General features: G+C 39.8%; 1 protein-coding gene across 8 annotated transcripts; it reads right to left on the bottom strand.

Annotated features, from left to right (window-relative positions):
* Window positions 1-27,700: 27,700 nt before the first annotated feature.
* GAREM1 (GRB2 associated regulator of MAPK1 subtype 1) lies at window positions 27,701-238,218 on the bottom strand. Of its 8 annotated transcripts, none has more exons than XM_082354233.1 (6): window positions 238,087-238,218; window positions 171,903-172,043; window positions 85,222-85,352; window positions 53,923-55,095; window positions 34,318-34,484; window positions 27,701-32,935 (listed from the first exon to the last, which is right to left on the bottom strand). In XM_082354233.1, exons 1-6 carry the CDS (start codon window positions 238,205-238,207, stop codon window positions 32,038-32,040), a joined length of 2,631 nt encoding a protein of 876 aa, XP_082210359.1. In that variant the 5' UTR covers window positions 238,208-238,218; the 3' UTR covers window positions 27,701-32,037. The 8 variants fall into 8 exon arrangements, with proteins under 8 accessions (XP_082210359.1, XP_082210360.1, XP_082210363.1 ...); XM_082354234.1 differs by having other exon boundaries at window positions 27,701-32,932; XM_082354237.1 differs by lacking the exons at window positions 171,903-172,043; window positions 238,087-238,218 and adding exons at window positions 91,535-91,606; window positions 91,992-92,157.
* Window positions 238,219-248,018: the final 9,800 nt, after the last annotated feature.

Here is a 248,018-nt window from a genome sequence, read left to right as displayed (position 1 = left end):
GACCTTGGGAAGGCTGGGTTCGAGCTGGCCCAAGGAATGAACGGAATCAGGAACATGTGTGCTACCGAGTCGAGTCTCGTTCTCAGCCGTCTCAGTTCCACCTCTTTGTGTGTGCTGGCTTTGTTCTACCAAACCAGCTCCTCTGTGGTAGGGGACGGGGTGCTGGTGCTGCCAGACTCAGGGCCTAACGGCTCTGCCGCAGCAGACAGGATGTGGTGCTTTCTGCCTCCAGCCCCATTCTGCAGTATCCTGGGGAAGGGTTTTGACTGCCATGGCTTAGCTTATGTGCCAGTTTCTTGCGGCCAGGGGTAAGGTGCCCTGTTCAGCCCAGTCTGGTTCAGTGCACACACTTGTGGCAAAGGAACGGGATGGAACAGATGCTGGGAAATCACTGTGGATTGGATGCCCACTCTATTTTGTGCCCGCTATAGGTAACTGATGTTGGAATGACCAAAAAATTTAACAAAAATTTTTAAAAATTTAAAAAAAGGATAAGATTGTGTTTTATACAGTATGCCACAGGCCAGGTTTGATTCCTTAACCAGATGACCGTGCAATTAGACTCATTAATTATCCTCTTCTTTATTTGACAAACCACTAATATAACATTATATGTCAATTATACTTAAAAAAAAAACCCTTAAAAATATATCAAATTATACACTTAAAAAAAAGAAAAAAGACAAAAAACACAGGTACTGGGGAGGGAGTTGGGGGGTGATTTCCTGCTACATATTCTTCTGCAAGACACAATCAACCCTGGTATCAGAAGCCCCTTCCCACCATGTCCTGCCTTCCTCCTGCATTATTCTGGCTGCATTATTCTGGAAGACTTCAAGGAAAATGAAAGTAGTTAATGGCCCCCCAAAGTCGGTGACTATGAGATACATCCCACATAGTTATTCTTTAGAGATCTTTTTCTCATTCATTAAAAGGAATGAAAGACTGCCACTCTATTTAGCATTTGAATTTCTTATACTTAATCATGTTTCTTTCCATTTGGTTTTAAAAATTGCATATGTTAAGATTTGTAGAAATAAAAACACTGCTTAGTCTAGCACTAGAGATAGTCTTATTAGACAAAAAAAAAAGCCTTAGTTACCATCTAAAAATTCTGATGATAGTTAAAAAGGACACACTAATTGTAAATAATGGGAATAAAGAAATAAACATTTTAATTTTGTAATTATTAGTCAGTTATTGCAAAATTCAAAAGAATCTAGAAAAAATTGCCAGAGGTAATAAGTTCTCCTAATTGTATATATAACGTAAATATTGAAGATTTATTACTGTATGTGTGTGCCATAATGCTAAAATATACAATGATAATGAAAGATTCTTTTTTTTTTCTTTGTGCAAATATTGAATTACTGAGAGTTAACTCAGGACACACAACATTTAAGAAAATCATAAAAAGCTTAACATGAAAAATAAAAGAGGACAAGAATAAATGGACAGATACATAATATTCCCAGTTGAGAATTTTAAATAAAGGAGACAATAATCTTAACTAAATATAATACATAGGTTTATGCATCACTGATGCATTATCAAGGGAAGTTATAACAGAATAGAAAATAGAACTTGACAATCTGATAGTCACCAAGAGCACTAAAAGGACTCAGTATGAATTTATAAATGTGTACATATTTACATAAAATTGATCATATTTGAAACATTTTAGAAAGTAATGAAAACCAAAACATTATACTACTGAGTTAAAAGAAGAAGAATTGCCCAAAGGATTCTATTCCATTGCTCATATATTATAAAATTAATGTATGACAGAACAGGAGCAATACGGCAACCAGAGGGTAATTCTGCCCTCAGCTTGCCTCTCTGCCTCCTTGTTTCCAGGGCTGAGTATCTTCCATGTACTTGGCTAACTGGACTCAGGGCCTGCCAGGTCTCCCTCTTCTCTACATACACATCTAAGGGTACAGATCACTATGCTGCTGTACCTTGCATCTGGCATTATCTCAGGCTTTTGGTGCAGGCGTTAGTTGAGAGGTCCCAGTTGCATGCTCCAGCTCAGTTTCATCACAGGGATACAGTGGGAGTATTAGACACTAGCTCAGTTCTATCAAAGTGATACTTTCTTCTTTGCTCTTTCTTATAGCAAATTTTTGGGGGAGCCTGAGGGAAGGCTTGGATGGATATGGCTGACAGAGGTGGACTTGAGAATTCCTGCTTCCCTGACTATAATACAATATAAACTCACTATAAATTCTTCCTAAGTCATTACTAAGATTATTGTGGTAACTGGATAGCAGGATAGGGAAAATTAATTTAGATTTATACTTAGTTTATATACTGCAATGAATTTGAAACTGTTCAGAGGCTTAAACATTAAAAAGTATATGAAAGACTGGAGGAAAACAGGATAGCATACGTTTCCCTAGCCTGGGCAGTAAAATTAAGGTACCGTTAACAGTAACCTCAACATAATAAAGGCCATATATGACAAGTCCACAGCTAAGGTCATACTCAGTGGTGAAAGGTTGAAAGCTTTTTCTTTAATATCAGCAAAAAGACAAGGGTACCCACTCTAGCCACTCCTACTCAACATAGTACTGGAAGTCACAGCCAGAGCAATCAGGCAAGAGAAAGAAATAAAGGGCATTCAAATTGGAAAGGAAGATGTAAAATTGTCTATGTTTGCAGATGATGTGATGCTATTTAAAGAATATCCTAAAGACACCACCAAGGAACTAATAAACAAATTCAGTAAAGTTGCAGGATATAAAATTAACATACAGAAATCAATTGAGTTCTATGCACTAACAGTGAAATATCTGAAAGAGAAACAAAGAAAACAGCCCCGTTTATAATAGATTCACTTTGTTGTACAGCAGAAACTAACACAACATTGTAAAGCAACTATACCCCAATAAAACAAAACAAAACAAACAATAAAACATTTGGGAATAAATTTAACCAAAGAGGTGAAAGATTTGTACACTGAAAAGTATAAGACTGATAAAAGAAACTGAGGAAGACACAAGTAAATGGAAAGATGTCATGTATTCATGGATCAGAAGATTTAATATTGTTAAAACGTCCACATTGCCCAAAGCCGTCTATAGATTCAATGCAATCCCTATCAAAATTCCAATCCCATTTTTTATAAAAATAGAAAATCCTAAAATTCATATGAAACCACAGAAGACCCCAAATATAATAGGGAAGAACCTTTGTATTCTATTACAAGTTAATCCCTAAAGGGATGTTGCCTATAAGCTTAAATTATACCTAATGGCCCATCTCTGGGAAGCCGGCCTCCCCAGGTAATGAGCATTAAGCTCAAATACCTTTGTCAGTTTCACAAGAAACATCCTGACCAGGCCCACCTGTGAATAACTGCTGGGAGATAGAAATCATCACATCCCCTCCGGAAGCTGACCAGAACCAGGAAGTGTTTGGCTTTACTCCCTCCCCTTTAGTATAAAAGAAGCCTGAATGCTCACTCAGGCAAGATGGTTTTTTGGGATACGAGTCTATCATCTTCTCGGTCTGCGGGCTTTCTGAATAAAGTTGCTATTCCTTTGCCCCTACAACTCATCACTCCGTTTATTAGCCTGCCGTGAGGCAAGTAGCACGAGCTTGGACTAACACATTTGGGCCCAGCCAGCCTGGAGCCTTGTTGCTTGTGGCTGGCCAACCCCAGTTGGGCCCGAGCAGCTGCCGGGACCACTTGTCCTAAGGATCTTCTCTTCAAAATTCCCCAAAGTGGCACCGGCTCCCCCAGGGCTTGGCAGTTGGAGCGAAGAATCGACACTTGGGAACCGAGGGGCTTCATACAGTAGGGTAAGTTGCTCTGGTGTGTACAGCCGGGAGCTTTATTTCCTCTCTGTTTGGGGCTTTTTTTCCGGAATAAACCAATTTCTTTTGTATTTGAGTGGGGTACCCTGTTGGAGAGAGGAAAGAGCTGTTGGACTTTTACCCAGTTTGTGAACCGGTTTGTGGTTTCTTTGGACGCTAGCATTTGTGTGTGTCGTTTGTGGTTTTTTGGCTTGAATTCCTGTCTTTAAAAATAGGGAATGTTTCAACTATCCTTAAAGAAAGTGCTCTGAGGCGCATTTTGGATAAGTGATCTGATTACAGCTCTGAACCCATGGGTGAGAAGAGGATGATATTTTATTGTTACGTTGTGTGGCCACAGTACCTGTGAGGATCTCCACAAGGGGTTTCGGCTGGCTTATCTTGGGGCCCTGTGCACCGTGTACTGCTACCCTTGCTGTGTTAATTACATCGTTTATGGTCTCCTGTGTCACAGGTATATGTAAAACCCCAAGATTGAACTTGAGGGTTTATTTAGAATTTTCTGTTTGTCCTTTAGGTTTTTTGTTTCATTTTGTTTGGTTCTGTTTCTCCATTTACAGCCAAATCGGTTTTGCGATATTTAAAACTTTTACTAATGGAGGAAAGGAACAGGGAAAGAACAAAAAACCTGTCTGTTCTTGTCCAAGAGTGAGACATTCCCAGGAAGAAGAGAAACGTTCTACTTGGTTCCTAAAATCACCAAAATCTACACACAGAAATAAGTGTCTTTTCCATAAATACTAGTAAAAAGTGTTTAGCCATCTAGACAGCTGACCTTGATCTGTCCCATCTACCAGAAACCCAATTTGAATCCAACCTCTTTTGTAACTGGTGGGTTTTACATTGTTGTACCCAATTCACGGCTGAAATTTTGGAACGGGAACTGTGAGGTCCCTGTGTTTTTTTGTGTGTTTGTACGTGTGTTAATAGTTGTGTGGCATTTCCAAAATTAATTGTCTTAAAGGAAATTAAGTGCTTATATATATACTCATATAAAAAACTGGCCAGAATGAATTTTGGGTTCACATGATCTAGGAAATATTCGGTATTGAATTAATATCTGGTATCAGAGTTAACTTAAGCTTGTTGGCTTGATTAATACAGACATGTCTTTTGAGTCATCAACGTTAAGCATAATATTTTATTGAACTTAGGTTTACTAGAAATTAAGTAAGACCTTATTATTCTTGTTACAAAATATGTCAGCAAGAAAAATAATATGATAAGCTTTTGAGTAAATAAAATAGAGGTAAATGAGTTAAGAGTTTTAGGTAAACTCTATAGATATAATTATGTTTTGGGAATGTCTATGTAAAATAGTCTCAAGATTTTGTATTTTGAAACTAAACTAAATTAAATGAAGAGAATTCATTGACTATCTGGGTCATTTCAAATAGGATAAAATATTAGAACATTATTTGCTGGGCATATCTAAATTTGCCTATCTTTGCCTTCTCCAGAGAGTTTGTCAATCAGGAAATGCTGGTATGACAGTTTACAAGTACTTGCTTCTTGGTTTTCACTAGAGATTAAGGTTTTAAGGTTAAGAATTATAAGGGAAACATTTCAGTATGCAAAGATGTAGGATGTGTGTCTTCAGCAGAGAAAGTATGAGGAATGAAAATGCATTTTGTAAAAGGGAAAAAGGTGGTTTTGTCCTAGAGCTGGTTGTTTCTGAATGGAAAAGAAAGTGAGGGACAGAATAATATGGATACAGAAATTTTGTGGAGGAGGAACACTGAAAGAGTTTTGTGCATAGTCAGGATTGGCTAAGATTGAACTTAAGAAAATGAATTTTAAAGGTAAAGTGGCACAAAACCTGAATTTGGTTCTCTAAGAGGACAAAGTTTTCTTAAAATATTGAACTGCTTTTGGTAATAGATTGCGAGTTTCTTTAAGTGATCTGTACTTGCCTTTGAGCTCTTTTATTATCGGTGGTTAAAACTTTTTGATATTTCTGACAAACTTCCCAAAGATCAAATTCTAAATGAAGTTCACTTGACCTCTAGCTAACTTTGAGGTTTTCCAAAGGGTCCCTGGAACAACTCAAATTATTTTCTCTCCATCTCAGAGAGAGAAATATTAAACTAATTAGGCCTATTTGATATGTTAAATTATGTGGGCAGCATCATCAAATAAGTGGTGATAAAACTTCTTGTATCATGTGGGTAAATGCTATTAACGTACACATTCTGGAAATCATATGGAACTCCTAAAGTTCTAGTATATCCTGGTAAACGATAGCAGTCATAATTTTATTTTATTAAAAATTTTAAAACAATTTTTAATTTTTATTTTATCTTTTGGCCACACTGTGCAGCATGTGAGATCTTAGTTCCCTGACCAAGGATGGAACCTGTGCCCCCTGCACTGGAAGCACAGAGTCTTAACCACTGGACCACCAGGGAAGTCCCATCAGTCATAGTTTTAGTAATTATCTTAAATTGTTGTATGTCACAGCAGTAACCAAGTTTCTTTTCAGTTGCATTGTAATCCCAGTTGGTTGATGCCAAAGCAAAAAGGCAACCTTTTAATGGTTAGAGGTGATCAATTGCTATTTATGGTTTTACAGTGGCTTTTGAATGACTCTTTAGCTATTTTGTGAAGAGCAGGGAAGAATGATGAAATTCTTATGTGCAAGCATTTGTCCTATTACATCAGGGAAAATAAGAAAAGGAAGGGAACGAGAGTGAGGATATGTTGCTTCAAACCTTAACCCCTCCCTTTGAGCTAGCTGTCCCAGCCGCTCTGGCAGTTATGCCAGTCTCAATCAGTGGTGGAAGAATGGTCTCAGAATTGTCTCAATTGGCCAATTAAGTTTAATAGTAAAAGACTGATTAATGATAACAATGCATCGTAAAACCTTCAGAAGGAAAGGAGAATATTTTGTGAACAATTTGTTTTGTGTGTAGCAGTTTTAAGTGATTTTTATTTTTTTAATTATTAAAAAATTTTTAATTGAAATATAGTTGATTTACAATGTTGTGTTTCAGGTGTACAGCAAAGTGATTCAGTTATACATGTATATATCCTTCTTTAGATTCTTTTCCCTAATAGGTTATTACAAAATATTGAGTACCATTCCCTGTGCCATACAGTAAGTCCTTGTTTATCTATTTTATATATAGTAGTGTGTATATGGCAATCCCAAACTCCTAATTTATCCCTCCCCCTGTCCCTTTCCCCTTTGGTAATCATAAGTTTTTTCCTATGTCTGTGGGCCTATTTCTTTTTTGTAAATAAGTTCATTTGTATCATCTTTTTAGATTCCACATATAAGCGATATCATGATATTTGTCTTTGGCTTACTTCACTTAGTGTGATAATCTCTAGTTCCATCCATGTTGCTGTAAATAGCATTATTTCATTCTTTTTTCATGGCTGAGTAATATTCCATTGTATGTATGTACCACATCTTCTTTATCCATTCCTCTGTTGATGGACATTTAGGTTGCTTCCGTGCCTTAGCCATTGTAAATAGTGCTGCAGTGAGCATCGGGGTGCATATATATTTTCAAATTATGGTTTTCTCCAGATATATTCCCAGGAGTAGGATTGCTAGATCATAGGGTAGCTCTATTTTTAATTTTTTAGGGAACCTCTATACAGTTTTCCATAATGGCTGCACCAATTTACATTCTTACCAACAGTGTAGGAGGGTTCCCTTTTCTTCACACCCTCTCCATCATTTATTGTTTGTAGACTTTTGACGATGGTCATTCTGACTGGTGTGAGGTGATACCTCATTGTAGTTTTGATTTGCATTTGTCTAATGATTAGTGATGTTGAACGTCTTTTCCTGTGCCTTTTGGCTGTCCCAATGTCTTCTAAGTTATTTTTTAAAATCAGTACTTTTTAATTGGTTAAAGCCCTTCTTAAGGAAATTATCCCCTGATTTGGATTAAGGCATTGGGACTACATTCATCCTGGAGACCACAATCAACAGGAAAAACTGAGAAAATGAATACCAACTTAACTTGGGATAAGGCCTTGCCAGTTGCCTTGCTCTGGATCAGTGGCTCCCAGAAGCAGGCTTAAATTAAGCCCCTTTGAAATATTGTGTGGTAGGCTATTCCAGGTGTCTGCCCAGGTGAGAGAATCTGTAAATGCTCTAAAAGAACTAGCAGTTGCCAACTTGTTAAAACTTTGGGCTCTATACCAACCTCTGTTCACGCATTTGCCTCCAACAGGTCTGCCCATCCAACTGAAGTAGATGGTTTTTTCACTGGAGCTGGAGAAGCATCAACCAATTTGTGTAATTTTGTCCAAATAAACAACACAGGAATTTAGTACATGTATTGGGAACTGGAACCAAAACCCCAAGTTGAATTACAAATGAACAAAGTGCTAACTGGGTTCATCACGTTCAAATAGTTGTAGATAAAGGACTCACTAAAGATTCTAAGGAATATTTGTAGCTTCTGGAAGTAGTCAGAGTGGTCTTTGTCCCTTTTCCCACAAGATTATGGAATGGACATTGACAGTGGGGAATTGTAGTAATAGGGAAGAACCTTTGTATTCTGTTACAAGTTAATCCCTAAAGGGATGTTGCCTATAAGCTTAAATTATACCTAATGGCCCATCTCTGGGATGCCTGCCTCCCAGGTAATGAACATTAAGCTAAAATACCTTTGTCAGCTTCATAAGAAACATCCTGACCAGGCCCACCTGTGAATAACTGCAGGGAGATAGAAATCATCACATCCCCTCCTGAGGCTGACCAGAACCAGGAAGTATTTGGCTTTACTCCCTCCCCTTTAGTATAAAAGAAGCCTGAATTCTAAGTCAGGCAAGATGGTTCTTTGGGACACAAGTCCACCATCTTCTTGGTCTGCTGGCTTTCAGAATAAAGTTGCTATTCCTTGCCCCAACAACCTGTCTCTCCATTTATTGCCTGTCATGCAGCAAGCAGTACAGGCTTGGACTTGGTAACACAAATAACATTTGAATTTCTTATACTTAATCTTATAAAAAGCAATCCTGAAAAGAACAAAGCTGGAAGCATCACACTACCTGATTTCCAACTATACTACAGAGCTCTAGTAATCAACACAGTATGGTACTTTCATCAAAACAGACACATAGATCAATGGAACAGAATAGAAAGCCCAGAAATAAACCCTCATAGAGAGCCAAGAATACTCAGTGGGGAAAGTATAGTCCCTTCAATAAATGGTATTGGGAAAACTGGATATTCACATGCAAAAGAATGAAACTGGATTCCTATCTTTCACCACTCACAAAAATTAACTCGAAATGGGTCTATTGAAGGCTTAAACATAAGACCTGAAACTGTAAAACTCCTAGTAGAAAACATAGGAAAAATGCTCATTGACATTGGTCTTGGCAATGAATTTTTGGATATGATACCAAAAGCCCAACCAACAAATGCAAAAATAAATGATTGGACAACATCAAACTAAAAAGATTCTGCACAGCAAAATAAATCATTAACAAAATGAAAGGCAACATAGAGAATGGGGGAAAATATATGCAAACTATCTATCTGATAACGGGTTAAGGAACTCATACAACCCAATAGCAAAAAACCAGTCGTATTTAAAAATGGGCAGAGGACCTGAATAGACATTTTTCCAAATAAGACATACAAATTGCCAGTAAGTACATGAAAAGATGCTCAATATCACTGATTGCGAGTGCGCATAGACTCTGGTGGTGGTGCAGCTGTGTCACGGTGGCTAAGCCATGATGCCAGACTGGGACATAGCTGTCCTGAAGCTGTCCTTTCATGGAAGGTTGCTACTGCTGCTGATGTGCTGGAGCTGTCCTGTGTTCTCTGAAACCATGCTAGAGTGTGTGGCGGTGTTACCAGTGCTGCATAAGAATCTTTTTTATATTTTATATTTTTATTACTTATTTTTGTCTGTGTTGGGTCTTCATTGCTGTGTGTGGGCTTTCTCTAGTTGTGGTGAGTGGGAGCTATTCTTCGTTGCAGTGTGTGGGCTTCTCATTGCGGTGGCTTCTCTTGTGGAGCACGGGCTCTAGGTGCACAGGCTTCAGCAGTTGTGGCACACGGGCTCAGTAGTTGTGGCTTGGAGGCTCTAGAGCGCAGGCTCCGTAGTTGTGGCACATGCGCTTAGTTGCTCCGCGGCATGTGGGGTCTTCCCGGACCAGGGCTCGAACCTGTGTCCCCTGCATTGGCAGGTGGACTCTCAACCACTATGCCACCAGGGAAGCCCAGGATCTTATATAACGATAATTCTTTTGGTTTTTCCTTTGCTTTCACCATTTCCCTAGGACTTTGTTTTTGTTTTTTTTTAACATCTTTATTGGAGTAAAATTGCTTTACAATGGTGTATTAGTTTCTGCTGTATAACAAAGTGAATCAGCTATACATATACCTATATCCCCATGTCTCCTCCCTCTTTTGTCTCCCTCCCACCCTCCCTATCCCACCCCTCTAGGCGGACACAAGCTATCTATTTTACATTTGGTAGTGTATATATGTCCATGCCACTCTCTAACTTTGTCCCAGCTTACCCTTCCCCCTCCCCATGTCCTCAAGTCCATTCTCTACGTCTGCGTCTTTATTCCTGTTCCCTAGGACTTTGATGTGAGTTCATGAGACCTTCTCAGAGGAAAGATATTGGACTTACTAAGGATGTGCAGAACTCAATTCTACCTCACCTATCAGAAACCTGGTACTGCTTTTTTTTAAGCCAATCGTGGGGTCTGATCACTTACCATTTAGGGTCCTCTCAGAGCAGGTGCCCAGTGACCATTAATGACAGTCTCTTGGTTGGCCAATCCCACTGCCCTCTAGACTTGATTCATAATGTTCAACCCTCCAAGTGAGGACCGCCTAAGTAAAGCTGTGATTCCAACTCACATTTCAGCGCCCAAGGGTGTCCTTGTATGATGGTATTGCAGTGTGACTTCTGTTTACAAGTTCACCCAGAAATTATTTTCAATGCTACTGAATGCAACTGTACAATCCATTTCATCCATCCATTCGTTCATTCATTCAACAAATAGTTTCAAATGAAAAAGTTTTGGTTCTTAAAATAGCGAGATTTATCACCTACAGTTCATTGCCAAATGGCAGCGAATGAATAGTTCTTTTGTATTTCAACATACTGGAGGTAGACTGTTAATTGATTAATTTCATTGACCTGTATTTGGGTTTCGAGTCTTATAAAATGCTGATGTATTATAACTCAGTGTACAAAGTGATAAATGCTCTTTGAAATTTATGGAAAACATCCAGTACTCTTACCCATGGAATTCTTATCTGTATCTTTTTACTAGCATCCCCTAGCCGTCCTTCTCTGACAGCAAATGGAAAGAGATGAACTTTAAAAATCTTTCAGAAAGCAAAGAAGTCCATCTGTAGAAATATAGGTTATTGCTATCTTTAAAAAAAAAACTCAAGCTAAAAATTCCATTTTTCTCCTTCTGTTCAAATCCAACTGTCCATCTGCTCTGCATTCCTTGCTTCCCTGTGGCTTACTTTGCACCTTTTCCCGGGTTTATTAACACTTGTCATTCATTCATCTGCTCTCAAATCGGCAGCAGCCGTGGTCTAATTTAACAGCTAAATGATAGACTGTTCCTCTGGCTTTCATGTAGCCTAATTTGAACAATCTGCAGCCCTGTTTATTTTATTTTAATTTTCAGCCTTCTGTGGACGTTATCTCGAAGAGCAGCAGAGGACGTTTGTTTCTGAGCTCAGTGCAACAGATGCTCTGCTTATCTTCCCATAGAGAAGGTGACCAGGAAAACTAGAACCACGACAGTTTGGGGGGCTGGGTGAACCTGCATCGGTAGAGGTGCTTCTGGGACAGGGGGAAGCTTTCTCTGACCTCTTTCCCATTTTGAATACTGAAAACACAAAGTGAAGAGAGGCATGCTCTTTTAAAATATAGAATGTCTGTATAAAACTATTCTATAACACATGGTAAGATACTAGGTTATAGGACTCTTGGGGTTCCTATTCATCTTTACTACATTCCTAGACTTCCTCTCATCTCTCTACCCCTACCCCGCTCCACATGCTTGAAAGTACTCAGTTAATATTCATAGAATTGAATTGAATAGATTAGCATAATCAAAGCCCTGGTAAATAACACATTTCAAAGAATTAGTTTTCAGAAAGAAGCTTTAAAACAGACAATATCTTGTTTGGATCATTATTAATAGCTGGTTAGGCCTAAATAATATTCAGGGTACATTTTTCACTTGTCTATCAAATATAATTGTGTCATTCTCCCTCTTCTCAGAAAGGCAGTCATTCTGTTTGACATATAATGTTAGGCAATGAACAAAACCCATCACCCCAAATTCCAAATCCTTGTGAAATTTGAACTAAAAGACTATAAACTTATAGCAAAAAGACAAAACCTCTATTATCCAGAATTTATTTTCTTACATAGTTTATACTATTTCTTGCTTAAAAATTATATTACAGCACAAACTGTTGGGTGTAGGACAGGCTCAAGGATGTATTATACAACAGAGGGAATATAGCCAATATTTTGTAAACTGTAAAGCTGTGTAAAATTAAAAATTAAAAAAATTGTATTACAATTGGATATTTGTGTAGACTTAGCGCAAATAGTTTTGCAATTGTCACAGGCCTTGGTTCTAACTGTGACCCAGTCTAAAGCATCAGGGCCTGTTGAGAGGGTCTCAGTGAGGGTGTGATGAGCATTCTGTAAAACCTTTCCCTGTGGAACAATACTGGATATTGAGTCAGGGCTGATATGGATGGAGGGAAGGTGGGTGAAATATGAAGATTCGAGAAAGGGAAAATGGGCTGGCCACAAGGCCAATTTGAGAAAATCCTGTGCGTTTACCATTCATCCCTTCATAAATACTACTGAGAACCTTCCTTGTGGCAGGCTCCATTTTAGGCTCTGGGGATACAGCAGGTGACAGAACAAAGTTCCAGCTCTCTTTGACTTTACATGCAATCAATAAAACCATAAGAAGAAATGTTAGGCAAAGGATTACAAATCAGCTTAAGTACAAGATTGTGATTGTGTGGCTACACTATTCTGGGAAGTCTGGTCATGTCTCTTGAAGGTGACAATCAAGTAGAAATCGGAGTAATTTATAGCACCAAACATGGAAAGTACTGAGGTATTCTTCAGGAACATTTTCTAATGAGTTCTTAAAATGACCATTCAAGGGAAGTGTTGAAAGCTGAAATCCTTCTCTTGGAAACTTTTCCACCATTGCCCTCTAACATTCTGCTTATACGTCTATCATAGAGCCTAAAACACTTTGATGTACTGATAATTTCTTTACATGTCTCTCCTCTTGTTTTCTCCTGTAAGCGCCTTAAGGACAATCTTTGCATCTTCCTTTTTTTTTTTTTTTTTTTTTTGTCTGTGGCTGGCAATTCCTGGCATGGAGTAAGTATTTAATAAATGCAAGTTCAGTGAATTTATTTGTCTCATCTCCACAACTAGACAGAAAGGCGGATATTGCGTCACATGTATTTTTGTATCCCCCTGAGTGCCTGGCATCAAGAGGGACAGAGAAAGTGGTGGATAAAGCTTTGCCAATTGCAGGTTCTCGTATAAAAGCACCTTGAAGTCTTTGCTCAAATTCCAAATGGTCTTTGAGACTTTCCTCAAAGGGTAAAATGGAAAGATGGCGGAATAGCCAAGGTTAAAGGGAGATTTAGACAATAGTCAGGTTTTTTAGGGTGTTTATTGGATTTTTGAGTAGATCAAAGTTGGGATTTAGGGCTGGATAAAAGGAGGGGTAGTATGGAAATATGTGGGGAATTTGGGGTCGGGGGTTGATGTATTGGACACAGGATATTTCTGAAAAGGTCATATGACGTTCTCAAGGATAAAAAATGTTTTCAATAAAAGGCAAGCACATTTTTTATACAAGAAAATGATGACACAGTAATTGTGCTAGTTTGGCTTTTTGTTTTCTTGCTAATATTACATCACTGAGTCACACAAGCGTGGTGAGGAGGGGACAGTAAAAATAAGTTATCAATGCACTATTAACTCAGCGTGCTCTTACCTATTAATAAGACATTGATGTCTCCTCTTATGCGTGTCCCATTGCAAAGCATTTTCTCATTACCTCCAAGTGGCATACACAAAATGGCTTTTTTAATATACTCTTGCCTGTGGATGCTTGGTGCTAAAGACTTGTTTAAATGGTCAAAGATATCCTATTTAAGAAACAGGAAACACTTACATTGCACATTATCAACATTAGAACAGAATCTCATTATCCGTTAGCTGGTATTTGTACGATTTATAACTCACTTTAGATTGAGTTTTGCAGGATTTCATGATCTTTGCCACATCATCAGCTGAAAACGTAGGTGCTGCGTCCTTGTTCATCAGTTGATATTATTAGTGGGGATTATGGCCTCGTGTTTTCTAGGCTGCAGAAATCTTTTAAGAGATGCTGCTAATTAACTATTAAATAAATGCTTGGATGAAGTTATCTTCATAACAAATAAGCTACTTGGAAATTGCTTTCAATAAAATGGGATGAGTTAAATTTCTTTCTATTTTTGTTAACCTTTGCCTGTCTGCTCTAAACCCCAGGCAGAACACTATACTGTGTGTGCTTTTTTTTTTTTTTTTTAAGACTTGTGCTCTCTAAAAACTTTTGAAAGAAGGAACTGGTAAAGAGATCTTCTCTGAAATAGCCTGTGGGAGATGCTCCAAGTGATTACTGATGTCCTATCTGCTTTGAGACGAATCTGGCACAATGCATCCAGTTGTTCACACAGAGAGAGAAGGAAATCTAATAGAGGCAAATGTTTCAAACCATAGAAAGACAATCATATTATAATTTAGCAAGAATTACATATTAAGTTGCAGACTTTTTCAATGAGAAAAGAAAAAGAAAAACTAAAAAGCTAGGAAAATGGTGTGCCCTGTATTTTTTTAAGCCATGACATTATTTCACTGGACTGAAAACTAACTGTAGGCTTCAATTGTAAGACTCAATGTAGACTTCAGTTGTAAATTTAAGAAAAAGATTTAAATAGGTAAATATGGCTATCTCAAGACATATCTTTTCTAAAAATTCACTACTTGAAGAGTTTGTTTTCAAAAGCAGAATGGGAATGGTTAATTTGTTTATATTCACCAGTCCAACAAAAGAAATATTTTTTGAACCTGACTAGGGTGGGACAGGCTGAGGGGCAGGTGGGGCAGTCTTGGGACCAGGACTAAAGTAAGACATGAGAGCTTATAATCTAGAGACAAAACGAGAAGCTTAGACCCCAGATCACCTTCTGGAGGAGAATGGCTCTTACAGTCCTCATATGGGGACTTGCATGCTGGTTCAAACAGTGTTGAGGATAGAGCCAGCCTAAGGCATCACAGAACAAAGACCAGGAAAATGAGAAAAAGGCTGCTATAACATCAGAGAAGAAGAGGATTTGCTGAATTAAAATCCACCAACCAACCGATGCACTCACTCACCCACTCACCCGTCAAACAACCAACAGATAGTACCGAACACCCACTACCAACAAATGGCTATGGTGGTTGCCACGGAGGAGACCCAGTTCCTGACTCAGAAAAGGAATCGAAATATCAACCCTTTCTTCCAGTGAAAAGGTCAATCCCTGATGGTTCATTATCTTCTCATTTCACATGACAAATAATAAAGAATCTCCCTCTTTCTGCTAATATATGAGTTTTGTTGCTTTTTTTGTTTTTCTGTTGGGATTAACTTTCCTGTTTCAAAGAAATGAAAGTGTGGTTCTTGCTTCCTAAAGGCAATTTTATTCCTTCTATACTGCTCCCAAGGCTCTATTTAAGCTTTGCAAAGTCAAAGGAAGTTAGATGTGGATTATCCTAGACGGAGCAGTATACTGACTCATCAACCATCCTTTGTGGAAGATAACACTTTGTTTTTCCTGTAACACCTTGTTGCATTCCATTCATGGGGGTTGTGGTGATGGGGGCTGTTGGTATAAATACATTTAGGCTGGAAGTGGCAGAACAGGGGAAAATAAATTTTAAAAACTATACGTATTTGTCTGGAGCTAAGGATAAAGAAATCAGCTTTTAAAAAAAATATTTCTTGGTTGACTTGTGGGTAAGTCTCTTTCTACCATCTTATCTTTCTTGTCAATATTCAGAGGTTTCAAAAGAAATTCCTGATGGAGAGGAACTCCAATCCAGCTCTAATTATACCAGTTTTGTTCCTGTTTTTATGTATTTCCTTCAATGTGGAGGACCAGTTTGATTTGTGGTTGTGGATTTTATGTACTGGGGAAGGGGGGGCCTTCATGGTCACGAGATAGCTGCTACTCTGGAATAAGTTTAAATTCCAGAACCCCAAACAAACTACACAAAAGGATTGCTTCAAGGTAGAAAACAGATCCTGGCCTTCACCAGAGTCTGCAGGAGGTGCCTGAGTCTCGGCTCTGGCTGTCTAGAGAGTTTCTCTAATCTCTGGATGGGCCTTGTCAAATCCATTCACTCATCAAGCTCTATTTCAATCCATCAGCCAACTGGGCATCCACTATAGGCTATGTACTGTACTTCATGTTGAACATAATCAATAAAATATGACTCCCTTCCCTAATGCATAGACTAGTGCCTTTGTTTTACAGTTTAAAAAAAAGTTTGTTTTAAATTCCCATTCATATCCATTTATGATAAAGTGAGGCTAATTTCTTTTTTCACTACGTTTAATACAAACTTGACATATCCATCCCCCGCCCCCCGAAAGAAAAAAAAGGAGTAGGGGAAGGGTGTTAACAGGAATGAGAGAACAGTTCTATGTTTTAATATTTTCGTGTATGTTGATATATGTCAGCAAGAAGGGCAAATGTATTTCAACTAGCAGGCAACTCCTTCTTCTGAAATAGGAAAAGGCTAAAAATATGAATCATGTCTATCTGTTCTTTATCCTGTTTGCCTGAGACTGGCTATGTAGTTTGCCAGGCTCAGTGCAAAATGAAAATTTGGAGCCCCTTGTGGAAATTAATCTCAAGACGGCAACAGCATAGCATTAACCCAAGTTTGGGGCATTTTTTTTTTTTTATTCCCTCTGGTACTTAATAAAGTAGGGAAGACTGGTTACAGCAGGAGTGGAGGTGGAAGGCCCAGACCCTACCCCAACCATGTGACACTAAATAAAAAAATAGCTGGGCATGGGCAAGGCTGAGGGTGGTGCAGCAAACACTGGCAGCCCAGGAGGGACACAATCCCCGTCCCAAGCTATGCCCACCATCAACCCTGGACCAGTGCTGTGATCAGTGAAGGGTGGGGCTCTTGGCTACAGAAGTCCCCGCAGCCACTGAGTGGCCCACTGGACTGTGGAGAAAGGGTGTCTTTGGTATTTGGACCCTTATTTTTTGACAGAAATCTGGACCCCTAGCTGGTCCAGTCAGACCCAGATTAAAAAGAGGCCATTGTATCTCAGACTTCTGGATTGTTCTTTTCTAGACCTAAAAGACCAATGGGTCATTGTTACCTGGTTCACCCAGGACAGAGGCCACGAAAGGCTTATTGTCACTTAGTTCTCTGGTTTACTCAGGCTCCTGGACATCAAAGAGTCATTGTTACTTAGGCTCCCAATTGGTCCACTCAGGACCCAACATCAATGAGTCACTATCACTTAGCCTTCTGATTGGTCCATTCAGAGCTTAGGACAATAATGGTTCCTGCTACCAAGACCTCTGATTGGTCAACAGGAACCCATGGTCAGGACCTGAGGGGCAGGTAGGGCCCTAGAAGCCCCTGGGATGGGGAACGGGATTAAGTGCTTAGAGTTGTGTGACTGCATAAGTTGCTTGCCCAGGAAACCGGTCTTGTACTTACTATTATATGGCATGGAGATCCCACATTTCTTATACCCTGCCAACAGCTTAATTTTTAGTGAGCCACATGGCCATGAAGAACTAAACTAGATGATCTCAAGGTAGTAGCCTCCATCAGCTTTCCAAAGCAAGGTCTGGGAAATGTTGGAGAGATATTAGGTTAAATATAGTCAAACAGGTTTTTACTGAGAATTTCTCAGAGCCTTTAATATACTAAAATGCATTATGCATTTTCAGGAGGTACAATATAATATGCAGCATTTCTCAAATTTTTGATGGGTTTGAGGCAACTGAAAATACAGGCAAGAATAAGGATGTGATTCCATAGAGTTAATGACCTAACTTGTTCTAGAGCTCAGTTCTGTCCTCAACTTCTGACTCATGTATCAAAAATATCTCCAGCAGGATGGCCTGCATTCCTATGGTCAACACTGGGGCAATGAATATATATTGCATAAGTGCCCGTGAAGACACTGCTGGTTGTTTATCCAGTGTCTCTTCTTCTTTGCTCGTAATCCTGATTTGCTCAGGGTTGAAAATACTCACCTAAGTGACATTCGCCCCTGGGGTGGTCATGTGACCTAGTTTTGGCCAAGTGGAAGTCTATAGGGATTTAAAAAGGACAGAGTCAGTGGCATGTGTCTTTTGCTCTTTACACTTCCAAGCTTGCTTTCTGCTTGGAAGTCAGGAAAAATGCTTGTGACTACAGGATCCAACTTATAATCATGAGGACGAAAGCCACCGGGGTAGTGCAGCAGGAGACCTGAACGATCCTGGTTCCAGGATGGCCTCCTTGAACAGCTGCACAAGCCCTAAATGCCTCCTTTGGGCTTCTTGTTACCGAGGAAAACGAACCCCTTTTCGACTAAGCGGCTGTAGTTGGGTTTTCATTCTGTGCAGACAAACAGAACCCACCTGGTGGGCGGCCTGAAATGCAGCACACCCAAAGCTGAAGCAGCAACCCCTTCCCACCCTGCTCCTCAGTTTCTTTTCTATCCAGTTGACCAGGTGGACAACCTGGATGTCATCCTCAATCCCTCCTCGCCTCTACTCCCAGGAGCCGTGACCCCTGTTCCACTGGTGCTGCTGAAGGTGCTCTGGGTACAGCTTTCCGCTCCACAGCCCTGCCCAGCGGAAACGCAGCCTCTAGCGCCCCTGGGGAGCAAGCTCTGCAGCCTCTGACTTTGAGGAGGTCCCAGGCTCACTGTAGTTTCAGAGGCCAGTGTGGCTGGCGACAGATAGGAGGGTACCCCGGTTAGGGATCGCCCCCTTGGTAGATCTCCGCCCAGCTCTGCTGAGCGATGCTTTGTGACTGAACTCCTGTTTCATCCTTCCAACCAGGATAGGGTCCAGTGGAGATTCTGGATTAGGCACCATCATTTATCATTAAATTCATATTCTATTGTTTCTTCTCATGTCTAGGAGCCCCTGAAACACTAGCATAATATCAATCTTTTACTTTCAGGTCCCATATTGTATTAGGAGGGGGAGTGGCGGAAGTTTGAGAGTCATAGGCACCTGGGGCTTTAGGCGCTTGCTTCCAAGTAGTAGCTGCCACGTTGGATCGATTACCAAGTCCTTTTGTTTTACCTCCTCAACTCTGTTCTAGTCGGTCCATTTCTCTACATCCCCACTGGTGCTACTCCACCTAGGACACCTCAACACTTGCATGAATTATGTGCTTTTCCTCATTGCTTCTAATGGCTCTCCCCACACCCAGGTTTTCTTCCTTTCAACCCATTTCCCCCGCTGCATTCCCAGTGATCCTATCGGCTCCTGTCACTCCCTACTTCCAATGATGGAGTTTCTCCACTGCTTGAAGACCAGCCTCCCTTGCCTTCAATGCAATGGCCTTCATGGAAAGGCCTCTTCGTACCGCTTCAGTTCTCACCGACGTTCTTTACTCGCTACACTGCGGTCCCACTGAACAATTTATGTCAGTGACGCTATGCTCTCTTGCATCTCCAAGACCTTGCCAATACTGCTTTCTCCCCTCTCACGTCTTCACCTTCTCCCTGCTCCCCTTCGTTTCCTAATTCTTACTCATCCTCCAGATTCGTGTTTAGGAGCCACTTCCTGTAGGAGGTCATCTCCAAGCTTCAAGTCACAGTGACCTTCTGCCCTGTGGACTCCCAGAGCACGTGTCCCCGCATCAGAGCACGGCCTCTGAGTCAGAAAGACTTGGATTTGAATCCAGGTTGACCATTTACTTTGCTGTGTGATCTTGGATGAGTTACCCTTTTAGACTCAGTTTCCTTATCTATAAAAACGGGAATAAGGAATTCCCTGGTGGTCCGGTGGTTAGGTCTCTGCGCTTTCACTGCCAAGGGCCCAGGTTCGATCCCTGGTCGGGGAACTAAGGTCCCACAAGCCGCATGGTGTGGCCAAAATAAATAAATAAATAAATAGATAGATAAAAACGGGAATAACAGTAGTAGTTACCTCTTACTGCTTCCGTGTAAGTTAAGTGAGATAGTGCATGTGATTTCCTGTGTTTCAATGAAGGGAACACAGTAATTACTCAATGAATGATTTTATTATTGTGCTAACTGTCTGTAAACCATCAGCTTGTGTCTTCACTCAGAACAGCTTTAGTACCTGGTCTGTGCAGAAAAGGTAATATATGCTCAAAAAGCACTGGCTAATGGTTAGAAGGAAAGTGTGTTACTCCCACACTGCCTTGTCCCTCATTTTTAAAGGGGTTTAATTCTATTTCAAAACAGAATTGAGTCTGTTTTTTGAACTCAGTGGTCCGTCAAGAGCTTCACATATGTCAACTCATTTAATTTTCGTAACCACTCTAAGAGGTAGTTGTCATTCTTACTTTATAGGTAAGAAAATGACGTCATAGCCACAGCAATAATAAAGAGCCGAACTCTGACTCAAATGCGGGACTGGCTGACTCCAAAGTTGTTCAATATTTGTCACCAGAAAAAGAAACCCTCCCTCAGGTTCTATCCTGAAGAAAAGGATGGACACACGTGCGGGAGGCCAATCATGCCCGTATGGGTGGCGTTTCTAAGCTTCTGCTGGGCGTCTGTGTAGCCTCGGGTGCAGTGATGAAGAGGTCTGTGGCTCATGATTGGGCCCATGTCCTCATGGGCTGAGACTGTGAGTCTTTGAGAGGGTGTTTGTTCAAGGCATAGGTGTTGGGGTCTGTGGATGTGTGTATACCTGGGTGCCTGGTACCCTGCTGGATACCTGCATTGTAAGCAGGCACATCTGCAGCTCAGGTCGATGGAGCAGCTGCACACAGAACCTCTACAGAAGGACTGGAAAAGCCTAAACGCACGTCTCAAGAGGAACCTCTTTGCAGAACTGGCTGTATAATCAGAGAGTCCAGGAGCTCCATGTCGCGCTGAGAAGCAGGAAGTGACCCTGTGGCCATGGCCAGCTGGGTGCGGTGCCAGGCCTGAGAATCAGAGAATAACTGGGTGTTGGTCAACCTTGGAGCACATGAGACACACTTTCCTCTAAACATACTGGGAATATCACTTAGGGACATGCCAGAGGGTGAGGGGCTGGCCGATCAACATTTTATTGACACTAAAAGTAAGTTCAAACCCGTCTTTAGCATTCACACAGCCAGGATTGGAAAGGCAGATTGTTACTGTTTGGGAATGACGGGAGGTACGTCACCCAAATTACTTCAGTTAATGAACCCAGACAACTGCACACCAGCCGTCCTGCCTCCTTCCATCTGCCTGTGACATCAGTCCAGTCCCTCCAGTGTCGTTTGCCTGCTGGATCACTTTGGCTGTTCACAAGGACACATTTATGAAACTCAGGTTAGAGAATGTTTTCAGGCCTCATAATGAGCTAACTGGAGACAGAGCAAAAAGAGGGTTCAGGGAAATGTGAAATTTAGGCTAAGTCTGGGTTAAGATCTAAGAAGTCTCAGGGAAAGAGGTGCTAGAAGAAACCCAGACTGGGGGGGAGACAGGAGGCGGGGTCCCTACTGGGAATACTGAGACCTACAGTGGTTGGTGAGGACTGCAGCTGAGTTAGGGGATGAACGAGTCTGGTAGTGGGATAATCCACAGCCTGGAACTTGAGTATTGGGATTGCTGAGGGCATGCTGGTGTCAAATCCTCAACTCTAGCAACAGCTACTGATTTTCTTATAAACATCCTGCCCCCACATGTCACCCTGACACTGGGTGACAGTCAGGAGGGGACAAAGCCTATGGATGGAAGATGGATACTCTAGAAATGGCCAAATACTGGCAACATGTTAAGGCAAAAAAATAACAAAAATGAACGAGACCTCTCTCAAAGAAGTTGTCCAGGGTTAAATAATAGCATACCTAATAGTTAACTGAAGAAGGAAATGTGTACTTCATTTTTCCAGGCCATATTTCAAAATGTTCTTTTGCAATTAGTATCTGTGAAAGATAAGTTATCTCAACCTTCCAAATAAACTATCAATTATTAACTGATCCATGGACCCCAGTATTTTATGAGTTTCTGTAGTAGTGGTGTCTCTGCAGGTTGCCTTTTCCTTCTGCCGACACAAATAACTCCCACACCTTGATAGGATGATTAACCCAGGATGATTAACATACAGAAATCTTACTTCTTCACAATGTGCCCCAGATCACTGGTGTACACAGCATGTACCATACTTATCTGTTTTTATCCGATCTCAGTGATTAGTGAGACCCGTGAAAAAATGGGATTGTACAAAGAGTGGACCCCAGGTTGCACGAACACGTTCTGCACCTTGTGAAATGGTTGTCTATCCTGCTTTCAGGTTTTGCTTCAATGATAATTTACATGGCTAGATTTTTCCAACTTTAGAGGGGGGGCAGATAGGATGCATATGCAGAACCAGCATATTCTACGGTCTTCACAGAGACAAGGAACCAAAAGTGAGGGCCTTTGTGTGTAGGACAGGGTAACCTAGACAGAAACATGGAGCCAGAATAGCCAAGCATTTTACAATGTGAAGAAGTCCCATTTCTCCACAGGATTCACTAATCATTGAAATGTGATAGAAACAGGTAAGCGTGGCTGTGGGAAAACTTTAATTGGCAATTACACTGTTTCAAGATGGCAACTTAAACTAAAACTGAAATTACTGGTAGTTTACTGGATTTGTAAAATCAGTCATCTCCTTAAAAGCTGAATTGAAAAAGAGACTTCCTTTCCTTTGTCAATAATTATGCTACACTGAAAGTAGTAAAAAGCACAGAGAATGAAGCATGAACATGTTTATGCCCAAACCGAAGTCTGATATTCTCTTCGTTAGAATTCATCTTTCCTTTGTTCTTCAGGATCAATTAGGTAGGTTCATGGTTTTATTGTTAAGGTGAAGGAGGCTTGAAGGAGATGTACTTTCTCAACCCTCACTTGAAAGTCAACTTTAGTGTAATGATACTTGATAGATTTTGGTTTTGGTTGAGGGTTTTTTGTTGCTCAAAACCGATCAATGGAAAAAAAAAAAATGAAGTACAACTTTCTTTGTGCAAGAGCTTCTGATTTGCACCATTCACTTTCAAAATTCTAGAGACTCAGGGCCAAGAAGGAGCGAGGTTTCTGACAGGTCATTTTTGCACTTTGAAAATTCCTTTGCCCTCTTCCAGTGGAAATGTGGCTTGAAAAAATTGTACAGTGCCCCACTTTCAAATCCCTTACCTTTTTTGAGCCACTTCTTTCTGTTTATATAACTTCAGGATTTGAATGCCTTTGGCTAACTAAGGAAAGTGGAAAAGTGACTGATGGGAATATAGAGACCCCCAGTACAGCTGGATTTAAAATTTTACTTGGGTAGTTATTAGCTGGTTGGAAAAGCCTGGCACCCTGTGGCCATGTTTAGTACTACAGCTGCTTCTCTCCCAAGGTGCCCCAGTTTGTACTCTTCCTAGGGGCTACCCTGGATACAGTGGGATGAAAGGCGTGTATGCTATGCGTGGATTTTTTGGGGGGGGGGGATTTTAAAAAATTGAAGTATAGTTGATTTACAATGTTTCATGTGTACAGCAAAGTGATTCAGTGATATATATATATGTCATATATATATGTGTGTGTGTGTGTTTCTCAGATTCTTTTCCATTAAAGGTTATTACAAGATATTGAATATAATTCTCTGTGCTATACAGTGGGTCTGTGTTATTTATTTTATATATAGTAGTGTGTATCTGTTAATCCCAAATTCATGATTTATTCTCCTCCTGCCCCCTCTCCCCTTTGGTAACCATTGTTTGTTTTCTACATCTGTGAGTCTGTTTGTGTTTTGTAAATAAGTTCATTTGTATCATTTTTTTTGGTTCCACATATAAGTGATATCATATGATGTTTGTCTTTCTCTGTCTGACTGACTTCACTTAGTATGATTATCTAGATCCATCATGCTGCTGCAAATGGCATTATTTCATTCTTTGTTAAGGCTGAGTAATATACCATTGTATATTTGTACCACATCTTCTTTATCCATTCATCTGTTGATGGACATTTAGTTTTGGATTTTTATTTTTCTTTTACGTTTTTTTCATCTTACACCTGTCTCAGTATCTCCACTGAGTCATAGTTTTTGATCAAAAAGCAGGAGACATGCACAGAGCATCCATTTTACCAGCGGGAGAGGTTCCTTTTCTTTCCAGCTAACACTGACTGGGGAACATCAGCTCCTATTTTTAGGCTTAGAAGAAAGAGAAGTTGTAGGACCAGGGTAGGGCATTCCATGGGCTTAAAAAAAAACCCATTAAATGTTATTTTTATTTTTTAAAATTTTAATTATTTTATTTATTTAGTTTTTTAATTAATTATTTTTTGGCTGTGTTGGGTCTTCGTTTCTGTGCGAGGGCTTTCTCTAGTTGCGGCGAGCGGGGGCCACTCTTCATTGCGGTGCGCGGGCCTCTCAGGATCGCGGCCTCTCTTGTTGCGGAGCACAGGCTCCAGACGCGCAGGCTCAGTAGTTGTGGCTCATGGGCTTAGTTGCTCCGCGGCATGTGGGATCTTCCCAGACCAGGGCTCGAACCCGTGTCCCCTGCATTGGCAGGCAGATTCTCAACTACTGCTTCACCAGGGAAGCCCCAATTATTTTATTTTTTAAAAAATTTTGCTCTTATTATTTTTAAAATATTTATTTATTTGCGCCGGGTTTTAGTTGTGGTAGGCGGGCTCCTTAGTTGAGACATGTGAACTCTTACTTGCAGCATGCATGTGGGATCTAGTTCCCTGACCAGGGATTGAACCCCGGCCCCCTGCATTGGGAGCGCAGAGCCTTAACCACTGCGCCACCAGAGAAGTCCTTAAATGTTATTTTAAAAGTTAAAAGTTGAGGAAATTGGGAGACAAGGTTGTCGTGGAACGAGTACAAAATGGGGAAACAGGAGATTTTATTTCTAGCTCTGGTTCTGTCACAAACTTTGTGTGATCCCAGGGAGGTCATTTAACCTCCATGGGTTTCATTCCAATAAAGTTAAGAGGTTGGACCAGATCATTTCCAGGGTTCCCTCTGGCTCTAAACTTCTGTGATCTGCCCATGGACGCTATTTCTTATGCCCTGCACAATATCTCCTTGCCAGCTGTGCTTCTGAGCATGCAAAGTGTTTCTTATCTTTACCCATCACTGCTTCTGGTCCTGAGATCACTCTTAGCTTAGGTCATTCAACCATGTCTACTAGTCTTCAATTGCCTGTGTCTTTTAGAGCCAATATTTGAGTCAACCTACGGAAACTCACTGATCTTTTCTAGTTCACTTTATATTTATTAAAGAACTGAACTCATTGCCTTCATTAAACTGGTAGAAGAAAAATTTATTCGTTGGCAAATGTTGCAAACTCGATCTGGAATCTCTAAACAGGTTCATATCTTACTCTCTTTTAGTCTTAGATATTTTATGATGAATACAGGTTTCATTTGTCATTCTTTTGACTTTACTCCATTGTTATCATGCAGCTGCAGGGTCTTGATCTTGATGGCACGAAGACTGGCCGCCATCAGGAACGTGATGGCATCATGCCGTCATTCAGTGGAATCTTAAGTAGCATTACTTTTGAAGATACGACAGCGAAGACATAAGCCCTGATACCAAAGACTTATAGCTTACAAGGGTAGCCAGAAAGCTGTCAGCCCAGAGGCGTGAAACCAAATCAGCTTGGGGGATGACACTTGGTAAATCCTGAAGGATGCATATGAGTACCTAAGCACGGAGGGACTGAGGTGGGAGAGGGGACTGCTTAAGGGAAAATTCATTTCAGTGAAATTTACCCAGCACCTACTCACTGTTTTCAATGATTTGGCTTTTTCTAACCTCAGATAGGTAGGATTTGGAGGATATTTGATTCTATGTATTTCTTTAAAAAATTTTTATTTATTTTAAATTAGTTTTATGAAAGTATAGGTGATTTACAATGTTGTGTTTATTTCTGCTGTACAGCAAAGTGATTCAGCTATACATATATATACATTTTTTCATATTTTCCATTACGGTTTATCAGGATATTGAATATAGTTCCCTGTACTATACAACAGGACCTTGTTGTTTATCCATTCTCTATATAATAGTTTGCATCTGCTAATCCCAAACTCCCAACCCACCCCTTCCCCCTACTCTTGGCAACCACAAGTCTGTTCTCTATGTCTGTGAATCTTCTAACCCAATATATTTCTAAACTCAAATTTACTTGGCAATATCCAATTTGGGGGAGTCATATGTCCTAGTGTATATCTGATGTAAGTACTTCTAGAACCTTGTGGTAGGTCCTTGGACGTTTTAGCCCAGTCACATCAACCCTATAGTTTTGTCCAGTGCACATCCCTGAAATCAGGAAAGTGGCCACCTATGGGTATAGTCACAGGTTTTATCCCTGTGAAATAGGGCAGAAGGGTTGAAGGTTTAAGTATAACATGGAATGAATGATTTAGGGATGCTTTGTCTAGCAAAAGAAGGCAGGAAGATTTTTTGGTGATTGTGAAGCTGGGGAGATCCTAGCCAGGCAAGGACTTAAGATCTCATTGTCCCCCCTGCCCTTCAACCCTCCCCTGAACAGCTCAGGAGGATAGTCTGAAGCTATTTCATGCTATTTTGAGTACAATAAAAGCTTAACCGGCCTCCACTTGCCAACTTCTCTGTAAAACTTACTGGTAGATGCTGCAGCGTGCTGAATGCTCATGACTTTCTCTAAAACCCTCTACCACATCTACTCACTGTTACGCTAATTGTAATTATAGAAATTAAACTATATATAAGCCAAAGAGATATGAATTTCTATTGTCTTTTTTCCTCTGTATGAACATGTATTATTTTTATTAAAATTTTTTTATTTTAATTTTAAAAAAATTATTTATTTATTTATTTATGGCTGTGTTGGGTCTTCGTTTCTGTGCGAGGGCTTTCTCCAGTTGCGGCAAGTGGGGGCCACTCATCATCGCGGTGCGCGGGCCTCTCACTATCGCGGCCTCTCTTGTTGTGGAGCACAGGCTCCAGACGCGCAGGCTCAGTAGTTGTGGCTGATGGGCCTAGTTGCTCCGTGGCATGTGGGATCTTCCCAGACCAGGGCTCGAACCCGTGTCCCCTGCATTGGCAGGCAGACTCTCAACCACTGTGCCACCAGGGAAGCCCTATTTTAATTTTTTTATTGAAGTATAGTTGATTTACAATGTTGCATTAGTTTCAGGTATACAGTAAAGTGATTCAGTTATCTATCTACCTATCTATATTTTTTCAGATTCTTTTCCGTTATAGGTTATTACAAGATATTGAACGTGGTTAACCTGTGCTATACTGTAGGTTCTTGTTGTTTATTTTATATATAGTAGTGTGTATATGTTAATCCCAACCTCCTCATTTATACCCTCCCCCATTATTATTTTTTTTAAAGCTCACTAGTTCATCTATATTTGTCTTTTGTCCTAACTCCTGACCACACATGTACTAGATTCTCTTTGGTTGCCACCAGGTTACCTGGTTCCCAGCTTCTTCCACTTTCGATAGCCATAGTCTTCAATCTCTTGTTAACATGGAGTGAGCTTGCAGTCTTCAGAAACCCTTCAGACAAGTTCTCTTCTCCTCCATGAGGGTGGGAAAGAGAGGTTCTAGAAAACCACACAGGGGTCCAACTCACTGAGGAACGACTGCAAGAAGAGCAACTTTTAAAATTTCTTTATTTATAGACATTTCCGAACCATTTAAATCAACAACGAATTTTTTTAGACAAAACATACCATGTTTATCTTGAGGTACACATTGGGCCCATAGACAATGCTCTGGAAATAATGCAACTGTTAACTGGTAGTTAACAACCCCAGTTTTCCAAGCAAAGAAACTGTAAAGATGGTTACAAAAGTCTTTGAAAAGAATATACCATTTTCATTTAAGTCAAGGAAAACTCCCAAATTTTTGACTAATTGAATTCAACTTTTAGGCTTAGGTTAAGCAATATTTTAAATGGAGCTTAATATGAAAATGGGAGAAGGGGTTTATAGCTAAGAAATGATGATCTGAGCCCTACTACATGAGATTGTAAACAAAGGAAATTCATCATCTGATAAGCTCATTACAAAACTCATAGCCTAAAAATTAGACAGAGCAGCAAAATTACAGAAGATACTTGTATATACTTTTAACAGAAATCACGTTTACCCTTTGTTTCTAGCTTTCACAATGAGACAAATTTTAAAACACCAAGTTCTGAAGACTAAACGATGTGATTGGACAAGAAGTGGTCATAAGAATTACAGTCCCACAGTATAAAAATCCTACTTTCCATCATTTGCACTCTGGGCATCTGACTTTTCTTGCCCTAGCAGCCTGGTGCCATTGTATTCCTAGAAAAATAGTGGGAATTGGGATTAATGGTCATAGTTTCTGAAAGTCTTGTGTGTCCAACAGCAGATTTCACTTTTCTGGTGGACTGAAGTTGAAATTTTCTTTGAACAGTTCACAGTGGTCTTTGGAGAACTGTGGGTTTTTTTCAGTTTGTTATTCAAAATGTTAACCTCATACTCTTTAGGTATGATGAGTAGTGACTTGTGATACAGTGTGTTTGGAAAATGAAGAGCCCTCTATTCATCCACACCCGCCCCCTGAACTTCTCGAGGAGTTGTGTGCACGATGTGTAAGGTGGTTCTGGAATGTCGGCAGAGGGTATTTACCCACGTCTGAAAACAGTTGGAATGGACAGTCATAATGTTTCCCCCTAAGATTGTTTTATTTCTATGTGAAACAAGAATAAACACTGCAATTTAGTCGAATGGGCAGCTAGCTGCAACTCCATAAATGTGAATGGTCTATGTGGGTTGAAAGGGTCTAAATGTAAATTTCACAGTTCATAAAGTTGAGCAGCTCAACTTAAAAGAGAGAGAACGTGCAGGTGTTTACGAGATTCTGAGAAGGAATTGATCTGTGTTTGAGTGCTCCGTCCCAACAGGAATCAGGCCCACATTTTACATTTTAGCTGCTTGGTTTGGTTTATTGTTGAATTTCTTAAGGGGGTCATGATGGTTTTGGCCATGCATTTAAGGAATCCAAGAAAGAGTCCCGTTTGGACACTCTCCCCCAAGCACAGGGGTCAGTGCACAGATTGCAGGGAACCTGCCAGAAGATGTCCTCAGTCTTGACCTGGTTGGTTAGAAAAGGTTCTGCTTGTGGGGATCTCTATACACTGCTTTTCACTGCAAAAGTCGCAGCTCAGAAGGGAAGGGCTGTTTCCTTCCTACCCCTGTTCTACGTTCCTTGTCTTGATTTTCTCTGGCTATGCATGCCTTGTCTAGTAAGGGCGCCATGTGGCTTTGGCGATACCAGAAGATACTTACTACCAATTTAAAAAAAAATTCCAATCAGTAGAAAAGAACACTAGTCAGTGGGAGTCAGAGATACTTGCTGCCTCCAATGCTTTCCAAGTTTTAATGGTCTTGTAGTTTTTCTTTTATACCCCGTTAATAGAGGCTGCCATTTCTTCCTTCAGTGGGTTCTTGAGGGACAGGGCACACTTAACTCTCCATACATCCAACTGCCAGGAGAGTTCATGTCTCTCTTACACATACCCAGTCTCAACAACTGTGGTTTTAAACATAAACCTTATGAGTTCCAAGAGGGCAGGAACTGTCTTTTTATCAGCCTGTCAAGTCATACTAGCCTAGTGCCTGGCACACACATGATGCTCAGTGAATTTTGAATATGTCAATTAAAGGCCATACTCCCTGCCCTCAAGGAGTCTCTATGTTGCCGTCGATATAAACTCAACGTACATATGCCAAGACAAAAAACAAAAAGGACTTTGTGTCGAGGTTTTGCAAAAGAAAAAAACAAACAAAAAGAAAAAATAGATAAAAGGAACCAGTTGTTTATGTGCGGCAACTGTCATAGTAAACTCAAACCCACTCATTCCTCCCTCTTGAATTGAGAACAGCGTCCAGGTGCTAAGGATTCACGAACGGATTCAGCAAGGTTTTGCCAAAGAAAACTTGCAACTTTTCAACATCATCCTTTCTGTTTTTATTTTAAAGGAAAGTTCTGAGAGGTTAACTTTACCTAGGGAGTTGCCCGTCACACAGAAGGATGCTTTCTCAACATGAAAGTCATGGAGGGGCTGCATGTCATCTGAGTGCAGTACTAGAAGCTTCCATATAAACTTGTCAGTTACTTTCAAAGAGGTGCTACAGTTTGATAGATTCTACAGGGTACTCTTTTATGGGGCACTTTTAACCTAGAGTATTTGCATTTTGGGAGACATGTTGGGGGGAAAATGCTTTTTTTTTTTAAAAAAAAAGAGATTTAAGATGGAAAATGAGAAAAGATATCAATTCACCCCAATTCTAAACAATGAGATGGATTAAAAATATCTTGAATGCCAAGAAATGAAGCCATATATTGAACAGGTCTGCAAAACTAGACTGGTGGGTCTTGTCTTTCCATTTGTGTATTTATCCTGATGAGCAAGAAGAGCGGATAATAACATACAAGCCAATCCTGCAAGTCACACTGACACTTGGGTGGCTGTCTGTCCATCTAGAATGTGGGGACAGACTCTGGGGGAGACAGGGCTAGGGACAATATGCTGCTCGGAGAACAAAAACTTTTCTAAGATTTATATTCCTTCAAAAAGTCAAGAATTATGTGGATGCCATTATATTTTGGAGTATTTATTCACGTTTGGCAAAAACTGTCAGACTGGGTCCTGGGATTGTTGGAATGAAAGTATGGTAATCATGTATTTTCTTTGGAAGAGAGGAAAGAAGAGATTTCTGAACTAAACAAGTACTCTTACTGATACTTTAAAAAATGATGCAACAGATGTTGCACATATCAAAGCAGAGGATGGTATGTCTGATTGCTGAGCTCTCCTAAAGCACAAAGCATGTTGAGAACACCTGACACGCTCTGAGCAATGCTCTCCAGACCCTTCATCACCACATACCAGGAGAATAAGACCCTCAAACCCGAGAAGAATGATCACTCGACAGAAATGGTCATTTCCCCAGACACTGATCAGCACGGGAGTATTCTATGTAAAACCCAGCCTGTAATAGGTTTAAAATCAAACTTAATTCTTCAATACAGACTCTCTACTGATTTGTTCCAAGTTTTCTGTGATGGAGCCTGATAAGACTCAGCTTCGAGGGACAGGGCTCTGAGAATCTTTGGAATCATTCTGTCCCATTTCCTAAGAGAGACGACTTAATTAACGGCCCCAAACTTCAATGGATATTTGAAAGTGAACAGATTATTATCTAAAAGATCAGACTCATACTGATGTTGAAAACATAGATTTGTATTGTGTAAATATACATATACATATATATTCTGGTCTTTTTTATCTCTGCTCAGTAAAATTAGCAGCAGTTACAGATAAATTATTGTGGTCATGATTTATTATTTCTAAGGACATCATAGATCCTCTCTACTAGCACATGACTTTTGTAAAATGCCTTTTGATAAAAAGATCCCCACCAAGCACATAACACTGCAGTGTCATTTCATATCACTAACATTTTCAGGCACAAGAGTAAAACAATTAGCATTGAGCAATCCGAACAACAGAGCACAGAATAAATTGTCTGAAGTTGATTCTCCCAAAGGAGGGAATTGTTCAAAAGTGTTTTTTTTTGTTTTTTGTGTTTTTTTTTTTTTAAAGATTCTTCTGTCTTTCAGCTTTGGCTATTTTGTAAATAAATATCACAACTTCTCGCATAAACCTACTTGGGTAACAATTATTTCTCTGAACATGCCTTTTGTCTTTTAGCAGCTGTTGAGTGTTGAGTGATGTACAAGGCACACCTCTAAGTGTTCTGTACAGCATTTTTATTGATGTACAAAATAGCCTGTTCACCATTCAAAATCATAATCTGCATAGTAAGAGTTTTCTCTTATCCCTATTTACAGAGAAAGTTTTTAGTGCAAAAAAATGTGAAACTGTGTCCCAGCCCTCCCCTTCTAGAACACACATTTATCTGTTTTGTTCAATGCTACCTGGGGTTATTTGGCTATATTTTGGGCCTCCAGCCGTTAATGAATTGCAGGATTTTCTTCACCTGCAGTTTGCTCAGTTTGAAATCCTCGGAGAGGATTTCTTCCGTGAGCTGAACAAGCAAGTTTCCGTCAATCTTTTCGGTCACAAAGAATGCTATGACGTCTTCGGACAACCCTATGAACCGCAAGGACTTGGACACTTCCTCTATGGAGAGTCCCGACAGGTCGGCAGGTGGCTGCCACGGGGACCCGTCACCACAGGAGCGGGGGGCCAGCTGGAGGTGGAGGGGTGATGAGAAGGGGTAAGACACGGAGAAGATGTCCTGTGTGCCCTTCTGAACAAAGTACGGGTCCTCGGAGAGGTCCGGCGACCCAGGCTCGGGGTCTTCCTCAGCACCATCAATTTGCAGAGGCAAAGGTAGGGTGTCGAGGGCGGCTTTCTCTTCCACTGGCCTCGGGGCCCTGGGAGGCAAGGCCGGGCACGAGATGCTCTGCTTGGCGGGGCCGGCAGTCAGGGTCTTCCCGCCCGTGCTCTCCAGAGAGTAGCTGGCCGACTTGGGACACCCCGGGGCACTACCGCCGGGCTCCGTTGGCCTGGGCCCGGGTGGGCTGGCCGCCACCTCGTGGCCGTCGAGGTCGAAGGCTGCCGGGCAGTTTCTCTTGGGTGTGCCCGGCGTCTTCTGTCGGGGGTAACTGTAACTCCTGCTCGGATCCAGCAGGAAGTCGCTCCTGGTCTGGGTCTCTGACGCTCCCGAATAATGATTAGGCCACGAGAGCCTGGAGGACAGAGCTTCAGCAGTGGGACTGCCGAACGGGGACTTGGGGTCCATGGAATCTGCTTTCACTCGGGTACACGGGTAGCAGGAAACGGGAGCGCTTTCAGGAGGGCTCGTGTCACTTTTAGTAACGCTGCTTAAAAGCCAAACACAGAGAGAGAGAGATGAGTGAAAAAAAAAAAAGCAAAATATCCAGCCTATCCTATCCCATCGATGTCACTTCTGAATAGAAAAATGTAGTTAGGCAACAAATATTATATTTCTTATCGTAAAGTACCTGCTTAACCTCACTGGGTTTGTTTTTTTTTTAAAGAATCTTTAAATTACTACAATACATCGGTAACTATGGATATGAAGATACTGATTTAATATGCTATAGCAGAGATGGCAAATATATAATTTTTTTAACAAGAAAATCATTGTTAGTGGGTGCCTGGATCTTTGTGATGAGAAAAATCTTTAGCCTTATTTGGGCTTATCACCAACAGGTGCTGTGATTGATTAGTGATGTCTGCAGTGGGCAAGGGTGGAGTGAGAGAGCAGTAAATGAGTGTCTCACGCTTGTCATCCTTGGGCTACAGTGACAGGACTACATCACCACCACCGATGACCCTATATCCATCCAAGAGTCTGAGGCTGGAAGAAATGTTTCGAATAAAATGCTTATTCTTGCCTTGGTTTCTGCACAATTGTGTTAACATCAGCATAAAGATTTAAATGTCCAGGGAACAAAAAAATACCTGCCAAGGAGAGCTACTTTAACCTGTCACATGTGATCACACTCAGCTCTGGGGCCCTATCTTAAGAGTGACCGTGAAACCAGAGTGTGCTCAGAGGTGGGTGATGGGGGGACAGCATGTGGGACTGAAGCTGCCTCTTGGAGGAGACTTACATCGCGGCTGACCTCACGGTTTCACAGCCTGATCAAGAGAGGCGGGGTGGACCTACATTTGTTTCTTTAGACCTAAGAAACAGTTGAAAGTTACATGGAGATAGATTTCAACTGGATATAATGAAAGATCTCTAAAAAAAGTTATTGGCATGTGCCAACCATGGAATGAGCTGCAGTGCAAAAGAATGAGCTCACGGCACTGGGAGGACGCAGATGGAAGTGGAAGACTGCCTGACAGCGATGGTCAGGAAGGGACTCCAGCACCGGGTGGGAATTCAGAGCAGACAGCCGACAGGACCCCTGCCATTCCGGGTCCTCCTTGAGGGTGCTGTCTGCGTGTGTTGAAGTCAAAGCGGAGACAAGTCGATGCCAGCCTTAACCACTGAACCCCTCACAGACTCTGCATCTTGCTAGGTCACTGGCTCTTCCATCCTAGCTCAGAACCAACAGGGCCCCATCATGCTCATACAGTTAAAAAAAAAAAAATTTTTTTTTTTCTTTTTTTAAAAGAAAACTTCCTCTCCTACCACCCTGCCCAGGGGATGGCTCCTTGACACGGTTCTCAAGGACTGGGGACCTGGTTGATGAGGGAACCATGTGGAAGTGGGCCCTGGCATAGGACTTACATGTCGTGCAGCCCTGAAGAATAGTAGGACAAGGTGGGGCTGGGAGAGCGAGTCTGCTGCCGCGCCGGCTTGGCTGTGCGAGGAGGGACCGAGGGGCTGGTGGACTGAGGCTTTGCGCTGCGGGGCGGGACAGGCGGGGCGTTCAGGAGCCGGCATTCTTCCCTGACCTGGCGCAGAAGAGAACACGCGGGGTTAGCGACACTCGGACTACGCGCAGGGCCAGCTCCCTCCCGGAGGGCCCAGTGGCTGCTCTTACGTGACACCAGCAGGGGTGGGAGAAGGGGAGAGGAGACCTGAGCGAGCAAGGACTGTGGGAAACAGGAGGCTGCCAGAGATGGAGCGATTTTGAAAGAAACGGTTTGGCAGATGCTGCAGAAATGTAGCAAGTCATGGGAAGGACAGCACGGTAAAGAGCCGGTGATACGTGAGGACACAGGAAACAGGAATAGGATGAAAATAAGAGCGTAAGTGATCACGATATTAATAAAGGATTCCATTCTCCTAGCGAGTTGTAGTTCTTCACTGTTCAAACTGAATTTGATTTGCTACAAGCCTTAGGCAACAGTGGACCTTGTCTAGTGTAAAGGCTCCTTCTGAAGTTACGGTCGGGGCTTCTCACAGGTAACTGTGCACATGAATCCCCTGGGGATCTTGTTTCATGCACATTCTGACTCAGTAGACCAAGGGTGGGGCCTGAGACTCTGCATCTCTAACAGGCTCCCAGGTGATGCGGACGCTGCTGGACCACGGGCCATACTCTGAGAAACAAGGCGGCAGATGGCGTAATGAGGCAGCTCTCCAAATCCGAAAAATAGTAGTTTATAAGAGCCGCTCCACCTCTCTCACCCTCCCTTCGTCTTCACACCGGAGAGGGAGGCAGGTGATCTGTGCCATCCCTCGCCTGCCTTCGCCCCAGCTTGTTTTCCATTCACAGCCGGCCTTCAGAATATGGTTCTTTTTAATGAGGCAGATATTTTTATGTACTTCTCTGTGTCAGACAGCAGGGGGCAGTTTATACCTGGTTCAGCTAGTCTACCCTTAACTACATAGGTTAAAAACAGAGACAATTCAGACTTTGTAAAAAAAAACACCCTTGCTTGCTTTTAGGCTGTGTTCCCACCCATTTTTTTTCACCTTTGCCTTCGATTCCTCTGTCCCAGGGGCTCTGGGTAATGAAGACAATGAAACGGAGCTCCTGTTAGCTTTGGTTTGGAGTTTGCTTAAGACCAAATGAAATGGGCTCACGTTACACTGCATAGTCTACCACCTACGCTGCACCCCGGCCCTCTAACTGGCTTCTGAGGCCTGATTCACTTGCTGGAAAAAACCAGATGTTAAAAAAGTCATGTGACCCCGGGGTGACTCGGCAAACCTCAATTCTCAGCGAAACAGGAGCCATTTAAAGTCTCATCCGTTGCATTTCTCCCTGGGTCTGGGAATCACAGCTCGTACCCAGAGGACCCACCACCCTGGTTGTTGGGACCCACTGGATACAGTTTTTCTTCTGCAGCAGCCCTTTAGGCTAAAACAAAACATTGAGAGCAGCAGATTCTCTTCTCCAACAGCTGCGGGCGTTCTCTTTCTGAGCTTTTCAAAAGGTGGTGGAGGAGGAGGAAATGAAGTTTGGATAAGGAAGAGGGAGGCTTGCTTGTAAGCTGGCCCAGGGGGACTCTTGCCTCACTTTGGGGTCTTCTTAAGAAGCTGGGAACCAACTAGGACACTGAAAAGTTCTGGCTGGCTCACTCCGCTCCCTGGCTTTTGGGAGCATGTACTGGTTACAAAATAAGTAAGATATTGTGTCATCTTCCTTCTGTCTTGTTAGCGAATTGTGTAGTAGCCAACTGTGTTTTTCTTTCTTAGGGAATGTCTTTAGAATCTGGGATGGATGGGTGCGGCTTTTATAGATGTGCTTGGTTCTGTCTATGCTTAGAATAACAGGAATCATGGAAAACGTAAGAAGATAAGGAGTCCGTCAGTTAACTTTTCCATTTTAGAAATAAACAATCGCTTCTCAACATGGGATTAGAGAGAGGCACGAGGAAAACAGGGTTAAGGCTGAATTTGATTTAGAAATTTCTAAATTTTGGAATTAGTCATTAAATACATTTCATTAGGGACCACTTACCTAGATGCTAATTATGATATGCTGAGATGTCGACTACACTATGCATTGTAATTGAGGATCATCAGCTGACCTAGGTCTCGGAACACAGAAAAGCAGCCGCTTGTAGTTGACTTTGACCTCTGGGAAGTCCTCTCTTCTCTTCTTATAACCCCAGACTCTCAAGGTTCCTGACCTCTGGTTCTGCCCCCTCCTTCCATAACTGGACAGTCCTAAAGAGCTTCCCCATAGGTTTCCCGGTGACAGGAGGGGACGGGGGAGGCAGCAGTAAAAAGCAGCATTTGTAGGTCACAGGGCCTGGCGAGGTGAGCTCGGCTGACTGGAACGTTTCCAGCTACACTCCAAACAGCATTTGAAATATGGAAAGCTTCTGAAATGGCCACGTGACTCCTGAAAGGAGTTAAAGAACAAAGGGGTGTGTGTGTGTGTGAGTGTGTGGGTGTGTGTGATGTTGTCAGTGAGGAGATACTAACATGAGACCAAAGAAAGATTTCTTCCCTTGTGATGAGGGGGCAGTTTGGGTGTAATTGTGTGACTTCAATGGGAAAGAACTAGGCTTATTTGAAACCCATTTTGGAGAAAAGGTAGTTAAAAACAAAACAAAACCCGACTTCAGTGGGACCCCGTGGGCGACAAGAATTCAGCTGTAACACTGTGGAGGAACAAAACTAGAGAGTGCTACACCGGGCAGGTGCGGGAGCGCGGCCCTCTCGGGGTGAGCACGGCTGACGACCCTGCAGACGCGTCTCCACGCGTTACTTTTAACTTGGTGCTGCAGATGTGGACGCTCAAATGAGGTCATACTGCAGTGCGTTTTATGGGAAAACTATATACGCTTTGGAGGAATGTATACATTTTGGGGTTCAGAAGTGACACACCGACACACTGTGAGGGTTTATTGTGCCATCTTACTTCCTATCTCTTACATCCTTTTAACAGTAATTATTCTTTCTCTTTGCTTCTTGATTTGATTCATCATGGGACATTTATATCCAAGAGAAATGTAGCTGTGGCTTGAAATGAATTTTATCTGACAATAAAAGGCAATTTATAAGACCAGATGGCCAATCACCCTATTTCCAGTTTTCCCTCATATTCAATTTCACATTTAAGTGCTACATTTTCAGCACATTCCTTCTAAAAGTCTCAGCATGTGGCTTTCATCTTGTTACTTCCCATCTCCAGTGGCCCCCCTTGACTACTGGATAAAGTCCAGCTTCTCCTGTCTCCCACTGAGGCCTGCTGAAGACTTTCTAGTGATTTCTTCTCGCTAGAAGAAATTATCCCATTTGATTCCATCTTTCTAGTTATTTCCCTCCCTACTCCTCTACATGAATACATGGGTCCATCCAATGGGGCAGATTCCGTGTCACCTAAACACACCCTGTGCTTTCCTGCCTCTCGCTCTGCTTTAGTTCTTACCGCCCATCCCTCCGGCCCAGCTCTAACTGTTACAGGCGCGGTTTGGGACCATCACAAGTAGCCACCGGTACTTGTCATTGCTTCTGAACTCTGCCAACAGACTGTTTATGTTTACTTACTTCCCCTGTGTATTCAATTAGCCCGGAAGTGGAAATGGTAGGGACTGTCGTCATTGTTCTTACTGCTCTGCGGATGGCACTGTGGATGGCAGGGTTTGGGGATTTGTCACCTCTGGCACAAATATGGCGCACAGAATGCCAGGTGGAGGTTATCGGATGTCACAAAACAAGTACAACAAGGCACTTTTATTTTCAAACTTATACCAAAAGAATGCCTTTTATATTTTAATGTGGAGACTGTTATTGATAAGTCATCTGGGCTGCATGTTAATTTTTTTGTCTTCATATTGGTGTCAATCTAGGGGAAAAAAAGGTGCCAGCAGACCTGGCCCCTATGACCGCCATCAACTCTGCCACCACGACACTGAACATGGTGTCAGAGTGACAATGACAGTATTTCTGAACCGGGAAAGGTTGTGGCTTCATTGTCAGCACCCCATCCCACCGCCCTGTAACTACTGTTCTCAGTGAGGATGTAACAGGACACACCAAGCCTGACGGACTAGAGCCCTTCTCTGCCCTTCAGTGCAGCATTTAAGACTGAACTTCAAGGAGCAGTGCAGGGCGATGGTGAGGTACTTGGATTATCAGGAATAAACCTCGAACCCTGGTGCTAAGGGAGGGGATGGCGTTCTGTCTGAGGCAGGTGTTACTACCCATCGCGGATCATGGGTGACTTCTGCCTGCTGGTAGGTAATTTCTGGCGATGAGTAGCTTGAGTGTTTGCAGCCGAACTCCTGGCACCTACTGGTTACGACAGGGTCAATGACCACAAAGTGGATTCAGGGAGAGCGGACTCCCATCCGTACCCAGAGCCTGGCTTCACAAGCAGTTTTCTGGTCTAAAGCCTTTCTTGTAAGTGGTTTTACTTCCAGCACAATCCTCTCATCCTTGCCTCTCCCCAACAAGTCTTTCCCTTTTCTAAAGAATTGCTCAATGATTCAGTCTTATCAGAGATAAGATACCGCTTCCCAGGAGTAAGACGCCTCTCCCCAGTGTTCAAGCAGCAGACTATGAACCCAGAGCTAAACAGAAAGCTAATTTATTGCGAGGTGGAATTGGGGAGTTCTGCTCTTTCCAGAACCATCACTTCTCTTTAGTCTACGAGGCATATTCTCAGGGAGGCATATTTAAGTGACTGACTGCCATCTAACACACAAAATGTACTAGTGGGGTTTGAAGTAAGCTGTGGAAGGTGTCCGTCCTGAGGGCTAATGGCCGGGATCACACGCACCATCTACTGCCCCTAAAAGTCTGAAGAACATTGTGTCACTTTCCCTTTTCCTACAAACGACATTAGTTCCATTTACTATTGACTTGTTCAATTATATGTTGAGTGCCCATCACACGCTCACTGAGCTGGTGTTGAGTAAAGCAGACAAGAATGAGTAGCCCCTGGAATTAGCTGGGAGGGAGGGAGGGAGACCAACACACGACTGAGATAAAAATCGGTCCTATAATAATAGAAGGTGGAATGAAGGTCAGTGGGAGCACCATGAATGATTCAGGAGGGCAGGGGAAGAACAAACTCATAGGAAATTATACTGAGAAAGCCTGGAGGAGGAAGGAATCTTGAGTGTACAAAAGGTACATGGGCAGGAATAAACCACCAGAACGATGCCCTGGACTGGGGGCTTAGAAGGAGAGACAAATCCTGGTGCCACTTAACAGACAGACACTTAGAAGGAAGAACAGAGCTTGGGAGAAACCAAGGGGTTCAGTGTTGAAAAGAGTTCGAGCTCAATGCTCTACGGATAGAATCTGAAGTCCTGGTGGCACTGAGATCCCAGATGAGAAGGGAAGAGGGCTGAACCCCTAAGGCGCCAATAGAGGAGGAGACCAAGGGGGGAGAAACACAAGGGACTGCATCTCACCGCTCACGGCAGAGAACAGTCCCCAGTGGTGTCAACGAAGCAGATGGTGGGGAGGACGGCTCAGGAGAGGGATGGTGTGAAGATGGAACGACGGCAGGAAGTCAGGGCAGGTCGGGAAGATGTGTGACAGTTAGCAGGTCCCTGGGGATCTTAGTGAATGAAGCTTGAGTTGAGTGAGGGGACCAGAAGCAGATTCCAGGGAGTCAAAGCCAGAACAGGAGGCGAGGGTGGAGTTAGTGAGGACAGACCACTCTTTTCAAGAAGGAAGGAAGGGGCTGGGAAGGAAGGGGGAGACAGCTATTAGAAAGGGCTAGTGGATTGAATGAGAAATGGCTTTTTTCTTTTTAACTTGGAAGAAACTTGAAAACGTGCCTGGGTAGGTACATGCACGCATGTAAACTGGAGGTTAAGTGCACACTGACTCCTGGGACGGAGAGGAGAACACATTTCCCCACTGCTCTCTGGCTTCACCATGCCAGCACTGGCCACGTAAAACCAGAAAAATAATCAATGGCAGCTTATTATCTAACAGTGAAAGCAAAGATGGACACACCCAATAAAATAAATGGCTTTGGAAAGCTTCGTGTTACTATGTGAAGGTGGTTGACAAAGTCAAAACCCAACTCCAACCTGTGGTCAGAATCTCGTGCGTCACGGAATGGGACTATTTATTTTCTGAATACTCTCCAGAAAGTGTAACTTGATTTCCTGACTCCGGGAATAGGTATTTAAGCATCCTTTCCCCTCCCCACTCCTCACAGCTATAAGTCTGTTTAGTTGGGAGGAAACTGAGCCTGGGGTGAAGGACCAATAATTTGTGAAAAATGGAAAACAAGGTCTTCTCCCTAAATAGCCACATGTTAAAGATAACGCCATGAGAATTTATTACAAATACAAAGCTCATTATTGCATGGCTGGAAACAGGGTTAAATGATGTTTAGAAGACAAAAATTCACACATTACATACAACTGGAGTATTTTATACACGTATGAACTACTTTCTTCTGTGACATTATCTTTCCCTGACACTTCCTAGGGATTAAAAGAATACAACAAACAAAAGACACACAACGTGCTTATGAAACTGCACAGTGGGGGCTTTTTGGTATGATGATGTTTCTTGGAAAGTCTTAGTTTCTCAGAACTCCCTACTCGTCTTCTATGGAAGAAATGACACTTTCACACCCCTTCACTAACTGGACCAAAGAGACAGCTTAGGAAAACAGAAAACTTACTATGAAATGTTCTTTGCTGAACATTTTTTGGGGAAAAAAAAATCAATTTCATAGCAGCAATTATTCAACTTTTAAATACAAGGCAATGGATCTGGAGACACTTGCCAACGAGGCCTCACATTTCCTTGTCTACAGTCTAACGTCTGCCATCACATACCTGTGGGTGAAAATCTCGGCTCAAAGACCACACTGCTTGGAACTGTGGGCAGTCACTAACGGGCTTCGGCCATCCTTAGGCGGACTAAGGATCATTTTGTTTCTATGTTGACACTAATTCAGAAAACACACACACTATAGGTGAGCTTGATCTAAAACTGGACTCACCTTTACCATGAGTTTTCTTCTCTGAAAAGCTGACTTCGGGATAATGCCAGTGTTGCACAGAAAGGAGTTTTGTAACCATGCGTCCCTGAACTTTGTAACTTTGCCTTCACTGCATGCCCTCTGCCCTGTATTTTACATTTCTTCCTACACTCCCTCTCCCAGATAACAAAATCATTACAGCCTTAAGAAATCTTATTTATAAAGAGGCTTTTATACAAAGAGTTCACAACCCTGTCACATACCCATCAGGGGTATTTTCAGCCAAACAGAAATTAAAGTTTTACAATGACAACATGGCGATAAATGAACATCCATCTGATGAATTACGCCAGGGCAGATGTGATTTACAGTTGAAATCCTGATTCTCAGATGTGTGCGTTTCTTTTTCCCATTGTGTATGCGGATGATAAGGACCTAAGGCAGGCCTGGGTCTGCAATGGCCTCCAACCTCCAGGCCTCAGGCAAGGGAGTCAAGGCGGAGGGCACAGCAGGCCGCTACTGGGAAACAAGAAGGGCACGCAGTTCTGAAAAGAATACTTGTTTAAGTTCCAGGGTGCTTCCCTAGACTCCAAAGAAAGACTATGCCACTGGGGCAGAGAATAAAGACCTTTTCTGAGCAAGGAGTATAATGCATGATAGATATATTTAAATAGTATATAACTTTCCCATTAATGTGATTTTGTGCAAATGGTAAACCCAAGAGTGCAGATTTGAAACAAGGGCTATCCCATAGAATATTACAATGACTTTATTAACATTCTAATCATTGAGACTTTAGGCAGACACAGGAGAAAATTTCTTGGCCTAGAAGGTTTCATTTAAAAATAAATAACCTACACAAAACCAAAGGCAATTAGTTCCAAAATTACCAAAACACAATAATAATTCAGTCCTTATTTCAATTAACAAATGGGAAATGTAGGTATGGCTTGCTTACAGAGTACTCCTCAAAAGCTGTAATTAAAATTAATTAAATGTCAAATGCCTTAAGAGACCGCATTAATTAGCGGAATCCTGAGTGAATCCTTTTGTAGAGCAATTATTTTGAAAAGTAAATAATCACTTCCAGATTAATCTTTTTATTACCTAAATTTGACTATCAATACACCAGGTTTATTTAAGATCTCTCCTTTAGTGCCTTCTCTGATATATTTTTTTTAGCTTTAATTTATATCACTTAAAAAATTTTTTTACTGGAGTGTAGATATACTATACCTATTTTAGATATAGTAGTGTGTGTATGTTAATCCCAAGCTCCGAATTTACCCCTCCCCCCTTGTGTTCACTAATATTAATAGTCAGTAGGAGAAAGCCCAAAGACAAAATAAAAATTCAGAGTAGAATCAATTCTTTTTTAAAAAATTTATTTGATTGAAGTATAGTTGATTTACAATGTTGTGTTAATTTCTGCTGGGTAGCAAAGTGATTCAGTTATACATATATGCACACATTCTTTTTCATATTCTTTTCCATTATGGTTATCTCAGGATATTGAATATAGTTCCCTGTGCATAAAGTAGGACCTCATTGTTTATTCTATACATAATAGTTTGCATCTGCTAATCCCAAACTCTCAATCCGTCTCTCCCTCCCCCTCCCTCCCCCTTGGAAACCACAAGTCTGTTCTCTGTCTGTGAGTCTGCTTCTGTTTTGTAGATAAGTTCATTTGTGTCATATTTTAGATTCCACATATAAGTGATATCATATGGTATTTGTCTTTCCCTTTCTGTCTTACTTCACTTAGGATGATCATCTCTAGGTCTATCCATGTTGCTGCAAATGGCATTATTTCATTTTTTTCTTTTGAATAACTGAGTAGTATTCCATTGTATATACGTACCACATCGTTTTTATCCATTCATCTGACAATGGACGTTTAGGTTGTCTCCGTGTCCTGGCTATTGTGAACAGTGCTGCTATGAACATAGGGGGACATGTATCTTTTTGAATTATAGCTTTGTCTGGATATATGCCCCGGAGTGGGATTGCTGGATCATATGGCAACTCTATTTTTAGTATTTTGAGGAACTTCCATATTGTTTTCAATAGTGGCTGCACCAATTTACATTCCCACCAACAATGCAGGAGGGCTTCCTTTTCTCCACACCCTTCCAGCATTTGTTTGTAGATTTTTTAATGATGGCCATTCTGACGAGTGTGAGGTGATACCTCATTGTAGTTTTGATTTGCATTTCTCTAATAATTAGCGATCTAGAGCATCTTTTCATGTGCCTGTTGGCCATCTGTATGTCTTCTTTGGAGAAATGTCTACTTAGGTCTTCAGCCCATTTTTCGATTGGGTTGTTCGCTTTTTTGTTGTTGAGTTGTATGAGCCGTTTGTATATTTTGAAAATTAAGCCCTTGTCAGTCACATCATGTGCAAATAGTTTCTCCCAGTCTGTAGGTTGTCTTTTCATTTTACGGTTTCTCTTGTTGTACAGAAGCTTGTAAATTTGATTAGGTCCCACTTGTTTATTCTTGCTTTATTTCTACTGCCTTGGAAGGCTGATCTAAGAAAACATTGGTATGATTTATGTCAGAGAATGTTTTGCCTATGTTCTCTCCTAGGAGTTTTATGGTGTCATGTCTTATATTTAAGTCTTTAAGCTATTTTGAGTTTATTTTCGTGTATGGTGTGAGGGTGTGTTCTAACTTCGTTGATGTACATGCGGCTGTTCAACTTTCCCAACACCACGTGCTGAAGAGGCTTTTTTTCCCATGTTATATTCTTGCCTCCTTTGTCAAAGATTGACTGTAGGGGTGTGGGTTTAATTCTGGGCTCTCTATTCTGTTCCACTGATCCATATGTCTGTTTTTGTGCCAATACTACACTGTTTTGATTACTGTAGCTTTGTAGTATTGTCTGAAGTCTGGGAGGGTTATGCCTGCAACTCTTTTTTCCTCAGGATTTCTTTGGCGATTCTGGGTCTTTTGTGATTCCATATAAATTTTAAGATTATTTGTTCTAGTTCTGTGGAAAATGTCATGGGTAATTTGATAGGGATATCCATTACATGGGTAGATTGCTTTGGGAAGTATGTTCATTTTAACAATATTAATTTTTCCAATCCAAGAGCATGGGAATATCTTTCCATTTCTTTGAATCATCTTCAATTTCCTTTATTAATGTGTTATAGTTCTCAGCATACAGGTCTTTCACCTCCTTGGTTGGGTTTTTTTAAGATTGACTTTTAAAAACAATTAATTAATTAATTAATTTTTTGGCTGCGTTGGGTCTTAGTTGTGGCATATGGGGTCTTTTTGTTGTGGCGCATGGGCTTAGTTGCCCCACAGCATGTCGGATCTTAGTTCTCTGACCGGGGATCGAACTGGCGTCCCTTGCATTGAAGACGGATTCTTCTACTGGACCACCAGGGAAGTCCTGGTCAGGTTTATTCCTATTTTTTTTTTTTTTTTGATGTGAATAGAAGGGCTTTTTTTTTTTACATTCCCTTTCTGATATTTCATTGTTAGTGTAAAGAAATGCAACAGATTTCTGTATGTTAATCTTATATCCTGCTAACTTGCTGAATTTGTGTATCAGTCTAGTAGTTTTTGTGTGGAGTCTTTAGGGTTTTCTATATATAGTATCATGCCATCTGCATATAATGACAATTTTACCTCTTCTCTTCCAATTTGGATAACTTTTATTTCTTTTTCTTGTCTGACTGCTGTGGCTAGGACTTCCAATACTATGTTGAATAGAAGTGGTGAGAGTAGGCATCCTTGTCTTGTTCCAGAATTTAGTGGGAAGGCTTTCAGGTTTTCACTGTTGAGTATTATACTGCTGGTGGGTTTGTGGTAAATAGCTTTTACTATGTTGAGATATGTTCCCTCTATACCCACTTTGGTAAGAGTTTTTATCATGAATGGATGCTTTTTCTGCATCTACTGAGTGATCATGTGGTTTTTGTCTTTTCTTTTGTTGATGTGGTTTATCACATTGATTATTTGCTATGTTGACCCATCCTTGTGACCCTGGGATGAATCCAACTTGGTTGTGGTGTAAGATTTTTTTTATGTGTTTTTGGATTTGGTTTGCAAATATTTTGTTGAGAATTTTTGCATCTATATTCATCAAAGATATTGGCCTGTAATTTTCTTTTTTGTTACTGTCTTGGTCTGACTTTGGTATCAGGGTGATGGTGGCTTCATGGAATGTCTTTGGACATACATTCCTTCCTTCCTCTTCAGTCTTCTGGAAGAGTTTGAGAAGGATCAGTATAAGTTCTTTTTTCTATGTTTGGTAGAATTCACCTGTGAAACCATCTGGTCCTGGACTTTTGTTTGTAGGGAGTTTTTAAAATTACGGACGCTATTTCACTTCTAGTGATCTGTCTGTTCAAATTATTTCTTCTTGATTCAGTTTCGGTGGGCTGTATGTTTCTAGAAACTTGTCCATTTCTTCTAGGTTGTTGAATTTGTTGGCATATAATTGTTCATAGTATTCTCTTATTTTATTTTATTTTGTATTTCTGCGGTATCAGTTATTTCTCCTTTTTCATTTCTTATTTTGTATATTTGGGTCCTCTTTTCTCCTTGGTGAGCCTAGCCAGAGGTTTGTCAATTTTGTTTACCCTTTAAAGAACCAGCTCTTGTTTTTTTTTCTATTGTTTTTTAAATCTCTATTTTACTTATGTCCTCTCTGATCTTTATTACTTCCTTCCTTCTGCTCACTTTAGATTTTGTTTATTTTTCTTTTTCTAATTCTTTTAGGTGGTAGGTTAGGTTGTTTGAGATTTTTCCTGTTCTTTGTGGAAGGCATGTATCACTATGAACTTCTCTCTAAGAACTGCTTTTGCTGCATCCCATAGATTTTGTATGGTTGTGTTTTTATTGTCATTTGTCTCAAAAGTATTTTTTGATTTCCTCTTTCATTTTGTTGTTCACCCACTGGTTTTTTAGTACCATGTTGTTCAGTCTCCATGTAATCATTTTAATCATTTTTTTTCTTATTTCTTTTCCTGTGGTTGATTTCTAGTTTCATGCCATTGTGGTCAGAAAAGAAGCTTGAAATAATTTCTATACTCTTAGATTTGTTGAGGCTTGTTTTGTGCCCTTGTATGTGGTCAATCCTAGAAAATGTTCTGTGTGCACTTGAAAAGAATGTGTATTCTGGTTTTTTTTTGGATGTAATGTCCTGAAAAATATCAATTAAGTCTAACTGTTCTATTGTATCCTTTAGGATCTCTGCCGCCTTACTGATTTCTGTCTAGAAGATGTGTCTATTGATGTGAGTGGGGTGTTAAAGTCTCCTACTATTATTGTATTCCCATCAATTTCTCCCTTTATGTCTATTGGTATTTGTTTTACATATTTGGATGCTCCTATATTGGGTGCATATATTTTGAGGATGTAATATCCTCTTCCTGTCTTGATTCCTTTATCACTATATAGTGTCCTTCTTTATCTTTATGGCCTTTGTTTTAAAGTCTATTTTGTCTGACATGAGTAGTGCGACCCCCACTTTTCTGTCATTTCCATTTGCATGAGGTATCTTTTTCCATCCCCTTTCAATCTACGTGTGTCCTTTGCCTTAAAGTGGGTCTCTTTTTTATGTGTTGCCTACAATAAGCAGCATATTATAGGCTCTTGTTTTTTAATCCAATCTGCCATTCCCCTGTCTTTTGATTGGAGCATTTAGTCTACTGACACTTAAAGTAATTATTGATAGGTATTTATTTATTGCCATTTTAAACCTTGTTTTCCAGTTGATTTTGTATTTCTTCTTTGTCCCTTTCTTTTTCTTTTTGTGGTTTATGATTTCCTGTTATATTATGCTTGTGTTCTCTTCTTTTTGGTTTTTGTAAGTCAATTTTATGTGTTGATTCGTGGTTACCTTGTTTTTCAAGTATTTTAACCCCTTCCTAGCTACTTGCTTTTAGACTGGTAGTCATATAGGCTCAAACACATTCTAAAAAAAAACAAAAAAGTCTACATTTTATTACTCTCCTCGCCCACATTTTACGATTTTGATGTCCTCTTTTACATCTTCATATTTATCCTTTTGCTGTTCATCGTGGTTGTCATCGCTTTCACAAAAATCTTTTTGATTTTTAAAAAAATCTGTCTACTGGCTTATTAAGTGATTTACTTTCCAATTGTGATTTTCTCTTTCCTATACCTTCTTGCTTCTCTTCTATTTAGAGAAGACCTTCCAATATTTCTTTTAGGATAGGTTTAGTATTGCTGTATTCTTTTAGTTTTTGCTTGTCTGAGAAATTCTTTATCTCTCCTTCTATTCTAAATGATAATCTTGCTGGGTAGCATATCCTAGGTTGCAGATTTTTCCCTTTCAGGACTTTGACTATATCTTGCCATTCCCTTCTGTCCTGCCAACGTTTCTATTGAGAAATTAGCTCATAGCCTTATGGGGGTTCCCTTGTAATTAACTCTTTGTTTTTCTGTTGCTGCCTTTAGAATCCTCTCTTTAACTTTTGCCATTTCTATTATAATATGGCTTGGTGTAGGTCTGTTTGGGTTCATCTTGTTTGGGACCCTCTGTGCTTCCTGTACCTGGATATCTGTTTCCTTCTTTAGGTTCAGGAAGTTTTCAGCCATAATTTCTTCAAACACATTTTTGAACCCCTTTTCTCTTTCTTCTCCTTCTGGGATCCCTATTATGTGTAGATTGGCATGCTTTATATTATCCCATAGGTTTCTTATTTTGCTTTCTTTTTTTTTTTTTTTTTCCCAATTTGGCTTTCTGTGTTCCGACTGGATGACTTCCATTATTCTATCTTCCAGAACACTTATTCGTTCTTCTGCATTATTCAATCTGCTATTCATTGCCTTTAGCTCAGTCAGTTTTCATCTCAGCAAATGAGTTTTCTAATTTTTCCTGGCTCCTCTTTTATAGTTTCTAGTTCCTTTTTACAGTAATCTGCATTCCTATGGATAGCCCTTCTTAATTCCTTCAGCATTTTCATTATCTCCTTTTTAACTTGGTGTCTATTAGACTGAAGAGGTCTGTTTGTTCTTTCAAGGGAATTCTCTTCATCTTTTAATTGGGAGTGTTTCCTCTGCTTCTTCATTTTACTTATATTTCTCTTACTCTATGAATTTAGGAGAAACAATTATCTACTGTGGTCTTGGAGGGCTATTTTTATGTGGGAGCATCCTGTGTAGCCTGGGTTGGTTTAATATTTTTGGTGCAAGGGCTGTTTTTAGTATGCATGTCCTGCCGCCTCTTTCCTCAGTGTTTGCTGGCTGTAGAGTAGAATTAATTCTTATAGCTCAGTTCTTAAAAATCACTTCTCTCGGTTTTTAAACAGTACATTTTTATGACTTTTTCTTAATTTGGGTAGTCTTGTGAGGGTCCTCATTCTGTAGGGTGGACACATCCAGGTGTGACACCTGGTAGCACCATGACCTAGCCTTGCCATGCCTAATGGAATTAGCCAAGGCAACTTCTCAGCTTTAATATTTCTAGAGAGGTTTTCCTAGGAATTTCAGTTTCTTGACACATATTTGCAGCCTTAGAACCACATGTGGCTTTTTCATAGGTACTCTATAGTTCTACAAAACCCCCAAATCCCCCATGAAAGGATTACATATTATTGGGGCCCACAGGATGCTGAGCATTTCTGTAGCTCTTTTCTTGGTTTATCATGATTACAATTTTGGCTCCACAGGTAGGTAACTATAACACATAACACCTAGCTTATCAAGCAGACATTTTAAAAGTCAGATGAAAAGAATGTTTTGCTATTTTTCAAGCCTGTTAGGATGCACTTTTGGAATGCAGGGATGACTGTCCCCTGCCTGTGTGCCAGGGCTCTCTGCTGGTCTGTCTGTGGAGGTAGGTGTCCTAGTCCCCATCAGCTTCCATGACTCTCTGGAGAGGCCTTATACCTTAGGCAAGGAAGGATAGGGGAAATAACCTCCAAAAAATTATTTTCTGTCTAACCCTAAAAAAGAATGCATCCCATATTAAGTTACTGTTACTATTTATTGAATGCTTACCAAGTGCCAGGGAAAACTGCCAAGTACTTTGTACAATACAATAATGCAATGAAGACGCTGTTATTAATTCCCACAGGAACTGACTCAGAAAGTTAAATAGTTTGCCCAAGGTGTGAAGCTATGAAGCTACTAAGTGGCAGCGTGAGAATGCAAATCCACGTGTGATTCTTAGACATGATGTTTTGTGCCTCTAATTATCCATCACATAGTGTGGCAGATCACTCCTCTCTGCTCCCGGTGAAATTCCACTGAGGAGGGAAATGAAGACTCTCAGGATGCTTGGTGTCCCCTTCCATTTTCTCATCAGCTGCTCAGTCTGCAGATTCAGACTTCTGTAGAGTGCAGTCTTTTCAGGCACCTACTGAACTAGGTGCAGTGTGGATCTGGATTAAATTCGCCCTTTATGTCTTATTTTTCTCAAACATCAATAAGACAGTGTGCTCCATTACAGGAACTTTATTTATGATGGACTTCAGTCTTATAACAATGAACGTATGCTACCAATCCATCTTACAATTCAGTCCCTAAACCCTGCTTCTCATATTGTCACTGTCAGGGGGCATCCTGTCAATCCCAAAGGTTAACGAATTCTTCATCCATACTGCAGTAAAACTTGCTTTAAACCAGTAGTTTCAACCTAGAGCTCCTTTTATGATTTTTCTTTCATGAATCTCAGGAATCGCTGCCACGTTAACATCCAACCAAGAGTGAATGCACTTTTTTTTTTCTGTTATTAAAGACAGACAGAGGACATTAATTAATCCCTGGGTTCTGGGGTCCTCAGGTTTGATACTACTGCACACATAGCTATAGAAGAGTTGTGATCCAGTAGTTTTGATACTGATTCGTAATTTACTGCATTGACCAGAATAGTCTGAGAGTCAAACATTCTATTTATAGAATTTCATGCAATATCAAGCCTTCCCGTCACTGCTCTCCAAAATGGCATCTTCCAAAGAGGAAAAAAAAAAAAAAAACAAACCAAAAGAAGACAGCTCTTGAAGACTGTCACTTGTAGAGTGTATCTGGGTAAATATTTTAGACACTATCATCAGCCAACAGCCAGAAAATTAAAATTATGGAATGAGGCCCACAATGTTCCGAAATAGAGGATGTGTTTGGAATATATGAACCAATTAAGGATAACCCACTGAAGAGGAGCTGTCAGGTCATTCTGATTCGAGGGCACTTTGCACAATTTTAAAAAATGAAAATGTCACCACTCAGTGAGCTGGGCAGCTCCCCAGCTTGGGCTCATCTGCAACAATTTCTCTTCTGTGCCTGGAACCAGGGGCTGTTTACTCTTCCCTGGGATGTTCCAGTTAGGGAGGGAATAGCCTCTTATTCTTGGGAAAGGTAAGTGGCAGTGTTTTGTGTTTAAAGAAAAAAACCTTTGTATTTAACGATCTTTACAAAGGTACAGACTAGAGCATAATTCTAAGTAGCCGCATCAAGTACAAAGTATATTAACAGGGCTAAACTGATCACTCCTCCACTGAGGATTTTCTGTTTGGCCCCATAGCCTAGTTTTCCATTTTAGGATATGGGTAGGACAGTGGTCAAGCATTAACCAGATGATGCCGGAACTGCAGCACACTGCTGGAAACATAGCAAGAATTACTGTTGAAGGAGAAAGACTTTTATCTCATTTACAGAAACAAAGACTGTCAAAATCTGCTGGAGAAAGAGCACAGATATTTGCTGTAACTTAGGACCCTGAAGTAAGGAGTGAAGAATAGAGTAAGAAGAAAAGGCACAGGCTGACATATACTGCAGTGAAGCCACTGCCCCTCTAGATATTAACATGACTGGGCCACGGACTGTCGCAAAGCAGAGTTCATTTGCCAATTATCAGCTCTGCTTCCCTTTCTACGGCCCATCTTTTTCCCAGGACCCACCCCACTGTCACTATCCAAAGAAGTTTTATTTAATTCTGTGGGAGCACTTGAATTTATGCCCCATTAAAGTTCCCTTTTGAAAGCTACAAGCTGAAGCCACATCTAACAATTATGACGTTCTCCGGATCCCACGCACATCCTAAAACTGGAAAATTTGTTTCATGGTCACAGAACCAATAAAAAACATGACTTCATTTGAAATGCCTAATTCTTAAAAAAAGAAAATTAAGTAAATTCAGGTGTTTATAAAAAGTCTTTATGATTAGAGCATTCTATAAACACCGAATATGCTCTGAGAAGGTTCTCTTATGTCATAAGAAATTAAGGCTTAGACTGGAGGCCCAAACCTTTTCTTCTGCTGTGAGATTTGCTTTTAGTTTCAAATTTAACTCTAACATTTTTCTTTTAGTACCAAGGTCAAGATAGGGCCTCTTAATATTTATGTTCTTACTCATCTTTCACTAGCCTCAGTGAAAACAATCACTGCCAGTTTCCTACCTCAAGACTTGGTTACGTAAATAACTGGGTGTGACCACCTTGGATGAGTCAATCAATCAATCAGTCAACAAACAGGAGTCCCCATTATGTGCCAGGTGGGACCAGAGTTCTATAGGAAAAGCTCATGTGGTCACATTCCTATTGAAGAGAAGGCTCCAAACCTCAAGCCACATCACATACACAGGTAAGTTGAGACATCCCTAAAATTGCCTAAAGTACTTACTAGGAGTGTCCCCTTACCTTTTACCTGTTTTTTGGGGAACACCATCTGACATGAATGAATAAAAGAACCAAGGACTCTGACTCCACCAAGACTTCCCCCAAATATTCCACAACCCCTACTGGATACGGGGATCTCTGGGCTTGTGCCTTAAGATCCCTGGTAGATCTTGTAAGGAGCAGGGGAAAGTAGAGACCTGCAATTTCTGGGGAGTTTTTCTGTCCTGGAATAAACAGCTGGAGGTGGGTCTTCTCTCAGGAAAGCTTTGCAGCAATGAGGGCTCTGCATGCACAGCTATGTGTGACGCCCGGCACAAAGTGCTGCCTGGTGTCCAGAGCTGTCCGTGACCTGGTTCCAGCCTTGAAGACACCACTGCCCTTCATACTCCCTCTTCAGCCCTACTCCACTCGCCCAGCAAAACTCTGCGTTTTCCCTCATCTGCCCTTGCCTTTGCTCAAGCCATTCTGTCTGGAACGCCCTTCTTTCCCATCTCTCTGCTCTTTCCACTCATGTATACACTCTCGGCTCATTTGAAATGTCATCATCTCCATGAAGGCTTCTCTTGCCCAACTAGAAGTTCTTTTCTCCTCTGAACTCCCCCCACACATGACCTATGTATACCTCCCACATTTTAACTTGTATAGTAGTCCTCTCTTTTCATCCGTTACCTTCCCTACAAAAGGGGAAGTTACTAGAGTACAGAGTTATGATTTCAGGGGTCACTGATGGTGATTTTTCTAGCATCTAGCCCATGGTTTTGATACGAGGCTCTACACAGCCCCGTGGTTCCAGAGAAGTGTCCTGAGACCACCTGGTGGGGGCAGAGTGGACAGGGCCAAGGGGAGACCCCCTCCCTCCAGTCTGTCCTTTAGTCAGATGGGTTTTGATTGTAATTCTTCTATTTATTGTGATCTGTATAAGTTTTTCTTTCTTTTTTCTTTTAAAGGATTCTGCTAGAGATAGATAGAAAAAAACGAAACCACTGCCATAGATACTGTCAAATAAATGAACAGAATTACACCCTATGTATGCCTCAAGCGCTTTCTCCCTTCAGATATAATGAAATCCAATGATCAAAAATGAGTCGTGAAGGTTCAGAGTGCCTGTCAGTCAATCAAAGAACATGGTCAAAACAGAGGGCTCTTTCTCCTGTCCTGTATGACCTTTTTACATTAAAATCTGATAGACGCCTCCTCAGCTCTGAGTTATGTTTGAGGTGGTAAGCAAAACCGGGCTGGCACCTGGCTCTGCTCTGCGTGTGTATGTGTGGTGTGTAAGTGAGCATCCGCATGATGCTTTGATCTCAACGTAACTGTGAGGAGAGAGTTACAAATGATGCTGATGTCTCTTGATCTCTCCTTCCCCCAAATAAATCCACTCCTCCTTCAGTCCGCATCGGTGGTAAGTGGCACTAATATCCACTCTGCTGCTCAGGCTACAAATCTAGGAGTTCCTCCTGATTTCTCTCTTTCCTTCACTACCCACATCCAATTTAATCAGTAAATACTGTTGGTTCCACCTCTGAAACATGATCCGAAGCAGCTCATTTCTCCTTGCCATCCGCTGCTACCAGCTGCTGTGGTTCAGGGTGTCATCGTTTCATACCTGTTACCATATTCATACCTCTTATCTAGTCTCTGCCTTCTGCTGTCCCCTCGCTGTTATCCGTTCTGTAGGCAGCATGTTTAAACCTCTCCTAAGAAAAACTCTCCAAGAATTTCTCATCAAATGTACAGTAAAACTCTAACTAACTCCCAAATGGTAAAAATAATCCAGTAAATATTTCTATTTCACTCCAAATTAAGCAAATTGCTCATTCTGATTATCTTCCATTGGGGAGTTTTCTTTAAGAAAGAAAATAAATTAGCAGATGACTGAGCAGAGAGACAGAAGGACTAGCACATCACCCAAAACCAGAAAGGACTTACGGCTTCAGATTTGGGAGGCACTGGAGGTGGAGGTAGGGCAATCTCTGAAGACTTCATTGCTGCTCCCAGAGTTCCGGGGACAGGAAGAGGAGAAGGTGCACATTTGGACCGGACAGAACCTCGAAACTGATCACATCTGCTCTTCTCGCTCAGGGAGCGAGTGAGAGGCTGATGGCTGGGCTTGCCTTCTTCCAGCCACAGCTCTTCGTAAGGAAGTTCTGACTTCCCTGTGATGCCCACTGATTCGTCACTAGCTTCTGGGAAAAGGTAGTCGCTCCCACTATCGCCCGAGTCCTGATAGGGCAGGATGTCATGAGGAAAGGGGGCCCACTCTCCCCCGAGGTCCCTGCAGCCGTGGAGGTTCACCTCACTGTTGCCATGGAGATTGTTGCCATACACACAGACTGAGAGCCGGTGGAAGGACTGGGTGAGCTCATCGCGAGCGTAGCTAAGGGAATTGGGCACATGGTTGTGGCCAGTGCACCGGCCCTTCTTGGGGCTCTTACAGTCCTCGTTCCAGTCGGTCTTCACATCGCGGACCGCCCGTGAATACTCATCGATGTCGAACTGTTCTTGGCAGATACCCAGCCAGTGATGGACCAGGGTTTCAGGCCATACTTCCCCCTTCACCAGGTGTTCTGGGAGGCTAAACTTGGGGACAGTCAAGTGCAAAGGGAAGTGCATGGGGAGGATCTTGTTGTTCCGCAGCACACAGCAGACCACCACTGTCTTGGTCTGGATGTTCACGAACTTGTAGCGGTGCCCCTCACGGATGAAGTGGAGGTCGTACGGGTTCCTCGGTGGAGGGCTGGGCACGGTCACGTTCACGGGAAGTCTGGTTTTCTCCACGATGTTGCGGATGGTGTGCTCGCCCTCCTGCATCTGAAGTTCCAGGGGGCTTCGGGTGCTGAACCTGCCCTTGCACTGGAATGGGAGGCTGATGCTTTCGTTGGTCCGGTGATTCATGCAAATGAGGCACGGCATTTTGCCTTTTCCCAGCTTGCTGATGGAATTGAGCTTCCCAATCTTTTTGAAGATGGTGTTGAGTCGTGACTTCTCCTTGAAAGTCTTTGCATAAAGGATTTCTGCCTGGCCCATTAGAGTGAGTTCATCCCCCGTACAAAGGGTGATGTTGTAAACTTCGGTGTCTTCATTGCATTCACCTGAAGCAACCTACAATAGGATAAATCAAATTTTAGGGTAGTTGTCTTTAGTTTATTCACACAGAGAAGTAGCGAACATGCTATTAAGACACACATGCATACACAAAGGAAAATGCTGTTTTATTTTAATACTAAATTTAGACAATCCATTTCTCCTATAGTATTTATGTGGTTAACAATAACAAGATGATGTTAGTTTAGACTTTTAAAAGCATTTTTTTTTTTCTGAAGAAGAAGGTACCCTGTATTCATTTGTAACATTTTGGGAAATACAGAAGAAAAACACACACAAAAAATAACACCCATGAACCTGATGCAGAGACAGCCATGGTTAATGGTTTGATAAACATCCTTCTAGTTTCTTTTCCTATGTATTCTACCATATGGATAATTATCTTGGGACATTAATATTATCATTGTATCATTTTCAGTTATAAAAATGCTTTCATGAATATCACTGTAGAAAATTCTTTTTAAACTATTAAAATTCTACTAAATTTTTACCTTTAAAAATTTGCTAATTTTATTAAATTTTCTAAAATTGGGACAAAGGATTTTAAAAAATGTCTTCTTTCTCCCCATTCTTTTATTTATTATGCAAACTATTCATATTCATTGGAAGAAATATTAGAAAATACAGATATAAAAATGAACAATTTCTACACAACTTGACCACTAAAGATAACCTGTTAACAATTTTATATAAACGGAAAGAAAAGACAGAGATAAGACGGTGGAGTAGAAGATGTGAGCTCACTTCTTACAAAAACAGCAAGATCACAACTGATGAACAACCATCGACAAAACCACTGGAATCTACCAAAAAAGATATTGTACATCCAAAGACAAAGAAGAAGCCACAGTGAGATGGTAGGAGGGGAAACAACTGCAATAAAATCAAATCCCGTACCTGCTGGGTGGGCGACCCACAAACTGGAAAATTATACCACAGAAGTTCTCCCACAGGAGTGAAAGTTCTGAGCCCCACGTCAGGCTCCCCAGCCTGGGGGTCTGGCAACAGGAGGAGGAGCCCCCAAAGCATCTGGCTTTGAAGGCCAGCGGGGTTTGATCGCAGGAATTCCACAGGACTGGGGGAAACAGAGACTCCACTCTTGGAGAGTGCACACAAAGTCTCATGTGCACCAGGACCCAGGAAAAAAAGCAGTGACCTCATAAGAGCCTGGGCCAAATCTACCTGCTAGTACTGGAGGGTCTCCTGCAGAGATGGGGGCAGCTTTGGCTCACTGCGACGACAAAGACACTGGTGGCAGTAGTTCTGGGGAGTACTCATTGGTGTGAGCCCTACAGGAGGCGGCCATTTTCTCACCAAGACCTGGACCCACTCAACAGCCTGTAGGCTCTAGTGCTGGGACACCTCAGGCCAAACAACCAACAGGGTGGAAACACAGCCCCATCCATCAAGAGACAGGCTGCTTAAAGTCTTCCTGAGCATACAGCTGCCCACTAAACATGCCCCTTGACACAGCCCTGCCCAACAGACAAACAAGACCCAGCTGCACCCACCAGTGGGGAGGAACCAGTCCCTCCCACCAGGAAGCCTGCACAAGACTCTTAGACAGCCTCATCCACCAGGGGGCAGACAGCAGAAGCAAGAAGAACTACAACCCTGCAGCCTGTGGTAAGGAAACCACAATCATAGAAAGTTAGACAAAATGAGATGGCAGAGGAATATGTCCCAGATGAAGGAACAAGATAAAACCCCAGAGAACAACTAAGTGAAGTGGAGATAGGCAATCTACCCAAAAAAGGATTTAGAGCAATGATAGTAAAGATGATCCAAGATCTCAGACAAAGACCTAGAAGAACTGAAGACCAAACAAACTGAGATGAACAATACAAAAACTGAAATGAAAAATACACTGGAAGGAATCATTAGCAGAATAACTGAGGCAGAAGAATGGATAAGTGAGCTGGAAGACAGAATGGTGGAAATCACTGCTGCAGACCAGAATAAAGAAAAAAAAAAAAGAAAAGCAATGAGGACAGCCAAAGAGACCTCTGAGACAACATTAAATGCACCAATATTCGCATTATAGAGGTCCCAGAAGGAGAAGAGAGAGAGAAAAAAACCTGAGAAAATATTTGAAGAGATAATAGCTGAAAACTTCCCTAACATGGGAAAGGAAACAGTTAGCCAGGTAGAGGAAGTGCAGAGAGTCCCAGGCAGGATAAATCCAAGGAAGAACATGCCGAGACACACAGTAATCAAACTGACAAAAATTAAAGACAAAGAAAAAATACTAAAAGCAACAAGGGAAAAGCAACAAATAACATAGAAGGGAACTCCCATAAGGTTATCAGCAGATTTCGCAGCAGAAACTCTGCAGGCCAGAAGGGAGAGGCATGATATATTTAAAGTAATGAAAGGGAAGAACCTACAACCAAGAATACTCTACCCAGCAAGGCTCTCATTCAGATTTGACAGAGAAATCAAAAGCTTTACAGACAAGAAAAAGCTAAGAGAATTCAAATTCAGCACCACCAGACCAGCTTTGCAACAAATGCTAAAAGAACTTCTCTAGGCAGAAAAGGCCACAACTACAAATAAGAAAATTATGAATGGAAAAGCTCAATGGTAAAGGCAAACATAAAGTAAAGGTAGGAAATCATCCACACACAAATATGATATCAAAACCAGCAATCATGGGGGACTTCCCTGGTGGCGCAGTGGATAAGACTCCGTGCTCTCAATGCAGGGGGCCAGGTTCGATCCCTGGTCGGGGAACTAGATCCCACATGCGTGCTGCAACTAAGAGTTTGCATGCCACAACTAAGGAGCCTGTGCGCTGCAGCTAAGAAGCCTGCAAGCCGCAACTAAGGGTCCTGTGAGCTGCAACTAAGGAGCCCACATGCTGCAACTAAGACCCGGAGCAACCAAATAAATAAATAAATAAATATTTAAAAAACCCCAGCAATCATGAGAAGAGGAGAGCATAATGCAGGATATTAGAAATGCATTTGAAATTAAAAGACCAGCAACTTAAAACAATCTTGTTTATATATAGACTGCTATATCAAAACCTCATAGTAACAGCAAACCAAAAATCTACAATAGATACACACACAAAAAAGAATAAGGAATCCAAACACAATACTAAAGTTAGTCATCAAATCACAAGAGAACAAAAGAGGAAGGGAAGAAAAAACACCTATAAAAACAAATAAAAAACAATTAACAAAATGGCAATAAGAACATACATATTGATAATTACCTTAAATGTAAATGGATTAAATGCTCCAACCAAAAGACACAGACTGGCTAAATGGATACAAAAACAAGACCCATATATATGGTGTATACAAGAGACTCACTTCAGATCTAGGGACACACACAGACTGAAAGTGATGGGATGCAAAAAGGTATTCCACACAAATGGAAATCAAAAGAAAGCTGGAGTAGCAATACTCATATCAGACAAAACAGACTTTAAAATAAAGACTGTTACAAGAGACAAAGGAGGACACTACATAATGATCAAGGGAATCAATCCAAGAAGAAGATATAACAACTGTAAATATATATGCACCCAACATAGAAGCACCTCAATATATAAGGCAAATACTAACAGCCATAAAAGGAGTAATAGACAGTAATACATAGTGGAGGACTTTAACACACCACTTTCATCAATGGACAGATCATCCAGACAGAAGATCAATAAGGAAACACAGGCCTTAAATGACACATTAGACTAGATGGACTTAATTGATATTTATAGAGCATTCCATCCAAAAGCAGCAGAATACAAATTCTTCTCAAGTGCACATGGAACATTCTCCAGGACTAATCATGTGCTGGGCCACAAAGTGAGCCTCAGTAAATTTAAGAAAATTGAAATCATATTAAGAATCTTTTACGACCACAACGCTATGAGATTAGAAATCAACTACAAGAAAAATACTGTAAAAACACAAACAGATGGAGGCTAAACAATATGCTACTAAACAACCAATGGATCACTGAAGAAGTTAAAGAGGAAATCAAAAAATACCTGAAGACAAATGAAAACAAAAGCGTGATGATCCAACACCTATGGGACTCAGCAAAAGCAGTTCTGAGAGGGAAGTTTACTGCAATATAATCTTACCTCAGGAAACAAGAAAAATCTCAAATAAACAATCTAACCTTACACCTAAAGCAACTAGAAAAAGAAGAACAAACAAAACCCAAAGTTAGTAGATGGAAAGAAATCATAAAGATCAGAGCAGAAGTAAGGATGAAGAAAAAGCAGAAAAGATCAATGAAACTAAAAGCTGGTTCTTTGAAAAGATAAACAAAACTGATAAACCTTTAGCCACACTCATCAAGAAAAAAGGGGAGAGGACTCAATAAAATTAGATATGACAAAGGAGAAGTCACAACTGACACCACAGAAATACAAAGGATCATGAGAGACTACCAGATATGCCAATAAAATGGACAACCTAGAAGAAATGGACAAATTCTTTGAAAGGTACAATCTCCCAAGACTGAACCAGGAAGAAATAGAAAATATGAACAGACCAATCACAAGTAGTCAAATTGAAACTGTGATTAAAGAACTCCCAACAAACAAAAGTCCAGGGCCAGATGACTTCACAGGTAAATTCTATCAAACATTCAGAGAAGAGTTAACACCTATCTTTCTGAAAGTACTGCAAAAATTGCAGAGGAAGGAACACTCCCAACTCATTCTCTGAGGCCACTATCACCCTGATACCAAAATCAGACAAAGATACCACAAAAAAAGAAAATTACAGACCAATATCACTGATGAACAGTCGCAAAAACACTCAGCAAAATACTAGCAAACCAAATCCAACAATACATTTTTTTTTTTTTGGAAGGCTTTCAGAACTAAAGTTTTTTTTTTTTTAATACATCTTTATTGGAGTATAATTGCTTCACAATGCTATTTTAGTTTCTGTTGTACAACAAAGTGAATCAGCCATGTGCGTACATATATCCCCATATGCCCTCCCTCTTGAGCCTCCCTATCCCACCCCTCTAGGTCATTGCAAAGCACCAAGCTGATCTCCCTGTGCTATGCTGTTGCTTCCCACTAGCTATCTACTTTACGTTTGGTAGTGTATATATGTCGATGCTACTCTCACTTCACCGCAGCTTCCCCCTCCCCCATGTCCTCAAGTCCATTTTCTATGTCTACATCTTTATTCCTGCCCTGCCCCTAGATTCATCAGTACCATTTTTTTTTTTTTAGATTCCATATATATGTGTTAGCATATGGTATCTGTTTTTCTCTTTCTGACTTCCTTCACTCTCTATGACAGGCACTAGGTCCATCCACCTCACTACAAATAACCCAATTTCGTTTCGTTTTATGGCTGAGTAATATTGCATTGTATATATGTGCCACATCTTCTTTATCCATTCATCTGTCGATGGACATTTAGGTTGCTTCCATGTCCTGGCTATTGTAAATAGAGCTGCAATGAACATTGTGGTACATGTCTCTTTTTGAATTATGGTTTTCTCAGGGTATGTGCTGAGTAGTGGGATTGCTGGGTCATGTGGTAGTTCAATTTTTCAGTTTTTTAAGGAACCACTATACTGTTCTCCATAGTGGTTGTATCAATTTACATTCCCACCAACAGTGCAGGAGGGTTCCCTTTCACTATACCCTTTCCAGCATTTATTGTTTCATTTTTTGAAAATGGCCATTCTGTCAGGTGTGAGGTGACACCTCATTGTAGTTTTGATTTGCATTTCTCTAAAAATTAGTGATGCTGAGCATCTTTTCATGTGCCTCTTGGCCATCTGTATGTCTTCTTTGGTGAAATGTCTATTTAGGTCTATCACCCATTTTTTAATTGGGTTGTTTCCAACAATACTTTAAACGGATCACACACCATGATCAAGTGGGATTTATCCCAGGGATACAATAATTTTTCAATATCTGCAAATCAATCAGTGTGATACACCACGTCAACAAACTGAAGAATAAAAACCATGTGATCTAAAGACAAAGGAGAAGCCACAATGAGACGGTAGGAGGGGCGCAATCACAATAAAATCAAATCCCATAACTGCTGGGTGGGTGACTCACAAACTGGAGAACACTTATACCACAGAAGTCCACCCACTGGAGTGAAGGTTCTGAGCCCCACGTCAGGCTTCCCAACCTGGGGGTCCGGCAACGGGAGGAGGAATTCCTAGAGAATCAGACTTTGAAGGCAAGCAGGATTTGACTGCAGGACTTTGACAGGACTGGGGGAAACAGAGACTCCACTCTTGGAGGGCACACACAAAGCAGTGTGCTCATCGGGACCCAGGGGAAGGAGCAGTGACCCTATGGGAGACTGAAACAGACCTACCTGCTAGTGTTGGAGGGTTTCCTGCAGAGGCGGGGGGCGGCTGTGTGTCACCATGAGGACAAGGACACTGGCAGCAGAAATTCTGGGAAGTACTCCTTGGTGTGAGCCTTCCCAGAGTCTGCCATTAGCCCCAACAAAATGCCCGGGTAGGCTGCAGTGTTGGGTTGCCTCAGGCCAAACAACCAATAGGGAGGGAACCCAGCCCCACCCATCAGCAGACAAGTGGATTAAAGTTTTACTGAGCTCTGCCCACCAAAGCAACAGCCAGCTCTACCCACCACCAGTCCCTCCCATCAGGAAACTTGCACAAGCCTCTTAGATAATAGCCTCATCCACCAGAGGGCAGAGAGCAGAAGCAAGAAGAACTACAATCCTGCAGCCTGTGGAACAAAAACCACATTCACAGGAAGATAGACAAGATGAAAAGGCAGAGGTCTATGTACCAGATGAAGGCACAAGATAAAACCCCAGAAAAACAACTTAATGAAGTGGAGATAGGCAACCTTCCAGAAAAAGAATTCAGAATAATGATAGTGAAGATGATCCAGGACCTCGGAAAAAGAATGGAGGCAAAGATCGAGAAGATACAAGAAATGTTTAACAAAGATCTAGAAGAATTAAAGAACAAACAAACAGAGATGAACAACACAATAACTGAAATGAAAAATACACTAGAAGGAACCAATAGCAGAATAACTGAGGCAGAAGAACGGGTAAGTGACTTGGAAGACAGAATGGTGGAATTCACTGCTGCAGAACAGAATAAAGAAAAAAGAATGAAAAGAAATGAAGACAGCCTAAGACACCTCTGGGACAACATTAAACGCAACAACATTCGCATTATAGGGGTCCCAGAAGGAGAAGAGAGAGAGAAAGGACCCGAGAAAATATCTGAAGAGATTATAGTTGAAAACTTCCCTAAAATGGGAGAGGAAATAGCCACCCAAGTCCAGGAAGCGCAGAGAGTCCCATACAGGATAAACCCAAGGAGAAACATGCCGAGACACACAGTAATCAAACTGGCAAAAATTAAGGACAAAGAAAAATTATTGAAAGCAGCAAGGGAAAAACGACAAATAACATACATGGGCACTCCCACAAGGTTAACAGCTGATTTCTCAGCAGAAGCTCTACAAGCCAGAAGGGAGTGGCATGATATACTGAAAGTGATGAAAGGGAAGAAACTACAACCAAGATTACTCTACCCGGCAAGGATCTCATTCAGATTTGATGGAGAAATCAAAAGCTTTACAGACAAGCAAAAGCTAAGAGAATTCAGCACCACCAAATCAGCTCTACAACAAATGCTAAAGGAACTTCTCTAAGTGGGGAACACAAGAGAAGAAAAGGACCTACAAAAACAAACCCAAAACAATTAAGAAAATGGTAATAGGAACATACATATCAATAATTACCTTAAACGTGAATGGATTAAATGCTCTAACCAAAAGACACAGGCTTGCTGAATGGATACAAAAACAAGACCCATACATATGCTGTCTACAAGACACCCACTTCAGACCTAGGGACACATACAGACTGAAAGTGAGGGGATGGAAAAAGATATTCCATGCAAATGGAAATCAAAAGAAAGCTGGAGTAGCAATACTCATATCAGATAAAATAGACTTTAAAATAAAGAAGGTTACAAGAGACAAGGAAGGACACTACATAATGATCAAGGGATCAATCCAAGAAGAAGATATAACAATTATCAATATATATGCACCCAACATAGGAGCACCTCAATACATAAGGCAACTGCTAACAGCTATAAAAGAGGAAATCGACAGTAACACAATAATAGTGGGGGACCTTAACACCTCACTTACACCAATGGACAGATCATCCAAACAGAAAATTAACAAGGAAACACAAGCTTTAAATCACACAATAGACCAGATAGATTTAATTGATATTTGTAGGACATTCCATCCAAAACCAGCAGATTACACTTTCTTCTCAAGTGTGCATGGAACATTCTCCAGGATAGATCACATCTTGGGTCACAAATCAAGCCTCAGTAAATTTAAGAAAATTGAAATCATATCAAGCATCTTTTCTCACCACAATGCTATGAGACTAGAAATCAATTACAGGGAAAAAAACGTAAAAAACACAAACACGTGGAGGCTAAACAGTACATTACTAAATAACCAAGAGATCACTGAAGAAATCAAAGAGGAAATCAAAAAATACCTAGAGACAAATGACAATGAAAACACGACGATCCAAAACCTATGGGATGCAGTAAAAGCAGTTCTAAGAGGGAAGTTTATAGCTATAGCAGCCTACCTCAAGAAACGAGAAAAATCTCAAATAAACAATCTAACGTTACACCTAAAGAACTAGAGAAAGAAGAACAAACAAAACTCAAAGTTAGCAGAAGGAAAGAAATCATGAAGATCAGAGCAGAAATAAATGAAATAGAAATGAAGAAAACAGTAGCAAAGATCAATAAAACTAAAAGCTGGGTCTTTGAGAAGATAAAGAAAGTTGATAAACCATTAGCCAGACTCATCAGGAAAAAGAGGGAGAGGACTCAAATCAATAAAATTATAAATGAAAGAGGAGAAGTTACAACAGACACCACAGAAATACAAAGCATCCTAAGCGACTACTACAAGCAACTCTATGCCAATAAAATGGACAACCTGGAAGAAATGGACAAATTCTTAGAAAGGTATAACCTTCCAAGACTGAACCAGGAAGAAATAGAAAATATGAACAGACCAATCATAAGTAATGAAATTGAAACTGTGATTAAAAATCTTCCAACAAACAAAACTCCAGGTCCAGATGGCTTCACAGGTGAACTCTATCAAACATTTAGAGAAGAGCTAACACCCATCCTTCTCAAACTCTTCCATAAAATTGCAGAGGAAGGAATACTCCCAAACTCATTCTATGAGGCCACCATCACCCTGATACCAAAACCAGACAAAGATACTACAAAAAAAATTACAGACCAATATCACTGATGAATATAGATGCAAAAATCCTCAACAAAATACTAGCAAACAGAATCCAACAACACATGAAAAAGATCATACACCATGATCAAGTGGGATTTATCCCAGGGATGCAAGGATTCTTCAATATACGCAAATCAATCAATGTGGTACACCATATTAACAAATTGAAGAATAAAAACCATATGATCATCTCAATAGATGCAGAAAAAGCTTTTGACAAAATTCAACACCAATTTATGATAAAAACTCTCCAGAAAGTGGGCATAGAGGGAACCTACCTCAACATAATAAAGGCCAAATACGACAAACCCACAGCAAACATCATTCTGAATGGTGAAAAACTGAAAGCATTTCCTCTAAGATCAGAAACAAGAGAAGGATGTCCACTCTCGCCACTATTATTCAACATAGTTTTGGAAGTCCTAGCCACGGCAATCAGAGAAGAAAAAGAAATAAAAGGAATACAAATTGGAAAAGAAGAAGAAAAACTGTCACTGTTTGCAGATGACATGATACTATACATAGAGAATCCTAAAGATGCCACCAGAAAACTCTAGAGCTAATCAATGAGTTTGGTAAAGTAGCAGGATACAAAATTAATGCACAGAAATCTCTTGCATTCCTACAGACTAATGATAAAAAATCTGAAAGGGAAATTAAGGAAACAGTCCCATTTACCACTGCAAGAAAAATAAAATACCTAGGAATAAACCTACCTAGGGAGACAAAAGACCTGTATGCAGAAAGCAATAAGACACTGTGAAAGAAATTAAAGATGATACCAACAGATGGAGAGATATACCATGTTCTTGGATTGGAAGAATCAACATTGTGAAAATGACTATACTGCCCAAAGCAATCTATTGCAATCCAGTAGATTCAGTGGACTCCCCATCAAATCCAATAGATTCAATGCAATCCCCATCAAATTACCAATGGCATTTTTTACAGAACTAGAACAAAAAATCTTAAAATTTGTATGGAGACACAAAAGACCCCAAATAGCCAAAGCAGTCTTGAGGGAAAAAACAGGAGCTGGAGGAATCAGACTCCCTGACTTCAGACTATACTACAAAGCTACAGTAATCAAGACAATATGGTACTGGCACAAAAACAGAAATATAGATCAAAGGAACAGGATAGAAAGCCCAGAGATAAACCCATGCACCTATGGTCAACTAATCTATGACAAAGGAGGCAAGGATATACAATGGAGAAAAGACAGTCTCTTCAATAAGTGGTGCTGGGAAAACTGGACAGCTACATGTAAAAGAATGAAATTAGAACACTCCCTAACACCATACACAAAAATAAACTCAAAATGGATTAGAGACCTAAATTTAAGACCGGACACTATAAAACTCTTAGAGGAAAACATAGGAAGAACACTCTTTGACATAAATCACAGTAAGATCTTTTTTGATCCACCTACTAGAGTAATGGAAATAAAAACAAAAATAAACAAATGGGACCTAATGAAACTTCAAAGCTTTTGCAAAGCAAAGGAAACTACAAACAAGACGAAAAGACAACCCTCAGAATGAGAGAAAATATTTGCAAATGAGTCAACAGACAAAGGATTAATCTCCAAAATATATAAACAGCTCATGCAACTCAATATTAAAAAAACAAACAACCCAATCCAAAAATGGGCAGAAGATGTAAATAGACATTTCTCCAAAGAGGACATACAGATGGCCAAGAAGCACATGAAAAGATGCTCAACATCACTAATTATTAGAGAAATGCAAATCAAAACTACAATGAGGTATCACCTCACACCATTTAGAACGGGAATCATCAGAAAATCTACAAACAACAAATGCTGGAGAGGGTGTGGAGAAAAGGGAACCCTCTTGCACTGTTGGTGGGAATGTAAATTGATACAGCCACTATGGAGAACAATATGGAGGTTCCTTAAAACACTAAAAATAGAATTACCATATGACCCAGCAATCCCACTACTGGGCAGATACCCAGAGAGAACCGTAATTCAAAAAGACACATGCACCCCAATGTTCATTGCTGCGCTATTTACAATATCCAGGTCATGGAAGCAACCTAAATGCCCATCGACAGACGAATGGATAAAGAAGATGTGGTGCATATATACAATGGAATATTACTCAGTCATAAAAAGGAACGAAATTGGGTCATTTGTAGAGACGTGGATGAATCTAGAGACTGTCATACAGAGTGAAGTAAGTCAGAAAGAGAAAAACAAATATCGTATATTAATGCATATATGTGGAACCTAGAAAAATGGTACAGATGAACCGGTTTGCAGGGCAGAAATAGAGACACAGATGTAGAGAACAAACGTATAGACACCAAGTGGGGAAAGCAACAGGGGGTGGTGGTGGTGGTGTGATGAATTGGGAGATTGGGATTCACATGTATACACTGATGTGTATAAAATGGATGACTAATAAGAACCTGCTGTATAAAAAATAAATAAATAAGATAAAATTCAAAAAAACCCCCTAAAACCCATGTGATCATCTCAATAGATGCAGAAAAAGCTTTTGACAAAATTCAACACCCATTTATGATAAAAACTCTCCAGAAACTGGGTATAGAGGGAATATCCCTCAACATAATAAAGGCCATATATGATAAACCTAGAGCTAGCATCATACTCAATGAGGAAAAGATCAGGAACAAGACAAGGATGTCCACTCTCGCCACTTTTATTCAACATAGTTTTGGAAGTCCCTAGCTATGGCAATCAGGGAAGGAAAAAAAATAAAAGGAATCCAAATTGGAAAAGAAGAAGGAAAACTGTCACTGTTTGCAGATGACATGATATTATACATAAAAAATCCTAAAGATGCTACCAGAAAACTACTAGAGATCATCAGTGAATTAGGTAAAGTTACAGGATACAAAATTAATACACATAAATCTGTTGCATTTCTATACACTAACAACAAAAGATCAGAAAAAGAAATTAAAGAAACAATCCCATTTACCATTGTAGCAAAAAGAATAAAATACCTAGGAATAAACCTATCTAAGAAGGCAAAAGACCTGTACTCTGAAACTGTAAGACACTGATGAAAGAAAGTGAAGATGATACAAACAGATGAAAAGATATACCAGGTTCTTGGATTGGAAGAATCAATATTGTTAAAATGGCCATATCACCCAAGGCAATCTACAGATTCAGTGCAATACCTATCAATTTACCAGTGGCATTTTTCACAGAACTGAAACAGAAAAATCTTAAAATTTGTATGGAGACACAAAATACCCCAGATAGCCAAAGCAATCTTGAGACAGAAAAATGGAGCTGGAAGAATCAGGCTCCCTGACTTCATTCTATACTACAAAGCTACAGTCATCAAAACAGTACCATACTGGCACAAAAACAGAAATATAGATTAATGGAACAGGGTGGAAAGCCCAGAAATAAACCCATGTACCTATGGTCAATTAATCTATGACAAAAAAAGCAAGGCTATATAATGGAGGAAAGATGGTCTCCTCAATAAATGGTGCTGGGAAAATTGGACAGCTACATGTAAAAAAATGAAATTAGAACATCCTTTAACAACATACACAAAAATAAGCTCAAAATGGATTAAAGGCCTAAATGTAAGACCGGATACTACAAAACTCTTAGAGGAAAACATAGGCAGAACACTCTTTGACATAAATCTCAGCAATATCTTTTATGATCCGCCTCCTAGAGTACTGGAAATAAAAACAAAAATAAACAACTGGGGCCTAATTAAACTCAAAAGCTTTTGCACAGCAAAGGAAACTGTAAACAAAATGAGAAAACAACCTACAGAATGGGAGAAAATATTTGCAAACAATGCAAGCGACAAGGGATTAGTCTCCAAATTTTACAAACAGCTCATGCGGCTTGACATAAAAAAAAAAACAACAACAACCGAATCAAAAAATGGGCAGAAGACATAAATAGACATTTCCTCAAAGAAGATATATAGATGGCCAAGAGGCACATGAAAAGATGCTCAATATCGCTAATTATTAGAGAAATGCAAATCAAAACTACAATGAGGAACCACCTCACACCAGTCAGAATGGCCATCGTCAAAAAATCTACAAACAATAAATGCTGGAGAGGGTGTGGAGAAAAGGGAACCCTCCTGCACCACTGGTGGGAATGTAAATTGGTGTAGCCACTATGGAGAACAGTATGGAGGTTCCTTAAGAAACTAAAAATAGAGCTACCATATGATCCACCAATCCCACTCCTGGGCATACATCCAGAGAAAATCATGGTTTGAAAGGATACATGCATCCCAGTGTTCACCGCAGCGTTGTTCACAATAGCCAAGACATGGAAGCAGCTTAAATGTCCATTGACAGATGAACAGATAAAGAAGAGGTGGTACATATATACATTGGAATACTACTCAGCAATTAAAAAGAATGAAATAAAAAAAAGAGAAAAAAAGAAATGAGTGTATCAGTCTATCTCAGAGATATATAAATATACAGTTTTATTGCTCTGCTTCTCACTGTAATTTATCCATTTTCCTGTGCATATACTCCATCAATTGTAATACTAACCTAACATATTCCATTATATATGGATATGCCTTAATTCATTTGACCAGTTCCTTATTGTTAGACAGATGGGATTTCCCAATTTTTAGCAAGTATAAATAGTACTGCAGCAAACTTTTTTACACTTCAATTATTTCCTTAGGATAAAGTCTCAGAAGTAGAATTGCATGGACAAAGCTGTATATACGTGTGAAAGTTCTAATATGTGTTACCCATTGTACTTCATCAATGTTATACACAGACATATTTCTACTCTATGAAGTTATGTTTCCCCATACCCATGCTGAATAAATTTAATGTTTACCAATATTAAAAGTAAAGCATGCATCCTGCATTTATATATGTTTTATGTTGAATATGCTTGAATATTAGTATTGTGAGTATTTTTTGGTATTTATTTATCAAGCTATTTAGAGTTTTTCCTCTGTGAATTGTCTACTTGTGTCCCTCACCCATTTTTCTGTTGTGATGGCTATCTTATTGATTACTATTTATGCAATGTGAATGTCATTTATGCTATACATTTTCCAATTTGTTGCTTGAATTTCAATTTTATGGCTTCTTTAAGTATTAAAGTTTTTTTCTATGCAGCATTTTCAAACATTTCCTTTGTGACTTCATTCTTGGGTGTTATGTGTCTTACTTGTTGAGAAGATATAGATCAAGGTTCTGATCTAGGAGTGGTTTTGCTCCCCCACCCCCGCACCAGGGGACATCTGACAGTGTCTTGAGACATTTTTGATGGCCATGACTGGGAGGGTGCTTACACCTAGTGGGTACAAACAAAGAATGGTGCTAAACATGTTACAAGGCACAGGACAGTCCTACAGCAAAGATTTATCCAGTCCAATTTTCACTGGTGCTCAGGTTGAGAAATGTTGATATCATTAACCAATATTTTCTTCTGGCATTTTGATGGTTTCATTTATTAAATATTTAACTTATTCAAATTTTTTTGGTGGATTATTTAAGGTAGGGATCTAACTTCAGTTTTTTAAATAGTTAACTGAGTGTCCAGTACATTTCCAAATAACCATCCCTTTCATCACTGATTTGAAGTGCCACTTTTATTATATATTAAATTTATAAAATACATAAACTCAAATATATACATATAATAGTATTTATTCAGGGGCCGTTTTATCCTTATGACCTTTCTGCCTATTTTCCTATCATAACAATACTGTTTTAATTCCTGTATCTTTATCATACATTTTGAGATCTGATAACAAAAGCCCTCACTTGTGGTTATTCTGACTCAAAGTTTTTAGATGGAAAGAAACAAGAGAAGCAAAGTCAAAAGTCAAATAACAGACTGACAGAAAATATTTCCAGTGTATATGACAGAAAAAGACCTAACATCCCTAATACATAAGCAGTTTTTTAAAAAGACCCCAAAACCTCCAGAAAAACAGAAAAGCCATAAAAAATCAATCCACTAAAAAGATGCATCTATGAAAAGATGTTCAACTTTTCTTATACTAACAGAAATGTAAACTATAATTACACTGAGATACCATTTCTCACCTAGAACACTGATAAATATTCAAAAGCTTGACACTGCCCTCAGTTGGTAAAGCTATGGGGAAACAGGCACTCTTGTTCATAGCTGGTGGAAATGCAAATAGTACAAGCCCGGTGGCAGGGAATTTGGCAATATCTAACCAAACTATTCATGCATTTATCCCTCCACCCAGCAATGCTACTTTTAGGAATTTACTCTGAAGACATTTCTCCAACCGTATGAAAATACCCATGTACAAGGTTATTCGTTGTAGCATTATTTGTATTTGTAAAATACTGGAATCTATTTCAATGCCCAAACATCGACAATTGATTGAATAAACTATGGTACACACACGAAATGATATGTGAAAACGAATGAGTACTGTTAGTTCAATGAATTGGTATGAAATAAATTCCAGGATATACTAAGTTAAAAAAAAAGCAAAGCACATGAAAATTTATATGGTATATTGCCTTTTTGTTTAAGAAAGAAGGAAAAGTTAGTGTGTGTGTGTGTGTGTGTGTGTATATATATGTGTGTGTATATATATATATTTCTGCTTATTTTTTTTTAAGGAACACAAGAAAAATAAACCAGAAAACAATGAAATTGGTCACTTACAGGAGGGAGGGGAGGGAGGAAGGGACATGGGGGAGAGTGACACCTCTGTGAGTAAACCTTGCTATAGAGTTTTGTCTTTTAGGAAGTATGCTAATGGTCTATATATTCAAAAAGTAAAATAAAAGTTAACAAGAAATTAAAAAAAAAAAAAGCTGAATGCAAATGGAAACAGATGAACCCAACCGTATTTCAAATGAATAAACTAACAGCCCTGGGGACAGAGAAATAATCCAAGTAACTGTGGAACACTGACTATATACTATCAGTAGGGAAAAGAAAAGACCAACCAAGATTGTGTTCTTTTTAGTAGATTTGTTTTGTATAGGGGAATAGGTACAGTGATTCTCAAACAACTCTATGTGTATTGTAGGACTGAACAAATGAGTAAATGTGTCGATATTTTGGGAGCCAGAGTTTTCACTGTGGCAGGGGAGACAGAAGTATGGAATTGGGAAAAGCAAGCAAGAACTCCACAGGGTTGGATTGGAATTGGAGGTATTAGTACCAACTCATAATTTGAAGAAACCACACACACACATACTGTTTAGCTTTGTTCTTTCCAAGGGACCAGAAGCAAAGATTCCAACTATCACCAAGTATACTTAGTGTCCAACTCATTCCCCATGAAAAGGAACTAGGGCTCCTGGGACAAATGACTGATTCCAGGGCTAGGGCAGGAAAGATACAAGATTAGCCTGGAACATTCTGTTGTGCCAGAAAGTAAAGAAGTGCTCATAAGATGATGGGATCATGTCAAAAAGACACAGGAGCCAGCCTGAACTAGCCCCCACTGGCTAAATCTGGGACAGTTTGAGTACCACAGTAAATGAAGACTGTAATGAATTATAATCTATTGAATAAAACAGGAATGTCTAAGTCCATATTGTTAACAAAAAGATGAATGAATGAAAAAAATGAATGGGGGAAAAGCTGACAAATGTAAAGAAGTGGTGGAATTGAAAAAATCATAATTTTGTATCATCTATTACAGTAAAGATTATACACTAGAGTCATTAATTAATACTGAATTTACAGGAGAAGTTTGATTAAGGTAATAGATAATGTGCAAGGTCTTAAAATGTCATCCCCCAGAAGCTAATTAATTACCAGGGGAGGAAAAGTAATTGTAGAGGGTAGAAACTGGACACATCTTGACCAAGTGATAAAACTTAATATTACCAAAGAGAAGCATGTTTACGACACACACCTCTGGATGTGATTCCCTGAGAAGTTCAGGACCTCAATCACATAACATTCCACCTTAAAAGTACATTCGTTACTAGAATCTAATCATGAGGAAATATCAGAAAAACCCAAACTGAGAAATATTCTATAAAATATCTGGTGTGTATTCTTGAAAAACATCCATGTGATGAAAGACAAAGAAAGGTTCAAGAACTGTTCCAGATTAAAGTGAAATAAAGAGAAATGAAAAGTAAATGCCATACGTGATTCTGGAATGGATTCTGTACTGAAAGAAACAAAAATGCTATAAAGTACGACATTGGGACACTTGGCAAAGTTAGAATACAGACTGTAAATAAAAGTATTGTTATCAACATACTGTGGTTACATAAGAAAATATCCTTATTCTTAGGAAATATACACTGATTATTAAGGGACAAAGGGCATAATGTATGCAATTCACTCTTGAATGGTTCAGAAAAACATAAATAAGTTATACATACGTACGTATATGCACATGCAGGCGTAGAGGATGATAAAACAAATGTGCAAAATGTTAACAGTTGGTGAATCTAAAGTGGTTAGGGAGATCTTATATTATTCTTGCAACAATTATTTAAGATAGAAATTATTTAAAAATAAAAACTTAAAACATGACAATAGGAAATTTTAGATATTTTTGCCTATTTTTCCAGATGAACTTTAGAATCATCCTGTCCATGGTTTGCATTGGTAATTTTACTGGAAGTACACCTACATGGTGTTTTGACAAGAAGTAACATCATTGTATTAGTATTTCCAAATAGGCACTTGAAAACTCTCACCATTTATTCATATCTTTTATTTCCCTTATTAGTATTTAAACTTGCCTTTGTTATCAATCCCTGAACATTACTGTTTACTGTCTTGTTGAATATACTTTGTTGCTATTCTGTGTGTCCAGTAATCTTATTGTAATAGTTTTTCCCAGTTGATTCTCTTGGGATTCCTAGGTAATTATATCTTATGCAGTCGAAAAATTTGTTTTCATTTTTAAAGTTTTCATCCTTTCTCCCCACAATAGAGTGGTGGTGGCGAGAGTGTGGTTTCACATTTTAATGTGAATATCATCTGTGTTTTAATATCAACTATGAGAAATTTGTTGGTTTGAAATGGATATTTTAAAAAATCATATTAGTGATGTGTCTTTCCAATTCTAGTTTTCTAAAAGTTTCTACAATGAAATTAATTTTTTTTTTTTACCAAATGCTGTTTCTGTATCCAATAAGATAGTCATGTGTTTATTTTTCATTTTGATGTATGTATTTTATATTGTAATAGTAGATTCCCAAATAGTAAAACAACACTACATGCCCAAAAAAATCTCTACGTGATCATGGTGCACTTAAAAAAATATATTGCATGATTCTCCTTGATAGCATTTGATCTATGATTGAGGTATCTTAGTCACAGGTGAGATTAGTCTACAGTTTTATTATTACGTTATCTTTATCACATTTTAGTACTAGGCTTACATTAAGCCTGAGATGGATTTCTTCTTTTATGTTAACAAAAAAGCATCTTGGGTCAAGTGACTGACATTGTTCATATTGCTTACTGAGTAGGAATCATTATGTCTTTAGAAAACTAGGTAGTAAGAATCCTTGTAAATAATTTCTTACCCATTCTGGGTCATCTCTATATAATTCTAACCTTCGGGAAAAGGAGTTAGTTGATCAACATCAGTGCTATAAAAAACAAACAGTTCTGTTGTCTCTGGAGTGAAGGGAATCCCTCTGAAGGAGGCATTATCAGTACATAAATGGCAGCACAATATTGTTTTAACAGCAGTTCAGGCTCCTAAGGTTTAAAATCCATTTCAGCGGACTCAGATAAGTGTTATTATTATTATTTTTTAACAAGACCTCAACTTAGCTGTGTTTATTCTCAGACTCAGCATTCACCTGGACTTCTATATTGGAGTAAGTTTAGGAATTTAAATCAATTAATTAATAATAAATAAATAAAATTTAACTTTTTATTTGGAATAATTTCAGATTTGTAGAAAAGTTGCAAAGGCAGTACAGAGCGTTCCTGTATACCCTTCACCTAGCTTCTCCTGTTAACATCTTACAAAACCATGGCACATTATCAAAGCTAAGAAATGAACGTTGGTACAATCTATTTAACTACATTATAAGCTTTATTTGGATTTCACTAAATTTTTCCACGAATGTCCTTTTTCTGTTCCTGGACCAAACCAGGATACCACATTGCATCTAGTCCTCTGTCCTGTGAGTTTCTTTATCTTGCCTTGTTTTTTATGACCTTGACAGTTTTGAAGAATATAGAAGAGGGTTTTCTTTTAAGCTAATATATCATTTATACATGACAGTACTTGGCACGTATGAAAGCTGACTGTCTTTTCCTACAGGACCTGTAGCTTCAAGGTTTCAGTTATTTTATTCTCCTGACTTTGGTCACCAAGGGTCCTTATGAAGATTCACTGGCTATTAATTTTAATTTTTGGTTTATCCCTTTTACTTCCAGCTGGCATCTAGTTAAGCTTATAATAACACAGATCAGAGGTCAGCAAACTACTGCCCATAGTCCAATTCTGGCCCACCACCTGACTTTGTAAATAAAGTTTTATTAGGACGCTGCTACGCCCATTTGTTTCTGCACGGTCTGTGGCTGCTTTCACTCTCCACTGGCCATGCTGAGTAGCTGCAACAGGGACTGTAAGGCCTGCAAACTCTAACCTAGTTACCCTTTGTGCGCCTTTACAGAAAAAGGTTGCTGGCCCCTGGTATAGATGAATAAAAAGAACCATGTTCTTTGGCAATTAATTGGTACAATACTATTAAGGGTACAATACTAATAACTAGTAACTAAACTACAAGCTGAGTTTGAATCTTGTTAACTATTAGGTGACCTCAGATGAAGTGTTTTACCTTTTTGAGCCTCAGTTTCCTCATCTGTAAAATGAGAACACCATCAGCTACTTCTCAAGCTTAACCAATGTAGGTAAACAACTTCCCACAGTGGTAAGCCCCCAATAAGGGGAGACCATGATCGTTATCATTACTTTTATTAACAGTAATTCTGAAAAAGTTTTAATTCTTATAATTCTGCTTCACATTACCTTTCACATCTCTGTATTTTCATGTTATTTTCTATTTTCATGCACTACTGTTTTCAAGCCCAAACCGCTACCTTTAAGCATTATCCTTCCTTCTATACTAAAGAATTGCTCAAGTTTTTATTGAATGTGTTATCCCAGAATAAAACTTAATGTCAGAATAGGGACTGAAATATCATTACAGTTATATCTCAAAGGAAGTGAACATATTGAAATGATTCAGAATACACTGTTTTAGGATAAACTGGTCTCCAAAATGCTCAGATGCATTGCTATACTTCCTTTTTATTGGAACTTTATAAAAAAAGTTGGCAGTTCATCCATTTGGACCAGAATGGAGACAAGGATGTTGAGAAAGGGTTCTCATGAGATTTGAGGAAACACACACATGTTCACTCATACAACAGACTGTTTCCAGTGAACATACAGGGAGCCAACAGTGCTTCTCAAACACGAAGGAATAACAAGAAGAAATGTCTCTTTCTAGCTTCTTTAAATTGGTACTTATTCTATTTTTCCTTATTTACTTTTACAAACATACACCTTCCAGAATGAAGAATTATAGGTCTAGTGAGTACTGCACACCAAATGAGCTGAAAGAGAATGTCCACATAGTTTGTGAGACACGATTCACACAGATTAAACAGATCTAAATTATCTTCAGTAAATGTCACTCTCTGGGCGCACTCAACAGTTTTGTCTACATTTTCGTGTATGTCTGTACTTCTAAAGGAAGTTACTCCTACTCCCATACATAAAAATGCATAACATATGTGCGTACAATCTGTGGTTCCATGCTTCCAACTCTGATGTCACCATTCACGCTGACAATTAGCTCTGCATGTATTAGGAGACTAACGTACCTACCAATCTTGCGGTCACTGTCAGTGACAGAGGAAGAAGCTCATAAATAAGTGTTCTTCCTTTGACAGTTGAGCCAAACAGTCTCCTCTGGTTTCTACAGATGTGATTTATTTGCATAATTTCTTTCCTTTAAAAATTTTTTAATAGCAAAAGAAACAATGTGTTCTGTCTAAGTGCTTGGCTATGCGTGCCTGGTTAACATTTCCAGTTTCAATATTTCCTGAGAGGAAGTCATTCAAAGTGTGTTATCTAAACAACTCTAATAGGTCTAATCCAGGAAACTATCAGGGTTTTACTGTTCATAATAGCTTTCAGAATTAATACCCCAAGGTCAAGCAACAATTAAAAACACTGACATAAAATTTTACACACACACACATACTCTCTCTCCCCACCTCTTCTGTTTCTCTCTGTCCCTGGCGACTGGCAACCTGTTCCCTAAGAATAGTTGTTTTAAAGATGAAACACGTAACAGAGGTTAAAATCTCAACTCTTGAAAAAAAAAAAAAATCAGGATTGATCTGATTGACATTTGGTTAAATAGACAATATTTGATTAATATTAGACCATTTTCCCCCGAACTTCGATTTTTGTAACTCTTTCTTTCGGGAAAATGGCAGAAAATGAGAAAGAAAGGGTATGAAGAGTTAAGATAAATGTCAATCCTGAGTGTTTTATTTTTTTAAACAGGAAATAGGGCAAGGATGACAAGTGCAACGGCCATGATTTAATTTGTGACGGTGCAGCCGAGGGCTTGCCAACTGGTAGTTTTTCGGAGGAGGTCTTGAAACCTCAGATGACGAAAAAAGCACTGGGCTGTCTTCAAACACTGAAATAATTAGCCTCACCACTGTATCCAATTTTATCATTCTGAATGACTCTTGAAAATAAATGACATCTGACTCATGGTAAGGAAAAGATGAAATTTTTAAAAACTGGAAAATACAAATAAAAACTGGTTACTTCTAAATTCATTCACTCTTCATTTTTAAAATTCATTCTTACATCTGACAAAATTCAGGTTGCGCACGAATCGGTAATTTCTGATCTCTCTGAAATGTAGCCAAGAACAAGGTAGTGAACTAAAGGCCTCTGAGCAGCCAAAAAGATGTGACAGTAGGGCTTATGGAAAAGCCTTTAAGGACCTTAAGGGTACTTACTCCCATCTAACTAAAACTCTATCCAGCTTGGTTACCAGTTTCCACCCCACAGCTGAATAGAAGTGGAAATCAACACTGGAAATACGGACTGTTAAAGCAGGTATTCTAACAAACATAAGAGGCAACAAACAAACAATTTAAATGAGACCATAAAGCACATAATTCTCAGGGTTGTAGGGTCTCCCCATATAAAGGTAAAAGTCATACACATCAGGAGATGAGGATGAGTTTAAATTTTGTTCCAGTACTTCTCTTTTGGATGATAGAAAGTACAATACATTGTAAGAAACTGAAAGAAAATTACAGTCATTTTGGACAGGATTTTTGTTATAATTCACAGCTACCCCAAAAGCTGCCTACCTAGAACTACTCAACGCTCTAAAGGCTCCACAGAGGTAGAAAATGCCAGAGCAAATGATCCTTATCCATTTTGAAGAATCAGAGGAATAAAACACCTGTCTGACATCATTATAAACTTAACAGCATGAGGATTCCTTTTCTGAATGGTCAAGACAGAAACCAGGAATGGTATTTTAAACTAGGAATGATGTGACCACCGCGACTCAACTATACTCTTAGTATAACAATAAAACAAAACAACCAAAGAACTCAGTCCCACTATTTTGTATTACTCTACAGGACGAACATAGGATGGCCCATGCACACAGAATAAAGTCTAGTCATACGCTGTTTTTGCCTTTTAAAAGACAAACGTGATCAGAAAGATGGCAGAGAGTAAAATAATATGACAAGAGTTAGAATCAAGAGCAGCCCAAACCCTTCCCATCAATGTATCTCCAAGGCCTTGTCTGTAGTGTGTTCTGTTAAAATGAGTCAAGGAAGTAACATGACATATGTTTAATTTGTTAACTATCTTAGGTATGGAAACAAAGTACAGTCTAACTGGCTGGCAGAGGGGGAAGATCTTTATTTTTTCTTCAGCACTTTTTCAGATGGCAGCTTTAAAAAGGGGAATGAATATATTAAGACAAAAGGCACACAGATTGCCTCAAATCTACGGCTTGGGGGAAAAGCTGGCTGATTCTCAGTAAGTTAGAAGCCTTGGAAAAAATCCAAAGTTCAGCATCAAGTTGCAGGAATCATATTAAACTTTAGAACTCTTGTTATTTATTCAATGATGCATTTTGGCTACTTCCTTGTGTCTTTACCACTGCTTCAAGCAACAATGCAAGAACCAACCCATCTTGTTTCTCTGTGAATACTGGTTAATCCTTTAAAAAAATTCTGGGTTAATATGTTACAGTAGCATTTTTGAAGGGGTTCATTTTGACATGTGCTATCTAATTAGAAACTGCACCACTGCTGATAGAAAACATCAAGTTAACTTGTAGGATTTTATTTCTGAAATATTGGCAACATACTCTGGAATGATGTAAGATCTAAAAATCGGCACATATAACATTCAGAAAGTTGCCAAATCCTGTGTGTCAGACCATAAGCATTTCAGAAATATGGAAGATGGAAGGATTTGGCTAGGCAATAATTATTGAGTATGTTTATTTAGATTTTTAAAAAAAGAAAATGAGTTTACCATGCAAGCTATTGTGTCAATGTGAAAGGATTTTCTAATCATAATCATGGGCCTTATCTCAAATCCACAGACAGAATATGAGGGAGTAAAAGGATGGCTGGATTGAATTAGGGGACCTGGCTTCGCAGCTAAGTTGTTTTGTGGTTTTGTATGTATCAACGAAGTTGGCTGACATCTGTTTCTTAGTTTTCCTATTTATTAAGAGAAGGAGTAGGACGAGGCAATGTGTAAGGGCCTTTCCAGGTCTAACATTTGATGATTATCAAAACTCAGAGTCTATAAATTTCCTAGCCCTGCTGGATTATTTATAACAGCTTGTCACTTTATTCTTGGTCACGTTTCTCAGTATTGAGAAGCTCAGCTATCACTCAAGTTCTCTGAATCTTACACGATTTTTTTTCCCTATTATAAAAAGTTGATCCTGAGATGCTTCGCCCTACACTCCAGCAGCTTTGCCGTGAGACACTGCCACCCCTGCCAAACCCAGGCGCCAAACCCAGTTAGCAGGAGCCGATGCGCAGGTGACAGGACTGTCAGCTGAGCTCTGACCCAGCCACAGGGTAATGGTTCTTACGAGGTCTGTGTGGGCTGAAGTGGTGACTACATTCCACATTTGGCCCAAATCTCACAGTTCCTGAGTGGGGCACTTTCCCCAGCTGAGACAATGCAAACTTGTTATTCTGCCTCCGGGGAAATCTATGCTGGAACAGCTGAAAGCTTGGACTTCACTAACTGGAACGAAAATAGCAACGTTATAGCATCCAGATTAGCGCATTTGGGCTCCCTAGGACTGGGGAGCGGTCATTTTAATGTAGAAAGCTTGTGCGTGAGGGCACTGAACGCAGGAAGCCTCCTCCCCACTTTACGAGAGCTGCAAGCTACCCAGTGCCAAATCCAAGGCTGCCCTTTCTTCCCGCTCTCTCCGCAAATGTCACAGGAGAGACAGACTTACATCAAGACTTAATTTTTTAGTCGTTAGTTTGATGGCAGAAAATACACGTGTGGGAACACTTCTCATCATTACTGGGCTGGGTTTGAGAGGCTGGAAGACATGTAAAATAATTCACTAGGTACTGGCATAATAAGTCTCCAAAAAAGTATTTGAGGTGAAAGGGTATTCTGAAACAACACATATGTACTCTGTTCTAATATTCAGTCACAGAGTATAAAGTACTAAATAAAGAGTAAGTGAAATCATCTGTGCTGGGAAATTTTTTTAAAATGTGAAACCTCATTTAGTTGGATTTTATGCTTTGAATCAGGGGTTGGCAAACCTTTTCTTACAGGGCCAGAGAGTAATAATTTCAGGCTTGTGGGCCAGATGGTCTCTTTTGCAACTACCAGACTCTGCCGTTGTATCATGAAAGCAGCCACAGACAACACTAAGTGTAGGGGGATGGCTGTGTTCCAATAAAACTTTATTTGCAAGACAGGTGCCTTGCCCCAAGATTGTAGTTAGCCAGCCCCTACATGAGACACTTGCAAAGCACATGAATGCATTGCTTCATTTAACTTTCATGACAAATCTACGAGGTGGGTAGTATCACTCGCATTTTGTCCATTTTGCAGGTGAAGACACCTGGGGTCATATGACCTGCCCAAGGTCACAGTCAATGCTTGGAGCTGGTGTCTGACCTCAACTCTGAATCCAGAGCCTGAGCTACGATACACAGTCTGACATGCTCTTTAGATAACGGCGACTTGTTTAAAGAAAGAAGTCGGACTGAAAACTGTTGGTGCAGCTATTTTTCTTATTAAAGGGTAGAGGACTGAGCCTTCGGTTGGAATGACCAATTCAGAACTAAGACATCTTCTGACTTTGAAAGTAAACATGAGAGCAGAGACAGCTGATGAAAAAACTAAGAGAGGTAATTGAGAAAATGCCTATTACAGTTGAAAACAAATAGGTAGGAAAGCAGGTAAACAAAAACAAAATTCTTACCATGGAAACCAAAAACTGGATGTTATTAACAGAGGGGAAAAAGTGGTGAATGAGGCAGGTGACTGCTGTTCTAAAAACATCGAATGCCATCAGCTTAGGAGGGATTGGAGGAAATGGACAAAATGATCAGCAAGAGGTTACCTGCCCACATATTCTTTCATTTTCTTGACCTTCTCGTCTCCCATTTTCTGTTCCTCCCACCTCAGTTGTTGCCTATTTAGATTTGAAAAGCAGCTACTCCTATCATTTCCTATATTACTGCCTCAAGTTTAATTTCAAGGACTTCACACTCTACCACTCTCCTATTTTGCACATCACTTCCTTAAACAAATTCACATCAGAAGTTCCTTAACCCTGTCAGGATCTCCAATTTTCATTGGGGTTACACGTCTTGTATCCATGGCTCATTGCTACCTGCCACTCCAGGGCACTTCATCTGTGCCTTTGCTTATCTCTGTTACACTCCCAGGTAGAACCCAACTCTGACTATATACCCAACTCTCCAGCTGAAGATGGCTGGAAGAAAAAAAAGGCGAGTGCTGAGTAATCTCACTTGAAATTTACTTTGACAAAACCGTGGGACCACCTTACTATACTTCCCTGGTTAACTGTTTTCTGGGTCTCTGAGCTGATTATTATTTCCTTCCTCTCAAAGCTTCTAAAGGCTCCCATTTTGCTAAACTTAATGGTTAGTTCCCAGTGCTTATCTAACTCAATCACTAAGCATTTGACACAATTGCCCATTCTTTGAAACGCTATTGTCATTTGGCTGCGGGGATACCACGTGCACTGCTGTCTATCTGCTACTCCTGTCTGTCTCCTCTAGACCCCAGTGCTGGAATGCTCCAGGGCTCAGTCCTCAGATCTCCTCTCTTAATCTAGACGCTAGGTTAGGGTTTCTCAAACCTTGGCACTCTGGACGTTTTCGCTGGGTAATGCTTTGCTGGGGGGCTGTCCTGGGCATTGTAGGATGTTTATCAGCATCCCTGTCCTCTATTCACTAGACACCAGTAGCACCCGCCCCTTCCCCAAGCTGTGACAATCAAAATTGTATCCAAACATTGTCAAATGTCCCTGGGGGGGGGGATCACCCTTGGTTGAGATGTAGGCGAACTCAGCTAGCCCCGTGACTTCAAATGCCACCTAGGAGCTGATAAGCCCCAAATATATATTATACCCCAAGCCAGACCCTGCCCCAAGCTCCGGACTTGTATATCCAAATGTCTTCTCTATTGCTTTATTTGGAGGTAGTGTTTGTATTTGCTTATTTATTCCCTGCCTCCCCAATAGAATGTAATCTCCAATCTTCAGTATTTACCCCCAGTGCCTAGAACAGGGTGGGCCATGTAGTAGGTGCTCAAAATATATTTGCTGCTTAAAGAATTAAACATTTACCATATATTAACTCATTTCACGCAGTTAATCAATGATGGGACAATTGGCAGATCATTTTTAAACACATCAAGTCATCTTCTAAAGACATATTTTCTTTAAATCAAGATAAAAGGAATACATTATTTTGAAATAAATGTGTAAATAGTACTAATACTATCCGTTAAATTTTACATAAAATTTTGCTATAGTCTTGAAAATAACAAAACTAATTCTTTCAATACTTTTGTTTTACTCTGTATTCTTATCATGCTTCATTTCAATTTGCACTTGTAACTATATATGAATATATGTGCATAAATATATATTTCTTTATTTCAAATAATAATTGTGCCTTTTGACTATCATGATGCCAGTTAGCTGCCAATTCTTAACTGTAAGTCATTTCTAGAGTTGTTTAGCCTCTTGGTCTAATTTACACTGTATCTGAAGCAGAGAGAAGAGGATGAATTTTCCAAGGAGGTTTGAATTCTCCTATCTTGTAAAAAATTGCTTCCTGGATAATAGCTATATTTATATAATATTTCATATTACATTATATTTAATAATATTTGTAACAGCTATATTTATAAATAGGTTGTACTGTTTTTCATTTTTTCTCTCCCTCTCCAGGAGAAGTAATAACCAAGCATAGCACTTCCTTGCCCCCAGTTAGGTCTCACATTAAGCTCTGCATATATGTTCACGCACATCATAATCAATTTTTAAAGAAGACCATGGCATCCAACATTTTCTTTTGAAATCCAGGCAGTATCCAGGCATCTTTCCCCCAAATCTCCTTAGTTTTATTTATTTACGTGGATGTTTACTCACTAAGCACACAGACTTTTGTGTATATCTCTATGTAAATTTCTTGAGGTTCCTTTATCGAGTCTTCTTGGAATAGAATTGAAAGACGTCTTAATGATTAGCGCAGGCTGGATGTGATGACATCTTACAACTTCATGAGTGATAGACTAGAGGTATTAAATATTTATGTATGCATAGCACAGAACTCAACCCAAATCCAACCAGCTCTATGGATGTTATAAGCTTCTACTCCATACACTTATCTGTAATATCCACAATTACACTGACATATTTTAAAAAGTGTTCAGATTGAAAGGATTTTCTGTTTGGCCTCATTTCAGTGGGGAGTCCAACTGACTTTTTTTATTTTGCTTTTTAAAAAAATTGTGGCAAAATATACATAACATGAAATTTACCATCTTAACCGTTTTTAAGTATACAGGTCAGTAGCGTTAAGTACATTCACACTGTTGTGCTAAACTTTTAAATGACATCTCTATTATATACATTTGAATCAATATAGCCAATCATGGTATTCTGTGGGGAAAAAAAACCCCTATCAAAATGTATTAGTTTCACTATTATTTTTTCATTCGTTGCTGGTTCAATACAAATTCACAAACAAACAGCTCTTAGAGGCATCTTTTAAAAGTCTTTCATGTAAACAATATGCCACCAAAGACTGAATATTAGATTTTAATACTTGAGGAAATTTAAAAAATCATAAAAAAATTTTATGCTTGATTTCTCATCATTTATCAGCAAACGAAATGTTTCAGAAGAGAGTTTTACAGTATTAACTTTGCTTTCTAAACAAAATTTTTTTCATTTAGTTAATTCTAAATGTAAGTTTTAAGGAGAGATTTAAATCAAATGAAGACACTAATGAAATAGGATTTGATTAACTTCTGGCCAACGAATCTCGGAAAGTTTAAAAATGAACACTTTCTCACACATCTTCAATGTAAACAAATACAAGCTGTCTTGATGACTCACAGCCCGGGCCACTGAAGGAGTTAAAAATTATAAATATTCTGAACATAAGCATAATTTGGTTAGTAAAGAACTTTACTAAATACAAAATCATTTTAATAATAAAACTAAAGGAAGTAGATTATGGCAGCTGTGTTTTAGAACTGGAGGAAAGAATGACTTAGCCAATTCAATGGGCCACTTCTCCACTAAGGAAGCTGTCTTGGGCATCTCCCCACTTCCTGGGAGTGTGGGTGGAGTGACCCACCTGTAAAGACACTTGCGTTCTTGGGCCAAGATACCATGTAGTCTGTTTTTCACATAGAGTGGATTTCCAAGAAACCGGCATCTGCCCCCTAAATCTTGAAATATTCAGAGAACAGTGACTCAGTTGGACTTCCTGCTGAAATGAGGTTAAACAGAAAATCCTTTCAATGTGAACACTTTCTCAAATGAGTCAGTGTAATCGTGGATGTGGCTGAAGAAAGTGCAGTGGGTTTGCAGGCTGAAACGAGGCTGGACCTGGTTGGTGGCATCGCTTCTCTGGTTAGCCCCTCGTCTAACCAGACTCTCATCGAGGAGCTCGTTCACTGTGTAGGAGGGGACAGAACTGTCCCTTTAAGAATGCAAAACCAACACAGCACAGTAAACACTATTCAGCTTTCCTCTGTCAAACAAGGATCAATAAGTACCTATTGGGCAACATTCGATACATCAATTTTCCCTCCTTTGCAGACTGATATAGACAGAATGAATACATGCTGATGTCAGGGCATGCTCTGGAAGTCCCTCTTTCTCTCAATAAGTGTTTGGTATTAGATTTACCATATGCCTTTTGCTTGCTCTTACAAGTAGAGCATCTAGCCTCACAGAAGATGTGGCCAAAAAATGGTTACATCTTAGGGAATAAAGTCCAAATTTTTAAAAAGGAAAATACTTTTGATCTGCCTTCACAGTTATTCTAGCCAAAGATAATGCTAACTAAGTGTAGTAACCTTTGGGGTGGGGGTCAGCTCTGCTACAGCACAGTTCTTATAAGACCAGTTTTGGCCATTGACACCAACTCATTAGGAAGATGGAACCTCCTAAGAGGCACAGACGAGCACTTACTGTGTACACAGCAACCTGAAAGCTAAATTATCTTAGTGAGGATAAATCTTTGGTTCTTTCAGAACTACCTTCACGTTGAATGTTATTTCCTCCATGACGTACACGCGTTCAGGAAATGCTTTAGCCACCTCCTCCACACTGTTGAAATATTGCACTGGCTCCTTTATATCTCGGTCTTGTTCCAGCAGCTTGAATTGCCCTGAAATACGTGATAAACGGAAGAGATATGAGATGTTTACGCTGGACAGCTGTCACCGTGGCGACAGCATCCCCTTTCCTTACTCCCACTCTTCTCTGTCAGAGGCTTTCTGAGCATTATCATTTAAAAAAAGAAAAAGTTACCGTGGCAAAAGGTTTTCTTGAACTAGGATATTTCTTTAAAAATCAGCTTAAAAATGAAAGCAAACATATTTTTTTCTTTTTTTGCTTACTTTCAGAGTTTATTACCAGAGGATCAATAACAAATTTGATGGATGCTTACTTGTAATGTAAACTCGACGTTGAAAACTTAATGTGTTATACAAATGGTTGCTCATGCTGTTTGTAACAGTAAGTCACGCTGTCATTTAGTTGTAATAATGCCCCCCCCCCCATACATTATATTCTAAAACCAAGGCCGAGTGGCCTGGGGGAACTGATTTTTTTTAAATTAGTATTTTTTAAATGTGCAATGGAATAAAATAATACGTGGACCCTTAGCTTTCACAGACATCCTTGGTTTCAACAATACGTGGGCGATGCTGAGGGCTCAGGAGCTGCTATAATTTGTAATTATATAGTTTGGCTGCGGCACACGCGTGGGGCTTGAGACCAAGGGGCCTGGGGCGGGGGCTGGGAGCAGCCCCCTTGCAGCGAGTGAGCCACTCGGCATCTGGAGCAGCACGTAGCTTCCATCTTTCCTTTTTACTACCATGTGTGAAATTCACGAGAGTAGAATATACTACCAAAGTATCCATAATTTGGGGGATTTCTGAAGAACTCTGAACATATTCCTAAAAATGTCAAGGCTCTATTATGCTGCTTGGACGTTTTTGGTATTTGTGATACTGCTGCCACATTCTAGAGGAGCTGCTTTCGGTTTAGAATAAAAGACCATATACAATCAAGTCCATGACGCCATGTTTCTTCATGGTCATTTTCTGAACACTGTTTACAATGTAACACTTGAGAAACTTGAAAAGGAATGAAAAGCTATTATGAGGCAGATCTCTCTGCATGCGTCCACGGGGCATCAGGCAGAAACAGGGAAACTTTCATACTTTCAACACATTTGCCTTAAAGCATCTATTAGGTGCAGGCATCATTCTAGATGCTGGAGATAAATCAATCAAGAGACCAGATAAAAATCTCTGTCCTTTTGAAGCTTATGCTGAAGTGGGAGACAGAGGATAAATACAATCAATCAGTAGAATATATGTCAGAAGGTGAGAAGTGCCATTAAAAACAGGGTGAGGGGGGTTGGAGAGTGCAGGGCGGCTAGAGTAGGCATGGCTGAGACAGTGACTTTGATGTAGCTGGGCAGTGAGTTCTTAGAATTCTAAGCACACGCAACAGTCTACACAGAAACCCTCAGGCGGATGGGTTGGCATGCTGTGGCTGGAGTGGGGTGAGTAGAAGCTAAGAAGGAAGAGAAAGAAAGTCAGAGAAATAACAGGTGGTTTCGATTGTCCACAGCTTTGCAGAACTGTGGTTCTTCATCTGAGTGCGATGGGGAACCACCTGGGGGGTCTAAGTGGAGAAGAGGTGATTTAACCAATGTTACAGAAGAATCATTCTAGTGTTGAGGACACGCTGTAAAGGTGCTAGGCGTAGAAGCCCAGACACCAGTTAGGAGGGCCCTGCAATCATCCAGGTATGAGATGGCCGGGGTTTGGAAGCAGTGAGGAATCTGGCCTGAGCGGCTGAGGAATGGAGCTGCCACTAACTGAGATGGGGAGGTCTGGAGGGGTAAGATGAGGAGGTAAGATCAGGAATTCAGTCTGGACAAGTTAAGTCTTTTAGACATAGAAACAGAGATATCCCGAAAGCTCTTAGATGGATACATAAGCGTGGAGGTCAGGAGAAAGGTCTGGCTGGAAATAATAACTCTGGGCGCCACTGGCACATGGGTGATATTTAAAGCCATGACACTTTAATGATGACAACCATAGTCTCAAGTGTAGACTGAGAAGAGGTCCAAGGTTTGAGTTCTGGGAGACTAAGGACTGGCCAGGAAAATGAGAGAAAAATCCAGAAGTGGTACATTCTAGAAGCCAGGTGATTCGAGTGCCTCAAGGAGAAGAAGGGGGAGTGATGTCAAATGCGGCGTACAGGACTGTGAAACGAGACTGAGAACTGTTGGATTTAGCAGCTTGTATTTCATTGGGGATTTTGATACGAGCAGTGGAATAGCTGGGCCAAAGCTTGATTGAACCTGAGAGCCTGAGAAAGGAGAGCTGGGAATAACAAGAATGGACAGCAGGTGATGTTTCGGGGAGTTCTGCGATGAGGGGAGAAGAGACACTGAGTAGTAGCTAAAGGGAGGAAGTGGGATGGGGCCTGGAGAGTGCTTTTGTTTCCTTAATACGATGGGAGAAGTACCAGCATGTTTGATGCTGATGGGAATGACACACAGATGATAAGCAGGATTACTGGAGCACATCCTTGAGGAGATGGGGGGACATCAGAGTGGAGGCGCTGGCCTTCAACAGGAGTTCATCTGCGGCAGGTTCAGTGGGAGCTGGGGGAAGCTCCCTCTTACTGCTTCAGTATTTCCAGCAAAAGTGGGAAGGAAGGCATCAGTTGAGAATAAAGTTGAGAGGGGAGGTGTTGGAGGTTAAGGAAAGAGGAGAAGATTGTAAAAAGTCCAGTGAGAATGAATACCATAATATGTCTGGTGGGCAGCCCTAAGTTCCCACTTGAGGTTAATGGTCATCATTTGAAAGTGAAACCAAACAGTCTAGTTGTGTGTTTTCCTCTAGCCAATGTCTGACGCACAGGGGCTGGCGTGAAGCAGGTAGAGATTTGGATTCAGCCAATTGCCAAGTGAGTATGAGACGTGAAAGAGGGACAAAGCAGGCAGGATGTATGCAAGGGAGTTCATGGAGCTTGAGCTGGACCCAACATCTTGGGAGGGAGGGAAGAGGATGAAAATAATCATGGGATCAATGGATGGCAGGAGTTGATTTCCGTGCCCTGGAGGAGTGAGCTCGAGAACCAGGCAGAGGAGAGAGGTCACAGAGTGGTATGTATGCGACTGAGATCACGGAGGGATGCAGCTATTGGTGATGCTGTGGTCGAGGGGGCGACCATGGGAGGTAAGCATTGTGGTGGTGAGAAGCTAAGGGAACTGAGAAGCCAGGGGTATCAAATGAATCATACAGGTAAGCACTGAAATCTCCAAGGGTGAGGAGAGAAGCACTGCTGGGGAGAACGGCAGTGAGCCAGGAGTGAGAACCATGGAGAAATGAGGGAGGAATCCTAGGCTTGGTAGGTGAATGTACCAACGATGGGGGAGCAGGGGATGCTGTCTGATGACAAGAGATTTACAGCTGAGTTTTTAGGGAGCAGTGAAGGTCAGGGTAGCAAAGAAGACCATAGAGACACTTATATCCCCTCAACTCTGGGGCAAAAAAAAAATAGAGCTACCACCTGAGAGGCCTTCAGGGAAGCAGTGTTTTCAGGGCATATGCAGATTTGGGTTTTAACAAAATGAAAGTAATTTCAGAGGAGGGTTTAAGGACGTAGGGATTTTGCTAGTGATGAACCTTGATGGAAGCGGTTTCAAGAGTTAAAGGGTAGGTGATGAGGACAAAACAGAGGATGCACCTAGACATAACAGCTCTTGTACCTTTTAGAAGAATGTAGAGGGATGGACAACACATTTGAAAACACAAAATACGTTGGACTGTACCTTTTTCATAAAAAACAATTTTTAAAAAATCAAAAAGATTATGGCAATCTCAATACTACTTATTTAAACAAATTCTGCCAAATTAAACTTTTCATTTGTCATTATTCTACTTAGTCTATGTACAAATTTTTAATAACTATGGTTTATCTACAGTTTTATACTCTGTTTCTTTCTGTATTTTCCTACATTTCCCCACGTGATGACACTTACAATACTTGCATAGCACTTAATAATGGATTTAACTATTTTTCTATTCTTACATGGTCAGTCTGAGTTTGGCTGGTGCCTAATGTAAGTGGGAACTCTGCCATGTACATGTTTTATGATACTGGCAAATTACTAATCCGTCTGAGCCTTGCTTCCTTGCCTGTGAAGTGGGGACACTTCATAGGGCTGCTGTGGGGATTAAGTGAGCTGATGCAAAGTACTCAGCACAAGTAGCCATTCAGCAGCTCTCGGCTCCCTTCCCTCTTCTCAAGATGCAAAGAGATTGTCTTTAGTCTTCTGGCTCACATTTTGGGGATAAATTTTCTAGCGTGAGGTTATTAAATCAAATAATAATACACAATTCCTTATGTTTACCATGCACGGCCATATTTTTTTCCAAAATACCAAAACTAATTTATATGTTCTATGAATAGGCTACATGCCTCCCAGTTGGGGCACAATCTTGCCAGCACTGAGTATTTTTTCAATTAGACAATTCAATGCATATTAAAAAGCATCTCTTTCCTGTATTAATCGGCATCTCTTTGAAGATCAGTGAAGTTAAACATTTGAATTTTTCTTGTACAAACGACTGTACGAATATATAATAAATATATTTGACATAGTCTACATTTCTTTTCACTTCTAGAGACATCTAAGGGCCTGTTGGATATTTATTCTTGGAAGTCCCATTAGCACCAAATTCAACATGTCTAAAGTCAGGGAAGCACAATGCCTTGCATGCAATAGGTACTTAATAAATATGTACTAAATATAGTCCTGGAATTGGCAAACAATGAAGCAATGCGTAAGTAATTGCAGGTTTTCAAAGTTATAAATAAAGGTGAACTACAATACTATACACAAGGTTTGTTTCTGAACTACAGATGAATGTTTTCACTCAACAGAGAAAGAAAGCAATGGTGTACTTAAAAATCATTCAAATCTGAATAATGTACAGAATCTCAAGACATATTTTTCAGGGACCAATCCAACCAAAGAATAGATTAGATAAGCAACTGCAACTATCTTCCAGGATGAAACAATCTTTCAGCATCAGGATGTAATACACAAGGGGAAAAAAGTAGTCACCAGTGAGCAAGAGTTCAAATTTATAGGTCCATTTGGTGGGAATACCCAGAATCATCTGACAGAGACATCGGATATTTGCCAACAATTCCAATTACCTGCAACTGTAATTTATATTTTCTAATTTGTTAGCAGAATAACAAAATAAATTGTAGATTTGGAACCTGAGCCAAGTCAAGCTACCATCACTAAACCAAGTACAGTTTATGCAAGTCTACAAATTATCTTTCCACGAGCATGAAATAGTTTAACTTATTTTAAAATTTTGATCAATATTTTAGAAAAATTTTCCTAAGGTGGGGGCAGGGGGATCTGTCTGCATGCCAAGTGGTCTGTAGATGTTCAATCTCTGAGCTAACAGATTACCCGAAAGCTACATGCCTATACTAAATTCCATTCTGTCCCTTCAGAAAGGCATTCACAAGTCAAGGATGTGTCACCAAATCCTAACACTTTCACATCAAATGAGACATTACCCTACAGAATAGCGCTGCCTCATAGAAATACAATGCAAGCCACACATGCAATTATGTGTTTTACGATGGCCACAGTAAAAAAGTAAAAAGAGGTGAGATTTATTGTAATAATATGGTTTTATCTAAACCAATACATCTAAATTCAATATAAGAATCATTAATTAAATTTTTTCCACATTCAGTCTTTTAAATCCCATGTAGGTTTTACACTTGCGGCACACCTCTGTTCACACTACCCTCATTACAAGCGCTCAACAGCCCACGTGGCTAGTGGTTGCTATATCCATGTGGGTATAGAACATCTCTGCCTTCTCTTAAAACTGGCTGCAGGTACTGTTCACGTCCTTAAAAAAGATCATGTGATGGAATACCTCCTGACAAAATAGGATGTTTCATCTCATGAAATAACAGCTTCAGAACGCTTATATTTTCCTTTCCTTGCTCTGTTTGTCGTGATCGCTGATATTCTGGTTCAAAGAACAGAGCCTGGGTTTCTTAATATAAATCACCTCTATCCCCTTAACACCGTTTTTCTTCTCTTTCAATGTGGGCGCTCGTTCTTCAAGCATTCTTCAGTGATTTTTCTCTTGTGTCTGAGATCTCTTACTGTTGGCAGCCTCAAATATATTCTGGCATATGAACCCAATGAATAATCCTATCTGGTGTGGCTGTGATGTTAATAGTAGAGCTGTATAAATTCTAACCTTCTAGTCTCACCTGTGTTTGTCATCTCAGGAAAGATGGACAGGAGGACCTCAGAAGCACGCGCTTGGGAGCACTGACCAGAATCTATTCTCAGAATGATGAACATACACAGATGAAAGAATAAGAATAAAAACAAAGTAGCAGCTAAATATGACCAAATGTTTTCACATCTGAACATACTGTATGTACATCAGAAAAATTGATTCCTCTCATTCATTCTTTTAACTGTTTATTGACTATCCAATATCATCCGTTAACTTCTGTCTCCTCTTTTCCATATAGTTTCTTTATATTGTCCTGTAAGGTTTTAGTCCATATGTTTCTTTGTGTACATATATTATTATTTTAAACATTTTCTTGTCATATGTTTAATGGTCTAAAACCAAATAAATATTTTATACTTCTTACACCCCACAAATACCTTTAAAATCTAAATATATCAAATGTTTTAATGTAATGTTTTAAATACCAGGTCATGGGATACACGCAACTTCCTATTTCAGGGGTTGGCAAACTTGTTCTGTAAATATTTTAGGTTTCGTGGGCTAAATGGCCTCTGTTAACAACTCTTCAACTCCAGCGAAGTATCTCAAAAGCAGCCACAGACGATATGTAAACGAATTACAACATCTGTGTTCCAATCAAACTTTACAAAAACAAGCAGCAGGTCAGATTTGGCCCTGAGGCCACACAGTTTGCTGACCTCTGTCCTGCAGGGAGACATCAAGAAATGAAAGACATCAGACAGGACATCAGAAATGAAAATGACCAACACTCCTAAGTAGTTATCCTGAGGTCTCTTGTAAGGTAGTTGAAACTACACCCTAAGCTGGCCCATGTTCATCTTAGAATGGCAGTTTTCCCTTTAAATGAGTCTAAAATCAAGATGTGTTAAGCTGCACATGCGGATTGTATTAGAAGAATAATGCAAATGAAAAGCAAACGTGCCCACCTCCTCTCATTGTATTTTATGGCTTCTATTCTCCTATAAAAGAATAGGACCCTCTCAGATGAGTCAAGTTGAAGTTCTCTGGGAAAGATGCTAGGCCTCTGTGTTGCTCTGTTCCCTGCGACTGCTGTAGCCTGGAAGTCGGAACTTGTCAGAGTCAAATCCTGGAGCCAATTTAAAGAGTTAAGAGCCGGGTTCCTGCCAAAATGTGAAATCAATTTACACAACACATCTTCCCACAATCCCCACACGGAGGAACTAATTTTTTTAACAGACCATTTCATGAATAACAGAGTCTTTGTGCCATCAAATGAAAACATTTGGAGATCGCCGAAACATCTGTTCTGAGATGTTACCGTCAAAACCCTGTTCCCGGAGAGGGAGGAAACTGCATTGTCTTTCAACGGTTTTGTTAATTTCATAAACCATCTCCACTGTGAGAGCCGTTCTGTCAGCAGGACCCTGAAATTCCCAGGAACGAATCCAACATCACGATCGTCGATGACAGGTTAAAGAAATTGAAGGTAATATGTAAAAAGCAAAGATTGGTACTATTATTGCACTGTTTTCACGATGTGCTTCTAAAACTATATTACATAATTAACCTGCTGACAGGGAATAACTGTCATCCAGAAAATATCCATTTTTTGGTGTGTGTCCCTCAAGATAATCACAGTGATTCACCTCGATAGAGATGATACATGAAGCACAGACAGCTAAGAGGCCCGAAGTCCTACGTGAGGCGTCTTAAGTTTCGAGCACCTGTATGATGCTGAACTGACCGTAGGACCACACACTCTCCTTTACTTAGAGGGAAAAAAGGTCACTTGTCAGAAATGAAAAGCGGAAACAAATTTTGCTAATTAAGAAGAGAGAGCAACGATGCTGAGATGCGTAGAGATAACAGAGAGAGTCAGAGGTAGTCAAATTCAGTTCTGTCCCGTTTGCGACTGGCTGGGAAGTTACGGTCAACAGGCAGTGAGAAGTTAAGTCCCGTGCTACTGGGAAGGCGGGGCTCCCCACGATTCATGCCTCCCTGGTCCCTATCACGCCTGGTGATGAGCACGGCCTGTGGTAAATCTCCTTTCACAGCTCTGGTTTTACCGTTCGCCTTCCCTTCAGCCCAGTGGCTGACTTTCTGTGTGTAAATAAAACGAAACAAGAGCCGAAACCTCTAGGATCCATCTGTGGGCCCATAACTCAAGTGAACGACGACATTCCACCAGCATTTCCCCCCCTGCTGGGAGCAGGAAAATGTCGCAGAAACCGGCACAAGATTATAAAATAGAAAAGAAAGCAACGAAAATGGCACTGGAACACCAAAGCAACCCAAGAATGGCTAAAATGAACAAAAATGGTTAAGAAAAGCATCCCAGAATGTTGAAAACGCCACAACCAGGACGGTGTGATTCGGCGTGGTGCCCAGTGTTGTATCACACAGGGCATCAAGCAGGCACTTATGAATGAATGAATGAATGAATGAATGCTTACTTTTCTTCTCTTACCTTTTTTGGAGACAGGCCACCAACATGAAAGTTAGATGGTTTCAAGTCGGTTGTGCAAAGGAAATACATTCTCAATGGTTTAAATAACTGGACCTTAAAACCACTGGGCCATTTCCAGATGTGAATAAATGAGGATTCTCAAGTGACAGAAACAACAAACCGACTGCCATTTTTCAAGAAGTAAATAAACACGGGCAGGAATCTACACTTACACTCAAGATTTAACTTTACAAGTGCTCTTGTATTTTTAACTTTATGGATGCATGCAGGCTCGAGTTTCTATAGGATTGAAATGTAAAAGTAGGATTGCCAGGTAAAAGAGATGCATCTTGTTATTTTGAACTGCACCAACCAATATACTGCCTTCTAAAAAGTGTATGTAAATCTTCACACTTCTACCAACAACGTATGAAAACTCATTTACCTAAACCTTTCACCAATACTATTGGTGTTGGTGAACCATCTAGCGTCCCTTTTCTTGAGTAATGTGAAGAGTTTTAAAGATTTACTTAATATATGTAATTGCCAAAAAATTCAAACAGTACCAGAGGGTATAGGGTAAAAAGTCAGTCTCTTTCACAATCTTATCCTCAGATCTCCTTCCAGACGCAGTGCTATCATTCTCCTGTACATCTGGGTCCAGAGATGGTATCTAATACAGTCCATCGGCACACATAATGCCACTCTTTTCCAAACAAATGGTAGGATTCTGTACAGTTCTTTTATCATTCCATAAAAATCTGTCTCATTCTTTTTAAGAGGTACACAATATTCTACCCCATGCAAATACCATAACTAATTTAACCAGTCTCCTATTGATGGACATTTGGATTTATTCCAATCTTTTACCACATTGATGCTGAAGTTGATAACCTCGTACTGAAGGCTTTGGGTCCTTAATGCAAGTACATTGGCGGGAAAATACCTACGTGTGGAACTGCTGGGCCAAAAGGTAAGTCCATTTTTACTTTTGATAGATATTGCCAAACTAACCTTCACAGAGTATATGTGCACTTATACTCCCACTGCTAATGTGTTTCCCCATTTCCTATTATCATTGCCAATCTGACAGGTAAAAAACAGTATTTCATTGAGATTTTAATTGCATTTTTCTTATTATAAAGGTAGATATAATTATTTTTATAATAATTAAGTAATTTATATTTCATATTCTGCTCAGTTTCTTATTACCAATTTTTGAAATTTCTAATGATCTTAAGCATAATTAAAAAAATAAAAACACAAATAGGAATTACATTTCCTATTCTACAGTCTGATTCCCAGTATCACTTTTAGTTAGTTCCTAAATTCTAATTTTTTGGGGGGGGGGGAGGGAGGGGAGTGGAAGTGAAATTGGGATAAAGAGAAAGGTAAAGAACAAATCTCAGCACAAAGGCTCCAAACTTATAACCAACAGACAATAGGAATTAAAGCCAAAGAACAGAAAGAAATCATTAACCAAAAAAATAATGAATTCTATCATAAACCATCTGTGGGTATTTCTATTTATTTCTCATCTCCATAAAACATGTGGTCAGACCACTGCTTTCAATTCTGAAACTCCATCCTTGAACTTAACTAGACCTGGATTAAAACCGAATCATTCTGGGACACATGTTCTAACCAGCCAAGCTATTTCACACCTGCAAATGGTTTCCCTACTTGTTGAAAAATGGGAAAATTGCATTTTTCATTGCATTTAGTTGGTCAGTTGCTTCTTCAGAATGATCAGAAATTTTCTGGGACACAATTATCATAAGCATGATGGAACCTAAAAAGGTTTCAGATTTGAACATGCTTGCTAACATGTAATGGTGGGAATCTCGGGGTCATCATCTTTCTTCTTCTATACTCACTTTTCCCCATGTCTTGCCCTTTCTTTCCTTGAAATCTCTTTGCCCTCAGCACTCACTGCTACTACTCTGGTTTCAATCCTTATCACTTCATAATGATATTACTGCTTCAGAGCTTAAGGGTCTCTCCATCTCTGCCTTTCCACCAACACTTTACTCAACTTGGAACACAACCTGAATGGATTTCATTTCACTCAAGGACCTACGTTTTCAATACACATTTGTAGAATAAATGAAGAAATAGATGAACGTATAATAGCTCTTTAATTTCTACCCACCCAGCCCAGGCTGCTCTGCCTTAGCTTTCACGTCCCTCCATGATCTGGCTCCACTCGGCTTCTGTAAACGTTTCCCCCACCACCTGTGCAACCAAACTCCTTCTCTCCCCTTTGCCTGTGCTCCTGTTCTTTTCTCAGTTTGTGCAAAACTCTGGATCCTTCTAGTGCCGCTGTAAGTTCTGTGCACGACTGTCTTCCTTCTCCCACTCTCTCAGCTCTCCTGGGGGACCCCCTCTATCACCTTGCCTTCAAGGACCACCTATAAGCTGACAGCACACCAACATTCCCTCCAGCCAGATCTCTCCTGAATTCCACATTGGTCTACCCAATACCTGGTGCATATCTCCAACACTTCTTCCACAAAGATCTCTCTCAAAATCAACACGTGCAAAACCGAACTCATCTTTCTACTTTCTCAATCAAGCAGCCACCCAAGTCAGAACCCCGGGTGGTCATCCTTGACCCCTCCCTTTCCCTAATCCCTCACGTTCACCTGGTCTCAATTCAACTCCATTCCCTTTCCTGAACAAACTACAACATCTCTCACTTTGGCCAGTTTTACCAGGTGATTGCTTTACCCCTTGACTTGCATTCCAGAAAACTATTCTTTCCACTAGTGCTTAAAATTAAAATTGAATCATATTTCAAATGAGGATAATTTGCAGAGGATTTATTTACAACAGGGTCATTGATGATGGTGTGGGTGGGCTGCAGGGGAAGCAGAGTGAGAAGCTAGGGACAGTATCAGAGAAGAGGTCACCACCATAGGCCTGTGGTGCCAGGGTGAGGGACTAGTTACAGGAAGGAGAACGTTATGTAAATAAGGCTGCCCTGACTGAGAAGGGGAGAAGCAGCTGTTCCCAGGCGATCCTTCAAGGGAGCCATGAAGCTGGAGAATATAAAGACCTTAACCAGCTTCCTCTCTTGACCCGCCCATCTGCTGGGGCTATCTATCCAATGGCTGAACTTAGCTGGAAATCAACGGGCATGAGAGTCTGCTGATTTGGCCCTACTGGTCAGCCTCTGGGGAGGGGCAGGGTGGAGGCAGTGGAGGACAGACTGGGAGCGGGAGTGTATGCCCTTCTACCCTCTGATTAAAAGACTTTGGAGGCCTTCCACCTCCTGTAAAATTTAACTTTATAGAGAATATATAGGGCCTCCAAGATCTGACCCTTACTTTCTTCTCATTATGCTAAAATCCATCTAGATCCATCCACAGTGAATTATACTTCTTCTTATACTGAACTCAAGATCTGGAATGCCTTTTCTCTATTCCCAGGTTTGGCCAAGCTATTCATCCAAAACCAATTCACTCTTCACCTACTCTATAAAAAATCTTCTTAGCTCAGGTTATACCTGGCCGCACTCTTTTTTGTGATCTCATTGTCTATAGATCTTTATCCAAGCATGTAAATTTTATCATTCTCATTTGTTTTCATGTCTTTGTAAACTAAACAGTAAACTCTCTAAAGAAAGCAGGGGGTGTGTCAATCACCTATTTATTCCCGGTGCCCAATACTGTGCAAGACACATAGTAGGTACTTAATAAATAACAGCTGAATGAGGGAATGAATTTAACTATGAGCTCAAGTCCCATGTCATCCATGAAGCTCTCCCTCAAAACCTCAGCCCATGCTGATCTTTGTTCATATTTATCACCGGCGTTTAACTATTCCCTACTTATTTCACCTGTTTTTGTATTGTTCTCTTAGACCACAAGCACCCTGACAGCAGGAATCATGTCTTCTGCTTCTCTGACAGCTCAGTTTGAGTCCCTACTAGAAACTTACTAAATGCTTGCTTTGAAGAACAGGCGTTTAGAGCAGGAGAAATACATATATATATGTGTATGTAAATATATATAATATGTATGTATTTTTTCCAGAGTACCAAAATCAAATATTTACATGACCAGAGAAACTGTAAATTAGTAAAATTAGTAAAAAGGTGGAGATGGCCACCTCAGAGCTCCAGCACCTGCTGATTTCCAGAGGCAGGAAATCTGGATTTTTTTTTATGTAAATGCATCTAATTATTAATAGTTTTTAACGATTCACTCAAATAAAAAAGTCTCCTCTAACCCAGGGACTACCCTGGGTTTCTACGAGACAGGAGGGAGTGGCTGTGGTTTGAACAGGGCTTACCACAATACTGATTGACGTGATGCCATATGTGAGTGGGCAGGTATCAGTCAGGAAATATTTGAGAAATTTAGGTGGGAAGTCTAGGCTCTTGGGGTGCTTCCTTTTCCCTCAAATTGAAAGGATGACTTTAAGTGGGAGGCCTCCATTTACAGCTTTTAGCCTAAGCTTATGAGCAAGCTCATTTAAGACCTACACTGCTGACAGCCTTCTGCCGGGACATAGTCGAGCTCCCTCTACTTCTGGCCTCTACCACAGGTATTCCACCTAAACGTGGTAACGGATGATGGTAGGTCTTGCCTGACTCCGAAGGCCAGAACATGTTAAATGGCAGCACTGACAAAGAATTAGAAGAGAGAATCACATACCAAGTGACCAGCTTCTTAAGAAAGAGACTCGATAGAATGTGGAAAGACAAAATAGAAAAGAAAAAGGAGTCTGAGCCCCTGGACCGGAGCCATGTCAGGATGACTCCATAGAGAGCCTGCTTTGAATCGCAACGTGTTCACACACACATTACCTCACTCAACAATCCACAGTGGTGGGCGGGGATTATTAGAGACTTTACCCACGAGGAAACTGAAGCTGGCAGAGATTAAGGAATGTGTCTTTGGTCACAGCAAGTCAATAGCAAGCCCAGGACTGTCACTCATGCGTTCTCATCCTAAGCCCACTTTTACTATGCTGCTTCCCCAAGCCACTAATACCTCCCTCCTCAGGATGAGGTTGACAGGGAGAGGAGCTGACTGTGCCTTGTAGGTTACTGAAAAAATTCCCCAAAGTCAGTAGGAAGAAGGGTCATTTACTATTTACATATGCAACGAATTCTTCTTTGATAGTGTGGAGGGCTATTCAGATGGTCTTGTTTAATCCCCACAATGACCCTGGCAATTGGTTATATGATAAAACCTATCTTCACTTCAGGGTAATTTAGGGTCACTGGAGCATGGAAGGTATACAGTGTCACCAATAATTCACCCATTCGGTGGGAACAGAACCCAGCTAGTCTTTCTAATCTCTGGCACTGGAACTAGTCGCTGGGATGAAGCAGCTGCTTCTATTAAGGATCAAAAACCCACATTAAAAAAAAAAAATCAAGGTTCTAATAAGTAAAAAGCAATTTTGAGGTAGGATCCTTTTGGAGAAATAGAATATGATCTATTTATCTACATAAAAAAGTTACATAAAAAGTTACAAACAGCAAAAGTAAAACTTCAATTTTTATTTGTAGAACTTAAAATCACATAGTACAAAAAAATGAAGGGGAAAACAAAGGTTAAAAGAAAATGGGAAGCAGGGAAAATGAGGCGAAAAGGAGACGTGGAAACAAATTTAAAAAAGAAAATGAGACAGAAATTGATGCAAGAAAAAAACATTACACACAGATAAACACAATTTCAACACAGACAAAGGAGAGGAAGACCACACCAATGTAGATGGACAAAATATGGACGTACATGACACAGACAGACTTTAAAGCTATGTTGTCATTTTACAACTACAGGCAAAAATGAAGGTATTCTGTATAGAATCAAAGTTGAGGTCTAAGAGTTTTCAATACTATGGTTCATATGATATATGCTTCTCTTCCATGCCTTATGGAAGTATTTAAAAAGGAAAAAGAGAGCCAAACTGCATGTCCAAAGTGTGGGGAGGGTGAGGAAAACACTCAAGGATTTTAACATTCCACCATTATTCCTCTATTGAAACATGACCCCTTTCTTGGATTCTCATTTGCTCCCTTTTCCACAGCCCAACAGTAAACTCCCACACACCAGTGGGACCACAGAGGAGAGACAATAATACAAGCAGCTGCTCAAGCTGTGGTTTTCATTAGGAAAAAAAGTGCCTTGATTATAAGGGATTTAGTTTTGAACCTTCAGGCCAAAACTGAACTGATTAAAACTCCATGTAGAGAAACACGAATGGTTTCTTAAAACTCTGATGTAGAGCATACTCGGCATAATCAAAGGGGGGTGGGGAGAACCATCCAAATTTTAACACCCACCTTGGCTTAGTGCATGGACTTAAAGATGGAAAAGCTAGCAAAGACACTAAATGAAAACATATTGTAGAGGTCCTAAATTGCATTTCTGTAAGGGTGAGGGGTACATTTTCATCAAATTCTTTAGCTACAAAAAGCGAGGCAATCAAGCCATAAAAAAGATGTAGAGGAAACTTGAATGCTTATTACTAAGCAAAAGAAGCCAATTTGAAAAGGCTCCAGACTGTATCATTCCAACTATATGACACTCTGGAAAAGGCAAAACTATGGAGACAGTAAAAAGATCAGTGGTTTTCGGGATTAGTGGAGAGGGAGAGATGAGTAGGCAGAGAACAGAGGATTTTTAGGGCAGTGAAACTATTGTGTATGATTCTATAATGGTGGCTACATGTCATTATACACTTGTCTGAACACATAGAATGTGCAGCACCAAAAGTGAACTGTTATGTAAACTACGGCCTTTGGGTGATAATGATGTGTCCATGAAGGTTCATCAGTTTTAACAAAGGTACCACTCTGGTTGGGTTTGGTGATACGGGGGAGGCTGTGTCTGTGTAGGGGGAGGGGGTATATGGGAAATCTCTGTACCTTCCCCTTCAATTTTGCTCTGGAACTAAAACTACTCTGAAATACAGAGTACATATGTGTATATATAAATACATACATACATACATACACATATACATGCATATATACATATACACACACACATATACATGCATATATACATATATACACACACATATACATGCATATATACATATATACACACATATACATGCATATATACATATACACACACATATACATGCATATATACATATACACACACATATACATGCATATATACATATACACACACATATACATGCATATATACATATACACACACATATACATGCATATATACATATATACACACATATACATGCATATATACATATACACACACATATACATGCATATATACATATATACACACACATATACATGCATATATACATATATACACACACATATACATGCATATATACATATATACACACATACCAGCAAGGCAACTCTTTAAAGACTTGCAGTCGATACAAGAGCAGAGCTTAGGTATGGCACTCCTGGAGCCAGGCGTGCTCTGTTCTCATGGCTTAGCACGTACTCATTGGTTATCATTTTGCCTCTACGTCTTCACACGGCAGTTAAGCATATGAACTTCTGGAGTTGAAATCCTGGCTCTCCCTCCCACTGGGCAACTTTGGTTAAGTCATAACCTCCTATGCCTCCGTGTGTCTCCTAGTTCCATGATGCAAGGGCAATAACACTAACATCAGCTATTGAGATGATTACACTTACATAAAGGGCTTCACTTGATGCGAGGCACATGATAAGGGCTCACTGAACATCACAGAGAAGTCAAATGTGACAAAGATGTACCTGTCACGAATGAAAAGGAATGTCATCACGATACTCTCTGAAACGTGGTACTGGTTAGGAGAACCGTGTTAGCTCCTTCTTGTATTAATCTCGGCAAAACTCCAGAAGAGGAGGAGCCATTACGAAGCATTCTAAATTTAAAGAAGTGGCACAATTGGTAGCCAGGTAGCTGGGAGGAAGAGAGGAGAAAGAAATGCGGAAGATGTGGATTCAGGGCTTAGCTGCTCCAGCTCTGCCACCTGGTTCTGGGAGAGAAAGACAAAGAATGGGGAGATGGCCAAGGTTATCTTCTCTACGACAAGCTGCCTACTGTACCCTTTGCTCAATGCAGAGCAATTCCAGTTAGAATGTCTCACACTCAAAACACGATTACTCTAATGTGTGTGACCACAGTGCTGTGGATGAGAGTCCTACGCTTATTAGCAATCAGTCAAAATTGCAGTAAAAAACAGAAACTCTAGTAAAAGGAAAAGGCCCTACATGACAAAGAGCCCCTCGTTGCTGTTAAATCTTTTTCTTTGAATTAAGAAATGGAGAAGCAATAGCCATGCTGTGGCTCTGAGACCTAGGGCTCCATTTCTGTTCAAGGGTTTCGTGAATGGCATGCTTTCAGACGGTAAATACATACCTATGTCCGGCACCCCAGAACCATCGGAAGGTTTCCCCCTCCACCCCTTCACCAAAGAACTACTCTCTCTTCTTTTGTTTGCTTTGGTCTTTGCTGACAACACATCCCAGCTCTTGCTCCCTTCTTGCAAAGCTTCATTTTCATCCAAATGCCTCCACTTTTATTCGCTGCAGATCGAGCTTATTGAGCATTCTCTAGTGCCTTTCAGGTCTGTCCCTGTTCCATGTTAAACAGGCTGTGGTGTGAGTGCAGGGCTGCGCTCAGTAAAATATTCCATCCCACGAGGGCAGTTATGTAAACAGGGCTGCTTCTGGCAGGAATGTCTGATGGGATAAACAAGGCTGGAGAGAAGAAGGACTCTTACAGAGAGGAGTGACTTTGTCAGGGCACAGAGATACATTTCAATAAAAATACTCTTGTTTCTAATGTAAGATCAGGCTTTTAATAAACCTAAACCACTGGGGGAAATTTAAAAGGAACAATAAGTGGTGAGTCAGTGACTGTGATTTCTGAAACTGTGCTAAGGGGATTTGACTTTTTCCTTTTCTGGTTGTAGAATTTTATTTCTTTAAAAATAAAAACCAAAAACATTTAACGTGCCAGGGATGTTAGAAGGCGACTGTAAGAATTTGTAACATTTGAGAACCCATATAGATGCTGAATGGAAATCATGGCTAATAATCTGTCAAATTAGGAGTAATCATCAAAAAATTGGTAGATTATATCCATGTTGATACAGAGGCTTAACACTGTCTTCATTAATATTTGGCTCCTAGGAAGAGGGATGAAAGTGTAGTATTTGGCCTTGCAAATATATACAAAAAAAAAATATGCAAATATATATAGAAAATTCACTATACTAAGGTGATGATAGCTTATAATGAAGAAAACCGGTATCAATGAAAACAAACAGGAACTGCAGTACTTGAAACTGACACCTACTTCATGGGATTATTGCAAAGATTAAATTAGGCCATGTATGTACAAGAATACTCAGCAAAGAGCAGTATGCATTTGGTTAAGAGTAAGATGATAAATATTGTTTTCTTATTGCCAGGATTCAATAAGAGAACTGAAAATAAGGGCTGAGTTCATTTTCCCTCCCTATTTTAACTATTAGTCAAACTAATGTAACAGTTCAAAGCATATGATTTATTTACTTAGTACTCTGTTCAAGGCAGCGTGCAGAGTGCTAAGGATATTTCAGACACTCAGAGATTACTGGGAAAAAAATACAAGTCTCTGTGTTTCCTTCTCTTTCATTTACATACATTTGAATTTTTCCAATGCCTATCCAGTTTTTTTTTTTTTTAAATTTATTTAATTTCTTTATTTTTGGCTGCGTTGGGTCTTTGTTGCTGCGCGCGGGCTTTCTCTAGTTGTGGTGAGCGGGGGCTACTCTTTGTTGTGGTGTGCGGGCTTCTCATTGCGGTGGCTTCTCTTGTTGCAGAGCACGGGCTCTAGGCACGCAGGCTTCAGTAGTGTGGCACGTGGGCTCAGTAGTTGTGGCTTGCGGGCTCAGTAGTTGTGGCGCACGGGCTTAGTTGCTCCGTGGCATGTGAGATCTTCCCGGACCAGGGCTTGAACCTGTGTCCCCTGCTTTGGCAGGCTGATTCTTAACCACTGTGCCACTAGGGAAGCCTATCCAGTTTTTAAGATGTGAATAATTTAGGGTAGCATGTTTAGCGTGCCCTGTAAATAATTCATAAATCTGAAATGATTAGATGGTTGATAAACCTAATCACTATAGGATACAATGAGACAGGACCTGAGTTCATGCTGGCTGATATTATCAACTCCCTGTTAGTAGAATAGACAATGTCAACAGATAGTTTCTTTCAGTAATTACACTCTATTTCCACCTGGAGTCCAGCTGAAACTTTCCAAGGCCAGAATAAGGGTGTGCTGACATTGTTTTCATGAGTGTTACTCTTACTAGTCAGTGAGAGGAAGCTTATTCTTCTAGCCTTCTGAGTCATTTCAACTTATACAAACACTTTTGTGGAATGAATGAATTTCAAGAGGGTTAGGGAAATGGAAGACATCATTATATTATGTGACAAAGATAACTGGAAAAGATATTCAGACTTCAGTGTGGTAAAACTGGCTCACTGTGCAGAGAAATACTAAAAATGAATCCTTACCTGACATCCCCTACAGGCAAGGAAGGACTTCAGAAGCAGAAACTACAGGGCCAAATAATGATTACATTAAAATTAAGGATTTCTGTTCAGTAAAGGATTTCATGGGAAAAGTTGACAGAGCGGTGATGGAACAGATGATGCTTGCGAAGCCCAAAACTGAAAAGAGATTGATATCTGAACTGCGCAATGTAATGCTGCAAATCACCAGAAAAGACACCACCGCTAACACAATGGCAGGCCAGAAAATGAACAGACAATTTACTAAGGAGGCTATCCTAAAGAGTAGCAAGCAGGGAGGGGAAAAAAAAAAAAAAAAAAGAGTATCAAGGAGGTGACAAGAAGCTGAATAGTCAAATAAATGCAAATTAAGAGCTATTACTTCACATTCATTAGACAAAAATGGTAAATTCCTGATGTGGGTAAGGAATCCTGTTAGACTGTGATGGGAGTGAGGCTGGGGCAGCCGTTCTGGAGAGCGATCTGGCACCGGGTAGTGAAATTAATTCTACATACTTCTAAGGCCAGCAATTCCACTCCTGGCTTCATGTCCCAAAGAAATGTTCAAACAAGAGCATAAGGAGAATGCATGAGGATGCTTACAGCTGCGTGATTTTTGCTGCCCGCTCTTGGGAGAGCGCATGAACACACAGTAAAGCGAGAACGGATTTTAAAAACACAGTGGATCCTTGTAAAGCACAGGGAACTATATTCAATATCCTGTGATAAACCATAATGGAAAAGAATATGAAAAAGAATGTGTGTATACACGTATAACTGAATCACTTTGCTGTACAGTAGAAATTAACACAACATTGTAAATCAACTATACTTCAATAAAATAAATTTAAAAAATAAATAAATAAAAACATAGTGGATCCTTAAAACACAGGGCTGAACGGAAAAAAAAATATGAGACTTAAAACACAGTATAATTTATATAAATCTAAAGTACTTGCACACAAACCATTGTGCTTTCATAAAAACACATCCAAAGAAAAAAGGCACAAGAAACGCATTTAAATGGTTGCATATGGGAGGGTGGGAAGGTAAAGGACTATCATGATGAAATAGAATAAATAAACTCTTCCCCCAGACTGTTATTTCTAGAGAAAAATCTATCACTAGTATCTTTAACACTTTAATATATCAGGAAGGAAAGAATAAAGGAAAGAAGGGAAGGAAAAAAGACAGAAGAAAAGAAGGGAAAAATTTGAATGTTTTACAGGTCAAGCATTGGGTTTGATCAACACATTAAAAAGATTCTCCCTTGAAACAACAGGTGCCTTCCAGCATTCTCCTCAAAATTCATACAGGCCCCCAGAGAGATATATGCCGACATAACTAGACCCTAGCCTTTGAAGTGAATGGGAAATACCTTCCAACCTAACCACGTACTTTAACTCACAAAAAAATCTGTTCTTCCTTCTTTTATTTCATCATTTCCATCAAACTGATGTCATACTAAGGCCCCACCTCCCCCCACCTGTTCAATTCTATTACCATCCATTGTGTGGGAAGCAAAATCTAATCATCTTAAGAACATTTCTCTCCCACACTTAAACCCATAAAGAATGGTTTGCGGGTTACAGCCCTTCCTGTGTTATGCACTCTATACCAATAAGAGCTTCTCAACTGGTTTCAGAGATTGTGAAGAATTTACTATTGCTCTATGTATACCACGGATTCCTAAGCAGACCAAGATGAAATTACTAGTCATATGGAAATTGGTGAAAATTGATGGGAACAGCTTTCAGGGGTGCAACTAAATGTATATTAAACTGTTAATAACACTGTAAAAAGACGAATGTAGGCAAAATAGTAGACTTACAATCTCGTTGTGGAAACGAAATAGTAACCTATGAAATATGAAATAAGAAAATAAGGTAACACACCATTAAATTCTAAAGGAGACACACCACTAGTGGTTCTCAAACTGGTGTAAATCAAAATCACCTGAGGGCTTGTTACAGCACAGCCCGCTGGGTCCACCGCCGGCTCTGATTCTGACGGTAGGGGCCGGCGGGCCGAGACTCTGCATTCCTAACAGGTTTCCAGGTGAAGCTGCCACTGCCAGCACCCGTATGGAGTGTGAGAACCCATAACAACTCCTCACGGGAGAGGCATCAACTATAATATTAGGGGAGAGACAGAGCACAATGGCTTTGCTGGGACAGAGGAGAAACTGGGACACGAGGGAGGCCCTGAGGGTGGGCTGGGCTTTGGGTGATTCGAGGATGTGGAGGTGGAAGAGTGAGGAGAAAAAACCGGAGGTGGTGAGAATACCTGAGCGCAGGTGGAGCCGTGGGTGGGAATGACAAGCCGCAGGGCTGGCCTGATGGGCTTGGCGACAGGTGGGTGGGCTCCACCTACTGCCATGCTGTGAGCAGAGGACGCCCCGCTGGCGCACGGGGTGTGCGCCTCGCCCAGCGGCCACCCTGCACCGTGACTCCTCACGTGGAAAGCCAGGAGACAGCGCAGCGAAGAGCCCCGACCAATGAGTGCCTGCCACACACTTGTGGCACTTACCACAGTTCCAGTTAAATCAACTATAAAACGAGCTGTAAAAAGTGCATTTCTGGGCTTCCCTGGTGGCGCAGTGGTTGAGAATCCGCCTGCCAGTGCAGGGGACACGGGTTCGAGCCCTGGTCTGGGAAGATCCCACATGCGGCGGAGCAACTAGGCCCGTGAGCCACAACTACTGAGCCTGCGCGTCTGGAGCCTGTGCTCCGCAACAAGAGAGGCCGCGATAGTGAGAGGCCCGCGCACCGCGATGAAGAGTGGCCCCCGCTTGCCACAACTAGAGAAAGCCCTCGCACAGAAACGAAGACCCAACACAGCCAAAAAAAAAAAAATTAAATAAATAAATAAAAATTAAAAAAAAAAAAAAAAGTGCATTTCTCCCGGTGACAGGGGAGAGCTGGGGCTGAGTGTCCAGCGTGCTTCCCAGCGTACCTCTGCGATACACACAGACAGACTGGTTGAATGAATGAATGAGCGCCAGCAAGGCAGGACGTCAGAGCCAAGCTGCCACCGGTCAGGGCACACTGAACTCCTCCCGGCTCCTTCTCTTGCCCTCTTTTAGACTCAGCGCCAAACCCTATGCCAGCCATGTATTTTTCTCCTCCCCCAGGCAGAGCCAAAGGAGCCCGGCACAGGGGAGGCACCCCAGAACCAAGTCCTGCAACTCCAAAAAGGGGGAGCAAAGAAGGAGGGAAGGCACTTTAGTCTCCAGCCACAAAACCCCCAAGGGAGCTGCCCTCACGGGCGGCCTGGATTGACAACCCATACCCTCTTCCTATTCTAAAGGACACAGTCAGTCCTGGGATGTCCGGAGGGGAGGAGGGGAAAGGGCGATGCCTGTTCCCACCTCTGGGTAGAGAGAGCATGGTCCCTTCCCACTGACCACCTGACAGGAAGCCGTGAGGACTAAGTGGAATCGGCCCAGGAAAGAGTTCAGTGCGGTGCTTGGCACTTAGTGCTTCGCACGTGGAAACGACCTCATACATGTCCCTGGAAGCCTGCTTGAGCCCTTTCCTGGGAACAGTGGCACAAAGGAGAGACAGTATGGGGACCAACATGGTGGTCTATGACATGGATTGAAATGACAATGACAAAAACAGACACTGCAGGGTTTAGGGGGTGAAAATTTTTTTTTTCCTCAGATAAGCTGAAGCTGAGATGATAAAGTGGAAGTGTATTCAGCAGTCAGTGGAACTCTGGAATGGGAGAGGTCACGAGGAAAGAGTCACCTACAGGAGGTGACAGTGGAAGCTGGGAGGGTCAGGTTTTCTGTGGAGATGAAGAGAGGGAGACGTGAAGAGAAGGGGGACAGAGAGAGAGAGAGAAACAGGCAGAGTCTTAAGGCCAACACAGCAGGGATGAACCAAAGAAGACAAAGAAGGAATTGAAAAGATGGAGTGAAGCCAGGAGAGTGGACCGCGACGGACAGTGGGAAGTAGAGTTTCAAGGACGGTTCCTGCTGGTGTCTGGTGTTACAGAGTCAATGGAGAAGACCAGGGCTCTGGCCATTACAAGTCATTACGACTTCAAGAGCCAGGTTTTAGGAGGCGGGAGTGCAGGCTCAGAAGACCAAGGCCCCTAAAGGCACAGCTGGGATCCAGTTCTCCAAGTCAGGACTTCAAGAGTTCCCAAGTAACTGACATTACTTCTCGAGCTAGCTAGCTAAACTCCAGCAAAGTGGGAACCTGGCCTACTGTTTTTCATTCAGAAGAGCCCCGAATACTGCAAGTCTGTGTGACTTCCTGTGAAGAGGCGGCTGGCTCATGGCAGCAGATCTCGTCCTTTGCATCATTAGCTGCTCCAAATACTCTTCCTGCGCCGACAATGATGCTTCACCTGGTGTTGATTTCTTTTTTTTTTTTTAATTTTGGAAATTATCTCTAGGTACGCATCATTGGTGTAAATAATGGGGGTGAGGGTGGGGAGCAGCTGTGACTAGTTTGGAGAGAAGATGCCGATCTCTATGCAGGCTGGAGTGTGGTCTGTAGGGAGAAGGGAGAAGTCTATTTCTGTTCCACCCAAGCCTGAGAGCGAGCACCACGCAGGACAGGCCCTGCAGGGCTCGGAAGGACGATTCAGGACAGGATTCATCAGGGATGTTAAGGACCATACTGAACACCCAGCAGTTAAGAACACTGTGAAATTACAGTCAGAAAGAAGCAAGTGTCTGGAGACAGAGAAAGAGCAAAGCCCCACACAAACTGTAACCGAGCCAAAGGCTTCAACTCCCAACCTAATTTAGCCACTTTCCCATCAGAAAAATCCCTAGAAGAGAGAGTGTTATAGAAGGCTTAGTCAATCAGACCCCAAGGGGTGCAAATTTCCGAGGCAGTTCTGATGAGTGATGAGAAAGTCCAGTGGTATATTTCAACTCCCCTTGGAACACCTTTGAGAGAGATGATACCCGGAGATGTCAGAATTGTTATTTTTGTGGAAATAAAATCTGCTGCCAAGTTTTTATTTACCAAAACCTCTCACCTTAAAGGAAAAATACATAGAAAAGTGCACACACTCTAAAACTGTTACATAGCGGGGCGGGGGGGGGGGGGGCGGGAGGGAGGATGGAAAAGAAAAGCAAGGATGGTCTTGATACTTTCCTAGCCCAAGTAACAGAAGAAAAAAGCTCCAACTTTATGTGGCAGCAGACGATTTCCCGAGTGGGGTTCCACTTGGGAAGAGAGAGACAGTAAAAGTTGGAGTTGTTTTGAAGGACACAAGCTGTCCTGACATGATATAACCTATTACTCATATTTTTGCTGTGGGTTTTTTTTTTCTTTTTGTTTCTTTTCAATGTAACTTTGACAAGAACTATGGCTATCCCAATCTTATCTTCTTCCCTTATAATATCCCTCTTGAGCTAAACAGAGAAATATGACCCCCATTAGATGATCACTTCTCTGCCTTTTCTCAGTGAAAATCCCAGAATTCTTTCTCTTTCCCTCCTCTTGGCAGAGATGGGAAAGAGTTTGGGGTAGGAGATGTGTGGGAACAATCAGGAGACTTGGCAGAGATAGCGGAGACACCTGCACCAGATGGGGGTGGTTGGTATCACTCTATCTTCTCCAGCTAATGCCCACTCCGAAGGGGGAGCTTTCAGGATCGCTCCTTCCACCCACTCCTTCCTTCCTCCTCAAATATAACCACCTCCCCCCACTGCTAATTTTCAAATCGGCACAATGATTAATGACCCAGGCAAGCACTTAATTTCCTGTCCAGTAGTACAAGGCTGATTTCCAATAAAAGAACTCACTCAAGACAACTATTTCCTCTCCGCAGCTTCTAATCTTGTATTGAATTGTGGGCATTCTTCCCTCTCAGTGTGAAAGCAGAATCAATTTTTGAACTTCCATTTGGTGAATATTCCAAAGAATCACAGAATGCTAACGCTGGAAGGGACCTTAAAGGCAATGTAATTCGACCTCCTCTTTTCTTGCCGTTCAAGCAGGACTTAAGAGGAAGGCTTTACCTTACATCTTCTCTGTGCACTTGGTCAAGCAGCAAGTGAGGAGGGAATTACTATCATTAAAGCACACAGCTTGGGTCCTCACTGGTCTCATTATGGAGTTAACTTTAATGAAAGTCAATTTTATTTTTATTTTTTTAAATTTATTTTATTTATTTATTTTTGCCTGTGTTGGGTCTTCGTTGCTGCACGCGGGCTTTCTCTACTTGCAGCGAGCGGGGGCTACTCTTCATTGGGGTGCGCGGGCTTCTCATTGGGGTGGCTTCTCTTGTTGCGAAGCATGGGCTCTAGGTGGGTGGGCTTCAGTAGTTGTGGTGCACGGGCTCAGTACTTGTGGCTCGCAGGCTCAGTAGTTGTGGCTCATGGGCTCTAGAGCGCAGGCTCAGTAGTTGTGGCGCATGGGCCTAGTTGCTCCGCGGCATGTGGGCTCTTCCCGGACCAGGGCTTGAACCCATGTCCCCCACACTGGTGGGTGGATTCTTAACCACTGTGCCACCAGGGAAGCCCGAAACAGTCAATTTTAAATTGGGAACTAATCACCATGGGAGAATATTTCTGCAATTATGGGCTCAGGCAAAACAAAACAAGTGTCAGTGAAACCCTTCAGATACAGCAACACAATTACCATGTTCAATTACCTCAGGTCTCCTTAAACACCCACTGCAGATGTAATGAGTTGTCCTGATTTGAACTACATGTATCCATCACTTGTCTTTATTTCTCAGAAATGCTGGATAGATAACTCCATTGCTTTCTGTGAAGTGAATTCTGAAAAACAAAGGTCCCTCAACAAGACGCTAATGGCTGCATAATATAGTACCTTCTTTAGATGCATGACCTCCCATAGACAATTTTAGTTACAATTCAGGAAATGCTCCCTGGGTTGATGACGAAATTATCTGAAATTCACAAGGGAGGGTATGCAAATGACAAGGAATGGGTTGGGCTGATGGTAGGTTGAGAGATGGCAGAGTGACCACAGTAGCAACAGAGCAGGTTGGAAGCTGTGAACATCAACACTGGACTAAAAGTAATGGACGTGAAGTGAAACACCCCAGTGCATCTCTAGCTCTACTTACTAGTTGTGTATCCTTCCCCAAGTATTTTATTCTTTTTGAGGCTAGGTTTCCTTATCTGCAAACAAGCAATAATTAAGGCCTGCTGGAACACTGTAAAAATCGTATTAAATACTATGCATGAAAGTACCAATCACACAGCACCTAGCAACTACTGGTGCTCTATAAATACTTCATGAATTTAAGTATCTTAATCCCCTGACAATATACATTTTTTTAAGTTGAAACATCTTGATTGCCATAAACAATGCAACACAGGGATTTATAGCATTTTATTACTATAAAAGTTAGCATATAGCAACCATAGGATCCAACAAGTCAAATTTCCATTGGCTCTGACCTATTCCCCACTCAAATGCTCTGATGAACTAAAAATCAAATATGGGTCATAAATGGCCACAGAACTTAATGACATCAATCTGAACACTGTAATGAGGTGAAGCTTGAAGGCTAGAAAAAGCATGGACTTCAGACCAGAAGAGCTCTACTTGACCAGCAACATAACCTTAGAGAGATTATTTAACTTCCCTGAAACTTACCCTCCTCATCTATAAAGTGAGAACCCTACCAGCGACTCCACAGGTTGTTATGAGGATTAAATAATATTAGCAGATGTAGGTAACACAGCCAGCCAGAATCAGTCCCTCGACTCAAAGTAGGCAACCAAAAATGGTAATTGCTAAAAATATGCAGTCCAGGGGTCTTTAGGTGAATACTATTTCTCTGTTTCCACTTATTTTATAAAACAACTGTTCTACCTACTGCACAGATTTGTCATGAAAATTCAGTGAGATAATCTAGGAAGTTCAAAACTAGGAACTATTAAATGTCATCTCTATATTCAAGGCAAAGATACATTATACTTTCTCACTGTCTCTAGGAAATCAATCCCTGGAAAACATATGTTTTATTTTTAATGGCCTGTTTTTAGCTGCAAAAGATGCCAGAATTGGGACTAACAAAGCCATATGCAATCTTGTTGTGCAGGACCAAATGGAGCTTTGGCTATAAACTTAAACTTCATCCACATAAACCAAGGCAGATGGTGTTCACAATAAAATTTTTTGAAAAGTTACAATATGTATATAAGTACGGGCAATTAATACACATTTTGCACTACAATTCAGTATCTGGTATACAAGCTTGGAAGTGGTGATGCAGGAAAATTCTGTAGCCCTGCACGCTATGGCTCACCTTATCCACTTACGGGTGCCTGAGGCCCACTGCTTCCCACCTACGTTAGTCATAGGAAAGAAGGACACGCTTTGCTTTCATGACCTTTCAGATCCAGGTGATCTAAGGTAGAAAGTTACAGTTTCAAAACTAAAGTCTTCACCACACTTAATCCGATAATGAGTAGGGATATGAACCTTCAAAATGGCCCAAGAGCTAGAGAGCCAGAAGATACTTCCAAGGTTATAGGATGTCTTAGCAGGACGTTATTTTTCTACTGAAAACTCAATTTGTGCCCCATCCTTTCCCAGCCTAAAATTAGCGGGTGGTTTGCTCAATCATCACCCAGAGAACTCAGCTGGCCTACCACTCTCAAGTTGGACAGCACTTCTACTCTAGCTGGCTCCCTTGGAGACAGTATTTTGAATTTCCTTGGTTGAATGCAAAACACATTAGCTAACTAACCAAACAAGCTGGAAGGAGGCGTAACACAAGACCCAAGCCTGGCAGACGTGATGACTGTGGAAACACTCTTAAACGCTACAGGGTGGTAGGGAGTGTGACCCAGAGAGCGAAGGAGGTGATTTCTTTAGCGTTTCAATATTTATTTGTCCATAAATATAGTCACCCATAATGCAGAACTAGAAAGGAATGGACAGCAAACCTAAATTCCTCTGGCTTGAAATAGCCACAGCCCCAGAGGGGTCAAGGCAAGCATACAATCTGGTAAAATTTTTTATTTCTCCTACCCTGAATTCAAGTAGGAGTTCTGTAAATATTCATTTTCATATTCATTCATATTCTCTCTCTTTTCCCCTACCTCCTCCTTGAGAAATAACATGTTATGGAACAAGGGGTTAGGGAAAGAGGGGAAAGGCTCAATATAAAATGAGAAGACCTAGGTTCAACCCAGCCACTTAATGGCCATCAATCTGGCATAAAAGCTAATATAGGAGCCTCCGTTTTCTCATCTGTAAAATGGGAAAAAATCATGAGATGCTGATTTCTGGGGGTGAGTGCATGCACTTTATTTTTGAAAGGCAATGCAAACTACAAGACAAAACAAGGAAACCATGATGCTTAAATACCTCTAAAACAACAGCAAAGCTCCTGAACTTTATGTAAGTAACAAAGACCTCTGGTTCTTTAAGGCTCTTTTGGATATTTTGGGCACCTTACATATAAGCTCTAGATGATCGGACTAGAATCTGAACCTCACGCAGAGGCTGTCTTTTATAGACCTGCAGCACTTCAGAGCTCTCCTGGAGCAGGCTAACAGCACAGGCAAGGGCAGCTTACTGGGTATGATGGTTGATCGTGTGTGTGTCAACTTGGCTCAGGCATGGTTCCCAGATGCTTGGTCAAACACTATTCTAGATATTTCTGTGAAGGCATTTTTGGGGATGGGATTAACAGTTAAATCAACAGACTGAGTGAAGTAGATTGCCCTCCATGATGTAGGTGGGCCTCACGCAATCCCTTGAGAAACTAGACAGAGGTTTTCCAAAGAAGGGGGATTCTGCCAGCCATCTGCCTTTGGAAGCAAAAGGCAGCTCCTCCATGGGCCTCCAGCCTCCAGCTTTTGGACTTGCCAGCCTCCACAACTGCCTGAACCAATTTCTTACAATCAATCAACCAACCAGTCTCTATTTTACACACACACACACACACACACACACACACCCCTTATTGGTTCCGTTTCTCTGGAGAAGCCTAACATACTGGGCTTCACCCTTCTTAATTTTATTTAACACTAAACCATGAAAATGTATTATGTCCTTTGCTTCCACGCCAGTTGCTGATGTGAATGCTGGTCCTGCAGCCCATGACAAATGGTTAAAGAAGCATACCTGCTATGATGCCTGCGCACCTACTAGGTGAAAACACTGTCCTAGTGCTGCAGGCAGATCTCGGAGGGCAGGATTCACATTTCTGTACGTAAGAGTTTCTCTGCAGGCCTCTAAGAAAAACTTCTGAAATAAAAAAATGCTTGAGGAGCTATCTTTGGGGGCTCCAAGATATCTGGATACAACTAAAACTCCTTGGCAGAAAGGACAATACCCTTAAAAATGCAGCAGCTCCCCTCCCTTCCAGCGTCACTGCTGCCAGGTCCTCATAGAGCCTAGGGGCGCCCCACACCGACCTGGTGGGTTTTCTGAAACACCCCTTTCCTTCTCAGTTTGGCAAGTGCTGTGCTAGGCACGGGGGATAGAATGGTGGGTGATATGGACAGTCTTAACCTCTCAGAGGTTCTCGTCAAGTGATGGGGTGTCAATCACTAAACAAACACTCAAAGAAATACGTAATTACAACTTGGATAAATGCTGTTTAAAAAAAAAAAAGTTCTATGAGGTCAAGGGGATCTGGCCTTGTCTAAAGAGCCAATGAAAGAACTTCCTGATAAATCACTCTGACCTGAGACCTGAAAGATGAGCAGAGGTCAGGCTGCAGGAAATGAGAAGACTGGGGTGACTGGGGTCCAGAAGAGCAAAGGAAAGAAAAGTAGCGTAAGATGAAGTTACTAATAGGCAGGGGCCTGTCATACAGTGCTTTGCAGGCAATAGTAAGAACTGTCCCCAGATATCCTTGGATCTTTTTTCCCCCTTTTCTTTAAAACTTTCTTCTAAATTTATGTGTTGTAAAAGTAAAGCATATTTACTATAGCAACTCAACAATAGAGAGGAAAATTAACTGTTAATTAACAGAGGAAAACATATAGTACTTACTAGGTGCTAGGCACCTGCCAAATGCTTTCATGCTACTATTAACACTAAAATACATAGAAGCTTAAGTTACCTGCCCAAGGCCACAGAGTTAGCAAGTGCGTGCTGGATGTGGACCCAAGCAGTCTAGTCCTAGAATCCGGCTCTTAGTCACCATGCTAAGGCCACAAATCGGCCCTGCCTCCGACCCTTCTCCATTAAGGACTGATGTAAAGTGTTTTACATATCCTTGTGTAGGTTTCTCTGTGCTCAAATATGTAAAATCAAGTAGATAAAAGAAAATAGACATATATCGGAATTTGTTTCCTGCAAAAGGGAAATTTTGATATTTCTCTTAAAAGCAAACAGAAGCCCCTTGAGTTTGTTTAACATGGCAGTAAGGCGACCAGATTTGTACAGCGGACCTTGAACAACACAGGTCTGAAATGCATGGGCCCACTAATACATGCATTTTTTTTCAATAAATACGTACTACAACATCCGCGGTTGGTTGAATCTGCAGAACATCGGATATGAAGGGCTGACTATAAAGTTATACGTGGATTTTCCACTCCGTGGATGGTTGGCACCCCGACCCCAACTGTATTTTATTTTATTTTATTTTTTGGCCATGCCGTGCAGCATGTGGGATCTCAGTTCCCCGACCAGGGATCGAACCCAAGTGCAGTCTTAACCACTGGACCGCCAGGGAAGTCCACCCGAACTGTATTTTAAAAAGGTTCTCACACTCTGGCTCCCAAATGGAGGATAGGGATAGGGTGGGGCAGGGAGGGGTAGAGGGGAGAAGCAACTTGTTAGGAGCCTACTGCAATCCTTGGGCATATGAGACCACATTTTCTTTATCCATTCATCTGTCAATGGACATTTAGGTTGTTTCCAAATCTTGCCTATTGTGAATATTGCAATGAACACTGGCATGCTAGTAACTCTTCAAAATCCTGATCTCAATTCTTTTGGATAAATACACAGAAGTGAGATTGCTAGATCATATGGTAGTTCTATTTTTAATTTTTTGAGGAATCCCCATACTGTTTTCCATAGCAGCTGTACCATTTTGCACTCCCATCAATATTGTGCAAGGTTCCAATTTCTCTACATCCTCACCAACACTTGTCTATTATTTTCTTGATAACAGCAATTCTAGCAGGTATGAGGTGATTTCTAATTGTGGTTTTGATTTGTATTTCTCTAAAGATGAGTGACACTATCTGCTCATATACCTGTTGGACATTTGTATTTCTTCTTTGGAGAAATGCCTATTCAAGTATTTAGCCCATTTTAAAATCAGGTTTTTTTGTTATGGAGTTGTAGGAGTTCCTTATCCTTTGCATATTTTGGAAATTAACCCCATATCTGATATATGATTTGCAAATATTTTCCTCCATTCCGTAGGTTGCCTTTTCACTCTGCTGATGGTTTCCTTTGCTGTGTTGAAGCTTTTAAATTTGATGTAGTCCCACTTGTCTATTTTTGCCTTTGTTTTTCTTTTAGTGTCATACCAATGAAATCATTGACAAGACCAATGTCCAGAAGCTCTTCCTCTATGTTTTTTTTCTAGGAGATTTATAGTTTCAGGTCTTATGTTTAAGCCTTTAATCCACTTTGAGTTGAATTTTGTGTATAGTGTAATATAAGGGTCCAATTTCATTTATTTGCATGTGGGTATCTAGTTTTCCAGCACCATTTATTGAAGAAACTATCCTTTTCCTATTGTGTATTCTTAGCACTCTTGTCAAAGGTCAGTTGATTGCATATGCATGGGTTTATTTCTAGGCTCTTTATTCTGTTCCATTGGTTTATGTCTATCTTTATGCCAGTACCATACTGTTTTAATTACTGTAGCCTTGTAATATATTTTGAAATCAGGAATTGTGATGCCTCTAGCTTCGTTCTTCCTTCTCAAGCTTGATTTGGCTTTGTACAGTCCTTTGTGGTTCCATATGAATTTTAGAATTCTTCACAAGAGCACTTTAAAAACAAGCTGGTTAAAAGAAAACAAAGAAAAACCTGTACTTCATATAATCAATCTGATATGTTCCAGATTATTATATATTTTAGTGTAACAGATTACCATTTACCTAACAAGCATTTACTCATCTTCATAGGAAACAGTGGTTGCCATCTTTAGCACTGTCTAGAGCCATCTGAGCAGTTAAATGTATGTCCAAGTGTCAGCAAGCCACCCACTCGCTAGCAGCCTGCCAAGGGCAGCAGTCCAGGATATTCACAGGCACCTCCCACTCCCAGCTCTTCCGCCCAATGCTTGAATACACAGGGCTGGTGTCTGATTCCCTTCCAACCCAAGCACTCGGGTGGGGCCGGGCCAGGGTGGGGAGTGTGTGTCACAGTGTGACCCCTCCTGGTCACACTGGCGGTCTCTGTATCAATTCTGTTCTGTTTCTGCTAAGGCTCAGACCTCCATGGACCTGTGTGCATCCTACTCTGGTCTTCTCACATCTACCCTGGAGGAAGTCTTGGAAATGCCCAGCTTGGTAAGTGGTGTTAATACCACCTCTGCATTATACTCACACAACTGTGCTGCCTCCCCTTTCCCACCTCCAGACCCCAACTGTCAGCCTGTTTCTTTTGATCTCTTTTTGGACCCAGACATCCAGCTGGACTTAGATTGAAAAGGCTACATTTTTGTTGAAACCTGGTCCTGTACTGCTAGCTTCTTCACAGAAATTATCAATGATTATGTCTAATCACACTAAGTGGGGAAAAAAGTAACTACTCACTATGCTGAGTAAACAGCAATTTACTATATCTAGAAATGCCTAATTATTTGAATAATTTTTGAGAAATTAAATTATACTGGTAAAAATTAAGCTTAAGGCTTACTGATACAAAAACCATTTTCAAAATAAGACATTACCAGATGATAAAACACATGCATATACTTATATATAAATTTGTAATAATGAAGTAACAGATCAGAGAGCTAATGAATAGTCTACAATAAAATAGTCTACGGTTTATATGCAAACCAGAAAAGTAAAATGTATGAGCAAGTCAAACACAGGCACAGAGTACAGTCAACTCTTGATTATCCAGGGACAGATTAATTACAAAGTCATGGCATTTGGACAAGGTTAAAATGACTACAAATAAGTGAAATGTCTCTGTACTAGAAGACCATTGTTAGGAATCCAGTATTACTACCACAGCATGGGAAGTCCTCTCCGGCAATCACATTTCATCTCATTTAATTGTTGAAATCTAAACCAACACTAAAATTAAGCAAAATTTTCAACTGCTAATTAGAAATATCGTTCAGTGATAAACTAGAACAAAAAATTATGATATGAAAAAAGATAAAGGACATATTAATTCCATTTTAATCAATACTGAGTTCTTAAAATAGACTACAAAAATAGGAAAGCCTTTAGCACGTCTTCTCACTACAACCTTGATAAGGCAATGCTAATTTGGTGAAATTGGCAACGAGCACAGAATTGGTCTAAATGTTAGATGTCCTTTCCACTACGGTTATACTGTCTACTTTATAGTATACTCTGGGTTGGTTTCATTTTAACTCTGTGTTGGGTTAAAGTCTGGGAGTCCCCACCTAAATTGCAGTGTTTACCAAAAGCTGAAAATCATATCAATATCAACATACTGCATAATTTAAACATAACTGAAGAAGATAAGTCAAGCGAGTATAGAATTTTAAATTAACAACAGATAGAGGCCCCCTTATGGAAAATAAAATCATTGACCTTAACTGGTTTAGATCTACAAAAACAAACTCCCAATACAATTGGACCATCCTTTTATGAGAATTCCTTTAAGTATTCTGCATACGTTTCATCAATATAAAGCAAATCCTCTTAGAAAGTGATAGATATTGTTAGAGGTAACTTAGTACATGAAAATGTATCCAAGCCCTGGTTGATGGTTCTTTTGTTTCAGATCACATATAAAAATAAAATTCCCATACACCCAAAGAGTTTGGGCTTTCCTTTGGGGTCAGGAGAACAAATGGTTTATTGTTCTGTTTAATTTTTTTAGTGCATTAATGTTACGGGAATCAGAGAAATGATTGACTGATTACTCCCTGGTTGTGTTTCAGACGTTGAAAAGAGACGTGGAATCACTGGATTTTGGGGAACTTAACAGAATATGATTCAAGAACTTTCACCGAGGTTCCCCAAACACAAACTTAACATTAGAAGAATGTTGATAAAGCAGAGTTGAACTGCAGGGGACAACAAGCTTTGCAGAAGCCGGCAGGTCTGAAAAGCACTTCCCCCAAAAGGGAAGGAGGTCATCACCCGGGTTAAAGAGAAGGCAAGAGACAGGGTGTCAGCACCATCTCAGTTCAGTTAGTTCAGCTCAATCTGGTCTTGGCTTCGTTCACGCTACATTTCTGTTTGGAGAGAATCTGCAGAAGTCTGCATATAAACCCCCGCTACGAGAGCCAGGTTTGAGGCCTTTAATTTATGTAACTATGCATACATTGTGCCTCCAGACTGCTGGCAGTGTGCATCCAAGAATAAAAAAAAAGCAGCGACCTTAAGACGGTTCAAGATAAAAAGAAATTGTTGAGAGAATAAAAGATTAAAGTTTAGTAGCAAGAACATTAAAAACAACCAACCAACACACATAGTGCGGTTCTGGCCTGTGGAAAGCACTGCTCCGCAACCAAGGAACTAGCCGCCTGTCCTTGTGCAGCAAGACCCTCTCAGGACTCCAGGTAGCTGCTTGTGAACAAAGAAACAAAAGGGAGCTCATGGCGGAAATAAGGAGACAAGAGAAATATGAAATGGAACCAAACTTAGAAAAGCAATCTTTTCAAAGGTGAACGGAGGCAACTGTACTCACTGGATAATAGGGGATGAGTTTGGGTCAATTTGAAGGGACTTCTGGAAGAGAGGGACTCTTTTCTTCTTTAGAAAATGCCATAGGATGCACAAAGCAAACAACTACTTTAACTGAAATCACAGGAAAAGACCAAATCGATGTCAATTAAAAAAATATTTATGTATTTTGTGCAATGAATAAAATTGGAAATGAGTACAATGGAAAAAGGTGTACAACAGGGTTTATGAGAGAGGTTCTGTCCCTAGAGAGGTTAACAGTGATCTTGAAAACAGCACAACCGAACCTGGGGCTAGAAGACACTTATCCTGGTGCTCCTTTCATGCCAGGTAACTATTTCCTTAGTCTGAACCTCGACAATGTTCCATTACATAAACATGCCTGAAAAAATTCACTAACTGTGATCTATCACTGTCATGAATTAACTTCCGGGAAGGTAGGATCTGGAAGTCTGACCCAGTAGGACATTCTAGCTCTGCAAATTCACTCCTGACATTCCAGAGAACATGACAGGGAGTTCTACGACAGGAAGGAAACACTGGTTGAGGCCTCCTTGCTAATTTGAAAACTACTTTTGGAATCTGCAATTATTTCTTAAAATAGAGGTTTAAAAACCTCTGAATTCAAACTAGATTTTAATTTGCCTAGTTTAAACTTGTTTTGAAACTTTTGTAAAAAGCCACGAGGAAATGCTCTAGAAATTATCAAAAGGCTACATTATGCTGCTCGATGAGAAAGAAAGGCAGAGGGCCAGGGTTTTGCCTGTGATTAACAATACTTGTCTTAGATTTGGCTAGTGGATCTGTCTCAAGAAGTTCCATTCTTTTGAATGAATCAAAACTGGGTGATGACAAGAAAACTATCTATACTTCACATTATCATAAACGAAATGAAAAGTAGGCAACATGCAACCTCAGCCTAGAAAGTCAACCAGAGTTCAATTTAAACATGAATATTAAGGAAAATCCTCCTTTCCACTTTGTAAATATGTAATTTACCAACTCAAATAGGATATACAAAGAATCAAATATATTTACAATATAAATAACTATTAGCTGGTACTTTATTTTTTCAGCTAATTAGGTCATTAATGAACATTAACTGCAAGAAGTCCATGTAAACATCATCTATTTGGTGTGTACAAAGAATTCTGTGTGAGGACAAATATATTTCACAGAATTTATCATATTTAGTCCATTTCCTAACACATAAACTGTCCAAAATGTAGTAGATATAAAATAGAACAGATTTTATTTTAAACCCTCGTTATCATAAAACTGAACTTACACACATTTTAAATGTTGGAAGGACTGAAACTTTCATGGTCCTCATAACTTCTCCATAAAGTTTACCAGGACAGGTATATATAAAGTTAAACTACTCCCTTCAAATGCAGCCATTTCTCTAAATAATCTTTAAAAATTGTCAGGTTTTTCTAATGTTTATGGCTTACAGGCCAAAATCACTTATTAAATAACTAGAAATAACCATCTACAGCATAGAGATTTCCAATCTAGCCAAGAACTAAGAAGTACTGTAAGATATCTAAGAATTCTGTACACTGAGTAACGTCTACCTATGTCTTTCCAAATACAGGTAGAGGCCATTGTTATTTGTAAAAATTTGAAAATCAAGAACTATATTAAAATAAATATACTGGATTATAAATATAGATATGAAATAAGCAGTTGATGAATGAGGGAATACTAAATTAATACAATTTCAATATACTAGACTAGCAAATCTTATTGGTTTCACCACCTGATAAACTTTTGGTCATTCTGTATTTTCTTAACCAACAAATACAAAATGGATCATGGGCTTGTAAACCATCATGGTGTTAAAAATGGATCCTTGATTTTGAAAAGGTAGCATAAAGTATTGAAAACAAGGCATGCTTTTTTAATCCAACCCTAAAACTTCAATGAGCTCTAAAAGGACATTTGCTCGAGTCCAGGGAATGTGGAACACAGCATGAGAAATGTGAACATTCTTGGTAAACTGACATCATCCTGACAACTTTGGCAGGGCTCCAAGTGTCTGAAGCAGAACTGAGTCTTGTTTATGAAGTGGGAGACAGAAAACTTGGGCCTTCTGATTTACACCTTGGCAACCAGTAGAGATAGTTAAAAGAAAGGGAACACTTTTTATGTACAGTAACTGGTAAGTTTCAGTAAAGAAATGGGAAAAGGAGAAAAGAAAGCTATTTGAAAAGTTTAAAACTGACCCCCCCTTCAGAATGAGTCATTCAGAGTGTCTCTCCTCTCTAAATATACATACACACAGAGACTTAAAAAAAGCCTATTTATGAAAGTAATATAACCACTTTACAATTCAGAAAGTAAGAATAAAATAACACATAACAGTTCAAATTCAATAGAACTACCCTGATTAGGATTTTTGGCTAATATTAGTACCTTCTTGCCCCAACTGCTTTAAGTCAGGGTCTTTAAGATAGTAAGTATGGACCCAAAGACATTTAAATTTGGTATAAGGAAGAATAAACATTTCTACTCAAACTTGTGGATGTCAATATTTCTGCCAATACATGAGGTCTAGCTGTTACTGCTTCAAACTAAAGATAAGACCCCTTCTCTCTAAGAAATGTGAAGAGAGTTTTTAAATGCAGTTTTAAAAATAGCTTTACGTGTCAAATCAACTCTTATAGTTCGTGAATCACTTCTTAAAGTTCTTATTTGGATGTTTGTCCTTTATTTTAGCAAACTATACATTGAAGAGTTTTCATTTCTACTTTATACAATAAAAAGGTAATGTGAGTTTTAAAAACATCAAAGTTCATACTGGAGAAACAAACCAAGTGATGGCCTTCTAGTTTCAAAATACACATAAAACCCCACTGGTCAAGGTTTTACATTTCTGTTCCACATTAAGTTTTATGGTCTATCAGGCATGTAAAGCATGATGTTTCAATAAAATTGCAATGTATTAGATAAGTTCCTACTTTTTTGATAAATGTACTTTGGTTTTGAATGGTATCCCTATTTTTAACTGGAAAGAGAGCAAACATTAGCAAAAGAGTTTGTGAGAAAGTTGACACAGCATTTTTCTAGAAACCTGTATCTTAATTTCTTAGTCTTTTAGTTAAACTTCTGGTACTTCTGTCCCCTCAAATTTAAATTTTATAGTGCACTGTTGTATTTCCTTACATCATTAAAAAAAAAAGAGTTTAAAGTAATCAATGACGCTATTTTAATATAACTAGGAAGTAATTTTCATTCAATTGTGTTAAGCCAGAAAGGAGTACTCAGGCACCATATGAAATGCATTGGCGTGCCTTAGTCATATATTCCTTTTAATCACAATTATATATTCACTTTCTTGGCTCTCCAATGGTTTGAAAAGGTTATCTTTAGATTTATTACTCATTAATCTGACTCAAATTTATCAGTAGAGAAGACTTATGTAAAACTATTGATGTAAGCAGAACAACAATTACAGTTCTAGGCCCTAATTTAACTCTGATATAAATAACACATTAATAAAGGTTCAGACATTTTCCAAGAAAAGCTTTACAGTGGGGATGAAAGGGCCTGCATGACACAAGTTTCACACAATTCAACCAAGTTCACGAACATATGCTTCATTTAGCCATGAGTTTAACCTTGAGAAGTGTGGAGATAATTAGGTTCAAGGATGACCTTAAACATTCAATGTCCTGGGAACCTGGTTAATAAACATTCTAGGTAACATCCTGAAAAATGAAAATGTAAGTGTTTCTAAAGCAATACCTTCTCTTTTTTTTTTTTTTTTTTTTTTCAGGCCTCGTACTTGAACAGAAAACATCACTAACCTAAAAAACCCAAATTTTGCTCGGCATGACTCGATGCCACAGTTCAAGTCTGACCAGCTACCCTACATTAAAATTCTCAGTACATTCTTTGAAAAGATGGATTAAAATACCAGTTTCTAGGCCATAAAGAAATGCCTGTGAAAGGGAATCTTTTCTTCAGTGTAGGTACACAGCTGTTGATATGCAGATTTATGGAATTCTGTGTGTCTGAAATACATGTTGGTGCAAACGCATTATGTCTAAAATGCCCAAATTTAAATGGAAAAATACTACAAATTGAAACGATTAAAAAGTGCTTTTAGAGCTAAAAATTCTCAAAGTTTAAAGCAAAACCAGTAACTCTTTTCCTTCTCAACCCCCATCCCAAACAAAGCCCTTTTGAGCAGCTGCAGGATACGTTCTTATCAGAAACAGGCAGGCACCAAATTACAAATGTATGGTTATTCCAAAAGTTCATTTACTAGTCAGTTCTGCAAAACTTTAACATCTTCCCAGAGAAACAAGATGAAAATTGGGGATTAAGTTGCCAGATCAGCACACAAAACCTGATTTAAAACATAACAATACTGAGACAGGGCCAAGAGTTCTACAGAACACTGCTCTAGGGTTGGCCTGGGGTGCATCTTCTTGTGCTGCCATGCTGGTCTGAGAGTAGGGAATCCTGTGCTTCTCACCGTGGGCCCAGAACTCTGCCAGTGCCAATCACTATTAGAGGGTTTGGGGGTATATGTTCCGTAAGGCAAGGCTGGGGAGTAGCCTCTAAGAGACCACATTTTCAGGAGATATGGGGCAGAATCACGCATTTGGGGATGACAAGCTGAATGGGAGCGTGGCAGGAGGTGGCGAGGGGTAGGGAGGTGAGATGGAGTAGAAAGTGAAATACTGGTTGGGCAAAAAGTTCGTTCGGGTTTTTTTCCATTACGAAAAACCCGAACGAACGTTTTGGCCAACCCACTAGAAAGACGAGGGGGGGCAGGGTCTAGGGGTAGGCTAGTGAGGACTGATATGAGCGAGAGTTTACCTCCCTCCTTTCTGTGGATCAACTTTCTCTTTCCCCAGGATTAAAAAGACCAGACCTGTGAGCATCTGTGATTATGAGGGAAGGCAACAGTCTCCATGGAAAATGGGTTTAGAAGGATGAGAGTGGAGGATGGAGAATTCCACGTTGATTTGGGATCTGTATAAGAAGAAACTCTAGCTGTGGCCATGGGATAGAGGAGCTCTCAATTACTTCCCTTTGGGAATTGCTGCTAATATGTACGTGGTATAAATTGAGACCACGAAGGGACTCAGAATGTAAATAACAAAGCAAATGAGTTCAATTATTTTTTTTTATTAATAGAAGACCAACTCACACTAAATCTTTCAATTATAAATTTCCATATGCCAACTAGATCATCTGTTGCTTCTGACAGAGCACTGAGTTTTTAGAAGAGTCAGATGTTAATATGGAAATAAAAGCTATACTGATTTTTTATTTAGAATGAGAACCTATATGTACATCTTTTTTCACTGATTTTTATTCCATTTATGTTAAATTAATATTTTTAAATGTCCTGGATATAAAGAAATGTACAAACAAGTTCTAATCAGATGCTAATAAAATCGAAAGCATTTATTTTTTTCAATAAATATCCGTTATGTGTGAGGTATTTTCTCAGTGTAGGGGATACAGCAGTGTAGGGTCAGAGAAGTCCTAAAATGCTACTTTTATTTCTTAGTGACAATTTTACCACATAAAGGAGGTATCCTCTCAATTTCTAGTTGGCCTTTGAGCACCACTATTTATTTACATAATAGCTATTTCATTAGAGTATGGCCAACTTTTTTGACCTTGGCCCAACTATAAGGGCTAAAAGAATTTGTCACACTTAAACTGGCTTAATTTATTGAACTTCTTGCTTTGATTATATAAGGATTTTCCTTACCCATAGGCTAACTTCTGAGTTACATTAGGTAACATTTCAAAAGTACACTGAAAATCAAATGAAGTCTGACAGTAAGAAGACAAAGATGAGTCATGGAAGGGGAAGTAACCATTTCTTTCTGTTTTCTTTTTTTTTTTTTAATTGAAGTACAGCTGATTTACAACGTTGTGTTAGTTTCAGGTGTACAGCAAAGCGATTCAGTTATACATATATATTCTTTCTCAGATTCTTTTCCATTATAGGTTATTACAAGATATGGAATATAGTTCCCTGTGTTGTACAGTAGGTCTTTGTTTTTTTATCTATTTTATGTATAATAGTGTGTATCTTAATCCCAAACTCCTAATTTATTCCTCCCCCTCCTTTCCCCTTTGGTAACCATAAGTTTGTTTTCTATGTCTGTGAATCTGTTTCTGTTATGTAAATAAGTTCATCTGTATCATTTTTTTAGATCCCACATAAAAGTGATATCATAAAATATTTACCTTTCTCTATCTGATTTACTTCATTTAGTATGATAATCTCTAGGTCTATCCATGTTGCTGCAAATGGCATTATTTCATTTTTTCTTATGGCTGAGTAATATTCCATTGTGTGTATATATACCACATCTTTATCCATTCATCTGCGGATGGACACTTAGGTTGCTTCTATGTCTTGGCTATTATAAATAGTGCTGCTAGGAACACTGGGGTGCATGTACCTTTTCAAACTAGAGTTTCCATCTTTTCTGGATATATGCACAGGAGTGGAATTGCTGGATCATACAGTAATTCTATTTTTAGTTTTTTAAGGAACCTCCATACTGTTCCCCATAGTGACTGCACCAATTTACATTCCCACTAGCAGTACAGGAGGGTTCCCTTTTCTCCACACTCTCTCCAGCATTTATTATTTGTAGACTTTTTTAAAAATATAAATTTATTTATTTTTGGCTGTGTTGCGTCTTTGTTGTTGCGCATGGGCCTTCTCTAGTTGCGGTGAGCAGGGGCTGCTCTTCGTTGCGGTGCACGGGCTTCTCATTGTGGTGGCTTCTCTTGTTGAGGAGCACGAGCTCTAGGCGCGGGGGCTTCAGTAGTTGTGCCATGTGGGCTCAGTCGTTGTGGCTCGCGGGTTCTAGAGCGCAGGCTCAGTAGTTGTGGCACATGGGCTTAGTTGCTCCGTGGCATGTGGGATCTTCCTGGACCAAGGCTCGAATCCATGTCCCCTGCATTGGCAGGCAGATTCTTAACCACTGTGCCACCAGGGAAGTCCCATTTGTAGACTTTCTGATGATGGCCATTCTGACTGGTGTGAGGTGATACCTCACTGTAGTTTTGATTTGCATTTCTCTAATAATTAGTGATGTTGAGCATCTTTTCATGTGCCTATTGGCCATCTACATGTCTTCTTTGGAGAAATGTCTATTTAGGTCTTCTGCCCATTTTTGATTGGGTTGTTTGTTTTTCTGATATTGAGTTGTATGAGCTGTTTGTATATTTCAGAATTTAATTCCTTGTCAGTTGCGTTGTTTGCAAATATTTTCTCCCAGTCTGTAGGTTATCTTTCATTTTGCTTATGGTTTCCTTTTTTGTGCAAAAGCTTTTAAGTTTGATTAGGTCCCATTTGCTTAGTTTTGCTTCTATTTCTTTTACCTTGGGAGACTGATCTAAGAAAGTACTGCTATGATTTATGTCAGATAATGTTTTGGCTATGTTCTCTTCTAGGAGTTCTATGGTGTCATGTCTTATATTTAAATCTTTAAGCCATTTTGAGTTTACTTCTGTTCATGGTGTGAGGGTGTGTTCTAACTTCACTGATTTATATGCAGCTGCCCAGCTTTCCCAACACCACTTGCTGAAGAGACTGTCTTTTCTCCATTGTACATCCTTGCTTTCTTTGTTGAAGATTAATTGACTGTAGGTGTGTGGGTTTATTTCTGGGCTCTCTATTCTGTTCCATCGATCCGTATGTCTGTTTTTTTGCCAATACGACATTGTTTTGATTACTGTAGCTTTGTAGTATTACCTAAAGTCTGAAAGGGTTATGCCTCCAGCTCTGTTCTTTTTCTTCAGGATTGCTTTGGCAGTTCTGGGTCTTTTGTGGTTCCACATAAATTTTAAGATTATTTGTTCTAGTTCTGTGAAAAACGTCATGGGTAATTTGACAGGGATCGCATTAAATCTGTAGACTGCTTTGGGTAGTATGGCCATTTTAACAATATTAATTCTTCCAATCCAAAAGCATGGGAATATCTTTTTATTTCTTTGAATCATCTATTTCCTTTATCAATGTTTTACAGTTCTCAGCATATAAGTCTTTTATTTCCTTGGTCAGATTTATTCCTAGGTATTTTATTTTTTTTGGATGAGATTTTAAAAGGTATTTTTAACTTTTTATTTCTGATATTTCATTGTTAGTGTAAAGAAATGCAGCAGATTTCTGTATGTTAACCTTGTATCCTGCTACCTTGCTGATTTTGTTTATCAATTCTAATAGTTTTTGTGTGGAGTCTTTTTTTTTTTCCCCCGCAGTTGCATTTTTAATTAATTAATTAATTAATTTATTTATTTTTGGCTGTGTTGGGTCTTCGTTTCTGTGCGAGGGCTTTCTCTAGTTGTGGCGAGCGGGGGCCACTCCTCATCGTGGTGTGCGGGCCTCTCACTGTCGCGGCCTCTCTTGTTGCGGAGCACAGGCTCCAGATGCGCAGGCTCAGTAGTTGTGGCTCACGGGCCCAGTTGCTCTGTGGCATGTGGGATCTTCCCAGACCAGGGCTCGAACCCGCATCCCCTGCATTGGCAGGCAGATTCTCAACCACTGCACCACCAGGGAAGCCCTTGTGTGGAGTCTTTAGAGTTTTCTATATAGAGTATCACGTCATCTGCATATAATGACAAATTTTACCTCTTCCCTTCCAATTTGGATACCTTTTATTTTTTTCTTGTCCAATTGCTGCGGCTAGGACTTCCAATACTATGTTGAATAGAAGCAGCGACATTGGGCATCCTTGTCTTGCTCCAGAATTTAGTGGGAAGGTTTTCAGCTTTTCAACGTTGAGTATTATATTGGCTGTGGGTTTGTCAAAAATATCTTTTGTTTTTCTAATTGAAGTACAGTTGTTTTACAATGTTGTCCAATCTCTGCTGTACAGCAAAGTGACTGAGTTATACACAGAGACATTTTTTTAATATTCTTTTCCATTATGGTTTATCAAAGGATATTCAATGTAGTTCCCTGTGCTATTCATTAGGACCTTGTTGTTTGTCCATCCTAAATGGAATAGTTTGTATCTACCAACCCCAAATTCCCAGTCCATCCCTCTCCCTCCCCCCCTTCCCCTTGGCAACCACATGTCTGTTCTCTATGTCTATGAGACTGTTCCTATTTTGTAGATAGGTTCATTTGTGCCATATTTCAGATTCCACATATAAGTGATATCATATGATATTTGTCTCTTTCTGACTTACTTCACTTAGTATGATAATCTCTAGTTGCATCCATTTTGCTGCAAATGGCATTATTTCATTCTTTTTTATGGCTGAGTAGTATTCCATTGCATATACATACCACATCTTCTTTATCCATTCATCTGTCAATGGACATTTAGGTTGTTTCCATGTTTTGGCTATTGTGAACAGTGCTGCTATGAACCTAGGGGTGCATGTTTCTTTTTGAATTATAGTTTTGTCTGGGTATATTCCCAGGAATGGGATTGCTAGATCATATGGTAATTCTGTTTTTAGTTTTTTAAGGAATCTCCATATTGTTTTCCATAGTGGCTGTTCCAGTTTAAATTCCCACCAACAGTGTAGGAGGGTTCCCTTTCCTCCACATCCTCTCCAGCATTTGCTATTTGTACACATTTTAATGATGGGCATTCTGACTGATGTGAGGTGGTTCCTCACTGTAGTTTTGATTAGCATTTCTCTAATAATCAGTGATGTTGAGCATCTTCTCATGTGCCTCTTGGCCATCTGTATGTCTTCTTTGGAGAAATGTCTATTTAGGTCTTCTGCCCATTTTTCGATTGGGTTGCTTGTTTTTTGTTGTTGTTGAGTTGTATAAGTTGTTTGTATATTTTGGAGATTAAGCCCTTGTCTGTTGCATCATTTGCAAATATTTTTTCCCATTCCATAGGCTGTCTTTTTGGTTTTTTTTTTTTAATGGTTTCCTTTTCTCAACAAAAGCTTGTAAGTTTGACTAGGTCCCATTTGTTTATTTTTGTTTTTATTTCTATTGCCTTGGGAGACTGATCTAAGAAAACACTGGTATGGTTTATGTCAGAGAATGGTTTGCCTATGCTCTCCTCTATGAGTTTTATGGTATCCTGTCTTATGTTTAAGTCTTTAAGCCATTTTGAGTTTATTTTTGTGCATGGTTTCAGGGTGTATTCTAACTTCATTGATTTACATGTAGCTGTCCAACTTTCCCAGCACCACTTGCTGAAGAGACTTTTTCCCATTTTATATTCTTGCCTCCTTTGTTGAAGACTAATTGAGCATAGGTGTGTGGGTTTATTTCTGGACTCTCTATTCTGTTCTATGGATCCGTATGCCTGTTTTTGTACCAATACCACACTGTTTTGATTACTGTAGCTTTGCAGTATTGTCTGAAGTCTCAGAGAGTTATGCCTCCTGCTTTGGTTTTTTTCCTCAGGATTGCTCTAGCAATTCTGTGTCTTTTATGGTTCCATATAAATTTTTGGATTATTTGTTCCAGTTCTGTGAAAAATGTCATAGGCATTTTGATAGGGAGCACATTAAATCTGTAGATTGCTTTGGGTAGTATGGCCATTTTAACAATGTTAATTCTTCCAATCCAAGAGCATGGGATATCTTTCCATTTCTTTGAATCCTCTTTTATTTCCTTTATTAATGTTTTATAGTTCTCAGCGTAAGCTTTTCACCTCCTTGGTCAGGTTTATTCCTAGGTATTTTATTTTTGGGGGGTGTAATTTTAAAAGGTATTGTTTTTTTACATTCCCTTTCTGATATTTCATTGTTAGTGTAAAGGAATGCAACCAATTTCTGAATGCTAATCTTATATCCTGCTACTCTGCTGAATTCATTTATTAGATCTAGTAGTTTTTGTGTGGAGTCCTTAGGGTTTTCTATATATAGTATCATGTCATCTGCATATAGTGACAATTTTACCTCTTCCCTTCCAATTTGGATACCTTTTATTTCTTTTTCTTGTCTGACTGCTGTGGCTAGGACTTCCAATATTACTTTGAAGAGAAGTGGTGAGATTGGGCATCCTTGTCTTATTCCAGAATTTAGTGGGAAGGTTTTCAGGTTTTCACTGTTGAGTAGTATATTGGCTGTGGGTTTGTCAAAAATGTCTTTTATTATGTTGAGATTTTTATTTGGTGAGAGTTTTTATCATGAATGAATGTTGAATTTTATCAAATGCTTTTTCTGAATCTATTGAGATGATCATGTGGTTTTTGTCTTTTCTTTTATTGATGTGGTGTATCATATTGATTGATTTGCATATGTTGAACCATCCTTATGACCCCGGGATGAATCCAACTGGATCATGGTGTATGATCCTTTTTATGTATTGTTGGATTTGGTTTGCTAATATTTTGTTGAGGATTTTTGCATCTATATTCATCAGTTATTGGCCTGTAATTTCCGTTTTTGGTACTGTCTTGGTCTGGTTTTGGTATCAGGGTAACAGTGGCTTCATAGAATGATTTTGGGAGATTCCTTCTTCTTTAATCTTCTGGAAGAGTTTGAGAAGGATCCACAAAAGTTCTTCTTTGCATGTTTAGTAGAATTCCCCAGTGAAGCCATTTGGTCCTGGACTTTTGTTTGTAGGGAGTTTTGAAAATTACAGATTCTATTTCAGTTCTAGTGACTGGTCTATTCTGTTTCTTCTTGATTCAGTTTTTGTGGGCTGTTATGTCTCTAGAAACTTGTCTAGGACATGACTATTTTTTTTAAATAAATTTATCTACTTTATTTATTTATTTTTGGCTGCATTGGGTCTTCATTGCTGTGCACAGGCTTTCTCTAGTTGCGGCAAGTGGGGGCTACTCTGCATTGAGGTGCATGGGCTTCTCAATGTGGTGGTTTCTCTTGTTGCGGAGCACGGGCTCTAGGTGTGCGGGCTTCAGTAGTTGTGGCTCACAGGCTCTAGAGCACAGGCTCAGTAGTTGTGGTACACAGGCTTAGCTGCTCCGCGGCATGTGGGATCTTCCCGGACCAGGGATTGAACTGTGTCCCCTGCACTGGCAGGCAGATTCTTAACCAGTGCACCACCAGGGAAGTCCCTAGGACATGACTATTTAATCACTTTGACTACATTGAAATCACATCATCTTTGGCAAGTGGATTATAAGATGCCTTCTGATTGTGAGTCCGTGCTGTCCTATGAGTGTGTGGAAATACTTGTCAATGGAACCTGGGCCTTTCTGATTTAGAACTGTTACAGAGCTGGGGTAGTTAATATAGGGAAGGGGAAGTAGTAGAACTTGTGAAGAAAGGAGGAGGGGGAAATGGATAGGGGGAATAAGGGAGAACTAAAACTCTCAGAAGTCAAGAAACAAAGTTTTGTCATTAGAAAGATTATGAAGTCTTCTATTAATAAATTGACTAGTTAGAAATGAATCATTACAAATAATACAATGACTCATACAAGATGTCTTAGATGGGTCTATGTTAAGAAACTGATAAATATTAATTAGGGAAGCCAAAGAACCACAGACAACATACATGAGGCATAAATCATCTTGATAATCTAAACCAACAAATTCATTAGCACTATCAAGATACAGTAAAAATAAAGTAATAATTTAGTACAGAGGTTGTGCCTTTTCTGCTCCATGTTTATGTTTTGTGTACCTTACACTGAAATTCCTCTTAGTGGTGAAAATATTATTTAACAATACAAAAAAAAACAACATTAGCAAAGGATTATGTGAAAGAGTTTCACAGATTTTGTGTGCACTTCTAAATGTTAATAGCTTCATCTGAAAGCATGAAAGAAAAACATTAAAATACATATATGTGCCAAATTTGAGACAACTATATTATATAATACATTCTATTTCAGTGCCTAAAAGAGTGCCTGGTACCCAGCACATTAGGTCAACAAATATTTGTTACATTACTAAATGAACGTTAAGGCAAAGGAGAGAGAGCTATGGCTAGAAGAGTTTAGTTTTCATCTGGGAGAATCCAAAATTAACTCTAAAAATCACCAGCACTACCTGCACAAAAGAACTTGTTTCTTTTCTATCTACAATGCAAATTTAAAACTTTAATACATTTAGCTAAGAGAGAAACAAGCTATAACTCTCTCTAAACCTCCACAAAAGCAGGATTGACATTCTGATCACCCCAGAATGGGCTAGAACAGACCACAGAGCAAAGGCCAACTCCCCTGATTCACTGATTAAACTTGGCCCAGAGAGGTTAAATGATTCGCTTGAGGTAACAGAGCAGAGGAGCAGTTAGAATTCTAGTCCTATGACTTCCCTCCAGTGTTTTACTCTTTACTGTGTTTAAATAAATATTTTGTGAGAAAGCAGATGTCATGGGCAAGATAAGTGAAGAGTGAGTGACAGAAGAAGCTAGTGTGTTTGCCTGATGATAAATTTACCATAGAGATCACTGTGTCACTGGACTCTGTTCCAGAAAACTCCACAAACAAATTGTCTTTATAGGGCATTAAAAGAACGAAAATTTGGAGCAGAGACAGAAGAAAAAAAATTTCAAGAGAAAACAGCCCTAAGATCATTATCTATATTGAAGAGCTCATGTCTAATGATGGTATTCTAAGATTTTTTCAAAACTACCTAGCAGGTATACAATTTTACAAATCTATATCTAATTCCTTTTTAAAAAGACTCTCAAAACAAGAAGCTTATGATGAAGAACAAAATAACACTACCTAGAATTGTATACTTAGATAAGTAAACAAAATTTTCTTATTTTGTATCTTTGGAATAGATACATTTTCGATGACTGTTTTATCTGGATTTCTGTTTATGATAATTATTCATATATCAATATTTTACTTTAAGAAATCAAGAACAGAGAGGAAAGTGGAAAATTACTAGCTTTCCACTTGCGTTTCAGAACTTCACAACTCAATGTTTCAGTCACTAACAAGAGTTGGGGGAAGAAATTCAACAAACATACAAACACATTGGAAATTTCTTATTTTATTTTTATCTTCTTAAATAATGACAACTAAAAATTACTGGTTTCATCCTGATATTTATAAATATAGGGGAATGAAGGGCTTTTTTCCTAATACCTTTAACACCCTTAAGTTTGATCTACATTCACAGACAGAACAAAGAAGAGTGTGTTAGCAGGTAAAGAAATATTCCATAAAAGAAATGGAGGCTTTTTAAGCAAACAGAAGTCATCAAAAAATTATAAGCGGACCAAACTGAATATGATTTAGGTCTACACAATTGTTGAAAAAAAAGAACATTCAATAGAGTTCAGGAAAATTCCATACACACTTATTATTAGAGAAGGCTTATTTTAGAAAATGAATATATCTTCAAGTGCTCTTTGTTGCTACGAGCAACATTCTTACAACCACATTCTACTGCCTGAATCCAGGTCGTGATTACCTCCAAACAGACCTTGCCATTCTAGAGAAGCACTTTCCTTTCATTCAGGATTTCTAAGGAAACGGCTTTCATCTTAGGCAACCAAACATCTGGCTTCTTGGTTTGTTTTAAGGGGCAAAATGGGAAAAGAATGAATCACCATGAAGCAGGTCAGGTTAGCAATTTTTTCCTATTTCAAGAAAGGTTACGGTCTCCAAAAACTTTTCCTTGAGAAAATGACTAATTCAAAATGCACTGATAACGATACACCAGGGATTTTCGAATATGTCTCATGACCATTCACATTAATCTCCCATGTTTGCTTTCTAAACTCTTACAAGCTGTTTAACTTTATAATACTACAAAGGAAAAACGCCCAGTAGGAAAAAGAGTGAAATTATTCGAATTTTACTGCTGGGCTTTTTGAGTTTTCCAATCACAATTACATAAATGTAATTCTGGGGATTCCTTCCTTTGATTCTTAGAACATGCTCTTCTATTTATCTCTTTCCTATTTAATGGCCAGTTTATTTACTACTCTGCTCCTCTGCCCACTTATACTTGTTTAAATTCCTCAAAAACATAACAACAACGACAAAGATGACAACTACTATTCCCACTACCACCACATATTGAGAACTTATTAGATGTCAGCTACTGTACAAGTGCCTTATATATGTCTTTCGATCTCCACTATGGTATATGGTATTACCATGTCAATTTTACAAGTAAGGAACTGAGGTTCACCGAATTAAGCCATATACCCCAGGCCATATGGCTAGCAAAGAGCAAAACCAGGATTTGAACCCAGGTTTATATGACTAAGCCAAAAGTCTCCAGTAAGGTGTGAAAGCTACCTCCTAAGAGAACCATTACTATGACGATATTTTGAAGATCCAAGACTTATGGTTTTGCTATTAAAACCTTTCCCTAATGGCTTCTGTTGTATGTATGATTTTAAAATAAAAACCCTAATGGAGTTTTGGGTCCTGGCCATGTGGTCCCTCCCTGCCTTGGGGGGTTCAGTGCTGTGCTACCTTACTCCTTCCTTTCTGAGCTCTAGGGACACTGACGCTCTGTGAATTTCTTTCACACAAAGAGCATGTATCTTGCCTCAAGGCCTTCGCACACTCTGTTCCCTGTGCCGGCCATACTCTTTTTTTCCTAACGTATCATTCAGGTTTCAGCTCACAAGTCATTTCCTCAAAAAGGCTTTTCCTGAACTGAACCTAAAGTAGCTCTTCCTTTTCAGCTCTGAAGACACGTTGACCTTTTCATTTACAGCCTTTATCTCAATGTGGAGTTGATTAGCGCCTCTCCTCCCTGGACCGAGAGCTCCCCGATGACAGTGTCTGACTTTATCTTGTTTGACCTTGCACCTCCAGTGTCCAGCACAGTGTCAGGCATGTGAACTGAATGGACATCAAGAAGAGCCACTAAAGACCAGGAAAAAGGCCAGCCTCCAATTGTTTCATCAGCTCCACCTGGTACTCTAAGGCATGCCAGAAGCAATGTTACCTGCATGGGAGCTTTCACTCTTTACAAAACTGTTTTATCGAAAGGAAGGAAGGAAGGAAGGAAAGAAGGAAGGGAGGGAGGAAGGAAGGAAGGAAGGAGGAAGGGAGGAAAGGAGGGAAGGAGGGAGGGAGGAAAAAATTTCATCTAAGTCACAAGTCACACCTATTTCCTTAAACAGTAATCTCTAGAACACTACAATTTTAAATAATTTTAATGAATCAATGAGATATAACTATAAATAACTTTTAATAAATACAGCACAAGGCGTATAACCATATTAGCAGTGCATTTCAGACACATCGTTCTGGGGGCTGCACAAAGACCGCTGTGACTGCTACTGCTCTAGGCATTTCTAAGGCTCCTCTTTGGTAACTGCCTCTGAAATGAATTTACTAACTAAACAGGAAAACCATCCTCCTCACTTTATGGCGACAAGCCACCATCTTTCCGTTGGCACTGTCTGTCCCCTGCTCTATACACACACGACATACTCAGCTTAGCCCCCACCACTGAGCACGAGTGACACACACAGGCCAGGAGAGCTGCAGCAGATCTGACAGGTTCAGTCAGCCCGTGGAGGAAGGGACAGAGGAGACCCTTTCAGAGAGCGCATCAGACGTGCGTGCTTGCCAAACGGGCCCTGGAAGTAACCCAGGTGGGATGTGCCAACTGCCACGCGGTGACGGTCCAGGAACTAAGAACTGCCTGCAGAGGGCGCTGCTCGTTACAGGAAGTCAAGTGAGACCTCCCAGTTGGCCAGAAGGTGCCCGATTTTAGCCTTGTGTCCTCCTTGGTTGAGGCGGATCCTTTCACACCTCAGGGGCACCATCAACTTCTTCCTGAGGCTGCGAGCTTAGCTTTCCACTTCTCTGTTGGGCAGCCCCGATACTCTTTCCTAAGAAAACCATTTAACTCAGTACATAGTTCAGAATTAAAAATAACCAGGGCCTGGGGGCAGGGAGAGATGAATAGGCAGAGCACAGAGGATTCTTAGGGCAGTGAAATGACTCCGTATGATATTAAAATGATGGATACACATTATTATAAAGTCGTCAACCCCTTAGAATATACAACACTGCTACAGGCAGACTGACTGAATATCTGTGCCCCCATCCACCCAAATTCATATGCTGAAATCTAATCCTGAATGTGATGGTATTAGGAGATGGGGCCTGGGATTAGTGCCCCTATAAAAGAGACCCTGCAGAGCTCCCTCCCCCCTTTCACACATGTGAGGACACAGGCCTGTGCCTTGATCTTGGACTTCCCAGCCTCCAAAACTGTGAGAAATGAATTTGTTGTTTATAAGCCACCGGAACAGACTACAACAAACACCAAGTGTGAACCCTGACGTAAACTAGGGCTTCCGGGTGATGAAGATGGATTGGTGTAGGTTCATCAGTTTTAACAAGTATACCACTCTGCGGGGGGGATGTTCATAATGGGGGAGGCCATGTATGTGTGGGCAGGAAGTATATGGAAAATCTTGGAACCTTTCCCTCAATTTTGCTGTGAACCTAAACTGCTCTAAAAAAAACAAGGTCTATTAAACAACCACCATCACCACAACTTCTTTCTGTGTCAGATGTCTTCTTTAAAAAGACAAAGAATTAACTGATAGAAGATGCCAGAACAGTTTTCTGGAGGGGGTCATGTCATCCACGACTGCTCGACTCTCTCTAAACTCCCTTCGTCTGCGAGGAATGTCAGTTTACTCCAACCCTTGTGGCCATAGCAATGCCTGGGTGGTGAAAACAGGCCACTAGAAGGTCAGAGTCAAAGGAAGTAGTAGCAACCTCAGCCAGGCCCGGAATTCAAACAATGTATCTATTAGAAGCAGGTCTGGCTACGTAATTCACAGAGCCCAGGGCAAAATGAAAAGGCGGGGCCCCCTTGTCCCTAAATTATTGAGAATTTTGAAACAGTGATGGCAGAGCATTCTGCCAGGCGTGGGGCCTCTGTGATGACAAGGACGCATCCTGCGCAAGCTGGGTATGCCAGACACAAGGGGGAGGACCTGAGAACCTTCCCCAAACCGCCCAGCCGTCCACTCAGTTCACATCCCTCCTGCTGTGACATCCATACGCTGTTTCAAAACTGTACGTGGTAGGCTTTGTTCAAAAAATTGTCTCCTGCTTTTATTTTCAAGGTAAAACATTTCCATAGTTTTAACAGTCAAATGGCACTAAGTGTGTTATAATAAAAAGAGCAACCACAGCTCCAGCCTCACACCTTTCAACCTGATGCCTGCTCCCCAGAGCTGTTCATTTTTACCTCTTTGAGCATTTCTTCTTCTTTTTTTTTTTTAAACATCTTTATTGAAGTATAATTGCCTTACAAATGGTGTGTTAGCTTCTGCTTTATAACAAAGTGAATCAGTTATACACATACAATATGTTCCCATATCTCTTCCCTCTTGCATCTCCCTCCCTCCCACCCTCCCCATCCCACCCCTCTAGGTGGTCACAAAGCACCGAGCTGATCTCCCTGTGCTATGTGGCTGCTTCCCACTAGCTATCTATTTTACATTTGGTAGTGTACATATGTCCATGACACTCTCTTACCCTGTCACATCTTACCCTTCCCCCTCCCCACATCCTCAAGTCCATTCTCTAGTAGGTCTGTGTCTTTATTCCCGTCTTGCCACTAGGTTCTTCATGGCCTTTTTTTTTTTTTTTCCCCTTAGATTCCGTATATATGTGTTAGCATACTGTATTTGTTTTTCTCTTTCTGACTTACTTCACTCTGTATGACAGACTCTAACTCCATCCACCTCATTACAAATACCTCCATTTCATTTCTTTTTATGGCTGAGTAATATTCCATTGTATATATGTGCCACATCTTCTTTATCCATTCATCTGTCGATGGACATTTAGGTTGCTTCCATGTCCTGGCTATTGTAAATAGAGCTGCCATGAACATTTTGGTACATGACTCTTTTTGAATGAGCATTTCTTCTGATATCTGTCTCCGTGTTTCTAAATAGGTATGACTTGTATATATCATCTGTTGATTTCCTGTCACATAGGAGGTTTATGACACCACCTACACTCACTCTACACTCTCTTGTCCCAATCCTCCCAACTAGGTTCCATGACAGTTTAATTTGGGGATTAGAATCAATATTCAGTGATTATATGATACAGGTCACAGTAGAACCAAAAGGATTACATTCTTTCCTATGCAATATTTAATCCCCATCCCCGGGGTAAATAACTGCCTTATGGTTGCTTTGTGTTTTAAGTAACTAATTCTTGTTAATCCAAAGCATAAAAACCCTCTCCACATGATCAAACACATCAGGTACTGGTTCTCTTTTTTAAAAAAAAATGATGCTGATGATCACCTCCATTCACTCCTTTTCTGGAACACCTATTATTCAAACATTGAGCCTCACGCTGTCTACTTTGTTTCTCTTCTTTCCTCTCCTATACTCCTCCTCCTTTACAAAATTTTACTTTCTGGGAGAGTTCCTCATCTTTAGTTATACTATCATTCCACTGAATTTCTTTACTTCCGCAATATTTTTAATTTCTAAAAGAAGAGCTTGCTTATTCTGTTTCTTTTTTAAATAAAAACCTTGGTTTTGTTTAATAAGATATCTTCTATCCTTTGATCTCTTTCAGACAATCACGGAACTTTTCTTCTGATTCCTGGAGGGCATTTGTGCCAAGATTTCTTTTGCCCGGTATGTGGTTTGCTTGGACAGGCTTGTTGCAGACACTCCCCACAGTCGGATGCTCCTTGGTTGCCTCACCTCAGAGGGAGGCACTAAAATTTGGATGGATGGGAAGCTCTGTGCAGGTGAATGGACTTGTCGACTTGTTAATTTCACTGTGGGCTGATCAGCTGGGGAGCACACTATTTCGTTAGGGAACCCCCGAATGTTAGTATCTACAGACCCTTTTCTGGCGGATCACCTTTCCGAAAGAGAATCCTTCTACCTGGATGAGTTACACTGGCCAGCAAACACTCCAAAGCCAAGTGAGGGAGCGTTCTGGGGGTTACACCAGGTGTTCTGACTTTCACAGAACTCCTGTTTTTAATACTGGCATCTCATCTTCACTATGGTTCCATTCTACTGAAAATTTGAAGATTATGAGTGAAATTTCCATTATTTATTCTAGAGACTTAATATCTTTCATGCTCTGTCCTCTCCTCTCTTCTTCTGTTTGTTCTTAAGGGTCTACCCCCTATTTGCTTCTTCAGTTTTTTCTTGGTTTTGGGAAAGAGCAAACACTCAACATTTGTGTTGAATCGGCACATTTAATCAGAGTTCTCCCTTTGCTTCAGACCTCAAACAGAAATTCTGTTATTATGGCAGCATTTCCAGTTAGGTGGAAATACATTTCTACTTAATATTCTTTTTAAAATACTGAAATTCTCACAGGTGACAGCCTTCTGATTTTTATCTAATCCTTAGATCCTACCATGCAACTGTAAGAAAACAAAGCACACTCCCATCAGGTCTCAGGTGCATGAGTTTTCTTTCCTCTCTGTCATCACTACCATCACCTTCATCACCCCACAGAGGAACACATTCATATGCAAACGATCCACTTCCGGGATCACCTAGAGATAATCCTGAAATCTGAGACTGGCTCCTTACCTCCTGCACCTGCCCTGCCCATAACCACACACACCTGACCACCTCCTCATAAAACTTTTTGTTGGCAGGAGCCTAAGGACTCTGGCTATTGTTAATGTTAGAACGAGTTAAGCACGATGAGGAAGGCAAATCTTTGATTGGCTGCAAAAATCAATCAAAAATATAATGATATCCCCAAATTAAATCAAAATAGTTTTGGATATTTGTTTCCCTTCAATGAAATAAGAAGGAAGAATCTACCAAAATATTACTTATTAACAACTTCAATAGCATGATTAACTGTAAATTCATTTGGGTGCACAAGTTAACTCTCTAAGTTTTGATTTTAGATAGAAAATTATTTTCAAAGTATTTGGAAATCTGACATCCCATTCTCCCCCTCCCAATCAATAGCAAATGGAATTAAGACATTCTATGAAAGACTTTACATCAGCATTTTATAATTTCCCAATATCCCGTTTAAGACAATTATTTTAGAAAAATATGTAAACCAGTTATACTTCCTAGTAGAGTTTATAGAGTATATTATGATTACCCCATACAAAATCAGCATCAGTTAAGTTATTAAATCGATAGGTAGAAACTGGAATGGAAACTGGAATGGAATGGAAACTGGAATGGAAACCAGTCATTCAAACATCTTTTGAAGACCTATGTGCCAGGTTAATAATTAAAATGTTGAGTACAGTGAATGTTTTTACATCATTGTGTACCTCCATTTAAAGTGGAATTATCTACATGTGTTGCTTAACAATGACTACTGTCGAGCAACTGTACAAAAATAAAAGTTTATAAACCATTTCTGCCACCTTCAATAGCTACTAGCAACTATCACAGCTGCTCTGGCAAGGAGGGTGGGAAGGCAGAAGACAGAGGTACCATAATTGAACATGCAAATCCTCAGTATTTGGACTAAGTAGCTATGGTCTTCAGTATTTCCCATACTAGATGTTCTAGCTCCCAGAATTCCTGTTCCAGGATACAGTTTCCTCATCTTTGCATCACCTTCACTACTCATACTTCCTTTCCATTCTAGTACATTTACCCTCAGGTACCCAAATGATCTCTCTGGAGCATGTCATTTTCTAGGATCAGACCTTTTTGTGTCCTTTGTGAAAACCTTTCAAAGAATTTTAGTGGGTTTATAAGGATCTAACTCGTACTGTATTCCTAAATTAAATGTGCTTTAAGTTATAAATAATATTTGAAATTATAATGTTCCTTTAGTTGCTAAATATATGTAGCTAATCAGTAATGGACAAATGGAACGTGTAATTTTCTCAGTTTTTCATACTTCAGTTGTAAAGGCAAATTACAGAAAAGAGAAAGAAATTATTGAGAAGCATGAAACGCTCAACTATAAGGCAACTGATATAAGTGTATATGGTTTAACCAAATGATAACTAAGCTGGGATCAAATGCCTAACACTGTGCAAGATGTCAAGGAAAAAACTTCATCTATTTATACTACAATCTGCCCTTCCAGTTTGTTTCAAAAGAGGAAAATTCGGGATATTTTAAACATCAAAACAAAAGAATGTATACTACTGAGGAAAGACAGCTGCTTATCAGCAGAGTTTGCATTTTGAAAACAGTAATATACCACTTACAGTTATCCATTTGTGTACCTCTCTGTAAAACTGTACATTTTCATCTATAGTGAATTATTTTATATTGACTAGCTAAGATTGTTCTTCCAAGGCAAAGTCTATGGCAAACACAGAATGTCAAGTATACAATCACTTAAATTATACACCGTTATATCTAAATTCATGTATCAAATTTGCTTAAATTAGAATAAACTGCAGTTGTAGCTTGTAAGTATTCAGCTCTGTCAATAAAGAATATGGGGGATTTGGCTGTGAGTCCCAGTTGATGAGCCTGACTTAACCAAAACAGAAATATTCCTGAAAAACTGGATATACCACAATATCCCTTGTGATGACTACAAAAGCATACCTATGTTTCTTAAGGGGAAAAAATATTTTTCTGTTTCAAGGCCAAAAAAATCTTACTTAAGAACACAGTAAACCTTTACAACACCAATTATTTTCAGGAAATCAAAAACAATTGCCTAGCCATTAACTTTATCATGGCTTCATTCCTCTGCAAAGGTAAATTTACTTTTTGGATGTTACCTCGTCGCTGTTTCTTTATAAAATGAATATAGTGTCATAATTGTACACTTAACTATCCTGGTTAGAATTATCAATGATCATCTACATGTTATTTATAGCTGGTAAAACTGAAATAAAATTTCTTAAGAATTTCTCTGATTGAGTAAGATTTTCACCTCTTGGTGGGAGATCCCTTTTGATCTGGGCACTGAAAGCCTAGGTCGCAGGCTTCTTTCCTAACAAATCAAGCTTCACGAAAGGATTTAAAATTTTATGCAAGTGTTAGAAATGGCTTAATGAGCTAACTCAATCCTCCCCCCCCCACTGTACCCCTAACTCTAGGAGCTCTGGAACATTCTGAACTTTCATAAGAGATAAAGCCTTTGTAGATTTTCAGTCATCAACACATAGAAGGGAGGGTTGTTCTAAAGAGGCTTGGTAACTTCCTGGAACTTTCTGAAATACCACAGGAGAAGCCCTTACCAATCTGACTTTAAGGCACACTCTGGTCGAGGTCAGATTTCTGATACCATAAAAGGAATAATTTCAATATCTCAGGGCCATAAGTGTTCACCCCTGCCCTTCCCTCCCCCCACACAGAGCATGCAACACAGAAACAGCAAATGTGGGAGAAAAGCAAAATCCAAAAGCAAGAACTATATTCATTGATTTTATAAAAGTCTGATGTGCTAGTGTTAACAAAAGCACGTTGTATCTTGTGAATGCCTTAATGTTAGTAAAACACACTTATAAAATTCTCTAATCTAGCTCATAGGACTGATGTACAGAAAATTACTTTATAAACATAAGGCAAACGTTACAGCAGTAGAAAAATGTGGGAAAAGTGCACCAGTACATGAGATAAAGATAATCAGATCAAAGTTGTAAAACATGTGAGCATACCATGTACCAGGCACATGTAAGAGCACAAGAAGTAAGTTGAGGAGGGAACTGATCTCCAGAGTGTTAACTTAATGAAATCACAGAGTAGTGAGTGGCAAAGCAAAAACTAAAACCCAAGACTCTTTAAAACCTGTGCCTCTGGTCACCTCCAGGAACTTCTAAAAGTGGGCAAAGGACATTAAGATGGAATTTTCATTTCTAGACTTCACAAAGAACGCTGGCTCAGAATAGTAATTTAGAATATTGACCAGAACCTTCATATATGTACAGAATTATTTTTATTGGGAAACAATAAACACCACTCCAATTGCCTTTAACTTTGATGTTCTATTCTGGCAATGATAGATAGTTTAGTTTATTCAACAGAAAAGAAATATTAGCCATTCACAGCATCATGAAATACCATTATTCCACACCCACAGCTATACTAAAGCAACAGAAACCATCCTGATTTCGAATATTCTCTTTATTACACAAACATAACATAGAGATTTCCTGTAACTCCAATAAAAGAGTCTAAATATCTCACAGGCAGTGGTACAAAAATCTTTTATAAGATCATGGTTTCCATTTTTGGTTCAAAAAATATGGACACAACAGGTACATATCCTTTATCCATTACGATGGGGAAATGGAAGAGGAGGTGGGGTTGATCAGAACTCTTAAGGACAGTGACCACATACTTCCTGACTCGTTCCTACCCCCACTGGCCAGCCTCACCCCACCCATGTCTCATTTAGGATCCCCCCGCTTCAGGCTCCAATCACTTCTTGGTAATCTACCCCCTCTGCTACCAGCAGCTCATCAAAAGGCCTTCCTCTGAGCGCTAATCTTAGAAAGAAAGCAATGCCATTAAAATAATGCAAAAGAAGTGTGCTTTTTTTTTTTTTTTTCCTTCAGTAGGAGCTAAATCTCTGGAGGTAATGCACTGGTTAAGTAAAAGTTAAATGAGGAATTCCACTGTTAGGTAGGGGAGGATTTATGGAGGTGGTGGAATGTGTCCAAAACCTCGTCAAATAATATTCCTTAGGTGTTGCTTAAGGTCCTTAGTAAATGATACATGGTCCTCCAAATTGGACTCCTGTTTACCAGCTCAGTGCCACCTCTCCGTTTTCCCTTTTTCAAATTGTTGGCTCCAGTCATTTCAAACGTATAATTTTATTTCAGTGCAATATTCTGCTCTCTCTCCCTGCCTGTAACACTTCTCTCCTCTCCCCACCCCATGACCCGGCAGGAACACCACCCTGTAGTTCTACCCACTATACCGTAGTTCAGTTCGAAGCGCCTTCTAGATTATGAGGCCCCTCGGGTTTCCCTCTTTAGTGCTACTTTTTAGCTACAGTGCAACACAGTAAGCAAGCTCCTTCCAGGCAGGCTTATGGTTCCCGTGTGCTTCTGGGACCGGTACACTGCTTGGTATAGAAGAGTCCTCGCCCAATGCGTGCTGCACAAATGAATTTATAAATAAAGTTATGGCAAAGGCTGCCCCAGGAGAAATTAAGAAAGAGAAAAGTCTTTAAAGTGTATTACATGTATATATATTTAATAGGAAGGGACCTGTATATGATAGAGAAACATTCTTATTCACTCAGATCCATCCATTCAAACACCTAAAGGGACGTAGACTAGGAAGCTGGGCCAATGCAGCTTTTGAGTCATCTTCTTCATCCACTTTTACAAGAAAGTCTAATGACTACATCATAACATGAGATAAAGTTTGATTAAAGCCATTAACGAAAACTAAGTACCAGAGTCAACCGGCAGTTATGCAACAAAGAAGAGTGATTTAAATTATATTTTGCTTCCGGCTAGCTGGGAGGTCTACATACCAAAGCTGGGTTGGCAGCTCTTAGTGGTTGAGAAAGTCCTACAAATATTCTGGAAAAACCAGTGGGTGGAATTTAGGTCCTCAGTAATAATACAGCTTTTATTGCCAACAGGTGAAATGTAAGGTTGAGAAACCAAATATCACTATATTAGGGTCAAGAGCTTCACAGTGAACACCCTGCATTAAAAACAAACAAACAAACGAAAAAAAAACTACTCTGAAGGCTAATAGTACTTTTTATTTAAAAAAAAAAATTTTTTTTTTTAAATGGAGAGGAGTTACTGATGCTAAGCTTCATGGACAAGGGCAAGTTGAGAATCTACAAGAACAACATCTTTATCTCCCCTAAGCCCTTCCTTATGCCTTCTAGCAGTGTTACCGTTCTTAATTTACAACCTTGCCATTCAGAGTTTCAAACTGATTCCTGTCAAACAAAACCAACAGCAATAACAACAAAAAAAGCCCACATCAAACAAAAACAGTAAACACTTCACTTTCTTTTAAAGTATATCTATGTAAATCCCTTCCTCATTGCAAAGCCCAAGAAAATCGCCTCTATTTAAATAAAACTGATCAACTACTGCTTTCAAACCGTATTAAAAAAAATTTAACGAATAGCAACAATGCTTAGGGTTTACATCAGATACTGATTTCTGACTGGTAGAAGAACACTGCTTAGTAGATATGTTTATGCATATAATACCAGCTGATATGGGTAAGAGCAGGCTTTTCCCCACTATAAATTCAGTGGCAATAAACTGGTTGTTTTAGACTAAGATTACATTTTGATCCTAAGACTCAGACTAAGCCTTTTTCTTCTCCTAAGATATTTGATTTTATAACATCTAGGGATAACCCAAATTCCGATGATTTACAGAATGTATGCTTCTCCTTTGAGGCACTTCTTACTCTTCACCTAGTTTCCAGATTACCTCTCTGATAAAACAAACACAAGAAGAACAAGCTCTCAATAAGTTTCTCATTGCCAAAGTCCAAATCTTATTTTATTTTGCTCTGTTTTATTTTCTTTATTGAGCATTTCCAAGCTGGGCACCCTCCTAGGTTTTAGGGATACAAGGATGATGAACAGGGTCTAGTCCCACTCCTGAGCAAGCCAGGGAGACACAGATGAAACAGAATAACCATTCAAAGTGAAGGGCTACGTGGAAGTGAGAAGAGCAACCTCACTCACCGGAGGGATGACTAACTGCCCAGGGAGCCAGGTGAGGTTGTGCATGGGAGGTGACATTAATCTGGGGCTTGAGGAATGAAGGGAAGGGGGATTTAAAGCAGAGCCACAAAGACTATGACACACATGAGGTATTCACTCTTAAAATAATCTCCCACTCCTGACAAATCCATCTATTTTTTTTTTAAGTATTTTTTTTCTAGAGCAGTTTTAGGTTCACGGCAAAACTGAGAAGCAGAGAGATTTCCCAAATACCTCCTGCCCCCACTCAAGGACAGCCTCCCCCGTTGTCAACATCCCCACCAGAGTGGGATATTTATTACAACTGATGAACCTACACCGACACATCATAATCACCCGAAGTCCATAGCTTAGGGTTCACTCTTGGTGGCGCACATTGTAGAGGTTTGGGCAAATGTGTAGCGACATGTATCCACCATGACAGTATCATTCTGAGTAGTTTCACTGACTGTATCACCAGTGCTTGCCCCTCCGCAGGGAGAAAAATGCTTAGTCAATGTCGCTTGCCAATAAGGACCAGTGATCAAAACTGAGCTCTTTATTATTTCAAAACCTGACAGAACTTCTATGAATCTGTGGATCTTCACATCCGTTGGCAACGTGTCACAGTTGGTGACAGTCAAGTAATTTTCATGGAAAATCAGGCAAAAATGCCACACAGTAGAACTGAAAGAGAGGTCTCGATATTTCTTCAGTTGGTAGAAACAGCATTCTCCTTTTCTACTCTGCATCACTGTTCCACTGCCTCACTGACAACCTCTAGGTTGCGCGAACTCTATCTTTTATATATTAAGGTCATAAAGTCTCTGCAGACCCTGGTGCTAAGTCCAAGGTGGGTAAAGTATTAAGTTTAGTGAGTGGAAGTGGATCTATAAAGACCCTTCACAACCTGGACCTAGGTATGTTTCTAACTCACTCCCAGCCACTCCGACCCATTCATTCCCATGTTCTTCCTCTCCTCGTCCCCTTTCCCTCCCCCTCCACTCACGCCAAACACATACAACAAAAATGTGGCTTTTCAAAAAGAGACTTTGCATCATTTTGATCAGGAATCTGAGAAATCTAGTTCCCTATCAATAATAACAGTGAAATTAAACAAAAGGCATTACTGCTCAGCACTTTCATTTAAATATCGCTAACCAAGGAAAAATCCACTTTGGGAAGTCAACATGAAATGTAATAATTGTCCTTTTTGAAAGTGGACCATTAGTCTGCACTTGGTCTGAATGGTACACCTACACCATTGTTCCTCGTGAAGGCAGGTCGGAACTGTAACGGCATCCAAATGTTACTTTCATTGTACCGCCTTTCCCACACATAAACTCTAAGGATGACTATATTGTGGCACAACTACATGTTATCAGACATCCTGAGAATGAGTGAGTCAAAGACAAAATGAATTCCAAATGTGGATTCACATTTCAGGGCCCATATGCTTCTTTTTAGACGATGCAGAATAACTTTCACATCAATAACTTTCACATCATTTGAACAATGATCCAAATGACTGGAAGTCTGCTTATGTTAAATACATTTCTTGGCATATTTTAGAGAAGAGATAGTTAGAAATCAGCCTTGTAGAGAGGTTTTTAAAGCTTACTAATCTGTAACCCTTTCCTTCTACTTTCAGCACTAACAAACACTTTGTTGATAATGTTATTTGTTGCACGTTAAATACATACAGACACAGACACAGACACACACACATCTCAAGCCCCCATGGAGTTTTTATAAATGAGAGAATGATTTCTATGGTTGCTAATAAACAATACTTTTAGTTGAAAACATCAAGAATTTTTTTTTTTTTTGGCAGGGGTTGAGTCAGGTATCATTTAAAGTAAAGACTTTGTATTTAATTTCTTCCTGATTAACTAAACCACTTCATGGGACATCTTGTAAATAGAAAATAAATCAACTATAACATCAGTGAATTCTTCCAACATCACTCTGACACAGTTATCATTTTGGTGTCTTTCCCTCTGGATATGGATGTGTGTGTCTTTCATTCCCTTCAACTGTGAAATTTAGGGGATGAATAAGATAACCCTTCCCTTTGAGCTGTAAGTTGCTATAAGCATCATCAGAAAGTACTTAAGACAAGATTTGATATCTATCTATTTATATCTATATCTACGTTCTAGATGAAGAAAATTATGAAAGTTTCCACTGCCTGACAGCTTACACACTACTCTGTGGCAATTTTAAAGTAAATGTAACTAGTTTATATTGACAACGCTTATAAAAGTGTAAGACTAATTTTTACTACAGGCATGACTCCCAACATTTGCAGTCATGCTTTGTGAACTTCTTTAAGCCAATGTTCCTCAATTTATAAGCCACACTCTTTTAAAGATTCCTAAATTTCTGTTTCCCTTGTATTCAAAATTTCAAAATAAATTACACATACAACAAGGGAAGCTTAAATATTAAGTGTGCCACTTCAAAACACGCAAGCTCAACTATCCTCACCTTCACCACATAGGCTGGCGATCAGTGATAGAAGCCAAGGTAACACTAACACTAAGATTATGCACGAACTATCTGCTGTTGACAATCTTTATATATCCTAATTTGTATCAACAATTCAAACTACATAGGCACATCATTAATCCGAAGATTTATTGTCTTATTACACGCCAGATCTTCTGATAAGCACTAGAGGTACAAAGGAAGATCTGTACTTGCCCTCAAAGAACTCAGGATCTACTGGGGGGGAAAGGCAATTATAAATGTGGTCATGCAATGTCAGAGACAGAGGGTCACCAGAAGACCAGCAGAGGCTTCCTGGACGACGGATGACCATTCTAGGTGGAGAGGAGAGCCTGACTAAAGGAAGAACATGGCAGGTGTGGGAACGATACAAATGCAGAACTGGGCAGGCAGGACCTAAGTGTCAGAGTGTCTTAATTTGTCATAGTGACTTTCTCCTGTTGGCCTGGGGATCCATGAAAATATTTAAAGCAAAGGTGTAAGGTGTGTAAATTAAAAATCCTATGCATCTTAAATATCAAGGACCTTTCTGGTTGCTGTGTGGGTAGCGAATTTGAGGGGAACAAAACTGGAGGCAGTTCAGAGGCCATTGTAAATGAAAAACGAAGAGGGTTTGAATTAGGGCAGTAGACACGTGTTCTCAAAAAAAGGACACATTTGATATGCAGAGGAGATGGAATCAGTGAACTTTTCATCACAGGATGTGGGGGATGAAGTCGTGGGAAGAGTCCCAGATTTCTGGCTTGGGTGGTGATGGCACCAAACAGGATACAGGAAGAAGAGCAGGTTTAAGGGCGGGTGGTAGCTTTAGAGTGAGCTCCACTGAGCTGAGTGGGCCAAGGATGGCAGTCTGGGTGACACCGAGTGCCAAGGGGTGGGTGACACAGAGAGACAGAGCTCGGAACCGGGAGCAAGTGGTGATGTCCTGGCAGTCCACGATGTCAAGGAGAAAAACAAACAATAGCCTCACATGTGGTAGAAAGGTCCAGCAAGGAAAGGGCTGGAAAACGCCCATGAGATGGAGAAAGCAGGATGCACTAAGGACCTTAGTAAAAGCTATGGCGGCCAAGTTATGAGAACGAAAGTCAGACCACAGCAGGGTATGAGGCAAAGGAGAGGTGAGGAGCAGAGAAGCTTGGTTGAGGAGCTGTCAGATGGAGAAGCAGGGTTCAGGGTGGGGTTTCGGTTGGTTATTTATTTGTTTTTTTACTGAAGTATAATTGATTTACCATGCTGTGCCAATCTCTGCTGTACAGCACAGTGACTCAGTTATACACATAGAGACATTTTTAAAAAAAATAATCTTTTCCATAAGGTTTATCCCAGGAGATTGGATATAGTTCCCTGTGCTATACAGTAGGACCTTGCTGTTTATCCATTCTAAATGTAATAGTTTGCATCTAGGGTTGGTTTGTTTTTTATTTATTAAAAAAAATTTATTTATTTTTGGCTGCGTTGGGTCTTTGTCGCTGCGTGCGGGCTCTCTCTAGTCGCGGCGAGCAGGGGCTACTCTTCGTTGCGGTGCGCGGGCTTCTCATTGCGGTGGCTTCTCTTGCTGCGGAGCATGGGCTCTAGGTACGCGGGCTTCAGTAGTTGTGGCACGTGGGCTCAGTAGTTGTGGCACAGGGGCTTAGCTGCTCCGCGGCATGTGGGATCTTCCTGGGCCAGGGCTCGAACCCGTGTCCCCTGCATTGGCAGGCGGATTCTTAACCACTGTGCCACCAGGGAAGCCCTTGGGTTGGTTTGTTTTTTAAATCAGTTTAAATCACCTGGAGATAGCCAACACTGACATTTTGGTAACCATTTTTTCCACACGTTCCTCTGTGTGTCTGTGTAAACACACACACACACACACACAAACACACACACACACACACACACACACACTCAGGGGCATATATACACAGACATACCTCAGAGATATCAGACCACTGCCATAAAGCAAATATCACAACAAAGAGAGTCACACACATTTTTTGGTTTCCCAGTGCATATAAAAGTTATTTTTACACTACACTGCAACCTATTAAGGGTGCATTAGCATTGTCTAAAAAAACAATGTACATACCTTAATTTAAAAAGGATGCTGCTGGAAAAATGGTGTTGACAGACTAGCTCAACGCAAGGTTGCCACAAACCTTCAATTTGTAAAAAATGCACTATCTGCAAAGTGCAATAAAATGACTTATGCCTGTACATAAATACACATACCTAATAACACAACAGACACAAGGAACAACATTTACTGTCTATGAAATTATGATGTACTAATAAGACAAGTTGTATCTTTACACCTAAGCCACTCTTTATCAGAATCACAAGCACACTCATAAAAGAAGCACAGTCCTTCTTCTAAATTAAAACCCAACATCTCCATGTGACACCCACTACTCTTTGACAAAACAAATCTCTTTCTTACTTCTGAGAAATTTAACATAGAACAGTCAGCCTAGGAAACAGACACACCCAATCCATTGATTTTAGAAGGTGGAGAGCAATTACCCACTTGGAAAGTTTCCAGCGGGTTAAACATGCAACTTTATGAGCAAAGCCCCAGAAGCTACACCCCTGAGGTCAGACAACCTCCTAGCAAGAGGGTATTGACAATATATATTCAGAGAGTGGCGCCCAGTGAGTCATCAGAGGGGCAAGTTCCACCCTGTGAAGCTTCCACACCTGTCTTCTGTCTCACCACCACGGAAGGAACAACACACAAAGCTCTCTAGTGTGGTGCTGCAATGTCAACAGAGCTGGGAATACTGGTTAAACTGGCCCAGTCAGCCGAATGGCCACTGGGTTTGGCTTGGGGTTCGCTCTACTAGGAAATGGGGCAAGAGGTTGGAACTGTAACACAGAAAAGGCAGCCCCTAAAGACTTTGAGAGAAGAGAGCAGGACATAGGGTTTTATTGTAGAAAACTGGGTACTGTATAGGTTTTTTTTAGTGGAGGGACCCAGACACCGCAGCTTCCAAGCAGCTTCATTTGGTTACAGCTCTCTCTCCTCTCACCCTCACCCCTGACTCTCCCTGTTCTGATGCCAATTTCCCTTCTATAGAAGTTATCCTCGAAGTTATCAGAAGGAACATGTTTGATAAAGCTTTTCTGTATGAATCACTCGCCCTAGTCTTGTATATAGTAGAAAGATTTAAAAGCATTAATGCTATCTCTCTAGATACAGTAGATAAATATCTGAATTTTAATTTTTAACTAGAGAATGAAAAACTGAACAGTCAAATAGCCTAGCTGGAGGGGACACACACAATTGCCGTATCCACCTGGAAGATAATCCGAATTCTCGTTTATAATGTCAAAACAGAACTCTTTCTGGCCACGTTTTAATAAAAGGAAATATTATCCACTTAGGTAAAAACTAGCTTCCATTTGCGGGGGGCGGGGGGGGGGAGAGGGGATTTCTTTCTACCACCATGGAACAGACACAGTTATAAACGGAATTCTGGGATGCACTAAACAAGACTGTGCAGAACTCAAGTCCAAAGCAACACGTTCTTTTTCAGGGGACGCATTAGAGGGGACGACAATGGGTGCTTCCTGCTGGACACACTGCTTCCTAGTGTCCCTGACTGAGTTCTCCAGGGAGCAACAGAACACACAGGCACCATGGCCCTCACCCACTTTCACTCACAGAAACAAGTGGAAAATGGTATACAACATAAAGAGGACTTAGGATAACAATCTACATGGTATCATTTTCTTGGTTTGGTCAAATTACAAAAGAAAAAAAGAAATCTCTATTTTCTCTTCCTGCACATTTTCCCAAGAAGACTGATAAGAAACAGTGAAAACAAGTGCATTTCTCAGCTCTTCAGGGCATATCCTTACAAGCAAAGCCACCTGAAAATAAGGCATCTGGGAGAAGATGCCAAAACAGAACAGCTGTCACACGATGTGCTCTAGCTGTCCACCAGTCTTTCCATGAGAAGATCACTAGGTCAGTCCTGACTGGTTTTTCAACCTTCAGAGATATATGAACCTGGTAATTTTCCATCATCTGCTTTAAAGTGAACCAGATTTACTATCAGTGGTGTCTGGTCATGGGAAGTTCAATTATTTTCACACGTTAGACTTCACGGCCTTAGAAAACTACAGATAAGAATTTCTGGCAAAATGAACACATTGATATCCACCCCAAATAAACTATGCAAACCTAGAGTTCTTACTGATGAAGAATGTACTTAACAGAATTCCTTTTGCCAATACACTGTTTGGGAGCTTTGATGCTTAAAATCTAGTGTGTGATTTCAGCAGCTTTCATAAACAATGGTGATAAGGTTGGGTTGAGTTCCCTGATGTGAAATGCTTCAGCTGCCACTGAGGAATATGAACCCAGGGTTCACGCTACATATTTCTTATCAAATGTTTCGAGCGTGGTCTTCAAAGGCATAAGGAACATTCAAGTAGATGTTAGAAAGGTGATGCTCGGCTGAAGGTAAGGTGACATCACATGGTCATCAATTCCTTTTCTGGGCAGTTGGTCAGTTTTGTACATTGTGTTCAGTCATTACTTATCACGCCATTTCTTGCTCTGTACAATTAGAATGCTTCCTTTAATTTGCAGGTTGGTTTTCTAGATGCAAGTTTATGTGTTCTTGGTTCCATGACTTAACTCTCCACCTCCCTTGCAAGTAATATCCTCCTTGATGGCATGTGCCCATACAATACTGTTTTACCTCTAGCTTAAACCAAACTGATAATAACAATCAAGTAGGCACCTTATGATAGACCCTTCCTTAGATTCAAGCAAAACACTATAGCTCCAACTGTTCAACCATTTAAGCATCTCTACATACCTGGCACACTTCAAGGTACTGTGAAGAATGCAAAGATAAATAATGCATTAAATAATTAAATAACTGCAATGCCATTTTTAAGAGCTAAAATAAAGTAGCAGATACATGTAAAGGCCATGTATACTCAAGTGCCAGACATGGTTTCAATAAAGCGCTATGAAACTTACAAGAAGAAAAAGTACTTCCAACAGTCGGGTTTAAGGTGAGAGGATTCAGAATGGCTTGAAGGTCAGGTACCATTTATTCTAAGCACAAAAGACACCCACTTGTTCTTAAAGAAGGTACTAAGTATACGAAGAACCAGGAAAATTTTGATCTACTAAAAGTAATGCTTTGCAAGGGGATAGTTCATTATAGTTTACAAAGCTTCTATATTCAATATATTTAATATTCACAAACATTCTTATTTTAAAAACTTGGGAACTGACAAAGAATAAAGGCACTTTTTGAGGTTACAGAGCTGATAATGTAAATTGCAGAGGCCAACACCAGAATCTACAACTTCTGACTCCAAGTCTAAGACCCATTCCACCCCACACAGCTGCCTCAGAGTTTGCATACCTGAAAGAGCAATTCTAAATGCAATTCTAATTCCTAAGCTGTGTGGGTTTTATCACAGGTTCATCTGAGTTTGGGGGACTTTGCATCTTACTCATTCAGATCAATTAAACTGAGTCAAGAATCACTTGAGAAACCCAATCCATTCAAAAGCTGCCAACTGGAGTGATCTCTTCCTTGAATTAGGTCTCATGTAGCTAAAGCAATATCATGCTAGATATCCTGCCCACCCTACAGGCAGTCCAATTGGAAATCATTTGATTAAAGTCAAAGGTTGGAAGTTAGATCCAGTGATTTGGAAATGATTCCAATAGTGAAGAGACTTAAAAAGACAATGGTACATACCTGGCTCTTCAAACCAATTTATACCTACTTTTGTCTGTACAGTGATCAATAGATTTTTGTCAAGACTTCATATGGCCACTCCAGAGCAAGAACTACCATAATCGCCACTGTGCAGTCACACACAGATTGCCAGGAACCTTACTTCCAGGAACCTTACTTGCTAACAGGGCGTTTGCATGTACTTAGTTGAAAAAAAAATCTGGACAATGATCTTAAGAAAACTGTCTCAGGACTTCCCTGGTGACGCAGTGGTTAAGAATCCGCCTGCCAATGCAGGGGACACGGGTTTGAGCCCTGGTCCAGGAAGATCTCACATGCCACAGAGTAACTAAGCCCATGTGCCACAACTACTGAGCACAGCTGTGCTCTACAGCCCGTGAGCTACAACTACTGAAGCCCGCGCGCCTAGAGCCCGTGCTCCGCAACAGAAATCACCGCAGTGAGAGAAGCCCACGCACCGCAATCAAGAGTAGCTTCAGCTCGTGGCAACTAAAGAAAGCCGGCGCACAGTGAGGAAGACCCAACGCAGCCAAAAATAGATAAATAAATAAATAAATTTATTTAAAAAAAAAAAAAAGAAAACTGTCTCATTATGTTCAGACAAATGACTGAATTAAAAGTATGGTCTGAACTCTTCAGGATATCCCAAAATAGATTTCTGGAGGAAATTTGTAAATAAGATCCTCCATGTAAAGGCAGGAGGACCATTTTTAAGTATTAAAACAAATCTATACAGAACATTTAACATGTTTTCACATGCCAACAAAGAAGCACTTGTCTCATGGAATAATAGATATGTTGACATCTCAAGGCTTAACTATCTTCATTTAGATCAAGTGAAGGTCCTTACAAGGGAAACAAGAATGTGTTCTGGATGTTGCTCTGTACTACTGTGTAAAAATTACATTTTCTACTTGGTTATTTCTAGTATATTAGAGAACATTATTGATTTTATAACCTAACTTTGTATCTGACCACTAAATGCTGATATTAATTATAATCTTTGGTTCAGTTGGTTTACTGGGATTTTCTAAGACAATCATGATATTTTTCTCTTCCTTTCCAATGCCTGAAATCTCATTTCCTTTTTTGTCTTACTACATCAACTACACAGTAACAGCAGCATAGAACATTTATACAGTACTTAGGATACGCCAGATGCTCTTCTAAGCATGAGTTCTAAGCTCATTTCAGCCTCAAAACAAGTATATATAGGTATTATTTCCCCCATTTTATAAGTGATGAAATTGAGGCACAGGAAAGTTAGGCAACATACAGAAACGATCACATAGCCCCTAAGAAGCTGAGCCAGATCAATGAACTTCCTCTCTACATTGTCATTTTTGGTAGAGTACGAACTCTAGTTGGGGAGAAAAATTCAAGTTGTTAGGCCACTGCTATGGACTGAACGTGTCTCCCCTCCCCAATTTATACGCTGAAATCCTAAGCCTGTGTGATGGTATTAGGAGGTGGGGCGTCTGGGAGGCGCTTAGGTCATGAAGGGGGACCGTCATGAATGAGATTAGTGCTCTCATAAGAGAGACCCCACAGAGCTCTGTAGCCCCTTCCACCACGAGTGGACACAGCAAGAAGTCAGCCGCCTGCAACCCAGAAGCGGGCTTCCCCAGAACCCAACCATGCTGGCATAATGACCTTGGACTTCTCCATTTCCACAACTGTGAGAAGTAAATTTCTGCTGTTCAGAAGCCACCCAGTGTGGTACTCTGTTATAGTGACCCGAATGGACTGAGACAGCCACAGAAGAGAAGAGGTGAAAGTAGGAACCCTCATCGTGTTCCTGACTCTGTACTGTTGTTGGTTTTGGCCATAAGGCAGGAGGCAATGACCTTGAGTCTGCCAGGAACCACAGAGCTGACCCAAGGTGGCTCCTCCCACCTCAATGTCGTTCAAGGTCTAGAGTGCCCAGCTGGTCAAGCATGAAGACAGTGGATGGAGATGACTGGACACCGGTGGCACTAGTGACATCATCTCTCTACACAGCAACATGCTCTACAGTCGCCACATAGAAACGCACCAGAACCAACCATCAAAGAGAATATAGTTTCCTAATGGTTTCTGCAACAGGTAAAATGCATCACCTGATCTTCCTTCCACTACCTCACAAAAAAGACACACTCGCTATGAAACACTGCATATATGTGTGTGTTCAGGAGAGCGGGGCCGAGGTGAAGTGAAGTGACCTATGCCAGGAATTCTGTAGTACAGTTTAAGTGCCTTTATTTTTTACGTTTCCCTACTTGTTTGCCCTGTTAATCCAGACATGGGGGTGTTGCTCCAAAGGACTGCTCTTTCCCCAGCTCGTTTACACCTTGGGAACACAAAGAAGGCCTTTCTGCAGGGAGGAGGAACAAAATGCCCTCGAATTTGTGAGCTTTTCCTGCTAGATGAGCATAAGGATGGGAGCTAGATGGGCAGAAACATATTACCAGCCAGGGCATACTGGCTGACAAGAGGGCGCCAGGTAAAGGAAAGGTGGAAAAACAGAATGAATAATTACAGCCCCAATCGAAATGCTTTCTCATCCTTGAGATAACATCCTTCTCTTCATGATTCACCCGGCCTGCCCCTGAAAGACTCGAGAGTAGCCCTGGGAGCAATGGGCTGTGTTATTTGCTGCTTCTGCCTTACTTACGCTAGTCGCCAAGGGCTGTCCCCACCTGCTACCAAAGGGTTATCTCTAAAACACAAATATAAACTCATGGGAGTGAGCTCATGCTGACGAGGTGCAACCCAAACCCAGAAGGCCCATCAGAACTTTGTGATCTGGCCCCCGTGGCAGGCAGGCAGGCTGCAGGCGGAGTGGGTAGGCTTTGCGCTTGGATGGCTCTGGGTTTCAATCTTGACTTCTCCTACCTAGCGACGGTAGGACCTTGGCTAAGATCCCAAAGCCTTGGTTTCTTCATCTGGAAGGGGACAGTCTCTACCATGAAATGAAATCATGGCTCTGTGGGATACAGGCCTGGCCCCCACTCAGTAGGTGCTCCCGGCTACTCACTGCTGCGGGTCCTACGTGCTACCACTCCCTCCGCTGCCCTCCTCCCTCCGCCCCTCTGTGCCCACTGCCCAGCGCCTCGTGTGTGTTCCGCTATTCAATCAGCGTCTGAACAGATCCGCAGACCTGCAGCAGCACTGCTTCAATGCAGCCTCTCCTTGCTAGATTGGGACTCCCTATTCAGTTACCTGAACTTTGTTAAAATGGGAAAGGAGAAGATAGAACAATACAAGAGAAATGATGCTACACTTCTATTGTGGGGCGGGGGGGGGCAGGTCTTGACCCGCACAGACACAACATGTAAAATTCTCAATTTCAACAGTATCTGAAGAACCATACATTATGTAGATAGATACTGCAATCTGAAGTAGGGAAACCAGGTTTTATAATGTCGTTTTAATTCTTTTAAAATCTGTTTATTCTAGGCATTTACAGATACATACACCTTTTTCTTTTTTTAATATATATATAAAGGGAGAAGATAAAGGGAGAAGGAAGGGGCCAGGGTAGTCCTAGAGGATGAACAAAGCTCTGCAACGAAAGGGGATTGCTCCTTTGCTGCCCCCTGAATTTTTCTGCCATGACACACATGGTTGCTGTCAGTCTCAGGCAGTGTGTGCAGAATGTGATGTCTGTTCACAAACTGTTTAACATGTTTTTTTCAGTCTGGGCAACAGCTTGTTATGTTTTAGAAATCAACTCTGATACTTTTTTCTAGACAATGTCTGCCTGGCAGCCTCTGTGCAAAATGAGATTGTTTGATAACACAGCATAAAATATTTTTTGATAACACAGCATAATAATAACATTATTATTGTTATCTGGGATTCTCCATCTCGGCACCACCGACATCTCTGTAGTGCTGGCTGTCCCGGGCATTATAGGATGGTAAGCAGCATCCTTGGTTTCTACTCACCGGGTCACAATAGGCCCCCTCCCCGCGTTGCAACAGCCAGAAACGTCTCTCGATATTGCCAAATGTGCTGGGGAAGGGGAGGTGGGTACAAACTCTCAACTTGGTTGAGCAACTTGCTTGCTCAAACTTGGTTGAAAACCACTGGTCTACGTTAAAGAAAACGAATATTATTTTTCTTAAATAAAGAAAGTAACAGAGTTATTAAGAACTGTGACAGGGCTTCCCTGGTGGCGCAGTGGTTAAGAATCCGCCTGCCAATGCAGGGGACACGGGTTCGAGCCCTGGTCTGGGAAGATCCCACATGCCGTGGAGCAGCTGGGCCCGTGAGCCACAATTACTGAGCCTGCGTGTCTGGAGCCTGTGCTCCGCGACAAGAGAGGCCGCGATAGTGAGAGGCCTGCGCACTGCGATGAAGAGTGGTCCCCACTTGCCACAATTGGAGAAAGCCCTCGCACAGAAACGAAGACCCAAGACAGCCATAAATAAATAAATAAATAAAAATTAAAAAAAAAACAAAAAAAAACAAAAAAAAAACCAAAACTGTGACAGATTCCATAACAGATGTTTTGATCTTAACGAGTCAACCTACAAAACACACATGTTCTTCTTCACAGAGGAATGTCTTTATCATAAGCACTGAAAATATACGACTGGACTATTTCATTCAATTCGTCAAACTTTCCTAGTTTGACACATAGAACAAAGAATTCCTACTGGATGTAGGAAATAAGTAATTGCCAGATATAGGCAAAACTGTTAAATCTTTATGGTATCAATCTTTTAGTCCTTGAGATTTTTGTATATTTTTTTTCCCCTCCTATCACCTGATGCCTTACTCCAAACACATTTTTTCTGTGGAACTCCTATCTCTGATGTACCTGGCAGGCTCAAGAACTAAAAGGATAAGCACATTCTTGCCAATCAAGAAGTCTAAGTACCTGAGATGATGTGAAACGTCTCCTGGAAGGCCCTGAGTGTCCCAACAAGATCACAAAAGCATTTTAAAAGAAATCTGAATCTTTACTTTCCTACTCTACTTCTTTCCTCTACTTCTTTTGAGGAAGAACTTGACATTTATTTTGTTGACAACATTTATTTTAAGGGCAAAGAATGTTTTAGCAAAAAAGAAAATGGCAGAAATAAATGAAAGCCATTAGGAAAAAGAGTCCATGAGCTAAGGCCTATGCCTGGGAGGTTAAAAACAAAAGTCTGTTTCCTTAAAAACTGGACCAAAAAAAAAAAAAATCTCAGAATTATCTTTCTCTCCTTTTTCCTTGTCCCTGCATCTAGATATCAACTTTTACCTCATCAGCACTTCCCCCAGCCGAGGTCAGGTCTTCATTATCTTTCATCAGGTTATTTCAACAACTTCCTATCCTGTTTCTCTGATTTCTCATTGTCCATTCTGGCTCAGCATGGGAGGTGGTGGCCTCCTGTAATCTTTTTGAGACACAGATTAGGAGGGATGCCCACAAGGCACAGAGATTACTCTTCCCATAATTCATCCTAGAATTTGAATCTCTTTACATTTGTTCCAAGCTGGTTTTCGAAACTTATTTCCTAAATCATCCTTCCCCCTCTAACCCACTACCCGTTTAAATTATCTTCACTATTGCCCATAATCCAAACCTTTGCTCAATCTGGCACTTGGTCTAGACTCCCTTTCCTGCCATGGTCACCTGAGGACCCTCACCTCCCACTCCCTGACAGAACTGCTCTCTCCTTATTCAACAGTTTGCACTTCTATCAGAGCGTCATGATCATCTATCTCCCTAACTATCCATGGAGGGGCTTAGAGCTACACTTGCCTGCTTCAAGGGAAAAGGGAACCAGACTGCTCTCCAGGCATTCTCAGGCATCTTTGTAAACCGACTGAAAAAAACGTTCATTCTTTAAAGATGACTCAGGTTCAGTTCGCTCAAAAATATTTAGTGAGCTCTTAAACTATCCAAGCCTGTTCTAGATTCTGTGAGAGACAGGACTGTCCTCAAGGAGCCTTCAGTAGGGAGGAGAATAAAAGCAAGACATAAACACTCTTGAGCACAAAGTATTATAGGGATTCCAAACAGGAAGGACCTTATCTATACACACGTTGTGGAAAATTGAGAAAAGCTTCTTGAGGGGAGGTGGTGTATGAGGTAGGATCTCATAGCTGGGGGGTGACTGATGTGTGAGCCATCCAAGGACTAGAAACAGCACAGAGTGAGGCAGGGTGGGTGGGGCCCATCTGGGGAACAACAAACAGGCCAGTGGGGCTGGCACCCAGAGGGGTGTGTACCGGAGAGCATGCTCTTAGAGTTGAATGGATGTCAGCCCTCAGAAGGGCCCTGATTAGACGACAGTCTGCACCCACCTGGAAGACACCTCTGACACGTCCCGGCTGGTGGTGAAATAACAGCTCTAGTTGAGAAAAAATAACCTGACTGATGGGGGCTGGAAAGGAGGCACTCGGGTCTTCAGAGACCCAGTGAAAGCAGGTTGGAAAGGGGAAGCAGCTTTGGCAGGGACAGTGGGGATGGCATCAATAAGACTTGGCACACAATTACTTTCAGGGGCAAAGAGGAAAGGGCATGAGGTGATGGAGGGCTGAAATTCCCTCCCTGGGTGACTGGCTTCATTACTACAAGTAAGAAAGCTGGGGTGATGAAATGGTGTGAAGGGCTATATGGAAAGACACAGCTGCCACTGGGTATTAAGCTCATGGGATGCAAATGACACGAGGGGAGACATGGACTATTTCAAACACTGATGCGCCCTCTGCATTTCATTTACCTACAACGATTTTTAACGTCTAGAAGATAAAAGCTTTGTGTTTATTGCTGGTCTCACACTCACTCACTGGCTTGACTCACTCTTAGGGACAAACCCCATGATGTTCTGTAAACCAGTCCTAACAGGTTGGAGGCCTTGGTAATGTATACCTTCCAGAAAAGCACACATGCGAGTGTCTGAATCATCTATCCTCTTGCCCTAAATGTCAGAAAAGTTCGCATGGTACACGTGGTCTGTCGTTTTCCTGTGGACAAGTCCTCCTGACAACTACCCAGCTGGGTAAGCGGTTTAACAGAAGACCAGCACACCACTACCCTGGAGGGTGAGTCATAAAGGTAAGTGATTCCAATTCTAAGAAATGGAGGGAAGTGACTTCAGGAAGACTTACCGGCATTGCGATCAGTTTTGGAACATAGAAGTCTGTTTTCCGCAAAGAAAAAAAAACTCAAAGCAATCCCTAAAAGCTGAAAGGGAACATTTTAAAAGGTCACACCACCTCTCGTAGGTACAAATCCAACATGGAAATCAAATTATGAAGTGAGACGAACCCATCCCCACCCATGTTATAAACACCCCATTAACAGTGTGGTTACAGGCAGCTTGTTCAAACTTTCCACCTGATGTTAATCACATTATCTCATAGGTTAAATTAGACTCAAGCTGGAGTTATCCCTTTCAAGTACCAACTTTCCATTCAGTACTGACAGAGAAGTAGAAAAAAAAATTAGAAAACAACAGCCTTGGAGTTTTGAACCCCAAACACCATCCCTGTTTTCGTACCAGAGTTTTTGTTTTATGTTTTGGATCCTAGAGTTTCTGTTGTAGATGCAGTGTGTGATTTTCAAGGATTCTGAGAGTACACAGGCCAAAATGTGAAAACAGCAATCGAGGGATTCTCAAATTTTTATGAACGTTGTTTTACCAGCGTTTATAGATCAAGAAAAGCCACACAGGTGCAGTGGTTAAGAATCGGCCTGCCAAGGCAGGGGACACGGGTTCGAGCCCTGGTCCAGGAAGATCCCACATGCCGTGGAGCAACGAAGCCCATGCGCCACAACTACTGAGCCTGCGCTCTAGAGCCCACGTGCCGCAACTACTGAAGCCCGCGCGCCTAGAGCCCGTGATCCACAACAAGAGAAGCCACTGCAATAAGCCTGCGCACCGCAACACAGAGTAGCCCCCGCTTGCCGCAACTAGAGAAAGCCTGCGTGGAGCAACGAAGACCCAACACAGACATACATACATACATAAAATTTTTTAAATGTTTAAAGAAAAGAAAAGCCACAGTGTGACACCAAATAACTTTCCCTGTATTTACTCATATTCCCCTTTTCCATTTCTCCCATAAAGCTCTTATTTTAAGGAGAAACTAATAAAGAATTTCCTTTCTTTCCAAATCATACACACACACACCTCCTTCCCCCTTTATACTTAAATCACTACCACCAACTGGGTCAGCCCCTGGGAACTGGCCAGGCTGGGAGCAATCAAGTCTCCATAGGTAGCTGCTAAGCTGGGATGGTTGCACCATGTGGTGAAAACAGAATCATTTCTTTCCGAGTTCACCTTTCACTGGGCTATTTCCACACTTGACACTGGAACAGAACAACTTACTAAGACTATAAGTAGGACTCAAGGATTGAGGCAGAAGTGGTTTTGGTAAGAATACGACTGAAGAGTTATACACGACAAGTAACTTTGCTGTTGGTTGCCGTCAGAGTCAATTTTTTTCCTTATTACAAAAATTTTCAAAACATACAGAAAATGAATACTGTACCATCTACCCTTCACCTAGACTGAACAACTTTAACAGCCCGCCCAATATTTGTCTATGTTGATCTGTTTGTTTTTGAAGTATTTTATAAATGATAATCATATTCCCCTCCCCTAAATAATTCAGTTATGTCTCTAAAAAATAAGGATGTTTTCCTTCAAAACTGTAATACTAGTATCATACCTAACAATACTTAACAAAATCAAGATAATTCCCTAGAATCATCTCATCATGAATATCATTCATATTCAAATTTCCTTGGGGGTATTATACTTAAGCATTTAGAAGTGAAACTAGAAATCTATACCAAAGGCTGGCGACAGTCCTCCAGTCATTCTTCCATCAAAGGTAGATGCTTACATAAGTTCTTTACCTTTGTTTTGAGTTTAAACATCTGGGTGAATACCCAAATGTGAAAGATATAATTCACCCGACCTCTGACCACAAACACTACGTTACAGTAGCTACACCAACTACATCATGAAACAAAGAAGTAGAGAGGGAGAGGGTAACAACGCCCCTGGTGGAAATCAATGGCAGAGACAATTTCCCAGACACCAGGCTATTACGTTACTTAATTAGTTTCCCCCCTTTTCTCTTCTGAGTCATCCCCCCGGCTGAGAAAGATGCTTCCGACTCCATTATTCTTAAAAAATGAATATTAGAAGCCTTTCACTCCTATGTCCTCTCCCTTAGCTTTTCTTTACTACACTGACACACACAGTTGATCTGTGTTGCTGTCTCACCTTCCACTCATTTTTAATCCCCTGGTGAAGTCTAATTTTCCTGCCATTTATTCACCGAGTCTGTCCTTTTGAATATCACCAATTTCCTCAGTTGCACTTAAAAGACCTTCTCCCCCCGCCTCCAGACTTGGATAGGAAGGCCCCCAGGTTCCCACAGCATCCTCTCGATCTCCCACAGGCTCTCCTGGAAGCTCTTCTGTCTTTGCTCCTTCCTGTAATTTACTTAGAAATGGGAATGTCACCTGTACGCAGATGACTTATGAATCTGGAAAAGGTCAAGAGAAATATATGTTTCCTTAGTTTTCCCCTAGAGTCAGATTACAAGTGGGGAGCTGTGCGTGAAAGGAAAGAAAAGCAAAAGCTTTACTCAATTCACCAGCAAATTCTAACAGATCTCTCTTCTCTGTGATGGTTAGAATGTCTTCCTTGTGCGAAGTGCCTTCTAGCACTTTCCAGAGAATTGTGGTGAGGGAATCAGGTTCTGGAGCTGCATATCCTGGGTTCAAATCACACCTATTAGCTGTGTAATATTACAAGATCCTTAACATCTCTGAACCTCGGTTTGCACTTGTGCACAAATTCAGATAATAACAGAACCTGCCTCATGAGTTTGTTGTGAAAGCTACATGAAGTACAAGTAAAATGCTGAGTTAACAAGAGAATACTAAGCACTACATAAATCTGAGTTATTGCTATCTGTGACCTAAAGATTCAATTATGAAAAATGGTTATTTCTTAGATAGCTAATATTTATTACTGGCAAAACTGGTTGGGATAATGTTCCTTGGCATACTATATTGGTCCTGAGGACTTTTTAAAAGACCATTTGGTTACTTTCCATTTTATCACATAAGCTTTATCCCATGTAATAGAGAAAGTACACAAGATGTTCTACAAAAGTAGTTACTTTTGTAAACAGATGATTCACGCTAATTAAACTCACAACCCAGGAGAATAAAATTAGCTTGTTTCGACATTTCCTTTTGTTCAGTAATTACAATTCAAGGTTATGTTAGAATACCACATTACTATAATTTTGCCCGAGAGACAGACACTGCACATCCTACATTTTTAAAAACAGGTACTGCTGATATAAATGCAGGTGCTTGCTGAGAAGGGCCTTGCAGATTTCATAAGCAAGTCTAACCAACCTTGGGCTCCACTGTTACCTATTTCTGTACATACTGTAGCTAGGAGGGCAGTACTGAGATCATTTTAGCTTGTTAAAGATTCACCAGATTTGCAGGAGGATGAGAATTTAAAAATAGAAGCCAAACGTGGCTGGAGTTTATCTCAGATGCTTATATTCAAGTAGCAATCTGTTCGCTGATGATGACACCATGCACGCCGTCAAACGATTTAAATTTTCCTAAACCCGGTCGGAATTCCACTACTTCCCCAAGTGATGGATCACGGGTACAGGCACCTCTCATTCTGATTCATTTGATTTCTCAGAGCTGTGTCTCTAGAGAGAGCTTTTTCTGGTTTTCACGACAGAGGTGATAACGAGGAGGTAACATTATTTAGTACTCATCTCGTGACGGGGACAGTGTTGAGTCAGTTACACAAGTTAGATCTCAGAGAATCTTCACGACATTTTCTAAGGTAAAACTTCATTTTATAGGTTGGAAACTTGGAGCTTAAAAGGGCAAATAAAATTCCAGAGGCAATGGCGTATCCAGCTTTTTGTGGAGCCTGAAGTTTATATTAGTTTTAAAGGACAAAATGTCAAATTGTGAATAGCAAATTAGGTTTAAGGCCCTAGAAGGGTTCAGCATAAACCCTGAGACACATGCTTTAGTGTAAGTGATATGCGCGAGCTTGACCGCTCTGAGCTGCAGAGACACAAGGAATTTGATGAACAGAAACGTGAATTGTAAAATGGAAATCGTTCATCTTCATAAACTGTTGGCTATAATTAAGTTGCACTAGGTTCCCTTTTCTAATTTTTAAAAATAGATTTTTTGGTTTGTTTGTTTGTTTAACAAGTCAGGAAGCGTGCAGGGTGAGTTAGCAGTGTCTGATGCAGTGCCAGGCAGGAATTTAGATGGTCTGAGTACACAGAATGCAGAAAAATTCCGAATTCTGTGTTGTACATTCCTTAGGAAATCTTTGCCCTTTCGGTAGCAACAAGAAGTTAGAGTTTAGATAAAACTGATCTATGATACCTTTTGACTGAAAGTTGTCTGAAAGCTGCATTTTTCTAAACACTATGCCAATTCTTCTTGAGTGGTTTCCCTGCTGTTAGCAAAATATGTGATGCTGATGCTGACTGAACACATTCTCTCTCTCGGAATCAATTGTTTGTTAAACCAAGAAAATTCCTTTTATCCCAAATAAAAAACTTATTTTGTCAGAATGAGTGAAGTCTTTATTTTTTTTCTCAAAGCACATCTAGTAATTTCAGAATTCAGAGTAAGGCGATTCTTATTACCACCACATCAGAGTATAATTCTGATAAGGACTTCATAAGTCATATTTCTCTTTTCTGAAAATTTTATGAAATTATTTCTTTTCACATGAGGAATTTCATGAAAATCTCTGATAAAAAATATGGGAAAGGCACTCTGAATTGTGATTTTCTAAAAATGCTGAGTTTCGCAACTTTCCAGAATATATGTGAATAGAGCTGTGTACGACTGCCCAGGCCGTGCACTGCACAACTCCAAGAGGCACCATTTACAGAGACCACAAAGTAAGGAGCGTTGCCTGGAATAGGACAGTGCAGTGGCCCTGATGAAAACGGTACACTAACTGAGAAGAATGGTTGCTACCTATACCAGAAAATAAGGAAAAGGGGGCATGTCATAAAGACAGATGGGCCAGCTTGTACCCAAATGGCAAAATATGAGACAATTTGAGCATCAAAATAAACAAGGACAGGAAGATATTTCGACCCCCTTCCTGAAGGAAGAATCCATAATTTCATGCTGATAATAAAAGGTAACTAACTGAACAATGGGAGGGAAGGAACAGCTCTTCCTTACAGTAGAATGACAACACATATAAGAAGGAATGATGGAGTTAAGTTAGAAATGCACTGTTTTGCCACCTTCAAAGTAAAAATTGAATCAGACAGGAAATATCAATAGCTGCTCAACAAAAGAAGGGGGGGAGTTAGAGAAGGAATAAGATACCTACAGAATCTCAAAGAACCTTCTTTCAAATTTCCCAGTAACACAAAGCATGGTAATTATACAGCAGAGAAATCACACAACACCTTAACCAAGTGATCAACATCAATGTCACCAATAAGGGGCAAAGGGACATCCCGTGTCTCTAGATGTGATTCCCCGAGGAGGACACAACCAGCCCAAAGTGCATAATCTCGATCTAATCATGAACAGCCTGGGGAACCCAAATTGAGGGCTACTCTATAAAACAACTTGCCTATATTCTTCAAAAATGTCATAGGGACTTCCCTTGTGGTGCAGTGGTTAAGAATCCGTCTGCCAATGCAGGGGACACGGGTTCAAGCCCTGGTCCGGAAGATCCCACATGCTGCAGAGCAACTAAGCCCGTGTGCCACAACTACTGAGCATGAGCTCTAGAGCCCGCGAGCCACAACCACTGAGCCCGTGTGCCACAACTACTGAAGCCCGCGCACCTAGAGCCTGTGCTCCACAAGAGAAGCCACTGCAATGAGAAGCCCGCGTGCCACGATGAAGAGTAGCCCCCACTCGCTGCAACTAGAGAAAGCCCGCGCGCAGCAATGAAGACCCAATGCAGCCAAAAAAAAAAAAAAGTCATAAAACACATAAGGAAGGAAGGATAAGGGGAAGGATAAGGAACTTTCCCAGATTAAAGGAGACTAAAGAGACATGATAGGGAAATACAATAAGGGGTCCCAGACTAGATGCTGTCCTAGAGGGAAAAAATATTATTGGGATAAGTGACAAAACTGGAACACGGACCGTAGATTAGATAAAAGTATTAAATGTCCTGAATTTGCTAACAGTGGTTATGTATGTAACTGTGGTTACATAAGAAGATATCCTTGTTCTTAAGAAATACATAATGAAGTCTAAGGGGGATGTGTGCTCTCTGCTCTCCAATGATTCGGGATAAATAAATAATATGGGCATGTGTGTGTGTGTGTGTGTGTGTGTGTGCAGAGAAAGAGATGGAGAAAAAGAATACAACAAACATGGCAAATGATGGTAAAAATGGGTAAATAGTATAAAGGAATATATCATACGATTGCAGCCTCAAAGTAAAAAGTTTAAAACAACAACAAAAAAACCCAGCAGCCAAAACAACATTGAGGGGATCAGTATTCAGACTGCTTTAATGAGCAGAAAAGTAATTCAACTTGTAATCTGTACTTCAAAATAAACAGTTAAATCTTTAGAAACATTTTACTGCTATCATTACCATAATCACCACCATTAACACTATGGAGCACCTGGAATTAGTAAGCGCTCAGAAAGGTGCTTCACTTGCATTACCTCGTTAAATCTTCACAACTAGCTGAAGAGAAAGGCACTATAGTTATCCCCACTTTACAGATGAGGAAACTAAGATTCAGAGAGGTTTAGTAACTTGCCCAAATACAGACAGTAAGTGGCAGAACCAGGAATCCAACTAGGCTGATTACAAAGCTGGTAGATTTTATTACTATGTTAAACATATTTAATTATTATTTATTAATTTTCCTCAAAGAATGAGTGATGACTCTTAACCTAAATGAAATTACAACAAATTAGTACAACATACATGAATAAGGGTTTCTTCTACGAATTAAAATTAGAACACTAATAAACCAGAGACATAAACGATATTTTTAGTCTCCACAATTTACTTTATACTCTCTTTCTTCCAAAGGCTGGACCTGATAATAAATTCTTTGAAATAAAATATCCCCTAGGATGCTCTCTGACATAATCTTATCAAATGTCTCATAAACCATTGGTTGCTTGCTATGGACTGAATGTTTACATCCTCCCAAAATCAGATGCTGAAGCCTAAATCCCCAATGTAATGGAATTTGGAGGTGCGGCCTTCAGGAAATAATTAGGTCATGAGGGTGGAGTCCTCATGAATGATATTAGTGCCCTTATAAGAACAGACTTGAGAAGGATGATTGTTCTCTCTCTCTCTCTCTCTCTCTCTCTCTAACTTGTGAGGACACAGCAAGAAAATGACCATCTGCAAACCAGAAAATTGGGTTCTCACCAGACACCGGATCTACTGGCACCTTGATCTTGGACTTCTCAAGAAATAAATTTCTTTTGTTTATGATCTATCCAGTCTATGGTATCTTGTTATAGCAGCTTGAACTGACTAAGACAGTTCTATTTCAAGTTTTTCTTCCTTTAATATATTTTCTTTCTTTTCATGTAAAGTGGTATAGTCTTAGTGTTCATGTTTCCTTTTAGTCTTGGGACCTCAATTTTACTTTAAAAAAAAAAAGTATCATTTGCAATACACGGCCTGGGGTTTCCCAATTAAGTGTACTATCATTCTCCCTGCAGATAAAGAGTAAGCTGTTGAACATACCATATCTTTTATCCCGGTGGAAGGTGAATGTCTATTTAAAAAAATGTTCAGAACAATAAAACATTTGCAAATATTTGCAGGTGTTTAGAGAAATCTTATCATCTGGCACTGTGAATGCCCATTCCAGAATAAAGGATTCCCAGCCTTGGCTGCATAATTTAACTACATACAAGAGGAGCTATTAAAATCCTAATGCTCAGCCCACACTCAAAATCAATTACCAGAACCTTGGACATGGGAACTGGGCATAAGTCATTTTGAAAGCTCCCCAGGTGATTCCAATGTACAGCCAAGTTTGAGATCCCTAGGTGAAGCATCTGCAGCCATAAAGAACTGTATCCTTTGTGTACAGATCCTAAGGACTCACAAAGGTTTTTAGAATTGGTCTCACTTGTTAAGGAAGTGTACAGTGCAGCTGGCAAGTGAAGATGTGTGTGCTTGTAGGAAAAGGTAACTGAACGAAGCCTGAGGACGTGTGTTAAATGAATGTGATACACGGTAAGTACATCGAAGACCATATGGCGACAGTCAGGGGTACATGCACCCTCCTGACGCAATGACAGGCTCTGATAAAAGCATGGCCAAGGAAGGCAACTCCGGCCGGGGAATGGTGTAAATGGAAAAGTACTCAGGATATCCAGGACACCGTGAGGTGACTAATCTAGCTAGAGTGGAAGGCTCACTCTTCAGAGTAGAAAAGGTAAGTTTGAAGAAATGCACTAGAACCAGCCCCTATGAGGGCTTTGAGCAGTAAGTCAAAGAGACTGGTGGCATACGGAGTCTCCAAAGAGATCTGAGTAACTGATCAAATGACAGCATGCATTTGGGACGAACGACGTCACGGAGCAATGGGTTTGGGGGAAAGACTAAAACTCAATCTACTAAAAGAAGAACACAGCAGATTAGGTAAAATCATACATTTGAATCACAATCTTACACCTTCCTTCTCGGTTTTCCACAAGGGACAGAATTTGGGTTCTGCTAAAACTAGCATGGATCTCACCTGCTGTGGGACAACTGGCAGGAGAGACTGGGCAGGTGGAGGGTCCGTCTCATTCTCTGCCCCTTTGGCCTGGCTCCCAATCTCACAGTCGTTAATACTTTCTGTAGCTATATGTTCCTCCTTTTTCTATGAAGTCTACTCCTACAGCTGGGCAAGAGAATTCCAGGACAGGGTTTCAGGCAAGAGAAATTCTTTCTTATAATTTTTCTGGAATAAGAAGGATTTTGAGAAGTTTAGTGATCTCTAGGTCATATCTAGCAATGAAGACTCCTAGGAATAAAAGGGGGACCAAACCATTCATTCATCCAAAAAATATTTACTGAACACATACCCTTTGCTTGCTGTTCTAGACAGTGGGGATAGAGCAAGGTCTCTTTTCCAAACAGACAACTCTCTGGGCAATGTAGAGGAGTCACTCAAAAACAGGATGGCAGTCTAGGGCTATACAATTTATAGCTAATCCATTACAGTGTCCTGCTAGAGTCTTTTGAAAAATTAACAACAGTAGAGAAAAAGTCAAGATCCTTCACATAATGAACTATAAGCACCAGAAGAAAGTATAGGAAATATATATACATAACGTTTTTTAAAAACTGCATTTGTAAGCCACCACTATTGAAAGTGGATTCAAGCTACTAGATGTATCATAAACTCCTAGAACAGTGCTGGTACTTAGAAAGCCCTTAATAAAAATTAGTTAGATGACATTGTTACACTGAATGGAGTTCCAACTGAGGCAAGAAGGTAGCTATTATCCTGATTTAACTAAGCAGTGAGGTCACCTCTGCTGCCTGTATTCTAAACGCTTCCTTGCAAAGAGGGACATGTTCAGGTATCTGACCTTTCAATCCAATGCTTTTAAAACCAGACCACAATGCTTGTTTGTGAAATGGTATCTTGTGAAACCATGACATCACAAATCGTGCTCAGATTTATTCAGAGATACTGGTGTTCAGAGGCTGGCTACGCATATGGACTGTCATTCCAGAGATGATCTTTGTGTTTGTACCAATTTCATTTTATAAATATCTAATAAGAATCTGTGCTTAAGAATCAACGCTTAACTACATGCATTACTTAGAAATGTCTATGACAAAATGAATCTGAGCTTTCACTGATAAAATAACCAAAGTGTTTCGTTCATCTTTTTCTAAGTCATTATACCCTCTAGTTTATAGACAATTCCTATTTTCTCACTGTGGAGGAGAAAATTAGCATATTCAAGTACCCTTCATTAGCTGTTTCTTGTCTCTTGAAAGGAGCTTTACCTGCATAATGTACCGGAATCTCTATCTTTGGCCCAATGACATAGTGCCCCTCCTCCAAGCTATGGGCAGTGATGGTGGTCCACTGACGGCACGAATGAATCAGAAGGTAGTCATTTTCCCGCAGCCCTTCTATGCATTCTCCTAGAAAATAAATTTTATATAAGAAACTTAGAATTAGCATCTGTTTACTCCATTCTCTGCGATAAAATTTCATTAGTTAAAACTTCACTAATGGAGAAGTTGATAGTTCATCCCAAGATGAGATAAAGTTCACTTTTGAGTTACCAATAAAAAAAGGCATTTCATACCAAGTTGACAACTGTACACAGGGTTCCATAAAAATGTTTCCCACTTATTTGCAAAGAGATTTTCAAATACCTCATTCTATCTTAATGATTATATTTCAATGATAATAAAACAAACATTTATTAAGTGCCAACAGTACATTGGACACTAATTAAATGCTTTGCATATATTATCTCAATGTAATACAGTAACATTATGAGGTAGGTATTGTTCCTTCTTCACAGGTAAGAAAAATTAAGGTTCAGAATGTTAACTGTAGTCTAAGCTCACAGATTTAATAAGCAGAAAAGTGCGGATTCAGGACTATGTCAGAAGGATTCCAAAGCTATGTTCTTTTTTGGCCATGCCTTGCAGCTTGCGGGATCCTAGTTCCCAACCAGGGATGGAACCTGGGTCCTCGGCAGTGAAAGTGCAGAGTCCCAACCACTGGACTGCCCGGGAATTCCCCCAAAGGTTATGCTCTTAATCACTACAACATAACTACCAAAAATAAATAAGAAATTTATCTCTCTGTTGAAACAGTACTTGAGATTAAATGCCTATATCTCCTTTCAAATTTTATATGTTTTAGTATGGTACTGGTACAAAAATGGACACATAGATCAATGGAACAGAATAGAAAGCCCAGAAATAAACCCATGCACTTATGGTCAATTAATCTACAACAAAGGAGGCAAGAATATACAATACAGAAAAGACAGTCTCTACAACAAGTGTCGCTGGGAAAACTGGACAGCTACATGTAAAAGAATAAAATTAGAACATTCTCTAACACCATATACGAAAACAAACTCAAAATGGATTAGAGACCTAAATGTAAGACCGTATACTCTCAAACGCCTAGAGAAAAACATAGGCAGAATACTTTTGACATAAATTGCAGCAATATTTTTTTGGATCCGTTTCCTAGACTAACGGAAATAAAAGCAAAAATAAACAAATGGGACCTAATCAAACTCAAAAGCTTTTACACAGCAAAGGAAGCCTTAAAGAAAACGAAAAGACAACCTACAGAATAGGAAAAAATATTCACAAAAAATGTGACTGACAAGGGATTAATTTCAAAAATATACAAACAGCTCACACAGCTCAACATCAAAAAAACAAACAACCCAATCAAAAAATGGGCGGAAGATCAAAATAGACATTTCTCCAAAGAAGACGTACAGATGGCCAACAGGCACATGGAAAGATGCTCAACATCACTAATTATTAGAGAAATGCAAATCAAAACTACAATGAAGTATCACCTCACACCAATCAGAATGGCCATCATGAAACAGTCTACAAAATAAATGCTGGAGAGGGTGTGGAGAAAAGGGAGCCCTCCTACACCGTTGGTGGGAATGTAAATTGATACAGCCACTATGGAGAACAGTATGGAGCTTACTTTAAAAACTGAAAATAGAGTTACCATATGATCCAGCAATCCCATTCCTGGGCTTGTATCAGGAAATGATGAAAACTCTAATTTGAAAAGATACATGCACACCAATGTTCATTGCAGCACTGTTTACAACAGCCAAGACATAGAAGCAACTTAAATGTCCATTGACAGAGGAATGGATAAAGAAGATGTGGTCCATATATACAATGGAACATTACTGAGCCATAAAAAAGAATGAAATAATGCCATTTGCAGCAACATGGATGGACCTAGAGGTTATCATACTGAGTGAAGTAAGTCAGAGAAAGACAACTATTGTATGATATCACTCACACGTGGAATCTAAAAATATGATACAAATGAACTTATTTCCAAAACAGAAAGAGACTCACAGACATAGAAAACAAACTTATGGTTACCAAAGGGGAAAGGTGAGGGGGAGGGATAAATTAGGAGTCTGCGATCAACAGATACACACTACTATATATAAAATAGAAAAACAGCACAGGGAACAATATTCAACATCTTGTAATAACCTATAACGGAAAAGAATCTGAAAAAGAATATATATGTAACTGAATACATGTAACTGTAACTACATATACATGTAATATATACATATATGTAATTGTAACTACACCTGAAACTAATACAACATTGTAAATCAACTATACTTCAATAAAAAAAAGTTATGTTTTGCCAGTTCTCTCTGGCCTCCTACCAAATTTCCCAATCAATTGAAAATAATGAAGCTTTATAGCATACACATGAAATTATTTTTTTCATTTTAATATTTTCTAAAGTAAGTTTTCAGCTTTTGAGCCAATAACAAACTATTTCAAAAGAGAAATCCATTCCCTGAAACTTAAAAATGTTCCCTTTTTTTTTCTTAGATGCTGAAATAATCCATCCCATCAATCCTGGTTTAGTAATTTTAAATGCTAGAAAAACAAACAAACAAAAAAACAAAAAAAACAACTTGAAAAGACTAATTATACAGGAAACAATATGCTTTCCTTATTTTTGACATTTATTATATCTCAATAATTAAAAGAATTATTATTGATTTCACTGTGTGTTCTGAAATGGTATTTATAGACTTCTCAAAAATTCTTAAAAGTGTCAGAACTTTTTCAATAAATAAAGTAGAGGAGGCTGTAATGATCAACTTGGTTACCACAGCCATAAATTTTGGGAGGACCAGGTTTCATAAAGACACCACCAGGGGATCACTGGTACTCATGAGCCCTTTGCATCCTCTCTTTGTACGTAAAATCTTTAAAAAGAAAAACAAACAGGTCATTATTTCAGGCTAATAGGAAGCTTTATATCAACCTGATTGTTTGACTTAACCATAATAACTTGTAGCAGTTTTTTTTTTGGTTATGATTCACCTTTAACTTGGACAAGTGGCAAAGATTGCTAGATATCCAGTAATACCTCACTCACTCCTTGTCCTCAGTAACAGTCCTCTTATATTAGCTGGGCACATGGTTGCCCAGAATACAGAATACTGTTCCCAGGCCCCATAACAAGTAGGTGTAACACAGTAACTAGGTTATAGCCAATGGGATGTAGTGCAAGTAGTATATGTAACTTCCAAGATATACATATAGATTTAAAATCTTTAATATACCAGAAAGTTAACTGATTGTAGTTTATAATTCAATGCTTTTAGTATATTCACAGAGCTGTGCAATCATCACTAGTGTTGATTTACAGAACATTTCTATCACGCCAAAAGAAACCTCAAACCCATTAACAATTATTCCCTACTCCCCACCCCAGACTTAGGCAACCACTAATCTACTTTCTGTATCTATAAATTTGCCTATTCTGAAAATTTCTTATGAATGGAGGTATAAAATATTTGAGCTTTTCTGTCTGCCTTCTTTCATTTAGCATGTTTTCAAGGTTCATCTATGTTGTAGCATGCATCAGTACTTCATTTTAATGGCCAAATAATATTTGATTATATGGATATACTATGTTTTATTTGTCCAGTCATCAGAGGATGGACAGTTGGACTGTTTACAATCTTGGCAGTTATTGAATACTGCTGACATGAACATCAGTATACAAGTTTTTGTATGGACATATGTTTTCATTTCTCTCAGATATATACCTGGGGTAGAACTGCTGGGTCATATGGTAACTCTATATTTAACTTTCTGAAAACTCCCTGATTTTTTTCCAAATTGGCTACACCATTTTACATTCCCACTAGCAATGAATGAGAGTTCCAGGGACTCCACATACTCCAACACTTGCTATTATCCATCTTTTAAATTATAGGCATTTTAGTGGGTGTGAAGTGTGTCTCACTGTGGTTTTGACTTGTATTTACCTAATGATTAGTGATGTTGAGCATCTTTTCATGTGCTTGTTGGCCATTCGTGTATCTTTTTTGGAGAAATGTTTATTCAACTCCTTTGCCCAATTTTAAATTTGGTTGCTTGTCTTTAATGCCGAGTTGTAAGAGTCTTTTTTTTTTTTTTTTTTTTTTAACATTCTGGATGTAAGTTCCTCATCAGACATACGATTTGAAAATATTTTCTCACATTACATGAACTATACTTTCACTCTGTTGATAGTCTCCTTTGAACCACAAAATTTTTTAATTTTGATGAAGTCAAATTTATTTTTAATTTTGTGCTTTGCGTGTCATATGTGAAAAATTTCTGCATAACCCATGCATCATGAAGATTTAAAATGTTTTATAAAACATTTTATAGTTTTCAGCTCTTATATTTAGGTTTATGATCCATTTTGAATTAACTTTTGTGCATGCTGTAAGTAGGGGTCCAACTTTGTTCTTTTTCATGTGGCTATCCAGTTGTCCAAGCACCAGTTGATAAGACTACTCTTTCTTCATTGAACTGTCTTGCCTCCCTGTCAAAAACCAATTGACCATAAATGTAAGTATTTATTTCTGGTTTCCCAATACTATTCCATTGCCCTATACATCTATCTTTATGCTAGAACTACACTGTCTTAATTACTGTAGCTCTGTAATAAGTTTTGAAATTGGGAAATGTGAGTCTTCCAACTTTGTTCAAGACTGTTGTGGTTTTTCTGGGTCCCTTGCATTTCCATATGAATTTTAGGACCGGCTTACCAGTTCTTGTCTCAAAAGCTAGGATTGTGATAGGGATTGCGTTCAATCTATAGATCAATTTGGGGAGAACTGTCATCTTAATAGTATTAATGTTTCTGATGCATGAACATGGGATGTCTTCCCATTTATTTAAATCTTTATTTCAATGATGTTTTGTAGTTTTTAGTGTGCAAATCTTACACTGTTTTTGTTAAATTTATTCCTACGTATTTTATTCTTTCGACGGTATTGCAAATAGAATTATTTTAAAATTTCATTTTTGGAGTGTTCATTGCTAGTGTAGAGAAACAACTGATTTTTGCATACTGATATTATATCTTGAAATCTTGCTGAACTTGTTAGTTCTAATAGTTTCTTTTGTAGATTCCTTAGGATTTTCTATATACAAGTTCATGTCATCTGTAAATAGATATAGTTATACTTTTTCCTTTCCAACCTGGATGCCATTTTTTCCCCTCTTTTCTTGCCTAATACCTCTGGCTAGAATCTCCAGTACCACACTGAACTTAAGTGGCAACCAAGATGTATCTTTGGAGGGAATGTGTCTTTCTTTTCCCTCTTTATTCTTCCTGATGGATGCGATATGGAGGTGATTATTAGAATTGGAATGGTAGTGACCATCTCAGACCTTGAAGGGAACTTAGGGCTGAAATTGAGTGCATGACATAGCAACTGAAAAACAACAACAACAAAAAAAAAACAGGCCCCTGTCACCTTGGGAAACACCCCAACCTGAACTCTTGGTCTTTGGGTCTCTGTGACTTGCAGCCAAACGCAAGCCTAAAATGATACAGGAGTATTAGAATAAATTAAGAATTGTGGTGCCTGAATTATACAATCAAAATACGTAAACTAGTTTCAAAACAGAAAATGATTTTTGTTTTTCATCTTTAAGAAACTGATTGTATTAAAGATGCCTATCTAAGGAAGTACTGTCTAAGCCTAGCTCCTGGTTGTAAAATCTGAACAACGGCTGGTATCTAATGATTTTTTACTTCAAAACAATCCCCCAGAGTTTGCAGGAAACAGCATTCATCAATATTATGCTTTTGATAATTTCAAGCTTCCTAACTGGTTTGTGGGTACAGAGACTGTATTACTTTTACTAACTCAAGTTTACTTCATAAAGACCAGCACATTACTCAAAAATTGCTAAAAATATTGTCACACATTTAATAGAACTCTTTACTTGTACCTAATTACAGATAAGAGTTAAATGTTAACTTACATTTGGATAGTTAAATTGACGTATATTATGAGCTTTGGCTCTAAATTATCTATGACTCTAAGTCAGGGGTATGGCTCTAAATGCGGTAATATCAAGTATTCCTAATGCAGAGAGAAAAACAGTAAGTGTTCTTATATTAATGGCAAAAAGAAATCTTAAGAAAAACAGTGAAACAGCTTTCCTAGAATTTCCTCGAATTTACCATCAACAGAAGAATTTAATGTCAAGTACCTCAGTGATACCACATGCTGAGTGCCAGAGAAAGGAAAAGTCACTCCACAGCCTGTGGGTGAAGTGTCCATTTGACCATTACTAAGAATCAAGACCCAGTAACTAACCTTCAACTCCTCCCCTTGTATCTCACTTTGGCCATGAACCTGCAGCACAGAAATTCTAGTGTAACCCATGATTAAGAGGTCCCTGTTTTCTGAAAATGAGTAAGAATGTCAAAGAAAGCAACTGAAGCCCCCAGGATATTTTTATTCTTGTAAAATATTCTGATTAAGTGAAGCCAAATATCTGCTGTCATAGCATGCTGACTAATCTAAAAGTGATGTCTAGTTCTTCTATTGACTAAAAGTATCTAAAGTTTAGAAAGATGAAACAAATGCTAAGAACTATTAAATCTGCACCTGTCCTTACTTTGAGTGCACAGACACGAAACGAGGAACCCTGTCACCTCAACCAGATCATCACCTCTTCGGGCCCAACATCATTTCTATTTCTCCTCTCGTTTGCATTCCACAAGACCACCGGGTGTAGAACAGGTATATAATAAGCGCTTTCTGAATGAACAATCTTGGGTAGAAATGGGTGAGCATTCACATTAAATAAGTCTAAGTATAAATTAAGCACTAAGGTCTTATTCAATATTTAAGCCCCTCGAGGAAAGCAGAGTATTTAGAAAGGCTGTTTTTTCAAGTATCTCCTACTGATCTCTTCCCGCCCTAAACAAACATCCACAAATCTACACTAAGATCCCTTCTTTAGATGAATACTCTGTTCAAAGGCCCAAAAACTGCAACCTTGGGTTCTAAGCAAGTGAAAGAGTTTTTACATTTTACGGTTTACTGTGAAATCCCAACCAGAAGAGAAAGAAATAGAGATGAATTTAGACAAAACACTAAATGGTAAGGGAGTCAAAGAACTTCATGGTGAAATCTAAGCAAAAAGGAATGTATAAAACAAAAGAGAAAGATGTTTAAAAAAGAGAGAGATTAAGGATATATCATTACCTCTTTTCAAATGAACCCTGGGACAAAGGACTCCCTTTTCAACAGATTTACCAGGAATAATAGGTTTCTGCTGTAGGAAACAGAAGTATGCCTACTTAAGTCAAATCTGAAATTTTCTGCTCTGAAATACTATACTGTACCTAATATTTAAAAGATAAGAATTCCATGTCAAGTGATTTTTAGAAAAACAGGTGAGCAATTGCAGTATCAGTATTTCTACAAACACTGACAATATACTAAATCTCTTAGTACAGTGCCTGGCACATACCATGGAATCACATTTCTGGCAGGCGAGGAAGGGGGCTCAGATTCACAAGAGGAAAATTACACTTTGCCAATCCATTAAAAGACAGAATATAGACATTCCTCTCTCCATAAGTCTGATACAGCCCGTGTGTTCTCCAGTGTTGGACAGTGAACATAAGATGATGCATTTGGTTGGTGCAACATGTGTTATTTATCACATGGTGCGAGGCAATGTTATACCATAAAATCACGCAGAGACCAAGCATCGAAACATGCAGGCATCATCCCAGCCTCCTCCAGACACCAAGCTCTGAAAAGGGAGGGCAGGCAAAGGCCAAATCACCAGGCACATTCCTAGGATCCCTCCTCCTTGCCCTGCCCCCAGCTCTTTGCTTTCACTAGTTCAAATGAATGTATGATGATTCCACATGTTAGGTGGAAGGCAGTTTGGGATCTCAATAGCCTAAGAGTTGGAGCCAGACTTAGGTTTGAATTGAGATTCTAATATTTATTAACTATATGACTCTGGGCAAATTATTTAACATCTTTGAGCCTCAGAATTCTCACATTTAAAATGATGGTGATAATACTGTAAGAAAGTTGGGATGAGCGGATGAGGATAAACATAAAGGATCAGGATAGTATTGTACAGAAAGAAGCCTCATGAAAAATATGACTTTGACTTATTTCCTTCCTCAATTAGTTCCCTTTCTCTTACCAGCTGGACTCAGGTACACAACAGTTTCTTTCTCCAATGAGAAAATGCTCTGATAATTAATGTGCAATGATTTGCACTGTATGCTTCACATCAACTATTAAAATAAAGGGATGATTTTCACCAGGTGTAAATGTCATGTTAAATCCAACAATTTGGGACTTCCCTGGTGGCGTACTGGTTAAGAATCTGCCTGCCAATGCAGGGGACACGGGTTCGATCCCTGGTTCAGGAAGATCCCACATGCCGCAGAGCAACTAAGCCCATGCGCCACAACTACTGAGCCTGTGCTCTAGAGCCACAAGCCACAACTACTGAGCCTGCGTGCCACAACTACTGAAGTCCACTTGCCTAGAGCCCGTGCTCCGCAACAAGAGAAGCCACTGCAATGAGAAGCTCACACACCGCAACAGAGAGTAGCCCCCACTTGCTGCAACTAGAGAAAGCCTGCACGAAGCAACAAAGACCCAACGCAGCCAAAAATAAAATAAATTAAAAATAAATAAATAAATACACTTTTTAAAAAAAGAACATAAATTATAAAAAAAAAAAATCCAACAATTTTATTTCAAGAGGATAAACTGAGCCATGAGTCAAACTTATAGGATTTTCACTGTCATTTTTAGTTTCAAATGTGGTTTAGAGTCCCTTGAGCTTTATTATGTGACAAATAAAATATAAAGTACTGAAGAATCACACTAAAAAAAATGATTTACTGCTATAAAAGTTACATGAGGGCTTCCCTGGTGGCGCAGTGGTTGAGAATCTGCCTGCCAATGCAGGGGACCCGGGTTCAAGCCCTGGTCTGGGAAGATCCCACATGCCGCGGAGCAACTAGGCCCGTGAGCCACAATTACTGAGCCTGCGTGTCTGGAGCCTGTGCTCCGCAACAAGAGAGGCTGCGATAGTGAGAGGCCCGCGCACCGCGATGAAGAGTGGCCCCCGCTTGCCACAACTAGAGAAAGCCCTCGCACAGAAACGAAGATCCAACACAGCCAAAAATAAATAAATAAATAAATAAAAGTTACATGAAAAGATACATTCTTAGTAAAATATTTGAATTATATATGACAGTTTTTAGAATTTTTCTCCCATTAAGTTGATTTCCAAAAATCCTGCATGGCCTTCAAAAGAAAACCAAACAAGATTTTGAAAAAAAGAAACAAAGACTCACACATATGCCATTGTTGAAAATCTAATGATGTTTCCAGTGTCAACACACAAAACCACTGAACTAAAAAAAAAATTTTCTGAACACATAAAAGAGGGGTAACGTGAAAAATACAGATGCCAAGTAACACCTGGATTTCTATTTTTCCAGGTGGGTTGCCCTGAAGGCAGAAGCTAGACAACGCTTTACCTCTACGGCTTCAAAATACATGTAATAAAGAAGTTCAGGGACTTCCCTGGCGGTCCAGTGGTTAAGACTCCGTGCTCCCAATGCTGGGTGTACGGGTTTGATCTCTGGTGGGGGAACTAAGATCCCTCATGCCACACAGCGCAGCCAAAATATTTTAAAAATTTAAAAAATAAAATAAGTAAAACTGAAAAAAAAAAGTTCAACATGAAAGAACACCATATTAAAATAGTAGAAATAAACAGTCAGAAACTTAAAAAAAAATCAGATCACCAAATTTTAAAGACAAGTCTATAAAGATATCGTAGGCCTAAAAGAAGTACATAATGTCTCTGATAAGTGGGGTGCAACTTCCTAAAATAGAATTGGAAAACAAAACAAACCAAAAAAAATCCTTTCTTTCTAAAAATCTAAAAAAATAACCACCCCACCCCCCCCCCCCAGCAAAACCAGGAGTTTACAGATATTGATGGAAAGACATCATCAATTAATTTGGTTAGTTACATCACCTAGCCAACTATTGATATATTGCTTACAGATAAATTATTAGTACAATTTTCTGAGGCAAATGTAACGAAAAAAAATCACTTTGACATTTATTCCTCTGTACACAGGGTTATTTCCTAAATGCGTAATCTGAGACATGGAATATTTGGCTGGCTTGAGCAAAGGCAAAATACAGTTCCAAGAGTTCTCAAGCGTATTATGTACGCATATACTTTTTTAAATTAGAAATTTATTTTAACTGATCAAAATTATGTTGGCAATTATACATAAAGGTCACTATTAGTGAAGTTTACATTACGTTAAATTTAAATAACTTCTGAAAGGGTTTCGCAAACACTGACAAATAAGGGAAAGCGCAGTCTGGCTCAATTAATGAAGGGGCTCCACCCACCAAGATCCATCAGTGAGTCACTATGTGAATGTGACCAAATCACTCAGAATGTTCTAAGCTTGCCGAGCTAGATAGCAGAGAATTGGAATATAGTTAATAATATATAAATATATTTAATTTTTTTCAGACAAGGGCAAAGCTAATTAAAGAAATTTACCTGAATGATGTGGATATAATAAAAATGAATATGGAAAACTTTCTACCCCATCCCATTCTCTCTTCCACCTCTAAGAAATAAAGAAATCACTTTATAAATTATCCAGGGGACCAGTGTCCAGAATGTTATTCCATTAACTTAATAAAGAGAGAGATTATTTTCTTCCATTTCAAAATTTATTTTTTTTCTAGATACAAGAGAAATACTAGGTAGAGGGTCTAAATAAAACCAAGGAGACTGAAATAGAACAATCACACACATATAAAACTGACAGCCTGCGTTCTTTCCCCCCAAGTCAGACAGTCAAAATGAGATACTTTCTGTTTAGCGTGCTTACAGATTGCACTGGTGGGACTCTCTGATATCCATGTCTGATCAACTGCTCTTTGTTGCTGTGTTCTAGAAACATCCACCAGCCCGTCCCACACATTTATTTCTATTCTAGGTCCCACTCCCACCTCTGCTATGGGATAGCCACATACTGCTCTTTAGCTTATTTTCTACATGTGAAATGGAGATAACAGACCCACTCCAATGGATAACATGAGAAACATCTTCGACAGCAGGATATAACATCGCCAAGAACTAAGTCAATAAAGGGAAATGGAACAGAAACTACATCCTGAAATCACTTTCAGCACGATGACACGTTAACAACATGAAGAGGGTGAGTCCTTCCCTATCTCCCTGCAAAGCCTGGAACCTAGATGAAGAATCACAGTAAGATAGAACCAGTAAGACTGGGCTCAGGGTTTTAAAAGAGAAAAGGGGAAAAGAAATAGGATTTTCCTTAACTTAATGCAGTCGTGGCTATTAGGGCAACAGATGGAAAATACACTAAGTTGAGAGATGGTAACACTGCAACTCTGAAGACCAGTAACCAGCATTAAGAGAGAGAAATGCAGCGAGGGACAGTGTATCAGTTTTCTATTGCTGCATAACAAACTACCACAAACTTAGCAGCTTATACATGGGTCAGAAATCTGGCACGGCATGGCTGAGTTCTCTGCTCAGGCTGAAATCAAGATGCTGGCTGGCTGGGTGCTCATCTGAAGCTCAGGGTGCTCTTCTAAACTCATTCTTTTTGTTGGAAGAATTCAGTTACAGTTGTTTTCTTCTTGCTGGAGGACTACTTACTCTGGACTCTTAAAGGCTGCTCTCAAGTCCTTGCCCTGTGGTCCCCTCCTTATCTTAGGTACAAGAACCTGCCTTATGTTGAATCCCTCTCATGCTTTGAGTATCTCTGACCTCTTCTTCTGTAACCAGCCAGAGAAAACTATCTATTTTGAAGGGCTTGCCTGATTAGGTTGGGCCCACTAAGGATAATCTCTCTATCTCAAAGTCAATTGATTAGGGACCTTAATTACATCTGCAAAATTCCCTTTGCCATATAACATAATCTGGTATAACACCAGGGGATGGCCATCAAGGGGGTCACCTTAGAATTCTGCCTCCCACAGAGAGTGATACAGGAAGAAAGCTGGTCATTCCAGCACACAGCAGATATAATTTAAGTCAAGAGTATTATGGGTAAACTTTGTCTCTTCCAAAGAGGCTTTATGGGTAAAAGTAATCACAATCAATTTATACTTTGAGATATTAGGATACGAAACTGCTGTTACCTTGCCCAAGCTGAGTGGAACAGTCAAATAAGAGTGCAGCTCTGCTTACGTTTAACATCTCAAGTAGGCCAAAAGAACACAGTTCACTTAAGATTCTGGAGACAAACAGAATCTAACGATCAGATAAATTTAATTGAGAAATGAATGCAGCTAAAACTTATTAGTCTGTATTTAAAAATAAAGTTTAAAATAATATCCAACAATTTCACTTGGCTTTTTAAAATTAATTGGATATAATAATCAGAACTTTTAAGTAGTTTCAAAATTATTACTCTATATGTGATGCTTAGGTCCCAAGGTTTCTTTGCTACGTTCCTTTGATTGTATGTTTAGACCCTAGAATAGAGAGGGAAAGAACATTTTTTTCTGGAAAGCAAGTGCAGGCCACTGACATGGAGAGAAATGTGCCTACCACTTGACCTCCATTCATCTGTACCTCCTTGAATGCATCCGACTACTGCTGGGCACTGGCTCCAAAGGACTCCTCTGCTTTTTGGATTTCATGATGCTGACCCTGAACTGCCACCCTGGCTGGGATTAAACCACCACCTCACTCATCTGTTCCAAGGACCACCAGGAAACCACACACCTTTTGGGAGGTTTGTAAAGGGTACTTTCCATTTAGATTGTAAAGAATGGAATCCAAAGTTGGATGCAAGAGAGCTACACAGCATTTAACTGCATTGGTTCAATACACAGGAACGTTTTCTGCCTTGGAGCTGTCTTCACTACAGAGAATCCCCAGATTAGTCCCACTTACGCTGGAGTTCCCTCCCCAGTATTTCTACTGCGTGGACCTGCATGGACCTATGTAGAGAAATATTTATAAATATTTCTGGGGAGATACAGCAAGGGCATAAAGTTCTACCCAGAGTCCTTCAGATAAAGGGCGATTATGAATATAGTTTGAGCTATATTCAGCTTTGCCAATTCATTACTTTGCCCTGATATCAGTTGCACTTAGAATTACACACAACTGTCAGGCACAGGCCAATCCTGAGCTCCAGGTCTATATATCCAATTGCCATCTGGATATCACCAGCTGAATGCCCCATGAGAACCTGAAAACTTGATATATCTCAGAATGATGATCTTTCCTCCAAGAGCCCTGGCTCCTCCCATCTCTGTGTGGGGTAGCTCTACCCTCCCAGTCAACCAAGCAGTCACTGCCAATGGTACCTCTTCCCTCATCACCTACATCCAACTCCTCACCAAATCGCATGGGTGCCTATTGATCCAGAGGCAACAGAATGCAGTCATTACGGGTGTGGACTCTAGAAACAGCTTGCTTCAGTTCACATCCCCAAACTGCCACTTGCGGGCTGTGTAACTCTGCAAGTTATTTAATGTCTCTGTACTTCAGTCTTCTCAGCTGGAAAATGTAGATGATGATGATGATAAGAATAATAGTGTCTACTTCACAGGGCTGTTGTAAGGATTACATGATTAGTGAATATAAAGCGTTTACACCAGGCACCTGGTACAAGGTGAGCCCTCAATAAATCTCAGCTAATATTATTGTTGTCATTATTCTAGCTCAGTCTCTCTGGGCTCCATCCCTTTCTACACATCCCCTCTGCTCTCACTTAATGCAGGCTCCCAACAGCTCTCAGCAGGAATATTGTGAGGGTGTTTCCGTCTAGATTGTGGCATCCCTCTAACCTAGCTTCCATTTTGCTGCAATTAGAGTCTTTCAAATGCAAATCTACTTTCATTATTACTTTGCTTAGAAATCTTCAATGGCTGTTCACTGTTAAGAGAAAAAAGTCCAAAATCCATGGAGAACCGCATGGAACCCTTCCTGACCTGGCTACAGAAATCACACTGGGAACGTCTGAGGCATGAGAGGGCCAAAGAAGGGCCCATCGATGGAGACTAGCACAGCCCTGTGTGCTATCTATCTCGGGTGTCCATGGGCTTTTCTCACGCTCATCCTGTTGCCTAGAATGCCCTTCCCCCACAGTTGTTCAAGCTAGAAATTTCAGAGTCTAACACTGCCTTCTCTGTCATCTTTGCGAGACATCAGTTCTTCCTTTCTTCGAATGTCTCCTTAATGCCTAGGATAGTCTCAAGTCCATACAAGACTTTCCCATGCTAGATGCAGCTTACCTTCCCAGCAAGTCATCCTCTAGCATGTGACACAAACAGAACTAGTTGGGGTTCTCTGAAGTAGTTTCCTTAAGGGATCTGCTTCTCCTACATGCTTCCTTCGGCCTAGGATGGTCTACTATCCTTTCTCCATCTGGTAAAACCCCATTCTTGGTGAAGTCCTCACTGGTGCATCCCTTCCATTTTCCATCCCACGGACGGAACTGTTTCCTTCTCTTACTCTCCTGGCACTCTGTACGCATCCTTCCCAGGGTCCTTCTAGCTGTAATGACATTTCACATTTGTGGGCCTGGCTTTCCGTGCTAGGCTGGGAGCTCAAGGTCTTGGCAGCCCAAGTACTTAATACTAAGTCTCAATTTACATTTGGGGAATAAACTCCTGTATAATTGGCGTTCTGCAGTCATTTTTCACTCTTTAAATTCAGAATGAGAGTCTCACCATGTGATAACTATTTCTTACAGAATGGAATCTGGGATTGTGCTACTATATTATCTAAAACTCAAACAAAGCCTATCAATCCCTGGCATAGATTGTTAGGAGAAAGTTAATGTAAAAAGGTGGGCTCATCATATGAGGCAACTTTTTTTTTTTTTTAATTCTGAATGGAGCAGAATTTTAAATTTAATTATTAAATTAATTTAAAAATTATATTTTAATATATAAATTTGGAATCACAGAATTTCAGAGCTAGAGGGAAGCTTGGAGAACCTAAACGCCACCTGCCTTCATTTTATATTTGAAGAAATGGACACAAGGTTCCCAGTCAGTTAGTGGCAACTGAAGACTTCCTGTTTCTTAGTCTTAAACCATGCAATCCCATTAAGCCAGATGAAAAGGAAAACTAAACGGCCTGTTCTATAAATGATTTACCCAGATTTCACACGAGCACATATGCAGTTCACCTAAACTGTATATCTCAGTATAGCTTCAGAGCAAACCCAGCCCGGATGAATATTGTGAAGAACAGAAAAGACAGACAGCTGGTTCTGAAGTCTGAGTGCAAAGTTTGAATCCTGACCCAATACTAGCTGCGTGATCCCAGTTAAGTCACAATAATCTCGGAAGCAGTTTTCTAATTGAAATGCAAAGAACAGCGCCTCTTTCATAAATTGTCGTGAGGATTAAACGAGGACGTTGATGAGTGCATTCTGTGAATCACAAATGCTACACAATTGTCAGGTATTATAAAATAAAATGTAAGGTAAGGTATTAGTTTACACTATATATTTTTTTTTTTTTTAGTGTTAAAGAGTATCCTTTTATTTTTTTTTTAAACATCTTTAATGGAGTATAATTGCTTTACAATGTTGTGTCAGTTTCTGCTGTATAACAAAGTGAATCAGCTATATCTATACATATATCCCCATATCCCCTCCCTCTTGCATCTCCCTCCCACCCTCCCTATACACTGTATTTTTTTTAAGCATTGAAAACTAGTCACTAGTTAATTGTTCTGTTTATCCTTATATCTTTCTCTCTCTTTCTTTTTACTCCAGCACTTGTTCTGCTCATTAGAATTGCACTAGATCCTAAGTAAGGAAAAGAAAAGGAAGGGAGGTATTACTTGAATACACAAAAATTCAGTTTTTCCTTAGGCTCTATTGCAGTGAGAAAATACAAATCTCTCTTTAAAATAAGGTCACGAGTATATCATCAGCCTACAACTGTATAACACAGATTGCTACTTACCCATATATTCAGACAGGCTACAGGCCTCACATAAGCTCAGTATCAGGGAAGCACAGAATCTTCAAGTTGCAAGGGGCACTGGGGGTCATCTAAACCCACTTTTAAAGCATATTTAAGTGAGAAACCTAACTAGAAAAGAAGTCACAAATCACTATACTATTTTATACTTCAACACACAAGTTAATTATTTCATAGGTTATACCTGACTATAGATTATAGATGTGTATTAATAGATGGAACTACATTTGAATGTCCCACAGCAGTACTTTCATATGCTACAATCTATGATAACATTAAACTTGAGATAGGTAGCTTATGACACTGAAATATACATAGAAATATTATTAAAAATTTTGAGTTCTTTCTCCCTTTACTTATGATTATAAACTAAGATACCAGAACGGGACCAAAGTCAAGGTCAAAAGAAACAGGAAATAATCAGGGATGTATCCCAGGCTACAAATCAGTATTGCATGAATTTGGTTAACATAAAGCAGTTTACCAGGGACTGATACATTTCAAACCAACACAGAAAAAAATTGGCATTAACTATACAGAGATATAAAGTATATTTGGAACCAGATAAAAGCCTTTTCTCTCAGCATATATATTCAAACGAATGAATAAAATTTTTAAAATAAAGCTTTAAGCATGGCTTTATCCTGCTGTCAACTTACATGTAAATAGAACTTGTAAACATCAGATGTTTTACCCACTTTCCTTCGTGAAACATCCTTATAACATTCTCTTAATTCAGCATGTTGTCAAATAGTACTTATTAAGCACTATTCTCAGCAAATGAAAGAGAACAGCCCCTTGTTCTGTGTTGTAATTTGGCACAGACAACGTCCTCCCAGGCCAGCCTTCTGAAGGGTATATCAGGGCTGTTCTAAAGAAAGATCACAACAGTAAGTCCCAAAAAAGGCACTTAAAATTCTGTACCAGTCCCAATTAAGTGTCTGTGTGATTGAGTAAAATGTCAACCAAATCATCCCCCGGCTCCTCCCTTCCACTATTTTCACCCCAGAGGGCTGGCATACATCAGTTAGTTACCACTCACTTACACAGTCCACGACAAATGTGCTTAGAATTTTCTATACATTTCGCTTTTAAACTCTATTAACTCAGCAGCTCTCACTTAAAAAAAAAAAAAAAAAAGAAGCTTTTCCATATTTAGTGATAGGAAACACAGTTATTTAACCAATTGGCTAAATTGTCATCGTGGTACAAAATCTTATTTGGAGACTTTTCCCATTAACAACCGTGAAGATCTCCCTAGGAAAAGAGTTTCTATTTCTAAATGTCATTTAATACTGTTTGAGGTAAACAGTGATTCCAAGTATATATAAGAAACATTGTGGAGGGGACACCTGCCTCACGAGTCTACTCATTATTCAGGTCTAAGAGTCTCTTTTAGTAGCTACAAGAATGCATTCTGTGCTCTGTACCACCTTGTAATTTGGAGCAGATAAAGAAGAGAAACAGGCATGAAAAAGTCAAGACATTCAAGATGGTACAAGATTTTGAAGTGCCACCTCTGTGGCCAAGATTTAAATCCATAGGCGTTCAGTGAAGGCGTGTAGCCAACCTCAAAAGAATACAGCCAAACGGTCAAGGACCAAGGCTGTCTAGTCCAGTCAAAGATATGTGGACCAGCTAATCTGACTACAGATTTCATGCCTTGCTCTCTCTGCAAGGAGTATTTCTTTTTATCTAACCCGCGTCTCTCTGGCACCATTCCCCTTTCTTCAGTTCTTAGTGAGAAAGGAAACAACTGCTCAGTATCCTTCTCATGACAACCCTTCACATATGCGAAGACTTATTAAGTGGCCTCTTGAACTTCTCTTCAAACGAAAGATTCACAACTCCTTCACCCTTTCCTCATGGGCCTTATTTTTTTAATAGTCCTTTGGTTCCTGCTATCGCTCTTCTCTGGATCTTGTCCAGTTTTCTTTCTTTAGTTCTAGAGCCCAAAAGAAAATAAAATGTTCTGCTAATGGCCTGGCCAACAGCGGGCAAAGCAGGATTGTTTTACTGTTCTTAAAAATTATATTTTTTTACTTATATTAAAAGTGCATCTCAGGATGTAAGGTAAAATACACACGTGACAGCAATTCTTGCTTCAATTTATAGTTCACTTTATTGTATACAGGTTTGTTCTTTCCATTTCTGTTTTCTACTTCGTGGGAGTTTCAGTCTTCCAATGTGTTACTACTTTATTCTACAGAAATTCCTCTTTTTAATTCTACTTAGAGCTTTCACAAAGTAATCGACTCAATCAATTTAACATTCCCTGAATAGCTAATGAGTTTGCCGATTATTTTATCAGTTCACTCCTATGTCTATATTTCCCTCATTGCCCCAACTTCCCACGATAGCTTCCAGGAGCTCCAAGTTTAGGAGAGCCACGTACCACTGCAAAGCAACAAAACAGATATCAATTTAACTAGATAGGAGCTTTGCACTAGTGAAGTTGCATTTTACAAGAAACACACGTCATCTACTAAAAATTAATAGTAACTACCATTTAGTTAGCAGTGATGAATTTCCAGGAACAGTGTTAAGTATTGTTTTTAAAAGTCAATAGCTCTAAAAACTCTTTTCTCCAAATTTATGGATGAGAAAAACAACAGCTCCAAGAGGTGAAATAATTAGCCCAAGATCACTCTGTTAATAAATGACAGAGCTGGAGAGAGAACCGATAGTGCTTGACCATGGTGATATCTAAGGTAGTTGTGGTCTGGTTGTAACACCAATACCATAAGAGGCACGAACAGCAAAGCTGGCAGAAGCAACATGCTTACCACCCACTACCACACATGCAAACTTCTACTCCAAAGGACTGTATCACTCTATTCTGCCATGTCACAAAAATTAAAGTCAGGCATATGGAGAAAAGTGATACTTTGTGTTGAAATTAAGGCATCTAACCTTAGAGAGAAAAACTGGCATTAAACTCACTGAGACAGCTAAAATGACTCACAAATATTTCCTATTTTCCTTCCAACCATAAAAAAAGTGACCTTTCAAAAATGCCACATCATTTACTAATATATTAAAGCTATATTTTCTAAATCTGAAAGTTAAATTTCTTAGGTCTCAAAAAAGTGGTAACATACAACAGGATGGAGAAAAAAAGGGGTCCAGGGCAATTTAAGAAAAATTGCATGAGAGATATGACTATACGTGGAGGAAAAGTACATTATAGAGAGTTCTAAAAATGGTGGTGGATTATGTAAGTGGAAAGGCATTATATTTTTTAAAAAAATATATAATTAGCAATGCAGTGATCTTTGAGATACAGAGCAGCCACCTGGAGGAAAACTGTTAGAACCGTATGACAGCATGTGAAGGGAAATGCTTGAAAAGCTTATTATATTTGCAAGTTTGATAAACTGTGTAACCTTCCTAAAGGCCACACACCATTAGAGGTTTTAATTATAATAGGCAGGTAAGTTTAAACGTGGTATTGTAGTAGATCACTTTGGAGGGTTCCGTCTAGTAACCCTTCACCAATAAATGTCACTCTTTCCCCACAGAGAAGGAACCCCAGATAGAACATTTGGACTACATGCCCGACTGCCCGGACACAGCTGATTGGCTCAAGCGAGGACACATGAACCCAAGATGAGCCAATGAGACCATTTTCCATCTTTTCAGTTCCTTGTTTCATCCTTTGCTGCATTTTGCCCTTGGATTTCATGATACTCCAGTATTCTTTCCTGATTAAGCAGCTTGAGTTTGTTTTTATCATTTGCAAAGCCCTAGCAAAAGTTTACATTTTCAAAAGCATTTATGGAATGAATTTTATGTTTCTCTGGGTACTGCCCCTTTCCCTGAAAAGATAACTCTCTAAAAATGAAGACTGTGGCGATCACTTACTTCCCTTTACTACTGGGGGATAAAAAGGACAAGGTCAATGTTGGAGATCTCGAATCTATTGCCCATATTACGGCTTATTATCTCCATCAAAGAATAAAGGGAAATGCCCCAGTTCAAATTTGTATGCACTGTTAGGGTTTTTGTATCTCAGTAACAAGCTAATTCAAACTATACATCATTCTACACTAGCTATTAGAAATCCACTCCTCTTAAATCTTCCCACTGATATTCTTCCCCGCCCCCCCCCCCCCACTGATATTCTAAATCATTTTAGTGACGTTAAAACCAATGATCTGCCACTTAGGATTATTTCTCTCGTAAGAATCAAATATATGTAGTTCATAAGACAACGTCAGCACTCTGGATAATGATGTCCACCTCCCAGAATCACTGTCCTCAGCACTCAATCACCAAGCCTGAACCTTTCATAACAAGACAAAGCCCTTCTGCAAAGGAAGCCATGGTCACCTCAGAAGGCGAGGCTGCATGCTATTCTGAATTCGGGTGCTGCCGTGAGTCTCACAACACAGTACTGTCAAATTCTAAAAGCGATTTCAAGCTGAGAGAAGCCAGAGAGCACTTCAGTTCGCCGGCTGGGTTTCCGGCCTGGGTTCTTGACAACATTTTAATCTGTGTGGATAAAGAACACTTTACTTTTTAATGAAAAGCACTGATCCAACTAGAGGTGAACTTTAATTCTAAACAGAGAGCCTTTCTAGCTCACCCCTTCCTGGTGCAGGGGAGGAATGACATTCTTTAATCTTTATTGCTATTGACCTAGAGTATACAAGTAAAAAAGCAAAAAAACAGCTAAATACTTGGCCACTTTCTGTACTACAAAGATTGTGAAGACATTCAAAAAACGACCAGAAATCATGGTTTGTCATAGACAATCCACTAACAAGAAATCCAGTAACATGTTACTATATCTAGTCCTGATACAGTAACAATTTGGTTTCCAACAGCATGTTACAGCATTATAACTTCATTTGAATTCTGAAACACAACGGATGTCACTGGAATTTTTAAGAAGACTTGCCTGGGACTTCCATGGTGGTCCAGTGGTTAAGATTCTGCACTCCCAATGCAGGGGGCCCAGGTTTGATCCCTGGTCAGGGAACTAGATCCCGCATGCCGCAACTAAAGATCCTGCATGTGCAACTAAGACCTGGGACAGCCAAATAAATAAATAAATATGTTTTAAAAAAAAAAGAAGCCTTATCCTTTTCTGTTAGCAAACGCATTACAGGATAACTGTCATGGCATAATCACCAATCAAGTCCTAGAACACTGTAAATCAGTCTGTACTGTAGCAGTGCCACGAGAATGGACAATAGCATTGCTGAGTGAAATCAAAGTGAGAGGAGGCTGGTGACTGGAAGAAACAACTGACACTGAAGCACAACTCTGCATGCGTTCAGACCCAGAAAACAGACCAAAGGCAGTCACGTTAGGGTGCGCTGGTGTCTCAGAGTATCTTAAAAATGTGAAACCCAACCTTTAAAACATTCTTACCAAATGAATCTGACTATATTACAAATGAATGGCACACATAAATACACTGAAGGGGATGGAAGGAGCTGACCCTACTAGCTTTGAAAACCATGTTTTTAACTTGCTATTGTCATGTTAAAGAATAAAAGACCTGTACACAAATACTGTACACTATTGCTAAATTTGTCTATGGGCAGAGAGGAGCTCGGCAGGTCCCTAAAACTCTCAGGAGAGGAACCCTCTCTGACCAGAGAAGTGGTGGTCCCAAGAGGATGGGCAAATCACTGTTGCTTTTTTATTTCCCTGGCCTCTTGCAGCAACCCCCTGGACACAAATGCAATTGCAGGTAGTGCAGGGTAGAGGAAAAACTAGAGCTTGGACTTCTTGGCTAGAGGACTGGGAAGCGGGCCCCAAGGAGCCAGAAAATGCCAGCAGGATCACAAAGAGAAGGAAGCTCAGCAGAGAAATTTTGCAAAGTTGTACAGCACTCCTGGGCTCACCTCCGAGCTGCGCATGGTTCTGACTTTCAACAGCCTACCAAACGCCTAGAGCACTGACTGCAGCATACACCAATGCCCAGACCCAGCCTGGCTACAGGGTGGGGCACAAGGAAGTCAGATCCAATTAGCACCGCAAAGCTGGTGAAAACTGAACTGTCAGTGGAACCACAGCCTGAAAAGGCAGGTGGAAACTTGTAACCTGAACCTAACCTGTTGAATGTCTGCTAACGCAAAGCAGAACCCAAATCAATTTTCTGCTTAAAATTTAAACAAGACCTCAAGACCCTGAATTCCATAAAAGGACATTCAACATGTCCCGCTTAAAAACCAAAATTATGTGGCATACAAATGACCAGGAAAACATTAACTTGGAAGGGAAAAGACAGACACCAATCCAAATACTGAAATTATGAGACAAAGACTTTAAAGCACCTGTTAAAACTATGGTTTAAGAAGTAACAATGAACACTCATGAAACAGATAAAAAGTCTCTCCCTAAAACCAGAAAATATAAAGGAGCAAATGGAAACATTAGAACTGAAAAATATAGTAACTAAAATATTAACTGATGGATTCTATAATAGAATGCAGATAATAGAGGAAAATGTCAGTAAATCTGTAGATAAATCAATAGAAATTATCCAACAGAAAGAAAAAAACCAAAAAGCAAAAAACAAAAAAAACCTGAACAGGTCCTCAGGATCCCATGAGAATATACCAAAAAGTCTAATATTCATGTCATCAGAGTCCCAGAAGGAGAAGAGAAAGAACATGTGCTGAAAAAAATGTTTGAAAAAATAATGACTGAAAGCTTTGAAACCTGGTAGATATAAACTTACAGATTCAGAAGTCTCAGCATACACCACACTGAATAAGCTCAAAGAATTCCAGGCCCTGACACATACTATCAAACTGCTGAACACTGAAGACAAAGATAAAAATCCTGAAAGCAGAAGATTATAGGGACCCACGGCCTAGGAAAACAATGAAATGACTGCTGACTTTTTGTCAGAAATCATGGAGGCCAGAAAGAAGTAGAACATTTTCCAAGTCCTGAAAGAAAAGAATTGTCATCCAGTGAAAATACCCTTAACAAATGAATGTGAAATAAAGGCACTCTCAGATGAAGAAAAACTAAGAGAAAATTTGTTTGCCAGATTTCCTCTTAGGAAAAAAAAAAAAAATGCTAAAGACAGTTCTTCAAACAGAGAAATGGTACCAGAAAGAAACATCAGGAATAAAGAAAAGCAACAGAAATGGTAAATATCTGGGAAAAGAGAATATGCTATTCTTCTCCTCTTAATTTCTATAAAATTTGTATGGTGGTTAAAAGCAAAAATTAAAACAATGTCTTTTGGGATTTTCAATGTACGTGGGATGCTAATAAAGCAGCAATTAGAAGGATACTTATAACATGAAATGCTTGTACTATAAAAGTAGAAAGGTCTGAAATCAACAATCTAAGCTCCAACCTTAAGAAACTAGAAAAAGCAGAGAGAGATAAACCCAAAGCAATCAGAAGGAACAGAGCAGAAATCAAAGAAATGTGAAGAAGAAGAAGGAAATGAAAGCAGAAATCAATGAAATTAAAAACAGAAAAATAGAGAAAAAAATCAATCAAAGCTAAAGCTTAACTCTTTGAAAAAAATCAGTAAAATCGATAAATCTCTAGCCAGGCTGACAAAGAACAAAAGAGACAGAAAAATTATCAATGTCAGAAAAAATTATCAACATCTGACTATCAATAAGACCCAGCAGGCATGGAAAGGAAAACAAAGTAAGCACATAAGAACAACTCTACACACATAAATTCAACAATTTAGATGAAATAGAATAATTTCTTGAAAACCCAAACTATCAAAACTCACTGAAGGAAAAAATATATAACCTGATCAGTCTTCTGTTAAGGAATGAAATTTGTACTTAGAAAACCTTCTCAAAAAAGAAATCCCAAAGCCCAGATCATTGGCAAATTCTACCAAACATTTAAAGAAAAAATAACACCAATTCTACACTGCTTCTAGAAAATAAAAGAAAAGGGAATACTTCCAAACTCACCCCTGGGGTCAGAATCACCATGATAGCAGAACCAGACAAAGACAGCACAAGAAAAGAAAATGACACCAATATCCCTCATAAGCCTCAACAAAATATTAACATTAATAGTAACATACCACTTTCAACTGGAGTTTACCCTGAGAATTCATGGCGAGATTAATGTTTCAAGCCAATTAATTCACCAAATTAACAGGCTAAAAACACAACCCACACATGATCATTTCAATTGATATAGAAAAAGCATTTCACAAAATACAACACCCACTTATGATAAAAACTTTCAGCAAGTAGGAAGAGAACAGAAACTTTCTAATCTGATAAGGACATTACAAAAAAAAAAAAAATCCAAAGCTAACATCACACATCATGGTGAAAGAATGAAAGTTTTCCCCCTAAGATCGAGAACAAGGTAAGGATATCCACTCGTCTGTTTCCAATATAATACCATTTACAATATTTGTTAAAAAAAAAAAAAAAGAAGAAAGAAAGAAATACTTACGTATAAATCTAACCAAACATGTACAGGTATGTTTCTATACAGGGAAAACTACAAAACCTTTGAAAGAAATCAAAAGAAGATGTAAATAAATGGAGAGACGTAGCATGTTCATGGATTTGAAGACTCATTATAGTTAGGAATATCAATTCTCCCCGAAATGATTTATAGATTTAACACAATTACAATCAAAATCCTGGCAGGAGTTTTACTGGTAAATATAGACAAGCTGATTCTAATACTCATAGGGAAAGGCAAAGGAACTAGAACAGTCAATACAATTTGAGTAAGAGAAAGAAAATTAGAGGACGCACACTGGCTGATTTTAAGACTCACTATAATCAAGACTGTGTGGTATGGGCAAATGGATAGACACAAAGATCAATGGAACAGAATAGAGAATCCAAAAATTTATCCACACGGATACCATCAGTTGATTTTTGATACTGAAAGCCAGCTTCGCACTGCTGGAAAAAGAAGTTACAAATAAGCAAAAGAGAAAAGTTAAAATGAACCTTGTGCTAGATATGAATCAGAGATTATACAGTATGAACCCCCTCAGTTCATACACAGGTAGATGGATATGAAAATACATAGAGATACGTGTGTGTAGACATTTGTTAGTTTACATACATATATTTCCTAACTTTGTCTGCAGAGAGGCCTAGAAGCAGTGACACTCCAGTAGCAATAAACATACCTTTATTAAAAGGAATCAGGGCTCCTTGGAGAAGTGAGGGCTGAGGTAGGGAAAATAGAAAATAAGCCTGGAACATCTTGTGGGGTCAGAAAGTAAGAAAGTGCTTTTAAAAAAAAAGATGAAGGCACACAGAAGAACACAGAAACCGCTATGAGAACTCCTTAGAGCCAAAGCTGGAACAATTTTATCAACGATAAAATAAATATCCATGAGTCCATGCTGATATAAATGAATGATAATAAAAAAATAAATATGAGAAGATAAATCTTCCTTACAGAAGAATTCCAATTCATAAATGTAGATGGGATGAATGAACAAGAAAATCACCATTAGAATACCACTGTAACATTGCTGCAGGCAAGATCCACCGATGAATGCTAAAATGAGTGGGCAAAAGTTAAGCAGAAACATATATATATATATTTATATATATATATATATATATATATATATATATATATATATATATATATATATGCATGGTCTCAAAGTGTTTCCCCCAAATATTAGTTAATTACAAAGGGATCAACAGTAACTTTACACTGGAGAACCTGGCAGAGACCACCTCATCCAAGTGATTAATGTTAGGCCTGTAAAAAGCTATGTGGCCATCACGTGTTCAGAAGAGAACATCACCTCTGCAGTATCCTTGGCGGTAACAAATTACCTCAATCTAATCAAGAGAAGACATCAGACAAACTCAAATTGAGTCACAATAAATGACCAACACTTTTTAAAAGTGTCAAGATCATGAGAGACAAGGAGAGACATCAAGGAACTGTGACAAATCAGAGAAGCCTAAGGAGGTGGAAAACTGAATGTAATGTGGGATCCTGGATTAAATCTTGGATAAAAAAGGACAACAGCCAAAAAACTGGTGAAATCCAAATACAGTCTGTTGTTTTAATTAATAGTATTGAACCAATATTAACTTTGATAACTGTTACTACAGTTATTAGGGGAAGATGGGTTAAGGGTATACGGGAATTCACTGTACTATTTTTGTAACTCCTGTAAGTCTAAAATTATTTCAAAATACCAAGTTAAAAAACAAAGCAAAAGTTTTCTAACATTATTAAATTGGTTGTCTGAAACCTAGGTCGTTTTTGTCTGTAGAAACATTATACATGGTGGATAGGTTTGCAGAATATCCCACAAAGTCTATTTAACCAATAATGAGATTCTTTTCATAACAGGAGAAATCAATGTAGTTATAATGGCAGTAATTAAACAAAAATAATGACATAAAATAAAAATCTGGTTGTCTAAAAATGTTACATGAGGAAAAGCAGTCTATTTCAAAAGGAGAAAGATGCTGCTATAGATGTAAAATTTCACGAAATTACTTTAGAGATATTATGCCTAATTTCACAATGGAACCTGGAAAAGGGTGAAGGACAGGGGGAGGAGTACTCGAGTTTGAATTCCTAGAGTGTGCCAGGCATGGTTTTAGGTGCTTTCATGCATGATCTTCGTTAATCTTTCTTATTACCTTGTGAGGGAGGTATTGCTAGCCCTGTTTTACAAGTGAAAACATGTCAGTGAGGTCTCACAGCTAGTTAAGGCAGTAGAACTGAGTTTCAATCTCAGGTCTGATTAATTTCAATGTCTCTTTCTCTGTATTTACTGCCTCTAACAAAAACTGAGTCATTCTCCTTAGATAAAGGGCGAGAAGAACAGTGAAAGGCACCAAAGGGAATGAGTATGATAAGAGAATAAAGAAGGCAGAACTAATTAAGTCATCAAATGATAAAGGAAAATACTGGTGGAAGAGGTTTTAGATCAGTGGTCTCCACACGAGAACCTCAGGGCTGGAGGGATGGGAAGGGATGTAAGAGCTGCAGCACAGAACCAGCCCCTATCGGAGCTGTTCTCTGGAGTGCCTCTGAAGGTCAAGGAAGTTACAAAGAACAACACAGAACATAGAGCCACTGCAGCTTCACACTCTTGCAATCACTGTAGCGCTGCTCTACTGCTCATTTAGATGAATGTGTGTAAAACTTTTCAATGATTTAAATGTAGAGATTCACAAGTAAGAAAAATAACTATTACAATAAGAAGAGGACATGTGTTTATCTAGATCTTTCTAACCTAAAAGAAACACTACAAACTAACAGCTGGAACATAAACTCTTGAGTAAAAACTAGGCCTTTTTTTGTAGCCAATTATCAATGTCCCTTCTTATCCAACCTGATGAAGCCACTTAAGTCAGATGTCATTTCTGTAACTTCAAGCAGCTTCATTATTAGGACTGTTTACATGCATCACCCTGTTCATTCCAAGAGTTTCTCTTGAATTTTATTTCTAAATTAAAGCAAAGCAGGATAATAGTTTAAGAAAAACACATTATTCTGATTAGATATTTTCTGATTTAAAACTGAAAAAAACCTCAAGTGCGAGAGGTTTATTTATTCTGAATATGTAACTGTGAGGTACTGAGAGGGAAGAGATTTTGAAGACAGAGAAACAGATTCAAATCCTAGCTCCCTCACCTACTGTGTAAAAGTTACCACGGAATTAACCGAGAAATGCCAGGTCTAGCTCCCAACCCTGCCTCTGCACACAGGGAGCCCTTAATATATGGGTTAAGAGAAAGTAACATGTGGCTGTTCATGTCACACACAGATTTTAAACCATTATAATGATACAGAATCATTAAAATGGCAATAGTGACAGCTAGGCAACAAACAAATTCAACCAACCAAAGTAACGTGCTATGGTTGAAACAGCACCAGACAGAGCTGGGAGACGTGAACTTTAGTTATATTTCGACCATTACTCAGCCAGCAACCTGGAGACAAGTCACCTCCAGCCCCTGCCTCCTCCTGCAGCCTCTTCCATCACAGGAAGGGGTCGGGGTAGGACTGTCTTGGGGCTTCCTTCTAGCTCCCGGGTTCTGCTACCCGGTACCGGGGACGTGAGAAAGGGCTGAATGAGAAAATGTGTAAAGGGATTAAAAACTGCCTGCCATTAGTTCTATATCGAAAGGACGGAGGTGAAAGCAACTCCAGCCTGCAAGCATTCGACTGTGATCCCGAGCTCTCTGGTGTCTAAAATGCCACAACCAGAGATGCTGGTAGAAACTCACTTTCTAGAGTATTCAGAGGTAAAGAAGAAAGTGAGCACCGGGGATGATGAATGTCAAGGATGACGATTACACGTTGAAACAGGGTACCAAGCTGAATGGCCCCGAGTCAAGGCCACTCTACCTCCAGATACAGACAGGTGGAAACTAGGGGGCTTTCAAACACCAGAAAATGGGATGAAGAATGATGCTTTAGTCGCTGTATCTACTTCCTTCTTAAAAATCCGATACAGATAATTCAAACAGATGCTTTAAAGAATGTTTCAGGTCTAACTTACTTGGAAATTTCTGTGCTCTTCCTGTGCTCTTCACATCATTAAATCAGGCAAACCAAGCTTACCTTTATGCAATGTTTATGACCCTCATATTTCATCTAACAACAACTGGACTGGTCTCTTTACAATGGTAAACTAATAGCCAATAGCTCAGAATAGCCAAAACCCAACACTCTTAAAAAGCCTAGAATAAAACAATTTATTGAACTACTGTTCCCACCAAAAATATGAGGAACTAAACATGTACAGTGCTCCCCTTCCCCGTTTCTATATTCTTTTTTTTTTTTTTTTTGGATCCTTTATAAATTTACCGTACCTTTATTGGGTTTTTTTGAATTTTTGAATTTTATTTTATTTATTTTTTATACAGCAGGTTCTTATTAGTCATCCATTTTATCCACATCAGTGTACACATGTCAACCCCAATCTCCCAATTCATCACACCACCACCAGCACACCTCCGCCGCTCTATCCCCTTGGTGTCCATACGTTCGTTCTCTACATCTGTGCCTCTAATTCTGCCCTGCAAATCTATCTTTTTGACTTGGAAAGGAATGAACTTCAGCTGCCACTTCTACTCTCAGCAAAAAATAAGGAAGGGAGAAGGCCTACAACACACAACTACATAAGAGACAAAAATAAACACGCTTTATCTGGCAGAGAAAGTCTGTTTGCTCTGGTCTAAGCCTCAGCTCACATGCAAGCTAGCAGCCTTGGGATGGCCACCAGCCCTGCGAATTTATGGCTCCAATCTGTGAACTTCCTTCCACAAGGTCCTACTAAGCCCTCACACTTTCCTCACCTTGGCCGGGTGCCTCGCTCCCATGATGACAGCTAGCACTCCTCCACACGGCCCCTCAGCCCTAGAGGCAGCTGAACCCCTTATCAAACTGACCCTTCCCCTCAGGGAGCTGTGAATCTCACAAACTGTGCTGAGAAAGGGGGGATCAGAAACAGAAGACAGACCCCCATTCTTTCCTGCCCCTGGAACAAATGAGTGTCAAGAACAAAAGCTTGTCAAATCCTCATCCTGTTAAATGACACTGAAACACGAAAACCAGGAACTGACTTTGGCTGATTTATAAGTTTACAATGGAACTTAACTTTTACTTTTTATCTTTGGGCAATTACCTAACTGCTGAATCTCAGTTTTCTTATCTGTAAGATGAAAACTGTAACAATACTACCTTCCAAGGTTGCTTTGAAGATATGTATGTCTGCCAAAAAAGATTTTAAAGGAATTATCATTGAAATAAGCGTTAAATCTTCTCAAGGTGAATAATTTGGGGGCCTGATGTCCCCCACACAAGAGCTTCCAGGTTGGAGGATGGAAAGAGAAGCAGCACCTCGTCTCTGACTTCTGCCCCGGCCCCAAGGAGTAAGAGTGGCTCATTGCAGTAAGGACTCTTGGTGGGGAGTATATATTGTTGGAAAAGGTCCCCATCTGATCCCTAGCCCCATCCACACCCCTGCTTTAGACAAAGGTGGGATATTGTGACCGAGTTTTACTGACTTTATTGAGCTGGCACTACTATTTGAAAGACTAAGGGGTGAAGCTACAACATTGCAGAGGGTTCTTACAATAGCTCTCTGGAGTAAATACCAGCCTCCCTATTTGAGAAAGAACAAAACTGAGGTGTGAAGACTTGACAGGCACTGGAAGGCAGGCTGCAGAATTCCAAGGCCCATTTTCTTCACCCTGTGCTGGTAAGTTTGGTTATTTAACGTGAGGAGTTGTAAAGAAGCGAAGTTGAGTTCTTGCCCCAAAAGAACATGGAGGAAGAAGGCAGAATTCTGTGAGAATAAGAGCCTTGGTTCTGCCCCAGGCTGACATCAGATAAGCATGGAATTGGCCCGCCCATCAAGAATCCAAAACGGAAATTTGTAAAGGAGAAACTCCGAGATTGCTTAGGTAAATTTACTTCTGATAAGGTGATGCTTCAGATGGCTTCTCCGGTCCTAAAAAACCTCTCCAACTGAAGAGGGCTCAACAGATTTACAACCTGTGGGCTGGGCCTTATTCTGGGTCATTTCTGGACCAAAAAGATATTGAAGAAGCAGTTAAAATGCTTTGGTTGCAAAGCCACAGAATGACCAAGCCATCTTTAATAATGATAATTTTTTTAAAAACTTTAAAAGGTGGGGTTATTTTTGGTAAGACGATTCCTGGTCAGTGGTTGAGATAGTTGAGCAAGGGCCATGCTGGGTGGAGCATCTTAGCACCCATTCTCTCTCTCTCTCTCTCTCTCTCTCTCTCTCTCTCTCTCTCACACACACACACACACACACACACACACACACGTGCACATACGACCTTTATTTACACTCAGGGAAAATACTATAAACAACGAAGTAAACAACGAAGGTGCGAGCCCAGCCCCCAGCCCTACCCAGGGGATTCCAGCGCTAGGTTCCTGCAGGAGGGCCGGAGGCGCCTGGCCAGCATGGGCCCCCTCCCGCAGCTTCTGCACATCTGCTCCCTTCCCCTCTCTCGCTGGCTGGCCTCTGCTTACACCTTGCTCCATACTTCCTGATGATACCAGTCATTTATTTGTTTATTCACTAATTTATTTAACATAAATAGCACTTACCGGTAGAGAAGACAATGTTTTAAAGGCACTATAGAAATTAATTCATTAAAGCAAAAGGATCTGAGGTGGAAACTATCTTTTTTTTGATGAAGAAAATGGGGCACAGAGAAGTAACTTGCTTAAGCTCACACAGCTTCCACATGACTACAACTGGCTTCTGGCACTTCTCCACATCATGATGTTTTAGCTTCAGATCCCAGGACTGTTTCTATTTGCTATTAAACTGTCCAGAGTGAATTAACCAACCAGCCACGTGTAATACTGAAAATAGCACACTGCCTGTATTCTTGTTATCATTACTCATAATTAGCACAAGCACATTCCAGAGATAAAAAGATGAGCCCCAGTAACGGTGATGAAGTTAAGAAGTCTGGGCTTTTGATTCTGTTTCTTCCTCTAATATCACAGTACTATATTTTGATTCTATGACGCATCTCCAAACTTGGGCTGCATCTTAACAATCACTGCTGGCTAGGTGGTGGTTCTGCTGCATCCTCATTTCCTGTGCATACCCATTAGAACTTGTAGTTTGGAAGAAGATCCTGGAGACAACGGTAGAGCATTCCTAAGAAATGCTGTCTCAGCAATGCTCTTGATTGCACAGAGGACCATATTGTGTAGGAAAAGCATGGACATCTACAGCTGAGTGGCAAGATAAAGCAGAAGAGTTCAACTTGGATTGTAAAGAAGACTGAGAAATACCTAAATTTGTTTCACATATATTTTCTTGTTTCTATGGCCCAAGAATGGAAAATCTATGTCTAAGTAAGTCTCAAAGAGCTTATTTCACAAGTATAAAATAAAACTGTAGGTGATAAAAAGCACTGGTACAGTTTATTTGGCATCTGTTTTCTTTCTTAACTATATATAAAGTAATAGTGCCTTTTACAATTGATAATTTTGTAAGATTCAATGAAATACAGAACTAGTAATCATAACTAGCAGTAGCTGTATCAAAGACTTAAGAGACATTAGGACCCCAGTTCCTACAGTATCTTTGAAAGAGACAAGGATCCTCTGAGGAAGCCTAGAGGTGCAGAAGCAAGATCTCAGATAGTATGCATTTAAATATACAGAAAGCAGTATTTACTGTAACTAAGACTATTTTAAAATTTTTTTCCCGAAATTCGCAAAAGAGTTTGGGCTCTGGTAGCCCAACTCCATGGACAGCCATGATTCACCATTCTCCTCTGTAAAATGGGGATAACAGTGTTTAACTCCACACTGCTGCTGTGAGGATTAAATAATCCAGCTAAAGAAAAGCACACCACTTGGTACAGAGTAAACACTCAATAAATGTTAGGCTGCTACTAATAGTCACCAGTCAAGAAAACACAGCTTCGAAAAAAAATGGAAGAAGCAGATGAGGAAAGCTGCTACCTTGACCCGGACTTCTGTGGTCGTGTTCTCTATTTAGTGACTGCTCACCCAGACACAAGCAACTGTTTCAATAGACAGAGGCCTTCCTTTATATCCAGAGATGAAAGCAGCCCCCACTGCAGCTTTATTTCTCCGTTTCTGTAATCAGACCCAAATCTGAAAGGGTTCCTTCTTCGGACACAAGCCAACCCACATGGCAAATCTCTCCATACACAGCCCACCCTCCCAACCCCGTACAGAAAGAAAAGTGCTCTGAGAGTCATCTGGAGAGACAATGTACCAATATTTTTGCTTGCATTCCAAAATATAGCAAACTTCCTGTCCCTGCTGCCGCCTACCGAGTTCCTTGGAAAGGTCACTGTCACAGCGCTGGGGGCAGTTCACAAACTAGCCCCAGAAGGCAATCCCGTGAGGCTGAACCCCGCTTCTATCCATTTTCATGGCACGTGCAAACTGTAATTTCTTTTTGCAGAAGAAACCCCTCTGAAGTGGCTAGAAGCAGCCTTGCCAACTACTAAACTAAATTACTGAACTGCTACATGAAAACCATTATTGATCTATCTTTTAAAAATAAAAATCAGTATTGAAAATCTGTTGTTCTATTTAATACTGCTAAGTAAACTATTTTATGGCTTTATATAATGCCCGTTACCCTTTATATCACAACAACAGTATTTAACAGGTAATACTCAATTTTTATATTCATCACCATAAAGTATGAAGTTAAGCTATTTAGAACAAAATGATTTTCTTAACAACCTGAAAAGCTAAGTATACCAAAATAATAACTAAAGTATAGAAACCAATTTATGTGAATTCAGTACAAAAATTCCATTGCAGCTTTTCATTCAACGTGTGATATTTGAAGGTAGCTGAAGCTCTTTGAAATAAAAAGGACATTTTAAGAGACACTGACACTCTTAAATTTAAAACATGCTATTGACAAAACGAGCGGTATCACTGCCTGCTGAACTAGGCATATTAAAGCACTAAAAAACATTCTGTTTTAATGAAAAATAAAAGTAATAAATGACGTTATAAGAAAACTTTGTAGCATATTATTTGAAGAGTAGAATAGACTGTGAAGTTTCCAAACTCAACTTTGATTTAGATGTAAATTTTCAGCATTTACAGCATATGGGATGTGGCAGTTTCCAAATCACCTGCATGTCTTAAGCTTTTGCCCTCTACTCAGTAGCTTTGTTCATTGTGCAGATAAGAGGCTGATGGAAAGAGAGATGCTTTCATTGAAAGATCCCAAACAAATGTTCTCAGAAAATGAAGATATTGTTCTAGAACAGAGACCAACTGTTCAGGTTAACAGAGCAAGAGTCTTCAGTACTACGCTGACTTGTATTTGCTACTGTAAAAGAGAACATGTGTATTCTTCAGCTCACAATAGCAGTAGGTTAAAAAAAGTCGAAATTAATCACTGTATGCCAGTAAGTAGATTCCCTCAAATGACCAAACATAAGACACAGAAGAGTGAAAAAAAGAATTTTTCTCAAAACTTTTCATGTAATTTCATGTGGGTTGAAACACCAGAAATACTTCAAAGATAAAATAGCTGGGAAGCACAGAAAAGCCATCATTTGAAAGCAATCTATACAAAAACCAACGAAAAATGGATCAACTCAATAGACCCGAATGTAAGAGCTAAAACTATAAAACTTTTAGAAGAACACAATAGGAATAAATATTTGTGCCCTTGGATTAAGCAATGGTTTCTTATATGTAACACCAAAAGCACATGACAATAAAAAACAGATAAACTGGAAATCATCAAAATTTAAAACATTTATGCCTCCAAAAACACCATCAAGAAAGTGAAAAGATAGCCCACAGAATGGGAGAAAATATTTGCAAAACACGTATCTGATAAAGGGCATGTATCCAGAATACATAAGGAACTCTTGTAATTCAACAACAATTTCCCAATTTAAAAATGGGAAAGAATTGAATAGTCATCTCCCCAAAGAAGATACACAAGTGGCCAACAAGCGCATGAAAAGATGCTCAACATCATTAGTCACTAGGGAAATGCAAATCAAAACCACAATGCGACACCGCTTCACATTCTAGAATGGCTATAATAAAAAAGACAGACAATAAAGATGTGCAGAAATTAGAACCTTCATACATTGTTAGTGGGAAGGTAAAATGGTGCAGACATTTTGGAAAAGAGTCTGGCAGTTCCTCCACTGACTAAACATATAGTTACCATATGACCCAGCAATTCTACTTGTAGGCATATATCCAAGAGAAATGAAAATATATGTCCACACAAAAGACTGTATTTGAACGTTCATATCAGCAGGATTCATATGAGCCAAAAGTAGAAACAACCCAAACAGCCACCAACGGATGAATGGATACATAAAATGTGATAAATCCATGCAACGGACTATTAGTTAACCATAAAAAGGAATGAGGTGTAGATACATACAACATGGATGAAGCTTGAAAACGTGATGCTATGTGAAAGAAGCCAGTCACAAAGGGCCACATACTATATGATTCCATTTATACAAAATGTCTAGGACAGACAAATCCATACAGACAGAAAGACTGGTAGTTCCTGGCAGCTAGGGAGAGGGCGGGGTGAGAAGTGAGTGCTACTGGGACCGAGGTTTCCCTGGGTAGCAATAAAATAGTGGTGGTAGTTATACCACTCCTTGAATATACCAAAGACCACTGAATTGTACACTTTAAAAGAGTGAATTTTATGATCTGTGAATTATTCATCAATAAAGCTGTTAGTAAGTGCTTTTAAAAAATCACCTACTCTGTGCAAATAGCATGGAGCTCAGAGGTAGGGGGTCTCAAGTCCTGCTCTGCTTATGTCCGCAGGCTTGTTAAATGTCGGTTTCTCTGTGAGCCTTAGTTTCTAACGGTGTTAACTGCTTGGCCTGGGCTAAGACAGAAGGCCCTGTCTGGCTTCAAAGAGGTAAGCCTACAATCAAGCCAGATCTCAAAACACAGCAACAATCCCAGAGCATATTTAGGAGTCACCAGAAATTTCACATTCTATCCTGGTTAAGGTATAGTCATCCCATGAGGGATTAACTGTAAAGAGAGTTAATACTTCTAAAAACAAAAAGGAAACAGTAAAAGCAGCTGAACCAAGCTGCCCCTGGAAATTTTAACCACCCAACAGTGCCAGATCCCACCCCAGTTCTTTCCAACCAGCCCTTACGAATTAACCTCACACTGGCAAGGGAAAACTCTGTCTCTTTTCCTAGATGGACTGGTTCAGAAAATTCTATATTGAATGTGTATGTGCTTACATCACAAACATTTAAAAGGGTAAAACTTTCAAAGATTAATAGAAGGCCACATCGGGTAAGAAGTGTTTGAGAGGTAAAGGAAAACAGAGCAGCCCTCTTCAGCTGGCTACTCCCTATCTGTCCTTCAAGATTTAGCACAGGAAATAATTCCTCCTGGAAGCGTATTCTGCCTCCCTTCCCCACTCATCAATCTGGACCCAACGCCTGTATGTGACCCCAGAACACCTGTGCCCGTGGATGGGAGCAAGCAACTGCCTGGGCAACATCTCCACCTGGATGTGCCATCAGCAAGTCAAGCTCCGCACCTCCAGGCCCTGACCTCATCATCTAGTCTCTCCACTACCCATCCCAAGCCTGCCGTTTAGTCCCCATTTTGGAGAAGGACATCACCACCTATATAGACTAATGGGATGCAAGTGGAAAAACCTACACTCAGTAGTAAGAAGGGTGAATTACAGAATTTTTAAAACAGATATATAGCTTTCATTCAGGATCACACACACAAAAAGGCCAAAGAACTATTATAGATCTTTCTAAGCATCTTTTAGGAACAGAAGAGAATTTACTACCTATGATCTATGTGTAAGACAGTTCATCAGAAATGTTTAACAGCTGTCTGCTCCTCAAATGGAGGCATATATTTCCCCCAGAGCACCATCCACACTGAAGGAAGGAAGGAAGGAAGGAAAGGAAAGGAATAGTATAAACAGTCTTGTCAAAATTACTGCATATGCTATAACTTAGAATTCATGAATAATTTCTTGCTTTTGAATATAAACCAGAAATCTTCCGATGAAAGATGACTAAGTCAAGCTCAATGGCTGAAGCTAAAGACTCCTAGTTTAAACTGCCAAAGTTCTATGGAGAAATATGTGTAGTTTGCTTTGTAAGATTCCAATGCACAATCATCTTACTATTGCATAACAAATTATTTCCACCTTCTAAAAATAGTTTAAAATCCCTACAGTAAACCCCAAATATTAAATTAGCATATTTAATAATCCCAGAATCAAATCATATGGTCTTAAACTAGATTCATTTTTCTAGCAAAAAATATAAGGTCATAGTAGCACGATAGAAATTACTCTCACAAATTATCATTTCAGTTGCAAAACCGTGTTATCCCAGGAAATGTAGTGTTGAGGTAAAATGCACACTGCTCATCAAAAGAATTGCTCTAAATTTTAAATCATGCTCTGCCACAAGGGTACCACAGCCTTCAAATTAATTCAAATAGCAGACAGGGACACTGAAACAATGATACACAGAGCTGTGCAGCAGAAATTTCTAATGATACAAATACAGTAGTAATTATTCCTTTCAAAATACAGAGAGTGTTGATTCCTGATGCACCGTTAATGGTCACCAAAATATTCTCTCCATTTCTCAGACAGCAGTTTCACTAACATATGTATGTATGTATACGACATCTACCTATTTATCTGTCGCAAATTCCCCATAATATGTATGTATGTATGAGATGTATATGAATAAAACTATTCATCATTATTCTAGAATTCAAGGTTATCTACTGTGACAAAAATTTTATTTTTTTGTAAACCAAAAGAATCATGCTGTTCATTTTCACGTTATTTCATAGAATCACCACATATCACAAGACTAGAGGGGAGGTATTACCTCCACTTCACCTATAAATAGGATGTCCATGTAATCGACTGTCCAAACCAGGGCACTTCACAGAGTTAGAGAGGGCACTATTAATAATTACTCTGGGACAAGAGACACAAACTGGGACTATCCTGGGCAAGCCGGGATCTTCCACATAGGAAACAAATTCAGAAAAGTTCTTTAATTTCTCAAATTCACACACAGAGTCAAGAGGGAATTGGGGTTGAAATCCATGTCTGACTGGAGACCAAAAGAATAACAATTTCCAAAAAGAACAAAAACCAAAACACAAAAATCAGCAGGAAGTCAACGAATGCAGTAGCAGTGCTTCTCTATTTGATATACTGCTATAATCGTGAGCTTATCAACATGACTTGTATGAGGCTTCCTTCGTTGACTATTATTGCTTCCACCAACACCTTCTCAAATCCCCTAGCAATTCCTATCATTACGCCAGGTAAGTAATGCGGAAGTTAAATTTTCAAGACTCTGGGAAGATGAAACTCTATGAAGTGTAGAATGAAAACAGAAAAATCTAGCCCTGGTGAGTGTTACCAAGCACAATCTCACAACAGTAACTTCGCAGCAGTATCTTATTAAGAGATGTTTACTGTATACATCATCCCAGTAGGCTCAACTGCCACAAGCCATCAATGGCCCTGATTGTACTGAATATATAGAGAGCACTAAGTACATGCAACTTTGCTGCTTTTAAAACTATATATGCTGCCCCTGTTACAAGCAGGCACAAACAGCAGTCACAACTGTTTCACACGGATTAACAGCATCCGTCACCATCTCATTTACATTCAGTAGGAAGCTATGAGTGGGTTTCTGATAATTCATTTACATTTACTACACAAATTGTTCCTCCATGTTTTAGGCCAAAGAATCTCTGAATATGTATTACCAAATTTAAGACAATTTTTTTTCTGGCTGGATGTATAGCTCTAATAAGAAATAAGTTAACTTAGCTGTTTATCATTCAACTAAATTCTCAATTTTCAAATTTTACTTTTGTATATTTAAAAGCTTATTAAACAAAACCAAATAAATTTCTAAGTCATAGTCCTACCAGTATTATGATATACACTCCTTCTCTCAATATTATAAAAAAAATTCTTTGCCTTCACAGAAAGGCAAACTTTTAAAAAGAGGAAGTATACACATTAATGTAACTTTTTCATTTCTTCTCATATCAGTGTAGTGGTGAAGTCTAGAAAACTATATTTGTTTTACAGGAAAGTAATAAATGATTAATAACAACTTCTCTGGATTGGTATAGATTCAGTTCTCTTTCTTAAATCATCCAAATCTACTGGAATAGTTGTAAAATTTGATATAATGCTAGTACTAAAAGACAAAGTACTCAAATTTAAATTTCTTGAGGTCAGGGGCCTTGTATCAATACTAGTTTGTTCTTTCCATTTGCTTTATCCATCAAAGACATGTTTCTACAACTGCTATTTTTATTTCTGCAGACAGTTTTTAATGACATTAATGAAAAGAGGTACTACGGATAATCCAAGAGACACACAATTGAATTTAGAAGTTATGTTGTTGAAATTCATTATGTGTGATTACTGAGGTGGTTTTGCTTTCCTGGTTCTATGTTATGTAGTGTGACACTAAATAATTTAGTTTGTGTTGACCAAGTATACTCTGAGAGGGCACCGGAGAACCCAGCCTAGCATGAAAATTAAGCCATTTCACAAAGAGATAAGGATACAAATAATCAAGAACTACTCTACTGTATTTCTGAAGGGGGTTATCTGGAGACCTCTCTGGCCTTGTTTTCAAAGAGATAGCTACCATTGATTAAACCACTGTTAACTGTGAGTGTACATAAGCCTGGTCCGTCCACATCAGTTCGTTTTCCAGAATCTATAGACATTTTTACTTTCATCTATGTAAATAAACAACACCAATCTCAAAGAAAACTGGGTAAGAACAGATAGCTTAGGACAAGGGTTGTCGAGCACCAGAGAGTAAAAATTTTAGGTATGGTAGGCTTACACAATCTCTGACGCAACTACTCAACTCTGCTATTCAAGTGCAGGAGCAGCCAGAGACAGTATGTGAATGAACAGCGTGGCTGGTAAAACTCCGTTTACTAAACAGGCAGCGGGCCAGACCTGGCCACAGTTGGTGCTCTCTGGTGGGGGGAACTCAAGTAAAGCGAAATCAGATTTGTGTGAATGGCACAGAGTTCCACTTCTGAGAAACCTTCTTCACCACTTCCCACCCCAGGGCCCTGCCACCCCCTCCGTCACGGAGAAAATCCCAACGTGCAGCATGCTACCTAGTCAACTGATGATTGTAAGATAAAATAATAAACTTCCAGGATGGGGTGTTGCTTTTCCCCTCCTAATGCCATCAGTGACTGTGCCCCAGTACAGTGGCCATATACTGTGCAGTGACAGGACACGCTAATTCACGGTTCTGAGTCCTTGGCTTCAGGCAACAGGTGGGCAGATAACAAACACTGTGAAATTATGTGAAAAACTGTGTTTGTGCACATGTCGATTTGCAGCTTTCATCAGATCCCCAAGAAGTTAGGCAAGAACGACCGCTAAAGTTGTTCTAATCAATACACAATGTGAAAATACTGCTCAGTAGAGATATGTATTAGTGGGGAGGGGATTATCTGTTGGTGTCGGAGCCTAAGTGTGACCACAGGCCCTGACTGCATCTCTTATGTTCTTTCTTGTCACCTTTGATGGCACCAACCTGTTTCTGCTTGGTTTCCAAAGTGCTTGTTGTGTCACACTGTAACCATAAAATACACTACTCCTCAGTCAAGGGAAGGGATTTGACTACAAGTGTGGGCTTTCTGACAGATGGACATCAGGAGCAGAGCCTCTCTCGAAAGGCTGGAGTTTCATCAAGTCTCGCCCCAAGGTAAGTGAAGGCTTTGACTATACATGTGGGTTTACATATAGAAATACACACACACACACACACACACACACACACACGTATGCATAAACCATGGAAGGCAATGAAGGAAAAATGAAGACAGTTCTTACTTGGTTTTTACATGTCAACTTCTACCCTGAGTCTTTCTTGTTGGGGAGGACGGGGCAGGAAGACAACAAACATTTAAAACAGAAAACCTCCCTCAGCTGGTAATTCCCAGTGTCCAGTTTAGTTCCCATCTTCTACTAACAGTTCTCTGGGGCCCTGGTGGCTCTCTTTACTTCAATTAGTGCACCCAGGCCTACTCTTGGTACCCTGCCTACGAGTGGTTCAATTTTTAATAAAGATGATCAACAGAAGATCCTCTTATTCTGTAATGTGCAATATGAGTGGGGAAAAAAAACTCCTCGCTGGTCGGAAAACTGAGAGAGGCAGGCGACAGGAAGGAAGGCAGGGTTCCAGAACCGGCTGGCAGCTTGCTGCCCGTCTTTCGAGCTGTGTGACCTTGAGCATATTATTCCCTTTCTCTCAGCCTCTTGTTCCTGGTAGGTAGCCTTACGTCAAAGAGCTATTATGAGAATTAAATGAGACAATGTATATAAAGTATTATACCATAACCAGCACCGTAATTACCCTCAATAAATGTTAATTATAATCATCATCCAGGAGTAAACACCAATGGCTTTGCTTGATTGAGGAATAAGGAAGAGTTGCTTTTAATAGTTTTATGTGTCTGTGACAAGAAGGTAAAAGGTATAGCTTCCTTCTTTATTTTGCAACCATTCATGATACAGTGCTAACAAAAAGTGGAAGCCTGACAAATACTCGTTCACCTCAGCTGTGAAGACCAGAATTTTTACCATCACTGCTACTGTAATTCTGCAGTTTCCTTCAAAGAAATAATGGTGACATGCATTAAACCAGGTGTGCTTTTTCACTTTCCTGTTAAGTGCATAGTCTTGAAGGGAGGAGGGTTTATTTGTGGTAATCACATATGTCTACACGAAAAGATTAAAAAGTGAGTAACTTAGGTGTAGACTTCGATGGAGGTCAGGCAGGCAGAAGCACAAGAACCTTTTAAGAGAATGGAGAAGAGAAACATCATGTCTCCTTATGTATGCACACCGGCCAACGGGGAAAAGTGCTATTAACTACTCCCTTTGCCAGTAATCAGAGCTATAAAAAGAGTATCATCAGAGCAAGGTTAAGCCCATATCCTTCTGTCTGAGGCACAACCAGTTAGAAAATTTTATAAGGTATTCTAATTTTCTGAGTACTCAGCAATCTTAATATCAATCAACTTATAACTGATCTTTAGTTCGAACTACAGTAGCTATCCTTGGCAATACTTTTTCCTCCCTGCTGGGTCAGAAAATTGGCCGAAATCCTACTGCAAAATCTAAAGGCACCTTTTAAATTACTAAATGCAAGTCAGTGATTTTGGAGTATGAAAAAGCTAAACTCCGTTTTTGTTTTTTGTTTTTTTTTTAAAGTATTTGTTTATTTATTTATTTATGGCTGTGTTGGGTCTTCGTTTCTGTGCGAGGGCTTTCTCTAGTTGTGGCAAGCGGGGGCCACTCTTCATCGCGGCACGCGGGCCTCTCACTATCGCGGCCTCTCTTGTTGCAGGAGCACAGGCTCCAGACGCGCAGGCTCAGTAACTGTGGCTCACGGGCCCAGCTGCTCCGCGGCACGTGGGATCTTCCCAGACCAGGGCTCGAACCCGTGTCCCCTGCATTGGCAGGCAGACTCTCAACCACTGCGCCACCAGGGAAGCCCTAAACTCCGTTTAAGTGATGAATTCAACACCTATGTCAACAGTTACTTAAAATTATTTAAAAGTTAAAATAAACTGCTAAAAAAAATACGCTTTGGGGTTGCAATATTTGGAACCACAAGCTTATTAACCTTGATCTTTTACCATCATGAGCACAGGTTCTATTCCCTCCTCATCAGTGTTACTCACTCCTGTGGCCTGTTTTATGACCACAACTTTGAAATCTTCCAACACTATTTCTCTAGCCCTGAACTCTCTCAAGATGCAAGCCAAGATTTGTAATTTTTTTGTAATTTTTTCTGAAGGGAATTTCCCTTAAATAAATACCTCAAGCTCAACATACCCACCAATTAGCACAACAGTCACTGGAGTCGTATTCCCAGCCCATGGAAAGAGTGCACATCTCCACGCTCCTGAGGTGTGGCCATGGGATTTGCCACCAACAATGAAATGTAAGAGGGACATGAGGGGCATCGCTTCTGGGTAGAATCTTTAAGGGGCCAGTGCGTGAGAGGCCGTATTCTGTCTCCTACCTCAACAGGTGTGGAAGCATAAACACGGGCTTCTAGGCCCGGGTCCTGCAGGGAGGATGAGGATGTAGAGGAGAGCCCTTGGCCACCTTGTGATAAACACGTAGCACAAGGAAGAAATAAACCTCCGCTATTTTCAAAGACTGACATTTTGGAGTGGTTACTGCAGCCTCACCGGGTCTACCCTGACTAACGCACTCACCTGCAATCTGCTCCTTCATCTGTGTTCTTACCTCTGACAAGGACATCGGCCCCCCAGGAGCCTCAGGACTCCTGAGTGCTTCTCTCCTCCCCATATCCCATCTATCCAATCATCAGTCCTGGAAATCTCACCTTGAAAATATTTCCAGGGTATCACCCCCTCCTCTCCACTCCCACTTTAGGTTTGGCTGCAGGCCATCTTTCTCCCTGATTATAACTCCATAGGTTCCAAATATTGTCATTCTATAATTCCAAATTTTTCCTGCTCTAAATGACACCAGAACGATCCTTCTAAAACCTAAATAATTGGGCCCTTCCCATATGGAAAGCCGTCCAACATTTCCCCTCGGTTCGTATTAACAAACATCGGAGGAGCACTTCTGTGACCAGGGCCCGTGCTAGGGAGCGCAAGAACGAAGATGAGCCCTTCGTCTACACGCTCATCTGCAACTGTGCTGCGGTGACACAGCTGGCTGTAGAAAGTATTGCTCAACACTAGGACTGGATGAAATATGAAATTTGTGAGATAATTTATTCTTAAAGTAAAAACTGGAGTGGACTCAAGTTTCTCTATAAAAACTTGACTCACAAACTCTAGTAGGTTTTCTTGAGACAGAATGGGATGGAGTTTATCATCAGCTGGGCAAGGAAGTACATGTGGCCCAAGATTCTATATACTGAGCCTCTCCAGAGACTGCTCCTGACATTAGTAGCTCACGTGTTATGAGAAAAAACTCCTTGTTGGTCTGAGAATTGGCAGAGGTAGGCTAAACATCTCACTCTACTTCGTTATTTACTGTTTCATTCTGAAGGGCATCAAATTTGGGGACCTGAGTGGATTCTGCTGCGGTGGTGTCTATTATAACACCATGTGTTATTGGTGTCCTAGAAGGCGGGGGAAAGGCTAAGAGCCAGCAGCTAAGCCACAGGATAAAGGTCCGACCTCAACATGTGACAGCTCTTCAAGATCTGCTCCCCACTGCCTTTTGGGCCTCATCTCCTCCTACCACCCCCTTCCACGCCTCTGTTCAGGATGTTCCTAACCTCTGTCAGGAAGAGCATTCTCTCTCTTCTAAACCCACCGGAACCCTACTCACTCGTCAGTGACTAGCTCAGCAGTCAATTAATGTTTTCTGTGAAACCTGCCTCCAGAGCTCCTGGCAATATTAACTGACCTCTGGGATGAAGCATTTCCACGCTTATTACACGATAATAGTTAATTCTAAGAATCTACCTGCCCAGTGGGCCTCTGAACTCCCTGAGCATCAGGACTGCACGTACTCACCTTCACGTTCCTGGCACTTGGTACTGTGCTTGTAAGACAGCGGGCGTGTGATCCACAGCTGCTCAGCAAACACACTGTGAAAACCACATTCCATAATCCCACTTATCCATCAGCCTACTGAGGGATGTTAGGGTAAACTCTATCACTGGGAAACTCCAGAAAAGGAGATGACACATTTATAACTTCTGATGTTAAAAAAATTATCTGACACTTTATTTAACTATAGGCCAGCAAAATTTGTGTGTGTGTTTACATATGTATGTGTGCTTATGTGCATGTGTGTGTATATATGTAGTTTCCTCTGGCTGCCATAATAAATTTCCACAAATTGAGTGCCTTAAAACAACAGAAATTTATTCTCACAGCTCTGGAGGCCAAAAGTCCAAAATCAAGCTGTCGGCAAGCCTGCGCTTCCTCAGGAGGCTCTAGGGGAGATTCTGTTCGCTGCCTCTTGCAGCTTCTGGCGGCTTCAGGAACACCCCGGCTTGTGGCTCTATCACTCTAATCTCTCCCTCCTCTTCCATCTGTCTCAAACCCCCCTCTGCCTTTCTCTTCGAATGACAGGTGTCAGTGAACTTAGAGCACACTCGTGTAATCCAGGAAGATTTCATCTCAAAACTGTTAATTACATCTGCAAAACCCCCTTTTCCAAATAAGGTAACAAACCAGTTACCACTTCTTTCCATGCCCAGAACTTGCTAAAAGGTCAGAAGGTGAAGAACAGAGTATGTACACCTGTGTGTGTCCGGGGGTGGAGCTTGCAAATACTTTAGGGATAAGCTTGAGTGTCCAGAGAGCTCTGTGGCAGAGTCACTCACGACAGGATTTCTGATCCATCTGGTGGACATCCGGTGGTCCTACTAGACCCTGTGAAATGTACAATGGAAAGAGAAGACAGGATCCTGGCTCTCAGATGGCTCAGAAAGACACCTAAAAAGAGAAGTGATGACACTTTTAAACACACCCAACTTCAACTTCATAAAGTTTGGAGGACTTTATGGAATGCACGATTGAGACTTTGTTGTCGTTCTGCACAAAGGTCTTACAGTAGAAAAAGTCTCAAAGAATGATCTCTGTATGAGTTCTCTTCTCACACTTATTTCTCCTTTTTTTAAGCAGAAAGTCTGGGACATTGAGATATCAGGTCCACATTTCCCTACGTTTTTCCTAAAAAGATTTAATTTTGCTCCTTGCATGTGAAATTAAGAGGAATCAGGAAGACAATGCCAACCACGATTTGCAGGGAGGTAAGGAAAACATTAAGAGAAATTTACTTTAAGCCTTAAAAAATAAACAGATGTGGGTCATAATGGGATTTTTAAGCAATAAACACAGATATACATTAAGAATAGTATGTGAAGTGTGCTCCTTGTCCAAAAAATAATGGGGTAAATATACTTTCAATTGATGAAATAGTTAAAAAGATGAGCACAACTTGCAAATGCTTCTGAAATTTTGCAAGGCACATACTCTCTCTTTTACACACACACACACACACACACACACACACACCAGCTTAGTACAATATCATTTTAAAACAAATTCTTCCCTGGAGACAACTTATTGCCAAAGCATCTGGACTATGCTTCCAGAAGGCATTTAACAAGTTACTATCATTTCCCAGACTCAACAGGGTAGCACTGGCTTTAAAATGAATTAAAATTTTCTTTAGAAAAAAGATCTCAGGCCTCCCACAGCTATTGGAAAAGAAGAGTAAATCAAGGTTAGGGACAGCTCTAGCCACAACTTCTTTTTAATAAAAAGAATTAAAAAAAGAATTTTTAAAAAAATCTGTTTTCAGATTTCATTAAGCTACATGTTTTTACATCACAGCCCAAGGCAATCCCTAAAAGACAGGTGTGGATGAAGTGTGTTTTTTCTACTGTTAAAAAACAAAAATTTGACAACGATATTCAATTTAGTAAGCATACTTTTGAATAAATGGGCTGGCACAACAGTCTGAAAGAAAATAAAAATCTTACGTCATATGCAAATTTAATTCCAGATGGACTAAAGACTTAAATTTAAAAAAATTGTTTTTAAATCTTCCTAAAATATCTAAGAAAATGCATATACAATCTAGGAGTCACTTTCTCAGCCAAAAGTGAAAACACAGGAAAAAGACACTTGCCTAAGAGGAAACAAGATGGCGGAGTAGAAGGACGTGCTCTCACTCCCTCTTGTGAGAACACCAGAATCACAACGAGCTGCTGGACAATCATCAACAGGAAGACACTGGAACTCACCAAAAAAGATACCCCACATCCAAAGACAAAGGAGAAGCAACAATGAGATGGTAGGAGGGGCGCAATCACAGTGAAATCAAATCCCATAACTGCTGGGTGGGTGACTCACAGACTGGAGAACACTTATACCACAGAAGTCCACCCACCAGAGAGAAGGTTCTGAGCCCCATGTCAGGCTTCCCAACCTGGGGGTCTGGCAATGGGAGGAAGAATTCCTAGAGAATCAGACTTTAAAGCCTAGTGTGAAATGATTGCAGGACTTCGACAGGACTGGGGGAAACAGAGACTCCACTCTTGGAGAGCACACACAAAGCAGTGTGCGCATCGGGACCCAGGGGAAGGAGCAGTGACCCCAGGGGAGACTGAACGAGACCTACCCACTAGTGTTGGAGGGTCTCCTGCAGAGGCAGGGGGTGGCTCTGTTTCACCATGGGGACAAGGACACTGGCAGCAGAAGTTCTGGGAAGTACTCCTTGGCCCTCCAAAGTATGTCATCAGCCCCATCAAAGAGCCCAGGTAGGCTCCACTGTTGGGTTGCCTCAGGCCAAACAACCAACAGGGAGGGAACCCAGACCCACCCATCAATGGTCAAGTGGATTAAAGTTTTACTGAGCTCTGCCCACCAGAGCAACAGGCAGCTCTACCCACCACCAGTCCCTCCCATCAAGCCTCTCAGATAGCATCAACCACCAGAGGGCAGACAGCAGAAGCAAGAAGAACTACAATCCTGCAGCCTGCGGAACAAAAACCACATTCACAGAAAGGCAGACAAGATGAAAAGTCAGAGGGCTATATACCAGATGAATGAACAAGATAAAACCCCAGAAAAATAACTAAATGAAGTGGAGATAGGCAACCTTCCAGAAAAAGAATTCAGAATAATGATAGTGAAGATGATCCAGGACCTCGGAAAAAGAATGGAGGCAAAGATCGAGAAGATGCAAGAAATGTTTAACAAAGACCTAGAAGAATTAAAGAACAAACAAACAGAGATGAACAATACAATAAATGAAATGAAAACTACACTAGAAGGAATCAATAGCATAATAACTGAGACAGAGGAACGGATGACTGACCTGGAAGACAGAATGGTGGAATTCACTGCTGCGGAACAGAATAAAGAAAAAAGAATGAAAAGAAATGAAGACAGCCTAAGAGACCTCTGGGACAACATTAAACACAACAACATTCGCATTATAGGGGTCCCAGAAGGAGAAGAGAGAGAGAAAGGACCCAAGAAAATATTTGAAGAGATTATAGTCGAAAACTTCCCCAACATGGGAAAGGAAATAGCCACCCAAGTCCAGGAAGCGCAGAGAGTCCCATACAGGATAAACCTAAGGAGAAACACGCCGAGACACACAGTAATCAAATTGCCAAAAATTAAAAACAAAGAAAAATTATTGAAAGCAGCAAGGGAAAAATGACAAATAACATATAAGGGAACTCCCATAAGGTTAACAGCTGATTTCTCAGCAGAAACTCTGCAAGCCAGAAGGGAGTGGCATGATATACTTAAAGTGATGACAGGGAAGAACCTACAACCAAGATTACTCTACCCGGCAAGGATCTCATTCAGATTTGATGGAGAAATCAAAAGCTTTACAGACAAGCAAAAGCTAAGAGAATTCAGCACCACCAAACCAGCTCTACAACAAATGCTAAAGGAACTTCTCTAAGTGGGAAACACAAGAGAAGAAAAGGACCTACAAAAATAGACCCATAACAATTAAGAAAATGGTAATAGGAACATACATATTGATAATTACCTTAAACGTGAATGGATTAAATGCTCCAACCAAAAGACACAGGCTGGCTGAATGCATACAAAAACAAGACCCATATATATGCTGTCTACAAGAGATCCACTTCAGACCTAGGGACACATACAGACTGAAAGTGAGGGGATGGAAAAAGATATTCCATGCAAATGGAAATCAAAACAAAGCTGGAGTAGCTATACTCATATCAGATAAAATACACTTTAAAATAAAGAAGGTTACAAGAGACAAGGAAGGACACTACATAATGATCAAGGGATCAATCCAGGAAGAAGATATAACAATTATAAATATATACGCACCCAACATAGGAGCACCTCAATATATAAGGCAAGTGCTAACAGCTATAAAAGAGGAAATCGACAGTAACACAATAATAGTGGGGGACTTTAACACCTCACTTACACCAATGGACAGATCATCCAAAATGAAAATAAATAAGGAAACAGAAACTTTAAATGACACAATAGACCAGATAGATTTAATTGATATTTATAGGACATTCCATCCAAAAACAGCAGGTTACACTTTCTTCTCAAGTGCGCACAGAACATTCTCCAGGATAGATCACATCTTGGGACACAAATCAAGCCTCAGTAAATTTAAGAAAATTGAAATCATATCAAGCATCTTTTCTGACCACAACGCTATGAGATTAGAAATGAATTACAGGGAAAAAACGTAAAAAACACAAACACATGGAGGCTAAACAATACGTTACTAAATAACCAAGAGATCACTGAAGAAATCAAAGAGGAAATCAAAAAATACCTACAGACAAATAACAATGAAAACACGACGATCCAAAACCTATGGGATGCAGCAAAAGCTGTTCTAAGAGGGAAGTTTATAGCTATACAAGCCTACCTCAGGAAACAGGAAAAATCTCAAGTAAACAATCTAACCTTACACCTAAAGGAACTAGAGAAAGAAGAAAAAACAAAACCCAAAATTAGCAGAAGGAAAGAAATCATAAAGATCAGAGTAGAAATAAATGAAATAGAAACAAAGAAAACAACAGCAAAGATCAATAAAACTAAAAGCTGGTTCTTTGAGAAGACAAACAAAACTGAGAAACCTTTAGCCAGACTCATCAAGAAAAAGAAGGAGAGGACTCAAATCAATAAAATTAGAAAAGAAAAAGGAGAAGTTACAAAGGACACCGCAGAAATACAAAGCATCCTAAGAGACTACTACAAGCAAATCTATGCCAATAAAATGGACAACCTGGAAGAAATGGACAAATTCTTAGAAAGGTATAACCTCCCAAGACTGAACCAGGAAAAATAGAAAATATGAACAGACCAATCACAAGTAATGAAATTGAAACTGTGATTAAAAATCCTCCAACAAACAAAAGTCAGGACCAGATGGCTTCACAGGTGAATTCTATCAAACATTTAGAGAAGAGCTAACACCTGTCCTTCTCAAAGTCTTCCAAAAAAGTGCAGAGGAAGGAACACTCCCAAACTCATTCTATGAGGCCACCATCACCCTGATACCAAAACCAGACAAAGATACTACAAAAAAAAAGAAAATTACAGACCAATATCACTGATGAATATAGATGCAAAAATCCTCAACAAAATACTAGCAAACAGAATCCAACAACACATTAAAACGATCATACACCACGATCAAGTGGGATTTATCCCAGGGATGCAAGGATTCTTCAATATATGCAAATCAATCAATGTGATACACCATATTAACAAATTGAAGAATAAAAACCATATGATCATCTCAATAGATGCAGAAAAAGCTTTTGACAAAATTCAACACCCATTTATGATAAAAACTCTCCAGAAAGTGGGCATAGAAGGAACCTCCCTCAACATAATAAAGGCCATATATGACAAACCCACAGCAAACATCATTCTCAATGGTGAAAAACTGAAAGCATTTCCTCTACGATCAGGAACAAGGCAAGGATGTCCACTCTCACCACTATTATTCAACATAGTTTTGGAAGTCCTAGCCACAGCAGTCAGAGAAGAAAAAGAAATAAAAGGAATACAAATTGGAAAAGAAGAAGAAAAACTGTCACTGTTTGCAGATGACATGATACTATACATAGAGAATCCTAAAACTGCCTCCAGAAAACTGCTAGAGCTAATTAATGAATATGGTAAAGTTGCAAGATACAAAATTAATGCACAGAAATCCCTTGCACTCCTATACACTAATGATGAAAAATCTGAAAGAGAAATTATGGAAACGCTCCCATTTACCATTGCAACAAAAAGAATAAAATACCTAGGAATATACCTACCTAGGGAGACAAAAGACCTGTATGCAGAAAACTATAAGACACTGATGAAAGAAATTAAAGATGATACCAACAGATGGAGAGATATACCATGTTCTTGGATTGGAAGAATCAACATTGTGAAAATGACTATACTACCCAAAGTAATCTATTGCAATCCAATAGATTCAATGGAATCCCCATCAAATCCAATAGATTCAATGCAATCCCCATTAAATTACCAATGGCATTTTTTACAGAACTAGAACAAAAAATCTTAAAATTTGTATGGAGACACAAAAGACCCCAAATAGCCAAAGCAGTCTTGAGGGAAAAAAACGGAGCTGGAGGAATCAGACTCCCTGACTTCAGACTATACTACAAAGCTACAGTAATGAAGACAATATGGTACTGGCACAAAACAGAAACATATATCAATGGAACAAGATAGAAAGCCCAGAGATAAACCCACACACCTATGGTCAACTAATCTATGACAAAGGAGGCAAAGATATACAATGGAGAAAAGACAGTCTCTTCAGTAAGTGGTGCTGGGAAAAATGGACAGCTACATGTAAAAGAATGAAATTAGAACACTCCCTAACACCATACACAAAAATAAACTCAAAATGGATTCGAGACCTAAATGTAAGACCGGACACTATAAAACTCTTAGAGGAAAACATAGGAAGAACACTCTTTGACATAAATCACAGCAAGATCTTTTTTAATCCACCTCCTAGAGTAATGGAAATAAAAACAAAAATAAACAAATGGGACCTAATGAAACTTCAAAGCTTTTGCACAGCAAAGGAAACCATAAACAAGACAAAAAGACAACCCTCAGAATGGGAGAAAATATTTGCAAACGAATCAACAGACAAAGGATTAATCTCCAAAATATATAAACAGCTCATGCAGCTCAACAGTAAAAGAACAAACAACCCAATCCAAAAATGCGCGGAAGACCTAATGAGACATTTCTCCAAAGAAGACATACAGATGGCCAAGAAGCACATGAAAAGCTGCTCAACATCACTAATTATTAGAGAAACGCAAATCAAAACCACAATGAGGTATCACCTCACACCAGTTAGAATGGGCATCATCAGAAAATCTACAAACAACAAACGCTGGAGGGGGTGTGGAGAAAAGGGAATCCTCTTGCACTGTTGGTGGGAATGTAAATTGATACAGCCACTATGGAGAACAGTATGGAGGTTCCTTAAAAAACTAAAAATAGAATTACCATATGATCCAGCAATCCCACTACTGGGCATATACCCAAGAGAAAACCATAATTCAAAAAGACACATGCACCCCCATGTTCATTGCAGCACTATTTACAATAGCCAGGTCATGGAGGCAACCTAAATGCCCATCGACAGATGAATGGATAAAAAAGATGTGGCACATATATACAATGGAATATTACTCAGCCATAAAAAGGAACGAAACTGAGTCTTTTGTTGAGACGTGGACAGACCTAGAGACTGTCATACAGAGTGAAGTAAGTCAGAAAGACAATATCGTATATTAATGCATGTATGTGGAACCTAGAAAAATGGTACAGATGAGCCAGTTTGCAGGGCAGAAGTTGAGACACAGATGTAGAGAACAAACGTATGGACACCAAGGGGGGGAAACCGCGGCGGGGTGGGGATGGTGGTGTGATGAATTGGGCGATTGAGATTGACATGTATACACTGATGTGTATAAAATTGATGACTAATAAGAACCTGCAGTATAAAAAAACAAACAAAGAAAACAACTAATACTAAACTTTCATTAGGTTATTTGTATGGAATTATGTTAATATAAATGTTTCAGACATTACATGAAATTTCTAAAAAGAAAAAAAGAAGACACTTGTCTAAGCAAAAATTTTAAACTCTTGAATGGATACATATAATATAAACAAAGTCAACAGATAAGGTAAATGTAAATTTTAAAAATCTCTATAATTTATAAACAGCACGTAGAAATTGGCAAGAATCAAATGACAACAGAAAAAGCAGCAAAAAATATGTCAATTTGCAGAAGAGCGAGTCTACGTGATACACATATTAAAAGGGCACAAAAATCACTAATGGTCAGGCAAATGCAAATTAACATAGCAGTTAGATCTCATTTTATGTCCATTAGGCTGGCAAATATTTCTTTTAAACTTTATAACATCTAATGGTTGTCACAGATTTGCAGAAATGGTATTCTCATACATCAGTGATGGAAATGAGAATTGTTACCGACTTTTTGGACAGCATTTGGGCAACTGCTGTTAAATCGGTTCCACTTCTGTGAATTGGGTTCTGAAACTGGGATAGAAGACCCACTTTTCCCTAAATAATTTTTTCTAAAAAGATTTCATTTTGGTCCTTGCATGTGAGATTAAGAGAATCAGGAAGACAATGCCATCAAAGGTGTTTTGGGGGAGAAGTAAAAGATATGTGAGAGAAACCACAGACTTTTATAGAAATAATGAACAAATTAACAACATTATGTACATGGAGGTTTAGTGAAGTATAATTAATAGAGACCAATAACTAGAAACAAGTTGAACACAAATCAACAGAAGAATGAGTATACCCGTACCATGGACTATTATGCAGCTGTTAACAAAAATGAATTTGTTTTACACCAGATGATTTAGAAAGATTCCCATGAGTGACATAAACAAGAAGCCAAGAAGTATGTATAACATACAAGTATGTATAATATAATCCTGTCTTTAAAAAGCAATGACAGAATTTTGTTTCAGTATTGTCTTCGAATCAAGGTTGGTTGGATCCATGGACGCAGAACCCATGGATACAGAGGGCCACTGTACTACGGCCGTTTTACTATGTGGACTTGAGCATCCACAGATTTTGGTATCTGTGGGGGTTTTGGAACCAATCCCCTGCAGATGCTGAGGGAGGACTGTATATCTAACGTCAATGCAGAATTATATGAGCATAGAAGAAATATGAAAGATACTCCTGTATTATTAAAGTGAATTGTGTGGGTAGGCAGGGTTGGATTGGAGGAATGGGGGTTGATGTGAAGGGAGAAAGTAAAAAAACAAAAAACAAAAGCGGTAGATAAAATGCCTCGTTTCTGTAAAATTATAAGAGTGTAAGAGAGAAAAAGAATAGAGGATGCGAGAGAGGACAGTCACCTAGTTATCTTAGGATGGTGGGACCTCAGATTATCTTTAGTTTTAGAATATTTCCATGCATTCAGATTTTTAATTGTGAATACATGATGTTTATAATTGGGAGAAATGAAGTTTTGTTTCATTGTGACGATTTAAAAAACTAAATAGACTATACATGGTATTTATAACTTAGTTCATATATTTCTCCTCTTCCCTCCCCCTCTAGTGTCCATTAGCACGAAACTCCTCAGATAGCTACTGTATTCAACTGTATATAACCTGCTCAGATTGATATCTTCCCAACAGAGTCAAGAAAAAAGACAGAAGACTGGGGGGAGGGGCAAGTACAATTCACGAGCCACTTGATCCCCTGTGAAGTTAATTTGAGGCTTCTTCTTTGGCGCTAAAAGATTCTCTTAAAGTCATCTTGTACTGTGCTTTCAGCAACTGTCACCTCAAGCCTCTGATAAAGACAACTATTTATAGAGTCCTCAGGTGCCAAGTTGGCAGTGGGATATGTATTTTATTCCTCCATCAATCACTGTCTATACGTAGAAAGAATTAAACCGGGCTTTCCTTCTCTTATCTCCGGTTCCCTTCGTCTTAAACATTACTACATCAAAGTCGACATTTGCACAGATATTCAACAGAGGAAATGAAACGACATTCAAACTATCACATTTGCTTCTCTCCTGGTCTTGAAGTTATCTGTGAATCTCTAGTATTTATTCTCTCACATCAGCACTCAGATTCTAAGCTTCAACAGGCTCTCAATTTGCCAAAACCCAATGCTTACAAGAGAGAGAATAGGAAATGGAATAGAAAACTCTAACTGCCCTAAATGCAGCACTTCAGGGTTCATTATAGATTACATGTAAAAATAATGAAATATTTCTATAAACTTGTCTATTCATTCTTAGTCTTTAAGACCGAATAGTGATGAACCTAGTTTGTCAGCTTAGTTTTATGCAATGCACAGGAATTTGTCAACAATGATGTACCAGTGGGAACTCTCCATGACATGAATTCAAATTCTGTATGTATAATTATAGTTACGAACACACAACATGGTTTTATCAAGATTTTCATGAGATTATTGACTGGCCACAATGCAACACTGAACATAACATTTAAATCCAATATCCAACTTGATGAAGAAAAGTAAATTAACCACACTTATTCAATTTCAGAGAGAGGTAATACCTATTTATGAACATTAACTGGAAAAAATAGAACAGAAGTTTATAAAGTGATTAAGCCCACCTGAAACCTGGAGATTATTTATAAACATCCTGCAGAAAAACCAAGAATAAAGGACACTAGGATTTCATTTTTATTACAGAAGCTTTAAAAAAAACTCTACCAAAAAACTAAACAAAGAACTCATAAAATTCACAAATATGATAAAATTATTGAATTTATTCTACTAGTCATCAAACCAATACAAATTAGAAAAAGTGTCAATTTTAAAATTATCTGAATTAGCAAAGACTGAAAAACACCTATGATATTCAATGATGCACAATGATATTACTCATTCATTGTTAATGGTACAAACTTTCCCGGATACAATTTAGCAATACACATCAACAATCTAAAAAAATAAAATAAAATTTTTTTAATCCCACTTCCAGGAATCCCAAATAATGAAATGATGTATAAAACTGACAAATTTAAGCATAAAGATAGCCTCAAAAACATAACACTCAAAACAACTAAATGTCTAACAAGTGGAAAATAGTCAAATAAATAATGGTTAATTGGTAATAGAAGAATCACATTCAGTCATGACAATTTTATTTTCAAAGAATATTAATAATGAAAGAAAATGCTCATGATATAATGCAAAATTTTAAAAGTTTTACATATAGCTTGGTCTCACTTTTATATATATTCTCCATTTACATGGCATGCCTGCATAATAGGAAAATGTTAATAATGGTTACAGGACATTCCTGGTGGCGCAGTGGTTAAGAATCCGCCTGCCAATGCAGGGGACACAGGTTCGAGCCCTGGTCCAGGAAGATACCACATGCCACGGAGCAACTAAGCCCGTGCGCCACAACTACTGAGCCTGCGCTCTAGAGCCCGTGAGCCGGCACAGCAACGAAAAGTAGCCCCCACTTGCCGCAACTAGAGAAAGCCTGTGCACAGCAACGAAGGCCCAACGCGGCCTAAAATAAATAAATAAAATTAAAAAAAAAAAAAGGTTACATAACAAATTATATAACCTCTGGAATTAACACTGATATTCATTTCTGTCATTTTCTGTCTACATTTTCCAAATTCTCTATAACAATGATATCTGGGGGGGAAATAGTAAGTATGTTTTTAAAAAAAAACCCGCCAAGCCTCTCTGGCAAAAGAAATAGAGCAGGAAAAAAGCACCTTTAAAAAATTGGACACGGCTTCCCTGGTAGTGCAGTGGTTAAGAATCCGCCTGCCAATACAGGGGACACAGATTTGAGCCCTGGTCCGGGAAGATCCCACATGCCGCGGAGCAACTAAGCCCATGCGCCATAACTACTGAGCCTGTGCTCTAGAGCCCGCAAGCCACAGCTACTGAACCCTGCGAGCCACAACTACTGAAGCCTGCACGCCTAGAGCCCATGCTCCGTAACAAGAGAAGCCACCGCAATGAGAAGTCCGCGCACCGCAACGAAGAGTAGCCCCCGCTCGCCGCAACTAGAGAAAGCCCGCGCGCAGCAACAAACACCCAATGCAGCCAAAAAAAAAAAAAAAAAGTTGGACAACTATCCCCATTGTGTATATCAGGTTAGGGGCAAAACCTGAGAAGTAGACAAACCAAAAAAGAATGTGAGAGTGCCTTCTAACAACAATTTCTTAAGAGTATAAAACTTTTCATGGCTTACTGATAAAGTACTTCCACCTCTAATAAGGGGCCTCTTAAATAGAACCGCTTTAAGGTTTTAGCTCAAGGATGAAGAGAGAAAAGTAAGTTGGGGCAAGAAGTTCCTACTCTCTTAGCTAAGGAAGAACCTGAACAAGGAGATGTCAAGGAATTAGGGCCCAAAGCATGACTTTTGTTTTTTTCTTAAGATGCACAGTACCTTTATTTATTTATTTTAAAATTAATTTTTATTGGAGTACAGTTGATTTACAATGTTGTGTTAGTTTCGGCTGTACAGCAAAGTCAATCAGTTATACATATACATATATCCACTCATTTTTACATTCTATTCCCATATAGGTCATTACAGAGTATTGAGTAGAGTTCCCTGTGCTATACAGGAGGTTCTTACTAGTTATTTACAAGACATGACTATTTTAGTAAGTTTTGAATAGGAGGAAAACAGTAAAGAAAAGGCATCAAAGCAAAAATCTGAATAGCAAAAGCTGCTAGGCGGCTCCCAATATTCATTGCTCACCTCTCCTGCAATAAAAAACCCTGGGCACTGTGCCCAGTTAAGACTCCAGTTCTTTGCCTTCCTGCCCATATAGGAGTGTGTAAGTCCTGACCAATGAGATGTAAGTGCGGTGCAGTAAAACATACCCTTTTTCCCTTCCTCCTGTCTGGGATGCAGACACGATCGCTGGAGCTCTAGCAGCCACCGAGAACCATAAAGTCAAAACTACCTCTTGAGGATGACAGAGCAGAAAGACATGAGGAGCCTGGGTCCTTGACTCTGTGGATCTGCCCTATCATCCTGGACCATGTTCCTTTAGACTTTTGTTATATGAAAAAGAAATCTCCACTTTTTTTTTTTTTGGTCCCTGTTACACACAGTTGAAATTAACCTAAACTGAGGTACCTGGCCATGCTGAGCTTGTGAAAATTTTTCTCTTGATCCTGTCTACTCTCAGTGGCTCCCTTCCTCTTAACAGACCAAAGACTGGACCAAAATAAACAGGAAAAAATAACAGCAGAATATCTTAATGAAGCTTTATGTTCTTTATTATTTTTAAATAAGTAATCTGAACCTTCTAGAGCTCTCGCTCTCTTTAGGCATAACTAATTGAATTGTTTTTAACTTGGGTCTGGTGCTTGACTGATTTTGCGGGTCAGTGGTCCAAGGCAAAAATGGATCCTGCATTACATTAAATGTTAACCTGAAACAAACTGAAGATTTCATAGCACAAGCTACTGGGGACCAGGAATGACAATGGAATAGATGTTAGGTCCTTGATTCCAGCCATTCCCTACTTGCCCATTGCTGCTAAAGGAAGAGAGTGGCAATTCAAAGTGAATATCAATTACTGAGTATAGCGTCTGCATAGATGGATGGCCTGGAGTTATTCAAGTGAGCTTCCTCTGGCATTTCATTAACGTTTTTTTGAATGGATGACAAAAATCTCTTATAACCAGTGCTTCCTAATTACCTACAAGGTAACAGATATGTTTAAAAATAGAAAAGTAAATATTTACCCTTTTCCAGTTACTTTTGGATATTTGAATCTGGTTCTCTGCTAGGAGGAAAATACTGTCAATGTGAACTAATTATCAAGAGCAAATTTTCATTTCTAACATCTTAAAGTCTGGTATTGAGAAAACTGTCACCTTGAAAAAAAAATCTGACCAAGGAAATTTTTCTCTACTGAGTGGAAAAAAACAACAGAACATAACCTATTTTAAATCTTCACAAGGATACAAACATAAGCACTGCTCACAATTACATTCCTCTCTAAGCTATAACCAGGGCTAATAGTAGTAACTTACTGTACACGTTAAATATTAGCCTGAATAACAACTAGCTTCATAACTATAAGACTTCACATTGCATTTTGAATTCAATAACTTGATATTTATTAAACAACCATTCAAGTCATCAAAGCCCAAGTGGTATTTAAATACTTCAAAGTAGGTTTAAGAAGTAGCAGAATCAATTAAAATGACTTGTCCTGTAGGTATATATAAAGTAATTCATCCCCAGAACTAGAAAAGGGCTCAGGAATATTGGTTCTTCCTTTTTATTTTACCACTATGTAATACTCCTGCAATGGCAGAAAAGGAAACTCATTGTCTGGGATTAAGACACTACAGTTTCAAGTCAATCTTGGGGCTATTCTAGGAAGATGACAACTGTACCAAATTAGCAGTTGTAGTTTTGTAACACTACTTAAACCAAGTGGCTTGTTTTGCTTAGAAGTAAAATCCCTGGTGCCCTGAGAAGATGAGACAATGGATAGTTAAATGGCTAGCTGACTATCCAATCGGGTTTTTCTTTATTGTTTTAAGAGTTGACTAGTTCCAAAGATTTATGGTATTCTAGGTGATATAAGATTAAAAATTCAATGACATAGCTACATGTAGTATGTAAAGAAGGCGTCTTAATTTCAAAATGAAAGAACTAGTAAGAAAGCAAAAAAATCTGAAAAAATGAGTTGTAATTTCTAGAAATAACTTATTTACAATATTGATAACTAATGACCCTAAGAATCATTATTTCATCATGATGCTCTACCAGTCTCTATTTTTCCTACTGCTAATTTTAGGACCTACCACCTTATCTCAAGTGGAGCACGTGTGAAATTCTATGTCAGACTAGCAGAGGTCATAGCTTTAGTAATACCGATAATTTGGACCTTAAAAATTTTAATACTGAGATTTGCTTATTCATTTATTACATTCTTACTGAATGCCTCCTATGTACCAGGCATTGTGCTTAGAAGCTGGGAAACAGTAAAAATTACCCTAAATACCTTTAACCTGAAATTCGAGTAAACAATCTTGTGAAACTGGGAACAGGGGTGGAGGCTGAGATGTGGGGGGAGCATCTTCATGTGGAAATGTCATCTAAAAGAGGAGTTAATCCCATGAGATTTAAAAAATATTTTAGCAGGTATATTTTGTCAAGTATGACAAAATAATACATAAACCAGCAATAAAAGTTATTTTTCAAGTTGCATATAATAGCTGGTCTTCTTAAGATTGATAGCCCTGCTGAAAACGAGAGGGAGTTTATGAGTCTTCCTAGAACTGCAGCTTAGTAAGTGAAAAGACAGATACCTCAAGAATCTCAAACAAAAATAAACGAGTTTACAAGCTGGTCTACTAGAACTTGCTATTTCAACAAGGCAGCCAAATGAGGTAAAGAGACTAAAATACTCTCTCTTTAAACTATGATGCAGTTGATCACAATGGTCAAACCAGTTTTCTTTTTACAGATGAACTGAGCATCTTAAGATTTTTTTTTTACTGGTCATGTGGATACTCATTTAAGACTTTCAAAACAGCCATCTTACTTGAAAAGCAAGAGCATTCAAGGAGCCATGTCCAAATCTCGTCTTGTGGGTCTAAATGTTTACCTCCGTCCACTGTCCTCCACAAGGTCCTCTCCTATTCTTTTTTCATAATTTTTAGGCATGGCCAACTAGAATACATGACAACGAGAAGAAAGTAAAAGTATATGGTATATAAAAGAATATTCAAGAGACTTTCTTCATAACCCACCTTGTGTATAACATCATACTAGGCACTTCTTTCCTGCTAACAGTTCTCCAACTATAGGTGCTCTGAAAATCATCATCAATCCGATAAAAGCATCGATGAGAATGTACTAAAAAAAGATTCCAGTGTCTCAGTATCACTAGGTCAGGCTCACATGTGGTTCTGGATTAAATTAAAACCTAAAGTTAAAACTAACTTCCTGTCTCTCCCAAACCCAATCTTGGTTGAGTTAGTTTACAAGACTTTCTCTCTGATAAAGACCTTACACCACCTTTTTATAACCTGTGTATTACTAAGTCAATAACCTGGAATACTCAGAAGGAAATGGACTAAAGTCACACAGAACGTTTCCCTCAGCTTCTTTATCTGTAAGGATAGCAAAATCTATTTATTATTCACTGGGCTTCTGTTGCCTAAATGATAGGCAACAGAAGGGGAGGCTTCTGAAGCCTCCCCATCAACTGGTCTGAGCCTGCACTATGTCAATCTTACATATACATTGTTTTAAAATACATATGTATTGGGACTTCCCTGGCAGCCCAGTGGTTAAGACTCCAAGCTTCCACCACAGGGGGCACAGGTTGGATCCCTGGTGGGGGAACTAAGATCCTGCAAGCCACGTGGTGCAGCCAAAAACCAATAAATTAACTAAAAAAAATAATAAAATACACATGTATTCACATATATTATTGCATTTAACTATCATAGTAAGTAGATACATAAGATTGTAGGCTGCATGAGGACAGAGGTTTTTGTCTGATTTGTTCCGTGCTACTGTCCTGATACCTATAACAGGGTTTGACACATAGTAGGGCCTTAATAAATATTAGCTTATTGAATAAACAGATTAATGAATAACTATGAGATTCATGGGCAAGTATAATGTACATTTTTTTTTCTGCATGAGAAAACTTTAATACCAATCAAACGGATTAAGAGACTGCCCAAGATCACATGGCTAAGAAATAGCAATGCATGTAACTGAACGGAGGTTTCTAGGCTCCAAATCCAGTATCCTTTAAGCAACTGTCTCACCTGGGGCATATGCATCCTCTTACAATTTAGAATGCCAAGGGAAATGAAACCAAAGATTAGCATAGCACATCTTCCCGGAAAAAGACTTAGATTAAGTTACTTCAGAAAAAAATTTTTAATATATATTAAAGTAACACCAGTCATGGAGCAGATTTTGGGAATTTACATTAATTTCAAAGATAAAACTTGAATCTATAAACACCTTTGACATTTGCAAACAGCCACGTGGACCCGCACTGCCATCTGAGTGTCCACCTTGTTTCTGCACCATCAGACCCCCTGGCACTTACATGGTAAAGTTAGAGAAGCAGCTCAGCAGAAAGCAAATACCAAAGCTCCCACAGTCCCAACACACCTGGGGCTTAGAGTCAACTCTGATTCCTCCGCAAAGCTAGGAGGGACAGACTGCTGCTAATTTATACGCAGCTGCCTCCAACGCCCACCATCTTTATTTCTCTCTCCCTGGCAGTTCATGCAGCCTTGGTCTTCTTCTTTCTTTCAGCAGACAGGACCATAAGCTCACCTTTCACTGCTCTAGACCAGCATTCTTTGAACTGGGATATGTGTCTGAAGCAAAGCCAACACTTCCCAAGGGGTTCACCATCACAGCTATAAGTGAGTCAATTTCTAAATCCCCAACTTCCAAATATTCTCTTGTCTGAAAACTGATCTGCCTGAAACCAAGACTGGGATGGAGGGACATCTATCTCCTGACGAAGGGAAGCTGTCCTTCATCACCTCCCCTTCGCAAAGGTCCTTCTCCCACTTTACAAAAGCAATGCATCTACATCACCTTCACCAGATCTTTCTAATCTTCATTACCCCAGGGTAATGAACACAGGGCTCAGGGCGACTAACAAAGGAACAAATAAAAACGCCGATGCCTGTTGAGGAGTCAAGTCTCCAGCATTTGGGTAACTCCTTCTCTAAGACAGGTAATTTCTACTTGTTTGTTTTAAACAACCTGAAATATTTAAATAAGAAGAGCCTTAAGGCCAAAAGAAATACAAAATACTACATTTCAACTTATATTCTTTTTTGTTACATAAGACAGAGTGATCAATAAGACACTTTCATGCATAAAACTATATTACATTGGGAGACACTGCTTTGGGAAAGATCTCCGGTGTTCTCTTTATTTACCGCAAGTAATAAATCCTTCCTTCTACCAAAACAAACAAATAAACAAAAAAACTATATTACATTGGGATACAATTCTGTAGGGGAAGGGAAATGGAAATATGAATTTAAGGAGAAAAAGGAAAGATGTAAGAATTTTACTGTTACGAACTTACTCCTGCATTCTTAAAAATGAATGATACTGGGAATTAAATATAGATCCCACTACAGAGTTTTTTAAATGATGTAACAATTTTAAAAGTCAACAGTCACAGTATGCTGAAAAATGACATCCTTTGCAACTATTTAAACTTAGGATGAAAACTTTTAGCAATGAACTTAAAAACGTGCTTAGGGTACAGGGTTTTACAGAATTTTTAGGCACTACAAGAACAAAAAAGTTGTAAGAACACTGCTGTAGAACAACCCTTCAGAGCCCTTCCAAAACAAAATATTGAAGAGACAGAGAAAGAACAATTTCCCCACCTACCTAGCTTTGAGCGAGGATGGGTTGATGATGGGGTGAGGATTAGCATTCTCTCCACCCTCTTCTTGGTCATAAACACATCTGTTGAACCTGGTTCTGCAGCCAAGTTTCTAAGATTGATGATGAAGTTAGATATCCGATCTTAACTGCATTGCTGACGGGGATTAGACACTGGCTGAAGAGATGTATCTCACTCCTAAGGAGAACCGCTGGAGTACTTTCCTTTTAGTCTCCAGAAAGACTCATGAGACCATACCATAAAGGCTCACTAATTTTGTATTTATCTTATACGATGACAAATTTTGCCACTGGGGATGGAATACTGAATGCGTCTGACTGGCATTTCATTAGTGACATGCATGAGGCAAAGAACTGGAAAGCTCTTACTTATTGTGGAGTTAGTATGTTAAACATGGCAAATGTCCTAAGGAGTAATGTCAACAGACACATCTACATACCCTAAGCCCTCAGACTCCGCTTTTTTCCTTCTTTCTCAGATTCTGTACTCTCTTCTCCTCTGCCCCTTACCTCTTTTCAGCCACTCCTTTAGGAAGCAGAAAATCGTCTAGATATGATGGATGAGGCCGGCGCTTAATTCGATGTCTACACTCTTTTAAAAATATTGACTTTCCTGTCCTCAAGCTCTCAGAGAGACAGTGGGGCTATTTAGAGCAGACGTTAGACCTACTCTAAATCTACTCCCATTTAGTAGAAGGAGGTAGTACAGTTTGAGATAAAAGGCGTCTTTAGAATCGGAAAGTCAGCTGAAAATCAGTCCACCATTTACTAGGTATGTCGCCCTATTTCTCTAAATCTCAAGGCTCGCAAAGTCCTTAAAATGGGGTGCTAAGGATGAGACAAAATACATCAAGCACTTAGAAATATACCAGCACATAGTAGGCCTTCAATAATCGACAGTTATGAAATCAGATGTTTAATGGTTTTAATGATTGCTTAAAATAGCCAACAGTTTTCTCTTGACATAATGTCAACTACTGTTATGTTTTTCAATTTCTTTAACCTCTTTGAAAACAAGTGATTTGGAAAATGACTACCTTTCATGTCTAAGTATAGGGTGCGCGTGTATAAACTGTACCTGCAGTACTAAAACTGGCAAAAGGACATACACAGAATGACGACTGCACAAATTTCACATACAGCATGGTGGCATATCCTTAACATGTTCTAAGCATTGCTGTGAAACATTTTAAAACATAAGCATGGAATCTATCATCAGTTCTTTTAAAATCTATCCAAAAGTAATTGGTAATCTAACACTTCCCCCTTCAAATTAGCAGAGTTTTTTTTTTTTTTTTTTTGGTTGTTTGTAAAATACTTATTATTTTAAGGCTGTAGGGACACTGGTACTCCCACAATTCTCATTTGTGTATAAATGAGTACAACCTCTAAAGCAATTTGACAATGTGTATCAAGGACTTAAAACGGATCTACATGCTTACTCAGCAGGGAAGGAATACATACTAACCCAAACAAACAGATTTATGTACAAGAGTATTCATTACATCACAACTTAATAGTTGTAAAAAATGAAGCCACTTGATGTCCACTGCAGGGGACTAGATATACAGCCATCTTCCCATGGAACATCATGCAGCTTAAAAAAAAAAAAAAAAATTAAATACGATGGGATTAAGTGAAAGAAGCAAGGTATAAAGCAGTATTTGGCTATGATTCCAAATTTGTGTATGCCACTGTGATTCTCAAGCGGGAATAAGAGAAAACTTACAATAAAGAATTGGAATTACACGTAGTGATCAAAATCCATTCCACAGCTTGAAAGGACACGCTGTTAAGACTTGCTACCCACGTCCTAATTTTAAAAAGAAGTGTGGGATGAGTACACTGCTCATTCAGACCCTTTTTATGAATGGCGGAGAGAGGAAAGTGGATAATAAAGCTAATACCTCTGCAACTGGTATTCAGCCTCTTTAAACTTTCAGTTTAATGAAACTTTTGGGTGACTTTTACACCACACACACCAATGTTCACTACCTAGCTAGTAAGTTCTGGGGAAGTGTGCAGAGATGAGAGACGGTAGGAAAAGGTGAGGACTCACATAACCTTCCAATATACACAATTTTGCATGGTGTAAGAGTAAATGAAACACTGTCAGCATGCACACACACACACACACACACACACACACACACTCTCTCTCTCTCTCTCTCTGATTCAGATCTATAGACGCATATTTAAAGCACGCCCACTCTAAGCAGAAATGCCTCAACACACCACCTGACCCTCCCTGAACTCACGTGCACTTCATTACTACTTTTAAAACTCTTAGTTTATTCCCAAAGCCCACCACTACCACCACCAATCAAACAAGGCTAACACACACGCCAAGACTGTTTTCCAGCGTTCATGAACTTTCCTGCCTTTATTTTTCACATCATTACTTCAAATGTCTGATCTAACCCCGCAGAAAAGACCGGGAACAAAAATGCCTTTGGACGTTTATACGTCTCATGTTACTCACTCCTGTACTCCACAAAAGGAGTAACCCAAGTCCTTGTGACTTGAAATGATATCTTCCTGCTCAGTGCTGTTCTGACTTGGCCTGTGTGACCACAGCTCTATCTGCTTGCCCGCCAGCCTGCGCCCAGGTGCTTCTAGCAGCCCCACAGCAGAAGCAAGCCTGTTTCTGCAAACAGCCTGAAATCGCACGAAGCCAAAATCAACTGAAGTTATTACCAAAACACAAAGGACAAAACACACCTAAACTGCCACCTTACATGTCAGAACTCTCAAACTGAAAGGTATCTATTCGCTTGACAGTATGCACATCCATCTACTTGTTTGCAGATGTCAACCTGCAGAACAAACAGCTGGGAGACGTTTGGTTGGTTTCTGGTTGTCAATTTCAGGAAACACAAGCATTTCTTAGTTCCGAGCTCACGTTCCAGGTCAATACAGGTTTTGGTGTATTTTCAATTTTTTTCCAGGCTAGAAAGGCGCTAAGCTAATAATTAACCTTAAGCATACCATCACCTCTGCTAAAAACATTTTCTACACACAGCCCTAAATTACTTTCTCTTCAGTTAAACAAAACAGACAAGCTGTAATAAAAGGTCTCCGAGAAATGTGATCCCTTTTGGTCACCCAGGAGCCTTTCCCCTAAAATCTGTTCCTTCTTGTGGCGGAGGGGTAGGAGAGTATCCAAAATAAAGGTGCCACCCAAAGCACAATTATTTTGTAAGAAAGTTGCCTAAGATAACTCATACAGGGTTTCCCAGGTTGAGTAATTCTTACAGGCGGGTGAGGAGGGACAGCTCGCCTCCAAGATTACTATCTGCAGAGGCTTCCCTTATGTTGATTTTTTTTTTTTTTTTTTTGCGTCCTTTTAAATTATACTACTAGGGCTCTGATTTTCACACCTCTAGCTGCTGCTGGGGGGAGTTGAGAGCGACGTGCCAGGGCTGCGGCAGCCGCTCGAGCCAAGTCCAACGCTGGGGGGCGGGCAGCCCACTCCCCACCGGGTCCCACCCTCCCGGGCACACGCGTGCAGAGACGCGCCGAGGCTGCGGTCCGCGGGCGGGGACTCACCGCTGTCCAGCCGCGCGATCTGGGGCAGTCGGTAAGTGCTGACCAGCAGGTCCAGCGGAACGGCCACCGAGCTCCACTTCACATCCTTGAGGCTGCAGCCCAGCGAGGGCGCCGGGTCCATCTTCCCCGCCTCCTCCGGACCCGCGCTCCCGCCGCCGCCGCCTGCACCACCCGCGCCTCGGCGGCCGCCGCTGCTCGCACTTGCGGTCTGGGGCGCGCGGAAGGCGCCGGGCACTCTGGCCGCAGGCAGCCCGGGGGCGCGGCGGCTGCGGCGGCGGGGAGGGAGGGGGGCCCGCGGCCGGCTCAGCTGCCGCTGCGGGACATGGCCGGGGCGCCCCGCGTGCCCTCAAGCCCGGAGAGGACTCGCAGCAACCCGGCGGCGGCGGCGGCGGCGGGCGGCGGCGGCCGGGGTGTATGCGGCGGCTCCCGCTCCGCCTCCTCCTCTGGCCCCGGGTCTGCAGCTGCGGCGGCCGCCCGCTCGCCTCCTCCTTCTTTTACCCCTCCTTCCCTCCGCCTGGAGCGTGTGAGGAGGAGCCGCGGGTCTGAGAAACGCCATAGCAGCGTTCCCAGCACTGACTAATCAACAAGGTGCGAGCGACGCCTGCGCAGCTCGGGGAGACACCGCCCCCGCCTCCGCCCCCGCCTCCCCTGCGCCACCCGCCCCGCCCCGCCCCGTCCCGCCTCCCTCTCGGCCTCCGCCCCCTGTAGTCCGGCTGGCTCCGTTCGGCGTCGGCTCCCCCGGTCTGGCCGCGGCGCAGGCGGCTCGGCGCGCTCCGCAAGCTTTAGCTCTCGCTCCCCCGTCCGACCGTTCGGGGGCCCTGCACCCTCGCCCGGGCGCCACCGCGCGCCCGCACTCCTTCGCTGCCCAGGGCCTGCCCGAAGGGCGCCCTGGAGGAACGCAGCGAGCTCAGGAATCTTTCTCAGTCGTCATGTCGGGCACTGTCCCGTCTCCCCCAACCCTGTTAGCACTGGAGTTGCTACTACAGGACACAAAAGAGACCTGTTTGGTGCCCATCTCTTGAGAGAGTGCCACAGGCAAACGAAGCTGGGAAAGGCAGGCGGGGAGCATCCCCTGCCGTGTCCTCCGCACCCCGACCCCCGCCCCCGCCAACCCTCCAATTCTCCAGAAACGCAGCTGGAAGTTACCCCCAGCAGTCTAGACTTTGGCTGCTTGGCAGAATGAAAAAGGCCGAAGCACCGAGAAGCAGAAAGGCAATGAATGATCAGTACCCACGCAGGGGAAGGTGACTGTCGGTTTAGTACCTTCATTGTACGGACAAGCTGCTGGAGACCGCAGAGGATGAGGCCAACAACAGCCGTGGACACGCCAAAGGGTTACTGGGAGACGACTGGGACCAGCTGTTTTCACGTGCTTTTCTCACTCATTTCTCTCCCAAGCTTAAAGGTTGGAATAATTCCCGTTTTCTAGATACGCGTACCAGGACATTAGTTTGGCAAGATTACACACTTGTAGATAGCCTTGCCGAAATACAAACCCACAGTCTGCTTTCCGTGACAAACACTCTGTTTTCTCCAATATTGAGTATGGCCTGCTCACTGCAGACAGAGCTCAGAATGTAAAGGTGGCTGTAAGATTCCTGCTTCTTCAGGCACATCCTGACTTTTATGTGCTAATCTTTTTTTTAGCATTAATTTACACCGGCAGAGGTGAATGATGGCCAGGTGAAAGGGTTACATATCAGTTCTTTATATTTTTCAATATGTATTCAGTGTTCAGTTCATGTAAGACAAAACAGCACCTGCTTCGCCCGCCCAAAGGGACTGGAAAACATCCGCTGCCTTTCAGTGGGCTGGCTTAGTTCTGTGCCAGTGAATAAACCTCTCCATAGCAATTGAAGAAAAACACGGAGATTCTTCTACTCCCACTTTCCCTGTCCTCTCACTTTGAAATACTGGCGATAATTTTCACAAAAGTCTTCTGCTGAAAGTTTTGACCTTTCTGTCACTGATGTTAAGTTTTTGGAAAAGTCTTGAAAAAAAAGTGGGAAAGATTTTAGTGTCTGTTTTACTCAGAATCACAGGTCCATAAAGTTCTAAGTTTTGCCCACAGAAAGAAGAATTTTTAAAAACTTAAAGGAGCTAACTGCCAGCTAATTTTTTTTCTATCTAAATATTTAATTATTTCTGGAAATAAAGCTGAGTCCAAAAATGATATAAGAAACATTTAAGAATGGATAGGGTCAGGGGTCCTTCAACCAGTTTGTAGATCCTAAAACCTTATATGGTAGATTGATTTTAAAAAATAACTTTCTGCAACTATTATATCCTCTTTAAAACCTCCAGGAAATAGAAGTAGTTCCCTCCCATGAAAGGATTGGTGACTTGTGACCGAAAGACAAGATAAAAAGTAAAAAGATTAATGCAATCAGCTTTTTTTTTTTTATCAATAAAGAACTTACATTAGATTTGCTCTTAATGCTGGCCTTGCAGAAAAGTTTTCATTTCAATCTTGAGTATTAGAGGAAAGAAAATTTAATGAGCTACAAATTCTTATATAAGTCTCCTGTCGTGGCAGAACTCTTTCAGAAAGATCTTATTTGTAAGACAGAGAAAGCTTTGGTTAAACTGTAGGGAAAATAAATCAGCTGAGAAGGGTAATCTTTCAGCCTGGCTGACCTACGCTTCCAAACATGATACGGGGAGGCGTGTTTCTTAAGATCGTTGGGCCAATGCAAACCACGTACATAAAAGCATAACAACTGGGTACAGGGGCAAAACTTATGAGATTTTTCAGTTTATGAAAAAGAAACATCCAAGAAAAATTTTCTGTAGAGCAGAATTCAATGTGCTGTTCCCTTGTTCCTGCCAAATACCTTTTTAAATTGACGTTTGTGGGAGGCAGCATTTTATGGTGATTAAAAATATTGACTCCAGTGCCAGATGGCATGGGTTTCATTAGTAACTCTGCTCCTATTCAGGATCTTGGGCAACTTGCTCTTTCCTCCTCTGAAAAATGGGGATAATCGCTATAGACTGAATGTGCACCCCCAAAATTCTAATGTTGAAACCTAATCCCCAGGTGGTGCCTTTGGGAGGTGATTAGGTCTTGAACAAGAAAACAGGCCCTCACCAGACTCAGAATCTACCAGTGCCTTGATCTTGGACTTCCCAGCCTCCAGCAATGTGAAAAATAAATTTCTGTTGTTTATAAACCCCCTAGTCTATGATATTCTGTTATAGCAGCCTAGATAGACTAAGGTAACAATAATAGTTCTCATCTCATAGGGTTGATATGAAAATGTGATCCTTTAATATATGTTAAGCATTTAGAATAGGGCCTGACACATAGGAAGGGCTATGGAAGCGTTTGCTGTTATTATTAAAAGAAGTATTGGTTTTGAAGGGCAAAATTTTAAAAAGAAATGAAGAGGCAAATGGAGCTGTGAGGAAATGATTTGATTTTGGAAGAACAGTTGCATCTAGCAAAGAGTAGAGAACATCATTCCTCAAACAGGAAACCCAGGTGCCTGCTCCCAGCTGTGGGACCTGAGTCCCTAAATCTAGAGTCTATGGGGTTATTCTACACTAATTCCACAGTAAGCCAGCCCTGCTACCCAGCAGATCCAGGCAGTGGCCATGATGACTTTTCATATGCTGATCTAATGATGCTGATAAGCCCGGGAGTGAATCAGGCATATGATACTGTAGGACTCCTATGAGGGACATTTCACGACTTCCTAACTGTGAAACTTCTGTTTATACATACATATCTCGTTAATTCTCTGCATTATCAGCTTTGCAAGATAAAAACATTACATGTTGGTTTTCCTCGTATCGGAATGTCCTGGGTCACATGATATTCTAGTGGTCAAGTGTGATATCAAAGTTCACAGCCCCGGTGGTTTTCTAGGTATCTAAGCTCTTTTCCCTTTCAAGAGGTGGTCCTCTTGGCTTGGAATGCCTTTCTTCCTTTCTCTTCCGTGAAATCCTGTCTCCTGCAAAGAGCTGACCACTCCTTTCCCTGTGTCACCATGTACCTGGCAATACCCCCAACCCTTTTAATTGTGCGAGTTGCTCTCTGACTTATTATCTGTTTTTATGTTGGCTTTCCCTACTAGACCACAATTAACCATGGCCACTGAAAGTGTATTTTGTTCACCTTTGTTTCTCCAGCTCTTGTTACCATGCCTGGCACATGGAAAGTGCTCATTTAATGTTGAATTGAATAATCAATAGGCTGAGTCATTCTCGCACTCTGTATTATTTAGCAGGACACTGCATCTCTGGATTTTAAATGATTAGCGTTCATCAGGTCTAGAAATTTTCAAGGTTCTAATTCCATACAACAATGGTTACTATTAGATTGGCCCCCAATTCTTTTCATTCATCTGAAAATTTAAATTTTATTTATTAAAATCAAGTTCTGCAATTTTGTCACTGAACTAGACATGTACTTCTAGACCATCAGTTACAACACATTAAAACTGTTAGCATATTGTTAGTTTATTGTTTGTTAGCTTATTTGTGGTCTCCTTTGCCAGGACTTTACTGTCAGAAAGTCTTGCTTTATTACATTTGCATCCCCAGCACTTGTCACATAGTAAGTTCTCTATATAGGTAAATTGATCAACCTATCTATCCATCTATCTCTCTTTCATCTATCTCTCTTTCATCTATCTATCTATCTATCAAGAGAATGTATAAATGGGTAAACGAAATACCATAAAGAAGCATATCCCATATGGGTACTTTCAGGAAGGATTTTAAAACATATTCAGAATTTTACTTTGTCATCTCTTCCTTTCCTGCTTTTGGTATAGGATGTGCCTTTCTTAAGTAGATCATTGAATAATACGTATATTACAGTGTCAATATAGGAATATTAAGGGAAAATATCCATATTAAGGAAAAATATTCCAAGTTGCAAATTGGTTTTTGTGGGCATGTTCACTTTTTGAAACCATATACAACATATCCCCATTTAAAAATATGTATCGCGTTGCAACCCAGAATACACATACATGTATTATCAAAATAAAAGTTTTCCAAAATAATACTTTTTTGTGTACTTCTAATGTGTACCGAATCCTGATCTTTTAATCTATTCTTTACTGTTTAATTTTTTCAACATCAGTCATGATCCACTAATTTTATTTCACAGTCCATAACACAAGCTACAGTGTTAAAACCATCATTTTAAATAATAGTTCTTTTTGTGCATTGTTTATAATTTAGCAAAGCAGGGAACATTAGGGCTGAAGTTGTAGGAGCTTCTAAAATTCAAAAATAACCAGAAATATAAAAAGCAAATGATAATTTAATTATTGAATTTACCAAAATCATCATTGTATATGTGTGTGTGTATGTGTGTAACTTTATAGGTTATAGGTTTGGGCTTATGAAGAAGCAAGCTCTTTGTAGATGATGTTTTTCCTCCCAAACAAGCACAAGATGTCAGTCTGAGAAGCTGCTGGTGATGAGTAGTGGTCCTGACTCTCGTGTGCTTTTATAAATTATGTGAAAGGCTTTACAAAGGAGTGGTTAAGTGATTCATAGTTTAGCTATCCAATTCTGCAGTTTCAAGAAGTACTTTACTAAAATAAAGCACAATTACTAACTAATCACTAATTATTTATTTTTCATATATTAATAAATTGTTTTGAATCATACATTTAACATATTAGTTAAAGAAATAGATAGCTTAATTGGCTGTATCACTTAAGAAGTAGATAAGCTAAGATTCTTTCCACCTAGAAAAGTATATGGTTCATGATATAATTTATATTTTCTTAATAAATGTGTTTAATGTGACAAAGCACAGGTAGAAAATCTTTCATTTTATTTTTATTAGTGCCCAAATAATAATTATTAGTAAATATTTCTTAGTGCCAAAAATCTTCACAGGATGTATACAACTTTGTTGTTGGTGTTCTGATGATTTGAAGCTTCAAAGGAGTTTTAGTGTCAGAGGCAGTTCCATTTTTAAACCTCTCCCTTGAAAGATAATGAGATTTTAGCTCCCTGCTGACAAATCCTCTAAAGAAAGTCCATCAAATATGTTTCCACCCCTCTTTTGAAGTAACCAGTGAAAAGAGAAAGACAGGGAAAGTGGGGTTATGCTGGACACCTCTCCTGGACAACCGACCACCCTGGTCCAAACTGGATGCATCTTTCTTCCCTGACTGCTCTCATACTCAGGTTCCTGGTTTATGAAGGCTGGAGTGTCACCTTCATTTACGTAGAATTGCTTGAGATCATGCTTAACTTCTCTAGTAGATTTTCTACTCATTCCTAAACCCACTTCTTGAAGAGTTTATGCCTTTCCCTCACCTCAGAAACAAATTTAAAATTCTCCAAAATGGTGTTTAAATATCTATTTTATAAAATTTTTAAAATATAGAAAATCCCCCAAAAGAAAGAATACAACCTATAATCCCATCACCCTGCTAACAATGTATCACTCTTCATATCTGGTGCATATTCTTCTACTTATAGTATATATGTATGTGTGTGTATTTGGATCAACCTATAATGTAATTTTGTAGTCTGCCTTTCTCACTCATTTTACCATGTTGATATGTATTCCAAAATGTGATTTTTTAAATTAACAACTGTATAGTATTCCACATAACAAACATGCTTAGAGAGTTGGATAGTTTATCCAACTCTTTATGATTTGGCATTTTTATTGTTTGTAATTTTTATATTATTAATAACATCATCATGACTATCCTTATAGGTAAATCTTTGGGCATATTCATGATTTTCCTCCTTAATATAAATTCCTATAAGGGAGAACTGTTGTATTAGAAAGTGTAAACTTATTTTTTAAGGCTTTTGATACATATTGCCAATTTACTTTCCCAAAATGTAAGAATTTTCACTCCCACAACTTGGATACTGAAGATTCCACATTATCTTTTCCTTTTAAAACTTTTTTTCCTTTACAATTTTTAAAGGCAAAAGCTTTTAAAAGTATTTGAACAAGTACTAAGAAGTAAAAAAAATAGAGTGTAGTTAGCAATTACTACATGTGATTCTATGAGTGGGCCAGAATATTTAATAGTAGATGCAAGACCCTAGATAAAACATTCTTCCTAAATTTAGTAAGAACACCTATAACTAGAAGAATAAGAAAAAATTTTGAAGATATTTGGGGAGGTCAAATTTAACAAGAAAATTACCAGACAAAATACTGAAGTACAGTAAAAGTCCATCAAATGTCAAAATAAGAACTAGTAGGCAAGTATTTATGTATATAACTATGAAGATAATGCTTTTCATGCTTCTGTTCAAGACCTTTATTTGTATTTTCTGAGCTTATAATTTTTCCATTTCTTGACTTTATTATTATAGATAAATAAATGCCTTTAATTTTTTTTAATCCTCACCATTAAATCTATAGAGGGATAAACATATCTAGCTTAAGTTGATCTACCCTTGAAATCACACTACATTTGAATAAGCACTAGGGATTCATGAGGGGGAAGACCATTGAGTTCCACTTGGCTCTATACTATTCAAGCTAATGTAGTGGAAGATGGTCTCATTAGAATGATTATGCAGACTCTCTGTAGGTCTCCTCAGAGGTTCTGACCCTGTACTTGTAAAAAACATCTCTGCTTTTCTTCTCAAACTCTCATTGAAATTATATTTTGAAATGTATTCATCTTGCATTATTTTTGTATCTCAGATGATTAAAATACCTTTTTTTCCCACTACTTCGTTTGTAGCAACAAGTTAAAGTCTTACCTGCTATTTTCAAATATTTTATCATTCTATATTATCTATTCTCTGGAGTTTCTTTTTTCTACCTTACCACATGCTTCAGAGTCATACCTGAACACCTGAAAGTCACAGTCTTTTCCAAAGATTCAAGTCATTTGTCACATTTTGGAATTGATATAAATGGAAATGAATTCACTAAAAAGAAGAAGAAGAAGAAGAGAAGAAGATAGAGAAGAAAGACAAACATATGCAATGTTAATATTAACTTTGCTCTTTATATATGCTAGTATTATAAATGCTTTGTATTTACCATTTAAAAAAGGTTAAATATGTCAATTTGAAAATATTGACTATGTTCCAGTTTATCTATTACATGTTTAACTTATCAGGAGTTTAGCAGGAGAAAAAGAAAGTATTCATAATAATTAGGAACAGCAGCCAAATCTATTCTATTGCTGATATGTTTATTGTGGTAACTAATACCCTTTCAAAAGAACACCATACTATAGTCTGTCCATTTTTCCATTCATTAAAATTTTAAATGTACTTTGACTAAATTGCTACATAAATGTTCATAGCTCATCTCCCACTCTTCACCTATCTATCCATCCACTCATTCAATAAATATTTATTGAATACTTATATGCCAGACACAAGCCAATAGGGATGCAAAGATAGTTCTTGTTCTCAAGTGTCTTAATCTAGTAAGAGAGCCAGAAACACAGGAAATAAAGGTAATTACAATCCAGTGTGGTAGGGGTTAGAGATGTGTAGTGATATTTTGAGACTTTGAAGGGAGTCTCTTACATGGCAAGGAATTGGATGAGAAAATCATAGACTTCTTTAAGAAGATGGCCGACTAGAGAAGCATGCAACAGAACAAATTAGCCAAGTCAAGACAGGACAGAGGGAGAGACTAGGACGTGAACCCTAGAGAAAAGGAGCCAAGTCAGTAATAGCATGGAGGCGAGAAGCAGCATATTGCATGGGAAGAACTATAATCAGTGTGATTTTGCTGTATCTTGAGATTTGAAGGAAGGAGTGGCTGAGATGAAGCTGGAGACTTCGATAGGATTCAGATCATGGAGACATTTGTCTGTCCTGTGAAGGAACTTGAACTTTATCATAAAGGACCTGTAATAGGTGACCTATGGTGTTAGTTACGGGAGCTACTGCCAGGCCTTAAGCACGGAGTTTGTTAATCAGCTTTGAATTTTTGAAAAGAACGTTTTGGAAAGTGTATACAAGATGGATTCAAAGAAAGAAATAGAAGACACATAGGAGACAGTAGAAGAAGCTGGTGATGGTTGATCAAGGGTTGAAACAGGACAGTGTATTCTAGACATGAAAATAAGGGAACAGATATAGGATATTTATTAAGGAGGTAATATCCTCAGAACTTGTTTATTAATTCACTTCATGGGATAAAACAACTCTCCCAAAATGATCATGAATCCCTTGGACACCAAGCAGGTCTGTGTAGAATCCAGTATGGGTAGGACATTGTACACAAGCACAAGGATGAGGAGCCAACAAGAACTTTGAAATAAGAATAACGTGGAACTATCAAGTCAATCCATTATGGATCAGATTGGAGATAAAGTCACTTTGAAAAAACAGGACAAGTCCCAGGTCAAAATGAGTCTTTATTGACAGTGTCAATACTTAACAGACTCTAGTGGCATAGTTTACCTCAGGCTGATTCTATTAAACTGACTTTGTTCTGACAACATGCCTGCCTAGCAATGAGAATTCCTTGTGGATTTCTTGCGTGAGGCCCTGGAAATGATGATTCCTTTAACAGTTGCAGGAAGGAAGAGACTAGTGAATATGTCGGAAGATGAGAGAATAGGTTCAATTCTGGACATGTTAAATTTGGGTCACCTGTAAAATATCCAGATGTGACGTAGACAATTGGAAACAGGGAGATGGAGTTGGGAAAGAAATTAAGGGCAAAGATGCATATTTGGCAGCTGCAGTCACGTGAATGGATAAAATTTCCCAAAGGACATAGATGCAAAGAGAAGTGGGACAATGACAGAATCTTGAGGGGTTCCTACAACAGAGGCAGACCCAGCAAAAAGATACTGAGAAAGAACAGTCAGAGAAATAGGAAGAGAATGATAATTTTTTGAGTCTTTTCCTTTTCCTTCCCTTAACTTCCTACATGAAACTATCTCTTGGTCAGAACCAATTTTGTCCTTCTCTATAGTATTTTGGGTAACTATGACCACAGTTGTAAC

Source organism: Balaenoptera borealis (assembly GCF_965194805.1).
Source record: "Balaenoptera borealis genome assembly, chromosome: 14".
NCBI classification, from domain to species: Eukaryota; Metazoa; Chordata; class Mammalia; order Artiodactyla; family Balaenopteridae; genus Balaenoptera; species Balaenoptera borealis.
Note: the sequence above shows the minus strand (reverse complement) of the source record. Positions and strands in the feature narration are given on the sequence as shown.

What these genes read in the sequence shown, in the direction of transcription:
- GAREM1 (XM_082354233.1), bottom strand. Translation starts at nt 238,207, where the DNA reads ATGGACCCGGCGCCCTCGCTGGGCTGCAGCCTCAAGGATGTGAAGTGG. An exon ending in TGCCTCCCAAATCTGAAGCC is followed by an intron (nt 34,485 to 53,922) that starts GTAAGTCCTTTC and finishes CTTCTGCGCCAG; the next exon opens with GTCAGGGAAGAATGCCGGCT. An exon ending in TCTTCAGGGCTGCACGACAT is followed by an intron (nt 32,936 to 34,317) that starts GTAAGTCCTATG and finishes TTGGCTTTTAAG; the next exon opens with CAGCGTTACTAAAAGTGACA.